The 288,358-nt window shown below is 36.0% G+C and overlaps 1 protein-coding gene, 1 long non-coding RNA gene and 1 pseudogene across 2 annotated transcripts; 1 reads left to right on the top strand and 2 right to left on the bottom strand.

Moving 5' to 3' along the window:
• Positions 65,842 to 199,796, top strand: TACR3 (tachykinin receptor 3). Its single transcript, NM_001059.3, has 5 exons — positions 65,842 to 66,699; positions 127,424 to 127,612; positions 129,483 to 129,633; positions 194,144 to 194,340; positions 195,833 to 199,796. The coding sequence occupies exons 1-5, from the start codon at positions 66,152 to 66,154 to the stop codon at positions 196,143 to 196,145; spliced, it is 1,398 nt and encodes a 465-aa protein (NP_001050.1). The 5' UTR covers positions 65,842 to 66,151; the 3' UTR covers positions 196,146 to 199,796.
• Positions 161,376 to 237,082, bottom strand: TACR3-AS1 (TACR3 antisense RNA 1). The gene is made up of 5 exons (NR_186501.1): positions 236,960 to 237,082; positions 233,225 to 233,290; positions 194,384 to 194,620; positions 192,395 to 192,539; positions 161,376 to 161,546 (listed from the first exon to the last, which is right to left on the bottom strand). It is a non-coding gene; the product is annotated as a TACR3 antisense RNA 1 (long non-coding RNA).
• DDX3P3 (DEAD-box helicase 3 pseudogene 3) lies at positions 209,298 to 213,825 on the bottom strand (annotated as a pseudogene).
• Positions 237,083 to 288,358: the final 51,276 nt, after the last annotated feature.

Genomic DNA, 288,358 nt, shown 5'->3' with positions numbered 1-288,358 from the left:
GGCTGGGGTCAGTCCAGAAGCCCTTGGATAACAGTGGGAGGTAGCCCCAGCCAGAAATCCTCAGTTGTCTCAGGACTTCTTCCAGCCCCACATGACAGCTAAGCCCCTTGTGTAAGGAAGCTGGTTTAAACATGGCCAATATGCCCAGCCACCCATGGGTGCTGGGGGATTCTCCATGCTCTCTATAGCAAGTCTATCCCCCAAGTCTTGTAAGGCTAGCAGCCGTGCTAATCATTTTTAAATGGCTGAAGGGAACCCAGCATTTGGTTTGATTTGGTTCTAAAATGGAGGCCAAGAGCCTCAGAATGAAAGGACAGAGTTTGAGTTTGCTCCTCTACTCACCGTTTTGATGAATGTTGTACCTTGGTATCCCGAACGAGGTTCCCATTATGAAGCAGCAATATTGTCTGGGGCATATACCTGGGATTCATTGTCATGCGCCAGGAAAATTTAAGACACAGACAGACAAGAGTAGTTTAGGAGTGGAGGTTTAATAGGCAGAAAAGAAGAGAAAGAGAAACAGCTCTCTCTATAGAGAAAGGGGTCTCTGAGCAGAAAGGAGCAGCTGGTGGCAAATGCACCAGATTTTATAGTCCAGTTTGAGGAGGCGGTGTCTGATTTACCCTATGTATGTGTATGCTCACAGTTGGTTGGATCAGGTATGATGTTTACATAGTGCACAGGGAAGGCTGGTTACCCCACCCTAGTATTATGCAAATGGGCTTTCCAGTTGATCGGTGCCATCTTGTCTGCTCCTTACAGTACATGTGGCTGACAAACAGAAAGGAAGATGGAGCCGCCTTCTTGAACATGTCTAGTCCCTAGTTCCTGCCAGCATTCACACGTGCAAGCTCCCAGCTTGTTTGTCTATGTCTGCAGATTGACTTTATAGGCTGCTCTTTGTTAGAAAATGATTTGGGGCTGCTTTTTATGAAAAAGAGAAGCCTTACCAAGGAATCCTATACCCTTACTGTCTGCCTAAGTGATTTCTTCTCAACTCCTGCACCATTGGGATGGTTAATGGTTACAAAAAATCATTAGAAAGAATAAATAAAACCTAGTATTTGATAGCACAACAGGTGTCTATAGTCAATAATAATTTAATTGTACATTTTAAAATCACTAGAAGTATATAATTTGATGGTTTCAGAAGATAAATTCTTGAAAGGATGGATATCCCATTTCCCATGATGTGATTCTTACACATTGCATCCCTAAATCAAAATATTTCAACTACCTCATAAATATATAAACCTACCATGTACCTACAAAAAATACAACTAAAGACACTGAACCCAGAAATTTTTTACTTGCTTTGTGAAGTGGAGTAGCCCTGCCTCAGAACCCAGAGCTATGTCACTCATTGGCATAATGGTGATGTACTCATTCCTTTTGGGATATGTGAATTATCTATAAGTCTTTATAAAAATATATAAACCTGAACTTTATCTGTGAAAATGTTGATTTACTAAGTCTTGGTTGAAGCTCCACAGGAGAATCTAACATGCAAACAAGGTTGTGTTTATACTAGAATAATAGAAATATGGTATAGAAAGATCATATTAAGTAAGCTTTTTTCCAGAAATAGAATTACTGTAATATACTTAATTTGTTGAGATAATTGGTACACATGTCAAAGCCAGTGATTTCAGGATATGTGTGTGTACATACACAGAGAGAGATTATGTAATCATGTAATATTGTATAAGTATTAAATATACTTAATAAGGTATTAGATGATACATAAATTGATGACTGAAACATTGTGATGTAAAGAGAATTATTTTCATTTCACAAATAAACAAGGTGATGTTTAAAATGGCAAGCATTCACTCAAAGTTATGTACCAATAAAGATTAAATGCTGAATGCAATTCCTTGCTTTCTGATTGTTAGTATGAATTAGTGAGCTGGAGAAAGAGTAGGGACTTGATTGACCAGGAACTTTGATGTAATCAGGCTCAGTGTGAAGCTTTGCCTTGGCATTTCACTAGGTGTATATGATTTGGATGGTAGATAAGCTTTGTTTTCTGTTATGTACGAGTTAACAATCATGAGAAGGTTTCTTATCTCTAGAATAATCCTGTATACTTCTACTTTCCTGAAGCAGCCAGCCAATATACGTAAGGCTACAGCAGTCCTCTATCATCAAAGTCTGGCCTTATAAATGAATTGCAGAAAGTTCTAACTTTGGGAAATCCATAGCTATTTGCAGTAGAAAAATATAAAAGATGTAGGAAACTCAGACTCTCAGCACTCAAAAAGTTCAAATTAGAAAACCTATTTGGAATCCCATTTATATCAATCTGCTATGCAATTCTACCTTCTAAGCTTATGTTTTAGCAGTGAGAATAGCATCATATTTTTCCCTTCTGTTTTTTTATCAGGTGAGTGAATGTTTGTGGAGGCAGAATCACAAAGTAAGAGAAACTTACTTTTAGATAAGCTCTAGTGTTTCCATCAGATCTTGTTGGTCTGGTGAAAATAAAAAATTCAATCTCATGGGATTCTTGTGAGGTTCAAATTAGCTAAGATATGTGCATATGAAAGCAGAATATAAACCACAGAGTATTACATAAAGTTTCTCTCCTTTGAGGCTATGAAATTTTTATTTAGATATTTCTTTTTCTGAGATTTATAGTATTATCAATGTCAAATGAATTAAGAGAAACATCACATAACAAAATGGCTAAAAAGTAGGCTTTGGAGTTGGAGTGCCTGGGTTCACATCTAAGGCAAATAATTTATCTACTCACATCTTCAGTTTACTCATTTTTCAATTGTATAATTATAGTACTTAATTAATGGAGGTGTAGATTAAATATGGTACCATGTGTAAAAATTTAGTACACGGCCGGGCGTGGTGGTTCACGCTTGTAATCCTAGCACCTTGGGAGGCTGAGGCGGGTGGATCACGAAGTCAGGAGATCAAGACCGTCCTGGCTAACATGGTGAAAACCCATCTCCACGAAAAATACAAAACATTAGCCAGGCGTGGTAACACATGCCTGTAGTCTCAGCTACTCGGGAGGCTGAGGCAGGAGAATCACTTGAAACTGGGAGGCGGAAGTTGCAGTGAGCCGAGATTGCACCACTGCACTCCCACCTGGGCGACAGAGCAAGACTTCATCTCAAAAAAAAAAAAAAAAAAAAATTGTACGTATAATTAGCACTAAATACATCTTAACTCTTCTTTTCCAGTTCATCACACTAATGTACTTGTATTCAAAACCATAAATAACAGGATATCTCAAACTGCTTTGTTGGAGCTCTAAGTTTGCTCAAATTACTTCAGAACCAAGAAAAATATAAGGGTAGGCTCAAGACAACCACACATATGCCTTTCAACTGCTCCATTCTGCCTTTATCTGCTTTAATAGTTTGAAAAACATTTCTAGAATAATATTTTCTTTTACTTTGAATTTTCAGGAAAGATTGAAAACATTTCCAACAGCATTTTCAAATGTCTTAATATTTCATCAGTAAAATCTTACTATTTACAGGAATACCCCCATTTTATTGTGCTTTGCTTTAATGTGTTTCAGATATTGGTTTCTTTCTTTCTTTCTTTCTTTCTTTCTTAACCAATTGAAGCTTTATGGTAACCTTGCATTGATCTTCTATTGGCACCATTTTTTCCAATATGTGCTCAATTTGTATCCCTGTGTCACATTTTAGTAATTCTTGCAATATTTCAAACTTTTTAAATTATTATTCTGTTATGGTGATCACTGATCTTGAATGTCACTGTTGTAATTGTTTAGAGGCACCATGAGTCATGCCCATATGAGACAGTAAATGTATTCTGTTAATGTTGTGCATGTCCCGACTACTCCAGTGACAGGTAATTTCCCCATCTATCTTTCTCTCATTAGGCCTCCCTATTCCCTGAGACACAGCAATGTTGAAATTAGGACAATTAGTAACCCTACAATGGCCTCTATGTGTTCAAGTGAAAGTAAGTGTTGCATGTCTCTCACTTTAAATCAAAAGCTAGAAAAGGTTAAGTCTAATGAGAAAGGCAAGTTGAAAGCTGACATAGGCCAAAAGCTAGGCCTCTTGCACCACTTACCCAACTTGTGAAACAAAAGAAGCTTTCGGAGAAAATTCCAGATGCTACTTTAGTTAACACACTAATGATAAGAATGTGAACAGCCCTTTTGCTGATATGGAGAAAGTTTTAATAGACTGGATAAAAGATCAAACCACCTATGACATTCTCTTAAGCCAAAACCTAATCTACAGCATGAGCCTAATTCCCATCAAGTTTGAAGCTAAGAGAGGTGAGTTTATGAGACTTAAGAATAAAAAAGCCATCTCTAGTAACATAAAAGTGCAAGATGAAGCAACAAGTGCTGATGTAGGAACTTCAGCAGTTACTTACCAAGTATACTTCAGATAATTGAAGAAGTTAGCTAAACTAAACAACAGATTTTTGATGTACATGAAACAATCTTACATTCATTATAAAATGATACCATCTAAGACTTTCACAGCTAGACAGGAAAAATCAATGCCTGGCTTCAGGACAGAGGAACTCTCTTGTTAGGGGCTAATGCAGCTTGTGACTTTTACTTGAAGTCAATGCTCATTTACCATTCCAAAAATCCCAGGCCTTCAGAATTTTCCTAAATCTACTCTGCCTATGCTCTATAACTGGAACAAGAAAGCCCAGATGATAGCACATCTGTTTACACCATGATTTAATGAATATATTAAGGCCACTGTTGAGACCTACTGATTAGAGAGAAGATAGCTTTCAAAATATTACTGCTCACTGAGAATGCACCTAAATCACATAAGAGCTCTGATGGAGCTCTGATGGAGCTCTTGTGTGATTTGGTCTGCATCCGTTCTGCAGTCCATGCATCAGGGAGTAATTTTGACTTTCAAGTCTTATTATTAAAAAAATACATTTCATAAGGCTATAGCTGCCACAACTACTGATTCTTCTGATAGATCTGGGCAAAGTAATTGGAAGCCTTCTAGAAAGAATTCACCATTCTTGGTGCTATTAACATTCACAGTGCATGGGAGAAAGTCAAAATATCAACATTAGCAAGAGTTTGGAAGAAGTTGATTCCACCTCTCATGGATAATTACGAGAAGTTCAAGACTGCTGTGGGGAAATTAACTGTAGATATGGTGGAAATAGAGAACAAAAATTGGAAATAGAGTCTGACAATGTGACTCAAGTGCCACAACTCATGATAAAACTTTAACAATAAGGAGTTGCTTCTTAAGGATGAAAAAAGAAAGTTATTTCTTAAGATGGAATCTACTCATGGTGAAAATGCTGTGAACACTGTTGAAATGACAATAAATGACTTAGCACATTACATAAACTTAGTTAATGAAGCAGTGGCAGGATTTGAGAGGATTGACTCCAATTTGGAAAGTTCTACTGTGGGTAAAATGCTATCACACAGCCTCACATCCTCCATAAAATCTTTCATGAAAGGAAGAGTCAATAAATGTGGCAAATTTCATTACTGTATTATTTTAAGAAATTGCCACAGCCACCCCAACTGTCAGCAACCACAACCCTGATTAGTCAGCAACCATCAACACTGAGACAGGACCCCCCACCAGCAAAAAGATTGCGACTCACTGAAAGCTCAGATGATTAGAATTACTTTAGCAATAGAGTAATTTTAATGTATTTTGTATAGACATTACAAACAATATTATAAGTATGACATGAAATGTATTCTGTATATTATTCATACATTTATTATAGTCTAAATACAAACAATAATGTATTTACACTATAGTATAAACATAATTTTTATATGTACTAGGAAAACAAACGTTCATGTGAATTACTTTATCACAATATTTACCTTATCGTGGTGGTCTGGAACTGAACCTACAATGTTTCTGAGGTATGCCTCTATATATTTTTTGTACTGAAACTGAAGTCTCTGATATATTTAGTCTACACAATAAACATACAGAACAGATGACTCAGGTACCTTTGAGATGCTTTTATATATTGATGATTTCTACACTATTAACATTCATGTAGCAAAATTTATCAGGCAGAATTGTTTTATAAATTGGAAGATACGTATTCTCCAGCTCTGAAGCAGTTTTTGCTCAATATTTGTTAAATCACCTAAGTAGGAAATCTAAATGAAATACTAAAATAAGACTAATCCTGTTTCTATTTTGTCTGAGATTCCAAGGTGATAATGGATATCAGATATCAAAGCAAGGAGCTAGACTAAAAAGCATATTTTCAAAGGATGTATCCAAAAACCAGCATCATAGGAGTTATTTACTCTTTCAGGAACTTCTATTGAAAGGGTATAAGGAGATACGAAGAGTGAAGGAGTTTCTGTGGCAGAAGCAATGCTATGTATTCACTGCATAATGTCTTTCCCCAGGAATATGAATAAGGCATAACCTCCCAAATTATGTCAGGGGGTGTAAGACTGAGTATTGGCTAACAAAATTAATTTAATGGAGGTGGAGGGTATTTAAGCTACTTGCAGACACTGGCCTTACAAACAAACAGTGTGATCCTGTCTTCTCTTCTACCATAATTTTGAAGACTGCATGATTCTGCTATGATGGAAAAGGCCTGGATTTGGGGTTATCAGAGTAGAGCCAAAAAGAACTATCTGCTTTGCATCAGATGTGGTAGAAAAAAATTGGATACATTGTATTAAGCCACAGAGAATATGACACATTTATCACTGAGCCTATCACTGTCTGAATGAAAAAATTCCTTTGGAGCATTGCTGCCATATATGAATGCCAAGCCTTTTGTCAAAGGGCCTGGGTGGATGATATTACTTGATCTACTACAAGTTAGATGAGGAAGCCTCAAAAGAACCAACCAGCACTTGATTTGAGGAGGTGATTAGTCTGGTATACTAAATAATCTAAACATGCAAGACCGTGGCTGCGATGGCAAGGGAGAGTTTGCCTCTGGCTGGTATTGACCTTCACTCACAACATTTCTTGGGTCAACAAATGAGGGTGTCATGTCCGTGGCAGCTGGGTGTAGGGCAACACCCAAAAAGTAACTGCACTCCAATCTGATGACAAAGGCTGAGTAACTTGTTTCCCGTAGACCCATTGTGAAGCACTTGGTCAAGAAGTAGCTAAAAGCTACTTTAATTTTTGCATAAGGAGAGTGTTTATGGGGCTGAGGTATTCTATTAGAATATGCTGTAAAGCAGACAATGGGAAAATCAGGGAAAGTTGCTGATAGAAGATATGCATTTTCTGTATCACTGGGAATCACAGTGGAAGAGTTCCACCTAAGGGAGCCTCCACAGAGCCAACACAAGCCCCCTAAAGTGAAAGGGTCAGCAGTTGTCCCTCTTCACCCAGAGGGCCCTAAACACCTAGTGTAACTGCCTCTACTATGCAAATTTTGTCTCCTTTCATGACTCTATCTCCTTGGGCCCTATTAGCAAGCTAATAAGGGAAGCTGAATGGAAAGAGATGGAGGGATGACAGGACTCTTTTCTGCTGCAAATAACCTACATCTTTGAGCCTTTAATGAAAACATTGTAGATAAATCTATTGGCATTTCTTTTCTGGGCCTCACCTTTTTGTTTTTTAATTTATTTAAGTGTAATACCTAGACAGAATATACAGTAAATCTGTAAATACCTAGACAGAATATACAGGCGATGGCTCACGCCTGTAATCCCAGCACTTTGGGAAGCCGAGGCGGGTGGATCACGAGGTCAGGAGTTCAAGACCGGCCTGGCCAAGATGGTGAAACTCCATCTCTACTAATACAAAAATTAGCTGGGCATGGCGGCATGTGCCTGTAATCCCAGCTATGCACGAGGCTGAGGCAAGGAATTGCTTGAACCTGGGAGGCGGAGGTTGCAGTGAGCCGAGATCGCGCCACTGCACTCCAGCCTGGGTGACAGAGCGAGACTTTGTCTCAAAAACAAAAAAAAACAAAAAAAAACCCAAAAAACAAACTGTATGTGATTTTCTGGAAAAGGCAAAACCATTGCTATAATTAAAAATTAATGGTTTCCAGGCATCAGAGGGGAGAGATAGATAAGTATTTGGAACACAGATTTTTAGGGCATTGAACATACTCTATATGATACCATAATTGTGGATACATGTCATTATACATTTGTTCAAACCCATAGAATGCATACACCCAGAATGACCCTTAATGTAAACTATGGACTTTAGGTGATAATAATGTTTCAATGTAGGTTTAATCAAATTGTAACAAATGTACGACTCTGGTAAGGATGTTGATAATGATGGAGTCTATGCATGTGTGAGGGCAGAGGGTATGTGAAAAATTTCTGTGCCTCCCTCTCAATTTCCTGGTGAAACTAAAACTGACCTAAATAAATAAATACTTTTTAAAAAATACTGTAAATCAAAGTAATTCCCTACAGTAAAAACTGAGATACGCTGAGACACATTGGTGTCTATGACTCACCTGACAGACTCTAAGCATAGCCTCCTATGCCTTGTAATTTTCTGTGCCTAGAATTTGATGACATTTTATATCCCTTGATCCAGGAGTAGGCACCCGTTTATGTGAAACTTTAAGTGACTGCCAGAATAACAAAGGCCCAACTTCAAGTATATTAAATAAATGTAAACCCAAGTTAGAATATGTTTTCCAAAGTTAAGAATAGAGAACGATTGACCCTAAAGTACTTACAATTTTGATAGTTATTTACAGGCAAACTATACATTGCAAAGAAATTGTACTTATTTTTAAAAGTTAGAAATAACAAATAGCAATTGTTATTTTGTTTTTCCTGTTTAATTTACATTAGTATATAGTCCAGCAATAATGCTGAAGCTATGAAGATTTGGATAAGCATTCCATTGCATTGATTTTGACAAGTTGATATGCTCTAAGCAATCCAATAAAATAAAAATAATAAGCACTGTAAAAGCTACAAAAAATTAGTCATGGCGTAGGCTGAAAATCCATTTCCTGTTACACATTATCTCATCATCCAATGGAACTGTGACAAATTCATCATTTAAATCCAATTAATTAGCAGATTTTAGAAGCTACTGTGTTTTTAAGTATCTTTATATCGTAGATTATTTATATACATGTACTTTATCATGTAATCTACCAGAAGAAAAGTAAAAATTGCCTCAAGTAGTTTGAAATTTCCAAACTTAGCATTAGTCTTCCATGGAAATTTATCTATGGATAGAAATGGTATGTCCTGTTATTTAAGAACATTCTCTTAATCACATGTTGTAGCAGAAATTCAAAATAATAGATAGTTTTTTAAAATGTCAATTTCTGGTTTCAAAATAACCGCAAGCACAGTTGAATATACATGATACTTTCAGTAAATTATCAAGCAGTATCAATGTTTCTAACATAATATTTGCAAAGTATTGAACTACCTGGTTTCCTTTCAAGTAGTTTTGATATACATTTTATATACTTTTTAAACAAATATGCTTACTTTGTTCTGGTAACTATTCTTAATGATTGACATGTATTAACTCTTAACCTCACAACAAACTATGTGACAGGTACTATAATTATCCCCATTTTACAGATGAGGAAAGTGAAGTCCAGATTTAAGTAGCTTGACCAAAGTCATTCAATGAATGAGTGGCTGAGCCAGGACTTGAACAGCAGGCATTTATACTCCAGGTCACTTGCCTTGACAAAATGGGCTATGCTATACAAAACACAATGTGGTGACCTCTAGCCATCCAGTTCTCCCAAAAGGAAATATTTTAATCATTCATTATATTAACTTCCAAAAATAGTACATACACTTAATATGTATGTATACATATTCAGAACTTCTATCTATATACTTATCTTTCACTAATATTAATGTGCTTTGCCATATTCTGCTCCTTTTCAACACGAAATATATTTGAAGATTGTTGTATATTTTAATCTAATTTTTTTTAATGGCTGCAAAAATTTTACTATGTAGAGCCCTTACTTAATATATAACCAATTTTATTTAGATATTTTGGAGGCTCCCAATATTTTGCTGTTAGAAACTGTGCTGCCTAACTTTATTCCATGTAAATGAAAGTATATCTGTAGGATTCAAAGCTAGAAGTAGAATCACTGCATTGAGAGCTATGTCCATTTGTCCACTTTAAACTTTGAAAGTTTTTCTAAAAATGTTGTCAAATTTTCCTCTATAGAAATTGTACCGATTTTTATACCTGCCTGTATGATGATGATATCTGTTGTTCCAGATTCTCACCAACTCAGTAAATTATTAACTCTATAAATGTTGTGATATGATTTATGATTAAATGTTTTTGGAAGATGGAATTAAAACCCTTACATGATGTTATTCTGATAGAAGCCAATACCAGAGGAAGAACTAGATTTAGTTAGTCATCAACCAGTTGCTACTTTGAATCAGCCACTAAATTTCATAAAATTTAAAAGTTGATGTTAGAAAGAAGTCAAGAAGATGTCAAGCTTGTGCATGATTATAAACAAGGTTTTGCCAGGGTATTTAGTAAACTAAAATGTTTATTTAAAGCAACACCTAGATGTTATTAGATGATAAAAATAACTAATGATTTGGTGTTTCTTCTTTTGCACTTTTTGTATTAGAAATATTTTGAAAGGAGTATAAAATATAATGATAATCAGTGACTTGAAATTAAAAAGACTTGATCAAGAGGCAGGAGGATGGACTATGTAAGGATAGAGTTAACTTGCATTTAGACTGAGGTGGCTTTATGCTTGTCTCCAGTAATAACTGCAAATCTGAAACTGACCCTTAGCCAAGATAAAGATATTATATGCTGCTTAGTGATTCATAATATGGTGTTTAAAATTCAAAACTCTCTGAGAGCTACATTGTACTAGCTTATTGATGTTATTTGGAAATGTATAATTTGATTATTTTTACCTAGTGTAAATGGTTACAAATCCCGGATTTAGTGACATTGCCAACAATATATGAAAAACCCCATGATAAACATTTGTGTGGATCCCAGAAACAAATATATCTCAAACATACCTTGGTAGATTATAATCTAAAGATGAAGTACAGTCTTTGCTGTAAAAAAAGGACTCTAGGGACTGTACCTCGAAGTTTTCGGTACTCTTTGTGACATGAACTATAACAAGTGGTGGTATAAACAGACTGTGGACTACTCTTGTGTCAATCACTGAGTTTTGGCCACAAACAAATGTAGCCATCTGTTTGAACTGTGTTCAAATACGACAAATGCCAAGCTATAACCAATCCAGCTGTTTCTGTGTCTCACTTTCCTTTTCCATGAATGTTCTTCCATGACATAACCGCACTGGATTATCTGAGCCTACTCTGCCTCGAGGAGCTGTCCAATTCGCGAATCATTCATTGCTCAATTAATCTCTTTTAAATTTAATTTGGCTGAAGTTTTCCTTTTATCACCATCAGAGGGCTGAGAGTGTAAAGAAATCTAAATTTATTGAACTCCATAAAGGTATAAGCCCTTCCTATGAAGACACATGGCTATTTTCATTCATTGGACTCCAGTTACTGAGTGAGTTTATACATGCCCATTAATTGTTCAGCACAGAGCCTTCACTGATTACAAGGTGGAAGCACAAGGCTGCAGACATAGAAGCAAGGATAAGAGAGCTTCTCCTTGGAAGCATAGGGCCTTCATAAAGGGCCAGGAATAAACTTGCCAGACTCTATGGAGAAGGCATTAGTGTGGATAAAAATCTCCTGAGATGTGGAAGTCTGGATGCAAACCTGGAGAACAAGAGGTGACCCAAAATGTCAGCAGCTGGTATGTAAGCAGAGGGAAATCTCTTTTCATTTGCAAATCTAGAAACTGGAATTTAAAGCCTTAAGAGATCTGCAAAGACTGCCTGTGATCAGGATCCAAACCCTGTTAACGGAAAGTCCCAACCCTGCCTTCAAACCCTGAAAAGCGAGTCATGAACTGTTTATAATTAAACTGCAACAAAACTCACTCATTTCAACTATGGATTATGTTGACTCAGCCCACTATGCTGTCATCAGATAGATGAAGGAGTAGGAGGGGGTGCCCTTTACTGAGAGTAATATTACCTACTTCACTTTCTACTATTCTTTAAAATACAATGTTTAGCATCAAATCAATAATTATGACACACATAAAGAAATAGAAAAATACAATTCATAGTTTAGGAAAAAGAAATAGAAGCCAACCTATAGCTAGCCCATATACTGAAATTAACAGATAAAGCCCTTAACATGCCCATAAAGGAATGGGAGAGAATAAATAATAAAGAAGTAATCAATTAGAATTTTCCAAAATTGATGAGACTCTGCAACCCACAGATTCAAGATCCACAAACCCAAAACAGGAAATACACTTTCACATCATGATTGCAGTACTAAAAGTCAAAAATAAAGAGAATATCCCAAAATGGTCAGAAAAAATAAGATAGATAGATATCATTTTATGAAACAACAGTAGCAGTAAACATGATGGCTATCTTCTCAGAAACAATGAAGGTTAAATAAGGGAAAAATCGTCTTTAAAGAAAAAGTATCTGTCAATCTAGAAATTTAATACCAGTTAAAATACATTTTGAACCGTATTTTAAGTCTCATTATCAAGTATTTGGTGAGGAGGTGGAGTAAATAAAAAAAATGTACTCATTTTGAGAGAATGAGCACATTAAATTACCCAATCTTAGGTAGCTCATTAGAGCAATGTGAAATCTCGTTGCTGTAATAAACTCTTATTGCTATAATGACATATCTAAGACTGGGTAATTTATAAAGAAAATAGATTTAATTGACTCACGGTTCCACAGTCTGTGCAGGAAGAATGGCTTGGAGGACTCAGGAAACTTACAATCAGGGCAGAAGGCAAAGGGGTAGCAGGCATGTGTTACATGTCCAGAGAAGGAGAAAAGAGAGAAGGGGGAGATGCTACACACTTTTAAATAACCAGATCTCATGAGAACTCACTATCATGAGAACAGCAAAGGGGTAATCTGTCCCTATGATCCAATCATCTCCCACTAGGCCCCTCCTCCAACACTGGGGATTACAATTCAACATGAGATTTGGGCAGGGACACAAATTCCAACCATATAGAAGGCCCATAAAATGGGGTTCAATATATTGGCAATATTTCAGTTCAAAAATCTCATGGTATATATATTGAGTCATAATATGTTTATATCTTTGTTGAATTTCTATTCAAAAGTTTGTTTTTAACTGGGAAAATAAGTAGGGGGATCTAAGAATTCAACCAGTTAAGAAAGTAGTTTATTTCCAACTCAGAAGAAAAATAAGTTCACATTTTTGCATCATCAAAAATGACCTCATTTTGAAAGTGTTTTTAAAAGAAAATAGTTGCATATTAGTACAAAATGAACATACAGTTTCAAAAGGATTTCGAGAAATAATTGCATTCACTGAGAAAAAAGTAATACTAGCAATAGTTTAATATAAGACCAAGTGAGTAATCTTCCCAGAAGTAAACATGAATCTGCTACTACAAGGAAGCCAAATGTATAGTTGAAGAGACCATGCAGAATCCTGGCTTCCAACTTGCTACTTATCTGATCTTGGACAAATTACTGCACTCCCCTGTATCTAAATTTTACCTAACTCAAGATTGTTGTGAATATTAACTGAGTTAATATATGTAAAGTACTTGAAGTGTTTGACACATAGTAAGCACTATAGGAATGCTTGCTGTTTTAATTATTGCAAGCTGCACTGCTAGGGAAGTTATATCTCCAAAATAAATAAAATAAATGAATGAATATTCTACATCAGGGCATATTAATTCCTCTATGTTTAATTTTCTTTATAAACCAATAATGTTCAGTGCTGTTAAAAATATGAGACATGTTGAAAATTAAAATGATTATTAAAATTAAGAAAAAATGGTGGCAGGCACGAATATCTTTGCCTTTTCTGACTATAATATGATGTATTTTTTCAGATTAAGCATAATTTTGGAATTTAGGTTGAAATATATACCCTTTATATATTAAAGCAAGTATTTTAATAGAAAAGTTTATTTTAAAATGTATATTCAATCAAATGAATTTTTGGCATATGTGAACATGATTGTATAATTTTTCTCTTTAGATATATTTTATTATGACTTATGAAATCACCATTTCTAGAATAAAACTCTTGTTCAAGTTATATTACATTGACTTATGTTGCTAAAACATCATTAGGATTTTTGTATTAACGTTCATATTAAGACTAATCTGTATTCACTTTTTAACTTTGTCAGTCTTCTGATATTGATATAATGCTTCCTATTGAAAATAACATGAAAGTTTTCTTTTTCTTTTGCTATGCTTTATAAGGATTTTATTTACATTTTACTTATCAGTTTTTAATAGTTTTATAAAACTTCCCTGTGAAGCTTTCTGGGAATTCTTATTTTAAGAGAAGTAGGGAAGGGTGGATATATATTCAATACTATTTTTGTTACATTTTAAAATGTTTTAAGTAATTGGTAATTGATATGTTTATTCTTTCATTTTCTGGGTTAAGGTAAGTCATTTTAAATCCTGTGACATTTTCTGTATTAAATTCAATCCTTTGGTTTATTTCAGTAGGAGGAATTTTATTCTCTACATAGTCCCTTTTGTCATGTCGTTTTCATACTGCTTAGCACCCATAAGCTTCCTACACACTGCATTATACACATACCTCACTAGCCTGCAATCTCCAAAGATATGCATGTGCTTTTCTTTACTGGCATTTTATTTTTTCTCATAAGAGTAACCCCTGAAATCTGGGGAATATTATTTTTCATCTTATTACAACTATATGCTGATATGCAATGCCTGAGTACACATCATTTATTAGATTCTTAAAGGAGTTCATGGCCCAGGAATATTAAGCACTATGGACTTGGGACCAGTTCTTTAAAGCTTCTCACGTGAGTCATTGCACTAGCCTGCTAAGCAGGAACTTCCTTCAAGCTCATTCTTTTCCAGTTATCCTCCACTCAGCCACTAAACATTTGTATTTACCTTCTTTTTCTTTAGAGTCTTCAGTGATTCTCTACTGCTCTGAACTCCTTAGTTCAGCACACAATACATATGATGATCTGATTCATTCCTACATTTTCTGGCTTTTACCTTTCACATGCAGCCTTCTAAGAAGTTCATGACTTCATATGTAGTGTTTCCTTTCCCTGGAATAGCTTTTCCACTAACTCATCCCTTAATTAATACTATTCATCCTTCCAATGTCACATTCTTTAGGAAGAATTTCCTCTTCCAAGCCTAATTTAAATTATCTTATTTAATGTTTCTCTATTCATATTCCTAATATAAGCACCTACTACACCCAGGAACCACAGATTTTACGTTTTTTCCCATCAGCACACGAAATATTCTCCAAGATAGATCATATGTTAGGCCACAAACCAAGTCTCAACAAATTTTAAAAAATCAAATCCAGTAGAATAAAACTAGAAATCAATTCCAAGGGGACTTCAAAAACTATACAAATACATGGAAATTAACAACATGCTCCTGAGTGATCATTGAATAATCAATTAAGAAATAAAGATAGAAATTAAAATATTTTTTGAAATGAATGAGAATGGAAACACAGCATACCCAAATTTCTGGGATACAGCAAAAGCAGTACTAAGAAGTAAGTTTATAATGTTAAATGCCTACATCAAAAGAATAGAAAGATCACAAATTAGCAACCTAACATGACACCTCAACTAGAAAAACATGAATAGGCCAAACTCAAATCTGTAAAAAAATAATGATAATAACAATGATCGGAGCAGAACTAAATGAAATTGAGAACAAAAGAATAATACAAAGTGAATAATACAAAGTATCAATGAAATAAAAAGTTGGTTCTTTAAAAATAAAAGCAAAATTGATGAACTGCTAATTAGACTAACCAAGAAAAGAGGGAAGACACACACAAAAAAACGTAATTAGAAATGACAAAAGAGACATTACAAATGATACCACAAAAATACAAAAAGATCAAAGACTACTAAAACAACTACAGACTCACAAACCAGAAAACCTAGAGGATATGAATAAATTCATGGAAACATAGAACTGCCCAGGGTTGAACCAGGAAGAAATAGAAATCCTGAACAGACCAGTAATGAGTAGCGTGATTGACTCAATAATTTTACAAAACCTCCCAACAACAACAACAATGATGAAACAGGGTTAGATGGAGTCACAGTTAAATTCTACCAGTGTACAAGGAAGAACTGGTACCAATCTTTCTAAAACTCTTCCAAAAAATTGAGGAGGAAAGAACCCTCTCTAACTTAATCTACAAGCCAGTATCACCCTGATACTAAAGCTAGACAAGGACAAAACAAATTTATAAACTATAGACCAATATTCCCCATTAACACAGAGGCAAAAATACTCAAAGAAATACTAGCAAACCAAACCCAATATCACATCAAAAAGATAATACACCACAAACCAGTGGGTTTTATTCCAGGCATGTAAAGATAGCTTAACATATGGAAATTAATAAATGTGATTTATAACATAAACAGAATTAAAAACAAAAAACATATTGATTGTATTGATATGGAAAAAGTCATTGATAAAATTTAGCATCTTCTCATGATAAAAGTCCTCAACAAACTAGGCATTGAAGGAAATCACCTCAAAATAACAAAAGTCATATACAGCAAACTCACAGCCAATAGGGAATAGGGAATAATTAAAAGAATTGCCTCTAAGAATTGGAACAAGACAAGAATGCTCAGCTTCACCATTCCTATTCAACATAGTACTGAAAGCCCCAGCCAGAGCAATCAGGCAAGAGAAATAAATAAAAGATATCCATATTGGAAAAGAAAGAGTAAAATTATCTCTGTTCAAGGATGATATAATCTTATACCTAGAAGACCATAACAAATCCTCCAAAAGACTCCTATATTTAATAAATGAATTCAATAAACTTTCAGGTTTACTTGATTTACAAAATTTAACATTTCTATACACCAATAACAATCAAGCTGAGAACCAAATCAAGAATTCAATTCCATTTAAAATTGCTACAAAAAATAAAATACTAGGAATACATTGAATCAAGGAGGTGAAAGATCTCCACAAGGAAAACTACAAAACACTGAAGAAATTGCAGATGACACAAGCCAATGGAAAAATATCCCATGCTCATGGATTGGAAGAATCAATATTGTTAAAGTCACCAAACTGATCATCATATCTAAAGATTTAATGCAATTCATAAAAAATACATAATTTTTCAAAGACTAGAAGAAACAACCCTAAAATTCATATGGAACCAAAAAAGGCCAGACATAAACAAATCAATCTCAAGCAAAAATAACAAAGCTGGAAGCATAACATTACCTGAATCCAAACTATACTACAATGGTATAGTAATCAAAACAGCATAATATTGGTATTAAAGTAGACATAGAGATTAACGGAACAGAATAGAGAACCCAGAAATAAAGCAACATATCTACAGCCAAATAATCTTTGATAAAGTTGTCGAAAATATACACTGGAGTAAGGACCCACTATTCAATAAATGATGCTGGGAGAATTGAACTGCCATGTAAAGAATGAAACTTGTCCTTTATCTCTTACCATATGGAAAATCAACTTATAGCAAACCACTTATAAGGAGTTAACTCCCAAAATATATAAGGAACACCTATAACATAACAGAAAAGCAACATTAAACAATGGACAAAGGACTTGAGCAGCCTTTCCTTCAAAGAAGACATACAAATGGCCAACAGATATATATGAAAAGATGCCCTACATCATTAATTATCAAGGAAATACAAATCAAAACCACAATGAGGTATCACCTCACACCTGTCAAGATGGCTACTAACAAACCAAAAAAATCGGTGTCAGTGAGGATGTGGAGAAATTGGAACTCTTGTACCTTATTGATGGGAATAAACACTCTTCCAGCAGCTTTAGAAAAGAATATGGAGGCTCCTCATAAAAGTAAAAATAGAACTACCACAATATCCAGCAGTCCTATTTCTTGGTATATATCCAAAATAATTGAAATAAAAATCTCCAAGAGAGTTCGCACTCCCTTGTTCATTGCAACATTATTCACAATGGTCAAGACATAAAAGCAATCCAAGTGTCAATCAACAGGTGAATGGATAATGTGGTATACACACACAATGAGATAATATTCAGCTTCAAAAAAGTAGAAAATTCTACCATCTGTGGCAACATGAATAGACCTGAGGGACATTATAATAAGTGAAACAAACCAGTCACAAAAGGACAGATACTGCATGATTCCACTTATATGTGATATCTATAGTAGTCAAACTTACAGAAGCAAAAAATACAACAGTGGTCAACAAGAGCTGAAGAGTGGAGGAAATAGGGGGTTGTTCAATAGGCATACAGTTCAGTTGTGCTAGATGAGTAATTTCTGAAGACCTGTATAACATTCTGCCTATAGTTAACAATATGGTATCAGGCACTTCAAAATTTAAGAGGGTAGATCTTAGGTATTCTTACTACATACATACACCCACACATATACACTCAAGACAAACTAACTAAATAAATAAATGGACACAAGGAAACTTTGAGAGATGTTGCACATGTCTATTACCTTGGTTGTGGTGATGGTCATCAAAGTGTACACATTAAATATGTGTAATTTTTAAAATATGAATTATACTTTTTAAAATATGAATTATATTTTAAAAATATGAATTAGACTTTAACAAAGCCTTTGAAAAAGAAAGAACATAAACATTGGAATCAAACAAAATCATGATAATGTCATACATTTTTACAAATTGGTTTTACTGTCATCTATTAATATGTTAACAATTATTCTTTGAAAAAAATGATTATTTGGCCAAAAGTCTCTTTGAGAACCACTAAAACTTAACATATTATAGGTTACTATAGTAACAAAACTCTTCATTTGGTCATTGCTTGAGTTCCGCTGTATTCAACAGATACCCAACTACAGTGGCTTAATAAATATTGTTTGGAAAAAATAGGTCCCATCTATAGTGACTTACATAGGTTCACAAATTATCAATTTCCTAGATTCATTCTAAATTCTGCTCCACTGCTCTAATGATCATCATTACTTATAATGGGTACAATGTACATTATTTGGATGATGGTTACATTAAAAGCCCAGACTTCACCACTACAGTCCATGTAACAAAAGGTGCATTTGTACTTCTTAAATGTATACAAATAATTTTAAAAACTGGCTAGTCAGCCCGTCCTATCTGAATTCCAAGCAGAAAGAATAAGGAAATGCCTTTTTCTGAAGTCGTAAGTCTTCCTCTAAGGTTTTATTGACCGGAACAGAACTGACAACTTATTCTAGCTTATGGGAGGCTGGAAAATGAGTTTTGGCTAATCATATTATTGCTGCAATGAAATATGTTCTTCTGTTAGTAAAAAAGCTTGGTTTATTTGACATTGGGTGGGCAGCTATTAGTGACTTCCTTTATCAAAAAAACATTTTCTAACAAATGTCAAGGATATTAATACATCATGCATCATAATTTGAACAGTCCTAATCTATTAGAGTTTTCAACTCTTAGGATAATGGTGCTTTTAAAAACAAATCAGTGACTAACTCTGTGTACTACCATCTCCCACATAAACTCTTTCTCAAATTGTCAAGTGTGAAATATTATAAGGCATAATTTATAAACTCTATTGCATAGAAGCAAAGTAAAACCCTTGGAATAAAATACAAATGGAAACTTTTCTAGCATCCAAGTGCCTCTTTAGGATGAACAGAATGATTTGGAAATCAACTGAAAATTGCTAATAAATGTTATGAAGTATCTTTTAGAAATAATTTTTGCCTGTATTTATTACAAGTTTATGATAATGTCAATTCATGTTTTAAGTATATTTCTGACACTCCTTGTAACACTTTAATAACATAAAATTTAAAATATTCCGTACTTTTTTTAAAAAAGCTTTAGAATAATTCCCTAGAATCTTTGCCAAGAGTTGTGATACTATGTAACTTCTTTTTAAAGTGCTGTGGATGTCAGACTACCCTCTCATTCAATTTTGCATGCACAATTGTGATAATCCTCCCAGTTGTGATAACCTGCTTGATGCTGGTCTTCATTATTTCAGAAGTGTAGACATTGCTATGTTTTGTCCATCATTGTATCTTCACTATATGACACAGGAGATATTTAATGAATATCAGCTGAATGAATGCAATTCTTCAATGAATGAATGCATGTGAGACTCAAATTGGACCAATACAATTGCACAAAGCTAATTTCTCCATTATTGTCATTTGCAATTTTGACTCTTCCGAAAAAAATAAAATCTTGCTATTTGTTTTGACAATCAAAAAAATCTATAATTTGAATAACTACCACTGTCAGAGCATTGTAGTTATTTAAATTGTTTTCACTATCTGTAAAAGGGGAGTAATTTTGCCAATAACTTCATATTAGTTGGAAATAATGATAAAAGTTTCTAATTTAGTGGTTTATAATGAAGAATTAACCAGACCATCATTAAAATTTTAAGGTCTTTAGCTTATGAGTCATTATAACAATATATTATTTTTCTTATTCACTATAAAGCAATATTTTTATACCAGAGGGCCAGAAACATATTACTCAGTCTACAATTCAGAATCATTTCACTGCCCTGAAATCTTTTTTTCCCCACCAGTTATCTATAATGATTGAAATTTATTTTTTGTGTTCAGTCTATTGGTCCACATTCAATACTAAAAATAATTATTTTCTCCCCTTTTTATAGTAGCATATATAAAAAATACTTGAAATACATTATTACAATGCACTACTTTCAAAAGTAAGTAAGTAAAGTTGTGCATTCTGAAGACAAGTGGAATGAGTAGGCAGAGAAGAAAGGCATGAAATAATGCAAGTGGAAAAGAAAAGATAGGCCAGAGAAAATTTTTAAAATAGTTGCATTGGCGTCGGATGAAAATGGAAAAGACTGGTGGAAGACACTTGTCTGTTTTAATTTTCCAAATAGAAGTCAAATAAAACTTTCCACTTAAAAACTAAGACAAATTTTACATATATGCCAAAGAATACAGTCATTTCTGTCTCTTATTCCCTACCTTGAACTCAACGTCATATACTAGACTTATTGTCAGTTCAAGAGAAGATAGGAGCAGAGGAGCCAATTCAAAATTAGTTATTTAATCAAATGTTTTTGCTGAAACTTCACAATTATTAACATTCAGTATCTTCATTTATTGCATCTCTGGTAGTATTTAAATTAATAAATCATTCTGTTTATGAATTTTAACTTTTTACATAGTTGTAGCCTTCAAAATGCAGATAATACAAGCCAATTCCTCACTCTCTAAGAGATATATAATTGTGCAATCTGTCTTTTTGTTACCAGAATAGATATCAATATTATTCTGAAACTTTGTATTTGAACATTTTTATATAATTTTAAAATTTTGTTTCCTGAAGTGTCCATAAAGCCCTTGAATTGATGTGATTTGGAATCAAAACATTCCACTAATAGTTGCTTTTCATTTAATGGTATATGGAATAATCATTTCTCAAATTTTTCTGGAAACCATATTATGCATTAAGTAAGTTTACTATAAATACAAATAATCAAAAAAGACAGAAAAACATAAACATTTCTATGTAGCAGGGAAAAATACTAAACTTACTCAAGGTCTCTGATGCAACATTATTTAATTCCCAAAGACAACTTTAACTGTGAGACAGAAAAAATAACTACATGCCATAAAGCAGTCTGTCTAACCAGTGGTCAACAGCATGCAGCAATATTTACAGTTGAAAAAAACAACCATATATGATCACCCAGTGTATTTTTTTGTCAGTATAGTTTATCAGAAATTTTATCAGAACTAACAGTATTATTGTTGGAAATGGCAATGTATTTGATACAGTTATCTCCTGCCTCATGGAATTCACTTCATTTTGTGTTCTGTGACTAAATTCCATCAACTCTATTCTATGAATAAATATTATGTTCATTCTGGGGTTAAATCTTTTTTCTGGATCAATCTGAAGTCCAAACACCTGTGAAGTGACACATCAGCTGATCCATTACAAGAGATAATCAACCAAATAATTAAAAAATTGAATTTACGATAAACAAATTGGTTTTATGTTTGGCCAGGCAAAATCCTTTATGTGACCTCAGCAAACCCTATGTATGCTTTGTACTGAAAACCTTAAAGCTGAGCTTTCAACAATGAAAGTACTTGCTAAATGAAAATAGTTTTTACACCCAGATTTAGTCCTCCAACAGGGTAAGAAACTGGTCACCATGAATGTGCTTGAAGGTGGAAATAATCTTTGAACAACAACAAAATCAATAATTCCCAAACAACAAAATCAATAATTCCCAAACAATCTACTTCCAGTTTCAGGAAAATGTAGGTGAGGAAGTAATTACTTCTAATCAGATAGCTTAGATTTATTCTGGTGCTGCTGCTCACGAGCTGTGCATCCTAAAACAAATTATTCCTTCTTAGTTTTCTCATGCCCCAAAATAAAAATATGCTCTTTAAAGTATTATCTAATGCTTACTTCATAGTTGTGATGGAGCTATCAGAAGACAGAACATATGCAAGGTGGTTTTGAAAAAGGCTGGTACATGGAAAGTTCTCAAATTCTAGATGCTATTGTCTTCACCATAATTACAGTTACCAGTTTTTTCCAAATAATAAATGTTGGTAGTTGATGAGCAACTAACTTGTATTATGTTAAGTCTACAATTAGAAGTTAATAGATCCTCTCTGCTTACTCTGAAATAGTGGTGAAGTTAGAAATAGTAAGTCGTATTTGACTAATGGACCCATAAAGGCCCATTTAACTAATACTCACCCTCCTTCCCTCAAAGGAGGCCTCAAGAGAGTTGAAATCACAGGGTAATGAGCGCCAAATAAAACCGAAGCACACTCCAATATAATTGGATTTGAGCATCAAACTCTAATTTTAGGAATAATGTGGAAATGGGTTAGAATATTGGCTTATGTTAGAGGATTTAAGGAACTTCTCCACCTTCTAGGTCTCGACTTGAATCTTGAAAGTTAATTTGGCTAATAACTTTGAAGAGGGTAGATGATAAAGTGAGATGGCATGTTTATAATTCTTTTATTCCCATCAAGCAGGAGTTACTACAGATTGGTCATATTTAAAGACTCCACTTGGGCAATGGTTGTAAATCACTGGAGCCCCTGAATTAGAAAGCCATGAACAAAGATATGGAGCTCCTCTTTGGTTGAGAGAGGGACTAATGAGATTTTAGTGCAATTTTTCTCCCTTACTTGCTATAGTGGACTATGTAAGAATAAAAGAATTACAATACATATCTCCTTCTCTCCAAAGCTCATCGTATAATTTAGAATCACTCAAATTACAATTGCTGTATAACAAAAAACTTCAAAATGTAGTTTAAAACAATTATTTTATTGTCATGGATTTTGAGAATCAAGAATTTGGACAAGACCTAGCAGATATGGCTGGAAAGATTAAAAAGCCTACACTGACTTGACAACCTGGGACTGGAATCAGCCGGAGGTTTACTCACTCACATGTCTGGCAATTTATGCTGGCTGTTGTGGGGTTTCACATGGCTGGCTGAGATTTTTCACATGTGATGTCTGCATGAAGCCTCAACTTCCTCACAATATGGCTTTAATGGTAAGGGGGAAAATAAGCATGTATATTTATAGCAGTAATATTTTTCTTATAGGAGAAATCACAGTCTAGTGCAACATTTCCATGTTACTCAGGCAACTAGGAAGGTTTTCTAAAAGGGCCAAGGTAGGTTTTCCCAAATTTTCCACATTTATGAGTATATAAAATACTGATGCCACTTTGACATACACTTTGGTAGCACTGTGTACATCTCTTTTTCACTATTTTTGTTGCCATTATATTAACTCATTTAGTGGCCATTTTTCCTGTTAAATCACAGGTTAATGAAATCCAGGATCAGGAATATTATTTACTGTAATATTTGAACTGTGTAATATAGTGTTTCATATAGATGGTGGTAAATAAATGCTTGAATTTGAATGAAAGAGTAAACCACAAGTTACTAGAAACAAATGACTATTTTCTTGAAGCACACATACAGAATAGATTAATTTGTTATTTTTCTGAAATCCCAGGGGGAAAAAGACGAATTTAAAATACTGCCTTCAAATATTAGCTTGAACCAAAGAAACCTAAGCACTAACTATATATGGGCTGAATTAATGGCCTGTATAGTTTCTTGATGTTTAATAACTAAGCCATGCAATAATTGTTGCATTTTTATTTATTGTAGAGCTGTTATATTAGATCACAAATAAAAGTAATTACTTATTTAGCTATTAATAAATGCCCCCAGGATCATTGTCAACGTATATGGAATAAAAATGAAATTAGATTTCTTACCATATACAACATGTAAAAAATAAATTCCTGATATAATAAAGACCTAAATTTGTAAGATGAAATCAAGACCTCATTTTTTAAAAGAATTTCATAAAGAAGACCCAAGAACAATTACAAATGAAAAGTTAGACTGTTCTACACATTAAAATAAGACTTTTAAAAACAAAGACACTATAAAACTAAGTAAAAACTGAGCACAGCAGGTGAGAGATGTTATCTGTAATACAGGCAACTAATAAGGATTAGAATTAAGAAAATATAAAGCATACTTGTAAATCAATATAAACAAACACAAATACAAAAACTAATAAAGAGATTTTAATAAAACTATCAAAGATGGATAATGCCCAAATGACCAATAAATGTATAATAGCATGTAAGCATTAACAAGCTAAATTGTGATATCATTTCACAACCAAGCATTTGGCACACATTAAGAAGTCTGATAATATAAACTATTGAGAAAGATTTGGAGAAATTGTAACTATCGTTTACTTCTACGGAAGTTTGATTCAAGCTTTAAAAAAAATTCTAATTACCTGGAAATATTTAAACTCAATGACACAAGTAATTCTACTCGTAGATATATATGGCAGCAAAATCTTGTACAAATTCACCAAGATAGGGAAGCAAAGATTTTTTAATATCAAAATAAAAGAAACCACAAATCCATCAACAATATAATGCAGAAATAAATTAGGGTTGTATTAGTCCATTCTAATGCTGCTAACAAAGACATACTCCAGACTGGGTAATTTATAAAGGAAAGAGGTTTAATTGATCACAGCTCAGCATGGCTAGGGAAGCCTCAGGAAACTTACAATCATGGTGGAAGGGGAAGCTCATGTCCTTCACATGGTGGCAAGAGAGAATCATGAAGCATTTTCATGATTCTATTACCTCCCACCACATCCCTCCCATGACATGTGGAGATTATGGGAACTACAATTCAAGATGAGATTTGGGTGGGCACACAGCCAAACCATATCATTAGTCTAATAATTAGATACTGCAATATCACACAGTAGAAAAAAATGAATAAATTATGTGGAGCAACATAAGTGAATTTCCAGAATTTTATGTTGAGTAGAAATATACAACTTTCAGAAGTATACAATGATTTCATCAATATAAAATTAAAAAATATCCAACAATAATCAATATCTTGTTTAAAAATACAAATAAAATTATTTTAAAAATAGTGATAAACAGAAAAATTAGATAAATGATTAATCCAAAAAGGAAGAGCTATGGATGGGATTGGTGAGGGGTACCAAGTAAATGATGATGTTCATTTCCTAACTGACTGATGAGTACATAGTTGTTTGTTGTATTGTGATTCTTTTTCCTTATATGTATTTTATAAGAATTATTTTGTATCTACTCAACATTAAATAGAAAGTTCCAAAACAAACAAAAGGTATAGCATATACATATTTTCTTTTAATTGGCCTCAAACTTGTGAAGTCTACAACATGATTTCCATTATTATCTTCTACCAATGGAAAGAGGGTGTGTTGGTTTCCTGTGGCTACTGTAACAAATTACCACAAATTTGGTCACTTAAAACAACAAAAATTTATTCTCACAGCTCTGGAGGCCAGAAGTCCAAAGTTAAGGTGCCGGCAAGATCCCATTTCCTCTGCAGCCTCTGGGGGACACTATGTCTTGCTTTGTCTAGCTTCTGGTGACTGTTACCATTCCTTGGAAGTTTGTGGCCACATTATTCCAATGTCTGTCTTAGTCTTCATATCATCTTGTGTGTCTGTCACTTTGTCTGTTTAAGGATACACAATGATCTTAAACACAATCATATTTTGCCATATACAGTAATATTCATTTTTATACCATGTAAAGTCATATTTACAGATTCTAGAGATTGAGACATAAACATACATTTGGGACCACTGTTCTGTACATTACAGTGTGGGATATATTTTATTATCTGTTCATCTCTTTAAGTTTCATGACGTGATCCAAATGACTTGATAGATTATTTCAGAGTTAATGAAACTAAGTCAAGAATAACATCCTTAAAAATAGAAACTACTATTTTTTTCTTATACAAAAATGCTGTCTTAGAGCAAAAGGGCTACTGTACAGTATAGAACCTGATATTCAAATAGGACTTTTTGACAAAGAATGATTACTTTGTTGAACGATGTACAGATAACATACTAATTGTGGGAAATAGCATTGACTAGAAACATTTTAGTCTGTTAAATTGACCATTCATTACTACATTTAACAGTAGCAGAGATGCGAGGTTTAAACCTCATATTCCCTTGATGCTCCCATGTGATAGTCTATATTAGTTCCTAATAAAAATATTTCACACATTTTCCCTTGAGAAAAGCTTTATTACATAACGGTGCCATAAAGTTATGGTTACCAGAAATAGAAAGAGACATATCAGAACTGTTTTGGGCTGTGCTTCACTAAGTACAAAGGAAGGTAAAATTCAATTTGGGCCAGGTTTCTAAGAGAACATTACTGAGAAAGAAGTGTGAAAAGAAAAATAAAGAACCATAAAACATATTTTGACAGTTCTCCATGAAAAACCATAGTAGAGCAGTAAATGTCTGCCTCTTTATAAGGTGTCAGTATTTTACAAAATTCTATTAAGATAAAATACCCACATCAGAGGGAAAACAAGACAGTGAAAGGATCTTTTTCTGAAACAGAAAAAATCAGCATTAAATCATTGGAAAGTGTTGCAAATCCCATTTATTTTTCTCCACATCTCTTGTATATCAGGGATTTGTCCATTCCATTCAGAATTCAAAGTAAATACAGACTGTCTGCATTTTATTATATAATGCCTTGTCATGTTGACAAGTTAATAGGGTTGGTCCTGAGAATATTATAAGGAAAGAATTTCATCTTTTTCAGGGTGACAGCATTCTTTATTATCTAGTCTATCCCAAGCCAAGGACAATGAATCATAAGTGCTGGTATGCTAAAGCAAATTCTGCCATATACAGTGTGCTCTGCGCTCTTTGGAACCAAATTGGCAGTACTGAGAATGTCAATAACCACAGCTGGCAGCTTTTTGCATCTTTTCTACATTACCTTAGACAATTGTGATTTAGAAGAATAGGACAATCATGTTTTTAAGGGCCTTATAGTGGACATCACCATATCTGAATGACTCCTAGTACACTTTCCAGACCTTCGAATGCCTCTGCCTGATGACTGTTTCTCCTGGGATTTTAGAAACTGGTATTCTTTTGCTGTTCTTCCTATACAAAAAGCATGAAATACTGAGAAAACATTCTCCAAGGGCATCCCTCAAACTATGGCTCTTGAGAATTGGTGCATTATAGAGCAATTTTCTTGGCCCTTTGGACATTTGGACATTTTCCCAGATTTCCCCCATAACAGTAAGCTTCAATCATCTACTGGATAGCATATGGCCTTCCTCTCCTTATATTACCTTCTCAGCTCCCATCAGGGATCCTCATACTTTCCAATAAACTACTTACACTCAAAACCTTATCTCAGGGTCTGTTTTTATGACAATCCAAACTAAGACAGGCTTTACTTTCTAGGTGAGGACACAAGAAAAATCTTCAGAACATAAGAAAAAGTGAAATAGAAAGTAGAACAGAGATGGTTAGTACACAGATCTAACATCATTTCCATATCAGGTTTCACCACATTCTATATTTGATGGTTTGTGATGTAGTTTGAATATAGGTTCCTGCCAAATCTCATGTTGAATTGTAATCCCAATGTTGGAGACGGGACCTGGTGGGTGGTGTTTCAGTCGTGGGGACAGATCCCTCATGGCTTGGTGCTGTCCTAGAGATAGTGCATTCTCACAAGATCTGGTTGTTTTAAGTGTGTGTTTGCTAACCCCCAACTCTCTCTCTCGCTGCTCCTCCCACTTTGCCTTCTGACATGATTGGAAGCTTTCTAAGGCCCCACCAGAGGCTGATGCTGGTACTATGCTTCCTGTATAGCCTGAAGAACAGTGAGCCAATTAAATCTCTTTTCTTGTAAATTATCATCTCAGGTATTTCTTTATGCCAATGTAAGAATGGCCTAACACAGCTTGTAAACTAAATTTTTGTGGTACAAAATTTCATCACATGACACCCTGTTGTTCACTATGAGACATTCACAGTAATATAATTTCAATTCCTGCAATATTTCAAGTGCTTTCTAGACTCAGAGCCAGTATACACAATGAATTTTCTCCCCTTTTTTACAAGCTTGATTTTCATGAGATTTAACTTAAATGTTGTGACAGACAAAGTAATGGTCTACCAAATGTTCACATCGTAACCTTAAGAAGCTGTAAATATGTTATCTTATATGGCAAAAGGAGTTAGGAGATCTAATTAAGTTAAAGATTTTGAGAAAGGGGATTATCCTGGATTATTATATGAGCCTGATGTAACCACAAGGATGTTTATAGATGAAAAGGGAGATAGAGATGAATTTGATTATAAGAGGTCAGAATGATTCAATGTGAAAACTCAACCTATATTCAATGGTGCTGAAAGTGGAAGAAGGCAGCCATAAACCAAGGAATGTGGGCAGTGTCTAGGAGCTAGAAAATATGAGGAAATGGATTCTTGCCTATAGCAAAGAGAAAAACAGCCCTGGTGACACTTTGATGTTCACTGAGACATTTTTGGATTTCTGAACTTCACAAGTGTGAGAAAATATGTATTGTTTTAAGCCACTAAATTTGTGGTTGTTACAGAAGAAACAGGGCACTAATACAAATGCCAGTCTTTCAAAGAACCATTCTCTGATGACCCTATCTGGTAAAAGGTCAGCTCTGCCTTACCACCACCATTCCCAGCACCTCCATTATTCTGCCACATAGATCTATTGTCTGTTTCCTATGTTACACATATTGCAGTGTGTAATTTCTTACTATTGTAAGCTCCAAGTGAGCAGAAATCTCACTGGTCTTCATAATGTTTACATCTCTAGCCCCTAGAGAAATGCCACACACAGATGGGCATTGAATGGATATATATTTAAATGACTAAATGACTAACTGCAATAAATAAAACATTTAATTTTTTATCAAGTCTAGAACTGTGTTAATGGATTTTGTTAGAATTAAAATAATTTGGGTTTCTCCATCCCTTAAATTTGACAACAAATCTGTTCAAGCGTTAAATTTAGAATAGTCCATGAAACAAATATACAAGTGTTTGACAAGGACTGTGATCTTAATGAGCTAAAAAATGATTCAATACAGAAAAGCAGATTTGTGTCATAAAGATAATTCTAAAACCTTTACTCTGTTACATAAAACTAAGAACCATTTAACAGTAATATACTAAATGAAATAGACTTTGGTATTTTTATAATAAAATCAATCTACTAAGAGGATTTCCTGAGATCTCTTTATCAGGTTTCTACCAGAAAATGTTATAGACACAGAATGTTTTAAATAGTTGTAACCTTATGGAAAGATATTATATAGTATTTGTGTATATCAGTGTTGTCTTTAGTTTTCTATGATTATCAATTGCTATTTTTGTTGCTTTCTAATTTTTGCTAGCCTAATTTTATTAAGAATTATTTCCTCAAATGTTAATCATTGAGAGTTATTTACTCCGGAATTTTTTATGAGTCACACAAGAGTCAGGTGTTGCCTATGTTGTATTTCTTTCTTCCATGTAAATTGGTATTATTTAACTTGCAACATACCATCAAGATTAATAAAAGTATAGTTTTGTGTTCATAAGAAAGGTTTAAGAAAATTTTTTATTCCTCCAGGTTTGTTCTTTTCTAGTTATTTGCTACTACCAAACTTTGTTTCTACCAGAAATAAAAAATGAGTGTAGTAAATTAGTCATGAAGATATTGCCTTTGTTTCAACTAAATGACTTCTGGGGGTGATGAAAAGGAAACATAATGTAAACAATTCCCTAAAGAAAACAAAATACAAACTGAATTCATTCTCTGTAGCCACAGTGCAATATCTGTAAGCATTAGTTAGTAATCAAAGCCATAACATTTTTTGAATCACTAATAAGCACAATGTCCAGCAAATACTAGATACATAATACACATTAAAATGGTTTTTGCATTACTAGAATGAGTAACATGGATGTGAATTCTCATTACACAATTGTTGTAATTGCTAGAACTGTTTGTACAAGAATCTGGAGCATTCTAGTTATATTTTAATACATTTTAAGAACAATTTTAAAGTGTAACTATTTTTGTGGGGTGACAGGTAGCTGGAAAAACACTTGAGGAATTGTAGACAGTTTTGACATGGCATTACTCTCTCTCTGGGTGTGAGTAAGCCTGGGCACAAGCTGTATGTATAGTGTTAGCAGGGTAATTATACCTCTTACAGACAATAGTGGCTCCAAGCCAATCATGAGCTCACGTGTATGATCGCCTAATGTGCCTCACATGGTTACATAATGTGCAGAGTTGTGTGCCTGTGCTCCAAACCCGCTGAGTCATGCTATGCCAGAAAGCCACCTTGGCCTACTCCTGGCTAAACTGCAGTCATTTCCCTTGCACTCCACTCCCTAGGCCAAGGGCATTCTCCAGGCTGGGACACATGCCCATAGGGTGAAGCCCTGAATCCATAACCCACAACAATAATACAGAGAACAACAGGTCACTGCTAGGATCCCAGCTATGCTATTATTAGGGCCCAGCATAGGCCAGAGCCTAGGGATGCCCACCATCTCTGCAGGGATTTGTGAGTAAGGCTCTCAACCACCTTAATCTCCCATGAGACCCCTTGTAGGGCTGCTGTTATGTTCTGCCCATGGTCAGGGATAAAGGTATAACACTGTGTTCCTACAAGGGCACAGGTGCCTCCTTGGGCAGCAGTTATTATGTCTAAGGCTATTCGATTTTGCAACACAACATTTCTGATCTGATCAACCTCACCTGTTAACAGGACAAGGGCCACTGGAGTGTAATTCAGAGCCCAAGCAATGTGCTCTGCAAGAGTAGTAACTTGTGCTTCTATAGTTATGAAACATTACCAAGGGGTAGAACCACCAGGGGGCTCATTGCATTCAATAAAACCAAGAGCACAGCTCCTCCTAGTTATACAGGTGTCTGGCAATGTAGGGAGAACAGTGGCAGATAAATAAGGCCATCCCCAGGGACAATATCCAGTCCAGTCCACTGGTAGGTAAGGCCACCCTGTGTCCTCAGAGACCCATAAACTCCCAGGGGGCACAAAATCCATCAGGGCCTGGCCTTGGTGGGGCTGCTTGTTCCACCATACCTTCAGTGTGATGACATGTGTTATGTTTACACAGGCTGTGACAGATACCTATCCCACAGGGGTGTTACCCCAGTGTCGCTGTATGCGCTGCAGTGCATGGGCTTGGGGTATTACATGTGCCCCCGCTAGCCAGTCCCACCCATCATAAACGCTATGGGCCAGCCGTGGGGAAGGCACACTGTGGGTCTTACAGCATCCTTTGTCCAGAGCTTGTCCAGGCATCAGCCATGGGACCCCAGTCTCCAGCCATGTCCAGTCCTCTGAAGACGCTGAATGTATGTGCCAAGGCAAGCCTTCTGCAGCTGGTACTGGAAAGGCAGGGCAGATCTAACAGATGGAAACATTGGCCACCTCAGCATAGTTGTGGGCCCAGTCCAAATGCAGTTGGAGCATGTTAATCTATGGTCAAAATGACAGAGGAAGCACAGGTACTAACAGAGGTAAATCACATCCTTCAGGCAAAATAAAGGCTAACCTTTTATATTAGTCCATTTTCAAGCTTCTGATAAAGACATACCTGAGACTGGAAAGAAAAAGAGTTTTAATTGGATTTACAGTTCCACATGGCTGGGGAGGTCTCAGAATCATGGTGGGAGGTGAAAGGCACTTCTTACATGGCAGTGGCAAGAGAACATGAGGAAGAAGCAAAAGTGGAAACCTGTGATAAACCAATCAAATCTCATGAGACTTTTTCACTATCATAAGAATAGCACAAGAAAGACTGGACCCCATGATTTAATTACCTCCCCCTGCATCCCTCACACAACACGTGGGAATTCTGGGAGATACAATCCAAGTTGTGATTTGGGTAGGGACACAGCCATATCACCTCTCATCTCTGGATAACAATGCAGCCACCAAAGGCTTTTGCCCTGGGCAATGGTACCACACCTTTTCAGCTCCCCATGGTTCCTTTGAGTCCTGTATGTGTGCCAAAGTCACAGGGGAGCTCATAATAGGCCACACAGGCAGTACGTTTGTTCCTCAGAGGAGGGTTTCTTCCCTGGCCCATTTCCCTATGAACAGTCAACCGTGGGGGCCATGTATTGAACACCCAAGGAGTGACATGCGAGTCATACTGTAGGCCCTCCCCCCAGTGAGCTACAATAGCCAAGCACCGGCAGTGGGGTGCCTGGAGTGTCCATGGCCACAGCCAGGTTTTCTGTAACCCTGCCTTCAGGGGTGTTGTGACAGGCAACAACAGGTTACCATTTGTCCCCATACCTGGTGGGAGGTGGTCATCCTTGGTATGTATCTGCAAATGAATGGGGGTGGTGGCCTAGTGTAACAAAGCCTCCACTGGGGCTGGCCTATCTTTCTGTGGCTGTTCATTCAAGGTTTGGAGCAGTAGGTCCAGCCTGGAACTCCAGCCCCACCAAGATGGGGAGTGGCATGCAAGTGTAACCCATTCTTCAACAGGCTGTAATATCACTCATTCATACCTGCAGCTTGTGGGTTGTATGGCATTTTATGTCCACTTGTTGTGCCCATTGTTGTACCAGTTATCCAGTGAAATGTGTTTCACTATCACTCTCAATGGACAGAGGGCAACCATACAGGGCACGTAAGTGTTGTAGGACTCGAATGGTATGATGTTGGTCGGCCGCCCTGCAGGGGTAGGCGAACAAGCCTGTGGCCACGTCTACAGCTGTTAACACATGCATATACCCTTGTGACTTCAGCAGTGGCCCGATGTAGTCTACTTGCCACCTGGTCAAGGGCACTCACCGTATTGTTACTCATTGTGTAACACTGGGCTGCTGCCTCCATTTAGGGTATGCCTGAGCACATGCTTGGCATTTCTGACAAGCCTCCCAAAGGTCTTGCTTGGTCAGGGACAGACCCCAACACTAATTGACCTGTTGCATAAGTTTAATTCCCATATGTCCCAATTTCTGGTGTAGCCACAAGGCCACATCTCGTGTTGGTGCTGACTCTAGCCATTGGAACTTGGCCAAGGCATTTGCCTTATCATTGTTGGGGTTGCAAAAAAGCATATGGCCTGGCACATGATAAATAATTACCTCTTTCTGATGGCCCATTTTCCAGAGGTCTTGCCACATGGCCTGGCCCCAAATGAGTCGGTGGCCAACTAGCTACTTCTGTATTTTCCAGGTACTTAACCACAAGGTTAAGCTTTGATAGACTGCCCAGTTATCAGTACAGATTACCAAAGGTGTCACCTCCTTGGTGATCACCATCCATACTACTCTAAGTTCAGCCCATTGGCTACTTTGTCCACACCCAGTTTCAAACCATATGGTGTCAGTAGTAGACTGGACTGCAACAGTGGTCCAGGCAGCAGTAGCACTGAGGCAGAGCCATCTGTGTACCATGCCCCATTGGGAATGTGGGGATTCCCTTCCTTAAACAGTGAAGGCTCAGGGTCTAGTGGTGCCTCAGGCCCCATGGCCTTATCTTGCATTAGGAATACAGGTCTCAATACATTGGTTATTTTTAATATTGTTTTAGATATTGTCTTATTGTCTCCTTTGTTCTTTCCCTGAAAAACTAGAAACGATTAATTTACTGTCAAAAAAAACTATTTACAATAAAGAAAATATTTGAAACTATTATCTGAACAAATAATGAATATACTAAATCTAATGGCTAGAGGATATTAATTAGTAAATCAGTAGTAATATGTTTCACTTATAAAATACCTGATATTACATGAAATTTAAGATGTAAAATGCCTTGCATCATAAATTGATCATTTTAGTGTTGAATAGGTATGTCTGCTTGCTGCACTCATCAAAGGATATGAAGCACACTGATCCACAGATAAACGAGCTTAGACAATGGACAATTTTGAAAACATTGTCTCATCAGTGGGCTGGGGTTCATCCACCACTACTTAATATTATTTTTTCCTGACCCTTACAATCTTTGTTTATGTGGCCTTGCTTTGCTCTTAACCCTCTTTGTTCCTTTATGCAATTATGCCTTACACTCTTCCACACAGCACAGTCTTTTGTCAAAATGTTATCCAAATAATAGAATTCCATTTGCTTCCTCTGGAGTACCCACATCTGCAGACTGTCCGTGTATTTCTCACTTAGCAACTCTGTCTTATTCCCTTCCTTGCCTGGCAGGTATAACAAAGTGTTTTAAATACACCATGGCTTTTCTATTTCCATTTCAAGCATACACAGTTAAATATAAACTTTCTTAGAAATTGTCTTGATTTTAATGATCTTACCTGAAATGTATTACATATTTCACTTAATCATTTTAGCATATTAACAATGTTTTGTTATTCAATATTAAGGCACATGTGTACATGTATATATGCATTCCTTGAAAATCAATACATAACAAGCAGCATTACTTTGACAGTACAAAAAAGCATGGCAGAAATACATGAAGCATATTCTAAAAATTCATTAGAGCTGTTCTAGTTTCAGCTCCAACATGTAAAGATTTTAGAATTCTTTACTTCCATCCTTACAATAAAAAAGCTATGACTTTGCAAAGGCCCATTAAAGAACTAATGTCATAGGCCAAATGCCACTCCAAAATCTGGAGAGAGAGGGGCATCCAAAGAAATAAAGCAACTGAAAGTTGCTTACCTGGAGCAGAAACCTGTGGAAACAAAAACTTGAAGAAAAATAGTAATTTTGATAATTGATGGAGGCTGAGTATGGACTACAACGGGAATGGGGCTGTAGTCTTAGAATAACCTATATTTTGATGGACTCTCCTTCCAAGAACCCTTCCAGATTTTCATTATGAGGAGCCAAAAAGATCTCCTTGCTGTTCTGGCAGAATGAGGGAAAAGAGTAACCTTCTCATGAAATACTTCCAAAGTCTCCTCTAGACAAAATCCTACTTTTTACGAGAAAAAAAGTATGCCAGATCACAATTCTGAAACCCTATCTCAACTGGGAGAAAGGGATTCCTATCTACATACCCACAAAAATTAAAAATAAAAGAATTTTTTAAAAAACAAACAGATATTCTTCAGGGAATATTTAGATTAAATAAAAATAAAAATTACTAAACTATCTCAAAAAAGAAGTTGGAGTGATGCTGAGGAGGGGAGAGTAAATTATAAAAGATCTAATACTGAGGGTGGAAAGGAGAGAATGAGGAGACAAAGACTGAGTCACACCTATTGCCCAGTGACAGTGCCAGCCCCCACATAGCTTCCTAGATGACAGAAAGATGATCAGATATATGTGTCACCAAACACCAGAGCAAGGAGTAAGTCTCCTTGCTCACCACAGAGAAAGCCAATCACTGAGACGATGTGTATTGCTAAGAAATAAAGTTTTATTATATTACCAGTGACATCAGCCAAAGAGACAGGAGTCAAACCTCAAATCCATCCCCACTCTTCAACTAAGTTAAGTGTTTTTATAGCAGGGAAGGAAAACAGGAGGAGCAGGGTGAAGAGTTGATCAACAGGAAGCAGATGACCAAATGTAGGGTCAAGCACCTCATTGCAACTATGTGTGGTAAGATAGGAATTAGTAGGGTGAAAGGAAGAGAAATTGGCCAAACAGACTACAGGCACATCTCATTGAGTGTAGTGATCTAAAAGCCTCAGCTCCTTGATATCATACAGAAGGCCTGATTGTCAGTTTCCTGAAAAAAGATGTAAGGTTAAAATTGGGCTGGTTTCAGTCTCCCCTTTTACTTATCAATTTCTCCATCATGGCGAATAAGGTCATCAACTTTTTTGCCTGGTTCATGCTAGGGATGGGTATCATGGGATAATTGACTTAGCTAGAGTCCTTGTCTGAGTTCTAAATATTAATTTAAGGCCATTCAAGGATTCACAAGACCATGGCTATCCCCTGGAGGAGTCCCAGAGGAGCAGGTTTTACCCAAGCAGTGAATCCATGGCTTAACACTGCCTAACTTGACAGATGAGTGGGTGGTCAGCAGCACCGAGAAGGGGCTGACCCTGTTGTTGCAGACGACCTTCAGCCTGGTGGATTTCCAGGTCTTCAGCAGGACTTGTTCCCCGGGTTTCAGAGTGAAGAGGCACATCCATAGGGAACTGGAGTCTTTTGGAAGCAAACTCAGAGAGACTAATTAATGTGTTTCATAGTTTTTTTTATATATAATCTAGCTTGTTTCAGAGGAAGAAAAATCCTTAAGTGACAGGTATTCCACGAGACAGAGAAATGATCTCTCATACAACATTTCAAAGGGGTTAAGAGCCAACCCACTTCTGGGTGATACTCATTCTCGGCAGGGCAAGAGGCAAGATTTTTATGTGTAAGATTTGTTTTTTGGCATATTCTAGAAAGATTTCTTTAATGTCTTACTCATTCTTTCAGTCTTTCCAGAAGATTGCACTCTCCAAGATGAACATAGTTTTTAATTAATACTCAATAGCTGTGATAATTCTGGAGCTACTTGAACTACAAAAGTGGCTCCATTTTCACATTGGAGACAGGAATTATCTCCTTCATTAAAGGCTTTACTTTGATGGCTTTGGTAGCTTTCTCAGTCCTGATAGGGTAAGCCTCAATCAGGCCTGTAGAGGTCGAGTCAGTTGTTGTATCTAACGACAAAGGAAGGGGGTATAATGAGGCATGTTTGACTTCTTATCCCATCGTGGCTGGGAACTCAGTTGTAAGGTTTTTCTGGGGTTCTGTTGGCCACAAGTAGGTCCACTTAGTCAGTGGCAGAGGGACTTAGGATTTTATTTTTACTTTGTATTTCCCCCTCTTGGCCAAGATTTGCCAGAGTCAGCATCAATGGCTAAGGTTTTATTTTGTCCCATATCATTGCCAGGTGGTGTGGCTACCTCCCCCAGGTCTATCCTGGCCCTTAGTAGAACCCCTATGGCCAAAAGACTTATCCCAATTAAATGTCCTAGGTCAGACAAGAATGGAGATGGGCAGGTATTCATTAACCCTTAAAACCTTTTAAGCAACATAAAAGCCAAAACACAGAATTCAAAAAGTAAGTTTACAGAATTGATTTCTAGTCTTAGATACTGACTTGTAGCAATTATTTATACAAAACATAAGCACTTTGTTAGACTCATTTGAGTTAAGGAATGTAGAGAGGCAAACTTCCTTAATTTGTCAGCTATTTAGGCATTTGTGTGCCTGAACACAATTGATTTGGAGGGCCTGAACTAATTTTATCCCTCAAAATCAGCCCTTAAGATCCTCCATAATAACCTCTTCCAATGGGACTGGAGGGATTGAAGTTTTAGTTTCTGGCCCTGTGTCTCATTAAAGTAGTTTGATTGTCATCTTCTCCTGGGTTTGAAGAAGAGGCTTTGGCTGGTGTCAATGTTCAACATTTAGCAGGAGTTGGTGCCATTTTTCAGACCCAGGAGTCAAATCCTATTACAACACAAGGATTAGTTGATAAGATGTTTATCAAAGATGTTGAAAGCCTCAAAACATTTGCTCAAAATGGAATCACAGGTCATTACAAAATAATATTCATTTAACCAAAGTGATAATCAAAAGACTTTAAGAGCAATATAGAAATAAAATTACAGTAAAAGAGCACTCTATTGATAATGTGTGAGCAGAAACTTATCTTACAGCAAAGTAGTCTATCTACAATATAAATGATCAAGTATAATATAGGCACTTATGCTAAGAACAGAAGCCAATGTTCAACGAATATTTAGACATAACATTTAGAAATTAGTGGTTCAGTTTACTAATACTACAGAAAGCCCTATTATTCTAACACATCACAAATTGAACACTAGTTTCACATCTAGTAGTTATTGCCTGCAGCACATCAAACCATTGTATTAAAGTGGTTAGATTACTCTTTGCTTATGTCCAATTGCTAGCATTCTAGTAACAGAACTGTTCTTTAATTTTTGGCCAGGAAACTTAAAGCTCTTACGGCTCTCTATATTATCAGATGTAAACCAAACCAATCCATTTTTAAGTGGCTGGTACACTCTATCATTTATTGACAAAAGTAGCTTATGTTTTAAATGAACAGAAAATAATGAATTGTTGGAAATTATTAGGAAGCAAAATGACTATTCAGAGAACCAAATAAAAGCCTTCCACTAGAAACTAAACAGTTACTTTATGTATGTATATCCAAGTAAAACCGAAAGAAGAGCAAATAAATGTGAATTAAAAGCAAAAAACAAAGTCAACCTTAAATTTTCTTCTCCTTAATTTACCTTCGATTTGCATATTTCTTCTTTTTTTATTTTTTAATTTTTTAATTTTTTTTATTTTTTTTTATTATTATTATACTTTAAGTTTCAGGGTACATGTGCACAATGTGCAGGTTAGTTACATATTATACATGTGCCATGCTGGTGTGCTGCACCCATTAACTCATCATTTAGCATTAGGTATATCTCGTGCTAACCCTCCCCCCTCCCCCCACCCCACAACAGTCACCAGAGTGTGATGTTCCCCTTCCTGTGTCCATGTGTTCTCATTGTTCAATTCCCCTCTATGAGTGAGAACATGAGGTGTTTGGTTTTTTGTCCTTGTGATAGTTTACTGTGAATGATGGTTTCCAATTTCATCAATGTCCCTACAAAGGACATGAACTCATCATTTTTTATGGCTGCATAGTATTCCATGGTGTATATGTGCCACATTTTCTTAATCCAGTCTATCATTGTTGGACATTTGGGTTGGTTCCAAGTCTTTGCTATTGTGAATGGTGCCGCAGTAAACATACGTGTGCCTGTGTCTTTATAACAGCATCCTTAATTTACCTTCGAAGCTACAGTGTTACCCAGAGCTTTACACACACACACACACACAAAAAAAAAAAAAAAAAAAAAAAAAAAAAGATTAGTATCTTTAAATCTACCAACACCATCATACACTTTGTGAAATTAAGATAATCACTTCAGGCACATAACCAGTAAGCACCTTAGTGTTAATACTGTATGCAGAATAGCAAATATCATGTGAAACAAAGAAATGCAAGCATTTGTGAAATTTGGCTCCACGCTAAATCTGGCTTCATGCTCAACTATTTTAAAGAATTACCAAACTGCCAATGTATTTCTTCACAATATCTACTTCACCTTCATTTTTAACTATGAGCAATATTAATTAGCCAAATATCTCCAGTTTTCTATTAATATTTTGTTAACTTTTTAAATGTTTTATTTTCCCTGTATGTGCATGAAGGCAGACATACAGAAAAACAAACAAACAAAAAAAACTACTTATGACTTACACAGACCATCTATAACATGTTTGGGCCTTCAGTTTTGTCCTGAATTTTCTCTTCATTTTACTTTAGGATAAGAATTTACCAAGATCCTTTCTCCTACAAAATTATCCTCCTTTCTTTATAACCTTCCTTACCAAAAATACATTATCATGTATCGATAACTTTCTTCATCTCTCTCCCCTACTTACTGGTTCCTAGCTTGTTTCACAAATAACCTTTCAAAGTCCATTGTTTAAATTAACCTTTAGTAACTTCTCAACGAGACAAAGTTATTCTTTCAATAAGGACACATTTTTTTTGGCACATCTTATTTACAGGATTATGTGTAAACTAGAATTCTTTGTCTCAATAACCTTAAATTTCAGTGAAGACCTGGGAAGTGAGAAATCCTGAACTGTCAATCTGGTATTAGCATTTTATAGATGAGAATATTGCACAATTTTTAAAAAAGGTTTCCCCATGTCACAATCCTTTCTTAATTGGAAATGACCTAAACATTCACTAAGCATCCAAAAATAACTATGATTTTAAATTATAAAAGTTCACCTACAAACATTTGCCCATCTGCATGTACTCAATTTTTCACTTTTTAACAGTTTATCTAGATTACTTCTGAGAACAGATGTTAGACAAAGCTAGTCATCATTTCAAGTTGTTTCCTTGTTAACCATTTTTATAGCCTGTGAATATCAGGTAACAACCTTAAAGTTAAAGGTATTTTCACCAATAACTCAGAAGATTCAGCCGTTTCTATTAAATCAACAACATTAGTCTTATTTGTCAAAAGATAACACAAAGATCATTTTATTCTTGGCTGAGTTTACAGTCTTATAACCTTTGGGGCCAAATCCTACACCTTAAAATACCCAACAGAGAGAGATATAAAGTCCAGACAAAAATGTATGCAGATAATTCTGAAGACAATTCTATTTTTATTTTACCAATTATCTTAAAGCCAGCTTGTTTAAAGGTATACTTAACTTATATGAACTTGAAAAGTACTTGCACATATTTAATCTATGTGCACTCTTTTATTTATAAGCCAATTTGGTACCTTGTAAAAACAACACATAACACCCAAACATATAGGCACACATACAAAGATCAAATAGCTTTTACCTTGGAACTCTAGCCATGAGATACTAATACAAACTCATTGGTTTATGAAAGTGTTCACCTGGCTAAACTTTGTTTGCCTTGATAGATAATCTAATAAAGGCTGCAAACCAGAATTTTAGGTAAAGTGGTTTCCATGGAAGTTTGACTCTTTTCAAAGCCAAACCTCCCCAGACTCCAAAGAACACTGGAGCCAAACAGCACCACAGAAGAACATCATGTACTAACCAGGTCTGGCCCTGCTCAGAACAACAGCGTATAATCTGGATACATGGAATTCCCACCTGCTTTTTCATTCAACAGCAAAATGAAGATGGCATTACAATTCAAAGACCTTCCAAGATTAGATGACACCGGGTGTGTTCAGGGTGGTATGGCCTAGCCATGGCAAAAAAAACTACGTTCAGATCAACCCTGAAGATAGGTTGGATTTCTAGCCCAGCCTGCACTCTCAAATAGAACTCCAACCCCCCTACAACTACGTTGACACACACACAAAACAATCAACAAAATGCAACCCAACTGCTGCAGCAACACACAAGCCCTGAGAGTGTCCACAATGAAACGGTCGGGGTGCTTCCTCTCTCTGTTGGTTAGGCTTGTTCAACTTGCAAACAGAAAATCCTTTAAAATTTCCCAAGTTTTTGGGAACAGCAGAGCCCGCTGTCTGGGCCCACAAAAGACACTCACCTATCTAGATGTAGATGTTCTTCCAAGGCAATCAGGAACATTGCTGGGGTCCTCAGCGGCAGGGTCAAAGAGAAACAGAAACACACCTCTGGCCAAAAATGATGGGGCCAGTTTCAACTCAATCAGCAATATTATAATATATGGAATGAAACATGATAAATAATACATACACATTAAATACAAAAATATGTATTATATATAATTTGCCGTGCATCACATAACTATATAACATGTATATCTATTTAAAATATGCATACATATAGTTTTGTGTACACACATATATGTGAGGAGTTACTTTATGGAAGAGAAAAACAGTTTTATTCAATCATGCTTAAGTATGCAAAATAATAATAGTAATGAATACCTGTGTCTGGATGGACATAGTGTTTATAAAAGCCTAGCATTTAAGCCATGTTATGTCTATTGCCATTCCATAAATGCAGTCATTGAAAATTGCAAAATAGATAAAAATTTCTCATATGTAAGGAGATGAGGTCTGTTGAACTGTGAACTGTGAAATAACCTCTTATATTAAAAACTGCTTCCAAATAGCTATTATAAACCAAACATTTTTAGTTATAATATTCAAGCTGCAATAGGAATCTCATTCTCTAAGTGTTTGCTAGCTTTGGTATCAAATTCAGAGTGATGTTCACTGCCCTTATCTATTACTTTTGTTCTACACAATTATAAAATTGTTTTTAAAAATATTATTTTCTTACCTAATGCCCAGTGTTACAAAAGAACGAATGATGATAACAAAATTTTCCTTTGTGAGACCAACTTAATTTAATATTTAAGGTTTATTTTTAATTATATTTTAAGTTCTGGGATACATGTGCAGAACGTGTAGGTTTGTTACATAGGTATACGCGTGCCATGGTGGTTTGCTGCACCCATCAACCCGTCATCTACATTAGGTATTTCTCCCAATGCTATCCCACCCTTAGCCCTCCAGCCCGTGACAGGACCCAGTGTGTGATGTTCCCTTCCCTGTGTCCTTGTGTTCTCATTGTTCAACTCCCACTTATGAGTGAGAACATGCGGTGTTTTGTTTTCTGTTCCTGTGTTAGTTTGCTGAGAATGATGGTTTCCAGCTTCATCCATGTCCTGCAAAGGACATGAACTTACCCTTTTTTTACAGCTACATAATATTCCATGGTGTATATGTGCCACATTTTCTTTATTCAGTTTATGAACAGACACTTCTCAAAAGAAGACATTTATGCGGCCAACAAACATGAAAAAATGCTTATCATCACTGGTCATTAGAGAAATGCAAATCAAAAACACAATGAGATACCATCTCATGCCAGTTAGAATGGCACTCATTAAAAAGTCAGGAAACAACAGATGCTGGAGAGGATGTGAAGAAATAGGAACACTTTTACACTGTTGGTGGGAGTGTAAATTAGTTCAACCATTATGGAAGACAGTGTCGCAATTCCTTGAGGATCTAGAACCAGAAATAGCATTTGACTCAGCAATCCCATTACTGGGTATATACCCAAATGATTATATTTAAGGTTTTATAACCAAGCACTTACTCACTGTTTTTCCTTGTATGAGCATCTGCAAGCTAAACAGTGATGACAAAGGAAGTAACTCTTAGAAAGAATTAATGTTGTTTCTCTCTATTGTTTCTGTCACAGCATAAGCGAAGCAATATTTACAAATATTTACTCAACTTTTTGGGAAGAAGGAGACAACTTCTTGGCAAGCAACTTACATTTTCATTTAAACAAGTGGATTTATTTTAGCTCAATTCTAAGAATCTTTTCCTGAAAGATAAAGTTTTTATTTAAAATTATATAAGTAGCAGAAATAGCCAGTATAAATTTGAGTAGATAATTATATCATCCACCAATGGGAGAATAAATACATATGATATAGCTATAGCACCGTGGAAATTTCTACACACAATAAATAGAAGAATATTAAATTTTTGTGAGAAACTAAAAAAATGGCTAATCGAAAAACAGCAAATCGCAGAGTGAAATATACAGCATAGATCCAATTTTTCAAGAAAATTAAAATGTATGGGGAAGACTATATAAGTGAATATATGTTTGTAATTGATTGCAAGAACATATAGAAAGTTGTGAAATTATCTCACAGATGGTGAGATTGGCAAGATGGGGGGACAGGGATACTATGGATATGATTTCCTCTGACAAATTTAAAGGAACTATTAAGCAATAGAGAAAATAATAGAATATATAAAAGTAATAATATAGTTGGCACCAAGTTAATAAAATGTTTTATTTTTCCTATTATCCTTCTTCAGTAGGATACAGTTTATTGAAGTAGTTTTATGTATATTCCTAAATGCATGTCTATTTAAGCTAACTGAACATTTGAAATGATGATAAATTTTTAAAAAATTATTTGGCAAATCAGAAAGTCAAGGAAAGTATTAATATAATCAATAATGTAGAGAAGTAAAGAATTAGCTTTAGCAACAATATAGGCAATGTGAGATTATCTCAAATACATAGCTTTAAAAAACTATCATGACTTAAGAGGAAGTTCCTTTAAATGACTATTTCTTTTTCTGTTAGCTACTGTTGATCTATTTTAGCCATGGTTTAGTGAAGTGATGTGGAAAGACTAGTTTTATATTTAACAAGAACAGGTACAATAAAATCATTAATGTTATACTCTACAATACAGACATTTCTATTACTTTCACGAACATAGCAGAAAACATTTGTTATTGCCTATTTGTGCTCAGTAATCTTCCAAAATATTTTTTCTGGAGAATATTTAAGCAGAAAGAAGCTGTAGATATGAAAACCAGGGGGAATTGTAACTCTTTTTAAAAAGAGAGCTACTGCAGGGCTTATTGGATCATACTTATAATCCCAGCAACTAGGGAACCTGAGGGAGACGAATCATTTGAAGCCAGGGGTTCCAGACCAGCCTGAGCAACACAGTGAAACACTGTCTTAAAAAAAACAAAAGGTTTGTGTATATATTTTTTAAAAAAGGTTTGTTTTGTTTTAATTGGCCAGGTGTGATGGTGCCTGCCTGCAGTCCTAGCTACTTGAGAGGCTGAGGTGGGAAGATCACTTGAGGCCAGAGTTCAAGGCTACAGTGAGCTATGATCATGCCACTGCACTCCAGCCTGGGTCACAGAGCAAGACCCATCTCTAAAATCAAAAAGAGAGAGAAAGAGAGATATAATTGTAGAATGTGTAAAGAAAAGCCCTGCGAAAACAAGTCTGTTAATTTTTCTAATATTATTCAATAACTTTCATAGATATTTAAATATTTTTGTAACTGTTTTATATAATCATTTAAAACAATTTATTGTTTATTTTGCTAAATATAGATAGCATTTTCATTTTTAAGCATTATTGCTGCCAAAATTTGAAATTCTAATTAACTGGCTAAAATAAACGTGTTATAATTAACTGGCTAAAATAAACGTTAGGTTTTTAGATCTGGTTTATAAATACACACATGAGAATTATTCATTAACATTTTATTGTGGAAATGGTTTCATATCTACAATAGTAGAGATAATTGTATCACAAATTCCCATGGATCAGTTTTAATATTTACTAACCCTCTAATTTCTCTGGAATATTCATAAAATCACAAACTATGTCATTTAACTAGTAGATTCTTCAGTGTATATTTCTGATATAAATCTTTTTTATATATCACAACCATGCCACTATCATACATAGTAAAATGGACAACTCTTTAATATTATCTACTATCCAGCCCATATTCAAGTCAATTGTCTTAGATATAACTTAATTTATCTAAATAAAGATTTAGAAAAGCCCATACATTGCACATGGTTGTTATGATTCTAAAATTTCTATTATTCTCTATTAGTCTCCTCATCCCTCTCCCTCAATCATCTCTTTTTATTGCACTCCTTTGTTTGAGAACTCAAGTAATTTGGTGTGTATTAAGATCCACATTCTGGAACTTTAGCATTAAAAATGCATTTTTCTTTATCATATTCAGAGTTCTTTTGGATCATGTTTAACAATTGCTTCCTTTGGACCTCATACTTGCAATCCAGGTTCCACAATAAAGAATCAGGAACAAACAATTTTCTCATTGTCATCTTAAACATTTAGCTTGTTTGCATAATTTCATATACTTTTTGCTTATAACCACACCTAATAACAGTTTTTTATAATTGCTCAAATGTCCAAAGTCATTATTAAGAAGATTATGCATAAATAGGTGACAGGAACAATATTATTTAATATTGTCTATGTTCATAATTGTCTGTGGCCTTTATACTTTGGCAGGATACAAAATCTTTGCTTCCTTGAATATCTTAAATTGCTCCACTGTATTCCATTTTAAAATGTTATTTTCAAGAAATCTTGTACCTATTTGCTTTTTCCCTGTATAAGTAACTTAATTTTTTCCCCTGGATTCGAAATGTCTTTTTAAAAATCTTTGACTAGAGTAGTTTCAATGGTTTATACCTTAGCATTGCTAATCTCAGCTGAAATTCCCATATAATATTGTACTCTTTCAATACATAGGCTTAAGTAACATTTTGTTTCAGAAATGTTTTCTTTAAATTATAATTGTTAATCTTTGTTCTATTTCATCTAATTGTTTTTTACTTCAGGGATGCCAATCATATTGTATTGGATCATCTTCACCCGTCTACTTTTTCTAATTTTCTCTTGAAGATTTCTTTCTTTTTTCCCTTTTAACTTCATTTTCATTCAGAGATATTGTCATGGGTAATATTTCACAATGATTCCTCCCTTTGGAACTCATAAATGTGATCCAGTTCCCATAATAAAGAATCAGGGACAAAAAGGAAAAAGAAATGTTAGAAATAGGGGAAAAAATTATGTATGTTTCTACAGCATCCCTCACTCTCTGTTTTCTATTTTCCCCACTGCATCTCAACAATCTGTCCAATTATGAACTCCCTTTATATTCACATATATTAAGTTTTAACACATTATTGAGTTGCACAAGCCATTCCTTTAGTCCTTTATCACCTCTCAATATAGGAAGCAGCTGCTTCAATTGTTCATTCCAATTTTTTATTTTCCCTCTATTTTGTGGGTAATAAAGTGTGATGTTTCTCAGCCCATTGCCATTGCATCTGCAATAAAATGAGTTCCTTGATCAAATGCTATGTAAGCAGAAGGTTCATTTTGAACTATTTTCTGCTCTAGGCATTTAACGGCTTTTTAGAGGCATTTCTTTTTCAGTTCATGGGTGCATAAATCCAAATCTAGATTGAGTGTTGAACCTGATCAAGGCCCTTTGGTGTCCACCATAATGGGTCAGTGTAATCCCCCTACAAGCTGTGGGTCAGCCTCGATCTGCTCCAGGCTTCTCAATCTCTGATGGTGCTGTTGACAAACAAGGCAATTGTTAGTAATACCATGAGCTTCTGAGAGAGACAGTATGAAATAGTTTTTTTTTTTTCTGTCAGTTAGTTTATTGCTTCATGCCTCTGTGGCCATTCATCTCATGTATCAAACATGAGCATTCACTTCTTGGTTTCAGTCCCTCTTTTGCATTTGGATGGGGTTCTTTTGATTCTCTTGATGGTCATCAATATGCCTCATATTGATTTCTTAAATCCTTAAATTTGTCCATAATCTAGCACCTGACACTGAGATTCCTTTTATCTTCCAGTTATCTCTGGCTCATTTTCTAAATATATTATTAGTTTATTGGTTATTGCCTTTAAATAGTAAAAACTCACACCATATCATTATTTCTATAATTATGTTTTATCTGATGGCATAAGAAATGCCTCTTAATTTTGTCCATTAAGTGAATTGATCATTTCCCTCTTTTTTTTTTTTACATGTAACCATCAACTAGTCACAGAACTGATATTTTTGAGATTGAGTAGCAACGCTACACTCTTGAGACAACATCTGCGAATGTTGTTGTATATTTAGTGTCCTCAAATAATTAATTATTGGAAGGATCCTGTTTAGCCAGTTGGTTAGGTAAATCCTCAGGAAGATTCAAAGAAAGACCCAAAGACATAGCAACTACATGTTCATTTGTTATTGCTACCTTTGTTGGTAGAAATTTTTGCACATTCTTGAATATACCATTTCCATTTAATGAGGAAAGCCGGTGTATAGTACTTCTCTCCCAGTTGCAATGATGGTATAATATAACCCAGGCCATGATGAGCATCTCAGGCCTCAAAATAACTGTATGCCATTCAGCAATAGAAACACTTTCAATTAAAGCCCAATAATCAGCTAACTTTTCAAATGATGTGTACCTTGAAGATGTATCAGATTATTTCCTAGTCCAAAATCCCAGCAGCTGCTGCTGGGTGTCAGTAACAAACTTTTTCCAGACTCCAGTCAATGTGGCTACACAATGCAGGCACTTCCAAAATCATTTAACTGTGCTGGTTGTGAGGCCATAACGAGCTTGATTGCATTCTGGCTTTTTGAGGCACAAAGGAAGGCTGTTCTGCTCAAAGCTCCATTCAAAATTATTGATTTTCTTGGTAACTTTATGAATATAGGCTAGTAACATTCCCAGATGTGATGTGTTTTCTCCAGAAACTAAAAAACAAAATCACTCTCTCTGCCTTTTATTTTGGCATCTGTCAGAGACAATAACTTATTTTTTGTTGTCTGAAGAATATCTCCAGTTGCTCCTGTGCAAATGGGGCCTAGGATATTTTCTATTTGCTGTAAGCATTGTACTTTAGTCAGGTTGATCATCCTCTGGTGGTCATATGATTATCAAGCATTTGTAATTCTTTCCTAGCTTGGTCTCAAATTGAGACAGCAACATTATGGCATCAATATAATGGATAACAGCTTTTTTTTTAATTTCAACTAAATCAAATCTAAGTCTCTTCTTTACAGATTTTTGTATAAGTAGAATAATTTATATATTCTTGTGGAACATAACACATGTGCACTAGAGGCCATTCCACATGAATAAAAATTGAATTTGCCTTCTTTTTAAAATATAGATGGAAAGGAAGGCACTACCTAAATCAATAATCAAATGCCAATTTCCTGTACCTTGCTGCACAAGCATGAATTGTTGATATCATATTGTACACAGCTAATGCTACATGAAACATCACTGCATTTAGTTTTCTATAAACTATAGTTAAATTCCAGAATTCATTAGCTTTTCTTACCAATCATATTGAACAAGGAACTGGTGAGTACTAATATCTGCATCAAATAGACCTTCAATTAAAGTGAAATTTCCTTATGCCCTCCATGTATTCTATATTGTTTTAAATGAACCACTGTGTGGGCTTAGGCAATTGTAAAGATTCCAATCTAGCATGCCCAATTAAAACAGGATGAAGAGAAGATGTGCACATTCTTTTTCCAAAAGTTTGGGCAAGGGAAGCTTTTTTTCCATTTGGATATCATATTCATTTCAATAATATATTCTAGTAAGCATGAGGCAATGACCATAACATTCATTCATAAATTTCTACTTTGAGCCATACTTTTACCTGAAAGTTGTAATACAATCAAATTGCCACATCCTGCTGATTCTATTACATAACTTTTTAACTTTTTCTTATTGATTTTAGGTATGACAGTACATTGAGCACCTGTGTCCAGCAATGTTATTAAAGTTTCTTCACTACTCCCAGGCCATTTTACCTATACAAATGCAAATGACTTCATGTCAGTTCTTAATGACTCAATTGCTGTGTCTCTGAGAAATATGGATTAAGCGATCTTTACAGTTTCCTCAAAAAAGGGACTTCTGCATATTTTGAGCTAATTTTCTCTCTCCATTAATTTTATTTTTCAGCCATCCAAAGGAATGATTTATGCAGATGAAGCAATTAGTTTCTTCTAAGCTCAAGGAGACCAATAGAGTCTATAAAACATTGTCTGAAGAGTTAGCTCTATAAATAAACTGCATCTTTTTTAATCAGTTTTCTCTCTAAGATTTCAGAAAGACAGTCTTGTTTACAGGACAGCAGATGACATTTTTTAATGGTCAGGTAACAAAATGTAGCAACCAAGAAAGAGCAGTGGTGAACATTGCAAAGACTAGGATCAGAATTTTTTGATTTCAGTAATGATTTATTTGAGATTTTTTTCCCCAAAATTATTTTACTTGCCCTCCCCTAACATACCTATAAAAAAATCAATAGGTCTATTAGTTTAGTACTTCCAGTGGAATAACTTTAAGCCTCTGAATAAAGAACTAATACCTGCTAGATAGAATGCAAGACACTGAGCTTGGATTAAGAGTCTGCCATGTAGAGTGGAAATTGTAGGCATGATTGTCCAAGGTAATATATAGTTAATATATATAAAATGAAACCCCACTTATCTCATCACCACTGGAACTCAGAAAGATGGTACAAATGAGAGTAAATGAAGTTTTGTGTCACCCCAGCATCCTTGTAGTCCTGGTAATTGATGCCAACAGGGGAAAATCTGCTAGGGACAGAAAGCAACATACCCACCTTCTCTGTGGTTGGGGAATGGTGGTAGCAGTAGCAGAAAGGAAACAGGGCAGCGAAGCATAGCATAAAGATCTTTTATAACATTTCTCCACCAGTGCAAATATCAGCATATGCACACACATGCATGCATATATAGTTATTACTGTTTAAATTATACATTTGTTCTACTTTAGTAATATATAAATTTTTAAGATATGCGCCAGTAACATAGAACATGTAGAAGATAATAAAAATAATAAGAGTTCCAATATGTTCTTCCACATCCTAGTGACTCCTCTCCAGCACTACATGGAGCATCTGTATCTCATTGGAGACCAGCGTTATAAGGAGGAGAGGCTAAGGTTAGACTCACTTATATTCAATTAGATGAAATAATTCCCAGCTTTTAAAAGCTTTATAAATGTAACTATCCATGTAGACTTCTAACATTTTATTTTTTCAGCATTTTCAATTTTTCATATGTTTTTATTTTACATAAACCATTTTCAAAGCCCTAAAATAATTTTAAATTTAGAGGTTCAGCTACCCTGGCAATTTTGTTTTTCCACAGAAAACATCAAAAATAATGAGGTCATGAGGGCTGTTTCAAAATTAATACAATTCTCTCATATCTTATTACTAAGTGAAAACCAATTTACTCTATAGATTGGAAAACAGATTTTTCTTAAAATAAACCTATAAAATTAAGGTTGAAATTTCTGTTGAGAGGGAGATGGAGGAGAAGGGAGAAAGAAGAGAAAGAGACTTCTTGCCCTTGATCATATAACTGTGTAAACCCTAGACTATATCACCATTAGGTATTTGGCTATAGTTTACAGGAATCTTTCATCTTTTTCTCTTAAGCAATTTGATCCTATTAGAAATCTGATTTTCAGGTTACCAATGAAGCCATCAAAAGAAATACCCTCATAGGTGTTTTGTTTATAATGTGGGACACAAGAATTCATTTCCTCACAATTAGTGGTGATATTCAAAATACCTAATTAGTATGGTAATATAAATTAAATATACATTGAAATAGAAATAATTTTAAAAAGTATTATCTTTTATTTTCCATTTTGTTGACATTTTAGAAATTATTGGTGTTTTTTTTGTTTGTTTGTTTCATCCTGTTTTACCCTGTGTGATAATTCAACATAGAAAAACCACATTAGCCTCTTCCAGTGAATTCCCAATTAAATTGAGGCCAGTGAGCATGGTGATTAAGACTATGACCCTTGCTGTTGAAATACCTAAATTTTAATCCTGGCTCTGCCAATTAAGGTTCAAATTACTTCTCTGTTATTCAGTTTTCTCATTCATAAAAAAGATATTAGTAATAATTATGCACAGGCATTTCTAATGTGTCATTATAAATGTTCCTGAAAGACTTCTACCCTAGAAAAGAAATTACATTTTTACAGGTGTGAGCCACTGCACCCAGCATGATTAGGCAGTTATGATGGGTATGGGGTCTGGTAACATATTGTCCAGATGCAGTGATCTGTTAAGTTTCAGTTCCTTGATGCTACCTGGGAGGCCTGATGGTTGGTTTCCTGAGAAAGGAACTCAGATAAGATAAATGTAACTTTCTAAAGTTTTAAGAGTGGGAGGATCAATTCCTATGTTTATTCAAATAAACCATAAATGTCAATTCTAGGGGACAATTGGGCCGGTTTCAATATGGCAGACGGGAACATGCAGATGTTGCCCACACTCAGCCAGATGACCTGAGGGTGTGTGTCTGTGTGAACTTTGAGAGAATCTGTGGCAGCTGGGTGGGAGATGGAGTAGGACTTTAGGAACTGTTGATGCAACTGGAAAATGGTGGTAATATCTGGATGAGAATATATGTATTAGTCTGTTTTCATGCTGCTGATAAAGACATACCCAAGATTGGGAAAAAAAAAAAAAAGAAATTACATTTTAAAAAATGGGGCTTATGGGGAAAGTAGGATTAAGGGCACCTCTCAAAATGTATGCAACTTAGTGATAACAGCACTAACAATAATTATGATTAGTACTTGGGGAGATGTTTAGCATGATTGGAGACAGCCTCAGCAGATAATAAAAATGCACCAACTTCCCCGTAAAAAGGTCATCATTCCTTAATTTGCCAATCACAGGTACACTAGCACCTATAGGTGATTCAGTAACAGATGTTATCTTTTTAGTTGTTGTGACCCTGAGAAGCTCCAAAGGTTCCCAGGGAAGAAGATGGGACTTCAAAAGAAAAAACAGAAACATTTCAATCAATTGAGAAATGTATCAATACCGTAAATACTAGTGCAGCTATTTCAACATACCTTATGACTCTCAGCTGTGTAAGCAGCCATGGAAGTATCGAAGTTGTTAATAACTTGCTTATAGAGATTATGTGACAGAAATGTTTATGCAATATCATTAATATAATTTTAAATTAAAGTTTAAATTATGGAAGTAAGAAAAATTTTCATATTCATTTTCAAAGCTATTTTATATAAATGAAGATTACATGCTAAAATCCTACACGTGCTTTAAAAAATATTTTCTATGGTCTTATCTTTACCTTCTATGTTTAAATATTTTAAATACACATATTACTGCAATCATACATGTATATAACTTTTATATAAAGGTACATATTGACAGTGTATGCTTTTTTAGTTCTCAGTCAATAACTTTGTAGAATACTACGCTAGGCAGTGTAAAATAGTACAAAGATTAAAATGCAGTTAATACTTTGGGGAGTTAGCTATGTTTGAATTTCTAATCCAAACCATGCTGATAATCTATAATCAAAATGGAGGTTGATTATAGATTATGGTTTTAGAAATACCCTTCAATACTAAAAACATTTTGGAATAAATGTGTACCCAGAAAATTTTGTGTATCATTATTAACAAATTTTATCTATTTTGTTTTCTTTTTCTTTCTTTTTTCTTTTTCTTTTTTTTTTTGAGAGGGAGTCTTGTGCTGTTGCCCAGGCTAGATTGCAGTGGTGCAACTCACCGCAACCTCTGCCTCCTGGGCTCAAGCAATTCTCCCACCTCAGCCTCCTGAGTAACTGGGATTACAGGCACACACCACCACGCCCAGCTAATTTATATATATATACGTGCATATATACGTGCATATATACGGGCATATATATGTGCATATATACGTGCATATATACACATATATACGTGCATATATATGCATATATACGTGCATATATACGTGCATATATACGTGCATATATACGTATATATAGTACATATATACGTATATATGCACGTATATTAGTATATATACGTGCATATATACGTGCATATATACGTATATATACGTATATATGTAATATATACATGCATATATACGTATATATTGTATGTATACGTATATATATTATATATATATATTTGTATTTTTAGTAGAAACGGGGTTTCACCATGTTGGCCACGGTGGTCTTGAACTCACCTGCCTCAGCCTCCCAAAGTGTTGGGATTACAGGCATGAGCCATTGCGCCCAGCCTAAATTTTATCTATTTTCTATTTAACATAACTTTACTCTTCTAGAGCTTATGCAATGATTATAATATTTGAATGAAAAAATGTACCAACAATAAATGAGTCATATGTAAGTAAAGATATCAGCACCTTCAGTGCCCACTAATTTCTAATTCCTCTTTCAAATGATAGCAAATTAATATGTAACACAGAAAGTATATACCAATCATAGAATTCTACAATTTTAGGGATTAACTTGATTCAATTAGCATCTGAGGAGCTCTTATTTCAAGGAATAAAAACAAACTGAATAATTCCACCATTCCCCAACCTCCCCCTACATAAACCAGCAGTTCTTACATTTGGTGTTATATACTTTAATTACTTTAATGAGTTTGAAAAATTAATTTTTCTCTCAATTACATCACCTGTACCTATTGAATCAATATGGAAAATCTTATTGTTTGCATATAATCAACAGATACCTTTCCTACCACCCTATAGTTACTTGAACAGAACTATGTCTTATGAAGAAAGCAAAAAAAAAAATCCTTGTTACTGGAATTATCTTCATTTTTAGCAAATTCATATAAACATGTTTTTATTTCTTTGCAATATTATCTCCAAATTATTTTGAGAGTAAAAATGCAGATGGCAAAATGATCATCAACCTCATTCTACGATTCTACCTCACATACATATTTAATTTTCTTAAATTTCAGTGAATATGCCTGAGAAGCAAAGAAGGAAAGAAAAGAGCTGAGAGATGGAAAGAAAAGGAAGACAGGAGGGAGATAAATAATTTACATTGTACAGATAATACCCTTCTCATTTCCCTTCTCATTACCTTGAATTAGCATATGTCATAGAGAGGAGGAGGAGATTGGAGACAAGACTCTCAGTTGGTCATTCTCAACTCTCTAGTGTAAAGATTTTTCATAAATAAGCATGATTCTAGTGTTTTAAATGTGAATTTTTATACAAGCTGAACTCAAAATACAATGTAATCTTTATCTTGAGTTGAGCTGCAGAAGCAGCAATACATTCCAAAGTTTTAAGACCAGCTATTTCATTCTTTAGAAAATATGCCATGTGCACAAACTACATTTTACAGTGGATATAAAGGACTTTCAAGGGGAACGTTTGTGATATGACATGCTCTTGCACAGAGGCTATACAAAATACTCCCCATATAATCTGTGACTATGTTGTGTGTTGCTGTTTAGAACAATGTGGTCAGGATGTCAATCAATCACCTTGGAGTCAGCACAGTGGCTCATACCTAGCTCTGGCTCATGGTCTCCATCTTTAAATCATAGCTTCTCTAGTCCTCCTTTTGTTGGCTGAGTTTTAATTCCAAAGAAATTATCTGATGTTTGTTTGTTTGTTTGCTTGTTGGAGTATTTTTTTATAGTCTTCTAGTTAACATTCATCACTGCTATAAGACCTGAGTCCTTGCATATTTGAAGATGTCTTTCTATGATCTTTATATTTGAACATGAGTTTAATCAATGGATAAAAATTTCTTGGAACACGTTATTTCCCTAAGAAGTTTGAAGAATTTCTCAACTGTCTTCCAATGGGTATTGTTGTTTTACAAAATTTCAAGGCCATATTGATTTATTAAACTTATGAGTAATTTGATATTTTTTAACCTGTTACTTATAAAATTATTTCCTTATCCAAAGACCGACTAACCTCATTTGAATATATATTAACTTTATTCTTTTGAGTGAATTTTGATTGTGACATGATTAATCTTTCTGAATCTAGATGTAGTTTTTCTTTTATAGGAACAGTATCTTTTTCTTCGTGTATCACCACTGAGCTGGGGAGTTGGGGATAGGGCCATGGTATTTTAATATATTAAAATGCCATTAAAGCTCTCTTTTTGAGATTCAGCTATTTTTTTAAATTAAGTATTGCTCTGGTTGCTGTAAGCTTTTTGTTAGTTTCCAGAATTCTGAAAGCTAATTCTTGTCATTTTTGTCAGTTTATTGCTTTTGTGAAGGGACAGACTTTTGGAATTCCCTACTCCATTTTTGATGACTCTCTTATATTGTATTTTTGTGTAATTTTTCTCATCCCATGTATTTGATTCTTTTCAGAAACTCTATGAATGTGTTGGATCACTTATTCTATGGCTATAATTTCCTTTATAATCTTGTTAAATTATTTCATGTTTTGTTTGATTCCTTTCAAACCTACCCTTCATGCTCTGTTTCATGTAATGGAAACATTTTTACTTCTGCATCTAATATGATTTTATTTTTATAATATTTTTTATTCTTTGGGTTTCATTTAATTGACTATTTCTTTAAATTTCTTTAGTTTTCACTCACTAATTTTATTGGCATTTTAAAGTACTTATTTATCTGACATTTCTTTGTCATGTCTCTTTTTTCTTTTGTATAAAACCTTTACATAGGTTTTAGTGATTTTTTAAATTGATTTTTGTTTATCTTTGAATGTGTGTGGGTGGAAGTTGTTCTTTCTGGCCAGCTATTTCCCAAAACAAAAGCCTAAGTTTTGGTCTTGGTGATAGGAGTTTGGGTAGAGTTCTGTTGTTCTGTTACCACTGAACACTTTCTGATGAATGTCTACCCTGGCGTATGAACTTTTCATGCCTTATAATGAAGCTCCCACATTTTAATTTTTATGTAATAATTTGTCTTTCAAATTTCTTTGGCTCTCTAAATCAGCAACTGCAAAACTGACAACTAAATTTTACCTTTACTCTAAATCATTACAGAATCTATTCTGGTGAAATGGCTTCAATTCCAATGTCTTCGTTTAATTTTTCTTCTCTTGCCACCTTTTGTTGTTACATAGGACTCATGAATGTTCACACAGTCCTTCGGAGCAATCATATAATTGGAGTTTGAGTTTGTCCACACCAAAACTCAGATTGAAATTTGATCCCAAATGCAGTGACATTGGGAGATGGGACCTAGTGGGAGGTGTTTGGGTGAAAGGGGTGTGTATCTTATGAATGGCTTGGTAGTGGGTTGGTTCTTGCTGTCTGAAACTGGATTAGTTCTCATAGGAGTATTCCTGCAAAGAGTGGTTATTCTAAAGCCAGGAATTTAGCCCCTACGATTTTCTTTCTTCGCATGTTTCCACTTCCCTTTTGACCTTCTCTGCCATGTTATGACACAGCACAAACTTGCTATAAACCAGGGCTATGCCCTTGAAGTTTTTAGCCTGTAGAATTGTGAGCTAAATAAATCTCTTTTCTTTATAAATTAGTCTAGGACATCCTGTTAGGTCAACATAAAATAGACTAAGACACTTAGCAGACAATGATTGATCCAACTTCTTTGAGTATCCCACTTATCAGGAAAACTATGAACTCTACCAATTTATTCCCACTTGGCAGTTATCCCCGTTGGCATTAATACAATATTTGATTGGATAAGCCAGTGCTGCTCTGTTTATTGTAATCTGGAGTTGAAATTATCCACAGGTTCCACTGAAGTTTTCTTTTGTATTTGTACATATTTTTATTGTTTTGTGTTTATTTGTTTGTTTCAGACAGAAAAGCAGAGTGATGACATCTTTGAACCATCAGTTTTAACTAGACAATGTTCATGCCTTATTATTTGATGGTTTTTGTTTGCTCCCTTTGTTTTGTTTTGTTTTTCTCTTGAAGATGAGGTGATTACGGGTAGAGCTATTTGAGAAAAGAACAATGTATTAAATTGTATTTAGTTGTAGTTCTAACTTTTTATGTGATTTTTTTTGCCAACCTTTACATGGTTTGTTTGCTTGTTTTCTTAGAAAGATGGTATGATAGTATGACTAAGATCCTAGACTCTGGTACCAGATTCTGGGTACAACCATGCCTTCCACTATTTTCTAGATATTACGTATAACTTCAGATAACTTATTTAATCTCTTTTATGCCTCATTTCCTAATCCAAAAATGAGAATAATAATAATATCATTGCACAGGACACTTAGGACATATAAATAGCTTAATTAGTGTAAAGAACACGCTTGGAAGTCTAGAACACACAAGGGGCTTTATGAATGTTAACTATTATTTTTATAAAATCATTTTCTATACTTAGGGACTAAATTAAACTAATATAGAAATTATAAATTCTGTTCCCATTTAGTAAACATTTTATACAAAAGATATATGTTTAAATAAAAATATCACAATTTTACTGAGGATGAAATGGAGCCTAAGAGAAGGTAGGGTTAGTAAACTAAAAGGAGCAAGAGTTTCCAGTCAAACCTTAATCGATCAGTTTCCAAAGCTTGTGCTCTTCACTGTTTCCCAGGAACAGTCAAAAATAAATAATAAAAGACGAGATGTTTATTGGTTGATTCACTTCCTCAAAGCCACAACTTACCAAACTGTAGAACACTAATTTGATAATTAGTATGCAATGTCTGATTTTGTTAAAATGTCTTTTGATATTTTTGGAGCTATTACAGTAATATTATTAACATGTCATCAGATTCAATTAGCTAGTCAGTCCATTAGGAAACAATACCAAAGCATTAATGAAAGTAAATCTTCATGTGTGATTTTTGTTCAGTAGGGCACATCTTTTCAACCATAGTAAAAAGGGTATTTCTTTCAACTAGCTGTTCAGACTCAGAAAACATTTTCAATTTGTCCCCTTCTTTCTCACCATCAAGGAGTTCCTAAGCCAGGTCATTTTTCTTTTTACAATTTACATTTTTTAGTAATTCATTTTAAAAGATTTATAAACAATATAAATGTAGAAATACAGAAATGTGTACAGATAAAAAAATCAAAGTCATGAACACAATGGTAACACTGATATATATCAATGTTATATCAATTTAAATATCTTTAAATTATGTTTTCTGTCTGTAAACACAAGAGTAATTTATTTGTTATGCAATTGAGGCCAGGGTGAAACCTCCACAGACCCAGAGGACAGAGCATCAAGCCACAAATGATAATTCTCAGGCCCTGATATTTAATAATTTTTTCCTGATGGGTTGCAAACTTGCTTCAGACCAGTGATCCCTTAATTCCTCTCATTATCTCCCTTTTGGAATAGGAATGTCTATCTTGTGCCTGTTCCATCACTGTATTTTGGAAAAAGATAACTTGTTTCCCAGTTTCAGAGGCCTGTGCATAAAGAACAATTTTGCCCAAGGATGGACTATAACCAGAGTCTCATGTATATCTCATTTAGGTGATGAGACTGGGGAATTTTTGAGTGGATATTTAAATAAAATTTTGGACCTAGAGTTTGTAGTGGAGAATGGGTTAAGATTTTGGGGGATGTTGGATGGTGTGAATATACTTTGCACATGGGAAAGACATGAATTTTGAGGAGCAAGATGGTGGACAGTTGTGGGAAGAATTGTGTTCCTTCTACCCCCAAAACTATGTTCTAATACTAGCACTCAGTACCTGTGAATGTGATCGTATTTGGAAATAGGATTTTGAACAAGAAATCAAGTTGAAATTAGATTTGGAGTTGTCCCTAATCACATGACTACCGTCCTTAAAAGAAGAAGAAATGTACACACAGAGAAACATACAGGAATGATAATGTGAAGGACATAGGGAAAACACCATGTAATAACGGAGGTAGAGATTGGAGTGATGCATCTATAAACTAGGGAACCCCAAAGATTGCCAGCAACCAACAGAAGCTAGGAGAAAGGAATAGAACATATTGTCCCTCAGAGACTCCACAAGGACTAACCTTGCCCATGACTTGATTTCAGACTTCTAGCCTCACAAATGGTGAAAAATAAATTTCTGTTGTTTCAAAATACTTGGTTTGTAGTATTTTGTTATGATAGATCTGGGAAAGTAATGCAAATGTCAAATTATACTGCTACAGAAAGATCAAGAAAGTTAAGGAAGGGAAGTGACTATTTGGTTTAGCATGCAGGTAATTGATAGGAGAGTACATTAACTGAAGGGTATAACATTTAATACCTAAAAATTTCATTTTGAGTAAAGGAAAGAAAATATTGAATTTACGTATGTCATTAAAGCAGCTCATCTAGGAATGAAATAGGAGATAAAAGTGGTAATTATAAGGGAATGTGGTCAAGAAAAGCTCTTTAATGTAGATTCTTAGATATGTTTCATTACTAAAGAAAAAGGGAAAAAAGAATGAGATGTTGAAGACAGGGAAAAAGAGGAATGATTGAAAGAACAAGTAGCACAGATCAAAGAGTGGGTTTTAGGATGGGAAAAACCACTGTAATTGAGACAATAACAAACAATGAAAAGATGGGTAAAATGCACAGAAATGTCAAAATTCTTGGCTGATGGTTTTTAATTTTGCAGATACATTGGAGACAACATCACTTGCTAAGTATGAGAAGGAAGGTGTAGAAGAAAGAGATCTGAAGACATGATGAGAATTTTGGAAATAGGAAGTGATTTCAATTCCACATGGAAAGAGTGTCTGGTAAAGTACAAGAATTTTTAAGGAGGACCTGTCAGCATAATTAAGTGGAGGTACATTGATTGATTGATTTTCAGCAATGCTCAGTAGTTTGATTGTAAGACCTCAAAACTCAAAGGGTGAACTGACTGAATAAAACTGCAAAACTAAACTGATGAAATAACAAAGGAAAGAAGTATAATACAAGGGTAAAAGGGCTAGACTATGATGATCTGAAATTGGCAAGGAAGAAAAAATATCTCAACATGGTAGGAAACAATCAACATGCTAACACTAAAAATGTGAGAGAACTGTCAAGTAGAAGATTGGTGTCAGAGACAGAAATCTGGAATTTTGACAAGCTCTTCTTCCCCAAAATAACTCCTCCACAAGCCATCAACACAACCTGAAATTTTACCCTATTATGCTTATATTTGGGAGGCCTGTTATAATAAAAATTCAAGTATGAAATATACCACACTAAGTGCCCTGGAGTTGTAGGAGAGAAAAAAATAATCAACACATGACAAGTATCCATTCTCTTTATAATAGTTAGCAAATAACTGGGGCATATTGCCAGTAGATATTCTAAGCAAAATATGGGGAGGAAATAAGGTTTAGAAGAAATATGATTTTCTAAATATAATAATTCATAATAAAATAGACAAACTTATTGGTCATTAGGAATAAATAGTCAGCAATAGCATTAGGAATAAATAGTAATAGTAAGCATAAAAATGATCATAATTTGTATTATACTTATGTAGTCAAACCAATTTAGTTTGCTGTTATCTAAAACCTGTTAACATCTTCTATCAAGTTGTCTATCATGCTTGACTCATACGTTCTCATACATTTGCATAAGTGCATGCTTATACCCACTTCCAAGTTTTAAATGCCAGAATGTAGGCTCCTACTCTAACAGTCATTTTCTGATGTTCTACCATTTCTTTTGCCCTCTCTGCTCCTTCCCTCAGTACTCTAAGGCTAAGACTTTTGGATATCTTATAGTAAGAGAAAAAGCATGAGGAAGAATTAGGAAATCAAATAAATAGGTTCAGATAAGAGCAGGATTCAGAATCTGGGCTACAACAAGCAGATATTCCACCAAATTGTTTTAGTCAGAAAATCTCATCTTCAGGTATGATCTCCTCAACCTTCTCATTCTCTAAGGCATACACTTTTGTTAAGTCTTTCTTTTTGAAATTTCATTCAATTTTCACACACAATTTTTTTTAAATTGGATACTGGAGATGACTGTACTTTTACTTTGTATTTATTTAAAATATTTTCAAAATTTTATTTTTTATTAACAAATAATAACTTTACATATTCATGGGGTACATATTTTGATATGTACAATGTATAGTGATCAGTTAAGGGTAATTAGCATGTCCATCTCAAACATTTACAAGAGAAGTTGGAACAATCCAGAATCAGTGGGCACCACATTCTCTTACACAGTTAAACACTCATTTTTCTCCATACCTTCCTATTTCTTTTTACATGTTTTTTATTTATTTATTTATTTATTTATTTATTTTTATTAGTAAGCTACATTCAATCATATTTTAATCATATTTTTAAAAGATAATACATCATGAAAAAGTAGAATTTATACCAGGAATGTAAGTATACTGTAACATTCAAAAATCAATAAATGCAATTCACCACATAAGTGTATTAAAAAACAAACCATATGGTTGTCCCAATAGATACAGAAAAGGCATTTGAAAAAGTTCACCTTCGGGCCATGATAAATATAGTCAGCAAACTAGGAATAGAAGGGAACTTCCTCAAATTGATGAGGGCCATCTACAAAGAACCTATAGATAACATCATTCATAATGGTGAAAAACTGAATACTTTCCCACTAAGATTGGAAACAAGGTAAAGGTGTCCATTGTTACCATTTCTTTTTTTTTTTTTTTTTTTTTTTTTAGTATTTATTGATCATTCTTGGGTGTTTCTCAGAGAGGGGGATTTGGCAGGGTCATAGGACAATAGTGGAGGGAAGGTCAGCAGATAAACATGTGAACAAGGGTCTCTGGTTTTCCTAGGCAGAGGACCCTGTGGCTTTCTGCAGTGTTTGTGTCCCTGGGTACTTGAGATTAGGGAGTGGTGATGACTCTTATAGAGCATGCTGCCTTCAAGCATCTGTTTAACAAAGGACATCTTGCACCGCCCTTAATCCATTTAACCCTGAGTGGACACAGCACATGTTTCAGAGAGCACGGGGTTGGGGGTAAGGTTATAGATTAACAGCATCCCAAGGCAGAAGAATTTTTCTTAGTACAGAACAAAATGGAGTCTCCTACGTCTACTTCCCTCTACACAGACACAGCAACAATCTGATTTCTCTATCTTTTCCCCACATTTCCCCCTTTTCTATTCGACAAAACCGCCATCGTCATCATGGCCCGTTCTCAATGAGCTGTTGGGTACACCTCCCAGACGGGGTGGCTGCCGGGCAGAGAGGCTCCTCACTTCCCAGACAGGGCAGCCGGGCGGAGGTGCCCCCCACCTCCCGGACGGGGCGGCTGGCCGGGCGGGGGCTGCCCCCCACCTCCCTCCCGGACGGGGTGGCTCCTGGGCGGAGGGGGCTCTTCACTTCTCAGACGGGGCGGCCAGGCAGAGAGGCTCCTCACATCCCAGAGGGGGCGGCGGGGCAGAGGCGCTCCCCGCATCTCAGACGATGGGCAGCTGGGCAGAGACGCTCCTCACTTCCTAGACGGGATGGCGGCCGGGAAGAGGCGCTCCTCACTTCCCAGACTGGGCGGCAGGGCAGAGGGGCTCCTCACATCCCAGACGATGGGCGGCCAGGCAGAGACACTCCTCACTTCCCAGATGGGGTGGCGGCCGGGCAGAGGCTACATTCTCGGCACTTTGGGAGGCCAAGGCAGGCGGCTGGGAGGTGGAGGTTGTAGCTAGCCGAGATCACGCCACTGCACTCCAGCCTGGGCAACATTGAGCACTGAGTGAGTGAGACTCCGTCTGCAATCCCAGCACCTCAGGAGGCCGAGGCTGGCAGATCACTCACGGTTAGGAGCTGGAGACCAGCCCGGCCAACACAGCGAAACCCCGTCTCCACCAAAAAAATACGAAAACCAGTCAGGCGTGGCGGCGCGTGCCTGCAATCCCAGGCACTCGGCAGGCTGAGGCAGGAGAATCAGGTAGGGAGGTTGCAGTGAGCCGAGATGGTGGCAGTACAGTCCAGCTTCGGCTGGGCATCAGAGGGAGACCGTGGAGAGAGAGGGAGAGGGAGACGGTGGGGAGAGGGAGACGGTGGGGAGAGGGAGAGGGAGAGGGAGAGGGAGAGGGCTAAAGTACTTTCATCTCAGGACTTCTCAGATCCTTTTTTTCCTTCCTATTTCTTAATGTGAAAAAATACTGCTAGACTCTAGGCTTCAAGAATAGAATTCATATATAACTGCTTCATTGCTATACTCCCAGTATCTGGCATAGCACCTGGAAAGAAGTATGCTAATACATAGCTAAGAAATGATAGACAATGAATTATCACTGATCCCTCTTGTGGTCAAGGGAGATTCTCAGTAGGTAAGGCAGATTGAGAAGGAAAGCCATGCCCTGAATGCCTCCCTTCCTCTGAAAGGAATAAATTTTTAAACTTCTTTCATTATATCTAATTCCATCATTATCCTTTTTTTCCTTGTCATATCCCCTCTACTTTGTATAAGCCCAATGAAGGCAAAACTGAAAAATTAAAATGTTTGTTGTAAGTATTACAAGGAAAGCAACAGTAAAATGAGTGTATTTCTACACAACTAAGTAATTTTTCAGCTTCAAAAATCTGATCAAAACATGCTTAATTACCAAACCACCACATAACCTATTTTGTAATTTTGAGTAAGCAGGTGTGTCATATGGAGATATATTTTTAATGTCTTTCTAATTGCATTGGGAAAGGAAGAGGCTTTCATTTGTAACAAGCAATTTCTAGATGATGAATTAGAACAAAGAAGTAATCTTTCAAAAGAAAATAGTTAAATTAAACCATTGGAATTAGTAAGCAGAAAGTGCTAATCTTATTGACTTTGCCTATGATTTATCACATATTTTCACAGGCCTCTCAGAAGAAAAGGGAAATAACATTTGATAATCATCATGGTCTGCATGCATTTACTTTGAAGCAGGATTGTGTCAAGGCTGTGATAATAACTATCAGGTTGCTTAAAATCATTGTTATACACTAGCCATTTAGTCATAATAACTGTAAGAAGGAAAACACTATTTATCACTACACACCTTAAGTCCACTTGTCCAATCATCACAGCAGGTTCTTTGAAGAGTATATTTTAAACTGGAAAACTAAAGAAGGCAGAAGGGCCAGACACAGTGGCTCATGCCTGTAATCCCAGCATTGCTGGAGGTCCAGCCTTTTGGGAGGCCGAGCTGGGAAGATTGCTTAAGGCCAGGAGTTGGAGACCAGGCTGAACAACATCGCCAGACCATGTCGCAACAACAACAACAACAAAAAATTTAAATTAGCTGGGTGTGGTGGCACTGGTGGCACATGCCTGTAGTACTAGCTACTCAGGAAGCTGAGGTGGGGAAGGATCACTTGAGCCAGGAGTTGAAGGCTGCAGTGAGCTATGATTGCACCACTGCATTCCAGCCTGGGTGACAGAACTAGGAAAAAAAAAAAAAAAAAAAGAAAAGGAAAAAGCAGAATATGTACAAATCACAAGTTACCTTCTCTTGTTAAACTTGTTGATCAAATCCCTTTCACCTAAACATGTTTAGATGTAATACACAATGATAACTAGAGGGAAGAGTGTTTCCTCCGGCCTGCTGTTGTTGAGGGAAGTCTGTAGAAACTATCATATAATTATACTGTAAATGAGATTTCTTTAAAAACTCATTTTTAAATGACAAGAGAGGTTCAAACAGTTCACGTATATCCAGTAGGTTGCTAAATATATATTTAACCCTAAATTTATACACATGCCCCCAGGATGCTAACAAAGGAGTTTCGGCTCTGGAACCTCTTGCTAAATTTCCTGAGATTGGTCTAAGCACAGACTATGTCCTTCCAGCTTGCAATCCACCGAGCACTTTAGCTCACTTATTCTCAAGCAAAGCTCAGAAATCAGGTCCTGCCTGTCTTCCCGGAAAACCCAAGTATTTGTTCAGTTACGGTATTCTCATCAGTGTGTCCTCATGGTCAAGCCCTGAAAACTAAGGCACCATATATCCAGAACCCTGTAACCAAGAGCGTGTATTCACAGTGCTTACTGGCTACGTTCAACCCAGGGAAATGTAGAGATCTGTCTCGTTGTCGTGTTTCAAGAAAATGTACTCCTTGGGATTTGCGATTTACCCTTAGTGTGCTATGACATTCCAACCTGAGCAGAATCCTCCAGGAGAATCCAGAGTCTCCAGCTGCCTGCTGGGAATGGGGTCAGAGGGACGGATTTCTAGTGATAGAGGTACAGGAAGAGAGAAAATGGGTGGATATGGAAAGTGGGAGCGAGAGGAAAAGGAATCTGAGATGAGAGAATATAAACACCAGAGCAGAAAAGTTGAATGAAATTCAAAACCCAGGGACACCTAAAAACGTTTGCGGCTGACTGTGCCCACAGCCTGCAGCAGTCTACACTCATGCACTCTCCGAAAAATCAACAGGATCTTGCCCTTGCCTCATGAGTGAATGGTTAATTTGTGCAGGAAGGAATGGTCCCCAATACATGTTTGAGAACAGGGACCTCAGCAAGATATCCTGAAGTTAAAAGAAGGCAAACAATCTTGGAAAGATTTTAATTACAGCTGAGGGAGTGCAGCCCTCCCTTGCGCGGGTCAGCTTGCCAAGCTCCAGCTGCTTGCAGCGAATGAATGAAATGCGAAGGGCGGGATGGAGGGAGCGAGTGCAATCACAGCCAGCGAAGGGGATAGTCAGCTCCGCGGCCCCTGCAACGTCACCGAAGCGTGGGACCCCATGAGTATAAAGAGAGCCTGTAGCGCAGGACGCTCAGTTCTCCAGCCTGTGCCGGGCAGCTGGCACCCTCCCTACGTGTGATGTGACTCGATAACCCTTAATCTCGGGAGGATCTCATTCTTTCTGCCTGCCAGAGCCGCAAGCGCCTCTGAGAAAGTGCAGCTGTTGCCCCTTAGCCCCAGCTGCATCCCCTAACCAGCAGGGATTGCAGTATCTTTCAGCTTCCAGTCTTATCTGAAGACTCCGGCACCAAAGTGACCAGGAGGCAGAGAAGAACTTCAGAGGAGTCTCGTCTTGGGCTGCCCGTGGGTGAGTGGGAGGGTCCGGGACTGCAGACCGGTGGCGATGGCCACTCTCCCAGCAGCAGAAACCTGGATAGACGGGGGTGGAGGCGTGGGTGCAGACGCCGTGAACCTGACCGCCTCGCTAGCTGCCGGGGCGGCCACGGGGGCAGTTGAGACTGGGTGGCTGCAACTGCTGGACCAAGCTGGCAACCTCTCCTCCTCCCCTTCCGCGCTGGGACTGCCTGTGGCTTCCCCCGCGCCCTCCCAGCCCTGGGCCAACCTCACCAACCAGTTCGTGCAGCCGTCCTGGCGCATCGCGCTCTGGTCCCTGGCGTATGGTGTGGTGGTGGCAGTGGCAGTTTTGGGAAATCTCATCGTCATCTGGATCATCCTGGCCCACAAGCGCATGAGGACTGTCACCAACTACTTCCTTGTGAACCTGGCTTTCTCCGACGCCTCCATGGCCGCCTTCAACACGTTGGTCAATTTCATCTACGCGCTTCATAGCGAGTGGTACTTTGGCGCCAACTACTGCCGCTTCCAGAACTTCTTTCCTATCACAGCTGTGTTCGCCAGCATCTACTCCATGACGGCCATTGCGGTGGACAGGTGAGGAGAGGACAGACAGAGAGGAAAGAGGGAGAAGGGAAAGAAAAGAACTGGGCGGTGGGATAAGATTACAAAGGAAATAGTAACGTAACGGGGTCTATAAAAGTAAAGAGACTAAGAATTTTTGCTGAAAGGAGGACACTAACCCATTTGTAGCCCTCGAGTGGCTGAACAAGTTTCTGCTTCCGTGGCCTCCAACACTCAAGCTCTAAATCATTGAGCCTTATTAAGGATATCTAGAGGGACTGAAGAAGGTGAATGAGGGACAGGTGAAAATGCCCTTCCAAGTAGGGCAAACTTAGCTAGAAACGTTTAAGTACCAGCAAACTTTCTCAAATGACTTTTGAACAAAATTTATGTCATCTGTAAAGTGCACTTTTTGGCCTTCCTTCTCTCTGTCAGTCACTATTCTGGCAGAGAAATGGTAAATGAGTCGCCCCTCCACCCTTCCCTCTTCTGTCTGTTCCTCATCCTCATCCTTCCCTATTCCCTAGTCTTGCCCCAAGGCCAACACTGGTTTGGTCTCCCAGTCACCAAGAACTAGCAAAGACCACACACACTCTCCAAAAAACTACTGTAAACTAGCAGTTTCCACCACATCTCAGATTAGATTTAATTTCCAGTAATCTGCAGAGGCTATGAACTGAGTAAACCCTGTGTCTGCAAGTGTGTAACCAAATTTTTAAAAACTCTATGTGCCTTTGCCTTCTCATATTGAACATTATGAAGTATAGGTATTTGTGGAAATACAATGGTGAATCCCTACCTGTTATTGAAGGCTGGCTTCACTTTAATTCAACTTTGTGGTGAAAATCAATAGCAGTTGATTTCAGTCTCAGCTTTGTGAAAGGCAGTTGCATGGGGGATACATGAGGGTGATTTCACTTTAACTTGAAGTCTCAATGTTCTTATTCATGCAAAGATTATTTTTAAACATTAACAAACATATCAAAATAAAATGGAGATAAATATTAATTCTTATGACATTTCAGTTGCCATTATAATAAAAAAATAAGAAAAAACAGGTTATTTCTGTAAGTTCATCCTCTGTGTTTACTATTTTGAAATACTGAGCACTGAGGTATTAGTAACATATATCTCTAGAAAATATTTTCATGTGCCAGGCTCAAAGGATTAAATTAAAGGAGCAGAGGTTAGTAGCCACTAACTAGAATAAATAAACACAAAATCACACTTTTTAAAAAGCCTCTAAAATCGTCAATCTTCCCTTTCTCCTTTATCTCTGATTATCCACACATATGCACCCCTTCATTACTACTATGTATAGGAGTGCAAAGAATGAAAAAAAAATCAGACTCCAGTTGGGAAATAAGTGAAATTGCCTCTAATCTTACTACACCAAGATAGAAGTTAAGTGTTCCTTTTGTTTGAGCAGCTTCCTTGCTTGTTTTGCTTTGTTTGTTTTTCTTTTTATTTCTTATAGTATATGTTTTTTGATGTTTTGATTAGGGGGAGAGGTATTAGCATATAATGTTATAAAATTCTTACAGTCTTCTTGAAAGATTAATCATGCAATATGAACTTTGAAGAAAATTTTAGTGCATGTGAAATCTGTATTTCAATTTGAAGGGGAAAAAAAGGTTGTATTTTTCTCTTTCCAATTTCTTCCTGCCAACATTTATGGGATTGTCTTGGAGTTATTTTAAATAATCATTTAGTGCTATCTTATTACAGTCATTGGTTTGAATTAATGAATACTTTACTATTAATCTTTACTATTTCTTTGTGTAAAGCATTAATCATTAAAACTATTAACAAATTTAGAGTATACAATATGCTATAAAATCTGAAGCATACTCAGTTCGAGTACTGAAAATCTCTTTTAAAATTATTATTTAAAAGAATGTTCTTATTTGAGCAGACAGTTGATTAAAAAAAAACAGAAATACAGAAATCTTGTTTAAAATAGTTTTTAGAATCAAAAAGTATACAAAATACAACAATTATTAAAACTCTCAATAGATTACCAGTCCAATAGTTTACCAATCTTTCTGCATTGGTGTCTTATCAAACATGAACTGTAAAAACTGACCCTGTGCTGTTTTCAGTCATTTTATAGGTTAAAGAAAACGCTTCTGAGGTTGACACCTGAATGATGTGGTATTTTCCATCATTTTATAGGATATATTTTATAAGTTAAAGAAAACCTTTCTGAGGTTGACACTGAATCATGGTGCCTTCTGCATGGACTTACTGACTCATTTAGCTAAGAATATAGTAAACAGTATATATTTCCCAATTTAGACTACAATTGAAGTGTGAAAACTTCAATTATTTAATTTTGAGTGTTTTCTATCCCCACTGAATATAAACTGAATTATATCAACCTAGCCTAAATGGAAAATATATTCAATTCGCTTTGTTCCTGTGCCTAAAATCAAAAGACCCGTGATCTTGAAAATAATTGCAACTTTGACTTGGGCACATATGGCTTTTGTTCAGCTGTAGCAAAATGGTTGCAGCCTCTTATGACTCTGAGAAATGACAGATATTCCCTCAATGAACGCCTGTATCTTACAAATGGAGAACCTTAAGCTAATGGTCACACAATTGTTATAATAAAAGGCATTGAGTTTTCCTTGAAGTGTTCAGCACTCATTTTGTACTGGAAAAATTACTTACTTTCTATTTTCACGATTTAAATAATATTAGTAAGTTTACTAGATTTGACTGTGAGATCACCAGTTCTGGTCTTATTCTGAAGCACATTAACTTCTGATTTGCTACAAAGTCCTGCGAAACTGTTTTCTAATTTGCCAGAAATCCATCTTCTAGTTCTACACATTTCCTTCTTGCCTAGAAGTCTACTTTACCACTACCAGTACCTGTCTCCTCACCCCTATACCTCCAACACACACACACACACACACACACACACACACACACACACAAGATAAAATTATTTGTCAGTGAAGAGTTGCTTTTCTCTCCACCATCCTTCCCCAATTTGCCATTTTGAAAAATAACATATAAATGTAACACTTGCCTCAAAGATGATAAGCTTTTCCAAGATTATGCAGTACAGTCAAGATTCAAATCACTGCAGTTAGCTCCAGGGCCAGTGATTCTCTTCACCTCTACACTATTATGACACCTAACAAGTTGTGATGACTGCAGGGTTTGATTAGACAAAGTCATTACCTTTAATCAAATTAGAATTTAGTACTAGTTTAAACTGTTTATCTTACATGTATATATAACATATCTTACATATATATATATTCTATGTTTTACTTGAGAAAGTAGAAGGTAGAAAATTATTAATAGAACAGTTATTACAATACAAATATTTTGATTTCCATTCATTTACGGCATATAGTACTTGATGTATGGTCATATTAGAAAATAGTTACATATTTTCTTTCATTTTCTAAGCACATGCTTTGAGATTAGGTTAGAAATTATAGGAAGTTTTATTATAACATATAGTAAATGAAAATTTCAGGGCATATGATCCAGTATTGATCTGAGTATTTAATTAAATATTTTTTTAAACCACATACACTGTTTCTTGTAAACCTTAAGGGAGTGTGTTAGTCTGTTCTCACATTGCTATAAAGATATACCTGAGACTGGGTAATTGATAAAGAAAAGAGGTTTAACTGGCCCATGGTTCCCCAGGCTATACAGGAAGCATAATGGCTTCTGCTTCTGGAGAGGTCTCAGGAAACTTACAATCATGACAGAAGACAAAGCAGGAGCAGTAGTCTTAAATGGCAGGCAGGAACAGGACCAAGAGTGAGAGAGGGAATGTGCTACACACATCTGAACAACCAGATCTCACAAGAACTCTATCAGGAGACAGCACCAAGAGCATGGTGCTTCACCATTCATGAAAGATCCACCCCATGATCCAATCACCTCTCTCCAGGCCCCACTTCCAACATTGGGGATTACAATTCGACATGAGATTTGGGTGGAGACACAGATCCAAACCATATCAAAGAGTAATTACTGTTTTATCTAATTGTTCAAAAGCTTTAAGAAAGATAGCAAAAAAGTTGTTCTGTAAATCCAGTGGCATACCTTACATGAATAATTATTAAAAGGAGCGTTCAACAAAACTGTGTAAGAATAGTAATGGCCAAGTAGATAAAAATTGGTCTTCTATGCTACCCTTTGTTGTTTTTAATTTATTTGGTAATCTTCTATTTCACTTTTACATAAACCTAATTTATGCAAAGTACTCAAAGATCCTCTAGGAAGAGCTTTTGAAAATTATTCTGAACGAATAAAAATATAGAGTCATGAGAAATACTGAGGTCTTAATCTAGTAACAGATTATCTAAATGTATTGTGGTAAATTTTGCATCATTACCAACATTATAGATATGAACTCTGCTAAATTTTTAAAAAATCCTTTTTCGGTCTTTAATTTGAGTACCAAGTGCAATATCCTTTCTCTGCACTCTAGGAAAAGTCACTTTCCATGCAGTTAATACTCTTTATTAGTGTTATAGTTATACTTGACTCACTATCACTAGTTACCGCAAATGATGAACTTTTTAGCCTAAGATCAACTGTTACATATTTTTGAATTATTTACAAAATAGTAACTAAAACTATGGTAAAATTAACTTTCAGGAAACTTATCATAACTGTTTGGCTCTTTCTAAAATTTGTAATTCTCATTCAATAATTTTAAAATATCCCATTTGCATCCACTAAAATTACTGCTCTAGTGAGTTGTCAAAGTTCAGTTAAAATTATAGTGCCAATTCTTATAAAATTGTGAGCGTATAGTGAAAGCAATAAATATATATTAATTGAATGGGTAATAAGATTATCACAGAATCATATGTAATCAGAGGTTGCTCTTTTATAACTAGCTGAACTCCGGCTGATATCAAGGTTATATTAACCACAACAGAAAAGTGTATGTCAAACAAGAATTTATGGCATATTTAACAGGCATAAAAATCCTTAATATATAACATATTCTTATTTATTAAAGAAAAAGTATATCCCCAGTGTAAAAAGAACAAAAGACATAAACAAAATCCAAAAAAAAGAAAAATGTCTAACAAGCATGAAAGTATCATTTGCTTATATCCCATATTTTCATTTCCTTATGTGCTATTTGCTCTTAAAGCCACTCAAATCTCATTATTTTCCCAACACTGTCCAAAGAGCCACACTGAGAAATCCAGTGGACATTTCAGTCCTTGACTTCTTTGACCCATGAGCAATATTCCTCACAGGTGGCTACTGCCTAGAAGTCTCACCTCTCGGCTTCCAACTTTTCTGATATCCTTCCTCCTTAGCCTCTCTTCTTTGGCTGTATTTCTGAATCTCTGCCTATACATAATGATTAAATGCAAAAGTTGCTTTATACTAAGTTCTGGGCCTGTTTTCTTCTTCTTTATTTCCTGTCCCCAACCAATCTCATCCAGAACCATGACTTTATTTTCCACTGTGATTGAAGAGCTCCTATTTTTTTCTGTCTAATTGATTTTCTGTCTTTTTTTTCCTTATTATTATTATTATTATACTTTAAGTTCCAGGGTACATGTGCACAATGTGCAGGTTTGTCACGTATGTATACATGTGCCATGTTGCTGTGCTGCACCCATTAACTCGTCATTTACATTAGGTATATTTCCTAATGCTATCCCTCCCCCCTCCCCCCACCCCATGACAGGCCCCAGTGTGTGATGTTCCCCTTCCTGTGTCCATGTGTTCTCATTGTTCAATTCCCACCTATGAGTGAGAACATGCGCTGTTTGGTTTTTTGTCATTGCAATAGTTCGCTGAGAATGATGGTTTCCAGCTTCATCCATGTCCCTACAAAGGACAACTCATCATATTTTATGGCTGCATAGTATTCCATAGTGTATATGTGCCACATTTTCTTAATCCAGTCTATCATTGATGGACATTTGGGTTGGTTCCAAGTCTTTGCTATTGTGAGTAGTGCCGCGGTAAACATACATGTGCATGTGTGTTTATAGCAGCATGATTTATAATCCTTTGGGTATATACCCAGTAATGGGATGGCTGGGTCAAATGGTATTTCTAGTTATAGATCCTTGAGGAATCGCCACACTGTCTTCCACAATGGTTGAACTAGTTTACAGTTCCACCAACAATGTAAAAGTGTTCCTATTTCTCTACATTCTCTCCAGCACTGGTTGTTTCCTGACTTTTTAATGATCACCATTCTAACTGGTGTGAGATGGTATGTCATTGTGGTTTTGATTTGCATTTCTCTGATGGCCAGTGATGATGAGCATTTTTTCATGTGTCTTTTGGCTGCATAAATGTCTTCTTTTGAGAAGTGTCTGTTCATATACTTTGCCAACTTTTTGATGGGGCTGTTTGTTTTTTTCTTGTAAATTTGTTTGAGTTCTTTGTAGATTCTGGATATTAGCCCTTTGTCAGATGAGTAGATTGCAAAAATTTTCTCCCATTCTGTGGGTTGCCTGTTCACTCTGATGGTAGTTTCTTTTGCTGTGCAGAAGCTCTTTAGTTTAATTGGATCCCATTTGTCAATTTTGCCTTTTGTTGCCATTGCCTTTGGTGTTTTAGTCATAAAGTCCTTGCCCATGCCTATGACCTGAATGGTATTGCCTAGGTTTTCTTCTAGGGCTTTTGTGGTTTTAGGTCTAACATTTAAGTCTTTAATCCATCTTGAATTAATTTTTGTATAAGGTGTAAGGAAGGGATCCAGTTTCAGCTTTCTACATATGGCTAGCCAATTTTCCCAGAACCATTTATTAAATAGGGAATCCTTTCCCCATTTCTTGTTTTTGTCAGGTTTGTCAAAGATCAGATGGTTGTAGATGTGTGATATTATTTCTGAGGGCTCTGTTCTGTTCCATTGGTATGTATCTCTGTTTTGGTTACTGTAGCCTTGTAGTATAGTTTGAAGTCAGGTAGCGTGATGCCTCCAGCTTTGTTCTTTTGGCTAAGGATTGACTTGGCAACGCGGGCTCTTTTTTGGTTCCATATGAACTTGACAGTAGTTTTTTTCCAATTCTGTGAAGAAAGTCATTGGTAGCTTGATGGGGATGGCATTGAATCTATAAATTACCTTGGGCAGTATGGCCATTTTCACAATATTGATTCTTCCTACCCATGAGCATGGAATGTTCTTCCATTTCTTTGTGTCCTCTTTTATGTCATTGAGCAGTGGTTTGTAGTTCTTCTTGAAGAGGTCCTTCACATCCCTTGTAAGTTGGATTCCTAGGTATTTTATTCTCTTTGAAGCAATTGTGAATGGGAGTTCACTCATGATTTGGCTCTCTGTTTGTCTGTTATTGGTGTATAAGTATGCTTGTGATTTTTGCACATCGATTTTGTATCCTGAAACTTTGCTGAAGTTGCTTATCAGCTTGAGGAGATTTTGGGCTGAGACGATGGGGTTTTCTAGATATACAATCATGTCATCTGCAAACAGGGACAATTTGACTTCCTCTTTTCCTAATTGAATACCCTTTATTTCTTTCTCCTGCCTGATTGCCCTGGCCAGAACTTCCAACATTATGTTGAATAGGAGTGTTGAGAGAGGGCATCCCTGTCTTGTGCCAGTTTTCAAAGGGAATGCTTCCAGTTTTTGCCCATTCATTATGATATGTGCTGTGGGTTTGTCATAAATACCTCTTATTATTTTGAGATACATCCCATTAATACCTAATTTATTGAGAGTTCTTAGCATGAAGTGTTGTTGAATTTCGTCAAAGACCTTTTCTTCATCTATTGAGATAACCCATGTGCTTTTTGTCATTGGTTCTGTTTATATGCTGGATTATGTTTATTGATTTGCGTATGTTGAACCAGCCTTGCATCCCAGGGATGAAGCCCACTTGATCATGGTGGATAAGCTTTTTGATGTGCTGCTGGGTTCTGTTTGCCAGTATTTTATTGAGGATTTTTGCATCAATGTTCATCAGGGATATTGGTCTAAAATTCTCTTTTTTTGTTGTGTCTCTGCCAGGGTTTGGTGTCAGGATGATGCTGGCCTCATAAAATGAGTTAGAGAGCATTCCCTCTTTTTCTACTGGTTGGAATAGTTTCATAAGGAATGGTACCAGCTCCTCCTTGTACCTCTGGTAGAATTTGGCTGTGAATCCATCTGGCCCTGGACTTTTTTTGTTTGGTAGGCAATTAATTATTGCCTCAATTTCAGAGCCTGTTATTGGTATATTCAGGGATTCAGCTTCTTCCTGGTTTAGTCTTGGGAGGGTGTATGTGTCCAGGAATTTATCCATTTCTTCTAGATTTTCTAGTTTATTTGCGTAGAAGTGTTTATAGTGTTCTCTGATGGTAGTTCGTATTTCCGTGGGATCAGTGGTGATATCCCCTTTATCATTTTTTATTGCGTCTATTTGATTCCACTCTCTTTTCTTCTTTATTAGTCTTGCTAGCAGTCTATCAATTTTGTTGATCTTTTCAAAAAACCAGCTCCTGGATTCATTGATTTTTTGAAGGGTTTTTTGTGTCTCTATCTCCTTCAGTTCTGCTCTGATCTTAGTTTTTTCTTGCCTTCTGCTAGCTTTTAAATGTGTTTGCTCTTCCTTCTCTAGTTCTTTTAATTGTGATGTTAGGGTGTCAATTTTGAATCTTTCCTGCTTTCTCTTGTGGGCATTTAGTGGTATAAATTTCCCTCTACACACAGCTTTATATGTGTCTCAGAGATTCTGGTATGTTGTGTCTTTGTTCTCATCTTTATTTCTGACTTCATTTAGTTATTTACCCAGTAGTCATTCAGGAGCACGTTGTTCAGTTTCCATGCACTTGAGCAGTTTTGAGTGAGTTTCTTAATCCTGAGTTCTATTTTGATTACACTGTGGTCTGAGAGACAGTTTGCTATAATTTCTGTTCTTTTATATTTGCTGAGGAGTGCTTTACTTCCAACGGTGTGGTCAATTTTGGAATAAGTGCAACGTGGTGCTGAGAAGAATGTATATTCTGTTGATTTGCGGTGGAGAGTTCTGTAGATGTCTATTAGGTCCACTTGGTGCAGAGCTGAGTTCAATTCCTGGATACCCTTGTTAACTTTCTGTCTTGTTGATCTGTCTAATGTTGACAGGGGAGTGTTAAAGTCTTGCATTATTATTGTGTGGGAGTCAAAGTCTCTGTAGGTCTCTAAGGACTTGCTTTATGAATCTGGGTGCTCCTGTGTTGGGTGCATATACATTTAGGATAGTTAGCTCTTCTTGTTGAATTGATCCCTTTACCATTATGTAATGGCCTTCTTTGTCACTTTTGATCTTTGTTGGTTTAAAGTCTGTTTTATCAGAGACTAGGATTGCAACCCCTGCATTTTTTTTTGTTTTCCATTTGCTTGGTAGATCTTCCTCCATCCCTTTATTTTGAGCCTATGTGTGTCTCTGCATGTGACATGGGTCTCCTGAATTCAGCACACTGATGGTTCTTGACTCTTTATCCAGTTTGCCAGTCTGTGTCTTTTAATTGGAGCATTTAGCCTATTTACATTTAAGGTTAATATTGTTATGTGCGAATTTGATCCTGTCATTATGATGTTAGCTGGTTATTTTGCTCGTTAGTTGATGCAGTTTCTTCCTGGCATTGATGGTCTTTACAATTTGGCATGTTTTTGCAATGGCTGCTACCAGTTGCTCCTTTCTATTTTTAGTGCTTCCTTCAGGAGCTCTTTTAGGGCAGGCCTAGTGGTGACAAAATCTCTCAGCATTTGCTTGTCTGTAAAGGATTTTATTTCTCCTTCACTTATGAAGCTTAGTTTGGCTGGATATGAAATTCTAGGTTGAAAATTCTTTTCTTTAAGAATGTTGAATATTGGCCCCCACTCTCTTCTGGCCTGTAGAGTTTCTGCCAAGAGATCCGCTGTTAGTCTGATGGGCTTTCCTTTGTGGGTAACCCGACCTTTCTCTCTGGCTGCCCTTAACATTTTTTCCTTCATTTCAACTTTGGTGAATCTGACGATTATGCGTCTTGGAGTTGCTCTTCTCGAGGAGTATCTTTGTGGCATTCTCTGTATTTCCTGAATTTGAATGTTGGCCTGCGTTGGTAGGTTGGGGAAATTCTCCTGGATAATATCCTGCAGAGTGTTTTCCAACTTGGTTCCATTCTCCCCGTCACTTGCAGGTACACCAATCAGAGGTAGATTTGGTCTTTTCACATAGTCCCATATTTCTTGGAGGCTTTGTTCATTTCTTTTTATTCTTTTTTCTCTAAACTTCTCTTCTTGCTTCATTTCATTAATTTGATCTTCAATCACTGATACCCTTTCTTCCAGTTAATCAAATCGGCTACTGAAGCTTGTGCATTTGTCACATAGTTCTCGTGCCATGGCTTTCACCTCTATCAGGTCATTTAAGGACTTCTCTACACTGGTTATTCTAGTTAGCCATTTGTCTAATCTTTTCTCAAGGTTTTCAGCTTCTTTGCGATGGGTTCAAACTTCCTCCTTTAGCTCAGAGAAGTTTGATCATCTGAAGGCTTCTTCTCTCAACTTGTCAAAGTCATTCTCCATCCAGCTTTGTTCCATTGCTAGCGAGGAGCTGCTTTCCTTTGGAGGGGGAGAGGTGCTCCGATTTTTGGAATTTTCAGCTTTTCTGCTCTGTTTTTTCCCCATCTTTGTGGTTTTATCTACCTTTGCTCTTTGATGATGGTGACATACAGATGGGGTTTTGGTGCGGATGTCCTTTCTATTTGTTAGTTTTCCTTCTAACAGTCAGGACCCTCAGCTGCAGGTCTGTTGGTGTTTGCTGGAGGTCCACTCCAGACCCTGTTTGCCAGGGTATCAGCAGTGGAGGCTGCAGAACAGCAAATATTGTTGAACAGCAAATGTTGCTGCTGGAATGATCGTTCCTCTGGAAGCTTCATCTCAGAGTGGTACCTGGCTGTTTGAGGTGTCAGTCTGCCCCTACTGGAGGGGTACCTCCCATTTAGGCTACTCAGGGGTCAAGGACCCACTTAAGGAGGCAGTCTGTCCGTGCTCAGATCTCAAACTCCCTGCTGGGAGAACCACTACTCTCTTCAAAGCTGTCAGACAGGGACATTTACGTCTGCAGAGGATTCTGCTGCCTTTTGTTCAGCTATGCCCTGCCCCCAGAGGTGGAGTCTACAGAGGCAGGCAGGCCTCCTTGAGCTGCAGTGGGCTCCACCCAGTTCAAGCTTCCTGGCCGCTTTGTTTACCTACTCAAGCCTTAGCAATGGCGGGTGCCCCTCCAGCAGCCTCACTGCCTCCTTGCAGCTCGATCTCAGACTGCTGTGCTAGCAATGAGTAAGGCTCCTTGGGTGTGGGACCCTCTGAGCCAGGCGCAGGATATAATCTCCTGGTGTGCCGTTTGCTAAGACTATTGGAAAAGTGCAGTATTAGGGTGGGAGTGACCCAATTTTCCATGTGCCGTCTGTCACAGCTTCCCTTGACTAGGAAAGGGACTTCCCTGACCCCTTGTGCTTCCCAGGTGAGGCGATGCCTCACCCTGCCTCGGCTCTCGCTCGGTGGGCTGCACCCACTGTCCTGTACCCACTGTCTGACAAACCCCAGTGAGATGAACCCGGTAACTCAGTTGGAAATGCAGAAATCACCCATCTTCTGCGTCGCTCACACTGGGAGCTGTAGACTGGAGCTGTTCCTATTTGGCCATCTTGGAACTGTGTCTTATTGATTTTCTTCTGAATTATAGACACATAAGAATCTATACAATGAACAGACAAATATAAATGAATAAAAAATTAAGATTGGAGAAAAAAATACGTCAATATAAAACAAGACCAGGTTGTTATATATATGAAGTCATGCCAAAGTAAATTTGTAAAGTAGACATTGGGGTCAAACAGTCTTAATTTCTTATAAAAGTTAAACTTCAAATATGTCTCTGAGTCTCTTGATAATTATACAAAAAAGTATGTAAAATTAGTAATATTGTTTACACTCTCTGTAAAGACAGTACATACACATTCCTTAAGTGCTAAAGAATTTCTGATACTTGAGTTTCAAGGAATTATTTGTATGAGTAAAAAGAAGAAAATATCCTCAAATACACTGTCATAAATGCAAAAGCAGGTTTCCTGTGTATTTTTATTTAGCATTCCACCGAGTGGGCCAAAGCCATGGTACCAGAGTGGAACTCAGTGAACGACATTTTCAGGTACTAAACATGTATCTGAGCAAAGATTCCAGATGGTCTGGTTTGATACAAAGATAAAACTGCAAGAAAGGATAAAGCATATTTTCTACTGAAGTATCTTTTTGTCTCATTTGAACTTTGGATATAGCTTGGGAAGCAGATAACTCAAAGTTGTAATATATGGCAAAAGCTCTTGGAATCGATTTTATCCCAGTCCCCAGTTGCTGATCCTGATTCATCGTCCTTCCCAGTCTTATACTTAAACATATTTTTTCTTATTCATTGTAAGAGCCACACATTCACAGTGAAAAAACAAAAATATATAAGTATTAGAAAGTTAAATTTAACTTTTACCCATTGTTATCCTACCCTCTAAATATCACCAACCTATGACCGTCACATCCACATTGCAATGCTCCCCCCAGTTTTTTATTATATGTACTTTCTTTCTCTCCCTATGCACTCATGTATAGTACATTATATACATACATATCTATATATATCTGTGTATATATGTGTGTGTATATATACACAGATATATTTCCTTTATTAAAACAGTATAAAATTATGTCATATGAATTAACATGCTGTTATTAAACATTTATTTGACAAATTATAGATCTTAGATATACTTTAGCATCAGGATATACAGACTTGTTTTATTCTATAAAATTTAGTTCAATTTTTTAATAGATAATTCATGTATTTGGCTTAAAACTCAAAGAAGCAAATAATTCACAAATATAAAATTCCATTGGTAACACTTCTTTGATGTGTGGTCATGTATACTCAGTTACCTCCTTGACATTTCTACTTGGATGTCTGAAAGGCCCTTTAAATTCCACAAAACCCATCATCTTACCTCCAGATATTTCCCTCTTTCAGTGTTTCAATAAAAAGTGCAAGCATTCATCCAGTTGTTCAAATAACTCACAAATCTATTACATTTTTTCTGCCTTTACTCCCACTTCCCTACTCCAAGCCACCCTCATGTCTTTTCTGGTCTACTAAAATTGCCTAATTGGTCTCCCCGCATCCAGGCTTAACCTACCCTAATGTGTTCATATTGCAACACAGAATTATGTTTTCAAAACATACATGAGAAAATATTTTCCACACCCCTATTTAGAATCCTACAACGTTTCCATTGCACTTATGAGAAGAATAATATTCTTAATCCAGTAAAATTTCATTAGATAATTCAATTGGCCTAATCTCTGTTTCAACCACTCAGATCCTCTTTCAAGTTCATAAATGGATGATCCTATCTTTTTGCCATAAAATCTTTGAATACACAGTTTTCCTTCTCCCTCAAATTCTCTTCTTCCAATTCCTCATTAGCTAAATGTACTCCTCTTTTAGATAACAGTTCAAACGTCACTTTTACAGAGACACTTTCCATGATGCTCCCAATATAAATTAGCTGTTTCCTTATAGATTCCCATAGCACATGACAATCATAACATTTTCATATTTATATTTATTTATGAAATATAAATTTTATGTTTCTGTTTAAGACTGTTTGGTTGATAATTTGGTCTAAGAGACTTGTAAGTACCATAAAGGCAGGCTGAATGTTCTTAGTCCCCTTTGCATTCTCATGCCTGTCATACTGGTTTGAACATAGTAAGGATGCACTCTGGATTGATGAATAAATGAATTATAAAAGTAAATAAATGAATGAAAAGGCCATGAAATACCACTTTTTATGTAAGAAAAATGATAAGAGGTTGGTAAGCATGCAATGAAACAGGCATTTTTACACATATTTTTTATGAAATTGCAATTTTTACAGTTTAAAATTATCAATTAGTATTTTATATAGTTTATCCTAACATTTGGATATAAATTGGTAAAAATCTCTTAGGAGGGTGATTGTCAATTCATACATCCTTTGAGTCATTTTTTCTACTCAGGATTTAATTTTTAAGAAATAATAATAGATTTTTAATAAAAACTCATATTTAAAGATAGTTTTCAAACCAAAATGCAAAGAACTGAAAACAACTAAAATTCCCAAGAAAAGAAAATGATCTAACAAATTATAGAGCATCCAAAAACGAAATTTTATGTAGAAATAAAAAATTACATATTTGAATATAGCCACAATTCTTCCAAGTCTCCATGCCCTTGTGTATAAATATGGTAACGTTAACATGAATATTTAAATTTCTTTGATTCATAACTTTTACTTATAAACCATTTCTTGCTATAGTGTCCTAATTATTTCAGTGTCCCTAGTGAGGATAGTCGGGGAGAGGATAGTGGTAAGAACTTATCAGTAGTCTTCTTTAGCACTTGGTATGGTTTGGCTCTGTTTCCCCACACAAATCTCATTTTGAATTGTAACCCCCATAATCCCTATGTGTCAAGGGAGGAACCAGGTATGAGGTGATTGGATTATGGGGCTGGTTTCTCCCATGCTGTTCTTACTATAGTGAGTGAGTTCTCGTGGGATCTGATGATTTTATAAAACAGTTTTCCCTGCTCTTGCTTGCTCTGTCTCACCTGCCACCATGTAAGATGTGCCTGTTTCCTCTTCTGCCATGACTGTAAGTTTCCTGAGGTCTCCCTGGCCATGCAGAACTGTGAGTCTACTAAACCTTTGTTTATAAATTACCCAGTCTTGGGTAGTATCTTTATAGCCTTGTGAAAACAAACTAACACAGTACTTCTACAGCAATGTCAACACTTCCATAAAGAGTATGACCATTTCACTGGAGTAGGATGCCATCTCCTTTTCCATATTGCTATTTTTAACACATTGCATCCAAATCTGCAAGATTCACAAGTTACAAACTTTGCCCTCAGCATGACATTTTTGTGAAGCCTATTGTATTCTAAATAGAATATGGAAGAATATCTCATCCCTACATGTTGCTAAATGTATTACCAATTTCCTTTCTTTCTTTCTTTTTTTTTTTTTTTTTTTTTTTTTTTTTGTGAGATAGAGTTTCACTCTGTTGCCCAGACTGGAATGCAGGGGCGCAATCTCGGCTCACTGCAAGCTCCGCCTGCCGGGTTCACTCCATTCTCCTGCCTCAGCCTCCTGCATAGCTGGGACTAGAGGCGCCTGCTACCACGCCCTGCTAAATTTTTTTTGTATTTTGTAGTAGAGATGGGGTTTCACTGTGTTAGCCAGGATGGTCTCGATCTCCTGACCTCGTGATCCGCCCACCTCAGCCTCCCAAAGTGCTGGGATTACAGGCGTGAGCCACCACGGCCGGCCATGTATTACCAATTTCTTAATACCCAAAGTTCCTTCATCTTCTACTTGCAGTTCTCTCATCATAGGGTTCAGTTCTAAATCAAATGTCCAGCATGAGAAATTGTGCATACCCTTTCTTCCCTATGCCTCATCACTCTGAGCATAAATCATTTTTATTGAGGTTTCCTCATTGGTATATTAAATAAATGCTGCAGATTAGACAACTGGGGTTTGCAGCTCCACCACTTCATTAGACACAGTCAGATTCTTAATCTAATTCTAGACTCAGCAGGATTTTTAACACATGAGAAATTTTTAGACCATGGATTTAACAGTCCGATATAGTTTTATATGTGCCATGAGGTGAATATGGATTGAATTTTCTCTGAATGTTGAGACTTTGGATAATTTTATTTTCTTTTATAGTTTTCTTTTTTTCATCATCTACAACAAAATGCTATTCTTTCACACAAAACCAAATAATGTCAAATAATTATTAAAGTTCTGAGATGAGTGGTGGTATGGTTGTACAATAGTGTAAATGTACTTATTGCCATTGAACTGTACACTTACAATGGTTAAAATGGCAAACTTTATGTTATATATATTTTACCACAATAAATTTTAAAAACAAAATTAATTAAAATGAACACTTTTAAAATATAATGACTCTGAGATACATGCAAAACAATGTGGACTCCAAAATAGGACAAATTGATTAAACTTTGTTTAAATACTTTTGAGGTATATTTTTTACAGCAACATTTTATTTTATTTTATTATTTTTTATTATACTTTAACTTTTAGGGTACATGTGCACAACGCGCAGGTTTGTTACATATGTATACATGTGCCATGTTGGTGTGCTGCACCCATTAACTTGTCTTTTAACATTAGGTATATCTCCTAATGCTATCCCTCCCCCCTCCCCCCACCCCACAACAGGTCCCAGTGTGTGATGTTCCCCTTCCTGTGTCCATGTGTTCTCATTGTTCAATTCCCACCTATGAGTGAGAACATGTGATGTTTGGTTTTTTGTCCTTGTGATAGTTTGCTGAGAATGATGGTTTCCAGCTTCATCCATGTCCCTACAAGGAACATGAACTCATCATAATTTATGGCTGCATAGTATTCCATGGTGTATATGTGCCACATTTTCTTAATCCAGTCCATCATTGTTTGACATTTGGGTTGGTTCCAAGTCTTTGCTATTGTGAATAGTGCCGCAATAAACATACATGTGCATGTGTGTTTATAGCAGCATGATTTATAATCCTTTGGGTATATACCCAGTAATAGGATGTCTGAGTCAAATGGTATTTCTAGTTCTAGATCCCTGAGAAATCACCACACTGACTTCCACAATGGTTGAACTAGTTTACAGTCCCACCAACAGTGTAAAAGTGTTCCTATTTCTCTATATTCCCTCCAGCACCTGTTGTTTCCTGACTTTTTAATGATCGCCATTCTAACTGGTGTGAGATGGTATCTCATTGTGGTTTTGATTTGCATTTCTCTGATGGTCAGTGATGATGAGCATTTTTTCATGTGTCTTTTGGCTGCATAAATGTCTTCTTTTGAAAAGTGTGTGTTCATATCCTTTGCCCACTTTTTGATGGGGTTGTTTGTTTTTTTCTTGTAAATTTGTTTGAGTTCATTGTAGATTCTGGATATTAGCCCTTTGTCAGATGAGTAAGTTGCGAAAATTTTCTCCCATTCTGTAGGTTGCCTATTCACTCTGATGGTAGTTTCTTTTGCTGTGCTGAAGCTCTTTAGTTTAATTAGATCCCATTTGTCAATTTTGGCTTTTGTTGCCATTGCTTTTGGTGTTTTAGACATGAAGTCCTTGCCCGTGCCTATGTCCTGAATGGTATTGCCTAGGTTTTCTTCTAGGATTTTTATGGTTTTAGGTCTAACATTTAAGTCTTTAATCCATCTTGAATTAATTTTTGTATAAGGTGTAAGGAAGGGATCCAGTTTCAGCTTTCTACATATGGCTAGCCAGTTTTCCCAGCACCATTGATTAAATAGGGAATCCTTTCCCCATTTCTTGTTTTTGTCAGGTTTGTCAAAGATCAGATAGTTGTAGATATGTGGCATTATTTCTGAGGGCTCTGTTCTGTTCCATTGATCTATATCTCTGTTTTGGTACCAGTACCATGCTGTTTTGGTTACTGTAGCCTTGTAGTATAGTTCGAAGTCAGGTAGTGTGATGCCTCCAGCTTTGTTCTTTTGGCTTAGGATTGTCTTGGCAATGCGGGCTCTTTTTTGGTTCCATATGTACTATAAAGTAGTTTATTCCAATTCTGTGAAGAAAGTCATGGGTAGCTTGATGGGGATGGCATTGAATCTATAAATTACCTTGGGCAGTATGGCCATTTTCACAATATTGATTCTTCCTACCCATGAGCATGGAATGTTCTTCCATTTGTTTGTATCCTCTTTTATTTCATTGAGCAGTGGTTTGTAGTTCTCCTTGAAGAGGTCCTTCACGTCCCTTGTAAGTTGGATTCCTAGGTATTTTATTCTCTTTGAAGCAATTGTGAATGGGAGTTCACTCATGATTTGGCTCTCTGTTTGTCTGTTATTGGTGTATAAGAATGCTTGTGATTTTTGTACATTGATTTTGTATCCTGAGACTTTGCTGAAGTTGCCTATCAGCTTGAGGAGATTTTGGGCTGAGACAATGGGGTTTTCTAGATATACAATCATGTCATCTGCAAACAGGGACAATTTGACTTCCTCTTTTCCTAATTGAATACCCTTTATTTCCTTCTCCTGCCTAATTGCCCTGGCCAGAACTTCCAATACTATGTTGAATAGGAGTGTTGAGAGAGGGCATCCCTGTCTTGTGCCAGTTTTCAAAGGGAATGCTTCCAGTTTTTGCCCATTCAGTATGATATTGGCTGTGGGTTTGTCATAGATAGCTCTTATTATTTTGAGATACGTCCCATCAATACCTAATTTATTGAGTTTTTAGCATGAAGCGTTGTTGAATTTTGTCAAAGGCCTTTTCTGCATCTATTGAGATAATCATATGCTTTTTGTCGTTGGTTCTGTTTATACGCTGGATTATGTTTATTGATTTGTGTATGTTGAACCAGCCTTGCATCCCAGGGATGAAGCCCACTTGATCTTGGTACAGCAACATTTTAAAAACACATTTGATGTCTGACATAAATTGTAAAGACAGTTCTGGCAAGAGAGTCCTGGTAACATCATAATATGTTGTAAGCAGTAAAATAATTTCCCCCAGAATTGTATAAGGAGACATCACCTGTTTGGAGTAATAGAAGCCTGCCTGAAGGCTACAGGGATAAATTAGCACAGTGTTTGTAGTGTTTCTTGTGCTATGTCACACAGGATTTTAATATTTGCTTAAGTTCATTATTTTGAGCTTGTATTATCATCTATAAGATGTTTCTCCTTCACACCTGCCCAAGTATCAAGACTATTTAAAATTATCTGTTACACACTCCTGTAAGTAAGGGAAAGTATGTCTATGATTATATCACTAATCAACAGTGGGCCCAGTTGTGTTCTAGAGCCTGTTTATACCACCTAGAAGGAAACAGTTGTGCACATTTCTTCCCAACTGGAATACAAAGTAATATTCGATGATACTACTTTGATAGCTTTAAGTCATGGGAGAAGTATTTACACCACAGAAATCTGGAAACACTACAAATCAGGAGTTGTGTTTTTTGTTGTTTATCCAGGAGTACCTGTGATTAAAATCATTTACCAGCACATGACTCGCTGTTTGTGTATTCACTCACTCAACAGATATTTCTCAAGTACCTTGTAAGTACTAGATGTTGTATAGGTATGGGGCACACTGAAATAAACAAAGTAGATATGGCTCGTAATTCCATGAAATTATATATAATAATTAATACCTCTAGTTTAAAACCCTTGTCAGTAATCCAGAGTTTTAAATACGACAGCCTCCTCAACATCGCCATCTGAGTGTCTGAGGGTCATCTCAGATTTACACATCCAAAACAGAGTTCCTGACGTTCCTCTAAAACGTACTCCTACTGCCATCTTCTGAGGTCAAAATATGAGCCTCAGGTCAAAACTCCAGGAAGCATCCTTGGCTCATCTCATCTTTCATACATATCCAATCCATCAGCAAATCTAGTCATGTCTACTTTCAAATTATATGTTGAATCTAATCACTTAAGACTCCTACTGCTGCTACCTTAGTCCGAGCCAATATCATTTTTCACCTAAATTACTACAATACTCACCTAACTGGTTTTCTTACCCTTACTCCTGTTTCCCTTAAGTTTGTTCTCAGTGCAACAGCCAGAGTGAACCTATTAGCAATGGAATCACAATATATCTCCTCTACAAATCATTCAATGGCTCCTTAGCTCTCTCAGGGTAGAAACTGAAGTCCTTACACTGACTTACAAGAATTTAGACTAGCTGGTCCTTTGTTACTCTGTAATCTTTTCTATTACTACCACTTCCCCACTGTGCTCCGCCATCACTGTTCTCCTTCATTTTATCAGCATACTAGGCAAGTTTCCACCTCAGGACCTTGCACTCTGTAGAAAATATTCTTCCTCCAAACAGCCATGTTGTTCATTCCCTATACTGCTTCTGGACCCTGACTATTATATAAAATTGCTTTATTTTTATTACATGTATCACCTCCTAAAATACTATGTAATTGGACCATCTGTAATACTTACTTTTGCCTCTCTCCCCTATAGTGTTAGAATTTCCATGAAAACAAGGTTTGACTTGTGTATCAACTAAATGAATGAATAATAAGTAGAGTGCATGGTAACTATGAGAACACATAACAAGTGAGAGTGTATTTATTGTGTTAGAACAGAAAAACAGAAGTTGCAAAAGTGTTTTTGTTTATTTTTAATTTTTAATTTTATGGGTACCTAATAATTATACATATTTATGGGGGGTACATGTGATGTTTTTATACAGTCATACAATGTGCAATGATCAAATCAGGGTAATTGGGGTATTCATTACTCAATTTCTTTGTCATTTTCTTTGTGTTAGGAACATCTCAATTCCACTCTTTTATTTTATTTTAAAATATGCAATAGATTATTGCTAACTATAGTCACACTGTTATGTTATTCATCTTCTAGTAACTATCATTTGACTGTATGAGTTCATTATTAAAAATTTTTAGTTCTCACTTATGAGTAAGAACATGTGAAATTTGTCTTTTCTGTGCCTGGCTTATTTCACTTAACATAAAGTCCATCAGTTCCAGAAGTGTTTTTAATGTTCTTTATTTTACCAAAAAAAGAAAAAAAAGAAAAGAAAATATCCTCTGATAAATTGTGTTGCTAATATTAAATTTTAAAAATCATATAAATACTCTATATAATCTCATGGATAATGATCACCTTCAAATTAAGGTGAACCATCAATGGAGAAAAAGATTTGAGACTTTTCAAATGAGCATAAATAAAAGTTTTGAAGAAATCAAACAAAAGATGCTAGGCACTTATGAAATTGAGTATTTATATTGTATAAGTACTATTAATCCAAATCCCAGGTGTATAAATGAAGTAAATTTTTAAAAGTCATAGTACCATGTGTATTGACTTTTATACCTTCAAAATAAATGAATATGTAAAAGTTTTTTTTTCCCATAGCTAACTACATGATGTAAAATACATTCAAATTTCTTTAACTACTAATTATGATTCCATTAGCTTAAAATGTTTTACTTGTTAAAATTATAAGTTAAATATATCTTCCACAAAGGTTTACATAATCTAGTTTCATATTGAAGACAGTAGTATTTCAGAATCAAACAATAGTAGTATAATTCAATATTATCTTTTAAAATAACAGAATGCAATATCTTTCCTACATAAGAAGTTACTGGCAATCCCCGTTCACCATTCACAGAGCAAGTGCTGATGAAACCTTTAAAGAGGAGGAGTGAAACAGGACTCACTGGAAACAAAAAGATACTAGCTTTAAAGTTTTAGTTCACAAATAGAATACTTATACTAAAGATAGAATAAATACATATTTGCATTAAAAGTTATCAAGTCTAAACATGTACTTCTCACTGCACACAAATTTGAGTTACCAATGTTTAGTTAAATAACACAAGTGCCGGCTGGGCGCAGTGGCTCATGCCTGCAATCTCAGCACTTTGGGAGGCCGAGGTGGGCGGATCACGAGGTCAGGAGATCGAGACTATCCTGGCTAACGTGGTGAAACCCCATCTCTACTAAAAATACAAAAAATTAGCCGGGCGTGGTGGCGGGCGCCTGTAGTCCCAGTTACTCCGGAGGCTGAGGCAGGAGAATGGAGTGAACCCGGGAGGCGAAGCTTGCAGTGAACCGAGATGGCGCCACTGCACTCTAGCCTGGGCAACAGAAGGAGACTCCGTCTCAAAATAAATAAATAAATAAATAAATAAATAAATAAATAAACAAATAAATAAATAAATAACACAAGTGCCCCCAACAACATGGCTCACATTTCAGTTACCACGTCATATTAACTCACACATTAACTGTGAGTGTTTGCATAAAGGATAAACTTAGCTGCTAGCTTTTCAGTCTATGAACCACTCTACAAATAACAGATTAACATCATAATCAATGAGCAATCACATTCCTTCTTTCAAAATCTGTCACTGATTGGTTACTGATCTGTTCATTCAGTTCATGCACAAACAGAAAAGCACATAGTTGTATTGCCCAAGTGCTTTCCAGTGTTAAACTCACATGCCATTTTTAAAAATGGCTAATCAAGACCTGGAACAGTGGCTCACACCTGTAATCCCAGCGCTTTGGGAGGCAGAAATGGGAGGATCAACTGAGACTAGGAGTTTAAGGTTACAGTGAGCTATGGCTGCACCACTGCATACCAGCCTGGGTGACAGAGCAAGAACCTGTCTCAATAATAATAATAATCATAGCTAAAGAAAGAGGGGCTGGTCAGCAAAGATGAAAGTAGAGTGAAGAAATTAAAAAGAATTGAGAAGTGATAATGCTGGAAGTAAAATTTGAAACCAATGTAAATGCAGTTATGGAAGAATAACTGATGGAGGGAATGTTGATACTTTTACTCTTCAGATTCTAGATTCGCAGCCTGAGGGAATTATGAAAGGTGAACTTATCAACCTAAAGGAAGAAAGTGGTAGTGACAAAAGGGTGAAGCCATCATAGAGGAAAGTGGCATCAGCAAAAATCTTCACATAAAAAAATAAAAAAGAAACTCTTCAAGATAGTTCACCACTTTGAAAGTGCAAAGGATAAAATGTTGGAAGATAATTCAAATTTAGAAAAAAGGAGAATGCTTTGTCAAAGCATAGAAACGATGCTTGCTCTGCATAATCTTATATGGCAAGAAGAAGGCAAATTCTGTTCAAACTATTTGTGATACTTTTTTTTTACAAAGAAATAAAATGTTTTATTTCTCATTGTTTCTAATGTTTTAAAATTATATTCTACAAAAATGTTTTTCTGTTTTTCATTTCTCTATGTATTTATAACTGAGAGTAAGGGAGTTTCTGATCTTTTATCAAAAATGTTAAAGATTACAGGAAAATTGTATTTTTCCCAGTGATTATTTAGATCACTTTGCATGGTCTCAGTTTATATGATCATTTTGATTTCCAAGTACCATTTTGCAAAGCAAAGACTACCTGTATGTAAAAAAAAATCACAGCCTAATTGCCTAAGTTTGGTAATCAATAGATACTCTTTTCTCAGACTTCCACACTATTTAGCTCGTTGATATAGATCATTCTATTTACCAAACATTGTAACTTATTGAAAATACCTTTGTCAGAGATACAATTATATAGGTTTCTAAATAGAATAGAAAAGAAAAAAAGGGAGAAAGAAAACAGCTACAGAAAAGGTAACCTAAGGAGTGTGGATGGCTAAATACTGAAAACTATTAACACATAATTTCAAAAATAAGTATATGATCATCTAAGTGGATTCTGAAATAATTTGTGATAACTCAATTCCCATTCCTGATAGAATTCTTGGCGAACTACAATATACAGTATTTCTTAACATAATAAACAATATTTATCTGCAAATATAATATGTGAGAACTATATGAAGTAAACTTTACACACACACACACACACACACACACACACACAGAGAGAGAGACATATCTATATTCTGTTGACCCTTGAGCAATGCAGGACTTAGGGGCACTGAGCCCTGCACAGTAAAAATAATTGTGTATAATTTTGAACCCCACGAAACTTTACTATTTACTTCACTGGAAGCCTTACTAATAATATAAACAGTCAACACATATTTTGTATGTTATATGTATTATATACTGTATTCTTATGATAAAGTAAGCTAGAGAAAAGAACATATTATTAAGAAAATCATAAGGAAGAGAAAATATACTATTCATTAAGTGAAAGTGGATCATCATACAGGTCTTTATTCTCATCATCTTGTTGAGTAGGCTGAGAAGGAGGAGGAAGAAAGAGGGGTTGATCTTGCTGTCTAAGGGATAGCAAAGGGTGAAGTGGAGGAGGTGGAAGGAGAAACAGGAGAGACAGACACACTTGGTGTAATTTTACTGAAAACAATCCGCGTATAAGTGGACCTGTGTAGTTCAAACTCATGTTGTCCAAAGTCAAACGTACTAGAAAATAGAAAACACATACTGAAAAGATTAAACGGTAAAAGTATACCAGTTATTTTTAGTTTCACTGTAATTCCAACAAAACCATAGTAGAAGTTTGATGGAACTTAAATTATTAATTGTCTAAAAGTTTTCTGATTATAAGCTACTGAGATTAACCAAGAAATATTTACTACTAATAAAAAATAATAATGAAGAAAATTGTCCAATGAGATAGGAAAATACTATAACATTACAATAAATGAAAACATTTGGAATATGAACAAGAATCTGCAGTCAAATTGATTGTTGATATCAATAATTATATGTAAATATGTAAGAAGTTCAAATCTAGGATTATGTCTTCCTGTGAATTGATCCCTTTCATCATTATCAAATGTCTCTCTCTATATTTAATAATACATGCCTTAAAGACTAATTTTTATGATATTTATATAGCAAATCTTTTATTCTGGTTAGTGTTTACAAGGTAAACACCTTTTTACATAAACATTTTAATACCAAGTTCATTACACATGAACTTCTTTCATATATTATAATCAAAAGCAAGGTTGTCTGCTTGCTATGTATAAAGCTGGTAAACAAGGAAGAAGCACAGCAGAAGGAAAGTGACTTTAATCTAGAGTCAGCCATAGGGAAATGGCCAAGGTTAGTGCCTTAAAGAAACCATTTCAAACTTTAGGTTGGGGAGAGGGGCTAAAAAACGGAACTTGGTACGGGAAGCATGTGGGAATTGTGCTGGGTACAAAGTCTGTGTGTCTTATTCCGGTGGCTATCTTGAGTTGCAGTCCACCTGGAACTCAGGCTGGCATTGTCTCAACAATGGCTGGGTTGTTGACTAACTACCATGAAGTAATCTTCAGAATTTTGCAACTGGGTCTCCATGCTTGGTGTGTCTCAAGATTAGTCCCTGGAACTCCCAAGTAAGCACATAGATAAGTGTGCATGGTGTAAGCTTCACAAGCATACAGTTAGATAAATGTGCATAGTGTAAGGAAGTGTATGGTGGGAAAGGGAGGGATGTAGAGTTTTAAAAAGTACACTTCAAGCTATATTTTAAGACTAAGGAGGGAAAAAAAGGCTTCTGAAATTTGCTTCAAGTCTTGAGACTAGGAGGAAAGGAGAAAAAAGAAAGAAAAAAATTTTTAATGTGTTTTGAACCTAAACTACTTGGTTATAATATGAGATAATTACAAAGAAAGTACTACAAACCAATAAGAAAAGTATAATTTCCCAAAATACGAAATTTGGAATTTAGCTAATTATTTGGAAATAAAGTTAGAATCCTACTTTGCACTGAGCACTAACATAAATATCTCACAGAATAAACTGTAGCAATAAAATCATAAAAAACAAAAATATTATCATTAAGGTCTTCATTTTACCTGGGAAAAAAATCTCTAAACACAAGAGTATCAGAATACAGGGAAAAACATTGATTAATCTGACTATATAAGACTATATAACTAAAGCATTATATTAAGCATAATTAGATGATAAAGCAAACCTTTAAGTATTTATGATTAAATGAAAGACAGAATTAATATTTTACCTTAAAATTAGTTCTTATGAATCAATATGAAAATATCAATACAAATATGCAAAAGATGACAATTTTAGAAAAATAAAATGGTTACATAGACAAAACATTTTTACAATAATTAAAGAAATGCACATTTACCTAAAAATAGGCAATCATATTTTATGGTAATGCAATGATGAAGAAAGTCAGAGAAGTGAGCATTCTAATTTTCTGCTGGAGGAAATAGAAATCAGAACAACCATTTGAGAAATTATTTTGGCAATTAGTACACTGAAATTACTAATTCCTTTTGACACAGCAGCTTCACCTCTGTGTGTCTGCCCATAAAAAATAAAGATGCAAAGAAATATTTTATTGTTTGCAAATTTTTAACAATACAGTTTCAAAATAGACTTCTATGTCTTAGAATATACATTAATCAGTGATATAAAATAATGTTTTCAGGATATTGATATGCAAAAGGACATACAGTAAAATATTAACAAGTTGTAGAGATTACAGATAAAAACCATAATGATATAATGTATGCATATATATTTGCATATGCAAAATAAAATTGTGAAAGGAAATGAAAAATGAACCAGGATATTTAGCAATTCTGTCCTTTAGTGGCAGTATTGTGGAGAATTTGTATTTTCTTATGTATATTCTTCTGTATTTCAAAAGTATACATTTAATAATGAGAAGGGAAATGTAACTTATTTGTAAAGCAGGATGAGAGTAATCCACTGTTGCATTTTGTACAATAACCTGAATATTCACATGCTTTCTCATTAATATGTTATTCCATTGGTGATTTACTCATAGAAGCCTGGGCAATGACTCTCCCTTAGCAGTAACCTGGCCCCTCAGAACTCACACTGAGGTTTACTATATGTATTCATTCCTGTGAGTCACTGGAGTTATATAATAGACAATATCTAATGACACAGTATTTTCTATTTATTTGCTATCTGGATGTGGTTCCACTGATTGGATTTGTTAATGTTTAAGGAAAAACATTTTAGCAACACATGTACACATAACATGTCAAAATAAATAGAATTGTTGCCATTATCTGACGTGATGGTGATGAAACGCTCCTCTTAATTACAGAAAGTTGGTTAATCATGTTGTTCAAATCTTCTTTATCTTAACTAAGTTTCATTATTATTGTTGTTTTGCCTTCCTGTTTTATTGGCTACTGAGAGTGGTATGTTATAGTGCAACTATGACTGTGGATTATTTCTCATCTTAATTCTGTCAAGTTTGCACTGTACAACTTGAAGCAATGTTAATTAAAATCTAGGATTGTTATGTCTTCCTGTGAACTGATCCCTTTTATCATTATCAAATGTCCTTCTTTATATTTAATAATACATGTCTTTAAGTCTAATTTTTATGATATTTATATAGCAAATCTTTTCTTCTGATTAGTGTTTACATGGTAAACCTTTTTACGTAAACATTTTAAAATCAAGAATGTCTAATATAAGAAATCACAAATTTGATTTCATGGTAATGAATCATGTATTCCAATCACATAATGTCATTTTTACATTCACACACAGTAAAATTTATTTTGATTGATGTACAGATGCTGGGACCAGCTCGGTCCAGGAGACCCTAACCCAGGTTCCTAGAGGAATTAAAGACACACACACACAGAAATATAGAGGTGTGAAGTGGGAAATCAGGGGTCTCACAGCCTTCAGAGCTGAGAGCCCCAAACAGAGATTTACGCACATATTTATTAACAGCAAGCCAGTCATTAGCATTGTTTCTATAGATATTCAATTAATTAAAACTGTCCCTTATGGGAAACGAAGGGATGGACCAAATTAAAGGAATAGGTTGGGCTAGTTAACTGTAGCAGGAGCATGTCCTTAAGGCACAGATCGCTCATGCTATTGTTTGTGGCTTAAGAATGCCTTTAAGCAGTTTTCCGCCCTGGGCAGGCCGGGTGTTCCTTGCCCTCATTCCCGTAAACCCACAACCTTCCAGCTTGGGCATTAGGGCCATTATGAATATGTTACAGTGCTGCAGAGATTTTGTTTATGGCCAGTTTGGGGTCCAGTTTATGGCCAGATTTTGGGGGGCCTGCTGCCAACATACAGATTTAAGATTTTTAATGCATGGATAGTTCATTTAACAACCACCACAGCCAGGACACAGAACAATTTCATCATCACAAAGGAAAGCCTTTATGCTCTTATTTGTATTCACAGCCTCTTCCTGACCTAAAACCTGGGAATAACTGATCTACCTGCTACCACTGCAGGCTGATCTTTTTGGGAAAATGTCATATTAATATAATTATTCAACATGTAACCTTTAAGACTGGCTACTACTTTCACTGACCACAACATCTCTGAGATTACCCAAGTTAATCCGTGTATCAAGAGTTTGTTTCTTTCTATCCCTGAGGGTATTCCACTGTATGGCTGCTCCACAGTTTGTTTACAAAGGACATTTGGGTTGTTTCTAGTTTTGTGCAATGAATAGAACTGCTATGAGTGTTCATGTATGGGTTTTTTGTGTGAACAGAAGTTTTCATTTCTCTAGGGCAAGAAAATAGGAGTGAGATTGTTGGGTTGTATAGAAAACATATATTTAACTTTATAAGAAACTGCACTACCATTTTGTATTCATAACAGCAATGTGTGAGAGTTGCGCTTGTTCCAAATTCTAACCAGCAATTGATACTGTCAAATTTTCAAATTTATTTTTTAGTTGACATTATAAAATTGTATCTACCTATTGCGTGTGACATAATTTTTTAGTTGACATTATAAAATTGTATGTACCTATCATGTGCAACATAATTCTATATACCCTGTAGAATGGTTAAATATAGTTAATCAACAAATGCATTACCTCACACAGTTGTTATTTTTGTAGTTTCTCTTCAGAATAAATACATCTTTGTCTATTAAAAATGTTGATACTTATTTTATAGCCTAGACAAGCCTATCCTGGAGAATATTCCATATTCCCTTGACAAGAATATGTATTTTGGTGCTATTAGATTGAGTATTCTATAAATTACAGGGCTAATAGGTGAATGGTGTTCACATCTCTTACACTCTTGCTGATTTTCTAATTCTTCTATTAGTAAAAGTGGTTTATTGACGTCTATAACTATTCTTATTGAATTGTCTATTTCCCTTTTGTTCTGTTTTTGCTTCATGCATATTGACGTATATTGAAGGTCTCTTGTTAGATGCATATATGTTTGTGTCTGTATCTCTTTCTAATGAGTTCCTAGTTTGTCTCTAGTAACTTTTTGTCTTAAAGACTATTTTGTCTAATATTAATGTTGCCACTTCATTTCTTGTATTTTTACTCATTTACTCTCATTTAATGTTTGCATGGTGTGTTTTACATTCAAAGCTTTTCTGTTGTTTTACATTCCACATACTTGTGTATTTGGAGTTTAATTTATATCTTCATGTGGATTTGAGGAACCATTTGATGTTGCTTTCTTTCTGCCTGAAGAACATCCTTTAGTATATACTTAAGGCAGGTTTAATCATAACGCATTGTCTCGTTTGTCTTGCAATTTATTTCAACTTGTTTTTGAAAGACATGTTGACAATTTTCTCTTTTACACTTTTAATATTCCATCCCATTGCCTTTTTCTTTTGGATTTCATTATTTTCAATGAAAAGCCATCTGTTAATTTCATTATGGCTCTCTTGTGTGCAATTAATTATTTTTCTCTTGTCAACTGCAAGGATATTTTGTTTTGTGTTGTTTACTTTTTCTTTCACTTTCACCACTGCACTTATGATGTGCCTAGGTGCAGATCTTTGCATTTATCATAATTTCAGTTTGTTGAGCTTTTGATATTTGTGGATTAATGTGCTTCATCAAATTTAGGGAGTTTTCAGTCATTATTTTCTAAAAATATTTTTGTTCCCTTCTTTTTCCTCTTCTTCTGGGACTCCCATCATGCATATGCTTGTATATTTAATAGAGTCTCACAAATCTCTTAGGCTTTGTTCATTTGTCTTTAATTTTTCCTTGTTAAATTTTTTTCCTGTTTTCAGATTGAAAAATCTCTATTGTTCTACCTTTAAATTCCTTGATGCTTTCTTCTGCTAACTTAAAAATATTTAGAGGTTTTATTGTTGTTGTTGTTGTTGTTGTTATACTTTTCAGTTGCAGAATTTCCAAGTAATTCTTTTTGTAATTTCTATATCTTTGATAGTCTGTATTTGATGAATCATTGCATTATTGGTTTACTATTAATTTTTAAAAAGCTTTTCTTTTTTTCAATTATTATACTTTAAGTTTTAGGGTACATGTGCACAATGTGCAGGTTAGTTACATATGTATACATGTGACATGCTGGTGCGCTGCACCCACTAACTCGTCATCTAGCATTAGGTATATCTCCCAATGCTATCCCGCCCCCCTCCCCCGACCCCACAACAGTCCCCAGAGTGTGATGTTCCCCTTCCTGTGCCCATGTGTTCTCATTGTTCAATTCCCACCTATGAGTGAGAATATGCGGTGTTTGGTTTTTTGTTCTTGCGATAGTTTACTGAGAATGATGATTTCCAATTTCATCCATGTCCCTACAAAGGACATGAACTCATCATTTTTTTATGGCTGCATAGTATTCCATGGTGTATATGTGCCACATTTTCTTAATCCAGTCTATCGTTGTTGGACATTTGTGTTGGTTCCAAGTCTTTGCTATTGTGAATAGTGCCGCAATAAACATACGCGTGCATGTGTTTTTATAGCAGCATGATTTATAGTCCTTTGGGTATATACCCAGTAATGGGATGGCTGGGTCAAATGGTATTTCTAGTTCTAGATCCCTGAGGAATCGCCACACTGCCTTCCACAATGATTGAAATAGTTTACAGTTCCACCAACAGTGTAAAAGTGTTCCTATTTCTCCACATCCTCTCCAGCACCTGTTGTTTCCTGACTTTTTAATGATCGCCATTCTAACTGGTGTGAGATGATATCTCATTGTGGTTTTGATTTGCATTTCTCTGATGGCCAGTGATGGTGAGCATTTTTTCATGTGTTTTTTGGCTGCATAAATGTCTTCTTTTGAGAAGTGTCTGTTCATGTCCTTCGCCCACTTTTTGATGGGGTTGTTTGTTTTTTTCTTGTAAATTTGTTTGAGTTCATTGTAGATTCTGGATATTAGCCCTTTGTCAGATGAGTAGGTTGCGAAAATTTTCTCCCATTTTGTGGGTTGCCTGTTCACTCTGATGGTAGTTTCTTTTGCTGTGCAGAAGCTCTTTAGTTTAATTAGATCCCATTTGTCAATTTTGGCTTTTGTTGCCATTGCTTTTGGTGTTTTAGACATGAAGTCCTTGCCCATGCCAGTGTCCTGAATGGCAATGCGTAGGTTTTCTTCTAGGGTTTTTATGGTTTTAGATCTAACGTTTAAGTCTTTAATCCATCTTGAATTGATTGTTGTATAGGGTGTAAGGAAGGGATCCAGTTTCAGCTTTCTACATATGGCTAGCCAGTTTTCCCAGCACCATTGATTAAATAGGGAATCCTTTCCCCATTTCTTGTTTTTCTCAAGTTTGTCAAAGATCAGATATTTGTAGATATGCGGCATTATTTCTGAGGGCTCTGTTCTGTTCCATTGATCTATATCTCTGTTTTGGTACCAGTACCGTGCTGTTTTGGTTACTGTAGCCTTGTAGTATAGTTTGAAGTCAGGTAGCGTGATGCCTCCAGCTTTGTTCTTTTGGCTTAGGACTGACTTGGCGATGCGGGCTCTTTTTTGGTTCCATATGAACTTTAAAGTAGTTTTTTCTAATTCTGTGAAGAAAGTCATTGGTAGCTTGATGGGGATGGCATTGAATCTATAAATTACCTTGGGCAGTATGGCCATTTTCACGATATTGATTCTTCCTATACATGAGCATGGAATGTTCTTCCATTTGTTTGTATCCTCTTTTATTTCATTGAGGAGTGGTTTGTAGTTCTCCTTGAAGAGGTCCTTCACGTCCCTTATAAGGTGGATTCCTAGGTATTTTATTCTCTTTGAAGCAATTGTGAATGGGAGTTCACTCATGATTTGGCTCTCTGTTTGTCTGTTATTGGTGTATAAGAATGCTTGTGATTTTTGTACATTGATTTTGTATCCTGAGACTTTGCTGAAGTTGCCTATCAGCTTAAGGAGATTTTGGGCTGAGACAATGGGGTTTTCTAGATATACAATCATGTCATCTGCAAACAGGGACAATTTGACTTCCTCTTTTCCTAACTGAATACCCTTTATTTCCTTCTCCTGCCTAATTGCCCTGGCCAGAACTTCCAACACTATGTTGAATAGGAGTGTTGAGAGAGGGCATCCCTGTCTTGTGCCAGTTTTCAAAGGGAATGCTTCCAGTTTTTGCCCATTCAGCATGATATTGGCTGTGGATTTGTCATAGATAGCTCTTATTATTTTGAGATACGTCCCATCAATACGTAATTTATTGAGAGTTTTTAGCATGAGGGGTTATTGAATTTTGTCAAAGGCCTTTTCTGCATCTATTGAGATAATCATGTGGTTTTTGTCTTTGGTTCTGTTTATATGCTGGATTACATTTATTGATTTGCATATATTGAACCAGCCTTGCATCCCAGGGATGAAGCCCACTTGATCATGGTGGATAAGCTTTTTGATGTGCTGCTGGATTCGGTTTGCCAGTATTTTATTGAGGATTTTTGCATCAGTGTTCATCAAGGACATTGGTCTAAAATTCTCTTTTTTGGTTGTGTCTCTGCCCAGCTTTGGTATCAGGATGATGCTGGCCTCATAAAATGAGTTAGGGAGGATTCCCTCTTTTTCTATTGATTGGAATAGTTTCAGAAGGAATGGTACCAGTTCCTCCTTGTACCTCTGGTAGAATTTGGCTGTGAATCCATCTGGTCCTAAAAAGCTTTTCTTTAGTTCTCTAAACGTATTAATGGTGGCTGCATTGAAATCTCTCTCTGCTAAGTCCAACTTCTAGGACCTCTCAAAAATAATTTCTAATGACTGCATTTATCTCTGCATATGGGTTATGTTTTCCTCTTTCATGTGTTATAATTTTCTATCAAAAATCAGACATTTTATATAATTGAATGTAACAACTATGAATTCTATTTTTTCCACTCCACCTTGGGGTTTACTGTTATCATTTCTTGTTTGTTGTTTATTTATTTAGTGACTTGTGTGTACTAATTTTATGGAGTGTTTGTTTGACAGTTTGTGGTCTATGGTACCATTGCTCAGTTTTTTTCTTGTGTTTATTTTTAAGACTGGTTTCTAAAGGTTTATCTCTGAGTCAGCTTAGTTAGTGGTTGTTCAATCAGCCAATAACTGGTCAGCGGTTGTGATTAAATAACTTGAACTAGTAAGACTCTACTATTTGCCATTGGATCTGTGTCATGGGAATGCTTATAAAATTCAGAAGGTTTACAAGTCTGCCTCACATTCATCCAGGGTCTAGTATCTCTTAAGACTTTTTCCTGTCTTTTCTAAGTGGCACAGCCCTGTGCATGCATCAGCCTTGCAGATCAGCAGGGATTCAAACAGAGCCTTACTTGACTGTCTCTTCCCCTGAATCATCCTGTTAAATTTATAACTAGACTGCAGATTTGTTGCTTTCTCCAACTAACACTGCTATGTTTTAACCACTGATTGTTTTAACAACTGAGATGAGATCTCTATTATTTTCAACAAATACCCTAGGTAAGAGTTTATCCATTCTTTTCACTAAACAAAGTCAGCCCCCTCCAATACGGCAGCAGAGCTAGTAGTTCTCATAGATGTCCCCACCCACACAGGGCAGAACTTTCACACTGTGGACCTGGGGAAGGGAGAGGTAGACATGGAATCTTCTTGCTCTTACAGAGATTAACTACCCTTAATGAATACTTGTTAACTTATATGGCCTTTGTTTAATTTTCAGAGACTTTCAATAGTTAATTTTGATTATTTTTTCTTTTTCGGTTTTGGGGGAGAAGATATTTGGAGTTCCTCACACCATCTTTCTGAGAGTATACTCTATTGTGAAGTGTTTAAAGTTCTTTATATATTCTGCATATGAGTACTTTGTCAGGTATGTGATTTGCAAATATCTCCCAGACTGTGGCTTATTTTTCTACTCTTTTCACAAGGCATTGTGCAGAGCAAAGTTTTTAAATTTTGATAAAGATTAATTTATCAACATTTTTGCTCATATGAACTTTTTATTGTCATGTCCCAGAAATATTTGCCTATGTCCAGGTTACAAAGATTTCCTCCTAGGTTTTCTTCTAAATATTTTGTTGTTTTAATGTTTTACTTTTAGATGTATGATACATTTTGAGTTAATTTTTTTAAGTCTTAGCTTGAACTCAATGTAAAATATTTTTGGCATACAAATATCCAATTGTTTTAAAATATTTGTTGAAAATACTATCAACTATTCACTTAACTGCCTTTATACCATTGACAAAAATCAGTGGGCCACGTTTATGTACATCTGTTTCTAGACTCCAAATCCTGTTTCATTGATCTATGTCTTTACCAAATCCATACTGTATTGATTACTGCTGCACAGAAGTTCTTAAATGTGATAGAGTGATTCCCCCAACTTCAGTCTTCTTTTGTAAAGTTATTTTTCCTATTCCGCTTTTAAACTAGTTAATATACATTTTATTTATTTATTTATTTATTTATTTATTTATTTATTTATTTAATTTTGAGATGGAGCCTTGCTCTGTCACCAGGCTGGAGTACAGTGGTGCAATCTCGGTTCACTGCAACCTCCACCTCCCAGGTTCAAGCAATTCTCCTAGGACTGCAGGTGTTCACCAACACACTAGGCTAATTTTTTATATTTTTCATAGAGACAGGTTTTTTGCTATGTTGGCCAGGCTGGTCTTGAGCTCCTGGCCTCAAGTGACCCTCCCACCTCAGCCCCCCAAAGTGCTGGGATTACAGATGCATGAGCCACCACATCCAGCCTTAATAGATATTTTAGAACGAGCTTTTATGTATCTATAAAGAAATCTTACTGGAGTTTTTAATGTAATTGCATTAAATATGTAGATCAGTTAGGATATTATCAACATCTTTACTATGCTGAATCCTTCAAACTGTGAACATAGGATGCCTTTTTATCACCTATTTCGGTCTTTATTTTTTTATCAGTATTTTGCAGTTTTCATCATGTAGATTCTGCATGTTTTGATAGCTACATGCCTATTTTATTTTTGACCTAGTATTAGTGGTAGCTTTTTAAAATTTAGTTTCAAATTGTTCATTGCTGATAAATAAAAATACCATTGATTTTGTCACTTGAACCTGTATTCTGCATCCTTGTCAAACTCATTTATTAGGTCTATGTGGGGATTTTTGGAGATTTATTGGGATCATCTACATAGACAATCTTCTATTGTATGAATAGAGACATTATTAAATTTCTTTTGAATCTGTATGCCTATCCATTCTTTTTTATGACTTACTGCACTTTTAGCACAATGTTAAATAGAAGTGGTAAGAGTGGACATCCTTGATTGTTTTGATCACAGCAAAAATATACAGTTTTTTTGTCTTTCAACAGAATGTTAGTTTTAGGTTATTTGTAGATTTCTCTGTATCAGATTTAGGACATTGTCTTCTATTTGAATGTGCTGAGAGTTTATATTAAATTGACGTTGAACTTCATCAAATTTTTTTTCTGTTATCAATTAATATATTTAAATTGGTTTTTGGGTTAAATTGATTGAAATTTTAATATTAAAACCGGTCTCAAATTATGTAAACAAATACCATTTTTGGATGATGTATTTCTGTCTGGCTCTCCTCTCTCTCTCTCCTCATTTCTCTCTCTCTCTCTCTCCTTCTCTCTCTTCTCCCATCTCTCCTCCCCCACTTCCTGTCATGAATTATAAAGTGTTCTCTACTTTTCAATTATGTAGGATTTTGTAGCACTGGTGTTATTTTTCTTTAAATATCTGACATAATTCACCTGTGAAACCATGAGGTACTAGAGATTCATATTTTGGAAATTTAGTAAATATAGAACTCATTTTGGGTAGAGTTTTGTAGTTTGCACATATTAAGAAACTGGTCTATTTTATCTATTTATATATGTGTGTAGTATTATACTCTTTTTGAATGCCTGTTTCTCTGTAGTAGTATCACTTATTTTTTAAGATTTTGCTTATTTTTGTCTTCTCTCTCTCTTTTTTTTTTTTTTTTTTTTTTTTTGGTCAGTCTTTCTAGTGCGTTATCAATTTTAGCAAGCTTTCCAAAAGGTTATTTTTTGGATTCACTGATTTTCTTTCTATTGTCACTTCACTTTGACTTGTATTGATTTCCTCTCTTATTTAATTTCCTTTCTTTTTCTTGCTTTGGGTGCATTTTGTCCTTATTTTTTCTAGTTTTCACAGATGGAAACTTAGATTACTTATTTGAGAACTTTTAAATATTTTATGTAAGCATTTAATTCTGTAAATTTACATACAAGTACTGTTTTAGTTGAATCCCACAGGTTTTTTAATTTTGTATTTACATTTTCATTCTGTTCAAAATATTTTCTAGATTTCTGTAGACTTTTTCTTTGATCCATTGTGTGGTAGACAAATTTTATGATGATTCTTAGGATTTCTGCCTCCTCATCTTCATTACCTTTATATTAGCCTCCCATTGAGTAAAGACTGGACCTATGATTTGCATCTAACCAATAAAACGTGGCATATGTGATGAGATGTCACTTCGGTGATTGAATTATGTTATCTAAAGTTCCATCTCACTATCGGTTAGCTCTAGATTTTCTCTTTCTTCGTTGCTGGCTTTAAAAAATCAAGTTAACATGAATTCTACAGCCACACACACAACAATCTCCCATAACCTTAGAGAGATGGAAATGGATCCTTCTCCAGTCCAGCCTCCAGATGAGAAAACAGCCCAGCCAACATCTTGACAGCACCTTATGAGATCCTAAGAGAGGACCCAGCTAAGTTGTCCTCATTACTGACTCAGAAACTGTCAGATATTAACTGTTTTTGCAGGATGTGACGGCTCACACCTGTAGCTCCAGTGATACGGTTTGGCTCTGTGTCCCCACCCAAATCTCACCTCAAATTGTAATCCCCATAATCCCTATGTGTCGAGGGAGGGACCAGGTAGGAGGTGATTGAATCATGGGGGTGGTTTCTCCCATGCTGTTCTCGTGATAGTGAGTGAGTTCTCACAAGATCTGATGGTTTTATAAGGCAGTTTTCCCCACTCTTGCTCAGTCTCTCTTGCCTGCTGCCATGTAAGATGTGCCTGCTTCTCTTCTACCATAATTGTAAGTTTCCTGAGTCCTCCCCAACCATGTGGAACTGTGAGTCAATTAAACCTACTTTGTTTTTAAATTATCCACTCTTGGGTAGTATCTTTATAGCAGTGTGAGAACAGACTAATACACCCAGCTACATGGGAGGCTGAGGTGGAAGGATCACTTGAGCCTAGGAGTTTGAGGTGGCCATAAGCCATGACTGCACAATGCACTACAGCCTGGCCAAGAGAGAAAGATTCCATCTCTAAAAATAATAATGACAAGAATTTAAAAGGTGTTGTTTTACAGACCAGAATAAGAGTGGGTGAATAATAATAATTAATTTTTAAAGTATTAAGCTACTAAGTTGATGACAAGTTATTACACACCAAATAAAACTAATAAACATGAATACATGAATTATTTAAGAGTGTTTTGTGTAATTTCCAAGTTTGGAAATTTTTCTCTTTCCTGTTATTGATTTCCAGTTTAATTCCATTATTATCTAAGAATATATATTTGTTTTAATTTTTTGCACTTTTAAAATTTTGTTTTCTATTCTAGAATATGGGTCATCTTGGTAAATGCCTATTTGTACTTGAAAAGTATATATTCTGCTCTTGTTTGACTCAGTGCTCCATAAATGTCAGTTAGATGCAGTTCATTGGTGGAGTTATTTAGTTTTTCTATGTTCTCACTGATTTTCTATCTACTAATTTTATAAGTTCTAAAAAGATTATGAAATGCAAAATTATAATTGTGAATTTGTGGATCTGACCATTTATTTCAGTCAATTTTTGATTCACGTATTTTGAAGCACCGTTATTATGTGCATTTAGGATTATTTCGTCTTCTTGGTAAATTGATCCTTTAAGCATTAAACAAGATAAAGAATCTCTGGTAATTTTCTTTGCCTTGATGTACATGGTAGATCTTTTTCTACCATTTTACTTTTAATATACCTATGCCGTTATATAAGGTCCATTAAGCTACAAATTTTATGATCTATGATTTCAAATGAATTATAAATGAGAGATGTTATGACAAAACAAGAAGGATATATCTAATAAATTTCTGATGTTATATTTAGGCCGTGAGAGAGAGACACTATATTTTGAGATACAGTTTTTAGCATCAAAAAGTGAGTGGAATTGAGAGATCCTTCATAACACGTAGGAATGTGACTTTGTATTTGTTGGGGTGTGTGGAATACTGTATGTGATTTGACTGCCTCTGAATAACTAAAGTGACATTTTATCTTGAATTTGGTAAATATTTTTTTAAATATCCTATTTTACCAGTTTAAAGAAAACAAGCAAATCTGTTGAGTGTAATATTTTAAAAGGAAGAATATTATGCTCTATTTTCAATAAAATAGTTTATCTTAGCAAGAGAAAGCAAACCTATTAAAATAGAAAAAAAATATAAGGAAGAAAGAGAAAGCTTAGAGAAAAAATAACTTAACAGAAATAAAACTACTCCTATAATTAGAGTTTTCTTTTGAAAAAATGTGAATGCTGTTATCAAAGAGGTAGATGTAGAAACATAGCTATCAAAATAATGTTCAATTTCCTAATAGCCCTATTACCCTATTAAGTGAGAACATAGATGAAATGGCTTATTATAGAGAGTTTAAAAGATCCTCATGGTGAGAAAACAAAACCAGAAAATCTATAGTTGTCAACAGTAATTTCAGGTGATAGATGACTTAGGTAAATGATGATGAGACCTGAAAAAGTAGCCTTCTGTACAGATTTCTATTCTTAGCTATCTGTTAGGGTACAAATGAGAAAATATTCTGTATATAGTTCTTATTGCATTTTCACTTGACAATAATGAGAAATATATATATTAAGTGATATATATATGTGTATATATATGTATATATATGTGTATATATATATGTGTGTGTGTGTGTGTGTATGTATGTATATATATATATATATATCACTTAATCTGGAAACTTTCTAATGGATTGTTACCAGAGCAAATTTCCATACTGGTTTCTATTATAATACATGTTGTTTGATTTTTACTAGGTCTGCTCAGATTTTTTTTCTCCAAACAAGCTTAAACATTCCTCCTTATCTCAATAGAATAAAAATTTCTACAGACTAAGCACCATTTTCTTTCTGTTCTGTAGGTGTGACTGCTGCTTCAATTGGTTAGTTCTACTTGCTAACAATAAAAAGTACCCAAGCTCATATGGGCTTTTTTTATTGTTTATGTAAACGTCACCCATATGATGAAACATCCCATATGTTTCATCAAATGGGTGATGAAACCCTCAAAAGCACTCTACTTTTATCTGTTCTCAAGTACTGCACATAGCTTGAGCACAGTCTGACAGTATAATTTGAGGCATAACAAGTGCTTTCAATTAGAGGATTTAAGAGTACTATAAAGAAACATAATTACTTAGCAATATAATAATACAGCTTCTCATTGAATGGGATTTAAGGGTTTATCACACCAAACTACTCCATATTTAAAAATATATATATAATAGAGCTTGTATTGTTAGTCTGCCCCAGCTTCTGCATTCTATGTAGTTCCAGTGTACCTTTTGTTAGAGATAATTGATATCCAATCTTTTATTTATCTGCCAATGGAGAGCTTTCATTACAAACCATCATTCTACTTACCTTTCCCTGCAGTTATCTACAGTCACCATTATATTATGGAATGTTATTACATAAATTTAAATTTGTATCCTCAAACTAAAACTTTAAAGGGAGTTATTTTAAAGGGGGTGTCTCATAAAACAAGTAGAGCTCAATTAAAAGGATTCATACCATCTCCTCTCCCCCAGCTTCCTCAAAGTCAGCAATTACTCCACAAAGGGTTGTTATTGAGATGTCTTTTCAATGCATATAAAACCTGAGAATGAAAGGACATCTGATGTGGGAGCTCTTTGCACCCGTTTCAGGAAAACCAAAAGTACTACTACTACTTCAAATATTTATTTGGAGTTATGGTTTATAGGAATCAGATATGATGATCCCCTCAGAATACTTTCACCACCTAACAATTCCAGTCCTGAGGTTTGAAATATGCTGCTATTAAGGTAACCATAACAGCCATTATTTATACGCCACACTGTCATCTCAAAGAAATACACACAGTTCTACTCAGAAAGTATGACTTCCATTTTACTGTTTTCGAAGAGAAGAATATAAATTCAGGATTATGATTGGCTTTTACCTATAAGAAAGCAATGCAAATGGGCATAGTTAGGGCCTCCAGAACTAAAAACTTTAATTTCCTGTATTTACACAGTAATGCAACATAGAGGATGTCAGTTAGCACTTTATGAAATTTATAGAGTAATCATAATAATGTTCTTAAATTAATGGAACTGAAATCCACCATACAGAAAATTAATAATTTGGTGTGAACTTTCTGGCATCCCTGATTTTCTTCAGTGGTGAGACATGAAAATGACAGAACTGGAAAATACTTGCTTTTTGAAGTCAGATTATATTACTAATAAGTCATTTGCCTCCCATGAGCTCAGAAAGACTGAGAAGACTTATGGCCCTCAAAGAGAAAAGATTATTAAAATAAAATAATCTTATAGATGTGGTGTGAGGACAGAGAAGCAGCTGTTAAAAAAAAAAAAAGCAACTACCTTTTATTTTCTAAGTGTATCTCATGCATGAACTGACCACTCTAAAACAGCAGACTCACATCATTTTCTATCCACTTAATCTGTTTTATCTTTCTGCGTAGTACCCACTGCTATCTATTTTGTGTACCTTTATAGTCACACATTCTAGAATAATGCTTTCATTTATTTGGCACTCAATGCATATTTGTTGTATGGATAAATGAATGAATAAATGAATGGAGGTGATTTTTAAAGTTTTAAAAAGTAACTTAATAGTTTGTGCTTAAATCAATTTTAATAAGATGAAAATACAATTAAAAAGAAAAGCCAACTATGGAAAAGTTTCTGATTCTCATCTTTGTTATCTGAATTTTGAAGTTATCTAATACTTGCTTTATTCCACTTGCACAACTAAATAGATATTTCCATCTTCACAACTTACATACCCTTAAGATTTGGAAATCCTCATGCTTGTTGGCCACCATCATCTTTGCAAATTTAAAGAGAATACACTGGCACTGCCACAAGCTACTATTTAACTGATAAAAAAAATTGATACAGTGTAGATCAACATCAGACATAACTGAAAGGAATGAATTCCTAGTACATCCAATGAATTTACAAAGTCTCCAAGAGTCACACTGAATATTTCCATTTAATCCTTGAATCACTGAGCACTAGTTGCCATTATTCAAGTTGCACAGAAGATCTCATTACTCTCCATTCAACAAAACTGTTTTAAACGGAGAGATTTAGAAGAAAGATAACCTATGCTACATTACCTTGATGAAACAGGTTTCTGTTGAAAAGCTAGGGACAATATCCAAAGTTTTATTTAATCCTCATATCAGAATTTGGCATATGCTTTTTTTTTTCTTTCTATGCCACTCACAACTACCTAAGAACCACCTTTTTTCTTTTTTCTTATTTCCAGCTTTTATTTTATGATCAAGGGTACATGTGCAGGATGTACAGGTTTGTTACATAGGTAAACTTGTACCATGGTGGTTTGCCAAACAGATCGTTTCATCACCTAGGTATTAAGCCCAGCATCCATTAGTTATCCTTCATGATGCTCTTCTTCCTCCCACCCTCCACACTCCAAAAGGCCCCAGTGTGTGTTGTTCTCCCTTATGTGTCCAAGTGTTCTCATCATTTAGCTCCCACTTCTAAATAAGAGCATGCAGTATTTGGTTTTCTGTTCCTGCATTAGTTTGCTAAGGATAATAGCCTCCAACTCAATTTATGTCCCTGCAAAGGACATAATCTCATTCCTTTTTAGGGCTGCATAGTATTCCGTGGTATATGTACCACATTTTCTTTATCTAGTCTATTGCTGATGGGCATTAGGTTGATTATATGTCTTTGTTTTTGTGAATAGTGCTGCAATAAACATACACATGCATGTGTCCTTATAATAGAATGATTTATATTCCTTTGGGTATATATCAGTAATGGGATTGCTGGGTCGAATAGTATTTCCACTTCTACATCTTTGAGGAATCACCACACCGTCTTCCACAATGATTGAAATAATTTATACTCCTACCAACAGTGTAAAAGTGTTCCTTTTTCTCCACAACCTCACCAGCATCTGTTGCTTTTTGACTTTTTAATAATAGACATTCTGACTGGTGTGAGACGGTATCTCATTGTGGTTTTGATATGCATTTCTCTAATGATCAGTGATGTTGAGTTTTTCTCATATGTTTGTTGGCCACATGTATGTCTTCTTTTGAGAAATGTCTGTTCTCGTCCTTTGTCCACTTTTTAATGGGGTTGCTTATTTTTTTCTTGTAAATTTGTTAAGTTCTTTATAGATGCTGGATACTAGACATTTGTCAGATGCATAGATTGCAAAAATATTCTCCCATTCTGTAGGTTGGCTGTTTACTCTTGATAGTTTCTTTTGCTGTGAAGAATCTCTTTAGTTTAATATGATCCCTTTTGTCTATTTTTGCTTTCGCTGCAATTGCTTTTGGAAACTTTGTCATAAAATCTTTGCCCGTGCCTATGTCTTGAATGGTATTGCCTAGATTGTCTTCCAGGGTTTTTATGGGGTTTTGCATTTAAGTCTTTAATCCATCTTGATTAATTTTTGTATATGGTGTAAGGAAGGGGTCCAGTTTCAATTTTCTGCATATGGCTAACCAGTTATCCCAGCACCATTTATGAAATAGAGAATCCTTTCCCCACTGCTTGTTTTTATCAGGTTTGTCTAAGATCAGATAGTCTTAGATGTGTAGTCTTATTTCTGGATTCTTTATTCTGAAGAACCACTTTTAACACACTATATTTGTTTGTCTTTGTCTGCATCTTGTCTCTATAGCTGTTTTTCTTCCTGTGTTAATTTCACTATTATATTTAATATAGGTTAGGATAACTTAGGTTGACTGTCTACTGCATCTGACATTATCTAGCTCTTTGAATATATTGTGTTATGTAGTGTAATTTTAACGTTATGATAGTGTTATGTTTGTTATTTCTATTTAGCAAAGTTAAGAAAACTACTTATTTTAAAATCTATATACATGCTGAAGTCCTCATTTGTGAACAATTATTCATCTATCTGTACAAATGTTAAACAATTATTTGCATTCACTGCTTAACAATTATATTGACTCCTGTGAGCCAGAAGCTGCAAGGTGAGTGCTACAGAACACAGAGAAGAATAAATCAGTATCTTTTTCCTCTCGTAGCTCATTTAGAACAATGAGGTGAAATCAAAGTCTAAGCACAATATCTTTGAAGCACTGAGTGTGCAAAAAACTAGCTATGGAAGAATAGAAAGGAAATAATTCAGAGTGATTATTCTGTATCTGAGTGGAAATTAAAGCATGGGTAGAAATTTGCCAATTATATAAATAAAAGGTATGAGCAAGAGGGATAATTTCGATTTTTCGGTTCAGATCTACTCCTTATCATTTCTTTCTTTTCTCTGCCCCCTCCCCTCCACTCAGGCTAAATACCTGTGTGGATTGCACCAATAGGGTCCCTTGCTCTTTGGCCTTTTCTTGGTGTTGCCTAATGGGAGACACATGGAGGAAATGGGAGGAAATGATGAGAGTGGCTTTCGGACGTGTCTACCACTCCTTCCTTTCAGGAGTGCTGCAAATTGGCTAAGCCTCCAACCTGTAAGCATATCTCTTATTGGATGTTCATCTCCTAGAGCTTCATATCTTCATTTCAGATTCTAGGATCCTTTCACCCTTCACACCTGAAGAAGTGGGGTACCCACTCCCTGGCATTGCTAGTCCTGGATAACATTCATTCTACATCAATTTCCTTGAAGTCTACCGATAACTTTGTAAATGTCCTCTTCATTAAACTCTCTTCAGTTTGCACATTCTTGCATGTCATCTATTTTCCTTGGAGCTCTGACTGAGACTCCTTATTTCCTAATATATTTCCCACAATATAGTAGGTTTGTGGGGAAAGATAAGATGTCTAGTGTCACTGTTGTAAAACATGAGCAAAATTGCAGTTAATCTTCTAGAAAGTGAAGACGTAGGAAAATATTTTTAAAGACAACTTTGGAGATATTGTGAAGAAAGCAAGGAAAGAGCCACAGCAGGGAAACTCATTATGAGGACATTTCAAGATCCAAGCATTGATAGAAAAGAGGGAAAGAACAGATTTGGTGATGTCAGAAATTGGATGCATAAGACTTCAACAGTGCAAAGGAAGTGAGAAAAAGGGAGGATTTTAGAATAACTCTTATGTCCATATGAATAATATTTAGAATGAGGATACTCAAAAAAGTGTTCATTTTTCATGAATGAAAAACACCTATATTTTTATATAAGTATAGTAAGATTTCTTCTGAAGCCATTCATTCTTTAGGAGGATAAATATAAAATAATTTACATCTATTTTCACAGAATTTTAATGTCCATAATTGGTTAAGAAAAATGCCTGCCAAAAACTAATGCCTTGCAGTACCAATTAAAACATGTAGGCCGGGCGCGGTGGCTCACGCCTGTAATCCCAGCACTTTGGAAGGCCGAGGCAGGCAGATCATGAGGTCAAGAGATCAAGACCATTCTGGCCAACATGGTGAAACCCCATCTCTACTAAAAGTACAAAAATTAGCCAGGCGTGGAGGTGTGCGCCTGCAGTCTCAGCTACTTGGGAGGCTGAGGCAGGAGAATGGCATGAACTCGGGAGGCAGAGGTTGCAGTGAGCTGAGATTGTGCCACTGCACTCCAGCCTGGTGACAGAGCGAGACTCCATCTCAAAACAAAACAAGAGAAAAATGTAGCTTTGTTTACTTGTCCTCATCAGTTGAATTATGAACATAAGGTCCTGGAACTATGATTAATCAGCTTTAAGACAAGCTCCTTCTGATGAAAACTAGAATCTCAGAGTTGTGAGGGAGCCTACTTCCATCTATTTCCACAGTTTATCTGGTAGCTTATAGTTATTTAATTCATGTAATAAATGGTTACTCACTCTTCCTGAGGACCTCCAACAACAGAGAAAAAAAAAAAACAGAAAAACATAATAGCACTGGAGACAATTCATTGTGCTCTGGATAGCTAGCTGTGAGTCATTTTTCTCATAGAAACTGTGTAATCTGAGTTTTTACTCATAAAGTGTTCTAACACTGTTTTTGAAATCTGTTCCTCACTACAGCCTTTCATATATTTAACTAAAGCTTCCAAGTGTTCTGCCTCTTTTCAAGGCTAAAATGTTTCACTTCCTTTACCTATTAACTACTCTGCAATAAGTCTATTGCTCCTACCTGGGAGTTTCTTTCACTTTTATTCTTTCTAACTCCTCCACGTTTAAGCCACCGTTTGCCACTCCCTTTTCATCTAAAACCTCATTCTCTTATAAAAAATGAAATAAAATGAAATTGAATGGAGTTGTACACATTTGGAAAAGTATATCTAGCTTACAGTCTAAATAGAGTATCATGTATAGCTAATTATGTATAGTGTTCTGTGTTATCTCTATAAAGCATTGACTACTAGAAATATTATTTATAGGTGAATTTCAACCTAACACATACAGGCATACATCATTTTATCTCACTATGCTTTATTACACCTTGCAGATATTGTGCTTTTTACAAATTAAAGGTTTGTGACAATCCTGCATCGAGCAAAACTATTGGTGCCATTTTGCTGGTAGCATGTGTCACTTCATTTTTTCGTGTCACATTTTGGCAATAGTCACCATATTTTTAACTTTTTATTATTATTATATCTGTTCTGGTGACCTATGATCAGAGATCATTGATGTTACTCTGGTAATTGTTTTGGAGCTTCACGAACCATGCCCATGTAAGAAAGTGAAGTTCATCAGCAAATGTATATGTTCTGACTGCTCCATGTGCTCCTGACTCTCTTCCTCTCCTTGAGACTCCCTATTTCCTAACATATAACAATGTTGAAATTAAGCCAATTAATAACCATACAATGTCCTCTAAGTGTTGAAATGAAAGAGTCACAATGTCACTCGCTATTTGAGTGAGTTAAGCTAGAAATGATTAAGCTTAGTGAGGAAGACATATCAAAACCCAACACAGGCTGAAAGCTAGGCCTCTTGCACCAAACAGCCAAGTTCTGAATGGAAAGTAAGAGTTATTAATGGAAATTAAAAGTGCTACTCCAGTGAACACCAAATGGTAAGCAAACAAAGCAGCCTTATTGCTGATATAGAGTTTAAGTGGTCTGGATACAAGATCAAACAAGCCACAACATTTCCTTAAGCCAAAGCCTAATACGTGTCAAGGATCTAGCTCTTTTCAATGCTATAAAAGCTCAAAGAGTTGAAGAAGCTGCAGAAGAAAACTTGTGGCCAGCAGAGTTTGGTTCCTGAGGTATAAGGAAAGAAGCCATCTCCATAACATAAAAGTGCAAGGCAAAGCAGCAAGTGTTGAAAAGCTGCAGCAAGTTATCTAAAGGACCTAGTTAAGATCATTGATGAGGTGGCTATATTAAAGAACAGATTTTCAATGTAGACAAAACAGTCTTACATTGTAAAAAGATTCCATCTAGGACTTTCATAGCTAGAGAGGAGAAGTCAATGCCTGACTTCAAATCTTCAAATGACAGGCAGACTCTGTTACTAAGGGTTAGTGCAGCTGGTGACTTGAAGTTAAGCCAGTGCTCATTTGTTATTCCAAAAATCCTAGGGCCCTTAAAAATTATGCTGTCTATTCTGCCAGTGCCCTATAAAATGAACAACACAGCATGGATGATGACACATTTGTTCATGGCATGGTTTAATGAATATTTTAAATCCATTGTTAAGACTCACTGTTCAGAAAATAAGATTCCTTTCAAAATATCACTGCTCATTGGCAATGCACCTAGTAACCCAAGAGCTCTGATAGAGATATATGAGATTAATGTTGTTTTCATGTCTGCTGACACAAGACACAACATTCATTCTGCAGCCCAGGGATCAAAGAGTAAGTTAGACTTTCAAGTCTTATTATTTCAGAAATTTATTTTGTAAGGCAATAGCTGCCATAGTGATTCCTCTGATGGATCTGGGAAAAGTAAATTGAGAATCTTCTGGAAAAGATTCACCATTTTAGATAGCATTAAGAACATCATAGATGACTTTGAGGGGTTCAAAACTTCAGTGAAGGAAGTAACTGCAGTTGTAGTGGAAATAGCAAAAGAACAAGAATGTGGAGCCTGAAGATGTGACTGAATTGCTGCAATCTCATAATCAAACTTTAATGTTGAGGAGCTGCTTCTTATGCATGAACAAAGAAAGTGGTTTATTTAAATTGAATCTACTTCTGGGCAAGATACTGTGAACATTGTTGAAATAATAATAAACAATATAGAATATTATATAAACTTAGCTGATAAAGCAGCAGCAGGGTTTGAGAGTATTGACTTCAACTTTGAAAGACATTCTACTGTGGGTAAAATGCTATCAAATAGCATTGCATGCTACAGTGAAATCTTTTGTGAAAAGAAGAGTTAATTGATGTGGTAAACTTCATTATTGTCTTATTTTTAAAAACCTTTGTGGGATACAGCAAAAGCAGGACTAAGAGGGAAGTTTATAACAATAAAGATCTACATCAAAAGATCAATACAATAAAAAGTTGCTTTTTTGAAAAGACAACCAAACTTGACAAATCTTTAGCCAAAGAAGAAAGGAGAGAAAATATAAATAAATAAAATCAGAGTTGAAAAATTAGATATTACAATTGATAGCTCAAAAATTTAAAGGATCATTAGAGACTACTATTGTGCAACTATAAGCCAATAAATTTGAAAACCTAGAAGAAAAGGATAAATTCTTGAATACATACAACCTCCTAATATTGAACCATAAAGAAATAGAAAACCTAAATAGCCCAATATTATGTAATGTATAGAGCCAGTAATAAAAACTCTCCCATCAAAGAAGAGCCCAGGACTTGATGGTTTCAATGCTTAATTCTACCAAACATTTAAAGAAAAGCTAACACCAATCCTACTCATACTATTCTGAAAATATTAGGAAGAGGGAATACTTTCAAACTCATTCTCTAGGGCCAGCATTACCCTGATACCAAAACCAGGCAGAGACACTACCACAAGAAAAAAAATTAAAAACTGCAGACCAATATTGATTAATATAGATGAAAATAATCCTCAACAAATACTAGCATGCCAAATTCAACAACACATTAAAAAGATCACTCATCATGATCAGGTGAGATTCACATCAAATCCATAAACATGAAACATTACATCAACAGAATGAAAGACAAAAAATAGATGACTATTTCAGAAGATGCTAAAAAAGCATTTGGTAAAATTCAATGTCATGTCATGATTAAAAACTGTTATCAAACTGGATATAAAAGAAATATACCTCAATCCAATAAAGGCGATATGTAACAAACCTACAGTATCATACTGAATGGGAAAAACTGACAGCCTTTTCTGTAAGATCTGGAACAAGACAAGGATGCCCATTTTCACCATTTTTATTCAACATAGTACTGGAATTCATAGCCAGAGTAGTTAGACAAGAGAAAGAAATAAAGCATATCCAAATTAGAAAGAAGTCAAATTATTCTTGTTTGTAAACGATATGATCTTATATTTAGAAAACCTAAAGACTCCACTAAAAATGAAAAACTGTTAAAACTGATAAATGAGTTCAATAAAGTTGGACAATACAAAATCAACATACAAAAATCAATAGCATTCCTATATGCCAACAGTAAACATCTGAAAAGGAAATCAAGAGAGCAATCCCATTTATAATAGCAACAAATAAAATAAAATACCCAGGAATAAACTTAACCAAAGAAGCAAGAGATCTCTATATTGATGAAAGAAACTGAAGAGGACACCAAAAATGGGAAGATATTTCATGTTCATGGCCTGGAAGAATTAATATTGTTAAAATGTCTATTCTACCCCAAGCACTCTACAGATTCAATGCAATTCCCATCAAAATACCAATGATATTCTTCATAGAAAATTTGTTTAAGTCCTAAAAGTTGTATGGAATCACAGAAGATCCCAAATAGCCAAAGTAATTCTGAGCAAAAAGAACAAAACTTGAGGAATTACATTACCTGACTTCAAGTTATACTGCAAATTTATAGTTACCAAAACAGTATTGTGCTGTCATAAGAACAGACACATAGACGAATGGAACAGAATAGAGAACCATGAAATAAATCCACATGTTTGCAACCAGTTCATTTTCAACAAAGGTGCCAGGAACATACATTGGGGAAATGACAAGTTTGACAAGAAATGACCATATAACAAATGGTTCTAGGGAAACTGGATATCCATTATGGAGAAGAATGAAACTAGACCTCTATCTCTCACCATATAAAAAATCAAATAAAAATTAATTAAAGACTTATATGTAAGACCTAAATTATGAAACTACCATTAGAAAACATTGTGGAAAAACTTAAGGACTTTTGTCTTATCAAAGATTTCTGGAATAAGACCACAAAAGCACAGGCAATCAAAGAAAAAAAAATCCATAAATGGGATCACACCAATGAAAAAAATCTTCTGCACAGCAAAGGTAAAAATAGGAGGAAATATTTGTAGAATATTCAACTGAGAAGAAATTAGGAACCAGAATATATAAGAAACTCAAATACCTCAATAGAAAAACAAATAATACCATTTTTAAATGTGCAAAAGACCTGAACAGACATTTCTCAATGACAAACATACAAATCATCAACAAGTATATTAAAAAAATGCTCAGAATCACTAATCATCAAAGAAATGTAAATTAAAGCCACAATGAGATATCATGTTACCTCAGTTAAAATAGCTTTTATGAAAAATACAAAAAGTAATAGATGCTGATGAGGATGCAGAACAAAGGAAACACTCATGAACTGCTGGAATGTAAATTAGTACAGCTGCTAGAAAACAGTATGGAGGTTCCTCAAAAAACTAAAATAGAAATTCCAGCAAGCCCAGTGCTAGATATATATTTTAAAAAAGGAAACTAGTATATTGAAGGAATATCTGCAATCCCATGTTTATTGTAGCACTATTCACAATAGCCATGATATGGAATCAACTTAACTTTTCATCAATGAATGGAAAGAGAAAATGTGGTATATTAGATTGGTGCAAAAGTAATTGCTGTTTTTGCCATTATTTTTAATAATAGATACATAATAGAATACTATTCAGCCATGAAAAAATGAAATCCTGTCATTTGCAACGATATGAATAAAACTGAAGGATATTATGTTAAGTGAAATAAGCCAAGCACAGAAAGACAGATATTGTATATTTTCACTCATACTTGGAACTAAAAAAAATATATTGTGTATTCCAAAATAACTAGAGGAGTGGATTTGGAATGTTCCAAACACAAAGAAATGATAAATCCTTGAGCTGATGGATATCTTAATTATTTTGATCAGATCATTACACATCATACGATTTTATCAAAATATCACATATACTTCATAAATACATACGACTTTTTTTTTTTTTTTGAGACAGAGTCTCACTCTGTCACCTAGGTCAGAGTGCAGTGGTACAATCTCAGCTCTCTGTACCCTCCACTTCCCGAGTTCAAGCAATTCTCCTGCCTCAGCCTCCTGAGTAGCTGGGATTACAGGTGCATGTCACCATGACTGGCTAATTTTTTGTATTTTTAGTAGAGACGGGGTTTCACCATGTTGGCCAGGCTGGTCTTGAACTCCTGACCTCAGGTGATCTGCCTGCCTCGGCCTCCCAAAATGCTGGGATTACAGGTGTGGGCCACCACACCTGGCCGAAACAACTGTTATGTACTCAAAAAAAATTAAAGATTGAAATAAAATTTAAAAAGTAAGCATTCTTACATACCAACAAAAATTGCAACAGCCACCTCAACTTTCAGCAACCACCACCCTGATCAGTCAGCAGCTACCAATATTGAGGCAAGAATCTCCACCAGCAAATGATTATGACTTGCTGAAGGATCAGATGATCATTAGCATTTTATCAGTAAGTAATTTTTAATTAAGCTATGTACATTTTTTAGACATAATGCTATTGCACACTTGATAGACTACAGTACAGTGGAAACATAAGCTTTAAATGTGCTGGGAAACCTATAATTTCTGTGACTTGCTTTACTGCAATATTTACTTTATTGTGGTGGTCTGGAACCAGACCTACAACATATCCAAGGTTCTCCTGTATGTCAGTAAAGGAATTGTTTTCAAAAAAATAATCTTCTGGCCAGGTGTGGTGATTCACCAATTTGGGAGACTGAGGTGGGCTCATCACTTGAACTCAGGATTTCAAGACCAGCCTGGACAACATGGTGAGATCCCACTATCTCTACTAAAAATATAAAAAATAGCTGGGAGTGTTGGGGCACACCTCTGGTCCCAGCTACTCAGGAGACTGAGGTGGGAGGATCACTTGAGCCCAGGAGGCAGAGATTGCAGTGAGCCAAGATCACACCACTGCACTCCAGTCTGGGTGACAGAGACCCCATCTCAGAAGGAAATAATAATAATAACAATCTGCTAAGAGTTCAAAAGTGTTTTCATAGGGAATTAAACTCTCAATAAAGTTGTTTTAATAAAATTTGTTTTAATCTTTGTTATTTCTTTTAAATGTTTTACAACTTTGAGGGGGTTATAAGTGCAGATTTCTTACATTCATGTAAGATAAGTGGTAAAGTGTGGTCTTTTAGTGTACTAGTATTTTTACATTATTATAAATACATAATAGGTGTACATATTTATGGGGCACAAGTAATATTTTGATAAAAGCATATAATGTGTAATGATCAAATCAGAGTTATTGGAGTATCCATCACCTCAAGCTGTTAGCACTTTTGTGTTAGAAACATTCTAATTCTAGTCTCTTAGTTATTTAGTTATTTAGAAATATACAATAAATTAGTATTAGCTAAATAAGCTGCCCTGTTGTGATACTAAACACTAGATCTTATTTCTTCTATCTAATTGTATTTTTGTATTTATTAACTGTACTTTCTTTACCCTATCCTCTTCAGTACCTGTATGTGGGAGCTAAAAATATTTGAGCTCAAAGTTTTTTTGTTTTTGTTTTGTTTTGTTTTGTTTTTGAGACAAAGTCTCACTCTGTGCCCAAGCTGGAATGCAATGGCGCGATCTTGACTCACTGCAACCTCCGCCTCCTGGGTTCAAGTGATTCTCCTGCCTCAGCCTCCCAAGTAGCTGGGATTACAGGCATGCACCATCAAGCCTGCTTAATTTTTGTATTTTTAGTAGAGAAGGGGTTTCAACATGTTGGCCAGGCTGGTCTTGAACTTCTGACCTCAGGTGATCCACCCACCTTGGCCTCCTGAAGTGCTGGGATTACAGGCATGAGTCACCATGCCTGGCCTGAACTCAAAGTTTTTAATATGTAATTGATGACACTGAAGTGACTTTATGAAGCAGCTCTTTTGAAGTTACTTATGGAAGTGGTTTTTGAGACAATATAGAGGTGACACAAAATGTCAGTAAACTGGACTTCAAAAGAGTGATTTAGAATTTTATGTCTTATGGGTGAAATAATCAAATATGTTCTGATTTTAAAACTACTTATTACAGAGATAGTATAAGTAGCAAAAAATTTAGCAAGTTTTATATTGCCACTATAGATTACTACTTCTAAATCTGTTATCTGAAATTTTGAGTAGGCATTGTTTCATGTAATATTCTTTACTGATGCAGCATTTTGATACAAATCATTTTGTAATTACTATTTAAGTAAAAAATTAAAATTTTAGTATTAAATGAGTTATATATAAAGTTCTTAGAGTGTATGGTACCTAAGCATTCATGCATTAGCAATTATTACTTTTATTGTTAAAATAGAAAATTTATATTTATAATCAATATATTAATGAGGTCATGTTTAATACCTAAATCTCTAGCTTCATTCAGTACCACCTGTTTTTTCCCTGTCCTGTATGCTGTAGAGCTGGCCTTCCATAGTTCCCCAAATGCACTCTGCTTTCTCCTACCTCAGGACTTTGCTGTTCAACTTCCTTCTCTCATTCCCACCTTCACCCTAAATAAGCCCCCACTTATTTTTCTAATCTTAATGTTGCTTTCTTGTGGAAGTTATACCTAATGTCTTTACCACTGTGTCCACTTATAACCAAGACGAGGTCTAATTCCCTATTTTATGCTTCATAATTACTTGTACATAGCTTTATAATATCACACTGTAAACAATGAGGAAATTTTTATTCACCAGAATTTCCAAAAGGTTGAGCTAGACCTACCAGTTTAATGAGGGAGTGAGGGACTGGGTTAAACTTCACAAGAGGTTGTAAATGAAGAGTCACCCATGATGTATGTAGGGTTTTAGAAAATTAGGTGAACATTACAAAAAGAACAAACTCAAGGACAAACATCAGGACAAAGAATGGCAGTGTATTCTCCTCTCTCATAAATCTCTAAGTTCAATATAATTTTGAAATCTGAAATGCTTTATATAATTAAATTTCTTTTGGAAATCATACGTATATTTTTTACTGATTTAAGAATAGTGACAGAGGGAACTTTAAAAGTCAGATTGGTAACTTTAAAAATCATGGGGTATGGTACTGAGCACACAGGCCATCACACTAAAGCCCCAAGGAACATTTAACCAAATATCCTGGAGGCAACGTTACTTCAAGGGAAATTTGTGTGATAATTTCTAACCTATTTTGTGACTACTTGAGTAATATATTTCTTCTGCATTAGACTCTGAACTCCACAAGGGCAGGAGCTACTTCTATTTTGTTCATCAATATTGCCAAAAAAGATAACAAAATCCCAGAAGATAGCTGGTATTCAAGAAGTTCTTTAAAATAAATACATAAATGAGTAGATAAACCTAATTCTAAATCTAAATTGAATGCCTATAACATAGAAACAAATACTTTCACTATTCTGAAGCTGTTTTAAATATAATTTCCCTCAAATATCAGTATATACATTTTACTTATAAAAATCAAAGAATTTTAGATGAACAAGTGATTTGTTTCTTGACAGATAATATCCTATTATATGTATATATTCATATATACATATATGAATAGTCATAGTCATATATACATATATGAATAGTCATAGTCATATATGAGTCATACATGAGTCAGCAAATATAGATTATTTTAATAAAAGCTTATTCACTTTGAAATTTATTAAGACAACATTTATAATCATCTAAATGATTCATTTATTCTTAAGTTTGTCTAAGACAGTTATGGGCCGGGTTTGGTGGTTCATGCCTGTAATCCCAGCACTTTGGGAGGCCAAGGTGGACAGAAAGCTTGAACCCAAGAATTCAAGACCAGCCTGGACAACATGGTGAATCCTCATCTCTACAAGAAATACAGGAAAAAAAAAAAAACTAGCCAGGCATGCACCTGTAGTCTCAGCTACTCAGAGAGCTGAGGCAGAAAGATCACTTGAGCCAAGAGTTGGAGGTTCAGTGAGCTGTGATCACACCTCTGCACTCCAGCCTTGGCAACAGAGCAAGAGGCCCATCAACCAAACAAACAAACAAAGAATAGAAAAGGCAGTTATGAAAAAAATCACAAAATAAAATGTATCTAGAAAATGCATTTTGACAAAGGTCATGTATCTCTCAAATGATTTGTCAAAGCAGAGAAGCAGAAAATACCCTAGCACTGAAGGCCAGAAGTTGAAACTTCATGGGTCATGAGCAGCTGTTGCAACTAATCTTTATTTTGCACAGAGAGTAGCCAGACCGTATTTTGTGTTTGGGACTTAACAGACTAGAACATATGCTACTATGACCAGGAGCAAATTGATTGGAAGAGAGTAAAATTCGTATCATTTTAGGCAAATTATTTTTTGCATAGTTTCTACAATCAAATAAACATCTGAAGGCTGGATTCTGTCTTCATTGAAAAACTTGAAGATATGTAAAAGCTCATAAAAATCCAGAAACAACTTAATAAAAATGCCAACAAAAGGAAGAATTATAATAGATACAAATAACAATTACAAAATTGGAAAGGCTTTCTTATTGACATCAGACAAAAGTTACATCCAAACTAATCTGCCTTTCAAAAGACAATAAGTAAACATAAAAGACCACCTCAATTATATCAGAAAAATAGTAAGTGGTAAAGCAAAGCGGTCTAGTATTAGAGTGGAAAGGAAAACTTTTAAGAGGTGGCTTTAAAACTATTAGTTTTCAATAGATGCTTCTGAGAATTTCAGCTTCTATAAAGGATAATAAAAAGTGACTTTAAAACATGTTTAGGTGGTATGCTAATATGAAGAGTAAAGAATCAGCTCTTAGCTGTTACTTATGAAATAATCCTACTAAGGAGATTCTAATGTCTTTAAGAATCTGGTGAAGGAAGAATGGTGATGAGAAGCTCAGCAAAAATCCTTGGAAAAGCTGATGTAATCACATAAAATATTTTTTAAAGCAATAAAGCACTGACAATTATTTGGGTGAAATTATATCTCACATCTGACTATTTATTCTCAAGGTCCAGAGAATGTTTGTTCAGGTGAACCTAAATATCCATCCTCTCCACGCAAATTATTGTTGCTGAAGAAAGTTACAAAATAGAAAATATTGGTGCCCAAACGAATTCCAAATCAACAATTTCAAATAAGTTTTCATCAGAGCCTGGCAATTCTCCCTATTTCTTTGGCCAACCAAGTGTCCCTTTCTACAACAGTATTTTGGTATTTCTTTACTTTCCTCAAATCATTCACTTAATTCAACCTCCAGTGGTAATGCCCTAATCTAAGCAGCAATTATCTCTGAACCAAATCAGAACATAAGTTAGATAACTTACTTCCCTGCTTCCATTCTTTATATATATGTTTTTTATTTTTTATGAGACAGAGTCTTGCTCTGTCACTCAGGCTGGAGGGCAGTGATGTGATCTCTGCTCACTGCAACCTCCACCTGCCAGGCTCAAGAGATGCTCATACCTCAACCTCTTGAGTAGCTGGGATTACAGGCCTGTGCCACCACACCAGGTTAATTTTTGTATTTCTAGTAGAGATGAGGTTTCTCCATGTTGGCCAGGCTGGTCTCAAACTCCTGGCCTCAAGTGATCCGCCCACCTTGGGCTCCCAAAGTGCTGGGGTTACAGGTGTGAGCCACTGTGCCCAACATTTGCTTCCATTCTTTTCCTCTTCCAGTCTCCAGACTGAAGCTCGAAGCTCTTTTCTGGAGGAAATCTGATTATTCTACTTCTCTGATAAAATTGCCTCAATTACTTTCCACTGGCAAAAAAAATCCACAACCTGTACTATAACTTCATCTTAAACCACCTTCCCTCTTTACTTTCTGTGTATCAATTGCAGTATCCTGTAATTACTAAAGAATATGATGCTTCTTCCACCTGTACCCACTGTCTTAGTTTGTTAGGGCTGCTGTAACAATGTACCACATATTTGAGTGCCTTTAAATAACAGTAATTTATAGTCTTATTGTTCTGGTGGCTGGAAGTTTGAAATCGATGCTCCATGATACATGCTCCCTCAAGAACCTGTAGGGGACTCTTTCCTTGTCTTAACCTAGCTTCTGGTGATTTGCTGGCAATCTTTGCTGTTTCTTGGCTTGTTGATGCCACATTTCAATCTTCTGTCTTCACATAACATTCTCCCTACATATCTGTTTCCAAATTTTCCCTTTAAACAAGGACACTAGTCATATTGGGTTAGAGACCACCCTAATGACCTGATTTAAGCCCAATTACCTATGTAAAGAATCTATTTCCAAATAAGGTCTGTGATACTGGGTGTTGGGTCCTCAATATATCTTTTTTGGAGGGTCACAATTCAAACCGTAAAAACCCACCATCAGGCTGGGGCGGTGGCTCATGCCTGTAATCCCAGAACTTTGGGAGGCTGAGGCAGGCAGATCACCTGAGGTCAGGAATTCGAGACCAGCCTAACCAATATGGGAAACCCCCTCTCTACTAAAAATACAAAAATTAGCCGGGCGTGGTGGCGGGCATCTGTAGTCCCAGCTACTCAGGAGGCTGAGACAAGAGAATTGCTTGAACCTGGGAGGTGGAGGTTGCAGTGAGCCAAGATCGTGCCACTGCACTTACGGCCTGGGCGACAGAGCAAGACTCAGTCTCAAAAAAAAAAAAAAAAAAAACACCATCAACATAGGAGTTTTTCACATGCTGTTCATTCTCCCAGAAATCTTTGCAACCCTCACTCTTCTGCCACCTTGCCTGGTTATCCTTCCAAGTTTCAACCTAGAATGACTTTTCTTAGGGACAATTGAAGTACAATCTAAATACATTTTTCTCAGTTCATGTATACACTTGGCCTTACCTTCGTAACAGCTGTCACATCTGTAATTTACATTTATTGGTGAGATTATTTGATTAGTATTTGTCTGCTTCACAAATGGTATGGACTTCACAATTTGGGAAGTATTTTTCTACTTCACAGAAAACCATTTTTGCCCAGTGTTGGATCACTAGTGTTTGGAATACCATAGTAGGCATTCAATAAATGTTTTATTGAATAAATGAATCATGGATCAGACCAGCTATGACAAAAAGGTATGCTAGAAGTTTCAGTATCTCTACTATCACTAACATGTTCATGAGAACATAAACTGATTATTTCCATGTAATTCAAGTAAAATGATATTTTACCTGTTAGAAATTAATTTCTAACAGGTAGAAATTATTTCAGAAAATACCTTCTCTAGCATTAGACTAATTAGACTGGCCAGAAGAATCAATGCGATTTGCAATTTACTTTGAATTATCTGTGCTACAGGAGTTGTACAGGGCTTTAAGCTTGCTTGTGTTATTCCACTTCTCCCTTTACTCTCAGAAAATCAACTGTCTAAATACCTAAATCACATTCATTAGATGCCAGAGCAAGCAACAAAGCAAAAGATTATAATGAGATTTGAGGGATATTCAGTTCAGTACAACAAATTTATTGACAGGTGCTTGGCTTTGAAACACCAATACAGAAATAATTCCTATATTGAAATAAATGCTATGTGAGTTATAATCAACATGAGCAGGAACAGAAATGCCCACATATAATTCCTTTATATATTTTACCTTTGTTTTAATGTTACACATAAAGGCTTTTAGATTCAAAAATGCAAAATGGCAAAATTCTACTTCTGATTCTTTGGTGGGTATCTCTAACACACACACACATATAACACATAAGTATCTAACATATATATCATGGAGGAGAAATATATATATTTCTCTCCTAAAATAAATGGTTATATTCAAAATCTATAATCTGTATCTATATTGTCTTTGAAGACTGGCAAAACTGGCTTAAAATTCTAGCTCTTCTCTTATTATCTGGATCATTATGAACAATTCCCATAATCTTTTAAGCCTCAGTTTTCCTTTCTGTAAAATAGAGGTAATAGTATTATTCTGTGGTTGGATTATTATGGCTATTAAGTATATATGATGTATGTAACCCTATTACATACATTATGTACCCTAGTTATGGTTAACAATCAATTTTTTTATTATTATCTTCACCAAAATAACCATGAGAGTTGAATTTTAAAGTCTCCTATTTGAAACATACGCATTATTTTTCTTTGTAGAGTTCACACTGTTTTCCTAAACTTAGGTATTTTTTTGTCACTACTTTTTCTTTTCTCTTTCTGTAAGCTTTATTGAGGTATACTTGATATACAAAAAATGCACATATTTAATGTATACATTTTGATGAGCTTGGAAAAACATGATATCGCCACAATCAAGGCACTAAACATATCCATCACCTCAAAAAATTTCCTTGTGTTCTTATGTGTGTGTATTTGTTGTGTGTGTGTGTGTGTGTTAAGAACACTTAACATGGGATCTATCCTTTTAACATGATAAAGTTCATGATAATTTATTGCTAACTATAGGTACTATGTTATACAGCAGAAGTCTAGAACTTCTTTATCTTGCATTATTAAAACTTTATATACATTGAGCCCTGAGCAATCATTATCTGTTCTATGCTTTCATAAGTTTCACTCTTTTAGATACTACATATATTTGGAATCATGTAGTGAATTAAGCCAGTCACAAAAGGACAAATATGATTATTTTTCAAATCTAAGTTTCATGTTTACCTAATGGCTGTTATACATAATGAATTAAGACTGTTTTCTTTAGGTAAATCATGACTATAGTTAATATTAAGAATATTATATAGATAATTTTCACAATATCTTCTGAAAATTTAATTCTGCCCAGTAGTTACAACAACAAAGATTTATAAACATATTGATAAAATATCCTTATTTTGAAATATTTATTCTTAAGGTTAACATTTTTTGGCCTATGCGATATTCATTCTTTGATGAAAGTATTACGTCTGAAAATTTTTCATAAATCAAAATATATTCTATAAACATAAAATGACCAAAAGTAGAATTGAAACAACATAAAGATCGTGTTTTATTAAAATACAAAAAGCTAATTTGTTTGGTACATATTATTTTTGTCTCTGAACATTAGCTAGAATTTGGCAATTAGCCATGCTATCTCCAGTTCAAAATTGGAAGTTGCTTCTTTCAGCTATATTGTTACTCTGGTACTAAGTTAATAAAGCATGACTCTACTTACCATATTTACAGAATTCCTAACTTCCCCAAGAAGTTGCCCTCCAAAAGTCATATTTAAGTATGCTTTAAGTATACTTTTTAGAGACTCAAATATATTTTTCCGTTACAACAGTGTTATATGTAGTTACACAGATAGGCACCATGAAGATGTTCATGAGGCAGTATGAATTCAATATGAGGTATAACAGGAAGGCATAGCCTCAATCGAACTTGATTTATTAATCACGGAAATTCTGAACTTATCTCCTGCTGCTCTTAAATGGGTTTATGGACCATATCTTTTATAGGAGTTTCACATCTTTGTCAAGTATGTGGTATAATCCATATTATTTCTCTAGAAATTATATGTTTAAAAGTTAAACATACAGAGGAGACATGAAGGTTTTGAGCTGTGAAACCAGTATTTGTAAGCACTTATTAAGTGCTTTTCCAATTCCATTCAACAGACATTTATGAATTCTAATGTGTTAGGCACAATACCAAATCATTAATATCTTTCACTTACATCGGAGGTACCCAGTTCCCTGGGTTAGGGACCAGTACCAGTTCCTGGCCTGTTAGAACCAGGCTGCACAGCAGGAAGTGAGTGGTGGCTGGTGAGCTAAGAAGCTTCATCTGTTTTTACTGCCATTCCCCAGTGCTGCATTACTGCCTGAGCTCCGCCTCCTGTCAGGTCAGCGGCATTAGATTCTCATAGAAAGCCAACCTTATTGTGAACTGTAGGTGCGAAGAATCTAAGTTGAGTGCTCCTTATGAGAACTTAATGTGTGATGATCTGTCGCTGTCTCCCATCAACCCCAGATGGGACCGTCTAGTTGCAGGAAAACAAGCTCAGGGCTCCCACGGATTCTACATTATGGCAAGTTGTATAATTATTTTATTATATATTACAATGGAATCACAACAGAAATAAAGTGTGCAATAAATGTAATGCCCTTGAATCATCCCCACACCATCGCTCCCTCACCCACTGCCAGTCCATGGAAAAAAATTATCTTCCATAAAACCGATCCTTGGTGCCAAAAGGCTGGGCACCGCTGACTTACATCTGTTGATCCTCACTTTACCCCAAGAGATGGGTGTTCTTATTTCAATTTTAAAAATAATAAAGCTGAGGTTCAAAAAGTTTAAACAAGTGTCAGAATAGAATTTGAACCTAGATCTTCCTGATTCCTAGACTATGCCATGATTACCATTCTACGCTGCCTCTACTCAAGCAGTCCTTATCAACTGGTTTCCCAAAAGAGCAATGACTGTAACTATTGAAACGCCTTTGAAATACCTTTGAAACTCCATTTCAAACTCTGTTATAAAGAAAACCAATGAAATGGTTTTGTTTGTTTTTATATAGGTATATGGCTATTATTGATCCCTTGAAACCCAGACTGTCTGCTACAGCAACCAAGATTGTCATTGGAAGTATTTGGATTCTAGCATTTCTACTTGCCTTCCCTCAGTGTCTTTATTCCAAAACCAAAGTCATGCCAGGCCGTACTCTCTGCTTTGTGCAATGGCCAGAAGGTCCCAAACAACATTTCACGTAAGTTAATTCTCTATTATGGTTTTCAATTCAGTTTATCAAACATTTAGGAAACTACAGATTAGGAGCAACAATTAAATAAGACTGACATTTCCCCCAGGGTTCATACATTATTTGGAAAAGGAAATATATAAAAATACTGTAATATGGTATGATTTGTGTGTGGTCAATAAGTTGTGTAAGTTACTAAGGTTTTTAATTGGAAATATGAGGATGTCTATGTGGGATGGCACTGGAGAGTTTCCTGAAGGAAGTGATAAAAGATAAAAGCAATGTGCAAAGAAAAGCATTGTGTTATTGATTGAGAAATGAGTGAGAAGGAAGAAATCAAAGCCCAAATGTGTTGATTGCTCTTTTAGGAAGTGTAGCTGAAGGGAAGGAGCACCCTAGTAGGTTATCTAATTTTATTTTGGTTTGATTTGGTTTGTGTTCTTTTGCTTGTCTCTAGACAAGCAAAAAGCATTAAAAAACCTGAACACTAGATTGAAAAGGAAATACAAATGCTATAATATATGGTAAAATTTGGTTCATATTTTATACCCACATTAAATAGAGCAAGAAGGAATAATAATGTAATTGTGTAATTTATTGCATTTGATTTTTAAATTATAATCTTAAATTTTATTTTAATAATGTACTTATTTTTCTATTTTACTCACCAATTTTTCCCTTTAAAAATAACAAATGGTGCAAATAATGGTTGCCATTTAAAGCAGTCATTTTATCTACCTTTGCTCTACCCAAAGTTCAGATTTTTGAACAAAAATATTAGGAGGCACTTATTTAAGGAAAATCAGACAGCTCATATTAAACTGAGTACCCTATTCATATTATTAATACATCTTAATTGTATGATAATGTTATCATCTTCAAATTATTTGTTGACTGAATTATTTCCTCATTGACTTTAAATCAATACTTAGTAATCTACTGAGAAATGGAAAGGCAAGGATATTTAAGATTCACTTTACAAAAAACAAAACAAAACAAAAAAAACACTGGTATGGAGAAGACCGTTCTAACAAACTTTTTAATTACTTTAAAGCTTTCCAAGACAGTGAAATCCATACAAATTTTGTAAAATTATAAATTATATTTGGGCTATTGTAGTATGGCTTACTCTCCTTTTCCTCGCTAATTGAATTCTTATAATTTTGATTGAAAGCTACTAAATACCAGAATTTAATTTGATAATTCACAGCAGCATACTTCTCGTTTGACTACTATGTCGACATGTTTTTTTGTTTTGTTTTGTTTTGTTTTGTTTTTACCAAGTTAACAATGCAATCAAATGGACCCAGACTGGAAAATTGCATGTAAATGTCTTTACCTGATTTTTAAAAATTGTAGTAACTTGTGGATTAATTATGGCTCAGAGTATCTACTTACTTTTTTCCCACCATTTGAATGAAAAACAGTTTATGTATGTCTGATGTTGCAGCAATAGAGAAGACAGTCCTATATAGGAGAAAACATATGCCGGTTGATTCATTTATTCTATCCCTTCCCTTTTCCTCCAATGATACATTTAATTGGTTTAGCTCAACAATTACCAAGCAGAGTACATAGCAGTGGAAAGTCGTTCCTCCTCAACCTCTAGGCAAGGAGAACTTATGTTTAACTGAGCCCTTCAACCCAGCTATAGTTTTCATATACCAAGTAAAGATTGACAACATCAACTGGCAGCATTTGAAACATAAATATAAGTGACAATAGCATGATATTTTGATGGAATTTTGAGATGAATGTATAGAGATAATGTAGAAATAACTCTTGGTAGTTTTAATTATGATTTAAAGCTGAGCCAATTCAGTCCCCAATATTTCATTCCAATAAGGTCTTCAGCATGTGTTTTTCTTATTTTTCATAGTTACCATATTATCGTCATTATACTGGTGTACTGTTTCCCATTGCTCATCATGGGTATTACATACACCATTGTTGGAATTACTCTCTGGGGAGGAGAAATCCCAGGAGATACCTGTGACAAGTATCATGAGCAGCTAAAGGCCAAAAGAAAGGTACTGGTCCATGTTGTTTACCTAGCATTTGTATAGGTTATGGTATATCAGAAAGAAAAGCAATCTAGTCATGGCATGTTAATACAATATGATCTGATGCTCTACTCCTGTTTTTAATGTCTTTGTTTTAATTTTTTTTCTTTTCTTTTGGTTTTGTATAAGCTGCTGTCCACATACTGTAATCAGTCTGTTATATAATAGTTAATTCATTACATAAGGACTTCTTAAAAATTGCCTTTTGTAAAGTATTCTTAATTACTCTGCTGAAATTGCTAAAATTTCACTATTCCAGTTGATTGTATTTTTGCAACTCTATCTTTCTTTGTCATTTATTGAAAAGAATGCCTCTGATGTATTCTATAATCTGCTCAAGGCTTCTTTTATCCCAGGAATGACATCTCTTCTAGAAAGTGCAATAATTTTCTAATATACATCTATCTTTCCTGTATCCCCTCGTCTCTTTTTATTTCTCTCTCACTTTCTCTGTGTGTTCTTTCCCCTGATAAGACATTTTATATGTATGTATGATTAAAGGATGAGGATTGTATTAATACTATTCTATAATTTATTGAGTGACATTAAAAAGGCTGTTTCTAATTTACATGAAACAAAAACACCTCTAAAATATTATATTTTACTAGGATTATTTTATTGAGATTTTTTCTACTATCGTTATGCGACTAAATAAGTTAGATTTTTTTCATAAATTTGTGGAGTTAAAAGGAAACACATTCCATCCTTTTCTCCACAGTTGGGGTGTACCTAATGCATCTTGGAGAGGTTTTATCAAAGATGAATGAATCCTACTGATTATGCCAATCATTATTGTTTGTTCCATTTATGACTTATTTACACAGTACTACTAGCAACACATGGACATTTCCTTTAAAATTCAGTCAACAGTCTTAAAAACACTTAGCTACAAAAACTCACTTAACAGTGATCAATCAGGTTTTAAAAATGCAATGTACAAAATGGATTCCATTTTAATAGTGCTTTTTCTCTGATATTGACAAATAATACTAGACCACATTTATGTTTGGTTAACATTTACCATGATTTCTAGCATTTGAAAACAAAAAGTAAGAATGAGCTTTCCCAGATCAATTTACTCATTTCAGGATGTACAAAAATATATCTACTGTGTATGTAATTCAATTTTATTTTTCTTTCAAAAAGCTTTACTTAAAAATAATGTGCACAAACAACCAAATGGCCTCTGGCACCTACAAACGAATCCTAAAGCGAGGAGAGCTTCAAAAACATGGCCCTCTTACATGAACAGTATCTCTCTCCCCTTTGTAATTTCAACCCGCCTTATATAACATCTTGCTCATGTTGAAAGATACTCTTTTCTTGGGATAATTTCTTATAGCTATATCTTAGGTATCATCAGAGTCAATGACTGATGTTAGGTTCTATGTATTTCAGAATAATTTCTCTATAGTACCTGGTTAGTTTCTGTCATTTATTTCTTTTTTTTTTAATTTTATTATTATTATACTTTAAGTTTTAGGGTACATGTGCACAATGTGCAGGTTTGTTACATATGTATACATGTGCCACGTTGGTGTGCTGCAGCCATTAACTCGTCATTTAGCATTAGGTATATCTCCTAATGCTATCCCTCCCCCCTCCCCCCACCCCACAACAGTCCCTGGTGTGTGATGTTCCCCTTCCTGTGTCCATCTGTTCTCATGGTTCAGTTCCCACCAATGAGTGAGAACATGCGGTGTGTGGATTTTTGTCCTTGCAATAGTTTGCTGAGAATGATGTTTCCAGTTTCATCCATGTCACTACAAAGGACATGAACTCATCATTTTTTATGGCTGCATAGTATTCCATGGTGTATATGTGCCACAGTTTCTTAATCCAGTCTATCGTTGTTGGACATTTGGGTTGGTTCCAAGTCTTTGCTATTGTGAATAGTGCCACAATAAACATACGTGTGCATGTGTCTTTATAGCAGCATGATTTATAATCCTTTGGGTATATACCCAGTAATGGGAAGGCTGGGTCAAATGGTATTTCTAGTTCTAGATCCCTGAGGAATCGCCACACTGACTTCCACAATGGCTGAACTAGTTTACAGTCCCACCAACAGTGTAAAAGTGTTCCTATTTCCCCACATCCTCTCCAGCACCTGTTGTTTCCTGACTTTTTAATGCTCGCCATTCTAACTGGTGTGAGATGGTATCTCATTGTGGTTTTGATTTGCATTTCTCTGATGGCCAGTGATGATGAGCATTTTTTCATGTGTTTTTTGGCTGCATAAATGTCTTCTTTTGAGAAGTATCTGTTCATATCCTTCGCCCACTTTTTGAAGGGGTTGTTTGTTTTTTCTTGTAAATTTGTTTGAGTTCATTGTAGATTCTGGATATTAGCCCTTTGTCAGATGAGTAGGTTGTGAAAATTTTCTCCCATTTTGTGGGTTGCCTGTTCACTCTGATGGTAGTTTCTTTTGCTGTGCAGAAGCTCTTTAGTTTAATTAGATCCCATTTGTCAATTTTGGCTTTTGTTGCCATTGCTTTTGGTGTTTTAGACATGAAGTCCTTGCCCATGCCTATGTCCTGAATGGTATTGCCTAGGTTTTCTTCTAGGGTTTTTATGGTTTTAAGTCGAACATGTAAGTCTTTAATCCATCTTGAATTAATTTTTGTATAAGGTGTAAGGAAGGGATCCAGTTTCAGCTTTTTTTTTAAACATTTCACTGTGTACGCCTAAACAAATTAAAATAAACCCAGTGATTGTAGATTATAGTTTTTCTTCATATGCATGTAATGTTTTTCTAGAAAGAAATAAAAATTTAATCTGAGTGTTTCTTTTGTTTTTGAATTCAGAGTCCCAGAGGGAACAAAAAGGAAGAGGGATTTTTTTTTTAATTTTGTCTCTAAATAAATGGTGAGAGTAAGGCAAAACATTACCTTTTGATTTCATTACTCCACAGTTTCAAAATAGAAATACTAATTCAGACTGGGAGTGTGACCCTTCTAGAATATTTCAAAAAAGTAAGACATTTTAAAGTTCCAGTTTATATGTCTTCCTCTTGGTTTGTATTCTAGGCTGAAATAATACGAAATGGCCCCTTACATCATGGACTTCTCATAATAAATCTGTTTGTCCTTAGATTTCTTTTACAGTCAGTTATTGGTATGAGCATTGATATCTAGGCACTAATATGCATATTGTTCAAAATAATAAAATTTTAAAATATAGCTGGCCCTTCTCTTAATTTTTTTCTTTTTATCTAAAGTCAAAATATTGTTCTGGAGTTGTTTAGAATACAGCTATTACTAATAATCATGTTATTTTGGATTTTTTCATATCATTACTTAAAACACAGAAGTTCTACCCTGGATGGACCATTTATTCATATGTTGTCTCCTAGAGAATATATCTTTGATATTACAGATTGGACATAGACATTAAAAAAAAGTATTGGCTACATGAGTGCAAACTAATCATGACTATTGGGAAAAACAATTCTATACACTACTCTGAGCCAGACTCTTAATAATAAGAGACTACACGGGGTGGAGCAGGATGGTCAAATAGAAGCCTCCACTGATCATCACCCCAGAAGGACACCAATGTAACATCTATCTACACACAAAAATAATCATTTCCTAAGAACCAAAAATCACGAGAGCTCTCATGGTATCTGATTTTAACTTCATATAGCTGAAAGAGACACTGAAGAGTGTAGTAAAGACAGTCTTGAATTGCCAGTGACACCCCATCCCATCCCCAGCAGCAGCCATGTGGCATGGAGAGAGAATCTTTGCCCTTGGGAGAGAAAGGACAGCAATTGTTAGACATTGCCCTGTCACAGGAGAAAGCAAAACTGATCCAAATCTAGCTGATGCCTGTGCATAGAGGGAATATTTAATCCAGCCCTAGCCAGATGGGAGTCACCCATCCCACGGGTCAGAAGTTGAGTTCTCCCACGCCTCACCACAGTGGGCTAAAGTCCTCTGGGACTCTAAATAAACTTTAAATGCAGTATAGGCCACAAAGACCGCAACTCCTATGTGAGTCATAGTGCTGTGCGGGGCTCACAACCAGTGGACTTGGGTGGTGTACAACCTACTGAGACATCAGTGGGGCTGACTAAGGGGGTGCATGTACCACCTCCCCACAATCCCAGGCAGCAGGGCTCATGGGTTCAAAAGGAACTGGCTCCTTCCACTTGGGAAAGGAGAGGAAAGAGTAAAGAAGACTGTTTTGCATCTTGGATACTAGCTCAGCCACAATAAGATAGGGCACCAGTCAGAGTTATGAGGCTCCCTTTCCAGGTTCTAGGTGCAGGATGACATTTCTAGACACAACCTGGACTAGAAGGGAACCCACTGCCTTGAAGGGAAGGACCCAGTCACAGCAAGACCCATCACCGACTGACTAAAAAGCCTTTGAGAGCCTGAATAACCAGTGGCAATACCCAGGTAGTACACCATGGGCCTTGGGTGAGCCTGAGACATGCTAGCTTCAAGTGAGACTCAGCACATTCCCAGCTGTGGGGGCTATAGGGAAAAACACCTTCTGCTTGAGAAAAGCTAAGGGAAAAGTAAAGGGGACTTTATCTTCCATGTTAAGTACCAGCTCAGCCACAAGGAGGTAGAGCACAAAGTGGGCTCTTAGGGTCTCTGATTACAGACCTTGACACTTGGACAACATTTTTGGACCTACCTGGACCAGATGGGAGCCCACTGCCCTGAAGGGTGAATCCCAGGCCAGGCAGCATTTACCACAAGCTGACTTAAAACACTCTGGGCCTTAAGTGAACATAGGTGGTAGTCTGGCAGTACTCCCTGTAGGCCTGTGGCAGTGGTGGCCACAGGAAGTGTCCTCTGCCTTTGAAATGAAGACGGAAGAGGGGAAACAACTGATTCTTGTGGTTTGAATGCCAGCTCAGCCACAGTACAATAGAACACAAAGTAGACTTCTAAGGTTTTTGACTCTTGTCCCTGACTCCCAGACAGCACCTCTGGACCCACCTAGGAGGAACTCTGGACCCACCAGAACACCTCTGGATCTACCTGGGAGAACTTACCACCCTGAAGGGAAGGACACAAGCCTGGCTGGCTTCGCCACCTGCTCATTGTAGTATGCCAGCCTGCAAGCATAGATGGTAGCCAGGTGGTCATTATTTTATATATATATTATTATATATAAGATATATATATTATTATATATGAGATATATATATTATTATATATAAGATATATATATTATTATATATGAGATATATATATTATTATATATAAGATATATATATTATTATATATGAGATATATATATTATTATATATAAGATATATATATTATTATATATGAGATATATATATTATTATATATAAGATATATATATTATTATATAATATATTATTATATATAAAATATATATATCATATATAATATATATTATATACATCATATATAATATATATATTATATATGATATAATATATATTTATTTATATATATTTATATATATAAATATATATTATATATGATATAATATATATTTATTTATATATATTTATATATATTAAATATATATTATATATTTATATATAATATATTTATATATTTTATATAAATTTTATTTTATTAAATTTATTTTATATATTTATTTTATTAAATTTATTTTATATATTTATATATAAATAATACATATTTATATATAAATATATATAAATAATACATATTTATATATAAATATATATAAATATATTATTATACTTTAAGTTCTAGGGTACATGTGCACAATGTGCAGGTTTGTTACGTATGTATACATGTGCCATGTTGGTGTGCTGCACCCACTAACTCATCATTTACATTAGGTATATCTCCAGATGGTGATTAAAACAGGCTTTGGGTGAACCCCAGTGCTGTGTTTGCTTTATGTGTGACCCAATGCAGTTCCAGTGGTGGTGGCCACAGGCTGCTTGTGTCACCCCATCCACCTCACCCAGCTCCAGGTGGCTCAGAACAGGAAAAGGGACTATATTTGGAAGAAAGTGAAGGAAGAGAACAAGAGCCTCTGTCTGGAAATCCAGAGAATTCCTCTGGATCTTATCCAAGACCAACAAGGCAGTATCTCTGTGAGTCTGCAAGAACCACAGCCTTACTAGGTATGTGGTACCCCCTAATGCAGATGTGGCCTAGATCACAATACCCAAGTCCTTTTGAATATCTAGAAATCCTTCCCAAGAAGGATGGGTCCAAATGGGCGTAGACTGTGAAGACTACAATAAATAACAAACTCTTCAATGCCCAGACACAGACAAACATCCATGACCTTCAGGATCACCCAGGAAAACATGACCTCATGCAATGAACTAAATAAGTCACCAAGGACCAATTCTGGAGAAACAAAGATATGTGACCTTTCAGACGGAGAATTCCAAACTGCAATTTTGAGGAAACTCAAAGAAATTCAAGAGAACACAAGGAATTCAGAATTCTATCAAATCAATTTAGCAAAGACATTGAAATAATTAAAAAGAATCAAGAAAAATTGCTGGAGTTGAAAAATACAATTTATATACTGAGGAATGCATTAGTCTTTTAACAGCAGAATTGATCAAACAGAAGAAAGAATTAGTGAGCTTGAAGGCAGGCTATTTGAAAATGTACAGTAAGAGGAAACAAAAGAAAAACAAATAAAAAAACAATGAAGCATACCTACAGCATCTAGAAAACAGCCTCAAAGGGGCTATGTAATATATACAAAAATCAAATCTAAATGGATTAAAAACTTAAATCTAAGACCTGAAACTATGAAACTACTACACAAAAACATTGGGTCAATGATCCAGGCCATTGAACTAGGCAAAGAGTTCTTGAGTAATACCCAACAAGCACAGGCAACCAAAACCAAAATGGACAAAAGGAGATCACATCAAGTTAAAAAGCTTCTGTGCAGCAAAGGAAGCAATCAGTAAAGTGAAGAGATAACCCACAGAATGGGAGAAAATATTTGCAATCTCCCCATCTGACAAGGAGTTAATAACCAGAATATATCAGTAACTCAAACAACTCTCTAGGAAAAAAATCTAATAATCCAATTAAAAATGGGCAAAGGATCTGAATAGACATTTCTCAAAAGAAGACATACAAATGGCCAACAAGCATAAAAAAGATGCTCAACATTATTGATCATCAAAGAAGTGCAATTCCAAACTACAATGAGTTATCATTTTACCCCAACTAAAATGGCTTTATCCAAAAGTCAGGCAATCACAAATCCTGGCAAGGATGTGGAGGAAAGGAAACTCTCATACAGTTGATGGGAATGTAAATTAACACAAACACTATGGAGAACAGTTTGGAAGTTTCTCAAATAAAAATAAAAATAGCACTACCATATAATCCAGCAATCCCACTCCTAGGTACATAACCAAAAGGAAGGAAATCAGCATGTCAAAGAGACATATCCATTCCCATGTTTATTGCAACATTATTCACAATAGCCAAGACTTGGAAGCAACCTAAATGTCCATCAACAGATGAATGGATAAAGCAAATGTGGTACATATACACAATGGAGTACTTTTCAGCCATAAAAGAATGAGATTCTTTCACTTGCAACAACATGGATGGAACTAGAGGTCATTATGTTAAGTGAAATAAGCCAGGCACAGAAAGATGAAGTTTGTATGGTCCCACTTACGTGTGGGAGCTAGAAATGAAAATAATTGAGCTCATGGAGATAGAGAGTAGAAGGAAGGTCCCAGAGGTTGGAAGGGTAGTGGGAAAGTAGGGGTGAAGTGGGAAGTGTTATTGGGTACAAAAATATAGTTCGAAGAATGAATAAGTTCCCATATTATATAGCACAACAGAATGACTACCGTCAACAATAATTTAATTGTACATTTAAAATTACTAAAAAAGTATAATTAGATTGTTTGTAATGCAAAAGATAAATGCTTGAAGTGATGGATACCGCATTATCCTGTATTAAAATATCTCATGGAACTCATAAATGTATACCTCTACTATGTACCCACAGAAATAAATAATAAATAATGAAAGGCTAGCAGATGCTGATTGAACTCCCAATTACTCATGTACAAGAATATATAAGAGCTGAAAAAATTTTAGGCTAGTCACGAGCAGAAGACCTTTGTAAATATTGAAGAGCATTGCTTCCATTTCTCTTTCTCCCACTACTTTTAGGAACTGTGGTCAATTTCAAGCCTTGTGAATTATATTCTTTGAAGTATAGCCAGTAGAAATATCTCACATTTTTATGTTATATAGAACCTAGCATATTTAAACTTTGAATTAATATGAAACTTTTAGATAATTTTGGATTAACTACTCCCACTCGATTTTTATTATGTTCTGCCTAAGTAGCAATAGTTTAAAAATAACAACACTGGTATTAACTAGCACTAGGTAAAAAGACTGAATATTACCCTTGAGAAATAAGCTGATAGCTTTAAAAATGTTTCCTTACCATTAAAATTAGAGTGTTGAACCTCTTAAATGTAGCCAAGTATTTAACTTAAAAATCCCTATACTTTAAAGGAAAGTATATTCAACTAATTTCAAAATATAGAATAACAATTGTCACACAATCCTCAAAGCCTAGGCTAAGTTTAGTTCATTTTTTTCAATGATAATTGGTTACTAATCTTGCCAAAGCTCTCCTTCAAAAAATGTGTACTATTCAATACATTACTATGATATTCAAGTTGGAAATTGAAATTATGATACTTCTATAAATTTTAAGAGAGAATGCTTTCTTAACATTATCCTGTTTGCTGACCAAGTTATATTAATGCTTACATTCCAATTTGAGAATAATTTAGTATCTAGAAAAGGAAACTGATCCTTGTCAACTTTAGTCTACTTATTAGTAGATAGTCAAAGATTTTGGCTACCTATTAAAACATTGGCTAAAATGCAATGTATGAAAATCATTATTGAAACTATCTGTTTAAAATTATAACAATTATACAACAAAATTTGAAACTTTATGTCTTTATTCAATACACCATAGGTTGGCATATGAAAAGTTGAATTTTAAATATCTAGTGTTCAACTCACAAACTAACTTAAAATACACTTGCAGTTGTAAAAAACTATTCTAGAATGATAGATCTGATAAGAATCTAAAATTTCATGAATCCCTTGCCTTGCTCCTATTCTGTACTAAAATCGAAGACTGTAAGGAGGAAATGAGTAGAGGGGCTAACAGATTTCATATTTAGGATATTTGGTAAAAGAAATTAAATATGCTATTTTATTTTCTTAGTCTTGCCTATATCATACTGTTCCCTAAGTAAGAAAACTATAGATATCTTCTCAAAGTCATTTGTAATGCTTCTTAGAGTTAGCATCTTATTTACAGCTCACTAAATCCATATGACTACAATTTGAACTCATTCACTTTGGAAACAGAAAAGATTTGCTATCCATCTCTTCTACATAGTATTTCCATAAATAAAGACTACTTCATTCCATCTCAGGTTGGAAGAAAATGTAGTCACATTCTCCTATAAATAATTTAAAAATCCTTGGCAATGACAAAATACATCCCAAAATATATGCGTGAGGGGCACAAATGACTCCCTACTGACATCTTGGAGTAACTATCTACAACACTGGCCTTGTACAACATAAATGCTACAAGACCAATGACTAATTAGCAAGATGGAAAGAGAATAAATTATACTAATCAACAGCTGTATGATTGGACATAAAACATAATATTTAAATGATTATAATTATAAAATGCATCAATAAGAATAAAGAAGTGGTGTCTATATAGAGAATGGAAACAATGTGAATGTTATACTATATCAGATCCACCTTCATTCGTCAAAGATTATTTATTAAAAATTCCTACTGTGGAAGTGGAATAGACAAAGTTTGTCTAAATTCAGGAAAGATGTTTTCTAGTCTTCTGTTAGCCTTGTGAATCAGGTAAAGAAAAATGAACTGCTTTCAAGTTGCGGTTAATATTGGTTCAGTGCCAAACCTCCGCTTGTGTTGATAAAGAGAATTATCTCCACCTGGAGGAAGGGTTCTAAGGACATGCTGCAAAGCTTTGCCCTCAGTACTAGTATGTTCAAATTTGACCAATAACAAAAATATCAATTCTTGGTCATGAAAGTAATTCTGTAGATACAGACAGACTATTAAATGACTGAATTAGGAACTAGGAAAGCCAAGAGCTCCGTGCCATGTACATGACAGGTTTTGCATGCTGTGCCTTGGCCCCACAGCTAACTAGAAAGAACAGGGTCTTGGATGTGAAAGATCCTTGTATTCCAGTTCTTGCCCTATCTAGGAGTAATCTTGGTCACATATATTTAACTTTATTATGCTCCGTTTGCTGAAAATTGTGGAGGTTTAAATAAGATTGTATGTAGGGATCTTTTGGAATTAAAATTGTGGTTCTAGAGCCTAGCACTGTATCTTTTACACAAGAGGCATTTAGTTCATATGGATATTTGCCTTTTCTCCTACCATTGTGTATCTTTTCCAAAATAAAGAATCTCAACTTGGGTGCAGAACTCATTTCCTGACATTAATGTCTGATTCTCCTTTTTTCTTTTAATTAAGAATTTGTTCAGATGGCTGTAGATTTTGTCAAGATTTATAGTTAAGATAATTACATTAAAGATAAAATCAGTTTCTAAGTGTCCTAAGGTTTTCTATAGTTTTTTGTGCATTAATTGTAACAAGAAATATAAATGTCAAATTTCCTGTGGCTATACATTTCACCAAAGTGACAACAGCAGCAACAGCCACAGAGGAAATGGAGTAATTTTCCATTTTTCCATTCTTAGATTTAGCCTATAAACTAAATCTCTTACTCTTGGAGAATATCCAGTATAGCAAGCTGAATCAAGAATTTGATAGCACATTTCCTTCCCTGTGTTTTAATATTTACATCATATTTTATACTATTAATCTGAACTTCTGCTTACCAATTGTCTTCCTTTACTACCCTGCTTAGTGATCAATATAACAATATGTACAATATGTACACATTTTCACATTTTTCTAAGAGACAGCTCATTGTGCAGTATCAGCAGTAGTAAATGTTCAGGGTAATTGAGAAACTGCTAAAATGCTGGCTTTGTGAAAAGACTGGAACTTTTGTCTGACTCTTTTTCCATGCCAATTTATTTATCTTTATGTACTTTGTTGTAATTTAAAAAAACCTTGAAATTACCCATATGACTTAGATTTCCAATGTTAATATATCATGGAGATGTTCAAGCTCATATATAATGCAATTGTGGTTTACCTATTTTTGTGTCCCTCTCTCATTTCTACATTTTCAGGACACATTTCCACATTTTCAGGACACATTTCCACTTATTTCCATGCATCTTTCCTTAATAATTTGTCATAATAATATTGTTATTCATATTATTATTAATCATAAAACCATAATATCTCCTTTTAAAAACTAATGTATTCTACTTTCTTTTAAAAAGGCATGTTATCATCTTGGTATAAAACTAACATTTTAATAGTAAGTTTTCTAGGGAAATGAAAGTCAGGAACTAGAAAAAAATTTTTAAATTTCTGTTATGTATTATGAAATATCTTCCCAAAAAAGAAAAATATTGTAGGAATTTTATATAGAAATTCATGATTATTTACCAATTATTTTTCATTCAGATATTTTGAGAAAAGTTTTTATTTTGACCGATGAATCAATGAATATCATTAGACTGTATCTATCTCATATCATTCTGAAATTATATAAATATTTTAACCCAGCAGTGTATGCTGAAAATGTACGCAATTTGTTCTTTAAAAGCTTTTGCTTAAAAGAAAAATAGCTAAAAACAAAACAAAGTCAGAAAACATCTGAAACTTCTGATGGGCTTGTATAATATTACCATGTATACAATTCAACTACTGTTTCTAATTGAAACAGTGAAGCTTAAAGAAAACTAATAGCTCTTTGCTAATTCTAGTAACTTTATCTACCCCACCTCATGGTACGACTTGCAATCAGGAGAGCCTTCTATATCTGAGTTGTACATTGATTGCCAATACCACATGCTTTAAACCCTTTGATTAAATATTCCTCCTGCTCTCTATGTGTGGCAGTAAATCCTGCTCTCTATGTGTGGCAGTAAATGTGAAACACTTTGAAAGGCCTAGAAAAGTTTTTATTTTTTTTTGTGGTTTTCCAGTAGTACTGAAGAAGTGGAAATGATTATTCTTTTTTAAAAAGATAAGAAAAGATAAACATTAGGAGGAAATATCTAAAGCCTTTCAGTGTTTGGCAATCATCTGAAAAAGGTTCTCTATGGGTTATCTGTTAATACTACTCATTCTGCAAGTACAAATTCAGGAGAGATGGAATCATGTTCAGGCATCATGAATTTCTAGCAGGAAAATGAAGCTCAGCATATGAAATCTATAACAATTGCCATCATTATCAATACTTCATGAAACATACACACAGGCACACACACAACTGAGAATTATATCAATTATTATAGATTTTATACAATCATTATATAGAGCTTTGACATATATCGTTGTACTCATCCTCACAAAAATCCTGGAAGTGAGGCCTGGTAGAAATTGTTATCCCTCATTTAACAAATCAAAAAACTGAAGCTCTGGGAAGGTGAATGTTGCCCAAACTGACAGGTAGTGCAAGTAGAGTTCATTCCTACAGAATGCAAAACAACTGTTATTTCTACTACTTTGAACTGCAAAGAATTGGTAGCTACCCTTAGGCAATCTGTATCTCTCTCTCTCTCTCTCTCTCTCTCTTTTTTTTAGACAATGTCTCACTCTGTCGCCAGACTGGCAATCTCCCCCCTACTGAAATTTCCTGCTTATCATTCCATTCTACATCCTGATTTACTCTAGAACAGTGCTGTCCAATAAAAAGTTTTTCAATGATAGAAATGTTCCATATCTGAACTATCCAACACAGTAGCCACTAACCACAGGTAGCTATTTAACACTTGAAGTATGGCTAATACAAACAAATGAATAAGTTTATTTTATTTTATTCTAGTTATGTAAGTTTAAATTTAAATAGCCACATGTAGAAGTGGCTATCATATTAGTCAGCACTGCTCTAAAAAGGCATAAAAACAATAAAGCAAATCCAGTAGTTATTACAAAACCTGTGTTTACTCCCATTTATTGTGATAATGTAGTAAGACATGAATACAATCAGAAAGTGCCATTAATTTTAACAAACATAGAAATTCACTTGCCTTTTTGAAATTTCATATTGATACATAATTATTGTACATATTTTGGGGGTACATGTGATATTTTGATACACGAACACAATACATAGTAATCTAATTAGGGTAATTAGTATATCCATCAGCTCAAAAATTATTATACCTTTATGTTGGGAGCATTCCAAATCTTTCTTACAGCTATTTTAAAATATGCAATAAATTACTGTTGCATATTTTATCCTAGTCACCCTACTGTTATTAAACACTGGAATGTATTCCTTATATCTACCTGTATGTACGTATCCATTAACCAACCTCTCCTTAACTCCCCTCCACCCTACCCTTCCCAGCCTCTGGTAATCACCGTTCTACTCTGTACTTCCGTGAGATCAATTTTCATATAGTTCCCACATATGAGTGAGTACATGCATTATTTGTCTTTCTGTGCCTGGCTTATTTCACTTAGCATAATGTCCTCCAGTTCCATCTATGTTGCTGCAAATGACAGGATTTCATTCTTTTTTAATGGCTGAAACAATATTCTCTTGTGGATATACCACGTTTTCTTCAGTATTTGATGTTTTCTTTTTATAATAGACAAATAATAATAATTTGCCAATTTAAAAAAGCAACATTTTTTCTATTTTTACTCATTTTTTAATTGACAAATAATAATTGTATTCTCTTCCTTTTTAAAATTGACAAATAATAATTTTATACACTTATGAGGTACAATGTGATTATATATGATGTGATTATATATATACAATGTGATTATATATATATATAAATATGTATATCCATATTTTTGGATGATGGAATCAAGCTAATTAACATATCCATCACCTCACATATTTATCTTTTTTTGTTGTGAGAACATTTGAAATTTATTCTCTTAGCAATTTCAAAATACACAATACATTGTTATTAACTATAGTCATCATGCTGTTCAGTAGACCTTGAAAACTTATAGTATCACCTGTCTAACTGAAATGTACCCTTTGATCAACATCTCCCATTCCCTCCCAACATCACCTCTGGTAACCACCATTCTACTCTCTACTTCTATTAGTTTGACATTTTTTAGATTATGCATGTAAGTGAGATTATGAAGTATTTGCCTTTCTGTGCCTGGCTTATATAACTTAGCATAATGTCCTTCAGGTTCATCCATGTTATTGCAAATGGCAGAATCTCCTTCTTTTTAAAGGCTGACTAGTATTTCATTGTGTGTATATGCCACGTTTTTTATCCATTCATCCACTGATGTATACATAGGTTGATTACATATCTTGGCTATTGTGAATAATGTTGCAATAAACTGGGAATTGCAGATATCTTTTGATATACTCATTTCAATTCCTTTGGGTATGTATACAGAAGTGAGATTGCTGAATCAGATAATACTTGTTTAATTTTTAGCTTTCTGAGTAACCTTCATACTGTTTTACGCAATGGCTGTACTAATTTACATTCCCAACAACAGTGTACAAGGAAGGGTTCCCTTTTCTCCACATTCTTGCCAACACTTATCTTCCATTTTTTAAATAGCCATTCTAACAGGTGTGAGGTAATATATCATTGCGGTTTTAATTTGAATTTCCCTCATGATTAGTACTGTTGAACATTTTTTCATATATCAAAAGAACAATCTAAAGGTATCACACTATCTTATTTTAAAATATCTTACAAAACTATAGTAATCAAAATGGTATGGTACTGGAATTTTTTTAAAAAACACCTAGGCCAATGAAACAGAACAGTGAGCCCAGAAATGAACCCACACATTTACAATAAATTGATATTAACAAAGGTACCAAGAACACATAATTGAAAAAGAACAGTATGTGCAATAAATCGTGTTGAGGGACCTTGGGTATACACATGCAGAAGAATAAAATTGAACCCTTAAATCATAGTATATAAAAATCAACTCAAAATGGATTAAATACTTAAATGTAAGCCTTGAAACTATAAAACTACTAGAAGAAAAAATAAGGGGAAAGCTTTATGACATTTGTCTGAATAATTATTTTTTTGGGTTTAGCCTCAAAGCACTGGCAACAAAAGCAAAATAGACAAACAAGATTGCATTAAACTAAAATCTTCTGCATGGCAAAGAAAACAATCTATAGAGCAGGGGTGTCCAATCCTTTGGCTTCCCTGTGCCACACTGGAAGAAAAAGAATTGTCTTGGGCCACACATAAAATATACTAACACTAATGATAGCTGATGAGCTAAAAGAAAAAAAATCGTAAAAAAAAATCTCATAACGTTTTACAAAAATTTATGAATTTGTGTTGGGCCACATTCAAAGCCATCCTGGGCCACATGCAGCCTGTGGGCCACGGGTTGGACAAGCTTGCAATAGAGTAAAGATACAATGAATGGATTAGGAGAAAAAATTTGTAAACCATACATCTTATAAGAGGTTAGTATCCAAAATACATAAGGAATTCAAACAAACCAACAACAAGAAAACAAGTAACTTGATTTTAAAATGGGCAAAAGAACTAAACAGACATTTCTCAAATGAAAGTATACAAATGGCCAACAAATATGTGAAAAAAAACTCTCTACATCACTAATCATTAGGGAAGTGCATTTTTTCTCTATTCTTGATTCTTATTACAAGGTTAGGATTATTTCAACTGAATTTTGCCACAAGTAAGATTTCCTTTGCCAAAAAAAGCCTTTTTAAATTTCTTGCATTTATGATATTGTGTGTAACACAGCACATATACATACATATCTTTGCAATATTTTATAATGGGGACAAACATAAACTACAGAGTCAGACAGCATGGTTTGATTCTTGCATTGCCAGTTACTGGTCTACTACATCTTGATATCTCACCTTTCATTTTCTTATTTATAAAATACTAAAATAATATTTTTCTTGCAATGTTTTGATGAGGGTTAATCTAGGTAATATATATGTCAAAGTCTCTAGTTCCTAATGCTCATAAATATGCAAATCCAATCTTCACTTACTTTGCCCTATTCATGAAACAAATATAAACCTAATTATGATTATTAATTAAAAGATAATGCTTATGATAGGTCTAGAAACACAGCTAGCATTGATTGGTGCTTATTATGTGCCATACAGCTTACTTAGGTTGTTTAGATACATTAGACATTGAATCCTTATAACTGCATAAGGAAGACATCACTGTTATTTTCATTTTACAGATAAAGAAGTAACTAGAAGGGTTGAGTAACTTGCCTATTTTATTTAACAATAGAGTCAGGATTTGAACCCAGAAAGTCTGATTCTAGAGAATGTGTTCTTTCTCTCTGTATTATACTGATTATTTCTGTACTTAAGAAGGAAACAATAAATAAAAGTATTTCTTTACATTTTTTTGTGGTCAACTGATTTTTCTTTTTTTCATTTTATTTTATTATTATACTTTAAGTTTTAGGGTACATGTGCACAACGTGCAGGTTTGTTACATATGTATACATGTGCCATGTTGGTGTGCTGCACCCATTAACTCGTCATTTAGCACTAGGTATATCTTCCAATGCTATCCCTCCCCCCTCTCCCCACCCCACAACAGTCCCTGGTGTGTGATGTTCCCCTTCCTGTGTCCATGTGTTCTCATTGTTCAACTCCCACCTATGAGTGAGAACATGCAGTGTTTGGTTTTTTGTCCTGGCGATAGTTTGCTGAGAATGATGGTTTCCAGTTTCATCCATGTCACTACAAAGGACATGAACACATCATTTTTTTATGGCTGCATAGTATTCCATGGTGTATATGTGCCACAGTTTCTTAATCCAGTCTATCGTTGTTGGACATTTGGGTTAGTTCCAAGTCTTTGCTATTGTGAATAGTGCCGCAATAAACATACGTGTGCATGTGTCTTTATAGCAGCATGATTTATAATCCTTTGGGTATATACCCAGTAATGGGATGGCTGGGTCAAATGGTATTTCTAGCTCTAGATCCCTGAGGAATCACCACACCGACTTCCACAATGGTTGAACTAGTTTACAGTCCCACCAACAGTGTAAAAGTGTTCCTATTTCCCCACATCCTCTCCAGCACCTGTAGTTTCCTGACTTTTTAATGATCGCCATTCTAACTGGTGTGAGATGGTATCTCATTGTGGTTTTGAGTTGCATTTCTCTGATGGCCAGTGATGATGAGCATTTTTTCATGTGTTTTTTGGCTGCATAAATGTCTTCTTTTGAGAAGTGTCTGTTCATATCCTTTGCCCACTTTTTGATGGGGTTGTTTGTTTTTTCTTGTAAATTTGTTTGAGTTCATTGTAGATTCTGGATAGTAGCCCTTTGTCAGATAAGTAGGTTGCAAAAATTTTCTCCCATTCTGTAGGTTGTCTGTTCACTCTGATGGTAGTTTCTTTTGCTGTGTAGAAGCTTTTTGGTTTAATTAGATCCCATTTGTCAATTTTGGGTTTTGTTGCCATTGCTTTTGGTGTTTTAGACATGAAGTCCTTGCCCATGCCTATGTCCTGAATGGTATCGCCTAGGTTTTCTTCTAGGGTTTTTATGGTTTTAGGTCGAACATGTAAGTCTTTAATCCATCTTGAATTAATTTTTGTATAAGGTGTAAGGAAGGGATCCAGTTTCAGCTTTCTACATATGGCTAGCCAGTTTTCCCAGCACCATTGATTAAATAGGGAATCCTTTCCCCATTTCTTGTTTTTGTCAGGTTTGTCAAAGATCAGATAGTTGTAGATATGTGGCATTATTTCTGAGGGCTCTGTTCTGTTCCATTGGTCTATATCTCTGTTTTGGTACCAGTACCATGCTGTTTTGGTTACTGTAGCCTTGTAGTATAGTTTGAAGTCAGGTAGTGTGATGCCTCCAGCTTTGTTCTTTTGGCTTAGGATTGACTTGGCGATGTGGGCTCTCTTTTGGTTCCATATGAACTTTAAAGTAGTTTTTTCCAATTCTGTGAAGAAAGTCATTGGTAGCTTCATGGGTATGGCATTGAATCTGTAAATTACCTTTGGCAGTATGGCCTTTTTTATGATATTGATTCTTCCTACCCATGAGCATGGAATATTCTTCCATTTGTTTGTATCCCCCTTTTATTTCATTGAGCAGTGGTTTGTAGTTCTCCTTGAAGAGGTCCTTCACATCCCTGGTAAGTTGGATCCCTAGGTTTTTTATTCTCTTTGTAGCAATTGTGAAAGGGAGTTCACTCATGATTTGGCTCTCTGTTTGTCTGTTATTGGTGTATAAGAATGCTTGTGATTTTTGCACATTGATTTTGTATCCTGAGACTGCTGAAGTTGCTTATCAGCTTAAGGAGATTTTGGGCTGAGACAATGGGGTTTTCTAGATATACAATTCATGTCATCTGCAAACAGGGACAATTTGACTTCCTCTTTTCCTAACTGAATACCCTTTATTTCCTTCTCCTGCCTGATTGCCCTGGCCAGAACTTCCAACACTATGTTGAATAGGAGTGGTGAGAGAGGGCATCCTTGTCTTGTGCCAGTTTTCAAAGGGAATGCTTCCAGTTTTTGCCCATTCAGTATGATATTGGCTGTGGGTTTGTCATAGATAGCTCTTATTATTTTGAGATACGTCCCATCAATACCTAATTTATTGAGAGTTTTTAGCATGAAGGGTTGCTGAATTTTGTCAAAGGCCTTTCCTGCATCTATTGAGATAATCACGTGGTTTTTGTCGTTGGTTCTGTTTATATGCTGGATTACATTTATTGATTTGGGTATGTTGAACCAGTCTTGCATCCCAGGGATGAAGCCCACTTGATCATGGTGGATAAGCTTTTTGATTTGCTGCTGGATTCAGTTTGCCAGTATTTTATTGAGGATTTTTGCATCGATGTTCATCAAGGATATTGGTCTAAAATTCTCTTTTTTGGTTGTGTCTCTGCCTGGCTTTGGTATCAGGATGATGCTGGACTCATAAAATGAGTTAGGGAGGATTCCCTCTTTTGCTATTGATTGGAATAGTTTCAGAAGGAATGGTACCAGCTCCTCCTTGTACCTCTGGTAGAATTCGGCTGTGAATCCATCTGGTCCTGGACTTTTTTTGGTTGGTAAGCTATTGATTATTGCCACAATTTCAGAGCCTGTTATTGGTCTATTCAGAGATTCAAGTTCTTCCTGGTTTAGTATTGGGAGGATGTATGTGTCGAGGAATTTATCCATTTCTTCTAGATTTTCTAGTTTATTTGCATACAGGTGTTTATAGTATTCTCTGATGGTAGTTTATATTTCTGTGGGATTGGTGATGATATCCCCTTTATCATTTTTTATTGCGTCTATTTGATTCTTCTCTCTTTTCTTCTTTATTAGTCTTGCTAGCGGTCTATCAATTTTGTTGATCTTTTCAAAAAACCAGCTCCTGGATTCATTAATCTTTTGAAGGGTTTTTTGTGTCTCTATTTCCTTCAGTTCTGCTCTGATCTTAGTTATTTCTTGCCTTCTGCTAGCTTTTGAATGTGTTACCAGTACCACTGAATTGTATTATTGTATTATTTACGTATTATGAGATAAAAGGCTTTTGTGTGGTAAGCCAACCAAAATGTATAACATCATTTCTGAGAAGAAAATATTTTCCAATATCAGCAATCAAAATTCATCTAAGTACCAGAGTCAACTTAAAAATTAATTCTCAGAAAAAAACTCATGAAGCTGGGACTGCACATACTTACCAAAGTGAGATGCACTGAGGTAAAATCTGTGTTTTGATTGATTAAAAATTGTATATCTGCTCAATACATAGTATTTTGTGTTTTTTAGTTCAGATGGGTTTGTTTTCTAGCATTCAACAGCTCCTTTTGCTACATACTAAAACAATACATAAACTCCCTTAACAAATTCTCCTTAGTTAATTAACCTAAAGCATACTGAGAGTAATTAATGGTTTTATTGCAATGAAAGCAACTCTAAATACATTGTTAAATTTAGTAAACCTACATAAATTTAGCTGTTTATTTTTGAGAAATTCTGGATTCTTAAGCCAAATGAGCACAAAGTTTTGTGTGTGCCTATGAGAGAGGAAGAAGGACGAGGGAGGGGGAGAAAGAGAGAGAGACTGTGTTAGAAAGGAGAGTGATGATACAAAGCAAAAGAAAGGAAAAGTTTACAATACAATGGAAAGAGAATTGAAATTCAGGACTGCTGGTTGCTAGACTGGTACTGATTCAGTAATATGTTGGTAGGATCATTGTTTTCTAGGCTCATTAACTTATTCATAAAATAATAAGAGCTACCTCTAAATTCTCTTCCAATTATAGACATCAATGATTGAGATTCATCAAATATTTACTCAACATCTAATGTGTACCAGGCATTGTGCACAAGTGATTTTATTTAAATCTTACAAAAGGGTTTATATTTCAAGCATAAATATTAGTTGGCTAAGCTCACAAAAAATTCTTAGTGGGTTCTGTGCACTTGATTTTGGTTAGAGCCAAAGTTTTCCGTCACACCATTGACGTTAAGCAAGTCACCAAAGCAACCCACTTTATATTAAGCATGGGAAGGCTTAGAAGAATCCTTCATGATTAGGCTCTGAGTTGTCTGCAAGTTATGTTTTGCACAGGGGTAGGGGTGGGAAGATGCACACCTAAGTTCAGTTTAGCATGGAGACCTCTCCCCTCAAAAATGAAAGTTCTTCTTTCAGTTGATAAGACTCCAGTCGCTATATTCTTTCTCTTCAATCTCAGTCATTGTTCCACCTCATTCCTTCCTCTTCAACCCTTAGCCCTATCTAGTTGTCAGAAAGAAAAAATATATGCACTTTGATCTACATTTAGGCAAATGTTTTAGTGGGAGATAAATCATTGATACTGAGAGTATTAAATCATACTTATAGTACAATGTCATGTTTATATGTAGTAGTTTTGTCTCTATTACTCATATAAATATGCATATATGTGTGCATATATAATGTAGGTAATATACTTGTATGCGCAGACCCAGCACATCAAATGGTGAGGCAAGCAAGCTATATGGAGACTGAAACTAGCTCAGAATCTTTGATTAAAAAAATTCCCAACTCTAAAACCTTTTGTAGCACAGCCTACACATTATTTTATTTTACACTCCCAACAATGCTCTGGATTAGATAGAAAAGGTGTTATCTTACTTGAGAGATGCATAAGCAAATAAGGAAGTTGAAGCTAGAGAAACTAAAGGTGAAATGGAAAGGGATAAATGTGAAAACCTTTTAAAATAATCACCAGAGTTGGGTAACTCTATTAGCTATGGATACTGAGAGACTGGAAGTGAAAAAGTTCTGTTTTAAGATTAATTGCTAAGAAAATGAGGACGCTATTGACAGAAAATAGAAACAAATTTCTGTGCGAAAATCCAGCAATTGTTGAAGAAGTTAAATTCACTTTAGGAAAATCCAGCAAGGTGAAATAGTTCATATGCAGCAAGAGGTACTTTACAGTTTATGCTGATGAAGATGACAACTGATGGTCATTTATGAACAGAGATTCATATCAATGCATTCTGTTACTCTGATTATAAATGTTCATGAAGAGAACAGCATTCTATCATGCCCTTTAAATAGCAAAATTATAGCTAGTATAGCTGCACCACCTACTGGGTATCATGAGCACACATTTCTCTTCTCACTGTTTATGTTTCTTCCTCCCAATCTCATTCCCCCAACCTCCTGGAGGCCAAGTCAGACGAGAAGAGAAAAATCATTTTGCCAGAACTATTGGCTTCTGTTTACATTTATCTCATTTGAAGTTTTTATTTCTAATTCAGTAAAAGAAAGATTTTTAAGCAATGCAGAAAATTCCATTGATATCATTGTTCCTCTTCATTAGAGGTTACTGTTAATAACAGATTAATAAAATATCCTTTGGGAAAAAAGTGAATTAATGACTAACAGTTCATGCAGTGGTTTTTGTGCTCTCAAAAGTAAAAGGGTTAATGCCATCTGCCTTCTAGTCCTATTTAGTTTTGCATTAGAAGTATAACCAGCTTGTATTTATAACCATGTGTAATCTTTTAGCTTCCGACCTTTTGTGAGCAGAAGATGAATTTCTAGGTGCTTATTTCACATGGTGATAGGTCGATTGGTTCTGACTCATATTTATGTACTTTCTTCAGCTTCTATTTTGAAAGACTTGCTTTTTTTAAAAAAAGAACTAACTAAAGTTAGGAATATCTGTGGTCATAAAACAGAACAAATGCAACAAACCTATGGAGGAATTAAACCCCAAGACAATGGGCTCAGGAAAACACCTGGCTATTTTTTAAACGATTCAACTGAAAATAGAAATTAGCTCATTTAAATTGCAATGACCTGGATAAGGTTAGAGACTATTATTCTAAGTGAAATAATTCAGGAATGGAAAACCAAACATTTTATGTTCTCACTGATTGTGGGAGCTAAGCTATGAGGACACAAAGTCATAAAAATGGTACAGTGGACTTTGGGGACTTGTGGGGAAGAGTGGGAGGGTTGAGGGATCAGGACAACAAATAGGGTGCAGTGTATACTGCTTGGGTGATGGGTGCACCAGGGTCTCACAAATCTCCACTAAAGAATTTACTTATGTAACCAAATACCACCTGTACCCCAATAACTTATGGAAAAATAAAATTTAAAATAATAATAAAATAAATTGATTTGCAGCAAATAAGCTACCTCATGGGGCTCTGTTACTTTATTCATTTAGCCCTTAGGATTACAAAATCTACATGCATTTCTTTCAGATGCTCAATATTTCTTTATTTAGTAAATTACTTTTAATTATAATAAGACCACATATTTAAGCATTGTTAGTCACATACATTATCTCATTTAGTAGTGTCATCAACACTAAAAGGTATTATTATAGTTAGCTATCTGATGATATAACTAAGGCTTAGAGGGTGTGTCCAGAAAGCAGAGGAATCTAGTTTGGAACCCAGTCTAACACTAAGGTCTAGGAACTGCATTGTAGTTAATGTCAGTAAGAGGGACAAAAAGATGTCAGGAAAATAATTAATAATATAATAATATCATCATACTAACACTTTTTAATCTTTTTTTTACAATATGTACTCACTATGTAAGTTTTAAGAGAACAAATTTATTCTTCCTTCTATAAATTATATCCCTCTAGTTCTGTTGTCCATGTCACTTAGAGTTATCTTGCCCCCTTTGATTATGAATATTGTGGCTACATTTACAAGGCACTGTTAGATTTTATATTTAATGCTAAAATGATCTTCTGCCTTTCTGTACAGATTCACTTTTCTGGAAATAGATTGGTCTTTGCTCTTCAATGTATTGATTTATTCTTTCTTCATAAGCTTTCATCCAGCTTTCAGTGCACTTTATAAAATGACAATATTTCTTTTTCTTTATTTCTTCAAAAAAAAAAAACAGGATACATGTGCAGAACGTGCAGGTTTGTTACCTAGGTATACGTGTGCCATGGTGGTTTGCTGCACCTATTGACCCATCCTCTAAGTTCCCTCCCCTCACCCCCCACCCACCAACAGACCCTGCTGTATGTTGTTCTCCTTCCTGTGTCCATGTGTTCTCAATATTCAACTCTCTCTTATAAGTGAAAGAGATCATGTGATGTTTGATTTTCTGTTCCTGTGTTAGTTTGCTGAGCATGATGGCTTCCAGCTTCAACCATGTCCCTGCAAAGGACATGATCTCATTTCTCTTTGTGGCTGCATAGTATTCCAGGAGGTATAGGTACCACATTTTCTTTATTCAGCCTATCATTGATGGGCATTTGGGTTGGTTCCATGTATAATGACAAGATTTCTATCAGAATTTGTTTCAATGTTTTCTGTCTCATCTGGTAAGCCAAATTCACACAAACATTATTGTCTTTTCCCTCTCCTAAGACGAATGCGCATTTCTAAATGTTGTCCATGTTTCCCTATTTTATCTTGATTGAGTTGTTTTTAATATACAGTTAAATAGTTTTAACTAGGCTATTTGTGAATATTTGGAGTATTCACTTTAGTAAATAATAACATTATGTAATAACCATGTATGATTCTTTAGTTTACAATTAGACCCCATGTAACAATAAGCTCGCACAGCTATTAGACTTAAAAAATAGAGGAAAGAACAAGATAAATCAAAAATAGGTTGAATTGAAATGATACTTGGTTAGAAAAAGGAAAGTATTTTATCACAAGCAAATTCTAGGCTCTATTAAAGAACACTGATCAAGAGCAGTGCTTTACTCACCATTGTCTTCTCAGTGCCTAGCATAATGCCAGATGGATGGAGTTTTGTGAATCAACTACCTTCTCATTTTATAGATGAGAGAATCTACAGTCATGTGATGTGACTTGCTTAAGGTCAGAATTGTTATAAACAGGGAGAGCCAATTGTGGACTTTAGGCTTCCTAATTTCCAACACGGTACTCAGCTCAGTCCCAACACACAAAGGAAAGATTATAATCTGAATCTTCCAGACAAAGTTCATGTTTTCAGGACTATATTAATTCCCTCAGGACTGAAAGTAAGGCCTATTCATCTTACTGCTAAATGAATTAAACTTTTCTGGAAAGTTTCCATAGCTCACTAAATATTTTAATAAATATTTATGTGCTCTGCCATAAGTAAAATAATACATAGGAAGCTTTTTATTATATACATTATTGATATAGTATGCAGTAAACCAAAAATTCTAATCAGTAAAAAGGAACTATACCATGCATTTATTATTCATTTTTTTATTATACTTTAAGTTCTAGGGTACATGTGTGCAACGTGCAGTGTTGATACACAGGTATACATGTATCATGTTGGTTTGCTGCACTCATCAACTCGTCATTTACATTAGGTATTTCTCCAAGTGCTATCCCTCCTCCAGCCACCCACACCCCGACAGGCCCCCATGTGTGATGTTCCCTGCCCTGTGTCCCAGTGTTCTCATCGTTCAATTCCCACCTATGAGTGAGAACATGCCGTGTTTGGTTTTTGGTCCTTGTGATAGTTTGCTGAGAATGATGGTTTCCAGCTTCATCCATGTCCCTGCAAAGGACATGAACTCATCTTTTTATGGCTGCATTGTATTCCATGTGTATATGTGCCACATTTTCTTAATCCAGTCTATCATTGATGGACATTTGGGTTGGTTCCAAGTCTTTGCTATTGTGAATAGTGCCACGATAAACACACGTGTGTGTGTGTCTTTATAGTAGCATGATTTATAATCCTTTGGGTATATACCCAGTAATGGGATGGCTGGGTCAATGGTTTTTCTAGTTCTAGATACTTGAGGAATCACCACACTGTCTTCCACAATGGTTGAACTAATTTACACTCCCACCAACAGTGTAAAAGCATTCCCATTTCTCCACATCTCCTCCAGCATCTGTTGTTTCCTGACTTTTTAACGATCACCATTCTAACTGCCATGAGATGGTATCTCATTGTGGTTGTGATTTGCATTTCTCTGATGACCAGTGATGATGAGCATTTTTTCATGTGTCTGTTGGCTGCATAAATGTCTTCTTTTGAGAAGTGTCTGTTCATATCCCTTGCCCACTTTTTGATGGGGTTGTTTTATTCTTGTAAATTTGAGTTCTTTGTAGATTCTGGATATTAGCCGTTTGTTAGATAGGTAGATTGCAAAGATTTTCTCACACTCTGTAAGTTGCCTATTCACTCTGATGGTAGTTTCTTTTGCTGTACAGAAGCTCTTTAGTTTAATTAGATCCCATTTGTCAATTTTGGCTTTTGTTGCCATTGCTTTTGGTGTTTTATTCATGAAGTCCTTGCCCATGCCTATGTCCTGAATGGTATTGCCTAGGTTTTATTCTAGGGTTTTTATGGTTTTAGGTCTAACATTTAAGTCTTTAATCCATTTGAATTAATTTTTGTATAAGGTGTAAGGAAGGGATCCAGTTTCAGTTTTCTTCATAGGGCAGCCAGTTTCCCCAGCACCATTTATTAAATAGGGAATCCTTTCTCCATTTCTTGTTTTTGTCAGGTTTGTCAAAGAACAGATGGTTGTAGATGTGCGGTGTTATTTCTGAGGGCTCTATTCTGTACCATTGGTCTATATCTCTGTTTTGGTACCAGTACCATGCTGTTTTGGCTATGGTAGCCTTGTAGTATAGTTTGAAGTCAAGTAGCGTGATGCCTCCAGCTTTGTTTTTTTTTGTTGTTGTTGTTGTTTTTTTTGTTTTTTTTTTGTTTTTTTTTTGTTTTGCTTAGGATTGTCTTGGCAATGTGGGCTCTTTTTTGGTTCCATATGAACTATAAAGTAGTTTATTCCAATTCTGTGAAGAAAGTCATTGGTAGCTTGATGGGGATGGCATTGAATCTGTAAATTACCTTGGGCAGTATGGCCATTTTCACGATATTAATTCTTCCTACCCATGAGCATGGAATGTTCTTCCATTTGTTTGTGTACTCTTTTATTTCATTGAGCAGTGGTTTGTAGTTCTCCTTGAAGAGGTCCTCCACATCCCTTGTAAGTTGGATTCCCAGGTATTTTATTCTCTTTGTAGCAATTGTGAATGGGAGTTCACTCATGATTTGGATCTCTGTTTGTCTGCTATTGGTGTATAAGAATGCTTGTGATTTTTGCACATTGATTTTGTATCCTGAGACTTTGCTGAAGTTGCTTATCAGCTTGAGGAGATTTTGGGCTGAGACAATGGGGTTTTCTAGATATACAATCATGTCATCTGAAAACAGGGACAATTTGGCTTCCTCTTTTCCTAATTGAATACCCTTTATTTCTTTCTCCTGCCTGATTGCCCTGTCCAGAACTTCCAACACTATGTTGAATAGGAGTGTTGAGAGAGGGCATCCTTGTCTTGTGCCAGTTTTCAAAGGGAATGCTTCCAGTTTTTGCCCATTCAGTATGATATTGGCTGTGGGTTTGTCATAAATAGCTCTGATTATTTTGAGATACATTCCATCAATACCTAGTTTATTGAGAGTTTTTAGCATGAAGGGCTGTTGAATTTTGTCAAAGGCCTTTTGTGCATCTGTTGAGATAATCATGTGGTTTTTGTCATTGGTTCTGTGTATACGATGGATTACATTTATTGATTTGTGTCTGTTGAACCAGCCTTGCATCCCAGGGATGAAGCTGACTTGATTGTGGTGGTTAAGCTTTTTGATGTGCTGCTGGATTCAGTTTGTCAGTATTTTATTGAGGATTTTTGCATTGATGTTCATCAGGGATATTGATCTAAAATTCTTTTTATCTCTGCCAGGCTTTGGTATCAGGATGATGCTTGCCTCATAAAATGAGTTAGGGAGGATTCCCTCTTTTTCTATTGATTGGAATAGTTTCACAAGGAATGGTACCAGCTCCTCCTTGTACCTCTGGTAGAATTCAGCTGTGAATCTATCTGGTCCTGGATTTTTTTGGTTGGTGGGCTATTAATTATTGCCTCAATTTCAGAGCCTGTTATTGGTCTATTCAGAGATTTGACTTCTTCCTGGTTTAGTGTTGGGAGGGTGTATGTGTCCAGGAATTTATCCATTTCTTCTAGATTTTCTAGTTTATTTGTGTAGAGTTGTTTATAGTATTCTCTGATGGTAGTTTGTATTTCTGTGGGATCAGTGGTGATATCCCCTTTATCATTTTTTATTGTGTATATTTGATTCCTCTCCCTTTTCTTCTTTATTAGTCTTGCTAGCAGTCTATCATCAATTTTGTTGATCTTTTCAAAAAACCAGCTCCTGGATTCATTGATTTTTTGAAGGGTTTTTTGTGTCTCTATCTCCTTCAGGTCTGCTCTGATCTTAGTGATTTCTTGCCTTCTGCTAGCTTTTGAATGTGTTTGCTCTTGCTTCTCTGGTTCTTTTAATTGTAATGTTAGGGTGTTGATTTTAGGTCTTTCCTGCTTTCTCTTGTGGGCATTTAGTGCTGTAAATTTCCCTCTACACACTGCTTCAAATGTGTCCCAGAGATTCTGGTACCTTGTGTCTTTTTTCTCATTAGTTTCAACGAACATTTTTATTTCTGCCTTCATTTTATTGTTTACCCAGTAGTCATTCGGGAGCAAGTTGTTCAGTTTCCATGAAGTTGTGCAGTTTTGAGTGAGTTTCTTAATCCTGAGTTCTGATTTGATTGCACTGTGGTCTGAGAGACAGTTTGTTGTGATTTCTGTTCTTTTACGTTTGCTGAGGAGTGCTTTACTTCCAATCATGTGGTCAGTTTTAGAATAAGTGTGATGTGGTTCTAAGAAGAATGTATATTCTGTTGATATGGGGGTGGAGAGTTATGCAGATGTCTATTAGGTCCGCTTGGTGGAGAGCTGAGTTCAAGTCCTGGATATCCTTGTTAACCTTCTGTCTTGTTGATCTGTCTAATATTGACAGTGGGGTGTTAAAGTTTCCCATTATTATTGTGTGGCAGTCTAAGTCTCTTTGTAGGTCTCTAAGGACTTGCTTTATGAATCTGGGTGCTCCTGTATTGGGTGCATATATATTTAGGATAGTTAGCTCTTCTTGATGAATTGATCCCTTTACCAAGACTTTTTTTAAAAATTTATTTATTTATTTATTTTTTTGACCGAGTCTTGCTCTATCGCCCAGGCTGGAGTGCCGTGGAGCAGTCTTGGCTCACTGCTACCTCTGCCGCCCAGGTTCAAGTGATTCTCATGCCTCAGCCTTCTGAGTAGCTAGGATTATAGGTGCACACCACCATGCCCAGCTTTTTTTTTTTTTTTTTTTTTTTTTAATGGAAACACAGTTTCACCATGTTGGCCAGACTGGTCTCGTACTCCTGACCTCAGGTGATCCATCACCCTGGCTTCTCAAAGTGCTGGGATTACAGGTATGAACCACCAAGGAAGAATTAGCACAACTTTAATACCTAGACTTTTTTTTTTTTTTTTTTTTTTTTTTTTTGAGACGGAGTCTCACACCGTCACTTGGGCTGGAATGCAATGGCATGATCTCGGCTCACGGCAACCTCCGCCTCCTGAGTTCAAGTGATTCTCCTGCCTCAGCCTCCCAAGGAGCTGGGACTACAGGTGCCTGCCACCACGCCCAGCTAATTTTTTTTTTTTATTTATTTTTCACAGAGATGGGGTTTTGCTATGTTGGCCAGGCTGGTCTCCAACTCCTGGCCTCGTGATCCGCCCACCTCAATCTCCCAAAGTGCTGGGATAACGGGTGTGAGCTACCGCGCTCGGCCCCACCACAATTAAAACAATACATAGGGACCTTTGGAAACTTTATATTATATAGATTACTGATACAGTATGCAGTAAACTAAAAATTCTAATCAGTAAAAAGAAATTATACCATGCATTTATTACTCATTATAAAGTTACAAATTCCCTTAACCTTAAACTATACTGAAAACAACAACAAACACAATGCCTGCTTTCTTTCATACCGGAGAAAACTACTTCAATGTTTTGTAGGACTATATTTATCAACATCAAATATAAATTACCTGGCCATGTAAAATAATTACTAGAGAGGTGCAGTTAACAGAATGATGAATAGCAAGGACTACACGCAGGCTTAAGTGTTGCAAATCTCCATGGCATATTTGCTAACCGACACACATTCCTGCAAGCCTCCCATTCTGCCCCAGGCCCTTAGCTGGTTACACCAGCTATACGTCTTTTTCCTAAACACAAAAATTCGTCAAAAAAAAATAACAATAATAATAAAAGCCCACATAAAGGACAGGCTTTTTTGTCTTAGCGTCCTTTTGGTTGACAGCTAAGATCCAGAGGTGACATATGACCAGGCTCTCTCTGATGGATGTAATTGGTAAAAGATACCAGATTAGATTAGTAATTTCAGCCACAGAAGCACCTATGTAAATTACACATGTATATGACTCAACATGGATCTACCTAGGTTGAATAACAATACAAACGTCAGTTCACATCTGTCCCATATGATTTAGAGGGTGATGAGGTGATAGGGAGGGAAAGGTAAAAATGATAGTTTGTTAGAGCTGCCATAACAAAGTATCACAGACTGGGTGGCTTAAACTATAGACATTTATTTTTCCACTGTCTTGGAGGCTAGAAGTCCAAGATCAAAATGTAGGCTGGGTTGATTTTTCCCGAGGCCTCTCTCCTTGGCTTGTAAAAGGCTCCATCCCTCTGGGATCTTCATGTGGCCTTCCCTTCAGGTCTGTGTCCTAATCTCTTCTGATAAAAGCACAGTTATTTTTGGATTACAGACCAGGTGTATGATCTCATTTTACCTGAATTGCCTCTTTAAAGGCCCTATCTTCAAATTCTGTCACAGTGTAAGGTACTGGGGGTTAGGACTTCAACAAAAAAATTTTAGGAGGACATAGTTCAGCAGATAACACAGAGGTTATTTAAAGTCTTTAGATATTGATCTCTTTGATCCAAGTCACCTCATAGATTCCGGGAGCTTCCTGGCACCAAGGATGAATTCTGCTCTAATATGAAGATACAGGTTTCATGGCAAGTGAGAGTGCTACTAAATAAAGGTAGAATTACAACCCCCCACCCCCTACTCCCATATCATTCTAACTCGTTTATTCTTTAGCTGAAAGAAAATTGAGGAAAGTATTTTTCTGCTGGCCTGACTTGAATATTTTACTCCTTTTGTTCATCCCTACTTGGCAGTTTTTTTTCCACTTTCCCTTGCATTTCTACTTCTCTTTTGTCTATCCTTGCCTTACAGGAAACAGTTCATTTCAAAATTATTTCACCTTTTCATTTGTACATAATCTTTGTAACAAGGGACCAAGTTTTTAATGTGCCTAGCACAACACCTACTTCCCACCAAGAGAGCACTCTGTAAATGTCTCATAGTCCTTACACGTTTTATACCATTCAATTCCCAGTAATATTGTTTTCATTTATCATTGCCTATGTAAACCAGATTTTAGCAGCCTCCATGTATATAACTTTTTTAATTTTTTCATATGTCCTTAATGAAAAATGTAAATTTACTGAGGATTTTGTAGATGAGTCCAAAAGGATAATTTGTCTCTCACGGCATAAAATTCCTTTCAACATTTCTTCTGAAGTCAGTTCTGAGGCAATTGCGTGTTTCTCTCTTTTTTAATCTCCTTCTCTCTTTTCTTCTCCCTCTCTACCTTTCCCTGTCTTGCTGCTCCCCCTTGATCCATTTCTCTGATCCAGAAAGACCATTCACCCACACTTTTTAAAGACAAATTTAGAATTGTTCTGACAATTCAAACTGTAGCCCTCTTCCTATAATTCAAATGATTCCAAACTTCCAAATACCTACCCACATCTGTTACCCTATTCAGAAAAAACAAAATATTCTCCATGTACCCACATTTCACTCTCCTTCAAGTCAAAAGGGAATTACAAATAGAAAAATAATGTTTTGTCTTACAAACCATGTTACACAAATGCTTTATTTCTGTAATTCCAATTACATGCTGTAAATCTCTTCAGATTTCTTTCTAATACTATTTTCATTTGTATTTCATTTCAACAAAGATTTCGGGGAGACTTTCTTCTACTACTTTGCTTAAGTTGTAAATTCCAAAGTGCTATGATTTTCTATACACCTATATACTTTACTCAGCATATTTTCAAATTTATGGCTTTGTCGAAATCATTTGTATGCCTCTCAAGCCTGTCTTTAATCTTTTTTTATTTGAAAACATTTAGAACTAGTGGAATAATGCACTGTGATTACTTTATCCCTTTTGATTCTCAGGTATTATCTTCAGATTATTTCTGCTTCATTATTTCATCATTCTCCAGTAAGATGTGGCAGTCTTATATAAATCTCTGCAACAGGAATTTCTAAAGCCTCTTGCTGCACCATCTAAGCCCAGACAAGGAAAATTATTTTTGCTAACACCCTAAAGGAACATACATGCTTTGTATACTAAATCTGCAAAGAAAAACAGCATCATAAAAGACATGAGAACAACACAGAAAACAGTAATTGCATACCTAAAGGGAATAGGAACTCAAATATTAATTAGAATAAGCAACGGGTCCTTCAAATGTTACCCGTGTGGATTAAAAGGCAGACAATCAAGTATGAAATAATTCTCTTCATATAAAGTTTCTCATTAGAAATTAAAAACTGATGAGTGATAGTGAAAGGTTGATATGCCACAGTTAACCTAGATTGAACAAGGTAGTGTGTTTTACTTTAAAACAAAATACCCTGGAGAACTAGAAGTCACTGTTTTATTTACATTATTCAGAATATAAGCCAGGTCTCCATCATCCGAAAACGAGTCTACCTTCTAGCTGTGAGATTTCCTGGAGCATCTCCTAGAAAATTTCATTACCAAGCAAGAAATTTTTGCAAGAAGGACTATGCATAGAGACCTCTGAATCCAGTACTGTGAGGCAATAAGTAAATCAACTTACATTTATTTAGGGATCACTTGTAATACATTGAATGGGAGACCCTATGCCTTAAAATTCAGTTTCTATTGCTCTCTGGTCTTCCTATAAGACTGCCTAGGATTTAGGCAGTCTTGGGCAAGTGATTCAAAAATAAAGGATTTAACCCACACCCTCCTTAAGTCTCATAACCTAAAATGGGACATATAGTTCAGATACGTTTTGCTATAGTCATGTTATCAAATTTTTATATGGCACAAACATGGCTGTTATAGTCTATGATTACAAGCCAAAATAAATTTTGCCATAAAATAAGCAGAAAACTATTTTCCAGCATATGAAGTTGTTAATTAAAAAAAAATAGAGAAAAATCCCAGGGTGTCTATCTTTGCATGATTTAGCAGCATAAATCAGATTCTCTTCTCTCTGAAATATATAGCTTTGCAAATATATTTTGATCCAACTAAAGTACCAGATTACAATAGTTGAGTGGAAAAAAGTTTATAGTTTTATTTGTATAAATTTTAAATACATGTATAAAGCATTAATGTATTTATTTTAAATCTTCTTCACAGGAAGATTTAAATAATACAATATTTAAAATAATGTATCTTAAATCCTCCTGTGAAGAGGAGGATTTAAGATAAATATATATTTTAAAGACTTTGTTATTTAAATTTGTACATTATTTTAAATACATTAGGTAGGTATACTCCAGTTGGAGGACAGGTAGATCCAGGAAATGACCTCGTGGCATTTTCATCTTTTAAATTTTGCCCTCTGATTCATTTTGAGTAGAACTTTAACATGCATTTTATTTTATTTTTGGAAGTGTAGTTTCTTAAAATTGGGTGAATGCCCTTATCCAACCACCTTGACATTAGTCTCCTCTGGGTCTGATAGCTGCTTGCTACTGAGCTCCATAACTCCACAGCAATGCAGTTCTTCTCTGGTACCTGAATAATTCCTAGTATTGAATTTTGGATTCTTTTTTATGTGGGGGTTGGAGGTTCAATTGGCCACATATTTTTGGCTAGACTCACTCTGAACACCTCATCAAGCCTCTCGGCTCACTGCAAGCTCCGCTTCCCGGGTTCACGCCATTCTCCTGCCTCAGCCTCCCCAGCAGCTGGGACTACAGGCACACGCTGCCACGCCTGGCTAATTTTGTATTTTTAGTAGAGACGGGGTTTCACTGTGTTAGCCAGGATGGTCTCGATCTCCTGACCTTGTGATCCGCCTGCCTCAGCCTCCCAAACTGCTGGGATTGCAGGCGTGAGCCACCGTGCCTGGCCTTTCACTGATTTCTATCTTTTCATGTCCTTCATCCACTCATTACCAATATTCTGTATCCTTGGCACTTCCTTCTCAAGAGTAGTCCTCCGTCAATGAAACCATCTGTCTTCTGAACCATGACCTATTTTACTTCACCATGTTCTCTCTTCAAAATGTAAGTATGCTCACATCTCTTTGCCTGCTTCTCTTATCAATCTTTTACACCTTTGATTAATTCGCTGTGGCTTCCAACACACCATTCCACTGAAACCACCCTTGCCAAAGTTACCTTTGACTTCTTTGTTCCTAAATTCATTGGATGTATTCAGTCCTTGGCTAGACTGAAGGAACAGACACCCTTTGATCACTCCCCCTTCGAGAAGTCTCCCTGTCCATGGCATTGGTGTCCTTTCTCTCTGCAGACCATTCCTCTTCAGTAGACTTTTTTGGCTTTTCTTCTTCTAACAACCACTTAAATGCTACTCTTTACCCAAAGTCCCATTCTTTATATTTTTATACTTTCATTTAGGATCTCATTTGGATAATCTCATCTCCCAGGATATCAACACCCTTAAAAATTACTTTCAAATCTACATTTGTATTATGCCCATATCTAGATTTCTCTAGGTTTAGGCCCTGAGCTTGAGATTAAAATTTTATTAACCACCTCTCACTCCAAACCTATGTGTAGTAGACGCTTCAAAGTAAGCTGGTAAAAACTAAATAATAATTTTTGCTCTGAAATGCCTGTTTCCATTTTATAGAATATTCTTAATATCTGTACAGTGGTCCAGACAAAAAATCTGGAAATAATCTATAACTTTTCCCTTTCCTTAATCAATGTTCAATGAATGACAAGGACCTTCAAATTAACTCTAAATGTACTCATATAGTTATTTTCTTCTTTCCTAAGCCTTTTCTCCATTCTTGTTTAGAACTACCTAATTCTTTGTCTGAATTTATAAAAAGCCTCCTGCCTATCTTATATTCCACTCAAATGAAGTCCATTCTAAACTGTCTTCAAAGTATCTAAAATCTGAATTTATGAATACCCTTATTAAAATTCTTTAATGGTTTCTCTGACCTGTAAACACATATTGGCCCTCTATTCTCATCTCCATCCTTATCTCCCAGCTTCTTCATCAGCATACCTTGTAGTACATGGTACATCCCACTCAGCGAAACTATTCGTAATACTAGAAGGAGGCATGAGTTTTGGTTACCTTATTTTCTGTGATCAGAAGACTCGTCCCTGCTTTCCCCCACTGCTTTTCAATTGCTCTCATCACAGACAGCTATTCTTCTAGAAGGACTCTTCAATATCTCCACTTCCTCAGTGTTTCACATTGAGCTTCCACAATACCACATGGAAAACTCTAGCATGTGGCATACAACATTATATAAGTAATGTTCTTTTGTTTAGCTATCTGTTCCAAGAAATTTTACCAAACTGAAGAGCAGGGTCTATGCCTTAGCATTAGATATTCAACAACTCACAAGGTACATAATTCAAGAATGGTATAAATGCTTATAAGATTAATGAATGAATCTGTTTCCTTGGAATCTTTATTTTTTAAAATTTAACTTTTATTTTAGAGACAAGTACATGTGTAGATTTGTTGTATAGGAATATTGTGTGAAGTTGATGTCTGGAGTATGAATCCACATCCCCCAGGTGTGAGCATAGTGCTCAATGGGTAGTTTTTTAAATCCACCCCCACCCTCCAGTAGTCCACGATGTGTATTGTTCCCATATTTATGTCCATGTGTGCTCAATGTTTAGCTCCTACTTATATGCAAGAACATGTGGTATTTGGTTTTCTATTCCTGCATTAGTTTGTTTAGGATAACGACCTCCGGGATCATCCATGTCCCTGCAAAGGACATGATTTCCCTCTTTTTTATGGCTGCATAGTATTTCAAGGTGTATATGGGCATTTTTTAAATTGTACTCTATCATTAATGGGTACCAGGGTTGATCACATGTCTTTGCTATTGTGAATGAATATGCAGTGATGAACGTATGTGTCTTTTAGGTAGAATGATTTATTTTCTTTGGTGTACCCAGTAATGGGAATGCTGGGTTGAATAGCAGCTCTATTTTAAGTTCTTTGAGAAATCTCTGGACTGATTTCCATAGCGGTCATGCTAATTTATGTTCCTACCAATAGTGTTTAAGCCCCCCAACAGTGTTCCCTTTTCTCCACAACCTCACCAGCATCTGTTGCTTTTTGACTGTTTAATAAAAGCCATTCTGACTGGTGTAAGATGATATCTCATTGTGGCTTTAATTTGCATTTCTCTGACAACTAGTGATGCTGAGCATTTTTTATATGTTTGTTGGCCACTTGTATGTCTTGTTTTGAAAAATGTCTGTTCATGTTCTTTGCCCATTTTTAAAATAAGGTTTTTTTTTTTGCTTGTTGATTTAAGTTCCCTATAGATTCCAGATATCAGACATTTGTCAGGTACATAGTTTGTGAATATCCTCCATTCTGTAGGTTGTCTGTTTGCTCTGTTGATAGTTTTTGTTTGCTGTGCAGAAACTCTTTATTTTAATTAGGTCCCACTTATCAACTTAGCAAGTTTTTGTTACTTTGGAGACATTCCTGGAATACAGGGCTGTTTCAATATCTGCAAGTTGATAATTGTGATTCACCACACAACCAGAATCAATAGCACAAATCATATTGTCATGTCAATAAATGCAGAAAAACCTTTTGATAAAAATCCAAAATTTCTTCATGATAAAAACCCTCAACATACTAGAGTTCAAAGGAATACACCTCAAAATAATAAGAGCCATCTGTAACGGACCCACAACCAACATCATATTGAATGGGCAAAAGCTCAAACCATTCTCCTTGAGACCTGAAACAAGACAAGGATGCCGACTCTCACCACTCCTATTCAACATAGTACTGGAAGTCTCAGCCAGAGCAGTCAGGCAAAAGAAGGAAATAAAAGCCATCTAAATAGTGGCCAGGTGCAGTGGCTCATGCCTGTAATCTCAGCAATTTGGGAGGCTGAGGTGGGCAGATCACTTGAGGTCAGGAGTTCAAGACCAGCCTGGCCAACATGGTGAAACCCTGTCTCTACTAAAAATACAAAAATTAGCCAGGCGTGGTGGCAGGTGTCTGCAATCCCAGCTACTCAGGAGGCTGGGGCAGGAGAATTGCTTGAACCCTGGAGGCAGAGCTTGCAGTGAGTTGAGATCGTGCCACTGAACTCCAGCCTGGGTGACAGAGTGAGACTCCGTCAAAAAAAAAATAGGAAGTCACGCTATCTCTCTTCACAGATGATATGATTGTATACCTAGAAAACCCTATAGTCTCTGCTCAAAGACTCCTAAAATTGATAAACACTTTCAGCAACTTTCAGAGAAAGAAATGAAAAGCATCCAAATAGGAAAAGAAGTCAAACTATCTCTCTTTGCAGATGGCATTATTCTCTACGTGAAATATCCTAAAGACTCTGCCAAAAGGCTCCTAGAATTGATAAACAACTTTAGTAAAATTTCAGGATACAAAATCAACGTACAAAAATCAATAGCATTTCTATATACCAGCATTCCAGGCTGAGAGATAAATCAAAAGCACCATCTCACTTACAATAGCCACAAAAAAATAAAATGCCTACAAATACAACTGACCAAGGAGGTGGAAGATCTTTACAAGGAGAACTACAAAACACTGCTGAAAGAAATCAGAGAGGACACAAATAAATAAAAAGCATCTCATGCTCATGGATTGGAGGAATTCAATATCGTAAAAATGGTCACACTTCCCAAAGCAATTTACAGATTCAGTGCTATTCCTATCAAACTACCTGTCATTCCTCACAGAACTAGAAAAACTAGTCTAAAATTCATATGGAACAAAAAAAAAAAAAAAAAAAAAAAAAAAGCCCAAGTCACCAAAGCAATCCTAAGCAAAAAGAACAAATCCAGAGGCATCATACCACCCGACTTCAAACTATGCTATAAAGCCACAGTAACCAAAACAGTTTGGCACTGGTACAAAAGCAGACACCTAGACCAATGGAAGAGAACAGAAAACTCAGAAATAAGCCACACACCTACAACCAACCATCTGAACTTTGTCAAGACTGACAAAAACAAGCCACAGAGAAAGGATTCCCTATTCAACAAATGGTGCTAGGATAACTAGCTAGCCATATGCAGAAGATTGAAGCTGGACTCCTACCTTTCACCATATACAAAAATTAACTTAAAATGGATTAAAGCTTTCAATGTAGGACCTCAAATTATAAACATCGTGGAAGACAATCTAGGAAGTACTCTTCTCAACATCGACCTTGGCAAAGAATTTATGGCTAAGTTCCCCAAAGCAATTGCAACAAAAACACAAATAGAATTATTTTTTCTGATGACAAATGCCCTCAAAGGATGACTAAAAGCCAGTGAAAAAATATTTTTCCTAAACTCATAGACACTGAATTTTTAGGATATTTTATGATTTTTCTCCCATCAATTTTATTTTCTCTATCTACAAGCATCATGACATCTGGTGATATTTTTTTCTCTCCTAATTACCTTCCCCCAGGTGCCTGATAAACACATATTCTTTCAAAATGATACTAGTTAAGTTCATTCCTCTATTTAAGTCATTACTTAAAAAATAATCATTATATATGAAAGTTTACATTTAATATGGAGGGTAGAATATTTCAAAATAAATCAGTTTGCTATACATTTTCTTGCTTGTTTTTCTTAAACCATGACTCAAATGAATTATGATCTTCTAATATTTATGACTCAAATAAACATTAAACGATAATGAATCATTTTGATATTCCAAGTCTGGTTTCCACTTTTGATGAGGCAGCATACACCAATTCTTATGTTTATGAGTTGCTAAAAAGAATAGACTCTGACCAGAAACAGCAGCAATTAATGGGAACTTAACAATAGAAAGATTTTGCTTAGAAGTCCCCCAAAATTAATTTTTTTCTTCTAGTAATGATGAAAACAAATGTTTTATTCTAGAGCTATAGTCTTGGAAAAAGATTTGAGATAGTAACAAAATGAATCAAGTATTATCAAGTACTTTTTATCAAGTATTTACATAATCATGATTAAAATGAAATGTTTTGTATTGATTTAAGATATTATTCTAAGATTTGCATTTGCTTCTCTCTTTCTTTAAATACTTTTTATATCTCTCCTGAAATTCTCGATTTTTTAACTCATTATAACTAACTTTTTCTGTAGATACCTTAATATGTTTATCGTACTTATTTAAAGGTCTTCCCTGCTAATTGTGAAATATATTTGCTCATTTTGTTTCTTGACTATGGATTACATTTTTCTATTTATTCACATGTCTCATAATTTTTTGTTGCTTAGTGAACATTGTGAAGTAGCATATTAAGAGTCTGGATCATATCTTCATCTGAAAAATTCTATGCTTTCTCCTGTAAGTCAGTTAAAATTACTGGTGGGTCATCTCAGATTTGTGGAGGTCTGGGTTTTTTAATTCTTTTAAATTTAATATTATTTTGAAATAAGGTCTTGCTCTGTTTACCAGGTGATAGTGCAGTGGCCTGATCATGGCTCACTGCAACCTGGACCTCCTGGGCTTAATCGACATGCCCACCTCAGCCTCCTGAGTAGCTGGGACTACAAGCACATGCCACCATGCCCCGCTAATTTTTGTATTTTTTGGTAGAGACAGGGTTGTACTATGTTGCTCAGGCTGGTCTCAAACTCCTAGGCTCAAGAGACCTATCTGCCTTGACCTCCCGAAGGTCTGAAATTACAGGCGTGAGCCACTGCGCCTGGCTGAGATTTGGTTTTATATTTTGTTAGGGAAATCTATTTTAGTTTTGCCCTTGGTTTTAGGATAATCTTTTAATCTTTTAATTTTAGGCATAGCATTTAAGCATACACCTGGGAAAATTAGGGTTTCTACTGAAAACAGTTTTTACTGAGGATTTTTCTCTAGTTTGGTGGGACTCAAATGTATACATACAAATACATGCATACATATATATGCACAAGTATAATGTATATGTGTGTGTCTATAGAGAGATAAATATACATGCTACTCTTTACATTGTACAATACTATATATACTATATACTCCATATGTTATTTATGTATATGCTCTGTACATTTGTGATACACAAACACACACACACACACATACACGTATGTACTCTGCCATTATTGGGAGCCAGAATCCCTAAAATTCTTATATTGGAAACATCTTTATAATAATATGTCCTGTCTTTTTTTCTTTGGTTGTCTGTTCTGTGCTGTGTAGTAACCCACAAACTTGTATTAATGTTTCACTTAAAACTTTGCATTCTTCACTATCCTGTCTAGGAGTTTCCTCTAGCACAGGTCATGAATTTCTGACATTACTGACCTGTATGAATCCATAACATTGAATTTTCCACAACATCTGCAGTTTTTCTGACATATTATGGGAAACATTTGAATGCACTGTTATAAAATGTATTTCCGGAATTGTCAAAGCAGAGGATATTACTCTTTCTCAGAAAATATTTATGATCTAAAGGAGTAGATATATAGACAAGCTGTTTTCCTTTATCTCAGATGAAATTTATGAGCCAGTACAAATTGAAATCTTAAATACAAACAAAAAAATATACCGAGATTTCATGCCTTGGTTAATTTTATGCTCTATATATTACAGTTAAGAATTAAATTGCCATTAGAGTCTGTGTACTTTTTTACTGTTTAAGAACATATATTGTCTTTTCATTGTGAAACATATTTTATTAAGTTTTATTTTTCTAATTTTCCAGTACAACTAAAACAAATATCAAGAACAAGACATTTAGTCTTTTTCTTTCTCTGGTAATCATCACAATAGTTTTTTAATAGGAAAGCTATTCAAGGAATATCTATCATCTTGTTATTTTGTGGAAATATGCTATGTTGGAGAAGTAGTAAAGCCATTATAACTATCCAACAATTAGGCTTGCTATTTTTTAAGTTGCAATGAGAAACATGAATCTGATGCCACTTCCCAAAACAAACCCATTTCCCTCTCTCTCTCTCTCTCTCTCTCTCTCTCTCTCACACACACACACACACACACACGATAGCAGGAAATATGGTAAAAGGAAGAGCTGTTTTAACTGCTTTAACTCCTACTAGCTGCATACTTGCTATTATGAAATTTGACAGAAGTATTTGGCCCTCCAGTACTCGGTCTTCATGTTACCCATGGTCCCTCAGCTCACGACCATGGTCTTCTCTTGCCTTTACAAATACATTCATAGGACGGGCGCGGTGGCTCACGCCTGTAATCCCAGCACTTTGGGAGGCCGAGGTGGGCGGATCACGAGGTCAGGAGATCGAGACCATCCTGGCTAACACAGTGAAACCCTGTCTCTACTAAAAAATACAAAAAAATTAGCCAGGCGTGATGGCGGGCGCCTGTAGTCCCAGTTACTCAGGAGGCTGAGGCAGGAGAATGGCATGAACCTGGGAGGCGGAGCTTGCAGTGAGCGGAGATCGCGCCACTGCACTCCAGACTGGGTGACAGAGCAAGACTCTGTCTCAAAAAAAAAAAAAAAAAAAAAAAAAAAACACATTCATAATCAACTTAGGTTATAGTGCTAATGATTTAAAATATGATTATAAATTAGCAAGATCATGAAAATGAAGTAAAAATGAATATCTTACTGAATATTGAATATTGAATGAATATCAAGCCCAGAGTATGTTGAGTTTGGCATTCACATTTTCATTTAGTCTTCATAATCCCCTGAGTGATGAGTGTTCTCATCTCTTCTTCACTAATAAGACTATTGTGTCCTTGGGCAAATTACTTAATCTTTCTGAACATCAATATTCTTACTATATCCAATATACTAACGTAGTCTAGATTTAAATCAAATTTTGTAACTTTAATGCTCTTAGCACTGCAGTACACTACTGTGCAATGAAGACTGAAAGGTTTGACTGTAACCATTCCATGAAGAGCATGAGCTTAAACATATACCACTGCTCAACCATTTAATGATTCATTTAAAGCCTTTGCCTCAACACTAAATGGAACCAAGTTAATAAAACCTAGACCTTAGAATATCAAGGAAAAAAAAATCTGTCAGTTTTTTGGCTTTACTACTTCTCCAACATAGCATATTTCCACAAAATAACAAGATGATAGATATTCCTTGAATAGCTTTCCTATTAAAAAACTATTATGATGATTACCAGAGAGAGAAAGAAAAAGACTAAATGTCTTGTTCTTGATATTTGTTTTAGTTGTACTGGAAAATTAGAACTCAAAGGGAAAGTCTAGAAAGTAATAGAACTAAACATTCATAAATGAACATTTGAGAATATATCTTAAATTTATTTTTGCTAAGGACTAAATTGTACATCACCAAAATTCATATGTTAAAGCCATAACACCCATTATAACCGTGTGTGTAAATGAGGTCTATAAGGAGGTAAAGTTAAATAAGGACATAAAAATGGGATCCTTATACAATAGAATGAGTATCCCTATAAGAGGAGATGCCAGAGTTCTCACTCATTCATTCTCTTTCTGTCTCTGCCTCACTCTTTCTCTCTCTTTCTCCCCTTCTCCACTCCCTCTCCTCCTGTACCAAAAAAAAAGAGGTAATGTGAGCACATAGTGAGGTGGTAGCCACCTACAAGCCAGGAAGGAAGCCTTCACCAAAATGTAACCATGCTGGCACCCTGATCTTAGACTCTCAGCCTAAAGAACTGTGAGAAAATAAATGTCTGTTGTTTAAGCCACCCAATCTATATGTTGTTATGACAGTCTAAGCTAAGACAATTTTCATTTTATTACCAGCTATTAAAATACAATATTAGTCTTGCACGGTGGCTCATGCCTATAATCCCAGCACTTGGGGAGGCCAAGGTGGGCAGATCACAAGGTCAGGAGATCAAGACCAGCCTGGCCAATATAGTGAAACCCCGTCTCCACCAATAGTACAAAAAAAAAAAAAATTAGCCGGGCGTGGTAGCGCACACCTGTAATCCCAGCTACTCGGGAAGTTGAGGCAGGAGAATCGCTTGAACCTGGAAGGCAGAGGTTGCAGTGAGCAAGATGGCAGTTTTCCCTAAGTAATGCTTAAAAGCATTATTTTAAATAATTTTCACACAACCTTATGAGGTTAGCCTCATTTTATAGGTATGTGAGAAAGCTGAGGCTTTATCACACAGATATTTACTAGCAAGGTTGGGACTAGAATTCTTATCACCTGGCTCTTAGTCCTTCTTTTTAATCACAACGCCTATGTTATTATACTAAAAAGTAAGCACTTTGCCTATACAAAGACTTATTTTCACCAGCACTATATACGACAGCTAAAATATAACTAGTATATTGACCATTTTTGCACATTACAAAACTATCCGTATATTATTAATTAGATTTGCAATATAGAAAGAGACTCTAAAGGGAAACTTTATAACACTCTCTCAGAAGCCCATATGATGTTTAAGCTGTTTTTTATCTAGGGCATCACAACTCCAAACCATGTATGAGAATACCAATCTTTCACTTTGTACCATTCATCTATTTATATATTCATTTATTCATTTATTTAAAAGAGGGTTATCATGTGCTCTGGGTATTCTTCTAAGCACTGGAGAGAGAGAGAAATGCAAAACACAGCTTCCCAGGCCAGGCTCTGTGGCTCACGCCTGTAATCCCAGCACTTTGGGAGGCCAAGGTGGGCAGATCACCTGAGGTCAGGAGTTTGAGACCAACCTGGCCAACATGGCGAGATCCCAATCTCTACTAAAAAACACAAAAATTAGCTGGTGTGGTGGTGCACACCTGTAGTCCCAGGTACTCAGAAGGCTAAGGCACAAGAATCACTTGAACCAGGCGGAGGTTGCAGTGAGCCAAGAGCAAGCCACTGCACTCCAGCCTGGGTGACAGAGCGAGGCTGTCTCAAAAAATAACCACAAGAAAAAAAAAAAAGAACTTCATGGGATTTGCATTTAAGCAGGGCAAAGATAACCCCTAAATAAACAAGAGAGTAACAAATTACACTGGAAAAGCTGAAGGAAATAAGCCATGAAAGAGAATAATTGCAATCGGAGTTGTTTTCAACTAGGGTGGTAGGAAATGACTGTTGGAGTGATATTCTAGCTGAGTTCTTATCAATAAGAACAAATAAAGCACACAAAGAATTAGGAGAAGAGCACTCCAGGCAAGAAAGACAACATAAGCAATGCCTGAAGTAGGAAAATTATTGATGTTTTTAAGGATCAGAAAGAAGTCAGGATGTTGGGGCATAAAGAACCAATGGGAGTATGTAATGGGTGAGACTGGAGAACACGGCAGCAAAATATAACAGAAGCTTTGAATGTTCAGTTTTATTTCAGATACAATAAGAAAATTATTTTAAGTAGAGGGTAATCTATTTTACATTTTTTAAAAAGTTACTGTATCTGCTATTTGGAAGCAGAGGCCAATTAGATGGTTATCGCATTTGTTTAGGAGAGAGACAACAATGCTTTCTCAGAGGTTATAGTAGTAGAGATGACAAGATATTAAAAGATATAAGACTTATTTTGATGTCTTGGTCAATAGGATTTGCCAAGTGATTGAATGGGGCAGTGAAAATGAGGAAAACCAAAGAAACAACCATGACTTATAAGTGTCTGTCTCTGGCAGTCAGATAGATGATGATGACACTTACTGAGGTGTGGATGTTCACAAGAAGAATGTAGCTTTTAGAGGGGCAAAAAAGTAAACTTTTTTATTGGCCTTTTGCTCCAGAATCATTCTCCTCTACTTCTTGATGCCATGTCTGTGTTAAAAAAAAGGAAATGCTTGTCTACTAGACAGTTTAACTATAATTGAAACATAATTAGCTGGCACCTCCAATATGTACAGATTGCATTAGTTCAAAAGAGGTAATGCATGTGGCACAGAGCCTTGCACATAAAAGGTCTCCAACAAATTTTACTCCCCCTCTGCCTTAGGAGGCAACTGTGTGTACCTTACTTTTGCTCTTTAAGGTGTTAATTAGTTATTAATTATCACCAACAGCAAACTCTCTAAAAAAGAAATTAAGAAATCAATCCCACTTACAATAGCTACAAAAAAATAAAGTAACTAGGACTAAACTTAACCGAGGAGATGGAAGATCTCTACAATAAAAACTATGAAACATTAACAAAAGCAACTAAAGAGGACACTAATAAGTGGAAAAATATCCCATCTTCTTGGACTGGAAGAATTAATATTGCTAAAATATCCATACTACCCAAAACAATTTACAAATTCAATTCAATCCCTATCAGAATACCAATGAAAGTGTTCACAGAAATAGGAAAAACAATCCTAAAATTTTCATGAAATTATAAAAGACCCTGAATAGCTAAAGCAAGCTTGAACAAAAAGGACAAAGCTGGAGGCATTACACTACCCGACCTTAAAATATACTAAAAACAAAAATAGTGAAAGCAGCATGATACTAGCCTAAAAACAGACACATATACCGATGGAACAGATTAGAGAACCCAGAAATAAATCCACACTTTACACCCGACTGATTTTTAACAAATGCACCAAGAACACACATTGGGGAAAGGACAAGCCCCTAAATGGGGCTAGGAAAACTGGTTATGCATATGCAGATGGATGGAACTAGACCTCTGTTTTTCAACACTTACAAAAATCAACTCAAAATGGATTAAAGATATAAATGTAAGACCCAAAACTATGAAACTACTAGACAAATTTATGGGGAAATGCTTTATGACATTGATCTGGACAAGGATATTTTGAATAAGACCTCAAAAGCAAGAGAAATAAAAGCAAAAATAGGCAAATAAGATGATGACAAACTAAAAAGCTTTTGTACAGCAAAGGAAATAATCAACAGAGTGAAGGGACAATCTACAGAATTGGAGAAAATATTTGCAAACTATGCCTCTGACAAGTAGTTAATATCCAGACTATATAAGGAACTCAAACAACTCAATAGCAAAAATAATAGTAATAATAAAATTTAAAAATGGATAAAGGATCTGAGTAGACATTTCCCAAAAGAAGACATACAAAGGACTAACAGGTATATGAAAAACAATGCTCAACATCACTAATTATTAGAGAAACACAAATTAGAATCACAATGAGATATAATCTCATCCCAGTTAGAATGGCTATTATGAAAAAGACAAAAAATAACAAATGCTGGCAAAGGTGCACAGGAAAAAGAACTCTTATACACTATTGGAGGGACAAACTGTAAACTAGTACAGCCTTTATGGATAATAACATGGAAGTTCCTCAAAAAATTAAAAACAGAACTACCACATAGTCCAGCAATTCCATTACAAGGTACATACTCAAAAGCAATGAAATTAGCATGTTGAAGAGATACCTGCACTCCTATATTTATTGCAGCACTAATCACAATAGCCAAGAAGTGGAATCAACCTAAGTGTCCACCAAGAGATGCATGGTTAAAGAAAATATGGTTATATACGCAATACAATGCTAGTTAGTCATAAAAAATTATTTTTTATGATTTGTAACAGTTTCCATGAACCTAGAGGACATTATGTTAAGCCAACCACAGAGGAACAAACACCACAAGATTTCAGTCATATGTAGAATCTAACAAAGTTTACCTTATAGAAGAAGTGAGTGGTTACTTCTCACTAATCACTAGTAGAATAGTGGTTACCAGAGGCTGAGGAGAGTGGCAGGAGAGGGGATGGGGAGAGGTTGGTCACCAGGTACAAATTTACAGTTCGATAGGAAGAATAAGTTACCATGTTCTATTACACAGTAGGTTGTCTATAGTCAACAATAATGTATTGTACACTTCAAAATAGCTAAAAGAAAGGATTTTGAATGTTCTCACTACAAAGAAATGACAAATGTTTGAGATAAGTATTCTGTTTACCCTGATTTGATCATTTCATTATATATGTATTGAAACACACTACCCCACAAATAATGTACAACCATTATCTGTTAATTATAAACAAAATAAAACATAAAAATAAAAGACCAAATGTACTTTTATGTTGCTCCTTTTTGAGTTATTTCTTATAATAAAAAGCAGTTTCTTTCTTTTTGCATTGCTGATATTGAGGGAAGACAGCAAGAGCTTCTATAACATATATTTTGAATTATATTTGCTTTAGGGTGTAAATAAATCACACTAACACAATATTACATCCTACAAAAACATTTGTGTATGGAAATAATTTTGTGGCCACTGTTGAAATAGAATGCAGTGAATAAGGCCAACAAATATCTATCTTTTTCTATTAGTAGCTTATCACTAATAATTCCACAGCATAATGAAGCCTGTGCTATGATATTCATTACACTGTGTAGTTCCCTATTACACACTTCATATTTTTGGCCACCCTAGAGGCAGCCCAATTTCTGAGCACTTTCAATTTTATATGAAATATGTATGATTTAGGGAAGAATACACTGTTTTCTAATCAAATTAATTCCTCATCTATTTAGCTAATGACATTGCCTCAGGCTCTATTAATTTATTGATTTTACAAATATTTATTCAGAATGTTCTATGTGCTACCTTGTTTGTAGGCACACTGAGCACTAGTTATTAAGAAACTAGGAGACAATAGATGAAATTAGATTTCTGACCATGTAACTTACTTACAAATCCATTTGATATACTCTCTACAATCATACCTTTTTATTACAATGAAGAAATGTCCACCTCCCCAAAGTTTGCAGAATCCATTTGCTCATACTCTGTTAGAAAGCATAAGCCTTCGGTTGTACTTGGCGACCTATAGGCTTATTCCAATAGCATTCAAACACCTTTCAGTATGTTTAATTTTAGAAAATTATCTTTTGATCCTCCACCCAGCTTCCAATCTATGTCCCTCCATTATAACCAATGAAAACATCCATAATTCTTTTTTTATTTCAGATTCACGGGGTACATGTGCAAATTTGTTTCATGGGTATATAGTGTGATGCTGAGATTTGGGGTCTGGATTCTATCACCCAGGTAGTGAGCACAGGACCCAATAGGTAGTTTTTCCACCTATGCTCCCCTTTCTCCTGCCTCTAGTAGTCTACAGTATCTATTGTTCCTACTTTTATGTCCATGCGTGCTTAATGTTTAGCTTCCACTTATAAGTGAGAACAAGTGGTATCTCGTTTTCTATTTCGGTTTTAATTCATTGAGGATTATGGCCTCCAGCTGCATCCATGTTGCTGCAAAGGACATGATTTTATACTTTTATGGCTATGTAGTTTCCCATGGTGTATATGAACCACATTTTCTTTATCCAATCTATTATCGATGAGCACCTAGGTTAATCCCATGCCTTTGCTATTGTGAATAGCGTGGTAACGAACATATGAGTGCGTGTGTCATTTTGATAGAATGATTTATTTTCTTTTAGGTATGTATCCAATAATATTTCATTCACACTTTAAACCTTTCCATTTAGATTTTGACTGCACAATTCCACCACAGGTACTCTGGTTCAGTTCAACCACTAGTCTCCATGGAAACGATCATTTCTTATCTTACTAAAACTTTGAGCAACATTCTACAGGACTGGCAATCCCTCCTAAAGGAGAGGAAAACCCTGTAGTGATGTTTCTGACCACGTTATAGCAGTTTTCTTGCCAAACACTGCTTGTTCCTGATATCCTTTCCAGCCCTTTGTCTCTATCTGACTGACTTCAAAATGTCTGACTTATTTGGGGCTTAATCTAGACCACTTCTCACTCTCTATTCTCTGAGTAATTTCATTCATTCCCATGGCATTAAATATCATCTAAAATGTATATTTGAAGTCAATATTCTCTATATGTTCAATCTAAGTATACAATAGATTAAGTACACAAAAACAACTGTATTTCTTTCTTAAGCCTATATTATCACATGGCTCAAATAGCTATTCTTTCCAAACATCCAGCCTGCTAGAGACAAAAACTAAGAGCAATAAAGATTATTTTAATTTAAATATAAAATATTTAAAAGTATTTTTGTTTTATTTATTTTAAATAATATTTTTGAATTCTTATTATGAGCATAATAACACTAAACACTGGTAAGATAAAAATAAATACATAATGCTTCCTGCAATTCAAATGTTCATAAACTGAGTCTGAAAATCAGATACCTTCAAAAGTCAAAAGATACCTTCAAAATTCAAAACTCAAAAACTATGCTAATTTCTAGGGGCACAAAATGAATAATGCATAGGCAATGATATGGACTAAAAGAAACAAAAACATGCTTAACAATACCGCATATCTGTTACAAAAGATAAGTATGATTTGCTAAGTCTAATTAAGAATTATTATCTCTTGAGATAATCATGTGGTTTTTGTCCTTGGCTCTGTTTATATGCTGGATTACATTTATTGATTTGCGTATATTGAACCAGCCTTGCATCCCAGGGATGAAGCCAAAATTCAACAACCCTTCATGCTAAAAACTCTCAATAAATTAGGTATTGATGGGATGTATTTCAAAATAATAAGAGCTATCTATGACAAACCCACAGCCAATATCATACTGAATGGGCAAAAACTGGAAGCATTCCCTTTGAAAACTGGCACAAGACAGGGATGCCCTCTCTCAACACTCCTATTCAACATAGTGTTGGAAGTTCTGGACAGGGCAATTAGGCCGGAGAAGGAAATAAAGGGTATTCAATTAGGAAAAGAGGAAGTCAAATTGTCCCTGTTTGCAGATGACATGATTGTATATCTAGAAAACCCCACTGTCTCAGCCCAAAATCTCCTTAAGCTGATAAGCAACTTCAGCAAAGTCTCAGGATACAAAATCAATGTACAAAAATCACAAGCATTCTTATACACCAACAACAGACAGAGAGCCAAATCATGAGTGAACTCCCATTCACAATTGCTTCAAAGAAAATAAAATACCTAGGAATCCAACTTACAAGGGATATGAAGGAGCTCTTCAAGGAGAACTACAAACCACTGCTCAGTGAAATAAAAGAGGATACAAACAAATGGAAGAACAGTCCATGCTCATGGATAGGAAGAATCAATATTGTGAAAATGGCCATACTGCCCAAGGTAATTTACAGATTCAATGCCATCCCCATCCAACTACCACTGACTTTCTTCACAGAATTGGAAAAAACTACTTTAAAGTTCATATGGAACCAAAAAAGAGCCCGCATCGCCAAGTCAATCCTAAGCCAAAAGAACAAAGCTGGAGGCATCACACTACCTGACTTCAAACTATACTACAAGGCTACAGTAACCAAAACAGCATGGTACTGGTACCAAAACAGAGATATAGACCAATGGAACAGAACAGAGCCCTCAGAAATAATGCCACATATCTACAACTATCTGATCTTTGACAAACCTGACAAAAACAAGAAATGGGGAAAGGATTCCCTATTTAATCAATGGTGCTGGGAAAACTGGCTAGCCATATGTAGAAAGCTGAAACTGGATCCCTTCCTTACACCTTATACAAAAATTAATTCAAGATGGATTAAAGACTTAAACGTACGACCTAAAACCATAAAAACCCTAGAAGAAAACCTAGGCATTACCATTCAGTACATAGGCATGGGCAAGGACTTCATGTCTAAAACACCAAAAGCCATGGCAACCAAAGACAAAATTGACAAATGGGATCTAATTAAACTAAAGAGCTTCTGCACAGCAAAAGAAACTACCATCAGAGTGAACAGGCAACCTACAAAATGGGAGAAAATTTTCACAACCTACTCATCTGACAAAGGGCTAATATCCAGAATCTACAATGAACTCAAACAAATTTACAAGAAAAAAACAACCCCATCGAAAAGTGGGTGAAGGACATGAACAGACACTTCTCAAAAGAAGACATTTATGCAGCCAAAAAACACATGAAAAAATGTTCATCATCACTGGCCATCAGAGAAATGCAAATCAAAACCACAATGAGATACTATCTCACACCAGTTAGAATGGCAATCATTAAAAAGTCAGGAAACAACAGGTGCTGGAGAGGATGTGGAGAAATAGGAACAGTTTTACACTGTTGGTGGGACTGTAAACTAGTTCAACCATTGTGGAAGTCAGTGTGGCAATTCCTCAGGGATCTAGAACTAGAAATACCATTTGACCCAGCCATCCCATTACTGGGTATATACCCAAAGGACTATAAATCATGCTGCTATAAAGACACATGCACACGTATGTTTATTGCCGCATTATTCACAATAGCAAAGACTTGGAACCAACCCAAATGTCCAACAATGATAGACTGGATTAAGAAACTGTGGCACATATACACCATGGAATACTATGCAGCCATAAAAAATGATGAGTTCATGTCCTTTGTAGGGACATGGATGAAATTGGAAATCATCATTCTCAGTAAACTATCGCAAAAAAAAGCCAAACACCACATATTCTCACTCATAGGTGGGAATTGAACAATGAGATCACATGGACACAGGAAGGGGAACATCACACTCTGGGGACTGTTGTGGGGTGGGGGGAGGGGGGAGGGATAGCATTGGGAGATATACCTAATGCTAGATGACGAGTTAGTGGGTGCAGTGCACCAGCATGGCACATGTATACATATGTAACTAACCTGCACAATGTGCACATGTACCCTAAAACTTAAAGTATAATAATAAAAAGAAAAAAAAAAGAATTATTATCTCTCTAATGACCAGTGATGATGAGCTTTCTTTCATATGTTTGTTGGCCACATAACTGTCTTGTTTTGAGAAGTGTCTCTTCATATCCTTTGCCCACTTTTTGATGGTGGTGTTTTTTTTCTTGTAAATTTGTTTAAATTCTTTGTAGATTCTGGATATTAGCCCTTTGTCAGATGGATACATTGCAAAAAAATTCTCCCATTCTATAAGTTGCCTGTTCACTCATGGTAGTTTCTTTTGCTGTGCAGAAGCTCTTTAGTTTAATTTAGATCCCATTTGTCAATTTTGGCTTTTGTTGCCATTGCTTTTGGTGTTTTAATCATGAAGTCTTTTCTCATGTCTACATCCTGAATGGTGTTGCCTAGGTTTTCTTCTAGGGTTTTTATGGTTTTCGGTCTTATGTTTAATTCTTTAATCCATCTTGAATTAATTTTTGTATAAGGTGTAAGGAAGGGATCCAGTTTCAGTTTTCTGCATATGGCTAGCCAGTTTTCCCAGCACCATTTATTAAATAGGGAATCCTTTCCCCATTGATTGTTTTTGTCAGGTTTGTCAAAGATCAGATGGTTGTAGATGTGTGGTGTTATTTCTGAGGCCTCTGTTCTGTTGCATTGGTTTGTATATCTGTTTTGGTACCAGTACCATGGTGTTTTGGTTACTATAGCCTTGCAGTATAATTTGAAGTCAAGCAGCCTGATGCCTCCGGCTTTGTTCTTTTAGCTTAGGATTGTCTTGGAGATATGGGCTCCTTTTTGGTCCCATATGAAATTTAAAATAGTTTTTTCTAATTCTGTGAAGAAAGTCAATGGTAGTTGATGGGGATAGCATTGAATCTATAAATTACTTTGGGCAGTATGGCCATTTTCAAGATACTGATTCTTCCTATCCATGAGCATGGAATGTTTTTCCGTTTGTGTCTTCTCTTATTTCCTTGAGCAGTGGTTTGTAGTTCGGTGATCATTAAAAAGTCAGGAAACAACAGTTGCTGGAGAGGATGTGGAGAAATAGGAATGCTTTCACACTGTTGGTGGGAATATAAATTAGTTCAACCTTTGTAGAAGACAGTGTGGCAATTCCTCAAAGATCTAGAACCAGAAATTCCATTTGACCCAGCAATCCCATTACTGGGTATATACCCAAAGGATTATAAATCATTCTACTATAAAGACACATGCACACGTATGTTTATTGCAGCACTGTTCACAATAGCAAAGTCTTGGAACCAACCCAAATGCCCATCAATGATAGACTGGATAAAGAAAATATGGCACATATACACCATGGAATACTATGCCGCCATAAAAAAGGATAAGTTCGCCCAGCGTGAGCAACGCAGAAGACGGGTGATTTCTACATTTCCAACTGAGGTACCGGGTTCATCTCACTGGGGAGTGCCAGACAGTAGGTGCAAGACAGTGGGTGCAGCGCACCGTGCACGAGCCAAAGCAGGGCGAGGCATAACCTCACCCGGGAAGTGCAAGGGGTAAGGGAATTCCCTTTCCTAGTCAAAGAAAGCAGTGACAGGCAGCACCTGGAAAATCGGGTCACTCCCACCCTAATATTTCGCTTTTCCAATGGGCTTAAAAAATGGCACACCAGGAGATTATATCCCGCACATGGCTAGGAGGGTCCTACGCCCATGGAGTCTTGCTCATTGCTAGCACAGCAGTCCGAGATCAAACTGCAAGGTGGCAGCGAGGCTGGGGGAGGGGCACCTGCCATTGCTGAGTTAGTTGTATGATTAGGTAAACAAAGCAGACAGGAAGCTCGAACTGGGCAGAGCCCACCACAGCTCAAGGAGGCCTGCCTGCCTCTGTAGGCTCCACCTCTTGGTGTAGGGCACAGACAAACAAAAAGACAGCAGTAACCTCTGCAGACTTAAATGTCCCTCTCTGACAGCTTTGAAGAGAGTAGTGGTGCTCCCAGCATGCAGCTTGAGATCTGAGAATGGGCAGACTGCCTCCTTAAGTGGCTCCCTGACCCCCGAGTAGCCTAAATGGGAGGCACCCTCCAGTAGGGCTGGACTAACACCTCACATGGCCTGGTACTCCTCTGAGACAAAACTTCCACAGGAACGATCAGACAGCAGCATCTGCGGTTCACCAATATCCGCTGTTCTGCAGCCACTGCTGCTGATACCCAGGCAAACAGGGTCTGCAGTGGACCTCTAGGCAAACTCCAACAGACCTGCAGCTGAGGGTCCTGTCTGTTAGAAGGAAAACTAACAAACAGAAAGGACATCCACATCAAAAACCCATCTGTACGTCACCATCATCAAAGATCAAAGGTGGATAAAACCACAAAGATGGGAAAAAAAAAAAAGAGCAGAAAAACTGGAAACTCTAAAAAGCAGAGCACCTCTCCTCCTCCAAAGGAACACAGCTCCTCACCAGCAACGGAACACAGCTGGATGGAGAATGACTTAGAGGAGTTGAGAGAAGAAGGCTTCAGACAATCAAACTACTCCAAGCTACAGGAGAAATTCAAACCAATGGCAAAGAAGTTCAAAGCTTTGAAAAAAAATTAGACAAATGGATAACTAGAATAACCAATGCAGAGAAGTCCTTAAAGGACATGATGGAGCTGAAAACCAAGGCACGAGAGCTACGTGACGAATGCAGAAGCCTCAGTAGCCGATGCGATCAACTGGAAGAAAGGGTATCAGTGATGGAAGATGAAATGAATGAAATGAAGGGAGAAGAGAAGTTTAGAGAAAAAAGAATAAAAAGAAATGAACAAAGCCTCCAAGAAATATGGGACTATGTGAAAAGACCAAATCTACGTCTGATTGGTGTACCTGAAAGTGACGGGGAGATTGGAACCAAGTTGGAAAACACTCTGCAGGATACTATCTAGGAGAACTTCCCCAATCTAGCAAAGCAGGCCAACATTCAAACTCAGGATATACAGAGAACACCACAAAGATACTCCTCAAGAATAGCAACTAAAAGACACATAATTGTCAGATTCACCAAAGTGGAAATGAAGGAAAAAATGTTAAGCGCAGCCAGAGAGAAAGGTCAGGTTACCCACAAAGGGAAGCCCATCAGACTAACACCTGATCTCTCAGCAGAAACTCTACAAGCCAGAAGAGAGTGGAGACCAATATTCAACATTTTTAAAGAAAAGAATTTTCATCCCAGAATTTCATATCCAGCCAAACTAAGCTTCATAAGTGAAGGAGAAATAATATCCTCTACAGACAAGCTAATGCTGAGAGATTTTGTCACCACCAGGCCTGCCCTAAAAGAGCTCCTGAAGGAAGCACTAAACATGGAAAGGAACAACCAGTACCAGCCATTGCAAAAACATGCCAAATTGCAAAGACCATCAAGGCTAGGAAGAAACTGCATCAAATATCGAGCAAAATAACCAGCTAACATCATAATGACAGGATCAAATTCACACAAAATAATATTAACTTTAAATGTAAATGGGCTAAATTCTCCAATTAAAAGACTCAGACTGGCAAATTGGATAGCGTCAAGACCCATCAGTGTGCTGTATTCAGGAAACCCATCTCACATGCAGAGACACACATAGGCTCAAAATAAAGGGATGGAGGAAAATCTACCAAGCAAATGGAAAACAAAAAAAGGCCATTACATAATGGTAAAGGGATCAATTCAACAAGAAGAGCTAACTATCCTAAATATATATACACCCAATACAGGAGCACCCAGATTCATAAAGCAAGTCCTTAGCGACCAACAAAGAGACTTAGACTCCACACAATAATAATGGGAGACTTTAACATCCCACTGTCAACATTAGACAGATCAACGAGAGAAAGTTAACAAAGATACCCAAGAATTGAACTCAGCTCTGCACAAAGCTGACCTGATAGACACCTACAGAAATCTCCACCCCAAATCAACAAAATATGCATTCTTTTCAGCACCACACCACACCTACTCCAAAACTGACCACATAGTTGGAAGTAAAGCACTCCTCAGCAAATGTAAAAGAACAGAAATTATAACAAACTGTCTCTCAGACCACAGTGCAATCAAACTAGAACTCAGGATTAAGAAACTCACTCAAAACTGCTCAACTACATGGAAAATGAACAACCGGCTCCTGAATGACTACTGGGTAAATAATGAAATGAAGGCAGAAATAAAGATGTTCTTTGAAACCAATGAGAACAAAGACACAATATACCAGAATCTCTGGGACACATTCAAAGCAGTGTGCAGAGGGAAATTTATAGCACTAAATGCCCACAAGAGAAAGCAAGAAAGATCTAAAATTGACACCCTAACATCACAATTAAAAGAACTAGAAAAGCAAGATCAAACACATTCAAAAGCTAGCAGAAGGCAAGAAATAACTAAGATCAGAGCAGAACTGAAGGAAATAGAGACACAAAAAACCCTTCAAAAGATTAATGAATCCAGGAGCTGGTTTTTTGAAGAGAGCAACAAAATTGATTGATAGACTGCTAGCAAGACTAATAAAGAAGAAAAGAGAGAAGAATCAAATAGACCCAATAAAAAATGATAAAGGGGATATCAACACTGATCCCACAGGAATACAAACTACCATCAGAGGATACTATAAATACCTCTATGCAAATAAACTAGAAAATCTAGAAGAAATGGATAAATTCCTTGACACATACACCCTCCCAAGACTAAACCAGGAAGAAGTTGAATCTCTGAATAGACCAATAACAGGCTGTGAAATTGAGGTAATAATCAATAGCTTACCAACCAAAAAAAGTCCAGGACCAGATGGATTCACAGCCGAATTCTACCAGAGTTACAAAGAGGAGCTGATACCATTCCTTCTGAAACTATTCCAATCAATAGAAAAAGAGGGAATCCTCCCTAACTCATTTTATGAGGCCAGCATCATCCTGATACCAAAGCCCAGCAGAGACACAACCAAAAAAGAGAATTTTAGACCAATATCCTTGATGAACATTGATGCAAAAATCCTCAATAAAATACTGGCAAACCGAATCCAGCAGCACATCAAAAAGTTTATCCACCATGATCAAGGGGGCTTCATCCCTGGGATGCAAGGCTGGTTCGACATACGCAAATCAACAAATCTAATCCAGCATATAAACAGAACCAATGACAAAAAGCACATGACTATCTCAATAGATGCAGAAAAGGCCTTTGACAAAATTCAACAGCACTTCATGCTAAAAAATCTCAATAAATTAGGTATTGATGGGACGTATCTCAAAATAATAAGAGCTATCTATGACAAACCCACAGCCAATATCATACTGAATGGGCAAAAACTGGAAGCATTCCTTTTGAAAACTGGCACAAGACAAGGATGCCCTCTCTCACCACTCCTATTCAACATAGTGTTGGAAGTTCTGGCCAGGGCAATCAGACAGGAGAAGGGAATAAAGGGTATTCAATTAGGAAAAGAGGAAGTCAAATTGTCTCTGTTTGCAGATGACATGATTGTGTATCTAGAAAACCCCATTGTCTCAGCCCAAAATCTCCTCAAGCTGATAAGCAACTTCAGCAAAGTCTCAGGATACAAAATCAATGTACAAAAACCACAAGCATTCTTATACACCAATAACAGACAAACAGAGAGCCAAATCATGAGTGAACTCCCATTCACAATTGCTTCAAAGAAAATAAAATACCTAGGAATCCAACTTACAAGGGATATGAAGGAGCTCTTCAAGGAGAACTACAAACCACTGCTCAGTGAAATAAAAGAGGATACAAACAAATGGAAGAACATTCCATGTTCATGGGTAGGAAGAATCAATATTGTGAAAATGGCCATACTGCCCAAGGTAATTTACAGATTCAATGCCATCCCCATCAAGCTACCAATGACTTTCTTCACAGAACTGGGAAAAACTACTTTAAAGTTCATATGGAACCAAAAAAGAGCCTGCATCACCAAGTCAGTCCTAAGCCAAAAGAACAAAGCTGGAGGCATCATGCTACCTGACTTCAAACTATACTACAAGGCTACAGTAACCAAAACAGCATGGTACTGGTGCACAAACAGATATATAGACCAATGGAACAGAACAGAGCCCTCAGAAATAATGCCGCATATCTACAAATATCTGATCTTTGACAAACCTGACAAAAACAAGAAATGGGGAAAGGATTCCCTATTTAATCAATGGTGCTGGGAAAACTGGCTAGCCATATGTAGAAAGCTGAAACTGGATCCCTTCCTTACACCTTATATAAAAATCAATTCAAGATGGATTAAAGACTTACATGTTAGACCTAAAACCATAAAAACCCTAGAAGAAAACATAGGCAATACCATTCAGTACATAGGCATGGGCAAGGACTTCATGTCTAACACACCAAAAGCAATGGCAACAAAAGCCAAAATTGACAAATGGGATCTAAGTAATCTAAAGAGCTTCTGCACAGCAAAAGAAACTACCATCAGAGTGAACAGGCAACCTACAGAATGGGAGAAAGTTTTTGCAACCTACTTATCTGACAAAGGGCTAATATCCAGAATCTAAAATGAACTCAAACAAATTTACAAGAAAAAAACAAACAACCTCATCAAAAAGTGGGCGAAGGATATGAACAGACACTTCTCAAAAGAAGACATTTATGCAGCCGAAAAACACATGAAAAAATGCTCACCATCACTGGCCATCAGAGAAATGCAAATCAAAACCACAATGAGATACCATCTCACACCAGTTAGAATGGTGATCATTAAAAAGTCAGGAAACAACAGGTGCTGGAGAGGATGTGGAGAAATAGGAACACTTTTACACTGTTGGTGGGACTGTAAACTAGTTCAACCACTGTGGAAGTCGGTGTGGCGATTCCTCAGGGATCTAGAACTAGAAATACCATTTGACCTAGCCATCCCATTACTGGGTATATCCCCAAAGGATTATAAATCATGCTGTTATAAAGACACATGCACACGTATGTTTATAGCGGCACTATTCACAATAGCAAAGACTTGGAACCAACTTAAATGTCCAAAAACAATAGACTGAATTAAGAAAATGTGGCACATATACACCATGGAATACTATGCAGCCATAAATTATGATGAGTTCATGTCCTTTGTAGGGACATGGATGAAACTGGAAACCATCATTCTCAGCAAACTATTACAAGGACAAAAAACCAAACTGCATGTTCTCACTCACAGGTGGGAATTGAACAATGAGAACACATGGACACAGGAAGGGGAACATCACACACTGGGGACTCTTGTGGGGTGGGGGGACGGGGGAGGGATAGCATTAGGAGATGTACCTAATGTAAATGACGAGTTAATGGGTGCAGCAGACCAACATGGCACATGTATACATATGTAACAAACCTGCACGTTGTGCACTTGTACCCTAAAACTTAAAGTATAATAATAATAAAATTTAAAAAAAAGGATTCTAATCAAAACAAGCAGTTTTGTTGTGTTTTGTTTTTTGTCACACCAAGCTGACCATTTTTATTCCAAGCATTTAGAAAGAATCAATCTTGTACCAACAGAGAAATGCAAACCAAAACCACAATGAGATATCATCTCACACCAGTTAGAATGGCAATCTTTAAAAAGTCAGGAAACAACAGGTGCTGGAGAGGATGTGGAGAAATAGGAACACTTTTACACTGTTGGTGGGACTGTAAACTAGTTCAACCATTGTGGAAGTCAGTGTGGCAATTCCTCAGGGAACTAGAACTAGAAATACCATTTGACCCAGCCTTCCCATTACTGGGTATATACCCAAAGGATTATAAATTATGCTGCTATAAAGACGCATGCACACATGTGTTTATTGCGGCACTATTCACAATAGCAAAGACTTGGAACCAACCCAAATGTCCAACAATGATAGACTGGATTAAGAAAATGTGGCACATATACACCATGGAATACTATGCAGCCATAAAAAATGATGAGTTCGTGTCCTTTGTAGGGACATGGATGAAGCTGGAAACCATCATTCTCAGCAAACTATCGCAAGGACAAAAAACCAAACTGCATGTTCTCACTCACAGGTGGGAATTGAACAATGAGAACACATGGACACAGGAAGGGGAACATCACACACTGGGGACTCTTGTGGGGTAGGGGGACGGGGGAGGGATAGCATTAGGAGATATACCTAATGTAAATGACGAGTTAATGGGTGCAGCAGACCAACATGGGACATGTATCCATATGTAACAAACCTGCACATTGTGCACATGTACCCTAAAACTTAAAGTATAATAATAATAAAATTTTAAAAAAAGGATTCTAATCAAAACAAGCAGTTTTGTTTTGTTTTGTTTTTTGTCACACCTAGCTGACCATTTTTATTCCAAGCATTTAGAAAGAATCAATCCTGTACCAACAGACAAATGCAAACCAAAACCACAATGAGATATCGTCTCACACCAGTTAGAATGGCAATCTTTAAAAAGTCAGGAAACAACAGGTGCTGGAGAGGATGTGGAGAAATAGGAACACTTTTACACTGTTGGTGGGACTGTAAACTAGTTCAACCATTGTGGAAGTCAGTGTGGCGATTCCTCAGGGATGTAGAACTAGAAATACCATTTGACCCAGCCATCCCATTACTGGGTATATACCCAAAGGATTATAAATTATGCTGCTATAAAGACACATGCACACGTATGTTTATTGCGGCACTATTCACAATAGCAAAGACTTGGAACCACCCCAAATGTCCAACAATGATAGACTGGATTAAGAAAACGTGACACATATACACCATGGAATACTATGCAGCCATAAAAAAGGATGAGTTCATGTCCTTTGTAGGGACATGGATGAAATTGGAAATCATCATTCTCAGTAAACTATCACAAGAACAAAAAACCAAACACCACATATTCTCACTCATAGGTGGGTATTGAACAATGAGAACATATGGACACAGGAAGGGGAACATCACACTCTGGGGACTGTTGTGGGGTGGGGGGAGGGGGGAGGGATAGCATTGGGAGATATACCTAATGCTAGATGATGAGTTAGTGGGTGCAGCACACCAGCATGGCACATGTATACATATGTAACTAACCTGCACATTGTGCACATGTACCCTAAAACTTAAAGTATAATAATAAAAATAAAATAATTAGAAGATAATATTGCCAAAATTAAAAAAAAAAGAATATGACCCCTAGAGTTTTCTAAATAGTTGTCAGCATTTTAGTTAATTTCCTAAACTAATTTTTGCTTTTACAACCCAAACCTCAAAATCATCCATCCTACACTAATTTAATGTAATGAATAAGAACAACTGTAGGCATTTCAGTTCTAATCTGTACGGTATACAAAAATCTAAGATCTTTCCCCTTTGATACATGAAGGAATGGTATCCAAAGTTCATTCTCACTAATATATGAGGACATGCAGTTCCATCCTGCCTACGTAGTTAGATTCTTAACTGCTAAAAATAGGCAATGTAACTTTGTAAGGGCTACATTACATGTCCCCACTTTCCTCCTTTATCCTGCTTGTAAGTTTCCAAGGGTAATGGGTGGCTACCCACTTAATAACATTATTAAGACACGATGAGAGATTTGAACCTTCTCTGTCCCAGATTGTCATCTTGCCTAAAAATCTCAAGAATTTCTTAAAGTTTACCACCTGATTCTTTTTTCTGTTTAACAGTTCATAGCCTGCCTGCACTAGTACCATTGTTCAGCCATGCAATACAGTGGTAACTGCTCATAGCACCTGCACATCTATCATTGCTCAAGCTTCATGCTTCAAAGAGCTCTTTTCTTTGGCATTTTATCAGGAGGGTGATTTCAGTTTTGTGATTTCAGCATTTCACAAAGCAAGACAATTTCTCCCACCCAAGAGCCTACGTTTGCATTCACATCAAAACTAGAGTCCAGAGAGTTCATCATCTGAAATAACACTACAAGATTTTGTAAGCAGAGTGCCAAGGTAACAGTATTATATAGAAATAAGTACAGAAAATATATTATAGCAGCTGTTTCACTTATAAACATTTCTGTAGAGTATTTTAAGCTTTTCTTAAAATTTTTAAAATATGTTTATAAATCTTTCGCAAGAAGTTCTAAAGGCCCTCTGTATGTGAGTTAAAAGCTATCTGAAGTCTCTGTTCCATTTTCCACATGCATTTTAATTTTTGCATGTTTTTCTGAACTTTTTGCACTATGAAAATTGAAATTTATCTAAAAGGACTGATAGCCTTAGTAGGTTTTCAGCAATTGTCGGAAAACAATTTTGTGCATAGGGAGTTTGTAGTCAGTCTGTATAAAAGATTCAAATACAATATATGTTAACATTCTCAAAGATATTTTACTTGCTCTTAACATTTGCTTAGAATGAAATCTAATGCTTTCATGTGCCCCATGAAAATAATTATATTAGGCCGGGTGCAGTGTCTCACACCTGTAATCCCAGAATTTTGGGAGGCCGAGGTGGGTGGATCTACAAGGTCAGGAGTTTGAGACAAGCCTGGCCACTATGGTAACACCCTGTCTCTACTAAAAATACAAAAATTAGCCAGGCGTGGTGGCACGCTCCTGTAATCCCAGCTACTTGGGAGGCTGAGGCAGAAGAATTACTTGAACCCGGGAGGCAGAGGTTGCAGTGAGCCAAGATCGCACCACTGCACTCCAGCCTGGGTGACAAGAGTGAGACTCTGTCTCAAAAAAAAAAAAAGGTTATTTTTGGACTCATTCTCTTTTTAAATTTGTTTGCCTTGAAAGCAGAAATAGCAGTAAATTCCATGCTTATTTTACATACACATGTCCATCTTAAATGAAAACCAAATGATACTAGTAATAACTGACTAAAATCTTAGACATTACTTAACTGTCTGCGTCTTTCAGTTTCTTTTGTTTTATAGTCACTTTCACCTGTTCATTTAAAAAATTTCTGAGTACCCTTTATGTATGAAGTCCAGTCTAGGTGCCCGAAATATACAAATGAACAAAACAAACAGAAAATCCTTGCTCTTTTGTAGTCCAGCATCAGGAGACACAAAATAAAGAAAAAACATAACAAACTGAAGAGAAAGAGCAAGCTAAGAGGTTCTGGGAGGGCTGGAAGGGCAGACTGTGATTTTAAATTAATTGGTCAGAATAGCACTCAAAGAAAAAATGACAATTGTGCAACGGCTTGAAGGAGGTGAGGTACTTAAGCCCTGGGAATCATGGTTAGAAGAGTGTTCTAGGTAGAGGGAGGAGCCAGGGAAAATAATCTATGGCTGGAGCTTAACTACCCTGTTCAAGGAATAGTAGAATGCTCACAAATTCAACAATGAAAACATCAGTAGACTAATTTCATTTAGTCTAATATCCTCTGAGCCTACAGTTAGTAGGCATGTATTGAGTCATTCTTTATTACAATAAACTAGTACATTCTCATAAATATTATTTTAAATTTTATCTGCACATGTTCATACTCACCACATTTCAATGCATGCATTTTTATTAAAATTATACATTTCCTTTTTTTCATTACATTGTAAACTTCAGGATGAGGAATTGGTCCTCAACCACTATATTTTCAATGTTATTTTCTAGACTCAAGATATTCAACAGATGTTTTTATCTGTAAATAGAGGGTAAAAAGACAAGAAAGATCTTAGTTACATGAATCACAGTGGTCAGATCTTTGGGTTTTTGCCTCAATTTCCTAATGCGCAATTGAAAGACAATTAATTAATTGTTAAATACGTAAAATATTGCATAAATGTAAATTAAATCATTTGTTTTTCACAAATATATGAATTATGAATAGGAAATCTGAGAAATAAAATGCAGAAATACAAAAGCAGTTCTTCAGAAGAAAGCAATGTAATTTAAAGAACACTGGGAAAATCAAAAGATATTATGTGATGTGGCCAGTGATGACATTTTGTGAGCTGTTGACCTGGATTTTCAACTCTGATGGCCAATTTCCATCTGCTCAATGCTGGCCACCTGGATGGTACAGTGATTTGGCCCTTAGGGAAGAGTTACCTTCCACATTGATCCATTTCATGCTTTGCCTATTTCTAAAATCATGTCTCTCCTGACTAAACCTTGCCAACCTTCATCTGAATCCCTAATTTGCAGTCAAATGACAAGTCCATTTCATAAATACTGTATCTTCCTAGTTCTGAGGTGCCTCATAGGCCCTTTACATCAGAGCTTTCCCTGATTTGTTTTAATCTGACTGCAGGTAAGCTTCAAAATTGTTTAGCTTAAAGTATCTTATTTTAAACTTTTTACTATTTCCAAATTCCCAAAAGAGATATGAACATTGTTCATTGTACATTGCTATTTATTATTCATTCATCCTATATATATTTATCTCCAGCTATATATCAAGGACTGTGATAGATGCTGGGAGTAAAAAGATAATTAAGACATTCTGTCTTCAGGAATTTTAGGCCTAGTGGAAGAGAAATAACAGCTGACATTCTACTTTGATTAGAGCTGTCCAGGATATTATCATTCACAAGTATACAATCAAAGGAAATGGCTTATGCTTACCAAAGTCATAAAAGCTAATGCATAAAACAGTTGCATAAACCAATAATCTATTTGCAAATCTCAAGTTAGTATTTTCCTCACACTAACGTGAATATTTACACATAATCACTATTTGGGGAAATCTTCCCCAATATCAGATTATAAGAGAAACCAAATTAATATTCATAAGGTTACGTAGTGAGCAGGCTATTAAAGAAATCTAAATAGTCTTAAGCTATAGTCAGGCTATAGAAGAGTACTGACTTGAACAAACCCAGCCCTAGCAGCCTAGTAAACCTCCATAGTGACTTAACAGTTGATTTCCTGGAGATAATATCTCCACTATCGTACAATGCAGGCTACACAGCCACATCCTAGTTCCTATCTCTCTCTGTTCCAGGCTCTCTGGGTTTTTGTAAACACTGATTTTCTTCAGGCCAATCAAAATATATTTGTCCGTGTTTGAGTTAGCACTACCCATTCACTTAGATAGGTAGAAATGAATAGTGACATAGCATAATTTCTTGAGACTTACCTTAGGCAACTGTCCGTATATTGCTTCACCATTTTTTAATATATTGACTATTCCCTAGGCATGATGTGTATTTAACTGTATTGGCAGAAAAGCATGATTTGCAATAAGCTATTGGAACTATTATGAGTATTATATTTGTCAAAAATGACTTTTTTTCTTTATAGGTTGTCAAAATGATGATTATTGTTGTCATGACATTTGCTATCTGCTGGCTGCCCTATCATATTTACTTCATTCTCACTGCAATCTATCAACAACTAAATAGATGGAAATACATCCAGCAGGTCTACCTGGCTAGCTTTTGGCTGGCAATGAGCTCAACCATGTACAATCCCATCATCTACTGCTGTCTGAATAAAAGGTAAAAACAAAACTACGAAATGCAAGTTGCTTGTCACACCCACCTTCACTGGAAACATACAATGTTGTTCCATTTTCTTGGTTCAAATTCAAAATGCAGAAGGAAGGGAAAATTTAAGAATTCACTGAGAGAGGCACAGGCTTTATCTTTCAAGACCCCCATACACACTTTATAAAGCATCCCACATTAATAATTAGATGCCCCAAATAATGATCTTGGGGTTCTAACTGGATGATTCTTCTATGGGCCAACTTCTTCCTCCAAAATCTCAGAATTTTACCTGCCAAAGAAAAAGAAGTGCCCTCATGATTAAAGGAGAATTGAAAATATGCTCAAATCCTCAATGAAATGAAGTTACTTCCTAGAAATTCTTGAATAATTTCTATAAGATGGAGAGATGATGGCATATGTGAGCGGACTTTATTAAAAAGGATATGTTGTAAATAAATAAACTTTGAAGTAGAAGGTTTTGTAAAAACAATGGGAACTCCAATCCTCCTTCCTGCATTGTGAGGTGGGGTGAGTAAGAGAGCATGCAGCCTCTATGGAGATGGCTTGTGAAGAAATCACAGTGGTCAAGGGAAAGATGTTTATAAAGTTAAAAAATGAAAAGTGAGAATATTTGTAGTCAAATGTAAGACTAGAAAAAAAAGATAAAATCTGCTTTCCAGATAAAAACACCTTGGTTGTACTGGTCAGCACATGAAGGGATAGGGTTAAATTTCATAGGGCTCGTAAGTCCTGTAATAAACCAATGTGTTTTTTTCACAAGTAGAATTGGGACTTTATGTAAGTAACTGCATGAATTAAATCCTAAGCTCTCTTCTCAGTTGGGGTTCTACCACACTGTGCCTTAAGTTTGTTAAATACTTAATTAACTCTTGCTTTTTTTTTCACTAATTGCATAAGCCATATCTCAATTCCTGACACCCCACAAGCATTACATCCACTTTTAATTAACTTCATTTAATGGTTTACAAAGTTAAGGATTTTGCACTTTCATATATAATTAGATAAAAATCATCAAGATTAGCAATTCTAACATTAAACGAGACTTTAATTTATAAATGTGTAATCATTTCTGAAAGAAACTATTTTGAAATATATCATTTTTAAGTGCCTTAACTGGCCAGCCTAATTCAATTATATTTATGTAAATGTATACAATTATTTTAGAAAAATGTACTGTTTCTTTAACATATTGATTACCTGATGCTATGCATTCGCTATTGATGACTTCTCACTGATGGGAATGAGATGCTTTTCATTGCTGGGAATCAATGCTTCTCATTAATGGGAAATTAAGATTCAATTCAAACAAGAACTAAACGACTAACAACAGTACTGTGACATAAATTCTAAGAGTCTGGCTAAAAACCAAACTCAAAAACTGAGTTGTTATAACTGCCTTAGGTAGAATTTTCTGTGGCAGCTGAAAGACATATCTGCTTGAAAAAATAACTTTTTCTTTCTGTGGCCTGCTTTTCCTCAGATTTCGAGCTGGCTTCAAGAGAGCATTTCGCTGGTGTCCTTTCATCAAAGTTTCCAGCTATGATGAGCTAGAGCTCAAGACCACCAGGTTTCATCCAAACCGGCAAAGCAGTATGTACACCGTGACCAGAATGGAGTCCATGACAGTCGTGTTTGACCCCAACGATGCAGACACCACCAGGTCCAGTCGGAAGAAAAGAGCAACGCCAAGAGACCCAAGTTTCAATGGCTGCTCTCGCAGGAATTCCAAATCTGCCTCCGCCACTTCAAGTTTCATAAGCTCACCCTATACCTCTGTGGATGAATATTCTTAATTCCATTTCCTGAGGTAAAAGATTAGTGTGAGACCATCATGGTGCCAGTCTAGGACCCCATTCTCCTATTTACCAGTCCTGTCCTATATACCCTCTAGAAACAGAAAGCAATTTTTAGGCAGCTATGGTCAAATTGAGAAAGGTAGTGTATAAATGTGACAAAGACACTAATAACATGTTAGCCTCCACCCAAAATAAAATGGGCTTTAAATTTATTCTTTGAAAACTCTAAATTATTATATGCAATGAACAAAAATATGTCAGGAAAATACTTGTAAACTCGCCAGTCTATCTCATTTACAAATTGCAATATACATTTGTGACATTAAAATGATATATAGTTTTTCCAAGAGATTAAAGAATCTTTAAAACATAATATTGTAAGTGAAGGGAAACAAAATCTGTATAAAATCTGTATAAAATAGGCTTTTTTGCCTAGAGATATAAAATGGGAAAAAAAGTTAAATGATTCATTTTCCCACTAGAGTAATGGAAAATTAACCTCAAGAAGTAGGAACTGAAAATCTTTGCTCAAGAAAACTCATTTTGTAGAATGTAAAGATTTAAAGATTTAAAGATTTCTTCCATGGCATTTAACTGAAAAGGAAATCTAGTTAAATCATTAGGCAAATGTATATTTCATTCTCTTGATTTTTTTTCTGAGAAAGTGAAATTTTAAAAAATTATATACTTTTTGACCATTACTTATTTTTGAATACCAAGCTAAAAAGTAGTCAGTTAAGACCCTAAAAATATGAAGAAAATTCCTATCATTTTTTATTTTTCACAGATTTTTTAAATAGCTAGATTATAAAACAGTAAAGGTACATTCCAATAAATAGAGGAAGAATACTATTTATGTTCTCTTCCTCTCCCCTCACTGAAAATAGAATAAGGACTAGGAGAAAATATCTTCAAAGGCAACTCCTTAGGGAAAAAAAGTCACAAGTGTGACAAAAGACTATATGGTTGAAAAATACCAATATATGTTACATATGAGTAAACTAGGCAAGGTGTAGACAAGTGAATTACCTCTTAGAAAACGAATCTGCACAATAGTTTGGATACATGTAAACTAATAACAGCTGAGCAAGAGGGTGAGTTTAACACACATCCTTCCACAGAAAGACCTTTTCTTTCATTTGCTTAGATTATTCAGAAGTCTTACCAGAAAGAAATGAGATAATAGTCCTAAGAAAGCATCACATTTACTACAAGAAGATATATACTAGCACATTTCTGAGACTCATAACATAACAAGAAATACTTTTAAGTGTAAAAAGTAACATCCAGGCCTCAGTGCTTACAGATCATCTTTCCTTGAATTAGGGATACTGTTAATCCTGCTCAAGAAAGCAGAAACTTTTTGAGAATGTGAATGTGTAGTACAAACTTCTCCTTTAAACTCTTCAGTTTGATTTTTAAAGATATTTGTCTAAAATAATACTCTCTAACAAACACTTTACTGTTGTGCCTCCACCGATATTAAAACAAAATATTTTTGAAGAACAGAATAAAAGCAAATATTCAATGGCAAATCATGGTCTATTTCTCAAATCTCTTCCCTATTTTGAAGCCAAAACCAGAAATATCCAATTGTTACAAAAAGTTCGGAGTCTAAACAAGCTAAACATATGTGTTCCAGCTGAATTTCTTCTGATGATACCAATAAACAAAGAGACACACACACACACACACACACATACAAATGTGCCTACACATTCAATCATTTAATGAATGCAACAACTTCAAAGAATTAAAATCAAATACTGAAATGATAAGTGGTCATTACAGCATTGCCATATGCTCAATAAAGTCTGTGAAGCTTGTGTGCATGTTTTAAATAAGCAAATTTAATATATAGTATCTAATTGTTTGAATATAATGTTTTTGAATGTTCATTCTTAAAACATATATTTATCATACAATGTTAAAGTGTCAAGAAAAAGCCTAATATGTAAAAAGTTATTATTTTCTTAAATTTATGAATGATATGGTACTAGCATTAATTAATGTTTTAGACATATGGAACCATATTCAGCTGTAAAATATGAATATGAAGTTTAGCCCTCAAATTTAATGTCATCAGCCACTACCAAAGTATCATACATTTGAAAAATATAACTCCTGGCCCTCACATATTAGAGAAATTCAGTAGAATTTTCTAAGACATTTATTTCTAAGGAAAAATACTGGCCTCGTCAGTTGGATTGTTGGTTTGCTTTGGCTTCTGTGAACATACATATTGTTGTGTTGCTTACCGAGCACCTCCCTTCTAGTGTGACAGAAATACCCAGACAGTATTTTTTCAATGCTTTCCAGAAAAAAACTGGCATCATTCACTCACTACTCATGGCCCTTAAACTGAGACCTATAGGCAGAATTTTTTAAGTTCAAAAATTTAAACGACAATAATAAAACAAGAGTGAAATATAAAAGAGAAGATTTTTCACTCTTTTGTCTGCATTTTGACAATAAGAATTACAGAATAATGCACAAAATCAAATTCAGTGAGATTCATTTTTAAATAAAGTCATCCCAGTGTTTTCATATTTGCTAAGCTTGGAAAGAATCTGCCTTCAAAATTTACTCTACCCTCTGTTTCTAAAGTTCAGTATGAATCTTTCCATTGTTTGAAGGCAAACACTGGCTCAGACTACTAGGCAGATGGTTAAAACAGCCCAGGTTTTTTTACTTAGATCAGTATCAGAAAAATTCAAAATATTTTTAAACAAATATGAAAGAATCAAAAAGGCTTACATCATTGTAAGTATTCTCTTTTAAACAAAATACATTAAATCAAAAATAAACATTGCTTACTATTTTGCATCTGGACAAAGTACAAGATATTGAAATTACCTGTATGGGAAAATATTAAAGCGGACATAATTGTTACAGAATTCACTCTCACACTTTTTTATTTTTTACCAAGTACAGCACACTGTTGCATTATTCCATCTTCTAACTTCATGATGGTGACATTTCTGACCCAGCAGCTGAATTCATGTCCTTTTCCAAATCCTGCCAATGTCTTAGAAACAGTGAACTGAGCAATTTCAGAGTGAACCCCGCCCTTACAAAGCACATAAAGAATACCAAGAAGCTTGGTATCAAGCCTATGAAATACAAAATAAATGTGAAAAATAAATGCTGGCCAGCTCAACATTTGAATTTAGTTTTTGCAAATGCAAAATTTCCTCTAAAAATTTATGATTAGTACCTGGTAAACTATTTCATCAAATAGAAAAGCAGGAGACTTACAAACATTTCTCACACTTCTAACAGTAACAATTTCCTACTTATCATTGATAATATGTCAAAAGCTAAGGAAATCCAGAATGACATGGACCATGTAGAACAATAAGGTTGGAATAATTTCCCTTAGGGCCAAGCAGGAATAGAGAATAAAGTTCAGAAGGGCTGTACAAGGTCATTAGTTTTGTGTTTTCATACATATATATATATATATGAAAAATCTGTTTATATAAGAAGTAAATGTATATAAAGTTTGTAGTGAATAAAGTATTTTCAAGTTGTGGTAATTATATTGAATATGTTTAATGTATTTACACCCTTTGCATATGTGATAATGTGACAGATTTAATTTCTATTTTTTCTTTAAAAACATTAAAACTAATATTAAAAGTAAAAGAAGTCTTACTACTTTCCTATTGGCTAGTAAAATATATGTCATGGAGGGTTCTCTCTTTTCTAAACACACTCACCCAGCCATTCCTCAAAAACTACATTGTGCTTCCTTGTTGATTTTTTCCTCATAGAAATGTCTAATTTTCCTGTTATTGATTCAGAAAAAAAATTTATGGGGACAAAATTCTCAAAATATAAAAAAAATTCTGCTTAGAGAGCTGGTGAATTGGAAGGGAGGGCCAAAAGTGCATGTAGCTGAGTAATGAAGCATAGAATTTTTGAGTTGTGACAACCGGGATCGTCCAACCAACAGACTTGGGTTACATCCAATCTTCACCAACAGTTTACCAGAGGACTTCAAGCAAGGGATTCTCTGCTCTGAGCTTCACTTAACTCATCAGTGAAGAAGGGAAAAATAACAATTTCTTCAAAGTGCTGATATGAGAATTAAATGAGCTAAAGCATAAGTAGGGCAGAGCCAAACAAAAAAAATAAATGTTCAAAAACATTATTACAATAGTGTCCACACTGTTTCCTTTATACAGTTGATTCTTAATAAAGTAACCAGAATGATTATTTTAAAACTGCATCACACCATCTTGCCCCTCTACTCAAAACCCTCTACTGCCTTCCCATTTAACTCAAAGGAAAAGCCAAAATTTTTACAATGGCCTAGAAGCACTTTTATGATGTAGCCTTTTCTAACTTTCCTCCTTTCACCTATTCTTTCCTGTGCTCATCAGCATTCACGGATCCATCTACATTAGCTTCCTTATTGTTCTGTAACTTTGCTAAACATGCTACAACCTCAGGACCCACACTGACTATTCCTTCTCTATAGAATGCTGGCCACCAAGATAGTGGCATGACAAACTTCTTCATTTCACCAAATCTTTCCCCAATAAGGCCAATCCTGATTACCTTATTTAAAATTGCATATCTTCTCCCCCTCAGCAACATGCACAATTTTTCCCTATCCTCCATCCTGATGTTTATTGTTTCATAGCATTTATCACCTTCCAGAATACTACATAATTTAATAATTCATTATATTTATTGTATATTTCCCCAATTAAAGTGTAAGCTCTATTAGGGTCTGGACTCATTAATAGTTATTGAATGAATGAATGAGTTTTTAAAAATAATAATCTGAAAATAAATTTTAAAAGAATTGATTTCTGAGAATGATGATTTTATGAGAATATGAAAATAAAAAATTTATTTTCAGCTTATTTTATTATTTTTAAAAACTCATTAATTCATTCAATAACTATTAATGAGTCCAGACCCTAATAGAGCTTACACTTCTCAGCAAACTATCGCAAGGACAAAAAACCAAACACTGCATGTTCTCACTCATAGGTGGGAATTGAACAATGAGAACACTTGGACACAGGAAGGGGAACATCACACTCCGGGGACTGTTGTGGGGTCGGGGGAGGGGGGAGGGATAGCATTAGGAGATATACCTAATGCTAAATGACGAGTTAATGGGTGCAGTACACCAACATGGCACATGTATACATATGTAACAAACCTGCACATTGTGCACATGTACCCTAAAACTTAAAGTATAATAATAAAATAAAATAAAATAAAAAAAGAATTGATTTCTTATCAGAAATTATGAAGGCCAGAAGGCAATGGGATGATATTATTTAAGGTGCTGGAAAAAAATATTCTAATCCATCATAACTATCCTTCAAAAAATGAGGAAGAAATTAAGATGTTCTCAAATAAACAAAAACCAAGAGAGTCCTTTATCAGTAGGCCTGCCCTATACAAAATGCTAAAGGATGTTTTTAAGGTTGATATTGAAGCACACTAGGCCGTAACTCAGTGTCATTGAAGAAATAAAGCTCTCTGGTGACTACCTGGGCAAATATAAAATCCAGTGTTACTGTATTGTAGTTGCATTTTTGATTCATAATTTCACTTTTAATTTACAACACAATTTAAAAGACAAATGCATAAAAATAATTATGATCTGTTGTTAAGAACATGATGTATAAATATATAATTGATGATAACAACATACAAGTGGGGACAGAACTGTCCTGGAGCAGAGAATTTTCTATGCTATTGAAGTTAAATTGATATCAATTAAAACTAGATTGTCATAAACTTAAGATGTTAAAGTATTTCCATGCAACTGCAAATAAAATATCTTTAAAAAATAATACAAAAAAGGAAATGAAAGGGGACACAAAATGGTTTAACTACAAAAAATACATTGAATACAAAAGGAGTCAATAAAAGAGGAAATTAGAAACAAAAATGGCCTAACGCTTACAGAAAACAATTGCAAAATGATTGAAATAACCCTTTCTTCTCAGTAACTGCTTTAAATGTAAGCAGATTAAAACTATCCAACCAAAAGGCAAAAACTGGCATAATGAAAAAAAACAGTGATCCAACTACACACTTTCTACAAGAAACTCCCTTTAGATCTAGAGCTACAAATAGGATAAAATATATTTCATGTAATACAGTAACTAAACAAGAACTGAGTTAGCTATACCAACAGACAAATTAGACCTCAAGTGAAAAACTATTTCAAGGGACCAAGAAGGATATTACACAACTCTAAAAGGCTCAACCCATCAAGAAGATATAATAATTGTAAATGTAAAAGCACCTAACAACAGAGCTCCAAAATGTATAAAACATATATTGACAGAAATAAAGAGAACAATAGCTCTACAGTAATATAATACTTGAAGACTCCAACACCCTCCCCTTTCAATGATGGACAGAACATCTACAGAGATAGTTAATAAGAAAATAGAGAACATACGCAATACTATGAACCACCTAGTTATAACATACACATATAGAAACCATGGAAAGTGAAATCACAAATAAGAGGGGACTACTGTACACCACTGTCTTATCTGGTTCCCCAGCTTGTGGATAGCAGATTATGAGACTTTTCAGCCTCCATAATTATTTGCTCAATTAGGGAATTGGAAATCAAAACCACAATGAAATACCACTTCATGCCTACTAGGATAGCTATAATCAAAAAGACAGGCAATAACATACTGTGGCAAGAATGTGGAGAAACCGAATGCATTGAATGTGGATACATTAAATTGAATTGAGTGTAAAATGGTGCAGCCACCATGGCAAACACTTCATCAGTTTCTCAATATGTTAAACACAGAGTTACCATAGGACCCCAGATGTTCTACTCCTAGGTATCTAACCAAGAGAAATGAAAGCATAAATTCACACACAACTTATACACAGACATTCATAGCAACATTATTTATAATAGCAAAAAAGTGAAAGCAACCTAACTACCTATCAACTCATGAATGGATAAATAAAACATGGAATTGCAATAAAATGAAATTTTATTTGGCAATCCATAATAAGAAATTAAATACTGATATGTATTATGACATAGACTAATCTCAAAACCATTATGCTAAGTGGAAGAAGCCAGCCACAAAAGACGATATACTGTGTAATTCCAATTCTATGAAATAAAAAGAGTAGGTAAATCTAAAGAGAAAGAAATTAGCTTTGCAGTTGCCTGGTTGCCTAGTGCTAAAGGAGAGAGGAAGGAGTGTAAAAGGATAATGACTGTGAAGAGGCACACAATTTCTTTTTGGAATGATGAGAATGTTTTAAAATTAGATTATTGGGTTGGCTGCACAACTCTGTAAATATACTAAAAACTACTGGATTGAACATTTAAACGTGTACATTATATATCAATAAACCTATTTTTTTTAAAAAAATAGGAGTTTTATTAAGCAGAAGTCAATGACCTATGTCTTTTAAAGGAACTCTAAGGAAGAAAATTATCAAATCAGCAAGCAAAATAGTTGAAGAAACCTTAAAAAGTAACTTACAAAATAATGAATCAGTTTCTGTCTTTGCAAATGGAACTGGAATTTTTTATTAATATTTCCTTTAATTATGAACATAACTCTGAAACCATACATAAAAATTTCCTTCAGAAAATTCCGGTCCCTAGGTAGAATTCACCCCAGACTAAGAAACATGATAAATAGGATTCCAACCACATAATAAAAAATAATCCACTGATTCAGTGTTTTTAGTTGTGAGCAGTATAAACTAACTCAGATAATCTTAGTAAAAATAAATTTTTATTTATTTACTTGTGTTTGTGTGTTTGTTTACAAGAGGGTTTACTCTCTTGCCTAGGCTTGAGTGTAGTGATGTGATCATAGCTCACTGCAGCCTCAAATTCCTGGGCTTGAGTGATCCTCCCACCTCAGCCTCCCAAATAGCTGGGACTACAAGCATACGCCACCACACCTGGATACATTTTTTTAATTTTTTTGTAGAGACAGGGTCTTGTTATGTTTCCCAGGCTAGTCTCAAACTCCTAGCCTCAAGTGATCCTCCTGCCTCAGCCTCCCAGAGTTCTAAGATTATAGGCATGATACTATGTTAGGAAACTTGTAAACTTTGAGAGCTAGAAGAACAAGTGTGGGGCCTGGTAGTCACTGTCAATACATAAATCACACCTCAGAACCATTAAAGTAGCTACACTGCCACCAGAACTGCAGGGCATAGTCACTGTCACTCAAAAATGTTTTATCACCAAAACCATGTAAATGATGCTAACACTGAAATTGTTGCTTCTTCTCCCTCTGGAAATTGGATATTGATGCTACTGCCTCTCCACCCCAATGGGAATACATTCTCCTGTGTCTCTGCTGCTTTGCCTCAAGAATTCTCAATCCAAAGCCCAGAGTGTGCATATCAAATTGGGATAGCCGAAGTTAATGTGCTTGCACTTAGCTATGGGACCAACTGAAAATAAGCCTTGGGTTTTCTGCTTCTAAAATGAGAGGCAAGATCTGCTTCATAAGCTGGAAATTCCTCAAACACACATGCTGAGAATTCAACAAGAATGGCAAATATCTTTTATAGATGCCTTGAGAAAAGAAACTGTACCTAAATGTTATGTAGACGTCTTTAGTAAAATTACAGTTTACAATTTTCCTTTTATTTTCCTGTGTTAACCATATTTTCCTTAATAAGCATGTACTGCATAAGCAATAAAAATTTTAAAAAGCATTATTCTGTGGAAAAAGTGAGCATTCTATTTTAACTGAATTCACAGGAAATGTCTTTATTTTTTTCCAACGTTATTGTCACTTTGAGTTTCAAGCATGAAAAATTGCTACATGTTTTAAAGTTTAGAATAGGTGGCTATTGATAGGCAGATAATATCACAATTAGGGAAATTAACATAACTATCGTCTAGATATAATGTCACACTCACAAAGGTTTTGTACGAATTAAAAAGGAACTGACAAGTCACATAGGCAATTATGAACAGCCCAATCTTCCCCTAACTGAATTGAGCCTCCACCTTGTCTGAGTTTTCAGGAGGAAAATTGAAGACCTCTTTTGATTACCTATATCTTTTATTTTCATTGATTTGTTCTTCTCAGTTTGTAGCAAGCCCACAGTTTATTCTAAAATGTACTGGAAAGATTATAGAAAAGGATAGTAGTGCATGAATGCAAAGTCACCAGAATATTGTTATACGTTCTGAATCATAAATCCTTTCTGTACTAGAAATATCCATTGTTGAGTTTCCTCTTCCTCCTGTTTTCAAATAGCCTGAGAATGGATGCATGTGGGCAATCCTAAGTGGCCTGAGAGGATGAGTGCATTTTAATGAATTCATCTCTGAGCACGTGTTTAAACACTAAGCTGTGGAAAGCACTAAAACATTTAAAGCTTCAGTTTTGTGCTCTTAAAAGGCAGTGACCCCCAAACATAACCCTTTATTTAGCAGAGCACCATGAATTCTCATATATGCAAGCGTAATGAGCGGAGAGAGTTGGCAGTATGCATGACTGAATTCATTGATTTCAGCATATGCAATCATGGTAACAGCAAATTCTGAGCACCCAAGAAGTAACTGAGAACCTGAAATAGGGAAGGAGAAACAAGGTGGAACAGCCCAGTGGTGGTTCAGTGAGGATGCTGGACTTTAGGCAAGTATGTGGGCTTTAGGCAAGAAAAACTAACTCAAAATGTTGGGTCCTAGTGGCAGAACCCAGGCGTCTCAAAGAAAATTTTGCATACTTAAAAGTTGTTTACATATTGAAAGAATGGGTGCTAGAATGCAAATCTTGACTAATATGGCTCATTATTAAAGAATAAAAGAATTGGGCTAAAATTAAACTCTCTCTGCCTACACAATAAAGAGAGAAAACAAAGAGTGTAAATTCCCTAGCCAAAGCCTTTTAATCCAAAGCCAAGCCAGAATAACATTGTTTTTTTGTTTTTGTTTTTGTTTTTTTTAATGAGATGGAGTTTTCTCTGTCGCCCAGGCTGGAGTGCAGTGGCGCAATCTCCACTCACTGCAAGCTCCGCCTCCCAGGTTCATGCCATTCTTCTGCCTCAGACTCCTGAATAGCTGGGACTACAGGTGCCCGCCACCGTGCCTGGCTAATTTTTTTGTATTTTTAGTAGAGACAGGGTTTCACCGTGTTAGCCAGGATGGTCTCGATCTCCTGATCTCGTGATTCGCCTGCCTCAGCCTCCCAACATTGTTTCTTTACTTAAGAATAGTCATCCAGGCTAATGTGGTCCAAAAATTTGTGATACTTTTGAGTTACTACTACACAGTTATTCCATCTCACCTTACCTCATTGCTTTGTGTTGCATCTAATCCATCCCATCCTATCCATCCCATGCTACCCCTTGTCAAGTGAGTGCTCTGCCTTTACCCTACCTTTACACTATCCCAGGGTTGCATCTGCAATATTAATAGTAGGAACAGCAAAGAGATAGTTGTCTGCAAGCTCATTAAAAGCTTTAAAAAGAACATGAAGAACAAATAATTTCAATTTAAAGATCAAGGTGATAGTACAGAAAACACAGATCTGTGAGGAAAACGCTAAAGTTGACAGTTTAAGTACCTCAATAAAAAATGAAAAATAATTTTAAAATCAAATGCACCATTCATTTAAAGACAAAAACTACACTGCCAATTCAAAGCCACCAAAAAATGAAAGTTACTTTTAAGAAATTGACTTTTAAATGCCAAACATATATTTTTCAATAGTTATAGTAATAATCATTTAAATATATGATACTGAAAATGTATAACACCTTAAGTGGTTTATTTTTCACACTAAGCTCCAAAATAAGATTTTTGCTTTTGGAGGATGTGGTTCTTCTCCAAGATATGAGTCAATGAATTGAACTCTTTCCCTCTTGTGGTTTTGGTACTGCCAAAATCCAACTCTCAATGTGTTTTCTTGCATCAAGGCATGAGAAAAGAGAAGTCTTAGAAAAGATACATCTAATTCCTAACTGCCTTCCACTGGCAATACTGGATATATGATACCACCTAATTGCAAGGGATCCAGAGAAATACAGACCCTGACTAGGCAGCTACTTCCCAGCAACAACTTAGCACTGTGGGGGAGGCAGCATAACCGGTGAAAATCTAGCCTTATGCTACAGATTACCTACCTGGCTACCAAATATCTAGGAGCACCATTAGTGCCCAACACAGAACATACCCTGTCACATCCCATTTTTGACATTCCCAAATAGCTTCCAGTTACTTCATCCTATTCAAAGTTGAGATATCCAGCTGGTGTGTGGTCTTCTCCATCTGACCTTAATGGGGCTACTCGTAGTTCTATAATCTACGATCTAAAATGCCAAGGCATCTGTCCTGCTGTACATCTAATATACAGTGGTGGAGAAAGGGTAACATACATAACATAAACATAATTACAAACTCAAATTCAGAAAAGGGAACAATGGAAAGACACAGCAGGCACTGGTCTATAGCAATGACAAAGTTCTAGAGGTTAAGTATTGTGTGCATTTCCTCTCCTGGCAGTGGTGTATTTCAATATCTGAATTTAAATGGCTGTGCATCACAAAGATATATGTAGATGTAAAAATGTATATCATTAGCTTCCCTTACTGATAATGGATATTTAAACATAAAATAAGTGAAAATATTCCTTATATGGATATAAGCATAAAAATGAGGTCAAATCCTAATTATTTTTCACTATGCAAAAATTTTTATTAATCTTCTGGTCTGTAATGTTCATAAATCAACATTCAATCACTTATACTTAAATGCTGAAAGCTGCTGTATTATCTTAGGTGTACAACTATTTTAACATGCCTTATATAAACATGGAAAAATGAAACTCTTTAAAATAGCATATTTAAATATTTCCAAAAAAAATCTATGTTTAGGTTTTGTAAATATGCACACAAGAAATATTTTAGAGAAAGTTTCCTCCTTTTTCCATGAATTATGAGAAACCTTCTTTTAGGCTTAGAGCTCCAAATTCATAGTGAAATAAAATCAGACCGGGCGCAGTGGCTCACCCCTGTAATCCCAGCACTTTTGGAGGCCGAGGCGGGTGGATCACCTGAGGCTGGGAGTTCGAGACCAGCTTGACCAACATGAAGAAATCCCATCTCTAGTAAAAGTACAAAATTAGCCAGGTGTGGTGGCGCATACCTGTAATCCCAGCTACCTGGGAGGCTGAAGCAGGAGAATCACTTGAACCCAGGAGGCAGAGGTTGTGGTGAGCCGAGATGACACCACTGCACTCCAGCCTGGGCAACAAGAGTGAAACTCCAAAAAGAAGATAGAAAGAAAGAAAAAGAAAGAAAGAAAGAAAGAAAGGAAGGAAGGAAGGAAGGAAGGAAGGAAGGAAGGAGGGAAGGAAGGGAAGGAGAAAGAAAGAAAGGAAGGAAGGAAAGAAAGAAAGAAAGAAAGAAAAAGAAAGAAAAGAAAGAAAGAAAGAAAGAAAGAAAGAAAGAAAGAAAGAAAGAAAGAAAGAAAGAAAGAGAAAGAAAGAAAGAAAGAGAAAGAACGAACGAACGGCGGGCAGGCAATCAAGCAACCTCTTTAACTACTTTGAAATTTCTTTTGACCTTGAGCATGACAACTAAAGTACACATGCTAGCTGTTCTCAGGCTGAAAGACCTGTCATCCCATCTTAATTTCAAAAAGATAGCTGCCTCCTCTCGATGGCTTAATATTTCTTAGATTTCACCTCCTGATTTTTCTCAGGAATTGAATGAACTTCCACAAACACAAATCAGCCATTTATCTTTTATGCCTGTCAAAATCCATGGAATTCATGGTTCAATACACAATGTAGTTCATCTACCTTGTATGATAGCAACCTACCTCACATGATAATCTTGTAAACTATGATTATTAAGGACAACCCCTTATAGATAAGAGTGAAAGCAACTAAAAATATCTAAGCACTATATAAGTGCATTGCTAATACTTTTAAATGATCACATGAAATTGCATTGCTAAGAATGGGGTTGAGATCATTGTGATATTTCAATCTACCATTATGATCATCCTCAGAGAATATGAGTATATATAGAATACAAAGTCCATAGAACATTCACAGTGGTCCATAATATTATACCAAGAACAAGAGTTTCCTTTCCATGTAGTCTTAGAGATTGTTCAATTTATGCATCTTATCTATTTTTTGTAGTTCAACTTTATTTTAATAAAATCAGAATATTCACAGCACATGCATTGCTAGCATCTGAACTATTATACTAAGCAATTACTAAAGGTACAGTGACTTGAGGTGCAATCTTTACATTCAGCAAGTTTAAAACCTTACATGATTTTGAAATCTTATTTATTAACTGAAAATACTGCCTGCTGATAAAACTTGCTCAAACGCTATCACTGAATGTACAAGTCACTGATTATGCCAACTAAATTGCCAACTAAAGATAATCACGTTTGAGGATTGCAATGTGCCAGACATTCACTGAAAAAAAATACATAAAATTCAACAAAACTCACACAACAAACATCTGAAAATCTGGACACTTCGTATCAGTGTGGTGAAGTGTTTCATTAATATCTTAAGACAAGTGTATCAATACCTTGGCATGATTTAATTTCAAGTTGTCAATTTTGTTTTTACTAATATCAGAAAATTATAGCTATACTGCCAATGCCAGGTCTGCTTAATTTGACTTAAGAGTTTAATATGACTTAACATTAAAAGCTCACACTACCCTGAAATATATAATTTCACGAATATGGTGACATTCAACATTCAAGTGCCATTGTGTTTGTACTGTCTTTTAGTCAAGTTTCTTTAAACTTTCAAAGAATCACTTTTAGGCTTACAAATAAATATTTGTCAAAATGTTCAATAAATATTACATAAAACTAGCAGCAAAAAGTATCTAGAAATCTGTCGTGTGCAAATAGTTTTCTTCCCAATGGTCCCAAATAAATTTTAGAAATCTAGTCCCATCCCCTTCCCAGACAAGCTGTGTTCAACAATCTCCAAGAGACAAAATAAGATTGGAAGTTTAAGGACATGCACACAAGACAAGAGAAGACGTATATGCATATATATCTTAATGTGCAATAAAAGAAGTACTTTGTACAAATTATGGACAATAAGTACAAGGGCCTAAACCTAGACTAATTAAATAGCACCATGACAAATGACCTCAATACTGTCAAGTGTACCTACTTAATAAAAGTTCTAGAACAAGGCACAATACACTTGAAAATCTACTGCACTTTAGGAAATTTTTGCCATTTTCCTATGCCACTGTAAAAAGACTGAGCGCTTTAATCACCACATTCTGGCCACAAAATTAGATCAGAATTCAAAGTGGCAGAGGCATTTTAGTGGTGAACAATGCTCATCTTTGGCCAGATTTAACTTAAATTGACTATAAATACAATGGAAACCTATGCAACTAAAACTGCGCTGTAGAGTAAATTGACACCTTGTGCAATTATGTACATATTTCCAACCTGTGTGAGCTTAAAGATTTCAGTTAGTTACTCTTCTGGAGCCATTTTTACAAAGTCTATAGTAAGCCAGTTTAGCATCTCAACTCAGCTTGAACAATCATGTGAATCAGCATTTAAAGTAAAGCCTGCTGCATAATTCTTCCTGTTCATACCCTCTTAACCAGAAAACATCAACACTAGCATGTGTTATTAGACCAAAAATCATCCAGGGCCCTAACGAGGGTTGGTCTTTGCTGTGGTCCCCATCTACCATTTCAATTTCATTTATGGCAGGCATTTAAAAAGTCTAAGCAGATGAGTTCTCCTAAAAACCTATTTCAAGTTACCGGATCTTTAAGCATTCCCTGTAATAGTATGCCCACATTTGGCTAGCTCATAGTTAATAATCTGCCTAAACACTGAAAGAGGAGTTGCTGTATTTACTTGAGTTAACTTTGAAGACAGTGTTTGAATGTATGCATGTATTCATACATCACCTCATCGTGACTGGAATGGCTTGTTTAAAGGCTGTGAGGTTACAAATACCTATCCAGGACAGAGTGAGAAAATCAGAACTTTAACTTAATACAGTTTGCAGCAGTAGAAACTAATTCCATTAATATACTTTACAAGATTTGTTGTTTGTTTTCCCCCAGTTTTCAAGTATCAAAAAGCCCTAATGGAGGCTACCAAATAGGTTTATCCTTAAAATATTTATGGATGAATCGATGGTTCCTATTAAGTTGTATCACACCTGTGTCCCAAGGTTTGACTTTAGCCCAAGTTCAGTAATTTTTTCAAAACAATTGATGTATTGAGCCAACAGGACATCAAAATAAAAAGTTATCTAAAGTTAACATTAACAAACAAATGATCCTCAGTCACAAAATTATAAATGCAGTTTGGGTTGGAGGTAGGCAGGAGGGGAATTAATCCAAACAATGGCAATGAAGTCTTCAAACCACCTTCCAAACAAGGTTGTTAATTGTTCTTTTTTTCTTCTTGTGGAACCTTGAGCTCCCTTAAAAAAGAAAAAATTAGTGGAGAATCACAGCTGGTAATATACTGCAAGTTCTTCAAGCTACACAAGGTATCATCCAGCTAAGTTACATATGGTTTCCATATTAGCTTGTTTGGCAGGATGACCTACTGCAAAGCAGGCTCAGTTACCCACCAGTCAACTCTCTGGGAGTTATAATTTCCTCCATATCTATTAGTGTTGCAAAAGCCTCCATAGCCACCTCCACCAAATCTTCTGCTGCTGCCGTGGCCACCTTCACCACTGTGTCTGCTGCTTGCATGGCTGCTGCTGAAACTGGAACGGCTGGCACCACTATTTTGTCAGTAGCCTCTGGCACCAAATCCTCCACTAAATCTGCCACTCTTAGAACGTCCACAATTACTACCCTGGTAGTGGTGTTCATAAGCCATATTTTCTAACCAAGATGGCACTTCTTGTTTAGCTTCAACAAGAAGATGCAACAAATCCTTAGTGATATTTATGTTCCCCTCATTAAAGAACGAGGTGGCCAGGCCAAGGTTTTCTACACATCTTGTATGGCCAATGCCATATACATATTCTTCAATATCACTTGGCAAATCAAAATTGATAACATGTTCCACATTTGAAAGGTCCAGTCCTCTTACTGCTACTGCTATAGCCACTAGCATTGGGCTTTTTCCTGAGGGTAACTGGTGAAGAGCTTCTTCCCTATCCCTCTGAGAATGGTGTCCATAGATACTGGTACATGACTATCCTTCATGGTATAAGATATCCTCTAGAGAATAAAAACCCTTTTTGGTCTCCATAAACCTAAGGTTAGTGCGTACTTGCCTGGGATCAAGTGGATGTATTAGGAGGTCAAGCAGAAACAACTTTGTCTGATTCTTCCACCCAAACAACTTTCTTTGTGATGTTCTCAGAGGTAGAGCCAACTCCTCCATACAGCCAATAAGGTATTAATATATTCATTGAAGAAATCATGAGCGAGCATCTGTATGTCCTTAGGCCAAGTAGCACTAAACATCATAGTTTGGTGGACACCCTTTGGAGGCATGGTATCTTGTTCAACTTTTCTATGTATCTGAGGCTCAAACCCCATATCCAACATCTGATCAGCTTCTTCTAACACCAAGTATTCATAAAAGTTTAATCCAATCTTTCCTCTTTCCATCATATCCACTAGATATCCTGGAGTGGCTAGTAGCAAGTGCCATCCACCTTCTAAGACTCAAATCTGCTGAACAATAACAGCACCACCATAAATCACACAAGGAGGAACTCTAGATCAGTACGAAAATTTTCTTGCTTTCTCATTGATCTGTATTGCCAATTCTCTTCTTGGGGCTAATACCAAGAAGATTGGGTACTGTTTGCTGCGCCCTCACCTTTAATTTTCCTTCATGGCCCTCAAAGCCTCCTTTGGACCATCTGAATACATCTGACTCAACATGGGCAAGAGAAATGCTGCAGTTTTCCAGACCCTGTTTGGGCACAAGCCATCAAGTCTCTTTTCTCTTTTCTAATAGTAACAGCATGCTTTTGCACTGGAGTCAGGCTAGTATAATAACCTCCATGTTTCCCATGATAGTTTCTCCCATCTCAACATCACTGAAACTTTCAATATGTGGAGGACAATTGCTGTCTGTTGCCTCAACTAGAATGTCATCGTATTTCTCAAAATTAATCCCAGTGTTGCCTCCAGAAAAGAGTTCCTGTTCCAGCATTCACTTGGTGGGAGTGGTTTTGACCAATCATCTTCATCTTATTTGTCACACCAGTGACTGTTTTCACCACATGCTAATTTGCCAAAGCCACTTCTGTCACAATGGCTGCCAGTGCCATCATAATCACTCCATCCATGATTATCAAACCCTCCCCTTGATCCACTTCCATGATCTCTGAAGAAGCTAGACTTAGTGCTTGAATCATTAGGAGATTCAAAACTGCTGTAGGCATCCTTATCTTTGCTAGAACGCCACCCTAAACTGTCTTTATGGTAGAATCCTTAGTAGCTGCTCTGTTCCTCAACGAAAAGGGATATAGTGCCCTTTGCTGGCTGTACTTCCCCCACTCTGATTATCTGAATAGGCCAGGTCTAGGCCAGCAAACTGCTGGTCCAGCCCAAGCACATTTTCAATCACCACATGACTCATCCCTGAAGAGTACCCAGGAGTCTTCCACTGCTGAGCTAATATGTTTGTTTCACTGCGAAGGCCCTCTCATGAAAGAACTGTAGCTCTATTTTATCTGTCTTTAACAGAAAATATGTGTAAGAAGGCAAAACAACTATGTTCAGTTTAGTAAGAGTTGTTAAAAGTTAACATTTATTTTGCCAAATATAATTTATTATCTTTAATCAGCCTCACACCTCATATTACCAACTTAAGCATTTAGTCAGTATTTTGAAAGTCATACATGGCTTATTAAACACAACTTAATGAACTAGAGTATTATCCCAATCTTATAAATGAAGAAATTAGAACAGAAATTTTAAGCATCCTGCCCAAACTACAGTTTGCTACTCATGAAACTAAGCTTTGCATCCAGGTAGTTTGACTCTAGAACCTACCCATGGCTTTAACTAATAGTTTCTGAGATGCAGCCACATGAACTTGAAGTAAATGCTATGTTTATCCATCTATGACTATCATAATAACCCTAGGAAACAAACAAGTGTTTTGCGTTCTGATGTTTTAATCTTTAAAGAGTAGACATTATGCATTTCGTGTAGTAGTTTTGAAGTAGATGAACTACCACCTATAAGTGTTTTTTTGTTGTTGTTTTGTTTTGTTTTTGAGATGGAGCCTTGCTCTGTCACCCAGGCTGGAGTGCAGTGGCGTGATCTTGGCTCACTGCAAGCTCTGCCTTCCGGATTCACGCCATTCTCCTTCCTCAGCATCCTGAGTAGCTGGGACTACAACGCGCCCGCCACCGTGTCCAGCTAATTTTTTGTATTTTTAGTAGAGACGGGGTTTCACCGTGTTAGCCAGGATAGTCTCAATCTCCTGACCTCATGATCCACCTGCCTCGGCCTCCCAAAGTGCTGGGATTACAAGCGTGAGCCACTACCTGGCCCACCTCTATGTGTTTTAAAGCACATAGTGTTTTCAGAGAAGAGGCTGATCAGATGAATGCTTAGACATTGTATGAAGCCTGGTTACCATGATCAATTAACCCCAGTTCTGGTTCTTATTCTAAGCCTTAGGGTGTCCCAGTATTGATTCCAAATTAAGATAGTTAAGCAATATTAACAAAGTTCCCAGAAACTGGAGAAAATATCAGAATACTGACTAGTATATTGTCTTCCTACATGGAAAGACAAATTTGAGAACTTATGAAAGAATAAGTATTATTATATAGTCATTTTCATTTATTTATTTTTTATATATTGTTCCTTGGATAAAAATTCTAATCTATGCCTGACAGACTTGATTAATATTGCATCTATCCTTGATGAATCTATCTTGTTGAACCATCAAAATGCAAGTTAACCTCCAGTTACATTTGTGAACAAATAATTTCACTACAATATAATAAATTATCAAAGAATATATATAGAGAGAGAGAGTGCCATGAGAGCAGGTTGGGGAGAGGACCTCTGCCTATGTCAAAGAATTGGTAGGAAAGAAGAGATAAACAGGGAATAATTTTCACAAAGAGATGCTTGAGCTGAATCCTAAAGAATAAATACAAATTATCTGAAGAGGAGAAAAAAGGCAAGCACAGAGAACAGAGTATGCAGGAACAAGGAAGCCTAAGTAATACACAATTTTTTTTCCACTAACTGCTAAATAACTTTCGAAGTTAAGAAAGCTAATGGTATATCATCAGGCACCAATAAAACTATCTTGAGATTTGACAATGCCAACTGAAAAATTTCTTCTGCAAGGCAGAGCCAGTTACCTTTTATAATATCAATTTAGATTCACACAAATAAAGACATTCTCATGTCTTCCTCGCATTCTTCTCAGATTCTCTCAGCCAGCCATCAAAGTCATTTGACTGGACACTAATCTGATTACAAATGATCAAAGCCTTTCCTAACTGTAACACGTCAGATCAAACTTGGTGTGCAGTGTGTTTCCTGAATCATTATTAGCAATGAAAAAAATTTTTTTTTAATTTCTACTATATACACAAGCTAGTACATAACATTTTGGCCCAGCAATACTAATGCAGTCATTTTTATTTCAGGAAGGCTTTTGATGAAATATTCAGCTTTGTTTTATTACCACAATTTTTAAAGCAATGTGCTCAGTTCATGTCTGAGACTTACCACTTCAGTTCAGAGAGGGAAATGTGGGAAACAATAAGGGTCAAGTATGAGTGGAGAGATAAAGGGCTTGAGGTACAGGGAGGGGAGATATAAAGATCAAGAACTGAGTGACACCAAGTTCAGAGTGAGGGGCAAAGTTGAAATGAAGATTATGTATGGAGTGTAGACAATCCCCTGTCTCAGAACATTGTCTACTGCTGGTAAGTAATTACTGACCACGGAATGACAAAAAGAACTCTGAAGCATTATTCCATTAACAAAATATCTTCCCATGTTTGTTAGTCATTAATATTTTAAAGTATATGCAGTGCAAAAATAACAACAAAAGTAGATAAAATTTTACTATGAAACTATATATAAACTAGTGTAGCTTTCCTGAAATAAAACTATTTTTATGTAGATATTACAGTTTGATGTTCGATGAGGTTTTTTAAACAGTGAAGTTGAGCACAGAAGCAAATAAGTTAAGCAATACTAATAAACAGAATAGTTTCCATTTCAATAATCTTATCCTATACATAAGGTAATTTTTTAATTGAAATGGATTTTGTCCTTATCCCTACCTTTGAATGAATCCCTTCCATTTCCACTTATGACTGAGAAGAGAAAATCAAAGGAAAAATAGAATCGAACAGTAGTAAACAGTCTGAAGTAAATGTTTTCATCTGTAACAAAAATAAAATAAAAAAGAAGAAAAAAAAGAATTAATAAACTGTCTGCCACCTCCCTCAAAGAAAAACCCTCTGGTATTTATTATTATTTTATTTTTATAATTTATTGTTCACTCCCTTTACACCAGGGCTTGTGCCAAGCACCAGAAATACCGTGAAGAATAAAATATATTGAGAAGATGACTTCATAGAATTTATAGTCGAGTAAAGGAGATAGTACTCAGATAATTATATGAACATGGAATGCAGATGCGTTCAAGAGTTGTAAAGGGAAAAATCAGGATAAGAGTGCATTGCAGGGAAACATAAGCCAATTTATGAGACCAGGAAGACTTTCCTAAGAAAGGGACATTTAAGAAGAAACCTAAGGTGATCCTAAAGTTGAGATCATCCAGAAGAAAAGAGATTATGTTTCCAGACAGAGAGAAAAGTATGTGCCAGTGCTCTGAGATGGGAGCTTGTCTTGTTTGTGAAAATAAAGTAGGTTAGCAGGGCCCCAGTATAACCAATCATGGAGTGTGCCATGACAGAAAGGCAGGGCCATGGGGTGCTTGTTATACTCCTGCCTATGACCATAAGCAATTGCACTATTGGATAGAAAACAGCTCACAAAATCTTACATTGACTTGTGAAAGGGAGATGAGGCCAATTTTCTATGGAATTCTGAGCTTATCAATTTGCCTTTGATTCCATAGATTATTTTTTACATAGTGCGATTAACAGGAAACAGTAACTAGAGGCTACAGACCAGCAGACACCACTAGTTTCAACTAACTATAAATAAGTACCTACCAAGAACATCCAATTTCCCACAACTCTACAGAGACTCTCTTGTCAAGGTTATCACGTTGCAGGTCTGATGATTACTTACCTTCTATGACAACTCAGCAGCATTTGTCAGAAATAATCACTTCCTTCTTGGAATGCTTCTCTCAGCTCATAACACTTCGCCTTCCTGGTTTTCTTCCTACCTCAATAGCTACTCTTCCAAGTCTCCTTGATGCTCCCTTTCCTCTGCTCCAACTCTCAATGTTGAAACGCATCTAAAGCTCAACCTTTTCTCTTCTCTATCTACACATTCTTCTACTCAGTCCCATGATGTTAAATGTCCTTATCGCCTAAATCTTTACCTCCAATTCTGATGTCTCACAGTTTCAGACTTACATATACAACATGATGTCTCCACTTCGATGCAGTCTTTACAGTCATCTCAAATGTAACATGGCCAAAGGGACCTTAATTTCCCCGACGTAGGGTAAGACCTAAACTTTCAAGTGCTGCCTTGACATTTTTAACTTTACAGGGCCCGAAAGGCCTATCTGTGAGTTCTCTTGCTGTCACCAGATATGCCCCTACTCAGTAGGAAATGTTCTCTGCCCAGCTAGTTCTTCCGTCAGCTGTTGCATTCTACCCTGTCCTCAACCTAACAGGTTTAATCTCCCGGCCAACCCATACAATTACTCAAGCAAAGCAATCCAATCCTTCTGCAGGAACCAGGGGACATCTCACCCTCCCATTACTAACAAAGCCTGCCTCCCACAGCCCAGTTCACTCAGCTCCTGAGTGCAACACCTGTGTGGCCCTTCACAGCATGCAGTGTGTTGTGGCTGGATGATCTCATCTGTCCAGTGTCAGGGGTTGTGTGCTTGAACATCTCCTATAATTTTGGGCACGAGATTCCTCCTTCACCAATGGGATGAATAGGAAGTGGTCATAACACCCCAAAACTAATTTTTCCTCTGATCTGCATCTTAATACATGGTGCTATCATTCAATAAGCTGTTTAAGCAGATAAATTCTCTTTCTTATTTTTCTCTCTTACCCACATCTAATCAGTCTGAAAGCCTTTTCAACTCTGCCTCAAAAACATAATCCCAAACTATCTGCTTCTCTCCATCTGCATTACCTTCTATGTTTACCTAATGTTATCTCTCATCAGAATCGCTACAGGGACACCCTAGCTGAACTCTCAGCCTTTACTTTTACCGTGAACAATTCACTGTTTACATAAAAGACATTTTTAAAAACTCTAGTAGTTTTCCATTACGCTTAAGATATGAATTCTTTCCCTAGCTTATAAAGTCTTAAATCATTTAATTCTGCCTGCCTCCTTAACTTATCTTGCCTTATGCTTCACATTACCCACTCATTTCAAGCACATTCAACTTCTCGTTTCCCTGGAACAGGATAAACTGATTTTCGTCTTTGGCTTTTTACACTAGCTGTGTTTTCTGCCTGAAAAGGGGCTTCTTCTTATCTTGTTATGGCTAGTTAATTACTATCATTCAGATCTCAGTTAAAACAAGAGCTCCTCTTAGCTATATGTCCTTATCTATATCATATCACCTTTTAATCTTCTTCATACATTTATTGCCATCTGTTATCTGTTTACTTACTTACTCATTTACTTGATATTTTTGCCCTCTACCAGGCTGGAAACTGGGGAGAGTCAATGCCTTGATTGGCTTATTCACCACTGCAATCTCAGTATCTACAGCCATGCTAGACACATAATGGGAAAATAATATATAATGGCTAAAAGAACAAATGAATGAATTAAAGTAATGCAATAATTAAAGCATAAATGTATGATTTATACAGGCCATTATTCAAATCCCATTAGCTATTTCGTGGAGATATTAGGAATTAAACTAGATATAATGAGTTTTAAATTTCTAAACATCTCCTAGAATATACTACCTACACAATAATATAAACTACTATCAAACCGTTCAGTTGGCTTCTCAAAAAAATCAGGAGACAACACAGAAAAGTAAAATTAGAATCATAAACTCCAATTCACTCAGATCATTTAATTGCTAGACAGTTTTTTTAAAAAACAGATTGAACAGAAATTGCATAACTTCCTTTTCAGCATCTAGTTCATAATCTATTTGTTAAATAATAGCACAAAAAATCTATAAATAAGAAGCATGTAAGAGATAAAGTCTTCACAACTTATTTGACTAAGTTGTAATCTTATTGGCTATTTTAAAGCATATCTCTCAAACTAGGCTTAAGGCTCACTACAAGTGTGTAGAAATATACGAAAGTCATAGTACCATTTCTCATGTCAAGGTGCTTGGAATCACAGTAAAGCAACTTAATATGCAATTTTAAACAGCTGAAACAGAATTTAACTTGCCTTACACTTTTGAGCTGTTATACAAATGCTATACATTTTACATTTTTGGAAAATAGTAGTCTCTGACAGTTATATTTCTGTGTGGTCAGTGATAATATACCCTTTGTCATTTCTAATTGTGTTTATTTGGATTTTAACTCTTTTCTTTTTTATTAGTCTAGCTAGTGGCCTATTTTATTATCTTATTCAAACACCAACTCCTGAATTTATTGATCTTTTGAATGGTTTTTCACATCTTAATCTCCTTCAGTTCAGCTCTGATTTTGGTTATTTCTTTTCTCCTGCTAACTTTGGGATTGGTTTGCTGTTGGTTCTCTAGTTCTTTTATTTGTGATGTTAGGTTGTTAAATTGAGATCTTTCTAACTTTCAGGTGTGGGCATTTAGTGCTACAAATTTCCCTCTTACCACTGTCTTAGCTGTGTCCCAGAGATTCTGGTATGTTTTATCTTTGTTCTCATTAGTTTCAGGGAACTTCTTAATTTCTGCCTTAATTTCATTATTTATCCAAAAGTCATTCAGGAGCAGGTTTTTAATTTCCATGTAATTGTATCGTTTTGAGCAATTTTCTTAGTCTTGATTTCTAATATTATTGCACTGTGGTCCAAAAGAATGGTTGGTATATTAGTTCTTTTTTATTTGCTGAGGATTGTTCTATGTCTGGTTGTGTGGTCAGTTTTAGAGTATGTGCCATGTGGTGATGAATGTATATTGATGAATGAAGAATGTATATTCTGTTGTTTTGGAGTGGAGAGTTTTATAGGTGTCTATCAGGTCCATTTGATCCAGTGCTGAGTTAAGGTCCTGAATGTCTTTCTTAATTTTCTGCCTTGATGATCTGTCTAGTCAGTGGGGTGTTGAAGTCTCCCACTAGTATTGTGTGGGAGTCTAAGTCTCTTTGAAGGTCTCTAAGAAATTGCTTTATGAATCTGGATGTTCCTATGTTGGGTGCACATATATTTAGGATAGTTAGATCTTCCAGTTGAATTGAACCCTTTACCATTACGTAATGCCCTTTTGTATCCTTTTTGATCTCCGTTGGCTTAAAGCCTGTTTTTTCTGAAATTAGGATTGTGACCCCTGTTTTTTTCTGTTCTCCATTTGTTTGGAGATTTTCCTTCATCTCTTTATTTTAAGCCTATAGGTGTCATTGCATGTGAGATGGGTCTTTGGAAGACAGCATACAATTGGGTATTGGTTTTTTATCCAGCTTGCTACTCTGTGCCTTTTAATTGTGGCATTTAGCCCATTTACATTCAGTAACATGTATCTAATAAACTTTTGTTAACAAGAAGAAGATAATTTTATTATGAAACATGATTTTCTCCATGGACTTGTGTATAACACTTAAACAAAACATTTATCAGAAATAGGTATTGAGCATTTTTCTCCAAAATTATTCCCCTTTACACTATCCCCAATGTATAACATATATGACAATAGAAAGTGCTTGATGATTTTAGGTTATAAGAGTATGTCAAATCCAACTTTTCACCAAAAATAAAATTCAACATTGGACTCAAGACTTTAACATTTAAAAGTAACTGCTTTGAACTTCCTTTTCTGTGTGAGATTTGAAATTTTTATGTTAGTTTAATGCTATATAGTACTCCATTGTATGTGTATGCCATACTTTTATCTATGGTTGATGGGAATTGAGGTGTTTTTAATGTGGACTATTACCAACAGTGATGCTATGAAATAGTCTTATACTAGGTTTTAGATGCATAGGTCATAGAGTTGTAGGAAATATGCATGTTCAGCTTTAGTAGGTATTGCCAGTTTTCAAAAGTGGTTGCAATAATTTACACTTCCACTAACACCATATGAAATTCCAATGGCTCCACATCTTCAATTACCTTTGTATTGCTGTAATTTTCTATGTTAGCCATCTTATCAGGTGTGTAAAAAATTACATTGTTGTTTAAATTTGTATTTTACTGATGACCAAAGCTAAGCACCTTTTAAAGTTGCTCACCTTTTAAAACAAGTATTGCCGCTTAAGGTGGATCACCTTTTAAAACACTTATTGTACAAGGTTACTCACTTTTTAAAACACTTACTACACCTATGGCATTTGATGATCAAAGTTGAGCACCTTTTAAATATTTATTGGCCATTTGGAGCTATTCTTTTGTGAGCACTTAACATTTTTGCTCATTTTTTTTAAATTGGATTACTTTTTTCTTCTAATTGATATGTAGAATATTTATATATATATTTTTTAAGTATGAATGCTTTATCAGTTATATACATTTAAGTATAGTCTTCCACTCTGTCACCTGAATTTTCTGACATTTGAGTGATATCTTTTGATGAACAATAGTTCTCAATTTTAATGTACTACAATTTACCAATCTTTTCCTTTATGGTTAGTACAGTGTCCTCCAAATAAACAATTGCCTACCCAAAACCCATGAAGATATTCTTCTTGGATTTCTTTTAGAATAGTCATTGTTTTACTTTTGACATGTAGATCTACATTCTGTACAAAATAATCTCTGTGTATAATGTGAGATAGGTATCAAAATTCATTTTTTGCACATATTTAATTGCTCGAACATAATTTATTTAAAAGACCAGCTTTTCTCCCACTGTATTGAAGTGGCATTTTGTTTTAAATCAGGTGGCAGTATGAAGATGTGCAGGTGTTTTTCTGGATGCTATTTTATTACATTGGTCTGTTTGTTTGTGTTTCATTATCACAATGTCTTGATTACTGTAACTGTATAGTAAAGTACTAATGTGTTAGTGAAACTCTTCCAACTCTTTTCTTTTACCTCGTAAAGACTGTCTTGGCTATTCTGAGTTCTACAAAGTTTTGAATTAGCTTTGCATTCTCAACAAGAAAATCTGATCAACTTTGAATGAGATTGCATTGAATGTAAGAATAAATTTGAGCAAAGTTGACATTAAAAACAATATTGAGTTTTTAATTCACAACCACTATATATATGTCCATTTACTTAGGTTTTCTATTCTCCCCAATAATGACTGATAAGTTTTCTGTGTAGAAGTAATTAAATTATTCATAATACTCCATTTCAGATGCTATATTGATTTTATATGAATTTTTAATTTTATCCTATCTCTTCTGGTATATAGAAACACAATTGATGTGTGTATGTTCATCTTGAATCTGGATGACTTGCTTCTTCACTCATATGTTCTGAAAATATGTCCATAGATTCTTTAGGGTATTCTACAAACAGCATCAGTCATCTGCAAATTGTGACAATTTCATTTCTTCCTTTCCAATTCTTTAACATTTCATTTTTCTCTTGCTTTTTTTCTTTCTCCATGTCTTATTTATTTATCTTAAAATATCTAATTGGCAAATAAAGATTGTGTATATTGAAGTTGTACAACATGATGATTTCATACACATATACATTATGCATTGATTGTCCCAATCAAATTAATGCATCCATCAGTACTCATGTTGTACAAGAGATCCCTAAAACTTAATTATCTTATAATGAAAAGCTTGTACCTTTAATAAACTTCTCCCCTTTTTCCCCACTTGCCAGGCCCAGACAACTACCATGCCACTCTCTCTTTCTACAAGTCAGACTTTCACAGATTCCAAGTATAAGTGAAATCATTCAAAATTTGCCTTTCTGTGCCTGGCTAATTTCACTTAACACAGTGTCTTGCAGGTTCATCTATATTGTCACAAATAGCAGAATTTTCTTCCTTTTTATGGCTGAATAATATCCCATGGTATATACCACATTTTCTTTATCCATACATTCAATGATTAACACTATGGTTGTTTCCATATATTAACTATTGTAGATAGGGCTGTAATAAACATGAGGGTGTAGATATATCTTCCAGATACTGATTTAATTTATTTTAAATATAAACACAGAAGCGGGATTTCTAAATCATACAGTAGTTCTATTTTTAATTTTTTAAGGAACCTCCATACTGCTTTCCATAATAGCTGTACTAATTTGCACTCCCACTCAAATATATGAAGCTTCCCTTTTCTCCACACCTTTGCCAACACTTGTTATCTCCTGACATTTTTATATTAGCCATCCAACAGGTGTAAAATGATATCTAATTGTATTTCTCATTTTAATTTTTTTGATGATTAATTATGTTGAGCATCTTTTTGTATACCTGTTGGCCATTTGTATACTTTGGAAAAATGTCTGTTCATTTATCCTATGCTGATTTTTTATAAGGTTGTTTTCTTGAGTTGTGTGAGTTCCTTATACATTTTGGAGATTAATCCCTTATAAGATACATGGTTTGCAAATATTTTCTCCCATTCTGTAAGTTGCCTTTTTATTTTATTGTTTTCTTTGTCATGCAGAAGCTTGTTATTTTGATGTAGTCTCACTAGTTTACTTTTGCTTTTGATAACTTTATTTTGGGTATTATATTAAAAGAATCATTAATAAGACCAATGCCAGAAGGCTTTTTTCCCATATTCTAGAAGTTTTTTGGTTTCAGGTCTTATATTTAGATCTTTTATCTATTTTGATTTTTATATATGCTATAAGATAAAGGTTCAATTTTATTATTTTGCATGTTGATAATTCAGATTTTTCTGTGTCCTTTATTTAAGAGAGTTTCCTTTCTTTGTTGTGGACTTTTGGCACCCTTGTTAAAGATTAGTAGACCATATATGCATGGGGTTATTTCTGAGCTGCCCTTTCTGTTCCATTAGTTTATGCATCTGCTTTTAAGCCAGAACGATACTGTTTTGATTACTATAGCTTAGTAATATAGTTTGAAATTTGGGAGTGTAATGCCTCCAGCTTTACTCTTCTTTTACAAGATTGCTTTGGCTATTTGGAATCTTTTGTGGTTCCATGTGGATTTAAGGATTGTATTTCTATTTCTATGAAAAATGCCATTGGAATATTGATGAGAATTGCACTGATTTGTAGATCACCTTGGGTAATATGGACATTTTAATAATATTAACTATTCTTATTCATGAAGATTAAATATATTTCCATTTATTTGTGTCTTCTTCAATTTCTTCTATCAATATCTTATAGCTTTTAGTGTACAGACCTTTCAGCTCCTTCACCAAATTTACTTTTAAGTATTTTATTCTTTTTCTTGTGTTTGTAAATAAGATCATTTTCTTAACTTCTTTTTCAAATAGTTCTTTGTTAGTGTATAGCTATGCAACTGATTTTTTATATTAATTTTGTATCCTGAATATCAAAACCAGATTAAGATGCCGCAATAAAAGAAATTACAGGCCAAAATCCCTAATGAACATAAATGTGAAAGACTCTCAACAAAATATTATCAAAGCAAATTCAGCAGCATACTTAAATGATCATACACCATGATTAAGTGGTATGGAAGGATGGTTCAGCATCACAAATAAATGTGGTAAACCAATTGACAGAATGAAAGACAAAAAACATATGATCATCTCAATAAATGCAGAAAAAAATTATTTGACAAACTTCAACATTATTTTATGATTAAAAAAAACTCTCAATAAATTAGGTACAGAGGGAATGGGCCACAAAATAATAAATGCCATTTTTGACAAGCCCTGGGCTAATATCATACTCAATGAAGAAAAGCTGAAAGCTTTTCCTCTAAGATCAAGAACAAAACAAGGGTTCCCACTCTCACCATTTCTATTCAGCACAATGCTGAAGGACCTGCCTAGAGCAATTAGACAAGAAAAAGAAACAAAAGGTGACCAAATTGGAAAGGAAGAATTTAAATTGCCCTGTTTGCAGATGACATAATCTTACATACAGAAAATCCTAAAAGCTCCATCTAAAAAACCTTTTAGAATAAACATTTTTTTTTTGCTATTTTTTACTAAGAATTCTAGCAAAATGCTCAACAGATCTACAGTATGTACAATATACAAAATACGTGTTAATTGCTTGTTTATGTTACCAATAAAGCTCTGGTCAACAGTAGGCTATTAGCGATTATGTTTTTAGGGAGTCAAAAGTCATATATCAATTTTTAGCTGTGCAAGGGGTTGGTGCCCCAACCTCCACATTGTTCAAGAGTCAACTATAATGATAGTGAATTATTGTTTTGCTCCCATTCCAGAAGAGAGGGTTATAATCATCATTGAACATACTGTACAGGACCCTTGCAATTACATTTCACCCACTAAGTTAATTGTCCATTAGCTTGTAATATATATGGTTATCATCAGTTCTTTTAATGGTTAGCCTAAAAATTACAATATTCATCCTTGACTTATTAATGTAGTATTTCTAGAGAACAAAGAGATCTTATCTTAATTTCATTTACCCCAAAGCTGAATTTGGTGATGAAACCAGGCACTTCTGATGGCTGAGGAAGAGCAAAATTTCAACTTGACAATCACAGATGACTGCTGAAGCAGATACAACCACTGAGGCAAAAATCTGATTGCAAGGAACCTGAACTCCCTGACTTGAACACCTGCAAAGGACAGGGATTAGGGCCCTTAGGTACACTACTCTGCACCCAGGAGTTACAAATCACTAACACTCTGAACTGTGACTTTTCTGGCGTCCCATTCAGATGATTTTTATGATGTATGTGGTTTTTATTTGCTCTGTGGGCTTGCACAAGCCATCCTAAGACCTTCATGGTAAAATTTCAATCCTGTCTCAAATTGACAGTTTAAACCCTTAATAAAGCCTTATATTTTAAAGCACACATACACACACACACATACATGTCAGGCCTCTGAACCCAAGCCAAGCCATCGCATCCCCTGTGACTTGCATGTATATGCCCAGATGGCCTGAAGTAACTGAAGAATCACAAAAGAAGTGAAAACGCCCTGCCCCGCCTTAACTGATGACATTCCACCATTGTGATTTGTTCCTGCCCCACCTTAGCTGAGTGATTAACCCTGTGAATTTCCTTCTCCTGGCTCAGAAGCTCCCCGACTGAGCACCTTGTGACCCCCGCCCCTGCCCACCAGAGAACAACCCCCTTTGACTGTAATTTTCCATTACCTTCCCAAATCCTATAAAACGGCCCCACCCCTATCTCCCTTCGCTGACTCTCTTTTCGGACTCAGCCCGCCTGCACCCAGGTGAAATAGACAGCCATGTTGCTCACACAAAGCCTGTTTGCTGGTCTCTTCACACTGACTCGAGTGAAATTTGGTGCCGTGACTAGGATCGGGGGACCTCCCTTGGGAGATCAATCCCCCGTCCTCCTACACTTTGCTCTGTGAGAAAGATCCACCTACAACCTCAGGTCCTCAGACCAACCAGCCCAAGAAACATCTCACCAATTTCAAATCCGGTAAGCGGCCTCTTTTTACTCTTTTCTCCAGCTTCCCTCACTGTCCCTCAACCTCTTTCTCCTTTCAATCTTGGTGCCACACTTCAATCTCTCCCTTCTCTTAATTTCAATTCCTTTCATTTTCTGGTAGAGACAAAGGAGACACGTTTTATCCGTGGACCCAAAACTCCGGCGCCAGTCACGGACTGGGAAGGCAGCCTTCCCTTGGTGTTAAATCACTGCAGGGACGCCTCTCTGATTATTCACCCATGTTTCAAAGGTGTCAGACCACGCAGGGACGCCTGCCTTGGTCCTTCACCCTTAGTGGCAAGTCCTGCTTTTCTGGGGAAGGGGCAAGTACCCCAACCCCTTCTCTCTGTGTCTCTACCCCTTCTCTGCTTTTCTGGGGGAGGGGCAAGTACCCCTCAACCCCTTCTCCTTCACCCTTAGTGACAAGTCCTGCTTTTCTAGGAGGCAAGAACCCCCAATCCCTTATTTCCACACCCTGACCTCTTATCTCTGTGCCCCAATCCCTTATTTCCACACCCCAACCTCTTATCTCTGTGCCCCAATCCCTTATTTCCGTGCCCCAACCCCCCTTCCCACTTTTCTGGAGGATAAGAACCCCCGAACCCCTTCCCTCCGTGTCTCTATGCTCTCTTTTCTCTGGGTTTGCCTCCTTCACTATGGGCAACCTTCCACCTACCATTCCTCCTTCTTCTCCTTTAGCCTATATTCTTAAGAATTTAAAACCTCTTCAACTCTCACCTGACCTAAAATCTAAGCATCTTATTTTCTTCTGCAATGCCACTTGACCCCAATACAAACTTGACAGTAGTTCCAAATAGCCAGAAAATGGCACTTCCAATTTTTCCATCCTACAAGATCTAAATAATTCTTTTCGTAAAATGGGCAAATGGTCTGAGGTGCCTGACATCCAGGCATTCTTTTACACAATAGTCCCTTCCTAGTCTCTGTGCCCAGTGCAACTTCTCCCAAATCTTCCTTCTTTCCCTCCTGCCTGTCCCCTCAGTCCCAACCCCAAGCATCGCTGAGTCTTTCTAATCTTCCTTTTCTACAGACCCATCTGACCTCTCCCCTCCTTGCCAGGCCAAGCTACGTCCCAATTCTTCCTCAGCCTCCGCTCCTCCACCCTGCAATCTTTTTATCACCTCCCCTCCTCACACCTGGTCCTGCTTACAGTTTCATTCTGTGACTAGCCCTCCCCCACCTGCCCAGCAATTTACTCTTAAAAAAGTGGCTGGAGCCAAAGGCATAGTCAAGGTTAATGCTCCTTTTTCTTTATGCCAAATCAGAAGTGTTTAGGCTCTTTTTCATCAAATATAAAAACCCAGCCCAGTTCATGGCTCGTTTGGCAGCAACCCTGAGACGCTTCACAGCCCTAGACCCTAAAAGGTCAAAAGGCCATCTTATTCTCAATATACATTTTATTACCCAATCTGCTCCTAACATTAAATAAAACCCCAAAAATTGGAATCTGGTCCTCAAACCCCACAACAGGACTTAATTAACCTCACCTTCAAGGTGTACAATAATAAAAAAAAGTTGCAATTCCTTGCCTCCACTGTGAGACAAAGCCCAGCCACATCTCCAGCACACAAGAACTTCCAAACCCCTGAACTGCAGCAGTCAGGCATTCCTCCAGAACCTCCTCCCCCAGGAGCTTGCTACAAGTGCCAGAAATCTGACCACCAGGCCAAGGACTGCCGGCAGCCCAGGATTCCTCCTAAGCCACGTCCCATCTGTGTGGGACCCCACTGCAAATCGGACTGTTCAACTCACCTGGCAGCCACTCCCAGAGCCCCTGGAACTCTGGCCCAAGGCTCTCTGACTGACTCCTTCCCAGATCTTCTCGGCTTAGCGGCTGAAGACTGACACTGCCCGATTGCCTCGGAAGCCCCCTAGACCATCATGGACGCCGAGCTTCAGGTAACTCTCACAGTGGAAGGTAAGCCCGTCCCCTTCTTAATCAATATGGAGGCTACCCACTCCACATTACCTTCTTTTTAAGGGCCTATTTCCGTTGCCTCCATAACTGTTGTGGGTATTGACGGCCAGGCTTCTAAACCTCTTAAAACTCCCCAACTCTGGTGCCAACTTAGACAATACTCTTTTAAGCACTCCTTTTTAGTTATCCCCACCTGCCCAGTTCCCTTATTAGGCTGAGACACTTTAACTAAATTATCTGCTTCCCTGACTATTCCTGGACTACAGCTATATCTCATTGCCGCCCTTCTTCCCAATCCAAAGCCTCCTTTGCATCCTCCTCTTGTATCTCCCCAACTTAACCCACAAGTATAAGATACCTCTACTCCCTCCTTGGTGACCGATCATGCACCCCTTACCATCTCATTAAAACCTAATCACCCTTACCCCACTCAACGCCAATATCCCATCCCACAGCACGCTTTAAAAAGATTAAAGCCTGTTATCACTGGCCTGCTACAGCACAGCCTTTTAAAGCCTATAAACTCTCCTTACAATTCACCCATTTTACCTGTCCTAAAACCAGACAAGCCTTACAACTTAGTTCAGGATCTATGCCTTATCAACCAAATTGTTTTGCCTATCCACCCCGTGGTGCCAAAACCATATACTCTCCTATCCTCAATCCCTGCCTCTACAACCCATTATTCTGTTCTAGATCTCAAACATGCTTTCTTTACTATTCCTTTGCACCCTTAATCCCAGCCTCTCTTCGCTTTCACTTGGACTGACCCTGACACCCATCAAGCTCAGCAAATTACCTAGGCTGTACTGCCGCAAACCTTCACAGACAGCCCCCATTATTTCAATCAAGCCCAAATTTCTTCCTCATCTGTTACCTATCTTGGCATAATTCTCATAAAAACACACATGCTCTCCCTGCCATTCTTGTCAGACTGATCTCTCAAACCCCAGCACCTTCTACAAAACAACAACTCCCTTCCTTCCTAGGCATAGTTGGTGCAGTCAGAATTCTTACACAAGAGCCAGGACCGCACCCTGTAGCCTTTCTGTCCAAACAACTTGACCTTACTGTTTTAGCCTAGCCCTCATGTCTGCGTGCAGCGGCTGCCGCTGCTTTAATACCGTTAGAGGCCCTAAAAATCACAAACTATGCTCAACTCACTCTCTACATTTCTCATAACTCCCAAAATCTATTTTCTTCCTCATACCTGATGCATATACTTTCTGCTCCCTGGCTCCTTCAGCTGTACTCACTCTTTAAGTCCTACAATTACCATTGTTCCTGGCCCGGACTTCAATAAGGCCTCTCACATTATTCCTGATACCACACCTGACCCCCATGACTGTATCTCTCTGATCCACCTGATATTCACCATTTCCCCATATTTCCTTCTTTCCTGTTCCCCACCCTGATCACGCTTGATTTATTGATGGCAGTTCCACCAGGCCTAATCGCCACACACAAGCAAAGGCAGGCTATGCTGTAGTACAAGCCACTAGCCCGCCTCTCAGAACCTCTCATTTCCTTTCCATCCTGGAAATCTATCCTCAAGGAAATAACTTCTCAGTGTTCCATCTGCTATTCTACTACTCCTCAGGGATTATTCAGGCCCCCTCCCTTCCCTACACATCAAGCTTGAGGATTTGCCCCCACCCAGGACTGGCAAATTAGCTTTACTCAACATTCCGGAGCCAGGAAACTAAAATACCTCTTAGGCTGAATAGACACTTTCACTGAATAAGTAAAGGCCTTTCCTACAGGGTCTGAGAAGGCCACCGCAGTCATTTCTTCCCTTCTGTCAGACATAATTCCTCAGTTTAGCCTTCCCACCTCTATACAGTCTGATAACAGACCAGCCTTTATTAGTCAAATCAGCCAAGCAGTTTTTCAGGCCCTTAGTATTCAGTGAAACCTTTACATCCTTTACGGTCCTCCGTCTTCAAGAAAAGTAGAATGGACTAAAGGTCTTTTAAAAACACACCTCACCAAGCTCAGCCACCAACTTAAAAAGGACTGGACAATACTTTTACCACTTTCGCTTCTCAGAATTCAGGCCTGTCCTCAGAATGTTACAGGATACAGCCCATTTAAGCTCCTGTATAGATGCTCCTTTTTATTAGGCCCCAGTCTCATTCAACACCAGACCAACTTAGACTGTGCCCCAAAAAAACTTGTCATCCCTACTATCTTCTGTCTAGTCATACTCCTATTCACCATTCTCAACTACTCATACATGCCCTGCTCTTGTTTACACTGCCGGTTTACACTGTTTCTCCAAGCCATCACAGCTGATATCTCCTGGTGCTATCCCCAAACTGCCACTCTAAACTCTTGAAGTAAATAAATAATCTTTGCTGGCAAGGCTAGGCTGAACCTCCTTGGGCACTCTCTAATCAGATGTCCTAGGTCCTCCCAATTCTTAGACCTTTTATACCTGTTTTTCTCCTTCTCTTATTCCATTTAGTTTTTCAATTCATACAAAACCGTATCCAGGCCATCACCAATCATTCTATACGACAAATGTTTCTTCTAACAACCCCACAGTATCACCCCTTACCGCAAGATCTTTCTTCAGCTTAATCTCTCCCACTCTAGGTTCCCACACCGCCCCTAATCCCACTCAAAGCACCCCTGAGAAACATCGCCCATTCTCTCTCCATACCACCTGCAAAAATTTTCGCCGCCCCAACACTTCAACACTATTTTGTTTTATTTTTCTTATTAATAAAAGAAGGCAGGAATGTCGGGCCTCTGAGCCCAAGCCAAGCCATCGCATCCCCTGTGACTTGCATGTATATGCCCAGATGGCCTGAAGTAACTGAAGAATCACAAAAGAAGTAAAAAGGCCCTGCCCTGCCTTAACAGATGACATTCCACCATTGTGATTTGTTCCTGCCCCACCTTAGCTGAGTGATTAACCCTGTGAATTTCCTTCTCCTGGCTCAGAAGCTCCCCGACTGAGCACCTTGTGACCCCCGCCCCTGCCCACCAGAGAACAACCCCCTTTGACTGTAATTTTCCATTACCTTCCCAAATCCTATAAAATGGCCCCACCCCATGTCCCTTCGCTGACTCTCTTTTTGGACTCAGCCCGCCTGCACCCAGGTGAAATAGACAGCCATGTTGCTCACACAAAGCCTGTTTGCTGGTCTCTTCACACGGACTCGAGTGAAAATACACACGCACACACACACAAATGGACATTTACCCCACTCCTGCTTTTGTGCTATTGTGGTCATGCATAGTATTTCTTTTTTGCTGTTGTTTTTCTTGTTGTTTTCACTGTCATACAGGTATTTATGATGGAAACAGAATCAGAGTCTGACCTTCCTGACTTGAAGTACAAGGTTTTTGGGGTTTTTCATTCGTGTTTTATGTGTTTTTTAAAAAATTATTTGTGTTTTTAATCGACAAATAAAAACTGTATACACATATGCTTCCTGATTTATAATGGGGATACATCCCAAGAAACCTACTGTAAGTTGAAAATAATGTAAGTCAAACATGCACTTAGTAAACCTAGCTTACCAAACATCATAGCTTAACCTAGCCTAGGTTAAACATTCGTGGGACACTTACATTAGTCTACAGTTAGGCAAAATCATCTAATACATAGCCTACTTTCTAATAAAGTTATTAGAAAGGATTTTTATTCAAAAATCAAAATATGGTTTCTACTTAATGTTTATTGCTTTCACATCATCGTAAAGTGGAAAAATATAGGTCAAGCCATCGTAAGTCAAGGAATGTTGGTATATCGTAATGGTGTACATGATATTTTGAAATATGTATACTTTAATAGCTATAGTGAGCTAATTAACATATGAATTGCCTCACATTCTTATCATTTATTTGTGGTGAGTAGATATAAAATCTACTCTTTTAGCAATTTTTAAGTATGCAATACACTATTGGAAGGGTCTCTGGCTAAGTTAGTTTTCTTTCTGAACGGACATTTCTCACTAACAAGTGCAGAAATTCCCTGTGAACAGGGGAAGCGGTAATGCTGACAACAAAACTCAGATGTAAATTTAGAATAAAAAAGGGCTCATGGTTGACTGCTTTGGGCTATACTTCCATAATCTCTCAAAAAAAAAGTAAGGTATTGTCCTCTGGAGTATTTTGATGGAAAATTTTAGGAAGACTTGATAATCTGTAAAAGTTGTAGGCTTGAGATCCTAAAAGATCTGTATCTAAATTCATGTATTCTACAGAAGTTTACTTAATTACTCCAGGTTTATTTTTCCTTACTTGTGAGGTAAATGTTGTAATACACATCTACCTCACAAAGGTGTTGTGAGAATTCAATGATATGTTATTTATAAAGAAAGTATTGATTACCTTCCTTCTGTCCCAGTGATAGATCACAACAAGAGATCATGAAGAGGGCATGGCCGCCATGTCATTCTGGAGAGAGACAGAGTAAAACAAAGAAGGTGATGGGTAAAGCGCAGTCGCCTGCTATATATTGTCTATTTTTGGTTTTTCACTTACCTTTTATATTTATGCCTTTTATGTACAACAGGATTATAAGCAGCTTGAGTCCAGTGAATATACCATTTCATTTTGCTATCCTTCACTGCACTTAGCTTAGAGGAAATAATCACAGCTTATTATTGATTAATTAATTAATAGATGAATGGTGAACAGATGATTATCATCCCAAGAAATGGGATTTTTTTAATTCTGGGCAACTAGGAAAGTTTTTAGCTACAGAGAAATATTGACATGGGCAACAACTTCATCTTACAGCAAAAAGTCCTTTTTTTTTTTTTTTTTTTCTTTTTGGAGACAGAGTCTTGTTCTGCAACCCAGGCTGGAGTGGAGGGCAGTGGTGTGATCTCGGCTCACTTCAACCTCCGCCTCTTAGGTTCAAGTGATTCTCCTGCCTCAGCCTCCCGAGTAGCTGGGACTACAGGCATGCACCACCGCGCCCAGCTATTTTTTGTATTTTTAGTAGAAATGGGATTTCACCATGTTAGCCAGGCTGGTCACGAACTCTTGACCTCAGGCAATCCACCTACCTCGGCCTCCCGGTGTGCTGGGATTACAGGCATAAGCCACCATGCCCAGCCCAAAAAGTCATTTTATTTATTTTTTAAAAAGATATTGCCAAGTTTGAGAGGGAAAAATGATTCATTTTACAACTGTGACTAGTACCAGATCACAGATAACATATGTATAAAAAACTTGCCTTTGTGGTAGTAACAGAGGCAGTTGGAAGAAAGCAAGCAGAGAAAACGACCAACTGTTGAAGCTTTTATCACCACTTTGTTCAAACATGCACTAGAACAATTTGGAATGGTATTAATTTTCAACTTAAACCTATAATGTAATATCTCAAGAATTGTTACAGAAAGACTGAGTAAATATATACGAGAAAGAGCTCTATAATTTAATTATATTATATATTAGAGAAAGAGCTCTATATTCCACTATAACATGTGATTTAGGCATACCTCTCTCCTAGAAGAAAATGCAATTCAAGAGGCAAATTCATGATTTCTTTTTCAGTGGGTTGGGTGGGCTAGCTTACACTAACTTTCAAAAACTCAACTTATGACCAAAATTCTACAAAGAAGTTTTATGACTCAGGATGTGTGTGTTAATGTGCTTATTTTAACAGCAGCCTCTCTACAAGTCTCCTAACTTAACCTGATGGGAAAACACTTCCTACCACTAACAGCATCTACTTGATTACTGATACTTTGATCATGGAGTTTGGGCATGCCACTTGATAGAAATTTGAAGAGCAATTATATTTTTCAAAAAGAGTTTTGAATAATGTTAAGATAGATTGCAACATGACTATCAATTCTTCCCTTCCCATCAAAGGAGAGAGTCCGTTTATCCAGCCTTTGAATCTTGATTATTCATGTGACTTGCTTCACCCAATGTAACATTAATAAGCACAATACAAGCAGAGGCTTGCCAAGAACTTGGTTTGTTTCTAATGCTTAGAAGAAGAATGGTGTATGCCATATTTCTGCATTTAGAACTCACGTGGAGACATGTGTGGCCCAATTGCTTCTCTTTCATCTCAGGCAATAACCAGACACGGGACTGAGGCCATCCATGACCAGCCAGCCCTAGCCAACACACAACACACAAGCTGATCACAGATGCATGAGTAAGCCTGAGACCAGCCAAGACCAGCCTAGAATAGAACTGCTCAGCAGCAATAAAAACTAAATAAATTGTTACCTTAAGCTACTTTTAGAGCTATTTGGAAGTGTATTTTTGTGCAGCTAACATTTACTAGCAGATAAAATGGTGATTGTTTATCTCTGTTTTATTGATGTTTTAAGGAAATTGTTTCTATTAAAAGGAAATATCTGGTCTTTGTCACGTTAAATCAGGTTTAGCCTGAAGTTGTCTCCTTAAATTTGCGGCACAACTCCCACCCTGCAATACTTCAAATTGTTTCACCTTTTTTGACAGAACCAAGGTATATCTTAAATGTACTTGATTGATGTCTCATGTCTCCCTAAAATGTATAAAACCAAACTGTGCTCTGACTACCTTGGGTACATGTTCTGAGGGTCTCCTGAAGGCTGTGTCACAGGCCATGGTCTTTCATATTTGGCTTAAAACAAATCTCTTCAAATATTTTATGTAGTTTGACTCTTTTCCTCAATAGAACTCATCATTTAACCAGTTAAGTATTTTGAGTTAGTTTGGGATTAAACACGAGAGTTTTGACAGGGAGCTGAAACAATAGTAGTTTCATCAAAAGTTGATTCTTGGTGCATGTAATTTTCTATTACAGTGAACACAGATAATAATGATGCATATGTCTTTACCTAGATTAGAGAAAGGAAGAGAAAAAATAAAAATTTTGGAAATGAGATAAAAAGATATTGATCTCACTGATGTTTCTGAATCTAAGACTGAACTCAATTATTAGTTGTATTTACTGCTTATTAGATTTACTAAGAAAGTTCTTTAAGGTACTTACAGCCCTAAAATTATTTGCAATATTCAATAGCAAGGGACTTAAATACAGTCCTGATTACTCCATCACAAAATGCCAAAAACAATTAGGATCTTAAAGGAACTACCCAAATAGGTTTAAGATATCACTCAGGCCATAAAAATGTTTTTAAAATTCACATCACAAAATAGCCAAATGACATATCAGAAACAAAAGCAAAAAAGTCATCCTAATTCAAGGCAATTACTTTAGCAATTCAAAATAAAATGTTAAAAGTGACCAAAAAACAAATGCAAAATATTTTAATGACTTTAAATGGCTGTATAATTTCCTCATCACTTCACTTGGCAGAGTTAAGATGGCATTTAACCTAAGTTCACATCATTAAAAAAAACACTGCACCATGATGCTTTTCTTAATATGCATTCTCAAATTAGCATACAGAGAAAAATGAAACTATAGTAGAGACGTAAATTTAATCCCTATTTAGGTCACTAGGCATTTATTAGCCCCACCACAGGTTAATACACTTGCATTTGCATCTGTTTCTAAATGCTAATTATCTGACCTCAGAACACTCACTTATGGGCTTCATTTATTGAAAAACAAATCCCTATGATTTGATCGTAGAGTAACTTTTAATGTCTAACTTTACGTAGTATATTACAGTTTTCAAAACATTTTTATAAAAAGTATTTTGTTTATTTACAGCAACTATATATCATAGATATTAATGTGTATATTTTGCATTTAAGCAAGTTGGAGTTCGTAAGGTTGAATTACTTGAAATGTACAAATAGATAGTAGTGAATATTTAAAGTACATTTTTAAAAATATGACCCAGAAAAATAGGTGGCATTTAAGAAATATAAGCATGGTATCTATCTTACATGTATATTAGGAGTGGACAGTTTTCTAAGATTAGAAGCAAACAGTTGTCAAGCAAGGGTTCTAATTTTTGTAAGTCTTGTGGGAAAGAAAGATAATAGAGGGTTTCATTGCAAAGATATAAAACTACTCTAGATAATTTAAGCAAAAACTAATCTAATAAATTGGGTTTTCCAAATTATTGAAACACCTTGAGAACTAGTGCCTGGGTAGGCCTGGAGAAATGACTCCAGGAACAGCATTACAGAACTCACCTGCCCAGTGGTAACAGTGCCCAGATTGCTCTTCTCCATTATCCAGCCAGAGTTCCAGATCAGCCTGAATACTTCACCTCTGGGAAGACTTTGCAGAACCTCCAGATTTATGCCACCTCTATAACCTGTGTAATATTATTACAATGCATATTATGTTCTATTTCACTTACAGTCAGCCCTCCTTATCTGTGGGTTCCACAAACATGGATTCAACCCACAGTAAAATGAAAATATTTGGGGAAAAAATTAATGTTTGAGTCTGTATTGAACACGTAGACTTTTTCTTGTCACTGTTCCCTAAACAATACAGTATAACAACTATTTACATAGTATTTACATTATATTGGGCATTATAAGTAATTAAAGATGATTTAAGTATATGGAAAGATGTATATAGGTTATATGCAAGTACTGTGCCATTTTATATAAAGCACTTGAACATCACAGATTTTGGTATCAATGAGGGGTGCTGAAACCAATTGCCCATGGATACCAAGAGACAGCTATATTTGTTTCAATGTGTACCTCTCCTTCTAAACTCAGTTCTTAAGCATATAGTATCTTTATAGCTATACACCTAGTGTCTATCAGACCCTAAACTATGGTAGGCCCTCAATACATTTTATTGTTATAGGTAGATAGATAGGCATGAGTAGGGCAGGAGAGGGCTCTCCCTCCACCCACTAGAAATGTCAAGTGATGTTTTAAAAATTGTCACACTGCCTCTCAGAAAATGATAATTCAGCAACCGGGGAGAGACAATCTTCTGATGGTCCACACCTATTAACATTAAAGTGTTATTAAAGGCAGACCCCAGAAAGAAGAAACTTACTGGGCATGCACATTAAGAGATAAAAACGGCAAAATATTATCTTCCACGTACCCACAACTGGAAAAAAGGAAGAAAGCTTCAGGTGGGCATATGTACTCTTCCTAAACACACTGCGCATGCTCACTTCCCAACTGTAGAGAGGGCTCTGCACATACGGGAAGAATCTCGGGAAAGAGGTGAACCTATAAAAGGCCAAGAATCATGGTTGAACGGGACATTTGACCTTCTCTCTTAAACCTTCATGTGCCTGCTTGGGTCTCTTCCAACTGCACCTTCCTTTCTTTCCTGTTCTAAGGCCTTTTTAAATAAACTTCCACTCATGCTCTGAAACTTGCCTCAGTCTTGTTTTCTGCTTCATGTCCCTCAGTCAAATTCTTTCTTTTGAGTAGACAAGGGCTAAAGTTGCTTGCAGACGTATACAGATTTCCTACTGGTAACTTGGGATAACTTAGATCTCTGCCACTACTAACAGTATTAAATCTTTATTTCATATCAGTCATAATTTTAAGCATTTTACATGAATTAACTTATTTAATACTCATAATTTCCCTGTGAAAGAGGTCTATAAGGAAAATGGCTGTTCTTCAGTCAGGAGTAGGCCAAGGTAGACATCCAGTACAGTATGACACAGCAGGTTTGGAGCCCAGGAGCACAACCCCATGCATTACCTAGTGCCCTTATGTGCCTGCCACTGTTATCCCCACATTGCCTAGACACTCACATAACTGGAAGGGACAATGTTCCTGGTTTTTGCAAATCCAGCAAGCCCCCTGGTGGCTCTACCCCTTAGCATTAACCATCCCTGGAGCAGGTGTCATAACTGTAGAAATGTAAGTTACAGCCCTTGCAGAGCACAATGCTCAAGCCTTGAATAACACCTGAGTTGCCTTCGTTCTATTAACAGATGAGGTTGATCAAACCAGGAAGGTGGTACTGCAGACCCGTATGGCCCTAGACATATTAACTGCTGCCCAAGGTGGCACCTTTGCTCTTTTGGGACCACAGTGTTGTACCTTCATCCCTGACAATCAACAAAACATAACAGCAGCTTTTCAAGGAAATCAAAGCAGTTGAGAGCCTTACTCATGAATCCCTACAGATATGGTGGGTCTCTGGGCTCTGGCCCATGCTGGATCCTAATAATAATGGGCAGCATAGCGGGAATATTAGTCATGGGTGTTGCTTCCTGTATTGCTGCTGTGGCCTCTGGGTCCAGGGTTCTGCCCTGCGGGCATGTTTCCCCACTACGAGAACTCCCTCAGCATAGGGGGTGGAGTGTAAGAAAATGGCTGTGCTTCAGTCAGGAGTGGGCTGAGGTAGACATCTGGTACAATATGACACAGCAGGTTTGGAGCACAGGTGCACAACCCTGTGCATTATGTAACCATTTAATGTAACCTGTTTGAGCTCTTACCTGGCTTTGAGCTACTATTGCCTGTGAATAATATAACTGCACTGCTGACTCTGTAGGAGAGAGAGAATAAAGCCATGTCCCAACTTTCTTTTTTTTTTTTTTTTTTTGAGACGGAGTTTTGCTCTGTCGCCCAGGCTGGAGTGCAGTGGTGCGATCTCGACTCACTGCAAGCTCCGCCTCCCGGGTTCACGCCATTCTCCTGCCTCAGCCTCCCGCGTAGCTGGGACTACAGGCGCGCACCACCATGCCCGGCTAATTTTTGTATTTTTAGTAGAGACGGGGTTTCACCGTGTTAGCCAGGATGGTCTCAATCTCCTGACCTCATGATCCACCCGTCTCGGCCTCCCAAAGTGCTGGGATTACAGGCGTGAGCAACTGCGCCCGGCCCATGTCCCAACTTTCTACAATCCCTCAAGAGTTCTTTCGGCTACCTGCCACCCATCCCCCAATTCCTCTCAGACCCCAGCTCAGGTTAGAACCTGACAAGGTTTAATTTGAATATAGGCAGTCTAGATCCAGAGTTCACATGCTAACCATCAAGGTACCTTTCCTCATTGTAAAGATAATGTCTCCCAAAGATCACACCTTTAGAAGGTTAGAGGAAAAGCAATAACAAAAATGAATGGAATAACACTACATAAGAAGACTGAAGCTCCAAAGATTCAATCAAGCTGTAGAGATTAAGCTAACTTAATGGAACTTTACAGGAAAGATTTAAGGAGCACATATTGATGCAAATAGTCATCTATCACAGATGATTACTTTTTTACAATCACGCACAGAAAAAGCTAGAGCCTTTTTTTAAAGGCTTTAAATGTGACACTCAAAATAATTCAGATATGACAGGTCATGATTTAACGTGCCTTTTGAGCTCACCGCTCCCTGATATAAAGCTTAATTAAACAAAGTGCGTTATTGTTTTCGTTTTGTTTTGTTTTGCCTTTTTTATGATTTTTATTTTAAGTTTGGGGTACATGTGCGGATTTGTTATGTAGGTAAACTTGTGTTATGGAAGGTTGTTGCAGGTTTGTGAGTGGAGCTTTGGAGAAGCATTGCTAGAAAATGCAGTATTTCAGGAAGATAAGAAAAAAGGGCTATTGTCTTTTTTAAACAGTTAAATATTTTTAAATAAATGTTGGGTATTAAGAGGACTGAAGAATAAAAGCAATAAGAGAGTAACCAATTCTCTCTTTCTCCATTTAAAATATGATTTCAGTGAGAAATTCCTAAAAAGATAAGCAGCATGACAAAGAAGACAAAGGGAAGATGCCAGACAACCTGGAAATTGGATAATGGAGACCCAGGGAGGGTATAAAAGAGAAACTACTTTGTAATAATTTATATTGATTATTCCTTTCAATAGATTTTGTGGAGTAGTTCAATATTCCCATAATCCATTCTTTGTCACCTGAAGGAAAGGTGAATGAGATAGCTCAGAAGTTCCATAACAAGGCAGTGGCAGGTTTGAGACCATTGCTTTGTGTTTCTTAATTTACCTGCCTTTTGTGTGTATGATGAGGATTCCTGCCCTCTTAGCCACTAGTAAAAAAAAGAGATAAAAAGTATCAAGGTTTTTTTTTACTATCAAATTTTCTTTTTTAACTTGGCCATCTCTGTCACCAAATACATTCTTACACAGATATAGTCTTAAAATTTGTACATAGTACAAAGCTATCCACAATATTTGTGTTGAATACAACACATGTATATACAAGCAAGAAACTAACATGAATAACAAGTGATGAGCTAAAGATTCATTCTCAATTAGCCTTTTGTTTTTATAAAGGGTGTGTGGCTGTTTTTCATGTCAGTGATCGTTGGTGTGAAACCAATATAGAGTCAGGAGAACATACTCATTGTAATCATACATAATTTAGGACTAGATGATGCTTTTTCAACTTCATTGTGTATAAAATAGATTTAATTATGTTGAAGATGATGTACAGAAATGAGTTACTTAGTTACTGAATGAACTAGCCAAAATTTCAGCATTCATATCTCATCAACTGTTGCTATTTATCATTCAAACCTTTAGTAACTCTCAGGAATCTGAACTTTACTGACTTATGTGAGAAATGCACAAGCCACAGAAGTATTCACAAATTTAGAAATCTACTAAGCTCTCAGAATATGTATTTGCAAGATAAGGTGAACTTTTATCCCCTGGGACAAACCTGTGTTACACTGATTGACTCAGCATTATAATTAGTAGTGCCCTTTCACTATTGATATGCTCTTTATTAGATGATGGATTAAATGGCTTTCTGGGTCATTGATTACAAGATTCTATCTTATAACCATATTTTAATATTAAATATTTATCAAGATGTTCATGTACTATATCAGCAAAAAATTACTAAATGTATATAAGGTGGTTTTGACCTTGCCACTCAATTATTTACTAAAAGACTAAGATGCTCTCTCAAGTAAATACCTCGCTTTGGTAAAGTTCCATTACTAAAACTCTCAAGTATCTGAACTTTTCATTATGCTTCCCTATACTTCTTTTTCAATCCAGTTTGTCAGTGCCTGTTCATAGCCTAATAGAGCAGTTCTCACAGTATTAGGGGTCATCAACACTCTGTCAGTGCGTACACGACTATTTTTAAAATAAACTAAAATGCTGTTTGTCTTTTTCACTCTTATTCTCTAATGAGTGTCTGGTACAGTTTTCCAGAGGTTACATGATGTGTGATGATATCATCACTCTGATAGCTAATGGAAAGTATGACTGTATATTCTGTAATGTTCCAGGAGTTTCTGAGGTTTAGGTTTAGGTTATAAAAGGGGGCATATGTTCAGAGATTAACTCAATTTTTTCTCAGTACTTCTATTGTGTTTTTACTAAGTACCTTTTCTTATATTTGCTATAATCTGTATAAACTTATTGTCATACAATAAATCAATATTTTAAAATCCCAATGATTTCTTTATGACTACACAAAAACAAGTAGTAATCTTGTTTTTCAAAAATGTTTGTAAATTTGGTGAAAGTTTTCTATATTTTATGTGGAGCTGTTATTATCTTAGCATTTTAACGTATGTAATTCCAAAATTAAAAATGCATATTTATTTTTTTTCCATCAATTTTATTTTAAGCTCCGGGGTACATGTGCAGGATGTGCAGGTTTGTTACACTACACAGGTCAACATGTGCCATAGTGATTTGCTGCAAGGATCAACCCATCACCTAGGTATTAAGCCCAGCATCCATTACCTATTCTTCCTGATGGTCTCTCTCCCTCCACCACCACCCCCCAACAGGTCCCAGTATGTGTTGTTCCCTGCCATGTGTCCCATATGTTCTCATCATTCAGCTCCCACTTATAAGTGAAAACATGTAGTGTTTGGTTTTCTGTTCCTGCGTTAGTTTGCTGAGGATGACGGCTTCCAGCTTCATCCATGTCCCCACAAAGGACATAATCTCATTTCTTTTTATGGCTATATAGTATTCTATGGTGAGTATGTACCACATTTTCTTTATCCAGTCTATCATTGATGGGCAATATGGGTTGATTCCATCTCTTTGCTATTGTGAATAGTGCTGCATTGAACATACATATGCATGTACTGTATCTTTATAATAGGATGATTTATACCCTGTAATGGGATTGCTGGGTCAAATGGTATTTCTATCTTACAACCATATTTTATCTTATATCACCTGTATATTAAGGTATTTCTATCTTATAACCATATTTCTAGATCTTTGAGGAATTGCCACACTCTTCCACAATGGTTGAACTAATTTACATTCCCAGCAACAGTGTATAAGTGTTCCTGTTTCTCCACAACCTCACCAGTGTCTGTTGTTTCTTTACTTTTTAATAATTGCTATTCTGATTGGTATGAGATTGTATCTCATTGTGGTTTTGATTGGCATTTCTCTAATGATCAGTGATGTTGAGCTTTACTTCATGTGTTTGTTGGCTGCATGAATGTCTTCTTTTGAGAAGTGTCTGTTCATGTCCTTTGCCCACTTTTTAATGTGGTTGTTTGCTTTTTTCTTGTAAATTTCTTTAAGTTCCTTGTAGACACTGGATATTAGACCTTTGTCAGATGGATAGATTGCAAAAATTTTCTCCCTTTCTGTAGGTTTTCTGTTCACTTTGATACAACAACAGCAAAAAAACCCTTCAGGCCAATATCCCTGATGAAAATGAATGTGAAAAATACTGGCAAACCAAATCCAGAAGCACATCAAAAAGCTTATCCACCACGATCAAGTTCAATTCATCCCCACAATGCAAGGTTGGTTCGACATATGCAAGTCAATACATGTAATTCGTCACATAAACAGAACTAAAGACAAACACTGCATGATAATCTCAATAGATCCAGAAAAGACCATCAATAAAATTCAACATCCCTTCATGTTAAAAACTCTCAATAAACCATGTATTGAAGGAACATACCTCAAAATAATAGGAGCTATTTATGACAAACCCATATTCAATATCATACTGAATGGGCAAAAGCTGTAAGCTTTCCTCTTGAATACAAGCCCAAGACCATGATGTCCTCTCTCACCACTCCTATTCCACATAGTATTGGAAGTTCTGGCCAGGGCAATCAGGCAAGAGAAAGAAAAAAGTGTATTCAAGTAGGAAGACAGGAAGACAAATTATCTTTGTTTGCAGGTGACCTGATCCTATATCTAGAAAATCCCATCATCTAAGCCCAAAATCTTCTTAAGCTGATAAGCAACTTCAGCAAAATCTCAGCATAAAAAAAAAAATCAATGTGCAAAAATCACTAACATTGCTGTACACCAACAGGCACACAGAGAGCCAAATCATGAATGAACTCCCATTCACAATTGCCACAAAAAGAATAAAATATCTAGGAATACAGCTAACAAGGGATGTGAAGGACCTCTTCAAGGAGAACTACAAACTACTGCTCAAGGAAATCAGAAACGACACAAACAAATGAAAAAATATTCCATGCTCATAGATACGAAGAATAAATATTGTGAAAATGGCCACACTGCCCAAAGTAATTCAATGCTATTCCCATTAAAATACCATTAACAGTCTTCACAAAATTAGAAAAAACTATTTTAAAATTTATATGAAACAAAAAAAAGGGCCAGTATATCCAAGACAATCCTAAGCAAAAGGAACAAAGCTGGAGACATCATACTACCCACCTTCAAACTATACTACACGTCTACAGTAACCAAAACAGCATGGTACTGGTACAAAAACAGACACATAGATCAGTGGAACAGAATAGAGAACTCAAAAGTAAGACCACACACCTAGAACCATCTGATCTTTCACAAACCTGACAAAAACAAGCAATGAGGAATGGATTCCCTATTTAATAAATGGTGCTGGGAGAACTGGCTACCCATATGCAGAAAATTGAAACTGGACCCCTTCCTTACATCATATACAAAAATTAACTCAAGATGGATTAAAGACTTAAATGTAAAACCCAAAACTATAAAAACCCTAGAAGAAAATCTAGACAATACTATTCAGGACATAGGCACAGGCAAAGATTTCATGACAAAAACACTGAAAGCAATTGCAACAAAAGCAAAAAAATTGCAAATAGGATCTTATATTTTTTCTTATGAATCATTCATTGACTTCAAAAGAGAGGAATGCACGCCAAAAAAATTTAAAAACTGGGCAAAACTGTAAATGATACACAACAATATGAAAGTTACCTTTCCCTTAACTTTAAACATACTAATAATTTACCTTGCTACGTATTATGTAGTATCATGCAACAGAATATTTTCAAATAATATTACACCAGTTATGCTTCAGTGTCATTTTGAGACTATCAACAGTTTAAAATAAAAGAAATTTAGAACCATTTAAAGGCCAATATATTAAGTGCTGACAAAGATATGGAGCAACAAGGATTCTCATTCATTCCTGATAGGAATGCAAACTGGTTTGACCACACTGGAAAACCATTTGACAGTTTCTTAGAGAGGTACACAAACCGTTATCATACAACTTACAATTTCATTACTAAACAGTTACCCAAATGAATTGAAAATTTATATTGACACAAAAACCTCTACATAAATATTTGTAGCAGTTTTTTCATAATTGTCCCAAACTGGAAATAACCAAGATGTCCTTTAATAAGTGACTAAGTAAAAACCCTGTGATACATCCATGCAATGGAATTCACTACTCAGCAATAAAACAGAATGAACTATGAATTCATGCAACAACATGGATAAATTTTAAATACATCTTTCAAATAGAAGAAACCATAACCAAACCTTATGTATTATACAATCCCATATATGTAACATTTTGGGAAAGGCACAAAAACTATAGGAACGTGAAACAAATTAGTGATTGTCATGGCTTGTGGGAAGATTCCTACTATAAAAACACTGTATGCGGGAAGTTTTAGGGTGATAGAATTGTTCTGCATGTTACTGTGGTGATGGATACATTTCTTTATGCATCTGTCAAGACCCAAAGAACTGTATACCACACAGAGTAAATGTTACTATATGCCAACTTTTAACAATTAACTAGATTTTGGGGATCCAAACCCATTTGTTTCTAGTTTTGAAAGCAGACTATGAAAAAATGAATCTAACTGTATTACAAATGTATTGTGTAAAATCTCACTGAAGAGGGTGAGGGAAAATAGTCTGATCTATGTAACTTTGGGAAACAGTGTATTAACTGGGTATTTTAAGGCTAAAGTTTTTTTTTTTAATTAGAAAACTGGCACAAGACAGGGATGCCCTCTCTCAACACTCCTATTCAACATAGTGTTGGAAGTTCTGGACAGGGCAATCAGGCAGGAGAAGGAAATAAAGGGTATTCAATTAGGAAAAGAGGAAGTCAAATTGTCTCTGTTTGCAGATGACATGATTATATATCTAGAAAACCCCATCGTCTCAGCCCAAAATCTCCTTAAGCTGATAGGCAACTTCAGCAAAGTCTCAGGATACAAAACCAATGTGCAAAAATCACAAGCATTCTTATACACCAATAATAGACAAACAGAGAGCCAAATCATGAGTGAACTCCCATTCACAATTGCTTCAAAGAGAATAAAATACCTAGGAATCCAACTTATAAGGGATGTGAAGGAAATCTTCAAGGAGAACTACAAACCACTGCTCAAGGAAATAAAAGAGGATACAAACAAATGGAAGAACATTCCATGCTCATGGATAGGAAGAATCAATATTGTGAAAATGGCCATACTGCCCAAGGTAATTTACAGATTCAATGCCATCCCCATCAAGCTACCAATGACTTTCTTCACAGAATTGGGAAAAAACTACTTTAAAGTTCATATGGAACCAAAAAAGAGCCCGCATTGCCAAGTCAATCCTAAGCCAAAAGAACAAAGCTGGAGGCATCATGCTACCTGACTTCAAACTATACTATAAGCCTACAGTAAACAAAACAGCATGGTACTGGTACCAAAACAGAGATATAGACCAATGGAACAGAACAGAGCCCTCAGAAATAATGTTGCATATCTACAACTATCTGATCTTTGACAAACCTGACAAAAACAAGAAATGTAGAAAGGATTCCCTATTTAATCAATGGTGCTGGGAAAACTGGCTAGCCATATGTAGAAAGCTGAAACTGGATCCCTTCCTTACACCTTATACAAAAATTAATTCAAGATGGATCGAAGACTTAAATGTTAGACCTAAAACCATAAAAACCCTAGAAGAAAACCTAGGCAATGCCATTCAGGACATAGGCATGGGCAAGGACTTCATGTCTAAAACACCAAAAGCAATGGCAACCAAAGCCAAAATTGACAAATGGGATCTCATTAAACTAAAGAGCTTCTGCACAGCAAAAGAAACTACCATCAGAGTGAAGAGGCAACCTACAGAATGGGAGAAAATTTTTGCTATCTACTCATCTGACAAGGGGCTAATATCCAGAATCTACAATGAACCCAAACAAATTTACAAGAAAAAAACCAACAACCCCATCAAAACGTGGGCGAAGGATATGAACAGACACTTCACAAAAGAAGACATTTATGCAGCCAAAAAACACATGAAAAAATGCTCATCATCACTGGCCATCAGAGAAATGCAAATCAAAACCACAATGAGATATCATCTCACACCAGTTAGAATGGCAATCTTTAAAAAGTCAGGAAACTACAGGTGCTGGAGAGGATGTGGAGAAATAGGAACAATTTTACACTGTTGGTGGGACTGTAAACTAGTTCAACCATTGTGGAAGTCAGTGTGGCGATTCCTCAGGGATCTAGAACTAGAAATACCATTTGACCCAGCAATCCCATTACTGGGTATATACCCAAAGGATTACAAATCATGCTGCAATAAAGACACATGCACACATATGTTTATTGTGGCACTATTCACAATAGCAAAGACTTGGAACCAACCTAAATGTCCAACAATGATAGAGTGGATTAAGTAAATGTGGCACATATACACATGGAATACAATGCAGCCATAAATAGATGAGTTCATGTCCTTTGCAGGGACATGGATGAAGCTGGAAACCATCATTCTCAGCAAACTAATGCAAGGACGAAAAACCAAACACCACATGTTCTCACTCATAGGTGGGAATTGAACAATGAAAACACATGGACACCGGAAGGGGAACATCACACACCGGGGCCTGTTGTGGAGTGGGGGGAGAAGGGAGGGATAGCATTAGGAGATATACCTAATGTTAAATGACAAGTTAATGGGTGCTGCACACCAACATGGCACATGTATACATATATAACAAACCTGCACATTGTGCACATGTACCCTAAAACTTAAAGTATAATAAAAAAAAATAAAGAAAAACAACCACCGCAACCAACACCAATCAAGCCAGAAATCTATATCCGGTGAAATATTCTTTGAGAATAAAAGTGTAATAAAGATAAAAAATAAAATAAAATAAAATTAGACACAAATACTGTACCCAATGGCAAATTTGATTCTCACAAGAGTATAGTTTAGTTATTCAGAAACCATTTTAGATGTATACTGGGGTATGCATATAAATAAATCAATGACTCATTAGTTAAATGAATTGTAGATAATGGGAGTCAGAGTTCCTACTGTCAGAAAAAGAAATTACAATAAATAATACAGAAGGCTAGAATAAACTCTGTGGTGCTGAATTTGAGCTGGATATACCAGTATATACTCAAACATTTTAATAAATAGACAAACAAATATAGATATATCTATATAGGCACAGGCAAAGTTTTTTTGGATTTTTTACATACAAATATTTCCTGACTAAATCGGCCTATCAGACAGGATAGAGGCTTTAGAGTCAGTGACACTCCCATAGCAGTGAGCATGCTCTGTGCCCAGATAGTCTTTCCCAAATACCATGCTTTAATGAAGTGAACCGGGTACCCTCAGAGAAATGGTTAATGATAGGGATGAGGGCAGGGAAAATTCAGGATGAGCTTGGAGGAACTGTCATTCCAGAAAAGATACAGGAGCCAACCTAAAAGAGCTCCCAATTGCCAAAGATGAAACACTTTGAGCAACAAAATAATGACAGTATTAAATTATATTCCAAAGATTGAAATAATCATTCATGAACCCATGCTGATATATATAAATAATTACATAAATAAATAAATAAGCAAACAACTGGGGAAATGGAGAACTCTTCTTTACAAACCAATTTCAAATAATAAATGTGGAGAAATGAAGGAACCATTAGAACATCACAATAATTGCTGCAAGCAAAATCCTCTGACAGATGCTAAGATTAGTGGAAGAAACTTTTAGGAAAAATGAGTATTTACATATCTCTCCAAAAGTACTGTTTAACTATTGTATTGGTACTTCTCTGAAATATTTATTAATTATTATGGTGATATTAGCCTACACTCGCAAACTTTTTATACTCCTCCTTCCAGAAGGTGAAGCTTAATCATTCCCAAACCCCTTGAATATGGGCTGAGTCTAGTTACTTAATTCTAGGAAATAGATTATATGACAGGAAAAATATTAACTTTAACCAAGTGATCAAGATCAACATCACCAGTAAGAAGTTGTTGAACAAATGTATTACTGATTTGATATGAGGAGAGCACTTCGCTGCTGTGTTATTCTTCCCCAAAATGTATAATCAATCTCAGTCTGGTCATGAAAAAAAAAAAAATCAGACCAACCTAAACTGAGGAACATTATACAAAATACCTGGTCAATACTCTTCAAAAGTGTCAAGGTCATAATAAAGAAGGAAAGCTGATAAACTGTCAGACTGGAGGAAACCAAGAAGACATAACTGGTGCCACCTTGGATTAGCTCCTAGAACAAACAAAAGACATGAATGAAAACCAGTGAAATTATAAATGAAGTCTGTAGTTCAGTTAATAGTATTGTATCTATATTAATTTCTTGATTTTGATAAACGTACCATGGTAACATAAAATGTTAACATTAACAAAAACTGGCTGAAGGGTATATGAGAACACTCTATGCTATCTTTCTAAGTCTTCTATACATATAAAATTATTCAAAATAAAAAGTTTAAAAAATGATTGGACTTATTTAATTGGTAATAATAAATGGCAAGGTAGTAACAATAAGTGTAAAAAATACTGATTAATAAATATGCATAGAATATGAAAATTAATTCTTTTCATTTTCAAATAGAAAGTGACGGGCCAAAATCCAGGTAAATAAATTGATTTATCTGACTTACTTATATAAATTAGAATTGAAATTCTCTGCACATTTTTATTAAGACTAAAAGCCTGAAAATAATCCTGTCCTTGGTTTCCGTTAGAAGCTTATTCATACAGTTGGGCTTAGGAAGCTACTAATTTCTTCAAAAATCCTCTTAACTCTGATTTTATACTTCTAATTAAAGCGCATTATAAACAGACAAAAACGTTGTTTGTCATGGCAAAGAATCACATAACCATCAAAATCTTTGTGTCAGTGTCAACATTTCACAAAATTGGAAGAGACTGATAGTGTTGAAAAATGTTTATATTGAAGTTTTTCACATAGCTTTAAGGTTATATTTGTAATAAATTTGGATGCCTGGATTAATACTTTGCACCTTTCATTACAAAACAGTGATGTTAGTGAATGATGTTATAGCAACACCAGCAGTTTCACTGCTTTTCATTTCAAACAAAAATTTTGTCTTATTTTAAAGTATTTGTTATTAAATTATAGCATTAGCTAATATTTACTGAGCACCTGGGTCCAAATACTGCAATATTTGCTTCATCTGCATTTTTCTCTCTAAGTTTTACAAATATACTATGATAATGGTATTATTACTACATCATTTTACAGAGGAGGGAAATGAGATTCAGTAAGGCCAAACAATGCAAGCAAACCATGCAGTCAGTTAATTGAACAAAAAGCCAGAATTTGAACCTAAGTAGAGTAACTACAAAACTCACATTTTTCATTATTATGCTTTTTTACCTTACAAAAATATATCTCATGTCCTTTGACAATTTCCTGGATATAATTTTTTTTTTTTTTTTTTTTTTTTTTTTTTTTTTTTTTTTTTGAGACGGAGTCTCACTCTGTCGCCGAGGCTGGAGTGCAGTGGTGCAATCTCGGCTCACTGCAAGCTCTGCCTTCTGAATTCACGCCATTCTCTGGCCTCAGCCTCCAGAGTAGCTGGGACTACAGGTGCCCACCACCAAGCCTGGCTAGTTTTTTTGTATTTTTAGCAGACACAGGGTTTCACCATGTTAGCCAGGATGGTCTCGATCTCCTGACCTCGTGATCTGCCCGCCTCGGCCTCCCAAAGTGCTGGGATTACAGGCGTGAGCCACCGCGCCTGGCCTTCTTGGATATAATTTTTATATGTAATTATACGCAAATATAAAATTTTCTCTGTCCAAATAAAGAGGTACTTTGCTCACCACTAAAGTTTATGCAACATGTAAAATATTCAGTGTGATGCTACAGAAAAGGAATGGCAACTTTTCACAACTCCTCTGTACGTTGACAATGCAAGAGCCACTGAAAAAGTACACCAATCTCATGGTTTAAGGTCAATTCACTTCCCAGGGGATCCCCACAGGATAGCTATTTGCCTAGCAACCATGTTTAGAGCAGCCAAATGCTTATATCGCCAAACCTCGGTATTTTAAAGTGACTTTAGAGATTCTAGAGCAATCCATGATTCAAAGAATCTGCTCCACTTTAAAATTTCCCATTCCATATTTACTGCATGAAATTACACCAAGTGCTTAGGTTGCTGAGTGTTTTAGAAAGTTTACCCCATACCCTAACTTCTGCCTGGAAGAACCTTACTCAGAATTATCCAGATATACTGAAGTGGTGACACAGCCAACAAATCTGAAATCTGTATAGACTAAAGATCTATAAGTACTTAGTTCTTTTTGAATCTGAAGTATCTGTAGGTTTACACCCTTTTGCATTACAAAACAGTAATAGGGTTCTTGAAAAGCACATTCATATATATTATTTCATTTGATCCTCACAAGTTCCCTGTGAAATAGTTTAGACAGCTAATACAATTCCTCTATTACAAATTAAAAAGTGAGAGAGAGAGATTCAAAAACGGTAGGTTATTTGCTCAATACTTCACAATTGTTAGTTAATGGTTCATGATGCCTTCATCTAGTTTTTTAAATCTGTATCAGGTATGGGCAACATCTATTACAATTTCTGTCTTTTACTTTCTTTTACTTTAACCAAATTTGTTATTCATTATCTTGTATGACTATTGAAACTCACATCCTACTCAGAAACTCCTAATGAATTATCTAAACAAGTTTGTTTAGAATCCAGAAAAATCTTGAGAGATAAGTGTTAAAAGTTAAACAATAGGAGTAGATACATTTAGCAAATGCTAACCAAATAAAGCGAGGATGAGTATCCTTATAGTTATTTAGTTGAAAGAATAGAAGCTGCTTAAGACGCTCAAGGGAATTGATAGGAAATAAACTGAGGAGAAAGAACAGCTGAGTATCTAAAAAGACTGGAACCAACAACCAAAATATTTTTAGCACCAGGCAAACACTGCCCTCTACGCTCTCTGGATTGTATGGTCTTTGGTCCCTGCTTCTCTCTGCATGTCTACTCCAAACTTCATTCTCTCTGAACACCATATTTTCTTGCTTCACCCACTCAAAATTCAAACATAGTCACTTAAGCTCCAGCGTTGCAATACCTTTCTGTTCAAAGTACCTAGCAAATAACAAATCAGTCTATCTCTCAGCTAAAACTCTTAGTAGCACTAGTGTTTAATCAGTTCTGACCTTGGGAAGGAGTCATAGGGTCCAAGGAGGGCACTGAGAATAGAATAAGGGGTGAGTGTGAGGTTAATGTTAGTTTCTTCCAGAGTGAGTTGTGCAAGAAATGATAAAAATGAGTTTGTAATGTTAACATCGTAATTTTAATTTAATTTTAATGTTTAAAAAGTATCAGTGTAGACTCAGTCAATTGTTGGGTTAATTCAAAATTCTAGTCCATAATGTGGGTGTAAAAGTTGATACTAGTATTAACTTTGTGCATCAAATGAAAGGGCATCACATACATAAGCAAAGTCTTTCAGGAAAAAAAAAAGAAACTGATAGCAACAATCAGAGTACAAATTGTTCCCAAATCTCTATCTATCTATGACCTGTGAAATGGCCAATTAACAAGACATAGATTAGTTTAAATAATGAGACTGATTTAAATAAATTCATATACACACAAAAATATATACCCTTCGAATATAAAACATATCATCTTCTCAGTTATAAATATTCATAACAATCATAAAAATACCACAAATAAAATTTCAATAATTTGTCATAATTAGAACATTTATGATCATCTTATCTCATATCACCCTGTGGTTAAATTAATTAATTTCAAAATTGTAAGTTAACAACAAAAGTATTAGCAACAATATGCACTACTTGCAAGCAACGGGGCCAAAGTGCTTCTATTAAAAAAGAAAAACACTACATATAATAGGTTACAAATTAACAAAATCATAGTTCAAGAATGGTGCTTTTTTCTGCTTATTGTAAATATTTTTCATCTAAGAGAACAAATCATTGTTTATACATATTTTAACCTTGTTTTGAGATTATCAGAGAAGTCAATACTGGCTAAATTCATACTAGCAATGACTGTCATGTTCAGCATATAATACGTATTTAATATTCCTATTGTGATTGACTTAATTGATCACAAAAATGAGTAAACCTCTTTTCTAAGTAAGTTGTAACAGCTTGGATTTTCACCCAAGCATGTTAGGCATGTGCTTTAGGCATCTTCTACACATCATATACACTTTAGGTATCTTACATGCTTTAGGGCCATGTAAGGGACATCATCATTTAAATTTTCCATAGCCAGATATGTAAGAGACAACTTTAGTTAGGTGAGCCTACAAGTGGGCAGTCCACTGTCTGCTTAGGAACAGATACTGAGTCAGGCAACTGTAAACACATAATAAAGATGATCTTCTCACAATGCAGGTACAACTCACGCTGGCCAGCTGCCTTGGGGCTAATGTAGACCTCCCAGGAAACCTAGTGGTATAGAAATCCGTGGATCTCATATGTTTGTGAGGGGCATTATCAGATGAACAACCCACAACCCACATTTTTACCTTCAATGAAAAGGAAAATAATGGATTTCATGTTGACTGTCTCAAGACTATGTTTCCAGGGAGTATTTGTTCTTGAACTTGTTTTTCTCTAAATGCTAATTTTCAGCTCATTTTATTAAAGATTGGCATGTTCATATATGGCATGATATGAATAATTTAATAGGATAGGAAGTAAATCAAGGTGTAACACATTAGCCAAGACTATCACAAACTACATTGACAAAGTACAACAACAGAGGTCTGTCAAGAGCGTTTTCTCCATATTTTTAAGTCAGGGGTTGTGGTTACTGTGAACTGCTGTGGGCAGCACAGTATGCTCGACACCAGGTAGGTTAAAGACATTTTATATGTGTACTGTTCAACAGACTCAAGAAACTACATAAAGGATTACAATGTTAGTTCTGCTATGCACACCATCACTATATTCAATTACTGTAATATTGATAATTATAATTGGATGCTAATTTGCATAAAGAATTTAAGTAAGCTAGATGCAAAAGTTTACAAATGCTGATATTTTGAGGAATTATAAGTAGTTGCTAAAATGTTTTCATTTACTCTAATATTTTAAGTACCTCAAAATAAAAACCAGGTTTCATGCTCTTGCTACAGTACAAATTCATGGCAGGATTTTCAATTAGGTATGCTGCTAGATTATTTTTCCCATTAGATTGTAACTCTTAGTTTAAAAAAAATTAAATGAATGAATAAATGACTATAATAATCAAAGGCCAATCAGCCAATTTCTTTTTTTTTATTATTATACTTTAAGATTTAGGGTACATGTGCACACCATGCAGGTATGTTACATATGTATACATGTGCCATGTTGGTGTGCTGCACCCAGTAACTCATCATTTAACGTTAGGTATATCTCCTAATGCTATCCCTCCCGCCTCCCCCCACCCCACAACAGGCCCCAGTGTGTGATGTTCCCCTTCCTGCGTCCATGTGTTCTCATTGTTCAGTTCCCACCTATGAGTGAGAACATGCGGTGTTTGGTTTTTTGTCCTTGCGATAGTTTGCTGAGAATAATGGTTTCCAGTTCATCCATGTCCCTACAAAGGACATGAACGCATCATTTTTTATGGCTGCTTAGTATTCCATGGTGTATATGTGCCACATTTTCTTAATCCAGTCTATCGTTGATGGACATTTGGGTTGGTTCCAAGTCTTTGCTATTGTGAATAGTGCCACAATAAACATATGTGTGCATGTGTCTTTATTGCAGCATGTTTTATAATCCTTTGGGTATATACCCAGTAATGGGACGGCTGGGTCAAATGGTATTTCTAGTTCTAGATCCCTGAGGAATCGCCACACTGACTTCCACAATGGTCGAACTAGTTTACAGTCCCACCAACAGTGTAAAAGTGTTCCTATTTCTCCACATCCTCTCCAGCACCTGTTGTTTCCTGACTTTTTAATGATCACCATTCTAACTGGTGTGAGATTGTATCTCATTGTGGTTTTGATTTGCATTTCTCTGATGGCCAGTGATGATGAGCATTTTTTCATGTGTCTTTTGGCTGCATAAATGTCTTCTTTTGAGAAGTGTCTGTTCATATCCTTCGCCAACTTTTTGATGGGGTTATTTTTTTCTTGTAAATTTGTTTGGGTTCATTGTAGATTCTGAATATTAGCCCTTTGTCAGATGAGTAGATAGCAAAAATTTTCTCCCATTCTGTAGGTTGCCTGTTCACTCTGATGGTAGTTTCTTGCTGTGCAGAAGCTCTTTAGTTTAATTAGATACCATTTGTCAATTTTGGCTTTTGTTACCATTGCTTTTGGTGTCTTAGACATGAACTCCTTGCCCATGCCTATGTCCTGAATAGTAATGCCTAGTTTTCTTCTAGGGTTTTGATGGTTTTAGGTCTAACATTTAAGTCTTTACTCCATCTTGAATTAATTTTTGTATAAAGTGTAAGGAAGGGATCCAGTTTCAGCTTTCTACATATGGCTAGCCAGTTTTCCCAGCACTATTAATTAAATAGGGAATCCTTTCCCCATTTCTTGTTTTTGTCAGGTTTGTCAAAGTTCAGATAGTTGTAGATATGTGACATTATTTCTGAGGGCTCTATTCTGTTTCATTCATCTATATCTCTGTTTTGGTACCAGTACCATGCTGTTTTGGTTACTGTAGCCTTGTAGTATAGTTTGAAGTCAGGTAGCGTGATGCCTTCAGCTTTGTTCTTTTGGCTTGGGACTGACTTGGTGATGCAGGCTCTTTTTTGGTTCCATATGAACTTTAAAGTAGTTTTTTCCCAATTCTGTGAAGAAAGTAATTGGTAGCTTGATGGGGATGGCATTGAATCTGTAAACTACCTTGGGCAGTATGGCCATTTTCACAATATTGATTCTTCCTATCCATGAGCATGGAATGTTCTTCCATTTGTTTGTATCCTCTTTTATTTCCTTGAGCAGTGGTTTATAGTTCTCCTTGAAGAGTTCCTTCACATCCCTTATAAGTTGGATTCCTAGGTATTTTATTCTCTTTGAAGCAATTGTGAATGGGAGTTCACTCATGATTTGGCTCTCTGTTTGTCTATTATTGGTGTATAAGAATGCTTGTGATTTTTGCACATTGGTTTTGTATCCTGAGACTTTGCTGAAGTTGCCTATCAGCTTAAGGAGATTTTGGGCTGAGACGATGGGGTTTTCTAGATATACAATCATGTCATCTGCAAACAGAGACAATTTGACTTCCTCTTTTCCTAATTGAATACCCTTTATTTCCTTCTCCTTCCTGATTGCCCTGTCCAGAACTTCCAACACTATGTGGAATAGGAGTGGTGAGAGAAGGCATCCCTGTCTTGTGCCAGTTTTCAAAAGGAATGCTTCCAGTTTTTGCCCATTCAGTATGATACTGGCTGTGGGTTTGTCATAGATAGCTCTTATTATTTTGAGATATGTCCCATCAATACCTAATTTATTGAGTTTTTAGCATGAAGCGTTGTTGAATTTTGTCAAAGGCCTTTTCTGCATCTATTGAGATAATCAGGTGGTTTTTGTCGTTGGTTCTGTTTATATGCTGGATTACATTTATTGATTTGCGTATGTTGAACCAGCCTTGCATTGCAAGGATGAAGCCCACTTGATCATGGTGGATAAGCTTCTTGATATGCTGCTGGATTCGGTTTGCCAGCATTTTATTGAGGATTTTTGCATCGATGGTCATCAGGGATATTGGTCTAAAATTCTCTTTTTTTGCTGTGTCTCTGCCAGGCTTTGGTATCAGGATGATGCTGGCCTCATAAAATGAGTTAGGGAGGATTCCCTCTTTTTCTATTAATTGGAATAGTTTCAGAAGGAATGGTACCAGCTCCTCATTGTACCTCTGGTAGAATTTGGCTGTAAATCCATCTGGTCCTGGACTTTTTTTGGTTGGTAAGCTCCCACACAATAATAATGGGAGACTTTAACACCCCACTGTCAACATTAGACAGATCAACAAGACAGAAAGTTAACAAGGATATCCAGGAATTGAACTCAGCTCTGCACCAAGTGGACCTAATAGCCATCTACAGAACTCTCCACCCCAAATCAACAGAATATACATTCTTCTCAGCGCCACACCACACCTTTTCCAAAATTGACCACATAGTTGGAAGTAAAGCACTCCTCAGCAAATGTAAAAGAACAGAAATTATAACAAACTGTCTCTCAGACCACAGTGCAATCAAACTAGAACTCAGGATTAAGAAACTCAATCAAAACCGCTCAACTACCTGGAAACTGAATAACCTGCTCCTGAATGCCTACTGGGTACATAACGAAATGAAGGCAGAAATAAAGATGTTCTTTGAAACCAACGAGAACAAAGACACAACATACCAGAATCTCTGGGACACATTCAAAGCAGTGTGTAGAGGGAAATTTATGGCACTAAATGCCCCCAAGGGGAAGCAGGAAAGATCTAAAATTGACACCCTAACATCACAGTTAAAAGAACTAGAGAAGCAAAAGCAAACACATTCAAAAGCTAGCAGAAGGCAAGAAATAACTAAGATCAGAGCAGAACTGAAGGAAATAGAGACACACAAAAAAAACCTTCAAAAAATCAATGAATCCAGGAGCTGGTTTTTTGAAAAGAGCAACAAAATTGACAGACTGCTAGCAAGACTAATAAAGAAGAAAAGAGAGAAGAATCAAATAGATGCAATAAAAAATGATAAAGGGGATATCACCACTGATCCCACAGAAATACAAACTACCATCAGAGAATACTATAAATACCTCTACGCAAATAAACTAGAAAATCTAGAAGAAATGGATAAATTCCTCGACACATACACCCTCCCAAGACTAACCCAGGAAGAAGTTGAATCTCCGAGTAGACCAATAAGAGGCTCTGAAATTGAGGCAATAATTAATAGCTTACCAACCAATCAGCCAATTTCTTTGTGTCTGCACCTCAGTTTCTTAACTGTAGTGAACAAAATCTCAGGTTATATATAAACAAGAAACTAGAATAATGTTGTCCAAATGGTGCAGCAATCCATGCAAGACAAATGTTTGATTTCCAAAGAACTTTTTTTTTCCACTAAAGTTTCCTCACCAGCCCTCTCACAACCAGACTGGTTCTACAGAATTGCTGCATAACACATTACATCAAATAAGTGAAAAAATTTTATATGACACACACAAAATCCCATAAAAGTATGAATTTACTATGATTTTATTAAAATATTACTGAAATTAGTACATTTTCTATGTTCTAACTAGAATATAACTGGAAAATATAAATTCAGACAATGCATATTGTCATATATGTACATATATTCATGCATATGTATGTATTATGTATGTCTATACATACATGAACACACAATATTAATTTAAAATGGATGACTCATATTTCTCACTTTTTGACCCAATACATAAATCTAAATATTGTAGTATTCAAATCAAGTGCTATTAGTCACCTCAGTAAGAGGTGAAATAATGATCCTAGAATGAACTAAAAAAAAAAAAAAAAAAATGAACTAAAAAACATCTAAGACTTGGACTAAAAATTTGTCCCCTTTGGAGAAGTATAAATTTCATAGAGCTGTTAATACAGATTATCAGTATCTTCAAAAGGAATCTAAAATGATGGAACACAGTTTAAGTTAATATTTTAATGGTTAGAAAAGCAGAAAAATTCAGGACCTCAGTTTTCCTTGATAAAGACAAGTATATGTGGAGAACTAAGGTAGGATCTTGAACAACTCAGGAAGAGATCAGCCAAAAGAAAAGGTCAATGGCCAATAAAGGTGCAAGGAAAGATAAATGTTACATAAAAATTATATTAAATGAAACAGTAGGAAAAATTTTAACCTCACTCTTTTTTTCCCAAGAGTAACATTCTTTGCTAAGAGCAAAACTATTGCTCAAATAGAAATTTGGCAACTTTGGACAACCAAGACAAAAGATTGTCATTAACAGTAGTATATGGATCTGCCTATCAATTCATCTGCATGCTCATGCAATGAAAAAGTATATGGATTATTTGGATACCAGAGTAAACCCACCTGAAAGAATAGGGTTAATTTTAGAAAGTTGACAACTAAAAGCCATAACAAAACATAAGGATTGAGCATTTTGAAGGAAAATTATGACCATCAAATTATGAGCATCAAAAAAAAGTATGAATCTGAATTTGCTAAATTAAAAAATAATAAAAGGCAATGGTGCACATAATATAATTTGGATGTGTGTCCTCTCTGAACCTCATATTGAAATGTAATTCCCAATATCAAAGGTGAGACCTCATAAGAGATATTTGGACCATGGGTGCAGCTCCTTCATGAATGGCTTGATGTCATCTCCATGGTAAGTTCTCATTCTGGCAGTTGACAAGAGCTGGTTGTTTAAAGAGTGTGGCACCTCCCCGCTTTCTCTTGTTTTTTTTTTTTTTTTTTTGCCATGTGATATGCCTTGTCCCCCATACCAGCTGCCATGACTGTAAGCTTCCTGAGGCCCTCACCAGAAGCAAATGCTGGCACCACATTTCCAATATGGCCTGCAGAAACTTGAGCCAAAATAAACCTCTTTTCTTTATAAATTACCCAGTCTTAGGTATTCCTTCTTAACAATGCAAATGGACTGATATACCCTGACATGATAAACATTTCTGAAGTTCCTTAAACTTGAAATTATACATAAAAAATTAAATAGTTTTGGAATTTTCTATCAATGATTTTACCTTTTTTGTAATCCTGAGTTTGAAATCATACATTATATTTTCCATAATAGATGGATTTTTTAAGAAGGTGACAAATTATAGGACATTCACTTACCTAAAGTCTTCTTTAGTTCCTATTAAGCAGACTTTCAAGGAGAAAAGAATCTAAACACATCTTTAGATTAGAATTTTATCTTAGCTGAGTTGAATGCCTGGAGTCGCTGATAAAATCAAATAATGAAATAAATGCCAGGGTTATCTATTTTTTCTCTCTGAAATACTTTGTAGAAAGTAAAGAGTGTCTTGAGTCTAAACTAAGACAGTTTACGGCTGTCTTGATAATTTTTTTGCTCTTTATAATCATTTAATATTCTACCTGCATTAAAAATTAATTCAGAATTAATCAGATTTTCAAGTAATTACCTCCCAGAGCACAATGGCTAGTAATTTAATTTCTGGATACAAGCTTTGGACTGATGTAAAATTTATATTTTAATAGAGTGTAAATAGAATTCCACTGTCTCAGAAGAAATTACTCCTTCTGTGTAATGGTCTAGCCACCTTTTTGGAAAAGATAGTAAGCAGCAGCACACATTTCTCACCTTTGAAATTCAACATTTAACCTAATTAACTACCTAATCTATTGTATGGCATAAATGTGCCTTCGATTATGGTTAATAGGTCTTTTTTGTGTTTGCTTTCTTATATTTTCAACACAGTTAGCCTTCATGCCACAGCTCTGAATGTGCAATCACTAAACAAAGGATGGTTCTGCACTGAGTGCTGACGAAGAAATTTGAAGCATGAAAAATATGTAGAAAATAGACCTGGTGTAATTAGTGTTAGTCATTAATACATACTTTACTGCTTTATAATTTGCACAACTCAAGTAAATTATTATACACTTCTTTTTCAGGAACATACCTGTTTCTCTAAGAATTATATAGTTATTTTAGAAATTCAAGGACCAAAATTACAAGTAATGAAATTTGAAAATTGTAGTTACCTTATAAAATAACTTTCCATAGAAAATAGAAGAATATTTTGTAACAGTGAATTGAGAAGACATGAGAGCAATTAAAAATATAAATCACAGAAATAGAAAGCAAACATACAAAAGTGAACTTTAATAAAACCAAAAGATGATTTTTCAAAAGTTAATGAATTGATAAGTTCCTAAAAAGATTGCTGAAAAACAGCAAAAACTCAAATTATCAATCATAAAAAGTAAAAATGGGGAATAATCACAGATCCATTAGACATTTAAAAATAATCAGATATTATCCCATTAATTTTGACAGTTTACAGAATATAGAAAATTCTTAGAACCACAACTTGTCAAAATATGGTACTGGCATAAGGATAAACAGACCAATAGAATAGAATAGCCCATAAATAAATTCTGACTTAAAGGGACAAATGATTTTTCACAAGTGTGTAAAGACTACTTAACAGGGAAGAAACTATCTTTTCAACAAATGAAGTTAGGAAAACTGGATATCCATGCAAAAGAATGAAATTGAGCCCTCATACCATATACAAAAATTAAAACAAATCAGAGGTCTACACATAAGGGCTAAAACTGCAAAACTCTTAGAAGAAAACATAAAGGAAAAACTTCATAAGATTGGAATTGGCAATGATTTATTGGCTAAAACACCGAAGACACAGGCAACAACAGAAAAAGTAGACAAATTGAACTGCATCAAAATTAAAAACTTGTGCATCAAATGACATTATCAACAGAATAAGAAGGCAACCCGCAAAATGAGAGAAAATATTTACAAATCACATATCTGATAAGGAAGTAATATTCAAAATATTAAAGAATTCCTATAGCTCAGCAACAACAAACCCTGACTTTAAAGTGGGCAAACGACTTGAATAGACATTTCTCCAGAGAAGATATGCAAATGCCAATGAGGACATAAAAGGATGCTTCACATCACTAGTCATTAAGGAAATGTAAAATAAGGTACCACTTAAATGCACAGTCAAAACCACAGTAAGATACCGCCTCACATCCATTATCATGTCTATTTAAAAAGAAAGAAAAAGAGAGAGAGAAAAAAACAAGCAAAGCAAGACCAACAGGAAGGAAGGGAGGGAAGGAAGGAAGGAAGGAAGGAAGGAGAAAGAAAGAAAGAGGAAGGAAGGAGGGAAGGAAGGAAGGAGAAAAAAGAAAGAGAGAGAGAAATAGGAAGGAGGGAAGGAAGGAAGGAGGGAAGGAAGGAAGGAGATAGAGAAAGAAAGAAAGAGAGAGAGAAAGAAAGAAAAGAAAGAAAGAGAAAGAAAGAAGAAAAGAAAGAAAATTAAGTGTTGTTGAGGATGTGGAGAAATTGTAACTCTTATACACTGTTGATGGGAATGTAAAATGGTGCAGCCACTACGGAAAAAAGTATGGCAACTCCTAAAAAGAACTAAAATTACAATTACCGTGTGATTAAGTAATTCTACTTCTGAGTATATACCAAAAGAATTGAAAGCAGGGACTTGAACAGATATTTGTGCACCTATACTCAAAGCAGCATTATTTGTAGTTGCCAAATTTGAAAGAATTCCAACCTATATGTTCATTGACAGGTAAGAGGAGGAACAAAACATATATATATATACACAACAAAATATTATTCACCTTTAAAAAGGAAGAAAATTCAGATATGTAACATGAATGAATCTGAAGTCATAATGCTAAGTGAAATAAGCCAGTCCCTAAAGGACAAATACAGTTTGATTCCACGTAAGTTTACGCAAGGTACGCTTACAGTAGTCGAATTGATAGAGACAGAAAGTAGACTGGTGGCTGTTAGAGTGTGGGACAGCAGAAAAGGAGAGTTATTGTTTAATAGATACAAAGTTTCAGTTTTGCAAAATGAAAAGCGTTCTGTGGATGTGTGATGTTGATGGTTGCATGACAATGTGAATGTACTTAATGCCACTGAACTGTACGTTTACAAATGATTAAAATGGGGGAAAAACTGTCCTCCCCCCAAAAAAGAAGTATTTAAATATTATACTCCTATATGGTTTTTTGTTTGTTTGTTTGTTTTTTGTGTTTTTTTGAGACGGAGTCTCACTCTGTTGCCCAGGCTGGTGTGCAGCGGCGTGATCTCGGCTCGCTTCAAGTTCCGCCTCCCTGGTTCACGCCATTCTCCTGCCTCAGCCTCCCGAGTAGCTGGGACTACAGGCGCCCACCACCACGCCCGGCTAATTTTGTGTATTTTTTTAGTAGAGACGGGGTTTCACCGTGTTAGCCAGGATGGTCTCGATCTCCTGACTTCATGATCCGCCCGCCTTGGCCTCCCAAAGTGCTGGGATTACAGGCGTGAGCCACCGATTTTTAACTGGATTCATTATTTAAACTATTCTGTAAGAAAAACTTGAGGCCTAGGAGATTTAACCGATAAATTACTCTAAATTATTAAGAGCTACATAAAATGAATCTTATACAAACTTCCAGAGAATAGCAAAAGGAAAGTATTTCTCAACACCTATTTTTATGAGAACAAAAATAAATTTGATTCTAACACTGGATGATAATATGAAAAGAAAAAAATTAAATACCTATCCAACTCATGAACATACATACAAACCTCCTAAATAAAATGTTAGTAATTTGAAGGCAGCAATTTATAAAAAGGATAGTATATTGCAATCATTAGTCTTTATCTAAGAATGCAAATGTGATTTTTTTTAAAAAAATCAATGTAATTCATTATATTTACAGAAAAAAGGAAAATTATATGATTTTTCAGTCACCTCAATAAATGTGGAAAGGAATATGATAAAAATTCAATAGCTATTTATATAAAACACTTTACAAGCAATAAATAGAAAGAAACCTCCTTATCTGATAAAAAGTATTTCAAAAGAAATATTAAATGGTCAGTTATTGCATATTTTTGTGCTGACACTGAGAATAAATCAAGAATGCTCACTATCACCGACTCTAGTCAACATTGTATTAGAGATAGTGTAAAATGGAAACTCCAAAAGAAACTACAAGAAAACTTCTGAAATCATTAAGAGGATTTATAGAGGTCAACATGCATTTATATGTATAATTTCAATATACATATTCAGTAAATATATATAAATGAAAATTATATGTATAATGAAATTATATATATAGAAATCAATGAGGATTTACAAAGACCAATATGCATATATATGTTTATAATGCATATATATGCATGTTTATAATGCATATATATATGCATGTTTATAATGCATATATATGCATGTTTATAATGCATATATATATGCATGTTTATAATGCATATATATATGCATGTTTATAATGCATATATATATGCATGTTTATAATACATATATATAACTGCCCCACACTCTAACAACCACCATTCTACTTTCTGTGTCTCTCTCTCTCTACATGTATATATCAGGAAAAAAGAAAACACAAATAGACAATATAGTTTTAAAATAATACCATTTGTTTCCATTTCGGTTACAACAGAATAAGATCATATTAGATGACTGTATCACAGAAAATAAGAATTCAAAAAGCAACTCCCTGAAAGAACTAGAGAGTGAACAAAAGCAAACAGATTCTGGTGACAATTTAGGCTTAAAGAGAGGAGGAGGAGAGCTGTACAATATACTTTCCCCGTTTTCATAACTTTTATCCTTTTTTATTTTTTTAAGTGCACACTGGTGTCAAAAGCAATGCTAGAAAAAAATCCAGCCTCTTTAGATGGGGAAACCATAGTTTCAGAAGAGAATGGAAGAATTAAGAAAAGAAAATTTAGAATGGGGTGACACAAATTCTATCAGTTACATCCTTGCTGACTTCTGAGCCATGGGTGTCCTGAATAAACTCAAAACGACTAAGTCAAAGACAAAGTGTCTAACATTAGACTGGAGATGCCATCCCCAAAAAAAAGTTTGTAATACAACCTCAGTCAAGATAATTACTTGCTAAAACCAACAAAACACTGCCCACTGTACAAAAATAAAAGAATACAGAATTTCCATAATTTAATATTTATATTGTCTAGAATTTAATCCAATATGATCTAATATATAAAGAATCAAGAAAATAAGCAACTTCTTAAGAGAAAGAAAATCAGCTAAATCCAAACATAAGATGAAGTCAGTACTAAAACTAACAGGCAAGGATTTTTAAATGGCTATTGTAATTACCCTCAGGAAATGCAATATGGTTTCATGAATGGAAAATGGGAAATTTCAGCAGACTAGAGCCAATAAAAAAGAACAAATGTAAACTCTAGAACAGAAAAAGGTAGTTCTAAAAAATGCTAGATCTGACATTAAAAATTTCTGTGGCTGTGGTTTGAACAGCCTACAGAGCGCACAATAAAAAAGTAGGTAAACTTGAAGACAGCTCAATAGAAATTATCCAACACTAAAATACAGACTAAAGAATCTTGAAAGAAGGAAACAGAGCCTCGGGGATCTGTTAGATATCAAATGGCCTAACATACAGGTAATGGCAATGTCAGAAGGAGGATGAGGAAGAATGAGACAGAAAAAATATTTTAAGAAATAACGACCAAATGACTATTGAATAATCATATTACCATATAAATTTTGGACATGTAGTACATATAACAACTATAATATACATAATCAGTTAGGAAACGATCTATACATTTGTAAGATTCCTGTATTTTACATGGATCTGTACAAGTTTAACACTGACTGGGCTACAAATGTTAACAATGTTTATTATAATCCCTAGAGCAAACTTTTTTTAAAAATAATTAATTAAAATGAAGAAGTACAACCTAAAATAACCAAAACAATTTTAAAAAATTTAACATGCTTAAATAATCCAAAAAAGTCAAGAGTGTAGAACCAACAGAAAAAAAAATCAGAAGAGGAAAGTAGAAAAAACAATTATGAAGACATAGACAAAATCCAGTCATATATATAATTACATTAAATACTATAGACTAATCAAACGAAAACTAATAACTAAAAAAGAGTAAAATTGTTGGAATGAATTTTTTTAAAACACAATTACATGCTGTAAAAAAAAAGTATTCTTTAAAGACACAGATATGCTAAAAGTAAATGGATGGAAAAGAATACGACATGCAAACAATAAACATAAAAGGGCTGAAGTGGCTGTATTTATATCACATAAAATATAAGACTAATGTATAAGCAGAGAGAGGAATATTTAATTATAATAAAATGTCAATTTATGAGGAATAAAAATCACTAATGTGTATGCATCTAAAGACAGACCAAAAATTGACATAATTATAGGGAGAGAGAGATAACTCCATGGTCATAGCTGAACATGCTGACGCCTCTTTCTCAACAATTATTAGAACAACTAGATATACAAATTAGCAAATATGTAGAAAAATTGAACAGTATTATCAACTGTCCTGGTGAAAATTACAAAAAATTATGCCTAAAAATAGTAGAGTTCACATTTCTTTCAAATGTACATGGTACATTACTAGGATAGAACATAAAACAGGAATTAATAAATTAAAAAGATTTCACTACATTGGAATAGGAAACCACCAAATACTGCAAATTAAACAACACATATTTAAGCAATTCACAAATCAAAGAAGAAATCACAAGGGAAATAAAAATTATTTTTAACTAAATGTAATAAAATCTAACATACCAAAATTTTAAAAATGCAACTAAAGCAGTTCCTAGAGGGAAATTAACAGCACTAAATGCTAATACTAAAAAAAAAAGCAAAGAAATGAAACCAATAATCTGAGCACCAAGAAATTTGTCAAGAAAGGCAAAATAAATCCATATTCACTAAAATAAACAGTGACAAGAATAAAAATCAATGAAATACAAATGAACAGTAGTGAAACATCAATAAAGCTAAAATTGGTTCATTTAAGATATTGATAAAACTGATATATCTCTACCCAGAATAATCATGAATAAAAAAAAGAAGATACAAATTAATAATATTAGAAATGAAAGAGGGGACATAATTGCAGACTCTTCACACACAAAAAGTATAATAAGGAAATAATTTTACCAACTTAATGCAAATAAACTTTACAACCTAGATAAAATATACATATTTCTTGGAAGACATAGATGAACCAAAACTAATTCAAGAAGAAAAAAAAGAATGAATACTCTTATATCAATCTTAAATATTGATATTATCACTTAAAACCTTCCATCAAAGAAAACTTCAGGTCCAGATGGCTTCACTTCAAATTCTATCAAAAATTTTAGGAAGAAATACTACTAATTTCACACAAAAAACTCTTTCAGTAAATAGAAGAGGAAGTTTCCATTTTATTTTGTGTGGTCAGCATGACCTTGCTATCAAAATCAGACAAAGACATTATAAAAGCAGAGAACTGCAGATAAGTATCTCTCATAAACACAGATCTAAAATCTTGAAAAGAATTTTAGCAAATCAAATCCAACAATATATATAAGGGATAATACATAATGACTAAGTGCAGTTTACCGGGGAATGAAGATTGTTAGCAACCATATATCAAATAATAGATTTTATTATATTACTAGAATACAGAAAAAGAGCTATATGATAATTTTAACAGGAGCATTAATTGTTTTTATAAAGTTCAACAATCATTCAAAATAACAACTCTCAGCAAGCAGAAATAGAAAGAAGCTTCTTCAACATGATAAGGTGACCTATAAAAAACCTATAGCTAGAATCCTGCTCGATGTTGATAGCCCTTTCTATCTATGGTAGGAGTAAGACAATAATATATGCTCTGTCACCTTCAATTCGACATTATTCTGAAGGTCCTAGCCAGTGAAATAGGACACAAATAGTTATAAAGATTAAAAAGAATATAATTATTTGTAGAAGTCATGGGTGTGCATAGAAAGAATAAGGAATCTACAGCAGAAAGCTGTAAAAACTTAAAAGCGGTAAAAACAGAAAAATAAAAACTAAATAATTTCACAGATTTTTGAAATGCTTAAATATGTTTTTGAGTAACAATATTAATATTCTATTTTCATCTATCACATTAACAAGAATTAACAACCATTTTTAAATGATATTGCTGTAAGATAGAGATTGGATAAATGGGAATCTTTTGATGGAAATGAAGAGAAAACTTTTCTGGAAATTTATTTTAAAGGTAAAAGTGCATATACACAATATAAAAGTATATAACATGATATCAATTATGGGAAGGAATAAAGAGAAACCAGAGAAGGCAGGAGAGGAGGGAAGGAGGTTGGGGGGAGGGGAGGGGAGGGGAAGGGAGGAAAGGGGGAGGGGCAGGGGAAGGGAAAAGAAGGGAGGAGAGGGAGGGAGGCAGGAAATGTATATTTAAAAATATTAGAAAGAGGCTGGGCATGGTGGCTCACACGTGTAATCCCAGAATTTTGGGAGGCCGAGTGGGTGGATCACCTCAAGTCAGGAGTTCAAGACTAGCCTGGCCAATATGGTAAAACCCCGTATCTACTAAAAATGAGCTGGAGTGGTGGCACGTGCCTGCAATCCCAGCTGCTTGGGTGGCTGAGGCAGGAGAATTGCTTGAACCCAGGAGGCAGAGGTTGCAGTGAGCCGAGATCACACCACTGCTCTTCAGCCTGGGTGATGGAGCGAGACTCCGTCTTAAAGAAAACAAAAAATAGAAGGAAATACAGTCCACACTAAATTATAAAAGCAGGTGTCTAGTGATGGAGTTTTGAGTGTGTTTTTACTTTTATTCTTATACTTCTCCTAATGATCTATAATAAGCATTCTGTAATAATTATTAAAAAACGAACACCATATAATCAAGCAGAAGCATAGAGAAAAAAAGAATAGTGAAGGTATACTTAGCTAGTGGACTTGTTAGATAATTTTTGTGGGTAGGATGCTGCTTTGGCCATCTTTTCTCTAGGGTCCCAATATGTGGGTGTTGATGCTACCCATAACCTCTGAGACTGGAATTGTGGCCAATAATTTATAATATTCTTTATCAAATATATTGTAGTGCAAAGGCATGAAACAGAGTATAATTTATGAGTGAATTAAATTTACAATGTATTGATTGAACAAATATTTATTGATTACATACTATGCGTCAGGCATTGTTACATATTCTGGGCATATTGTTTGTGTGTGCATGTATGTTTATGTGTAAGTGTACATACATATATGTGTGGTTGTAAAGATATACACATACATACATATATTCACCAAATGTCATGTAGAAATAAATCCCTCATCAAAAAAAAATTGAGGGAGGAGGGAAAAGGCATAAAGATTAATGGGAAAGAAGGTGCTACAACAGTAGCCCTTCATTATTGAATAATGGCATGTCTGAATATGTGATAGTTTAGAATACCCTGCCCAAGTAAAGGCAAGAGGTAAATAAAAGCAGCAAATTAGAATCCAGGTTTGTTTGACAACAATGTCCATGTTCTTTATAAATGTTCTAGGCTAACTGTAAAGTTTATTCTCCAAAGTGCTAGGGTTACAGGCTTGAGCCACCATACCTGGCCTCTAAAGGGAAAAATATTTAAAAGTCTTTCTTTACATTGGTTTTATTATATTCTATTGATGCTTACAACACATTGACATTTGAATAAAGAGTATTTCTTTCTTTTACAAAATAAAATAATATACAGATTTATTCACATAATCTTAGCCAAAAGGCTAAGAAGAGATTATAAATTTCTTGAATTTTTTAATATCTTGCTTAATCAAAGTGACCTCTCAAGAAAATGGCAGGATTTTTCTGCAAAAATATTTATCCATCACTTTCTGGAAGTACCAGTCAATAAAGAGATTCAAAAAATGAAAACACTAATGCTCAGAGATACCATTTCAGTTACTGATGTAGTAAAAGTTGCCAAGTTGACCAAGTCTTATCAAAATGACCAAACACATTGTTTAGAAACATTAATTTATCTTGTATAGAGAATATTTGGAAATAAGATTATTTCATAAATTGGATTCTTTCATTGTTACAGACTTCATGATAGCATCCATATAGAAAAATTTAAAAACAATAGTGAATATTCCTTGATCATTTAGACTTTAAGTCAAATGAAATTACTCAGCACTACTTATTTTTGAGAAACCTGTATTTAAAAAATGATTAAAATAAAATTAAATAATACAAAGAAATCCTAAAATTAGGCATTTTTCCATAAGGTATTCAGAAACAATATATTATTGTATATCCTGGCATTATATTTCTATCCCATCATCCAAATTTTTTTTTATCTGGATAACAAAGGCCACTTGACAAAATTCCATTAGCATGATGTTACTTTTCCTGAAATTGACATCTTCAGTACATCTTCCCGATCTTCCCAAAACCTTCAGGTATTCGCCCACAGAAAATAATCAGAAGTATTTATTGGAGCTAAGATGACCAACTAGATGCAGCCAGGAAGAACTTCTCCCACCAAGAGGCCAGATCATCAAGTAGGCTCGGATAGTCCAAACAGATTTTTGAAAACAAGGCACTGAGAGTGGACAAAGGGAGGATTCAAACCTGGCCTGAAAAGGTAGAAAGCTGGGACACCATGCACATGGTTGCCTAGCACCAGGACTCATTCCTGGCCCCAAGGGGATCTTGGGAGAGGGGTGAGTGAAATAGGCATAGAGTGGCCCACTCTCACCACAGATCCCCAGAATCCTAGTTGCAGGAGACCCCACGACCATAATGAACATTTGACATGGCAGGGGGAATGTCCCAGAGAGTTGGCAATGACAGAATTTCAGCCTTCATGAATCCAAAAGATTTTGGTATGTGAATGGCTGCAGTGGGGCACAGTAAAGGGTGCCGATCCCCCAAAGCTCTCTGTACTCATCTAGGTGGCTTTAGCCTTTGTTATCTGCCAGACTGGGACAGAATAGGGCTATCTTGCCCATGGGACAGGGATAGTATGATCTGGGTGTCCCCCATGCCTGCTGGCCTATCCCAGGGTCCCAGCCTGTCTGCCACCTCTTACAGTGCAGCCTCAGCTGCCCATCTGCAGGGCTTACCAGCAGCTAATGCCACAGGCCTTTTGCCAGCAAAACCCACCTAACAGTCAGAGAGCTTCTGCACATAGGTCCCTTTGGGCATGCACCCATGCACAGCCTTCCCCTTCCAGTCTGCACTCACCCATAGCCTCCTTCCACTGCTTTGATGGCTCATGTGCACATGCAGGACCCATCACTGCCCACCACCACTGGTGCAAGCACACATACGGGAACCACTGCAGCCCACCACCTCCCTGGTGAAACAGTTTTGCCAGTACTCGTCATCAGAGTTTTGTTGCCAGCCAACCAGGAACACCTCTGCCCTTCTGAACCTCAGCCCCCTGAAATAATCCAGAAATGAAACCAATCAATAAAACCCAACTCATAACATGAACAAACCCTTCAAGGTCATCAAAGAATATGAAAGCAAAAAGTGCCATCCAAAGGACAGCAACTTTAAAGATTTAAGGAAGGAACATCAGGCCACACAGATGAGAAAGAACCAGCACAAGCACTCTAGCAACTCTAAACGTCAGGAAGTCTTCTTACCTCCGAATGACTGCATTAGCTCCCCACCAATGGTTCTTTAAGTTGGTCTGAAATGGTTGAAATGACAAATGTACAATTAAGAATCCAGGTAGCAACAAAGATTATCAAGATTCAGGAGAAAGTTGAAACCCAATACAAGGAATCTAAAAGAATCCAACAAAATGATACAAGAGCTGAAAGATGAAATAGCCATTTTGAGAACCAAACTGACCTTCTAGAGATGAAAAACTCACTACAAGAATTTCATAATATAATCAGAAGTATTAACACCAGAATAGACCAAGCTGAGAGATTTTCAGTGCTTGAAGACCAGTTCTTTGAATCAACTCAGTCAGAAAAGAATAAAGAAGACTGGGCATGGTGACTCATGCTTGTAATCCCAGCACTTTGGAAGGCTGAGGTGGGCAGATCACCAGAGGTCAGAAGTTCGAGACCAGCCTGGCAAACATAGTGAAACCCCGTCTCTACATAAAATACAGAAAAAAAAAATAGCCAGGCATATTGGTGCATGCCTGTAGTCCTAGCTACTTGGGAGGCTGAGGCAGGAAAATCACTTGAACCCAGGAGGTGAAGGTTACAGTGAACCAAGATCATGCCACTGCACTCCAGCCTGAGTGACAGAGTGAGACTCCATCTCAAAAAAAAAAAAAAAAAAAAAAAAAGAATAAAGAGAATTTTGTAAAGTGAGCAAAACAGCTGAAAAGTATGAAATTATGTAAAGAGACCAAACCTACAACTCACTGGCATCCCAGAGAGGAAAAGAGAGCAAGCAACTGGAAAACATATTTGTAGATATTTTCCATAAAAATTTCCTCAAGCTCACGAGAGGTGAACATGCCAATTCAGGAAATTCAGAGATCACTAGTGAGATACCATATGAGATGAATATGCCCAAAACACATAGCATCAGATTCTCCAAGGTCAACATGAAAGAAAAAATATTAAAGGCAGCTGAAGAGAAGGGGCAGATCACATAAAAAGGAACTCCATCAGGCTAACAGCAGAACTTTCAGCAGAAACTCTACAAGCCAGAAGAGATTGGGGGCCTATATTCAGCATCCTTAAAGAAAAGAAATTCCAAGTAAGAATTTCATATCCAGCCAAAGTAAGCTTCATAAGTGGAGGAGAAATAAAATGCTTTTCATCCAAGCAAATACTAAGGGAATTTATTACTACCAGATCTTCCTTATAAAAGGTCTATAAGGGAATACTAAACATGGAAACAAAAGGCTGTTACCTGCCATGAAAAAAACCTATTTAAGTACATAGTCTACTGACACTATAAAGCAACTAGACCATCAAGTCTACCTAGAAACCAATTAACAATATGATGACAGTATGAAATTTGCACATATCCGTATTAACCTTGAAGGTAAAGGGGCTAAATGCCCCACTTAAAAGGCACAGAGTGAAAATCTGAATAAAGAAACAGGAGTGATGTATGCTGTCTTCAAGAGACCCATTTCACACGTGATGGCACCCATAGGCTGAAAGTAAAGGCACACAGAATAATCTAAAAAGCAAACAGAAAACAAAGGACAGCAGAAGTCTCTATCCTAATTTCAGACCAAACAGACTTTAAATCAACAATAATAAATAAGGACAAAGAAGGGCATTACATAATGATAAAGTATCCAATTGAACAAGAAGACTTAACTACCCTAAATATAAATGCACCCAACACAGGAGCACCAGATTCATAAAATAAGTTATTTGAAACCTACAAAGAGACTTAAATGACACATAATAATAGTGGGAGACTTCAACAGCCCACTGACAGTCTTAGATCACTGAGGCACAAAACTAACAAAGATTTGGGACTCAAATTTGACACCTAACAAAATGTGTAACAGCCATCTACAGAACACTCTACCCAAAAACAACAGGATATACAATCTTTTTATCTGCATATAGCACATAATCTGTGATCAACCACAGGCTTGGCCATAAAGCAATTTTCAACAAATTAAAAAAAATTATACCAACCAGACCACAGTACAATAAAAGTAGAAATAAATACCAAGATCTCTCAATACCACACAATTACATGGAAATTAAACAACCTGCTCCTGAAGAAATTAAGGGAGAAATCAACAAATTATTTGAAACAAATAAAAACAAAAATACAATATACCAAAATTTCTGGGACACTGTTAAAGCAGTGTTAAGAGGAAAACCATAGCGCTAAAAACGTCACAAAGATGTCAAATTAACAACCAAACATCCCACCTAAAGGAACTAGAAAATGACGAGGAAAACAACTTTAAGATTACAGGGATAAAAGAAATAACAAAAATCAGAACTGAGCTGAATGAATTTGATAAGTAAAAATCCACACAAAACATCAATGAAACCAGAAGTTTGTTTCTAGAAGCAATTAATAAGATTGATAGAGCACTAGCTAGACTAATGAAGAAAAAAAGAAGATCCAAATAAACACAATCAGGAATGACAAAGGTGACTTTACCTCTAACCTCAAACAAATACAAAAAATCCTGAGATACTATTATGAACATCTCTATTCATACAAACTAGAAAATCTAGAAGAAATGCATAAATTCCTGGAAACCTACAACCTCTCAAGATTAAACCAGAAAGAAATTGAATGCCTGAGCAGACCAATAACAAGTTCCAAAATTGAAACACTAATAAAAATACTTACCAATCAGATTAAGCCCTGGACCAGAGTGATTTACATATAAACTCTACTAGATGTGTAAAAAAGAACAGGTACCAATCCTACTGAAATTATTCCAGAAAAATGCAGAGGAGGAACTCCTCTCTAACTCATTCTAAGAGGTCAGCATCATCCTGATACCAAAATCTGGCAGAGACACAACAACAACAAAAAATTCAGACCAATATCGCTGATGAACATAGACATAAAAATTCTCAACAAAATACTAGCAAATTGAATCCAGCATCACATCGAAAAGCTAATCCACCATGATCATGTAGGCTTTATTCCTGGGATGCAAGATTGGCTCAACAAACACAAATCAATAAATATGATCCATTACATAAACATAACTAGAAACAAAAACCACATGATCATCTTAAAGAGGCAGAAAAGGCTTTCAATAAAATTCAACATCCCTTCATGTTAAAAACCCTCAATGAACTAGGCATTGAAGAAACATACCTCAAAATATTAAGAGCCATCTATTACAAAACCACAGTCAACAACATACTGAATGGGCAAAAAACATTCCCCTTGAAAACTGGAATAAGACAAGGATGCCCACTCTCACCACTCCTTTTAAACATATTACTGGAAATCCTAGCCAGAGCAATTAAGAAAGACAAAGAAAGAAATGGCATCCAAATAGGAAGAGAAGAAGTCAAACTGTCTCTCTTTGCAGATGATATACCTAGAAAACCTCATAGTCTCTGCCCAAGGTTCCTATAACTGATACTTTCAGTAAATTTTCAAGATACAAAATCAATGTACACAAATCAGTAGCATTTCTATGCTCCAATAACATCCAAGCTGAGAGCCAAATCAAGAATGCAATCCCACTCACAATAACTAAAAAGGATAAAATACCTAGGAATACAGCTACTCAGAGAGGTGAAAGATCCCTACAATAAGAATAACAAAATACTTCTGAAAGAAATTAATGGAGACACAATAAATGGCAAAACACTCCATAGTCATGGATTGAAAGAATCAATATGGTAAAAATGGCCATACTGGCCAAAGCAATTTACAGATTCAATGCTATTTCTACCAAAATACCAGTGACATTCTTTACAGAACTAAAAAAGCTATTCTAAAATTCATATGGAACCAAAAAAGAGGAAGAATAGCCAAAACAATCGTAAGCAAAAATAGCAAAGTCAGAGGCATCCTACTACCCAACTTTGAACTATACTATAAGGCTACAGTAACCATAACATCATGATACTGGTACAAAAGCAGACAACGGAACAAAATAGAAAGCCTAGAAATAATCCCGCTCACCTACAACCATCTGATCTTCAACGAAGTGGATGAAAACAAGCAATAAGGAAAGAATTCCCTAGTCAACAAATGGTGCTGAGATAACTGGCTGGCCATATGCAAAAGATTCAAACTAGACCCCTTCCTTACACCATATACATAAATCAACTGCAGATGGATTACAGACTTAAATATAAAATCTAAAAGTATAAAAACTCTGAAGATAACTTAGGAAATACTATTCTGGATACAGGCTCTGGCAAAGATTTCATGACAAAAGCACCAAAAGCAATCGCAACAAAACCAGAAATTCACACATGGGACTGAATCAAACTAAAGAGCTTATGCACAGCAAAAGAAACCATCAACAGGCAAAACAGACACCCTACAGAATGAGAAAAAAAAATTTGCAAACTATGCATCTGACAAATGTCTAATATCCAGAACCTATAAGAAATTTAAATAAATTAACAAGCAAAAAGCAACTCCGTTAAAAAGTGGGCAAAGGACATGAACAGACACTTCTTAAAAGAAGACATACACACAGCCAACAAGCATATGAAAAAAATGTTCAACATCACTAATCATTAGAGAAATACAAATCAGAACCACAATGAGATACTATCTCATACTAGTCAGAATGTCTACTTATTTAGTCAAAAAATAACAAGATGCTGGTGAGGTTATGGAGAAAGGTTATGTTTATACACTGCTGGTGGGAATGTAAATTAGTTCAGCCACTGTGGAAAGCAGTTTGGAGATTTCTCAGAGAACTTAAAACAGGTCTACCAATCAGCCCAGCAATCACATTACTGGGTATATACCCAAAGGAATATAAATCCTTCTACCATAAAGCACATGCCCATACATGTTCATTGCAGCACTATTCACAATAGCAAAGACATAAAATCAACCTAAATACCCACAAATGGTGGACCGGATAAAGAAAATGTGACACATATACACCAGGGAATACTAAGCAGCCATAAAAGGAATAAAACCATGTCCTTAGCAGCAATGTGGATGTGCGTTAACTTGATTTGGCCATGATGCCCAGATACTTGGTTAAGCATTATTCTGGATATGCCTGTGAGGGTGTTTCTGGATGAGATTAATGCTCGAATCAGTAGACTGAGCAAAGCAGATTGTTCTCCCCAATATGAGTGGGCTTCATCCACTTCATTGAAGGTCTGAATAGAACAAAAATGCTGGAATGAGAATTCATTTTGTGTGCTTGACTATCTTCAAGCTGGGACATCAGTCTTCTTTTCCTTAGGACTTACACTCAGACTGGAAATTACACCACCAGCTCTCCTGGGTCACTAGCCTTCAGACCTGAGCTAGAACTTATACCATCAGTTCTCCTTGGTCTCCAGCTTGCCAACTACAAATTCTGGGACTTCTTATCTTCTATCTGAGAAGCAATCAGAAGGAATGAAGGGTCTGATATCTCATTGTCTGTATACAATGATCTAGTGAGTTTCGGTCCCTTGCCTGACAGAGAGTTTCCTGAAGGTGGAACTCAGATGAGACAAAAGTAAATTTCAAGTTTTAAGACTGGAAGTTTCAATTTCCATGTTTATTCAAAAACCCATAAATACCATTGCTATGGGATAATTGGGTGACTTTCAGGATGCCTTGACGTCTGCTGGAGTGTGTGTGAGCCCTGGCATCAACTATAAATCCGATGGTTTTATTTGTTTCTAAAACACAAATAAATTAGATATTTGTGTATTTTTAAAAGATATCTAGACAAAACACGTAATTCTTTTTTATTTCAACTTTTAGTTTAGATTCAGGGGGTACATGAGCTGGTTTATTACCTGGGTATATAGTGTGATGCTGAGGTTTAAGGTACGATTGATCCTGTCAATCAAGCACTGAGCGCAGTACCTAATAGTCAATTTTTCAATTCTTGCCCCTCTCCCTCCCTGCTAGAGTCCCTAGTTTCTATTGTTGCCATCTTCATGTCCATGAGTTTACCTGCTACTTATAGGTGAGAACATGGTTACTTGGTTTTCTGTTCCTGTGTTCATTTGCTTAGGATAACAGCCTCCCAACTGCATCCATGTTGGTGCAAAAGACATTATACTTTTTTATGGCTGTGTAGTATTTCACGGTGTATATGTACCACACTTTTGTATCCAACCCAACATTGGTGGGCACCTAGGTTGATTTCATATGACATTGTAACTCTTTTATTTAAACAACAACATGTTTTCCAGCCATGTATGAAATGTGTGATAATATCTTAATTCCTTGGTGATTAATAGCTAACATTTCATTTCAAAAATGCTTCTCTCTCTTTAGCTGTAGTCATGTCAGAATACATTTAAAACTCTAGCAGGATACTAGGAATGTGCTTCTTGTCACAGATTGAGTGGGGAGATGGATGGAAGGGATGGAAGAGGAGACAGAGGAGGAGAAAGAACTTGAAGCAGCCTACAGAGCCCTTTTGGTGCAGCCCTAGCTGGGAAAGCACATATGGGAGAGATTCAGTCCCTGACCCCTGCAATCAGAGCTTGGTTTTTACCTTTAAAATTCATTTATCTGAATTAAATTGGTAAATAATCAAGGTAAAAAAAATTCAAATGGAACACTTCCATTCATATACTGTGTGGACAGAAAGCAGAGAACAAGTGTCAATCAACACAGAAGCTCATACAGGCCAAGTAATAGAAACCTCATGTCTGATCACACCACAAAGTAACCCCTAGCAACAGCTTTTTGGGTTACTTCCAGAAATTTAATACAATTAACTCCTGCTATTGGCATCTTGGACAAGAATTTTCTTGCCAAGGGGACTGTCCATCAAGATACCTGGTCTACCCTTCCTCAGTGACAGTAGTGCCTCCCCTACAGCTTGTTATAGCCTGGAATGCAGCCCACTTCTTACATTTAAAAACTCACAAAACTTGCTCAATTTGATGGGTAAGATTTTAAATTGCATTTTTTAGTTTGCATTTTTAATTTAGTATTTTTCTTTTAAAACATTATATTTATTTGTGAATAGATGAACATATCCTGTGCTCATTTTTCTTTTCAGATGTTTCTCTATTTTTCTGTTGATTTGTACCCATCCTTTATCAATGAAGGACATTAAAGCTTTGTCCATCATTTACAGCAAAATGTGAACATTATGTGTGCTTCTGTCATTCAGCAAGAGTTGGAAATATAAGCTCATTTGAATATAAACTTAAGAGAACATATCTTGAATTTTAACATTAAATAAAGTGAATTTTTGGATAGGTTAAATTTTTTTTCTTCATTTCATTAATTAGTATGTGTTTGTTCATCATTATTTACTGTGATTACCAAGATTCTTTGAGGCCTAAGTTCAAAACAGTAGTTTGTATATTCTTGGAACTTCTCAGGTAAATGATAACAGCATAAGGAATAGCCCATCAGATCTTTTCAGCTATTGCATAACAGTTTACTTCGCTTGTTAATTAATGACTAGAGTACTTTGTGTGGGTCTTATTTTTAGACTATGCTATTTCTTTTGCCTCTCAGAAAAATTACGGTTTGAATTAAAATATTCTAATGACAGAGATTCTAATGACATCTCTATCGATAGAACCTAAACTGTATTTTGCAGAGAAGGATGAAAGGGAGATAGTTATGGTGAAATCAACCTCTAACTTTGTCTTCATGGTTGAGTTTGAGGCTCAGTTATAAAGACATACCTATCTTTGGTCTGGTGTACTTTTAGATTAATCCAGATATTTATTAATCCAGTTATTCATTCTTAGAAGTTATTATTTTAGAGCTTCCTTTGAAAATCTTTTTTAATGTAGATATCTTGTTTGAAATAGTATGCAACATAAAATAAAAATGTTTAATATTGTCCAAATAAGTAGCACAAAAGTTGATGTGGCTGTAGATTACCAGGGGTAGTTTCATCCTCATTTTGTGATAATTCGGATGTGCCCCCACTCTCAACAGACAGAAGGCTTGAATAGGAGGGAAGTCACAAAATTAAACAATCTCATGGGGTTTTGCAACTCCAAATAGCTTTGAAATCCTAGTCTGTAGACTTCAGCATTAGCAGAGTTCTTTCAGACTGGCAGTAAGATCTACTTGGGACAATTTCATCACATGGATTTAACTTCTTTAACAAATGGAAAGGGAGCTACAAGCCCAAATCTTAGTTTGGAGGATGGAAATAAATGGATAAGGAATCATTCGTGTAAAGTTTCGTTTCTTTGACATGTCAAATGATACCAGGCTGTTTAGCATTGTTGGCTCATGTATGGTGGTGGCTCTGCTTTTTCCAGCATCATAGGGCATTGTTTGACCTGTGTCTAGTTGTGTCTGATGTACAGTTATTGTATTTTTCCGTTCTAGAATTCCGTTTTTATAGTTTTTTGTTCTGTGCTGAAATTCTAACTCTTGAGTTTTAATTTCTTCAATGTATTAATCATAGTTATTTTAAAGTTTACTTCCAGTGATTTCATTATCCTAATTCTGTGATCTGGTCTTTTGGTCATGACTTGTCTTCTTGTCTGCTTTGGCATTTTTTCATTGTTAGACTTTTTTTATTCAAAAGCTATAGAGAAAATCTGAGCCTATGAATGATGCCCTCCTTCAGAGGAGAATATTTTGCTTTTCTCAGTGGCTAGTCTGTGAATGGTGGTGATGGATGGAGACTACTCCTGAATCCTGAGGTCATGGAATCTGAGTCTGGGCTTTGTTCTCGGTGAAAGCCAAGTTTCCTTCCAGTGTCTAGGTTTCTCTTCTCAAGGTGTGGCTGTTGGGGCCTCCAGCCCCAGAGTTAGATATTTGCCTGAAGCCTCGCTTCTTGGGGGGCCGGTGGGCAGCTCTAGGTTTGGTTTCCAAGCTCTATGAGTTTCAGTTCATCAGTCCCTCTCTTGCTGGACTGGAATAGGGGTGCTCCAGAGCTGGAAAAGTGGTCCTGACTCATTTCCCTGGGTTTCCATTCCCTCCTGGGTGTGGATCCTGGCCCTTTACTTCTCCCTGCCTAAGGAGTGCTCTGATTTTATTACACAGATTTAAATGTATACAAATTTCTTAATTTATTAATATTTTGTCATTGTTTTCAGCAGCAGGCTTGACCTGAAGCTCCTTACCCTACCATTCTCAGATATAGCACTGTTAGCTTTATCTTTTCTACTTCATTCCTTTATCCATTTAGAATATATTTATCAATGAACCTTAGCTCTACCTCAAATCTCCTGGCATAAATTCATTTTTTTATAATCCAGCCATATCCTATTCTTTGTAATAGCACTGTGAAGTCTTCCCTAAAGTGGGGGCTGTGAGAAGGACAGAGGTTGGGGGGGGTCACCTAATATCTCTCTACTCCCACAACTTAGTAACTTGAAACAACATTTATCACCTCAGTTTCTGTCAGATAAGAGCTTAGGTCCTGAGCCCAGAGCCTGAGGGGCTACAGAAATGATCTCAGCCAGTTTGTGGTTGCCCTGAGTGCCACTAGGCAGGACCCACTTTGAGCTCACTTGCCTGGTTCAGGTGGCTCTCAGTTTCTTGTCACATAGACCACTCCACGGGGCAGCTCACATAATGATGGCTGGCTTTCTCAAAGCAAGTTAGAGAGGTGGGGGGAGGAGGAGAAGGAGAAGGAGCAGAAGCAGCAGCAGCGGAGGAAGAAGAAAGGGAGAGAGAGGGAAATAGAAAAAGAGAAAGAGAAAGTCACAGTCTCTCGAGACTTAATCTCACCTTTGATTCTGGAGGTTAGAAGCAAGTCAGCAGGTCAGCCACATAAGAGGAGGGGATCAGACAAGGCTACAAGCTCTGAAAATCAGGATGGTTGAAGCCATCCTGGAGGTTACCTTACCTCTAGGGATTGGATTCATTTCTAGGCATGTTCTCCCTTAAAGTGCCAAGAGGACTATTGGCAACTCCAGGCTACAGTTCCACAGGCCAGCGTCCAGAACAAGCTCATCCCCCAGATGTGTCTTGCTGGACCTGGCTGGGTGCAGAACTCATCTCAAGGCCAGGTGAAAGAAAGGTGTCATTCAGTTATGGTCCTTGTCCATTTTGGAGTCTGACAGAGGGGTACCCAGGAGCCACAAGCCCTGGTGAAGTAGACAGGGAAATCTCAGGAGGAGAATCTAAGGGCTGTTTCCAGGAGGGCTATGGATTCCAGACTGGATTGGGTTCCAGACAATCAAGCCATTTGGACCAGGCTCCCATTGATTGGGGCTGTTTGTAGAGTTGGACTCCTCTCCAGCCCTCTTCAAAAATCTGTTTTGCAACTCTTTAAGATCATGCTCAAAACTTGCGATATTGATTTAAATTGCATTTATCATGCAGTTTGATTTGTAATATTAATATTTTGGCCCTATAACATGTTATATATTTATTCCAGTCATTATCTGTATTCCTCAGGGAAGTTAGGTAGCTTTCTTCTTGGTTCTGCATACGTTTTATATTGATTGCTCCTGGGTATTCTAAGTTTTTATGGCTATTGTGAAAGAGGCTTAATTTTTATATTTTCTACTAGTTTATTGCTAATATAAAGGAAAGCTATTGTTATAATAGTTTTTCTAATGATTTTCATGAAGGCAAATAATGATAATTTTTTACCTTTTCTAACTGGTACAGGCACTATCAGGAAACATGGATAAGACAGGAGTGCTTCTGATCTTTAACTAGTAATCATGATGCTGGCTGTGGAGTTGAAGTGTACCGTGTGTAAACTCTTGTTCAGTCAAAATGGACATTGACTATATTATGTGGGTTCCTAAGGCAGTGTATTAGTCCGTTTTCACACTGCTGATAAAGACATACCCAAGACTGGGAAGAAAAAGAGGCTTAATTGGACTTACAGTTCCACATGGCTGGGGAGGCCTCAGAATCATGGCAGGAGGTGAAAGGCACTTCTCAGATGGCAGCAGAAAGAGAAAAATAAGGAGGAAGCAAAAGTAGAAAACCCTGATAAACCCATCAGATACCGTGAGACTTATTCACTATCAGGAGAATAGCACGGGAAAGACCAGCCCACATGATTCAATTATCTCCCCCTGAGTCCCTCCGACAACATGTGAGAATTGTGGGAGATGTAATTCAATATGAGATTTGAAAGGGGACATAGCCAAACCATATCATTCCATCCCTGGCCCCTCCAAATATCATGTCCTCATATTTCAAAACTAATCATGCCTTCCCAACAGTCCCCCAAAGTCTTAACTCATTTCAGCATTAACCCAAAAGTCCACAGTCCAAAGTTTTATTTGAGATAAGGTAAGTCCCTTCTGCTTATGAGCCTGTGAAATCAAAAGCAAGCTAGTTACTTCCTAGATACAATGGCAGTACAGGTGTTGGGTAAATATAGCTGTTCCAAATGGGAGAAACTGGCCAAAACAAAGGGGTTACAGGTACCACGCAAGTATGAAATGCAGCAGGGCAGTCAAATTTTAAAGCTCCAAAATGATCTCCTTTGACTCCAGGTCTCACATCCAGGTCACGCTGATGCAAGAGGTGAGCTCCTATGGTCTTGGGCAGCTCCGTCCCTGCAGCTTTGCAGGATACAGCCTCCCTCCCAGCTGCTTTCACAGGCTGGTGTTGAGTGTCTGTGGCTTTCCCAGGCACGCGGTGCAAGCTGTTGGTGGATCTACCATTCTGGAGTCTGGAGGACGGTGGCCCTCTTCTCATAGCTCCACTTGGCAGTGCCCCAGTAGGAACTCTATATGGGGGCTCTGACCCCACATTTCCCTTCTTCACTGCCCTAGCGGAGGTTCTCCATGAGAGCCCTGCCCCTGCAGCAAACTTTTGCCTGGGCATCCAGGCATTTCCATACATACTCTGAAATCTAGGCAGAGGTTCCCAAACCTCAATTCTTGACTTCTGTGCACCCGCAGACTCAACACCAGGTTAAAGCTGCCAAGGTTTCGGGCTTCCACCCTCTGAAGCCAGAGCCCAAGCTCTACATTGACCCCTTTCAGCCATGGCTGGAGCAGCTGGGACACAGGGCACAAGTCCCTAGGCTGCACACAGCACAGGGACCGGGGCTTGGCCCAGGAAACCACTTTTTTTCCTGGGCCTCTGGGCCTGTGATGGGAGGGGCTGCTGTGAAGACCTCTGACATGCCCTGGAGACATTTTCCTCATGGTCTTGGGCATTAACATTAGGCTCCTTGCTACTTATGCAAATTTCTGTAGCCAGCTTGAATTTCTCCCCAGAAAATTGGTTTTTCCTTTCTATTGCATTGTCAGGCTGCAAATTTTCTGAACTCTTACGCTCTGTTTCCCTTTTAAAACTGAATGCTTTTAACAGTACTCGAGTCACCTCTTGAATGCTTTGCTGCTTAGAAATTTCTTCCACCAGATACCCTAAGTCATCTTTCTCCCACCAGATACCCTAAGTCATCTTTCTCAAGTTCAAAGTTCCACAAATCTCTAGGGCAGGGGTAAAATGCCACCAGTCTCTTTACTAAAACATAACAGGAGTCACCTTTGCTCCAGTTCCCAACAAGTTCCTCATCTCCACCTGAGACCACCTCAGCCTGGATCTTATTGTCCATATGGCTATCAGCATTTTGGGCAAGGCCATTCAACAAATCTCTAGAAAGTTCCAAACTTTCCCACATTTTCCTGTCTTCTTCTGAGCCCTCCAAACTGTTCCAACCTCTGCCTGTTACCCAGTTCCAAAGTCACTTCCACATTTTCAGGTATCTTTTCAGCAACACTCCACTTTACTGTTTTCATGCTGCTGATAAAGACATACCTGAGACTGGGAAGAAAAAGAGGTTTAATTGGACTTACAGTTCCACATGGCTGGGGAGGCCTCCAAATCATGGTGGGAGGTAAAAGGCACTTCTTATATGGTGGTGGCAAGAGAAAAATGAGGAGGAAGCAAAAGTGGAAATCGCTAATAAACCCATCAGATCTTGTGAGACTTATTCACTATCACGAGAATAGCATGAAAAGACCAGCCCCCACGATTCGATTACCTCCTCCTGGGTCCCTCCCACAACACGTGGGCATTCTGGGAGATACAATTCAAATTGAGATTTGAATGAGGACACAGCCAAACCATGTCAGGCAGTGAGGTCAATAATATATGCAGATTCCTTATATTTATATTTGTGGCTTTGTCTCCGGTTGGTCATTGTGGACTCTTTCAGTGTGCCTGGTAAACATCTACAAGTGAGATTTGTGTAGCATTCTTGTTCTGTGGCATCATTTTCAAGTTTATGTGTCATTATCATTTTTAAATCTCTTCTCTTTCATCCTTTTATTTGGCCCTTTAACTTCATGTTTTCTTTCTTCTGCACTTGAATATCACCTGCATTTTGACTTTGCAACTTCATTGTGGTGTTGTCGTTGACCACAATAGAATTGAACCAGCAACATTGTGATTTTCTTTTTCAGGGAAGACTAAAGTAATTCCCTGCTTAGTTGGTTCTTGCTGTACTTCACCATTGTCAACAAACAAGGTCTTTATTAGGTTATTCAATTTTTCTTCAGCATCAGTTTCCAGAAAGGGAGCAGACTTTCAGGAAATCAAGCACAGTGATGAGAAGGTTTAAGCTGCACTGTTTGGGGTATGGAGGGTGGAATCTAGTTCTTTTAGGTGACTATCCCAATAACCTTTTCATATGGAACTAAGTTTATGGAGGGTTCAAGATCCCTCCAAAAATATATTCAATGACTTACCCAGTTGACGAAAAGAAACACATTTTTTTTTATGTTCTAGAGAAAACTCTTTCACCACTGTGTTAGGTATCTATTACTGTCAAATAACCCCCAAATTTAGTGACTTCAAATGGAAATAAAAAATTATCCCTCACAGTTTCTGTGGATCAGGAATTTGGAAGTGGCTTTGTTGGGCACTTCTGTTCCAAGGTCTGTCACATTGTTGAAGTTGAGATGTTGTCCTTATCTACAGCCATGGGAAGGCTTGTCAGGGACTAGACAGACTGCTTGCAAGACGTCTCACCCACACAGCTGTGGGTAGGAGGCTTTGGCTCATCACCAAGAGGGTCTCTCCAGAGGGCTGCTTGAGTGTCCTCACAAGATGGCCACCAGCTTTCACCAAAGCAAGTGATCCAAGAGAACAGGAAATCGTCTAGCTTCAGAATTACATTCTGTCATTTCCAATCTCCTATAGGTTATAGAAGCAAATTCCGTGAGAAGAAGATGACATAGGCATGAATATCAAAAGGTGGGACCCTGCCTTAGCCCATTTGGGCTGCTATAACAAAAACATCACAAACTCTGTGGCTCATAGACAACAGAAATTCAGTTCTCCCATTTCTGGAGGCTGGAAGTTCAAGATCAAAGCACTGGTAGAGTCAGCATCTGGTAAGGGCCTCCTTTCCGAATCATAGACAGCACCTTCTTACTGTGTCCTTATGTGGCAGAAGGGGCAAAAAGATATCTGGGGTTCCTTTTATCTGGCACTAAACTCATTTATGAGAGCTCCACCCTCAGGACCTAAATACCTCCTGAGGCCCCACTTCCTGATACCATCATATTGGGGAGCAGGATTTCAACCTGTAAATTTGAGGGGGGCACAAAAACATTCAGACCATCAAATTGCCCTCCTGGAGACTGGCAACCCTGTCAGCCACATCTTCAGCTGTCAAGTATGTGTGTGTGTCAGTTCAGGTATAACAGAAGTCTACCATTCAAGGTTATATCTCAGTAAGAAAGTCACCAAGCTCCAGTATAGGTTTATAGAAAATTTTGTATTATTGTTCTTCACATTATTGATGAACAAAATTATAAGTGGTATTTTTGTTTTCCAATTTCCTTTATAGTAAAGAACTTGCATTTCTTTTGAGATTTTGACCCACAATGTGTTATGTAACAGTTATTTTCTGTGCTTGTAAAACTCACTACAGGGTAAACTAGTACTGCCATGATAGGTGTTTAAAAGCAGCCACAGGAACCCACTGCTTGGCTCCTTTATGTCAGATTTTCTGTCTTCTAGGTGTAATGCTCCTAACTGAAAATTAGAGTTGAAAATATAGCCAACTGTATATTTATTTAACTATCATCTTTGAAGAGATCTGTTTTAGAGTCAGCATAGCCCCAGATATCATGCATTTAAGTCAGTGTTTCTCAACTGAGGGTGATTTTGTAATGTTGATGTTGGTTGGACTGGAGGACTGGAGAGTGCTACTGGCCTCTAGTGGGTGGAGGCCAAGGATGCTGCTAAGCACTCTGCAGTGAAGGAAAGATCCCCAACAAAGAGTTATCTAAGCCCAAATGTCAGTAGTGCTGTGGCTCAGAGAGCCTGCTCTGGATGTTGATTTTACCCTCTCTTCTGTTACCCATTCACTCTCTAGTTCTCTCTGGAGAAAGCTAAAGGAAGGATGAGGGCGCGTGAGGTACAAGTGCTTATCAGGTAACCAGCCTGACTGCTGGACATATGGTCAATGGAATTGGCAGATCAAGGCAGTAGGTTTTAAAAACGCCAGAAACTTTTCTTTCTTAGCTTCTTTTTGGAGCACAAGAGACAAACAATTTTAGTGAGCACAAGTAAAGGAATTTATTTTAAGCATTTTTCTGTAACAAAATGATTGTTTGCAGATGGAGCTGGAACCATATATGTTAAAACTTCTGTCAATAGTCTGGCACGTTATAGGTTTGCGTCATTCTCTTCTCTTGTTATCAGAACTGGCTGCCTTTATTTCTTGGTCTGTGTACCTTCCAGTTACTCCAGTTTTATGTCATAAATTTGAGGCTTGTGGAGAAAGCCTAGCCCCTTCATCCGATCTCAGATAGGCCTTATCTATTTAATACAATTGTTAATTACTTCCTTGCCTTACTAAACTGACTTACCTACCTGGCCTCAATGTCATGGTCTTACTTTACCCTTCTAGTAAGGGTCTTGCTGGTCCACTTTTGGCCAGCTAACTCTCTGCCGCAAGAGAACAGCTGCTCTAGAGCAACACGGCTGAAATAAGAAGAAGCACTTTTCAGAAGAAGGGGCTGTACCGGGGAACAAGACTGGTACCCCAAAATGAGTCATGTACTACTGCCATGAGTCATGTACTACTGCCATGAGTCATGTACTACTGCCATGAGTCAGTACATCTGTATGTCTCCCCTCCTACAGTGATTTGTGGTGGGGGAGGGGGTTGTGGGGGTTGTTCTCCGGGACTTTGGTTTTCCTAGGAGTGGATTGCTGTGGGATACAGGGTTCATGTCATAGCTGGGGCAGACTACTGGATGTAGAGGCAGAGCTGCATCTGAGGCAACCTGGCCCTACAGCTGGACAGTGCTAACACAGGCATTGAGAATAAGAAAAGGCTGCAGCAGGTGTGGCCATCACAGTTGAGGCTGTAGCTGGATAGAGCAAGCATGAGTTTTAGGGATAAGGCAAGGCTGCAGCCTCTGCACTGCTGCCAGAGATTCCGACCAGGCAGGAGGGAATTTGCATTGCTCTTGCAGTGCCTGTGTTGGTGTAGATTAGAAATTGATCTCTGTGAGCAGAAGCATAATGTGATTTATAAACACAAGCACAACTGTTGGTATCACCACCATTGCTGCAGTAGGCTGTGTTTGAGAGTGCCGCATCCCCAGGTGTTTTCCCTTTATGATGGAGCCTGACTTGCCCTCAAGGCAGGACTCCTCAGTGGGCAGTAAACAGATCTCCTTCTTGTGGTGTCTTATATATGCTCTACTGCTGCCAGGAGTGAAACAGTCCCAGCTGGCTGCACTCATCAACAGAAATCCATTTCCCTACCAAAGGCAGCAAATGCCACCACCTCCCACCTTCAGTCCTTGACCCTGTGCATTTTACACATCTCTTCATTTCTTAGTTGTAGTAGTGAAGAAGGATTAATAAATAGGGAAGCCAGTAGCAAAATAACTTCTGTGAGTGACCCTTCTACGAAGTTAATAAACAGGATTTGTCATAGGGAAGGACGGGGTGCATAGATGATCTGCAGGGGCCCTAGGAGCTGGCATAGACTTGACATGGGGCAAATGAGCAAGTGAGAAGGTGGCCATCCTCCAGTAGGCGTTTGTCCAGTGCAAGGATGAGTT

Source organism: Homo sapiens, chromosome 4 (assembly GCF_000001405.40).
Source record: "Homo sapiens chromosome 4, GRCh38.p14 Primary Assembly".
In the NCBI taxonomy this organism is placed as follows: Eukaryota; Metazoa; Chordata; class Mammalia; order Primates; family Hominidae; genus Homo; species Homo sapiens.
This window is presented reverse-complemented; position numbering and strand designations above follow the sequence as displayed.

Coding starts and splice junctions, on each gene's coding strand:
- TACR3 (NM_001059.3), top strand. CDS start 66,152: ATGGCCACTCTCCCAGCAGCAGAAACCTGGATAGACGGGGGTGGAGGC. Junction 66,700..127,423: donor ACGGCCATTGCGGTGGACAG/GTGAGGAGAGGA, acceptor GTTTTTATATAG/GTATATGGCTATTATTGATC. Junction 127,613..129,482: donor GGTCCCAAACAACATTTCAC/GTAAGTTAATTC, acceptor TATTTTTCATAG/TTACCATATTATCGTCATTA.